Source organism: Lagenorhynchus albirostris, chromosome 3 (genome assembly GCF_949774975.1).
Source record: "Lagenorhynchus albirostris chromosome 3, mLagAlb1.1, whole genome shotgun sequence".
Lineage (NCBI taxonomy): Eukaryota > Metazoa > Chordata > Mammalia > Artiodactyla > Delphinidae > Lagenorhynchus > Lagenorhynchus albirostris.
In genome coordinates this window covers 162,484,971-162,762,362 of record NC_083097.1, presented here as the reverse complement: position 1 = coordinate 162,762,362, position 277,392 = coordinate 162,484,971, and the positions used below count along the sequence as shown (strand labels likewise).

General features: G+C 53.2%; 11 protein-coding genes, 3 long non-coding RNA genes and 1 other non-coding gene across 25 annotated transcripts; 8 read left to right on the top strand and 7 right to left on the bottom strand.

The window, feature by feature from the left end:
- Positions 1-62,811: 62,811 nt before the first annotated feature.
- LOC132518681 (uncharacterized) lies at positions 62,812-72,997 on the bottom strand. Its single transcript, XR_009539929.1, has 3 exons — positions 72,789-72,997; positions 66,889-67,064; positions 62,812-63,795 (listed from the first exon to the last, which is right to left on the bottom strand). It is a non-coding gene; the product is annotated as an uncharacterized LOC132518681 (long non-coding RNA).
- An 809-nt stretch (positions 72,998-73,806) lies between these two features.
- Positions 73,807-118,170, top strand: ADGRL1 (adhesion G protein-coupled receptor L1). Of its 2 annotated transcripts, XM_060145016.1 has the most exons (23): positions 73,807-74,229; positions 90,219-90,382; positions 94,234-94,447; positions 98,356-98,465; positions 105,786-106,586; positions 107,436-107,750; positions 108,520-108,623; positions 108,909-109,094; positions 109,423-109,461; positions 109,631-109,814; positions 109,998-110,120; positions 110,643-110,857; positions 111,152-111,322; positions 111,758-111,967; positions 112,060-112,280; positions 112,493-112,559; positions 112,955-113,046; positions 113,718-113,886; positions 115,180-115,308; positions 115,495-115,591; positions 115,685-115,813; positions 115,952-115,969; positions 116,460-118,170. In XM_060145016.1, the coding sequence occupies exons 2-23, from the start codon at positions 90,313-90,315 to the stop codon at positions 117,200-117,202; spliced, it is 4,407 nt and encodes a 1,468-aa protein (XP_060000999.1). In that variant the 5' UTR covers positions 73,807-74,229; positions 90,219-90,312; the 3' UTR covers positions 117,203-118,170. The 2 variants fall into 2 exon arrangements, with proteins under 2 accessions (XP_060000999.1, XP_060001000.1); XM_060145017.1 differs by lacking the exon at positions 115,952-115,969.
- On the bottom strand, positions 107,634-114,066 carry LOC132517585 (uncharacterized). Its single transcript, XR_009539770.1, has 3 exons — positions 113,766-114,066; positions 111,799-111,937; positions 107,634-111,590 (listed from the first exon to the last, which is right to left on the bottom strand). It is a non-coding gene; the product is annotated as an uncharacterized LOC132517585 (long non-coding RNA).
- A 3,570-nt stretch (positions 118,171-121,740) lies between the features above and the next one.
- LOC132517586 (uncharacterized) lies at positions 121,741-134,078 on the bottom strand. Its single transcript, XR_009539771.1, has 3 exons — positions 133,968-134,078; positions 133,035-133,138; positions 121,741-122,036 (listed from the first exon to the last, which is right to left on the bottom strand). It is a non-coding gene; the product is annotated as an uncharacterized LOC132517586 (long non-coding RNA).
- A 354-nt stretch (positions 134,079-134,432) lies between these two features.
- Positions 134,433-143,849, top strand: ASF1B (anti-silencing function 1B histone chaperone). The gene is made up of 4 exons (XM_060146668.1): positions 134,433-134,827; positions 140,021-140,136; positions 142,088-142,264; positions 142,642-143,849. The coding sequence occupies exons 1-4, from the start codon at positions 134,719-134,721 to the stop codon at positions 142,846-142,848; spliced, it is 609 nt and encodes a 202-aa protein (XP_060002651.1). The 5' UTR covers positions 134,433-134,718; the 3' UTR covers positions 142,849-143,849.
- TRNAG-UCC (transfer RNA glycine (anticodon UCC)) lies at positions 137,883-137,955 on the top strand. Its single transcript has one exon. It is a non-coding gene; the product is annotated as a tRNA-Gly (tRNA).
- Positions 143,850-145,815: 1,966 nt separating the features above from the next.
- PRKACA (protein kinase cAMP-activated catalytic subunit alpha) lies at positions 145,816-163,410 on the top strand. 2 transcript variants are annotated; one of them, XM_060145015.1, is made up of 10 exons: positions 145,816-145,952; positions 153,392-153,453; positions 153,908-154,036; positions 156,710-156,808; positions 157,836-157,918; positions 158,695-158,821; positions 158,914-159,009; positions 159,113-159,235; positions 161,278-161,442; positions 161,856-163,410. In XM_060145015.1, exons 1-10 carry the CDS (start codon positions 145,907-145,909, stop codon positions 161,979-161,981), a joined length of 1,056 nt encoding a protein of 351 aa, XP_060000998.1. In that variant the 5' UTR covers positions 145,816-145,906; the 3' UTR covers positions 161,982-163,410. The 2 variants fall into 2 exon arrangements, with proteins under 2 accessions (XP_060000998.1, XP_060000997.1); XM_060145014.1 differs by lacking the exon at positions 145,816-145,952 and adding an exon at positions 153,062-153,268.
- A 1,208-nt stretch (positions 163,411-164,618) lies between these two features.
- Positions 164,619-167,641, top strand: SAMD1 (sterile alpha motif domain containing 1). Its single transcript, XM_060145013.1, has 5 exons — positions 164,619-165,646; positions 166,066-166,360; positions 166,451-166,547; positions 166,646-166,757; positions 166,898-167,641. Exons 1-5 carry the CDS (start codon positions 164,690-164,692, stop codon positions 167,054-167,056), a joined length of 1,620 nt encoding a protein of 539 aa, XP_060000996.1. The 5' UTR covers positions 164,619-164,689; the 3' UTR covers positions 167,057-167,641.
- A 1,190-nt stretch (positions 167,642-168,831) lies between these two features.
- C3H19orf67 (chromosome 3 C19orf67 homolog) lies at positions 168,832-171,601 on the top strand. The gene is made up of 6 exons (XM_060146665.1): positions 168,832-169,166; positions 169,852-169,996; positions 170,114-170,214; positions 170,301-170,486; positions 170,828-170,962; positions 171,427-171,601. The coding sequence occupies exons 1-6, from the start codon at positions 168,832-168,834 to the stop codon at positions 171,599-171,601; spliced, it is 1,077 nt and encodes a 358-aa protein (XP_060002648.1).
- A 3,222-nt stretch (positions 171,602-174,823) lies between these two features.
- MISP3 (MISP family member 3) lies at positions 174,824-176,618 on the bottom strand. Of its 2 annotated transcripts, XM_060146664.1 has the most exons (3): positions 176,051-176,618; positions 175,465-175,538; positions 174,824-175,205 (listed from the first exon to the last, which is right to left on the bottom strand). In XM_060146664.1, the coding sequence occupies exons 1-3, from the start codon at positions 176,616-176,618 to the stop codon at positions 175,188-175,190; spliced, it is 660 nt and encodes a 219-aa protein (XP_060002647.1). In that variant the 3' UTR covers positions 174,824-175,187. The 2 variants fall into 2 exon arrangements, with proteins under 2 accessions (XP_060002647.1, XP_060002646.1); XM_060146663.1 differs by having other exon boundaries at positions 174,824-175,538.
- Positions 176,619-182,454: 5,836 nt separating this feature from the next.
- Positions 182,455-190,815, top strand: PALM3 (paralemmin 3). The gene is made up of 8 exons (XM_060146662.1): positions 182,455-182,495; positions 185,098-185,146; positions 186,045-186,125; positions 186,645-186,787; positions 186,926-187,010; positions 188,678-188,723; positions 188,820-189,925; positions 190,190-190,815. Exons 1-8 carry the CDS (start codon positions 182,455-182,457, stop codon positions 190,667-190,669), a joined length of 2,031 nt encoding a protein of 676 aa, XP_060002645.1. The 3' UTR covers positions 190,670-190,815.
- A 246-nt stretch (positions 190,816-191,061) lies between these two features.
- Positions 191,062-208,111, bottom strand: IL27RA (interleukin 27 receptor subunit alpha). 3 transcript variants are annotated; one of them, XM_060146659.1, is made up of 14 exons: positions 207,945-208,111; positions 207,415-207,532; positions 203,999-204,156; positions 203,759-203,916; positions 202,128-202,287; positions 201,749-201,822; positions 198,213-198,396; positions 197,929-198,117; positions 195,940-196,041; positions 195,707-195,865; positions 192,629-192,754; positions 192,165-192,258; positions 191,886-191,979; positions 191,062-191,766 (listed from the first exon to the last, which is right to left on the bottom strand). In XM_060146659.1, the coding sequence occupies exons 1-14, from the start codon at positions 208,042-208,044 to the stop codon at positions 191,512-191,514; spliced, it is 1,971 nt and encodes a 656-aa protein (XP_060002642.1). In that variant the 5' UTR covers positions 208,045-208,111; the 3' UTR covers positions 191,062-191,511. The 3 variants fall into 3 exon arrangements, with proteins under 3 accessions (XP_060002642.1, XP_060002643.1, XP_060002644.1); XM_060146660.1 differs by lacking the exon at positions 207,945-208,111 and adding an exon at positions 207,844-207,889; XM_060146661.1 differs by lacking the exon at positions 192,165-192,258 and having other exon boundaries at positions 191,629-191,766.
- A 1,679-nt stretch (positions 208,112-209,790) lies between these two features.
- Positions 209,791-210,101, bottom strand: RLN3 (relaxin 3). The gene is given in 2 exon segments (XM_060146417.1): positions 209,791-210,060; positions 210,063-210,101. Coding segments are annotated over 2 exon segments (309 nt in total).
- Positions 210,102-226,703: 16,602 nt separating this feature from the next.
- Positions 226,704-258,574, top strand: RFX1 (regulatory factor X1). Of its 6 annotated transcripts, XM_060145008.1 has the most exons (22): positions 226,704-226,901; positions 233,657-234,051; positions 241,054-241,163; positions 241,408-241,491; positions 242,595-242,702; positions 243,631-243,747; positions 244,858-244,953; positions 245,363-245,734; positions 246,429-246,523; positions 249,718-250,084; positions 251,906-252,087; positions 253,095-253,214; positions 253,305-253,420; positions 253,646-253,764; positions 253,847-253,956; positions 254,408-254,559; positions 254,634-254,731; positions 255,839-255,988; positions 256,083-256,291; positions 256,725-256,878; positions 256,962-257,007; positions 257,157-258,574. In XM_060145008.1, the coding sequence occupies exons 2-22, from the start codon at positions 233,730-233,732 to the stop codon at positions 257,324-257,326; spliced, it is 3,297 nt and encodes a 1,098-aa protein (XP_060000991.1). In that variant the 5' UTR covers positions 226,704-226,901; positions 233,657-233,729; the 3' UTR covers positions 257,327-258,574. The 6 variants fall into 6 exon arrangements, with proteins under 6 accessions (XP_060000991.1, XP_060000995.1, XP_060000990.1 ...); XM_060145007.1 differs by lacking the exon at positions 226,704-226,901 and having other exon boundaries at positions 231,136-234,051; XM_060145010.1 differs by lacking the exons at positions 226,704-226,901; positions 245,363-245,734 and having other exon boundaries at positions 231,136-234,051; positions 253,847-253,914; positions 255,746-255,988.
- Positions 258,575-258,681: 107 nt separating this feature from the next.
- DCAF15 (DDB1 and CUL4 associated factor 15) lies at positions 258,682-266,560 on the bottom strand. Its single transcript, XM_060145006.1, has 13 exons — positions 266,429-266,560; positions 264,745-264,842; positions 264,520-264,655; positions 263,778-263,884; positions 263,559-263,698; positions 263,303-263,473; positions 260,734-261,168; positions 260,537-260,628; positions 260,306-260,434; positions 260,128-260,213; positions 259,790-259,894; positions 259,597-259,712; positions 258,682-259,209 (listed from the first exon to the last, which is right to left on the bottom strand). The coding sequence occupies exons 1-13, from the start codon at positions 266,558-266,560 to the stop codon at positions 259,154-259,156; spliced, it is 1,803 nt and encodes a 600-aa protein (XP_060000989.1). The 3' UTR covers positions 258,682-259,153.
- Between the last annotated feature and the right edge of the window lie 10,832 nt (positions 266,561-277,392).

The following is a 277,392-nucleotide window of genomic DNA, read 5'->3' as shown; positions in this document are numbered from 1 at the left end:
TGGTGCGAGTGTGCAAGAGTGTGTGAGGCTGTGTGAGTGTCTAGAGATGCGGGTGTGTGTGTGACAGTGTATGGCTGTATATCTATAAGAATGTGTGACTGTGAGAATTTGAGGATGTGAGTGTGTATGTGAATGTGTGTGTGAATGTGTAGGTGTGAACTATGAGTGCATAAATGTGAGATTGTGTAGCTGAGAATTTGAGGGTGTGAGTATGGGAATGTGTGCGGGTGTGTGAGAGTGTATGAGAATTTGTGTGTGTGTGAGAATTTGTGTGATGGTGAGAGTGTGTATGCAAATGTGTGTGAGTGTGTGTGAAGCTACGTGTGTGGATGTGTGAGAGTGTATGAGAATTTGTGTGTGTGTGAGAATTTGTGTGACGGTGAGAGTGTGTATGCAAATGTGTGTGAGTGTGTGTGAAGCTACGTGTGTGGATGTGTGAGTGTGTGAGAATTTGTGTGAGTGTGTGCTGTGAATCTGTGTGATTGTGTGAGTGTGTATGTGTGAATGTGTGTGAGTGCACAACTGACCATGTGTGACTGTATGAGAATTTGAGGTGTGGAGGCTGTGTCATTGAGTGTGTAATGTGTGAGCGTGTGGATGTGTGAGAATGTGGGGTTGTGTGGGAACTTGAGGGGGGCGCGAGGGTGTGAGCATGTGACTAGATGAGTGTGAAGTGTATGTTTGGAAGACCAGGTGACTTGCTTGCCCAGGACGCACATGCACCCTGAACCCCGGTCTCCCTGGACCTACCCACACTGCTCACTCCATTGCTGTCTCTCCTTCCCCACATCCATCCCTTTCTCCTCAGGGCTTGCTTCTTCCCTCCTCCCAGGCTTCTCTTCCCTTCCTTTAATTTGGGTACTTGGACTTCACACTTGGGGCCTGTCTACCTCATCTCCGTCCCGTGCAGGAAGGTCAGGAGGCCGGGCCACTGCGGAGTCCTCTGCGCCCGGGGAGGTGCCGGGACCAGGGAGGTGGAAGGAGACGCCGGCTGGGATCTGTGAGGCTGTTTCCACCCACAGATTCTTCCTGGCCCTTTGCTGACAGACATGGGAGCCCCACAGAGGAAAGGGGAAGGGGGGCCTGAAAACAGACTCTCTCCACGTGGTTTCCCACGCTGCAGGTTAGAGGCACCAGGGGGACCTTCAAAATGTCCCTGGTGTCTTGTTGGCCCACCAGCCGGCTGCACCCCGAGCCTGGGAGTAGAGTCTCATCCTTGGCACTGCTAACATTCGGGGCTGGATCGTTCTCTGCGGGGACCCTCCCGTGCCCTGTAGGGTGTTTAGCAGTATCCCTGGCCTCCACCCGCTACCCGTGGGCAGAAACACCCCCCTCCTTGAGTTGGGACAACTAAATATGGCTCCAGACATGGCCATATTGCCCTTGGGGGACAGAATCGCCCCCCCACACACACACTCCCGTGAGCACCTCTGGGCTGGGGGGACAGGTGGGCCTCGGATGGGTGCCCAAACCCAGTACTCCCAGAAAGCTCTGGTCTTTCCTTGGCATGGGTTGGGGGGGGATTCTTTTTGCCACATCCTCCCCCAAAGCCCCTGGGATGAGGAGAGTAAGGGGGGGAACAGAGAATAAATGGGACAGAACTTGGCAGGGACCGCGGGCCCAGGACTGCTAGAAACTGGGGGTGGGGCTCCCCCTCAGATGCCCTTAGCTCTGGAGGGCCCTGTAGGAAATGATTTCCACCTGCCTTCTCAGCAGGGCTGCCCCAAGGCTGCAGATTAAGAATCAATTAAGAGCCGGAAGGAGGATTTGCCAGGCGGAGGCGGTGAGAGCTGGGGGTGCTGGGCCACAAGATGGATGGGGGTGACTGGCGGTGGGGCGAGGGAGGGAGCGCTCAGTGGGCCCCGGGGCGGTGAGCGGAGGATCCCTGAGACTGTGTTCCTGAGTGCTGGTAACAACAGTGCCTGATTTATAGCTTGTTGTGAAGATTTAAATGTGTACAGATCTCAGAACAGTGCCTGGAACACTGAAAATGATAGATAAGTGTTTGCTAAACAAAAATAAGATGAATGATGGGGCTAAGCCCGCTAGATATGGCCGATGGCCACTTCTGGAAACACTGCTAGTGCCCCCACCCAAACTAGATTCCCTTTTCTGGGCCAGCACACCCATCTACTTCTTCCTTCAGTGTTGGCTGGCTAATGGCTCTCACCTGCCCCTCTTCTGGAGACTGTCTTGTGTTGGTGAAAGCTCCCTTCTCTGGAGATGCCAGGGGGGCTTCCACTCCCCCCAGGTGCAGCCCACAGCTAATGGCTGTCTGATATAGGGTTGCTAAGGGCCAGCCCCTTTGCCTCAAGCTGAAACAACTATATGGGGCAATTCACACTCCGGAGCTCCCCCCGCTCCATGGGATCAGGCTGGAGCTGGACCCACATCCTGCCTGAGCCCCTTCCTCTGTCACATCCTGCTTCTCTCACTCTCTCTCTCTCCTGAGAGTTCTCTCCACCAAAAACAATGACAGGCGTCTATGTCCCCATTCAGGTTCTGCTTCTAGGTAGATGCTCTGAACTGGACTGAGTGTTCGTGTCTGTCCACCAAATTCACCCATCATTATCTATTGCTACTGGGATGAATTACCTCCAAACACAGTGGCTTAAAAACAGCAAACGTTTATCATCTCACAGTCTCTGAAGACCAGGAATCTGAGCTCAGGGTTTCTCATGAGGTTGTCATCAGGATGTGGTGGGGACTGCAGTCATCTGAAGGCTGGACTGAGGTTGGAAGATCCTTTTCCAAGATGGCGCATCCACATGGCTGTTGGCAGGAGGCCTGGGTTCCTCACCACGTGAGCGTCTCCAAAGGGCTGCTTGAGTGTCTTCACAGCATGGTGATTGGCTTTCCCCAGAGTGAGTGACCCAAGAAAGGCTGAAGTTCTGTCACTTGTGTTACTCTATTCATTAGAAGATGGTCACTCAGTCTAGCCAACATTCAAGATGGGGTACAGGGGTGGATGGGGTGTCAAAGTATTGTGGGCATATTTTATTTACTTACTTGTTTTTAAATTTTCAAGTTGAGATATAATTGACATATATTGTATTAGTTTTAGGTATACAGCATAATGATTCGATATTGTATATTCTACAAAATGACCACCAAAATAACTCCGTTAACATCCATCACCACACAAGTTACAATTTGTGTGCGTGTGTGTTTGGGGGGGCACTTTTAAGATCTACGCTCTTAGCAACTTTCAAATATACAATATGTTATTGTTGACTATGGTCACCATGCTGGACACTCCATCCCCAGGAGTTATTTACCTTGTAACTAGAAGTTTATAGCTTTTGACTACCTTCACCCATGGGCGAAATGGGTGTGGGGGGACATATTTGAAAACCACCGCACCCTACTGTACTTTTATTCTCTTCTCATGTAGCCACCTAAAATTCCCTATATATATATACATAGAGATATACATATAGATCGATCGATATCACTCATTTCCTTATTTGTGGGCTGTCTTGTCTACAGCTACAATGCAAGTTCCCCAAGAACAGAATCTGTCTTCTTTGTTCTCCAGCACAGAACACCTGCTTAATAACTAGGTTTTAGTTGGGGTTTCTCAGAAGCAGAGTCTGAGCTGATGATTCAAAGGGAAGTAGTTTATCTAGGAGGTGACCCCAGGAAACACCAGTGGGGGAGAAGGGAAGGGAAACAGCTGGTGATGGGTGTGTCACTCAGTCGCTGTGGGCGACTGAAGCTCAGCGGTGCCAAGGACCTCTGGGAGGTAGTGAAGGACACTTCCCAGAGGTGAGAAGCGTGGCCCATTTGTCCACCAACTCCCGTTATGTTGAGAGGCGCTCCTGGGGTAGGGAGATCACTGCCTGGCGCTTTCAGCCCACCATGCTCGGGGCAGAGAAGCCTTCAAAAACTTTGGAGAAAGCCCTCTGGTCAAGAGCTGCTGCAGGGCTTCCCTGGTGGCGCAGTGGTTGAGAGTTCGCCTGCCGATGCAGGGGACACGGGTTCGTGCCCCGGTCCGGGAAGATCCCACATGCCGCGGAGCGGCTGCGCCCGTGAGCCATGGCCGCTGAGCCTGCGCGTCCGGAGCCATTGCTCCACAATGGGAAAGGCCACAGCAGTGAGAGGCCCGCGTACCGCAAAAAAAAAAAAAAAAAAAAAAAAAAAAAAAGAGCTGCTGCAGACGGCGGCAGCTGGACGGCAGCAGGAGCCTGTTGAAATGGTGAGGCCGGAGGGATATGAATTGGGCATCAATGGCTTCTGCTACAAACTGTTAGTTGAATAATTGAATAAAAATTTTTCAATCGTTCCCCATAGCCTAAAGGACAAAATCCACACTTCTGAGCTGACACATAAAACCACTGTGACCCAGCTTTATGTCCTGATGCTACATCAGGGATGGCAAACTCAAACATCTACAGAAGCCACTGGGAAGGAAAGACAAGGGGTAAAGCCAGTTGAGGGTGAGAAGCACATTGTCCTGGATTTAAAAAATTTTCCCTTTTTAAGTGGAGTCATAAATATGGCTAGATTTTGCTCTACTGTAGGGAAAGCAGCCAATGCTGTGAGCAAGATGGTAAAATGGTAACAGGCCCTCGGCCACAGTGTTGGGAGACAACAGGGAGTGGTGGGGACTGGGGAAAACTGGAGAACACATTTCCATCGTGCCTTGTGGGAATGCAGGCCCAGAGTTCCCAGATTTTCTTTTATTTGTTTATGTATTTATTTATTTTTGGCTGTGCTGGGTCTTTATTGCTGCGTGAGAGCTTTCTCTAGTTGTGGCGAGCGGGGTCTACTCTTCTTTGAGGTGCGCGGGCTTCTCATTGCAGTGGCTTCTCTTACTGCAGAGCACAAGCTCTAGGCGCACGGGCTTCAGTAGTTGCAGCATGCGGGCTCAGTAGTTGCAGCACAGAGGCTCTAGAGTGCACAGGTTTCAGTAGTTGTGACGCATGGGCTCAGTAGTTGCAGCGCGTGGGCTCTAGAGCATGGGCTGAGTAGTTGTGGTGTGCGGGCTTAGTTGCTCCGCAGCATGTGGGATCTTCCTGGACCAGGGATCAAACCCGTGTCCCCTGCATTGGAAGGCAGATTCTTAACCACTGGACCACCCGGGAAGTCCCCAGATTTTCTGATTTTTGTAGAAAAGCCAGAAATCTGGATTTTTATACAGAATCATTAACTATTTAGATCTTGGCAATCAATCCAAACATTTATTAAAACAAAGCACATCTGTGGGCTGGTTTCGACCAGTTCACACCCTCTGCACTACAATTATTGGTTACACTTCTGAGAACCTGACATACCCTTTAAAAACTCCAAGCCTTTATACATGCTTTTCCCTCTGCCTGGCCTGCCCTCCCACTATTGTGGAAAGCTCCTATTCATCCTGCAAAACTCTACTCAGAAATTACCCAAAGCAAAACTCTTCTGGAACTCCTACTGAGTATTATTTTGTTGAGTAGATTTGTCTCTTTCCCCCGACAATCTATGAGTTCTGTGGGGACCATCTCTGTGAGCCTTGTTCAGCTTTTTGCCCTCAGATTTCTGTCAGGGGCTAGCATGACAGAGCACAAATAGAGTTGGTTGAAAGCATGCCCTTGCCACACCCGTCCTGTTACCTACAACCAGCGATGTAGTGAGTGGCTCTTTTTTTTTTTTTTTTTTTTTCTTTTTTTGCGGTACGCGGGCCTCTCACTGTTGTGGCCTCTCCCGTTGCGGAGCACAGGCTCCGGACGCGCAGGCTCAGTGGCCATGGCTCACGGGCCCAGCCACTCCGCGGCATGTGGGATCTTCCCGGACACGAACCCGTGTCCCCTGCATCGGCAGGCGGACCCTCAACCACTGCACCACCAGGGAAGCCCGTGAGTGGCTCTTTTTAAAAAAATTAGTTTAACTCTGTTAATTCCAAGTTCCAAATTTATCCCTCTCCCCCCTCTTTCCCGTTTGGTAACTAAGTTTGTTTTCTATGGTAAACTGGCTCTTAATTAAAAATCAAAAAAGCCCTGATTTTGCAGCATCTGTCAGTTTGCATGGTGTGAGTACTCGCAGCATGGCTGATTTCAAGCTACCAATGTGATGTCACTGAACAGAGTGTTGGAAAGAGATGGGCGCCTACAAGCCAGGTCCAGCACTGCCTGTATCCTACCTTCCACCTTCCCCTCCTGCTTCAGTGAGAAAATAGAAGCCCCTCCCCATCCTTCCTCCTTAAAGTGACCCTAGCCATTTTTGTTTTCTTAACTGAAAAATACCCTTTCTTATTGGAGCATAAAAAACATACTGCAAAGCATGTGTATCATAAGCATACAGCTTGATAAATCTTCATGAAATGAATACTCCTGTGTTACCAGCCCCAGATCAAGACTAGAACATTCCCAGTCCCAGGAGATGCGCCCCCCACCAACACATGTTCCCTTCCAGCCATTACCTCCTTGTCCAAGGCTAACCATTACCCCAGTTTCTATCATCACAGAATAGTTTTGCCTGTTCGAGAACTTCATATAAATGGAATCATACAATATGTCTTCTTTTTTGCTTCTTTTCTTCGGTATTAAGTTTGCAAGATCCATCCGTGTTGGTGCAGGTAGCAATGGTTTGCTCTTTTCTACACCACAGTTAATCTGTCCGTTCTACTCTTATGGGTATTTGGGTAGTTTCCAGTTTGGAGCTATTTATCCAGAAGCAAAATTGCTTGGTCAATGGAGGAGGGGAATATGCAGCTTTAGTAGATGTAATGAAATGTTTTCTGAAGTGGTTTTATCATATATACCCTCCCTCTGCCATTGTGTGGGATGCTAGGGGAAGAGCCATCTTCTTAAAATGTAAATCAGACCAAAGGCCTTTGTGACTCCCTGTGGCTTTTAGAATAAAGTCCAAACTAACCTTTTGGCCTCAGCTGGCCTTTTCCATCCCAGCTCTCTGCCACTCCCCGCTCCTGTGGCTCTCAGGCCCTTTTCCTTGAATATGCCACACATTAGCCCATCTCCAGGCCTTCTACTCATTGTCATTCCTCTGAAGGCTACACCCTCCGTTCTTCACCAGCTAACTTCCACATCCTCTAACTCAGCTCAAATGCAAAGTCTTTTTTATTCTTTTTTTATTGGAGTACAGTTGATTTACAATGTTGTGTTAGTTTCAAGTGTACAGTAAAGTGAAGCAGTTATATATATACATATAACCACTCTTTTTTAGATTCTTTTCCCATATAGGCCATTACAGAGTATTGAGTAGAGTTCCCTGTGCTATGCAGTAGGTCCTTATTAGCTATCTGTTTTATATGTAGTAGTGTGTATATGTCAATCCCAATCTCTGGTTTATCCCTCCCCCCACCTTACCCCCTGGTAACCACAAGTTTGTTTTCTATATCTGTGACTCTATTTCTGTTTTGTAGATAATTTCATTTGTACCCCTTTTTATAGATTCCACATATAAGCGATATCATATGATATTTGTCTTTCTCCATCTGACTTACTTCACTCAGTATGACAAACTCTAGGTCCATCCATGTTGCTGCAAAATGGCATTATTTCATTCTTTTTTTATGGCTGAGTAATAATGATCCATTATATATATGTACCACATCTTCTTTATCCATTCCTTTGTTGATGGACTTTTAGGTTGCTTCCATGTCCTGGCTATTGTAAATAGTGCTGCAGTGAACGTCGGGGTGCATGTATCTTTTCGAATTATGGTTTTCTCTAGACATATGGTCAGGAGTCGGATTGCTGGATCATATGGTAGCTCTATTTTTAGTTTTCTAAGGAATGTCCATACTGTTCTCCATAGTGGCTGTACCAATTTACAATTCCACCAACGGTGTAGGCGGGTTCCCTTTTCTCCACACCCTCTCCAGCATTTATTGTTTGTAGATTTTTTGATGACGCTTTTCCCAGCTTCCCTCCCAATCTAAATTAGCCACCGAGGTTATTCTCCTAGTTCCCTATTCTTTTCTTCTGAGGCATTTATCACAATTTAGTAATGACAAATTTGTGTAATTTAGGTATTTATTTCATCAGTGTCTTAGTTATCAGTCATGTTCTATTTCTTAACCAGGGTTTGCAGGTATATAGGTGCTTGTTTATCAAATTATATTTTAAAAATATGTTGAACACAATATAGCTCTTAACTCCCTGTTAATCTAAGCATTTTTCAAATACGAATTCCTTTAATTGAGATGAATTCATTTCACTTTTCAACTACTAGTGAGATGAAGGGATAGTCAAATGAATTAATTTCAATTTTCAAATATTAATTCATTTCACTGGATCCTTGAAACAGCCTTATGAGGTAGAGTCTGTTATTATTCTATTTTATAGATGAGGATATAGAGGTACAGAGACAGTGTCTCCTCCCCACCCCCAGACGTTCAGAGTCCCCTCCTGCATCCTTCACATCTGACTGTCTGATAAGCTTACACTTAATGAGAGGGTGTCATCCTTGATGCAGAACAATTACTTTCTCTGTATCCCATTGGCCAGAACTCAGCCATATGACCCAGCCCAGCCACAGGGGAAGTTGGGAAATGTAGTCTTCCTGTGTATATAGGAAGAGGAAACAGGTTTGGTGAGACCATGGCTTTGTAGTTGCCATATTTCATGAGAGCCTACTAAGTGCCAGGTATTTTATCCACGTTATCCTGTTCAGCTCTGGTCAATACATAAATAAAGTGACAAACAAATAAATAATAATAAGTTATTTTAAAATGAAAACAAGTAAATATTGAAATAAATTATAATAAATATGGTAATTACATAATTTGCATACATGGAGAGAGCATATGGGGTATAGACTGGGGATGGCCCTTTCCCTCTACATGGGGCCAATGGTCCCAGGTGGCAGATCCCACTCCCAGATGGAACAGATCCACCCAGCAGGGTGAGATTCTAGTTGCCTCTGGCATCCATTCTCCTCTTTTTCCTTTTAGTATTAGAGTGTCCTGAGTTTTAGCTGGGCACTTGGCTTTCCTGTTAGAGACTATACTTCCAAGTCTCAATTATCGGTAAGTGTGGCCATGTGACTAAGATCTACCCTATGGGTTGTGAGCATAAGTGATTCGTGCAACTCCCAGGTATGTCCTTTGAAGGAAGCTTTTGCCCTCTACTTCCTTTTTCCTGCTCCCCCCGGGAACCCCAGAGGGAATCCACAAGTGATGTGAGTGGCCAAGCTGTCTCACTAGCCCTGGACCACCAACCCCTGATGCTTACATGAGTAAGAAATAACCTCTCAAAGACTATACTTTCAGGGATCACTTCTATATTTACAAAACAGAAATAGAGTCACAGATGTAGAAAACAAATTTATGGTTACCAGAGGGGAAAGTGGTAGGGGGAGAAATTAGGAGATTGGGATTGACATATACCCACTACTACATATAAAAGAGATAACTAATAAGGACCTACTGCATAGCACAGGGAACTCTACCCAATACTCTGTAATGACCTATATGGGAAAAGAATCTAAAAAAGAGTGGTTATATGTATAGGTATAACTGATTCCCTTTGCTGTACAGCAGAAACTAACACAACATTGTAAATCAACTATACACCAATAAAAATTTTAAAAAAAGAAATAAACTCTCATCTTGTTGTAGCCACTGAATTTTGGGGCCTCTTTGTTATAGCATCATGGCTAGTGCCAGACTAATGTGGCAGCAGCCGTGTCCTCCATGCTAGCCCCTTGGCTCCTTACCTGGCTCCTCCATTCCTATCCCCACAGTATCTACCACCTTCTCTCTGACTCTGATGTCCTGAACAATACGCACAAATCTTCCTCCACAGTATCCTGTGTAAACATCATTATGTAAGAGACAAGAGTCAGATAGAGAGGTTATGTCCAGACTTCATTTGTTCAACATCCTAATGCTCTGGGCTGACTGCCCCTTCTGTTTCAATTACCAGCCTACACTGAGTCTAGGCTCATTGAAATCTGACGCTTTTGCCTTCCCGGCATCACTTTCGTTTTCTACAGTTTTCCTTTGAGGAACCACCTCTAAACCACTTTCAATGTGGAGCACCATGGCAGGCGTGAAGTCCCCTCACTTCTATTAACAAGCATGTGGTCCAAGATCGGTCAATCAGAACATTCCATTCCTCCAGATTGGTTCAGGGATGGACCTGTGACCCAAGGTGGGGGAATGAGAGTCCGCACTTAGGTGTTTGCTGCAATTGTTGGGAAACAGATGTTTTTTGTCTGCTAGGGTTAGCAAGTTGTTAGGATGTAAGTCAGGACACGTGGGACCATCTTGTCACCACTTGGTTGAGAACTTGACTGAGAGAGAGAGGCTAACACAGGTAATATGATTTAAGAGATGGACAGAACTGGACTCCTGGTGACATCATTTGAGTGCCTGGATCCAGCCATGCCTGAAGTTACACAACCATTGTGCTTTTCAGCTGTATGAGCCAGAGTCTTCTCCCTTTTAAATTAATTATGGCAAGGGTTCTCATATGTGCAAACAAAAAATGTGCCAATTTGGGGAGGGTGTCCAAAGTATATAATTAACTGGAGAAAAAGCAAGTGTGGAACAGTGCGTCTGCAGCGATCCCCATTTATGAAAGGAAAAGAGAGGATGTTCATACAGATGTTGGCGTGTGAATACAAAATGTTGGGTGGATACACCCAGCAGGCCTTACCAGGGCTGTATCAAGGTGAAGGGAGGGCTTCCCTGGTGGCGCAGTGGTTGAGAATCTGCCTGCCAATGCAGGGGACAGTGTCGGGTTCGAGCCCTGGTCTGGGAAGATCCCACATGCCGCGGAGCAACTGGGCCCGTGAGCCACAACTACTGAGCCTTCGCATCTGGAGCCTGTGCTCCACAACAGGAGAGGCTGCGACAGTGAGAGGCCTGTGCACCACGATGAAGAGCGGCCCCCACTCGCCGCAACTAGAGAAAGCCCTCGCACAGAAACGAAGACCCAATGCAGTCAAATAAATAAATAAAATAAATTTATTTAAAAAAAAAAGGTGAAGGGAGCAGCACAGACGGAGGCTCAATTTGACACGCTCCTCATTCGACAGGGCTCAAATACCTTTTCCTTTTATCATGAGTGTGTATTGCTTTTCTGAGAAAAGAAATTCACTTCATTCTCTCACTTATACTTCGTTGCTACAGTGGTGGGAAAGAGCTTATAGTGGGAATCCTGTAGGTCTTAGGCTGGGTTCCCCCAAAGCAGACCCTGAGACAGGCAGTTAGGTGCAAGAAGTTTAATTTGCAAGGTGATTCCAAGAAACACAGGTGGGAGAGACGGGGAGTGAGGCAGGGAAGGGAAGGCAGCCAGTACAGGGTGTGTTGTTGAGAGGGTTCCCAATGTGGGCAAGTGGGGTGCAGTTCCACGGGCGACCTCTAGGAGGCAGCAGAGAGCACATACGTCAAAGTCATCCCACCTTGGGGAAGGAGCTGAAGTATTTATCCTCCAAAATTCTGTCTCCTGTTGGCGACAGTCATTTCTAGGAGTGGCAGCTCCAATCACTTCCTGACTGCAGGCCCCATCTGCTTGTATAAAAGTCTCAGGCAGAGAAACACAGGAGAATATGAGCCAAGGGGACATAGAAATAGCACTGACCACAATAGCTACACCATAATAGATAACAGAGTTTGTAGCTGAGCAGATGTGATGGTTAATTTTATGTGTCAACTTGGCTGGGCCATGGTGCCCAGATATTTCATCACACATTTTTTGGGATGTTTCTGTGAGGGTGTTTTTTGGATGAAATTAACATTTAAATCAGATTACCCTCCATAATGTGGGTGGGCCTCATCCAATCAGTTGAAGCCCTTAAGAGACCAAAGACTGACATTCCCCGAGCAAGAAGGAATTCTGCCAGCAGACTGCCTTTGGACTTGAGCTGCAACTCGTCCCTGAATCTCCAAACTCCTGGCTTCCCCTACAGAGTTTGGACTTGCCAGCCTCCACAATTGCATGAGCTAATTTCATAAACTAACTCACTCCCTCTCTCTCTCTCTCTCTCTCTCCATACACACACACACACACACACACACACACACTCATACATCCTGTTGCTTCTGTTTCTCTGGGGAACCCTAATACAGCAGAACTTTCTAAATTGTCTCTCTAGTCTGCGTCTACTCATTGCCCCTACTTTATGGATGAGAAAACTGAGGCCCATAGAAGAGAATGACTGCTCAGGGCCTCTGGAGACCCAGGACACTTTCTGTCCCTAGGAAGAGTTTGACAACACTCTAGCTTTCATTATATTTATTTCACACTTACTTTGTATCTGTGGCCACTCATGGTGGTTTTCTATTCACGGCCCTGAAAGTTCCTTTCATGCGTGAATTAGTTTCAACTTAAAACAAAGTCAAGTCAATTTTGTAAATAAAATTTAAAAAGTGTGAAGAGGCATTTCTTCTTGGTTGGGGAACATCATCTTTGTTCTCTTAAAGCCTTCAACTGATTGGCTGAGGCCCACCCACATTATGAAGGGTAATCTGATTTAAATGTTAATTTCATCCAAAAAACACCCTCACAGAAACATCCCAAATAATGTGTGATGAAATATCTGGGCCCCATGGCCCAGCCACTTTGACACATTAAGAAGGAGCATGAAAAAAAATTAAAAAAAAAGAAGGAGCATGTCTCCACCATGGCACCTGGGTGACTTTGCACGTATTCCCATAGGCCATGCCAGCAAAGGCTTGAACCTCAGCGAATCGGCATCCTTTTGTTTCATTCTTATCTTTTTTTTTTGGAATGTGGGATACAGGCTATAGGGGGGCTTCTCCTCCTTTCACTGTTCATGTAAGCAATACACTCAGAATTTTAAAATGGCTTGTTGTGTTTTTACCAGGTGAATCCACCAGGCTGTGCCTGTTGCGTGCTCGACAAGGTGGTGTGCTGAAAACGTAGGTGAGTGGGTGAACTTTGGGAGACACTGGGGTGCGCACCTGGGCTGCTTTGCCCTCACACTCATGCCTTATCTTCATCCCGATCTGCTTCTGTCAAGTGTTGGTGGAAGTGGCCTCTGAACACTCGACATTCAAGCCTCCGAAACTTCCCACGCTTTCCTCCTTCTTCATGCTCTCTTCGCCTTTGTCACCTCCTGGCTGTACAGAGAGAGTCACATGGAAGGTTCTGAGGTGCTAGAAGGAGGCGGTACCACAGCTCACAGGGAGGCGGGGTTTGCAAGTGGAGCAGAGTCACCTGCCATGTGAGTGAGAAATAAGCCTGGAGTGTGTGAAGTCGCTGGGACTTGGGGATTGCTTGTTACAGCCGCTGGGGTGTACTTACTCTGACCGATGCAATATTTGAACTTGCTTAATCTCAGAACAGTCTCTTCCGAAGCAAGTTCCATTGTTATCCCTGATCAATAGATGAGAAACTGGAACTTCCCTGGTGGTCCAATGGTTAAGAATCCGCCTTCCAATGCAGGGGACGTGGGTTCGATCCTTGGTCAGGGAACTAAGATCCCACATGCCACAGGGCAACTAAACCCACATGTTGCAACTACTGAGCCCGTGCACTCTAGAGCCCACACGCCACAACTAGAGAGAAGCCCACACGCCACAACGAAAGATCCCATGTGCCACAACAAAGATCCCACGTGCCACAGCTAAGACCCAACACAGCCCAATAAATAAATAAATGAGAAACTGAGTCACAGAGAGGGTCAGCTACACACCCAAGGTCATACAAGAGGTGGGAAAGCTAGAATTCTAACCCAGACCCACTGCTTTCAGAGCCCACTCTGACCCAACATAGGACCCTGCCAGAAGGTGCAACTCAGGACAGAGAAATTTCTCCTCGCTGGTCCCTGAGGTCTCTCCCCTTACAGTGGATGTCCTGTTGCTGTGCGGCGTGCAGCCCCAGCCCCCAGCCTTGTCCTTCCTGTTGCATCAGGCAGCGTGCAGATGTGGCTTGACCTCCCACTCTTCTGAAAGGAACCCGCCCTGATCTGTTGTGGGAGGGGCTTGGTGTAGGGCTGGCACAGAAAAAACTCTCAATAAATGTTTGAGATTATTAACATCATTGATGGCGGTGGGGCACTGACCGAGAGGCAGCATAACTCAGTGGTTAAGCCAGAGGAGCTGGATTCAAGTCACCTCTCCATTATTTACTAGCTGTGTGACCTTGAGCAAGTTGCTTAACCTCTCTGTGCTTCGGTTTTCCCCATCCATCAAATGGAGGTAATAATGCTAGCTATTTCACAGGGTTGTTGCAAGGATAAGATATAAAATACACCAAGAGTGCCTGCCACTGATGTTTTAGGTTTTACTATTATTCTAACATTTTCCCCTATTCCGTCTCATCTCCCAAGTCCCCAGGCATGGCAACAGCTGGTTCTGTGACCAGGGCCTCTCCAGACTGCTCACTACAGGCGAGACTCCCCTGCCTTCCCCCTTTCTTGGCTCCCGTGCGCCCCTGCCCCCAGCCTGGGTTCCAGCGTCATCTCCTCCCCTCTCGTTTGCCCTCAGCCCCAGGGTGACCAGAACTCCTGCCTCGTGGGACAGCTTTCCAGCACTTTCCCCTTTTTAAGAGATTGACTGCAATTTCTATAATAACATCACATTAGCAAGAAATTAATGTCCTCATTAAGACAGCAATTAGGCACATTAGCGCAGCAATAAAAGAGAAGCTTATGAAATAATTGCTGGTTCCAAAATGCCTTTAATTTAGTATTTTATATTGCACCGTGTTATTAATTTTTTCCCTCAGCAGAAGATAATAAGAAAAACGTTTGAATTGTGAGGAGGTTTAAAATAAAAACTTTTTTTTTAAAGGAAAGCAATGTTGATACCTACAGACAAACCATCTTCTCCCCAAATCCCCCTTCGATTCCTGAGTCCATCCACGTGATGATGCTAGTGGTGGAGATGGGCCAAGGGCCAGGCTGTGTCCTGGGACTTTTGGCTAAGCCTGGAGTCCAGAGGAGGCTGGAGTTGGGCAGTCTTTGACCCCGGAAGCAGGAGGAGTGGCACCATGTTTCTTTGCCCTAAACGATGAATACCTATTTGTTTCATTTTTCTTTTCCAACGGGCTGCATCTCCTGAATTCAAATTCTTTTAGCTAATGTTTCCTCGGTATCCGGTGGCTCTGTCGCTGGCAACGTGAGGTTTCCAGCCCGGTGGAGAAGACAGATGCATAAATGAGTGCACCGATAGACTGGAAATAACACTATTTTGCAACCGGTAATGAAAACATGGATCTGGGACACAATCATCCGTGGATGGTGAAATCATTAGGGGAAAGGCAGATGAGGAATGTATTCCTGGAGGGCTCTTTTGCCCCCGTCTGAAGCCCCGGGTCTACCTTTGCATCCCTAAATGTGACACAGCTGGATGTGAAGTGGCTTCTGGTGGGAGCAACAGAAGGTACCCAGAACCACTGGGTGTGCTTGCTCCAAATCTAAACTCTTCTCTAGCTGTCTTAGATTGGGTTAGGCTGACCTTGAGACAAGGATTTGAGTAGTTTACTTGAGAGGTGACCAGGAGGTGCATGGGGAAGTGAAACAGGGAAGGGAAGGATACAATTTCAGGTAGCAATAAGAGCTGTGAGTAACAACAAAAAAAATTAAAGGAAAGGGCTGGTGAGGGATCAGAAGACAGCATACTTTTCTGCGCAAGGAAGGGCCTCTCAGAGGAGTGGACATGTGAGCAGAGACCTAGGGAGGCAAGGGAGGGACCCACGTGAAGATCTGGGGGAAGAGGGTTCCAGGCATGGGGAGCAGCAGGTACAAAGGCCCTGGGGGTGGGAACAAGCTTGGAAAGTATGAGGATCAGCCAGGCGGCTAAATGGAAGCGAGAGAGAGAGGGGACGCAATCAGAAAGATGTCAAGTAATGAAGGAACGGCGAAGAATTCATAAGGAAGTGAAGAAGACGGCAACCCAAACCAGAGTTCCCCGGGATGTGAGTCCAGCTCTTTCCTGAGGACGGGCAACTTGTGCCCAACGCACATGTGTGCCAATCAGACCCCATGTCAGTTACCTATTGCCCATTATGCTATGTAACAAACAATCCCGAAATCCAGTGGCTTAGACAACCAGCATTAATTATGGCTCCACAGTCCATGGGTCAGCTGGACCGTTCTTTGGGTCTTGGCTGGGCTCATCCATGAGTCTGTGGGCATCTGTGAGCCAGGGAGGCATGCTGTTTACCCATGTCGGGCTCTCCACACGTTTGGGGCTTGGCTGGTCTAGGATGGCCTCAGCTGGGCCGACAGGTCTCTGCTCCATGTCCCTCATCCTCCAGCAGGCTAGCCCCGGCTTTGGTCACGTGACAGAGGCAAGGTTTTTTTGTTTTTTTTTTTTTTTTTTTTTTTCCCAGACAGCTAGTAAAAACGTGCTGCATCTCTTGAGACCCAGATTCAGAACGGCCCTTGTACTTCTGTGGCATTTGATTGGCCAAAGCAGGTCACAAGACCAGCCCAGATTCGAGAGGTGTGAAAATAGGCTCCTCCTCCAGATGGGAGGAGCTACCCAATGAGAAAGCAAAGAGAGAAGATGATGGGGGTTTAGAACCGGGTGCATTTAGCAGTCAATCCACACCTGCTCCTTTACTTCCCTGGGGGATTTTTTTTTTACGCGCAGGCTCAGCAGCCAGGGCTCACGGGCCCAGCCGCTCCGCGGCATGTGGGATCTTCCCCGTCTGGGGCACGAACCGGCATCCCCTGCATCGGCAGGCGGACTCTCAACCACTACGCCACCAGGGAAGCCCTCTCTGGGGGATTTTGATAATCACTCCCGGTCCCTCCCTGGTCATCCCAAGTCAGTCTACAGCCCATGACCCCAGCCTTGACCCTTTCATAAGTTCCTCCTGCCCATGTTTGCTCTCTAAGGTCCTGAAGGATCTGTAGCTTGTGTTGTTCAAAACCCCAAATTCCTGACAAGGCTTCCCTTCCTCCTCAGTTTTGACATGTGACCAGAACCGGAAATTTTTATTGACATAGTTGGCTCTCCTAATAGTGAACTCGAGAGTCGGTGTCAGCTACGTCAGGGCAGAGGTTAGTCCATAGGGTCCCCCTGAGCAAAGGAGAAATGGGCACTCGCAGCATGGCTTGAGCTCACTCAGTGCCCTCTTGTGCAGTGTCCAACCTGCACAACCATACCAGCCAGCTCTGATTAGTTGATTGGAGAGGAAAAGGGAAGAGAAAAAGAAGGGGAAAGGAATTCCACTGGGAACCAGGGCACTATTTAACCTTAGCCCTCTGGCCAAATGAAGGACCTTCCTCAAACTGATGAGGGACTCCGGGGGGAACCGCAGCCCAGCAACCCACCCAGACAGGCAGCCTGGCCTCTGTGGACCAAGGCTGGACCAAGCCCAGTGGTGGGGCGGGGGACCAAGAGAGGGGGGAGGAGTAGGGTAGAAAGGTCCCTGCTGAAACAACCTAGTTGTTTCCCCGTCCCACACCCCCACCCCCACCCCATCCTGTATCCTGGGGAAATAAAGTGCAGCTGGGTTCTTGGTTGCCATGGCGACTGCCACAAAAAATTTTGGGGGAAAAACACCCCGGGGCATGAAGAAGCAATTTGCTCTCAGCTCTGGGAGGCGGGGTGTGTGTGTAGGGGGGGGGTGGGAACGCGGATCAGCATCTCCTGAGGAGGAAAACGCGGTGAGAGCGAGCCAGACCAGGGTAGGTGGCGTCCAGGAACCTGGAACCTTCCGTGGCCCCCACCAGCTATCCGAAGGGAGAGAGCGCCGGGGCAACTCCAGCTCTGGCGTGGAGGTTTTCAAAGCCCTCACTTCTGAGCCCCACCAGGGCAGCCTCATACTCCCCACTCGAGGCCTTCTACACCCCTCCTCGGGGAGCGGGGCAGGGACGGCAACGCCTTACGGATTTCTTTGTTTTCTTTTTTTAATTTGTAATTCCGCCTTGGGACAGGGCACTGACTGGGGGAAGGCACAGGCCTGATAGCCATCAAATTCCCCCAGATCTAGCAAGGGGCCCAACCTCACTCCCCAGCCCCTCCCCTCCCCCTTCAGGCTATGGTGGAAAAGTCCAGAAGTCCTCGGATGTGGGGAGGAGGGCGAACTTAACCCCCCAGAGGGAACCTGCAGCCTAGTTCCCCCTCCTTCTAGTTTCCCTGAACCTCCAAGAAAGCAGAGTGGCGGCAGCTGCGTTTTTGTTTTTTTTTTTTAATCTGTTACTAAGACGCAAGTCAATCAAATCCACTCTGAGGGAAAGGGGAAGGGGGGGCGGAGGGGCAGGGGCCATGATGTTTGCAGAAGTTGGAAATTTAATAAGAAGGGAAAATAAAAATAGCCACTGTGCTGGAGAGTCAGAGAGGGTTGGAAGAAATCCCGGGTGTGGGACGCCAGGCTAGGTGGAAAGGCCTGCAGAGGGGGAGAGGGGGTGAGGGTCCCCAGAGTCTGGAGGGGCAAGGAAGGTATAGCTGGGGGCAACAGGAAAGGAGGGTTTGGGGCGCCACCCAGCATGGCCTAATTCCCTGGCAGATTTCCCACAGGGGTTAGTGGGACACAGATCGGGGAGTGGCCATCTGAAACCCTAGGTGAGGGGGTACAGCTCCTGATTACTTGGTCTTCACAGTGCCACCTACCTCCCGACTGCTCAGATGATGCAACACGCAGACAGGGTTGCCACGAACAGCTGTGTAGGTTGCTCACTGCACAAGAGTGCTCGACAGAAGCGTGAGCAAGGGCTGATACCATCTGTTCCCCTTGCCGCACCTTTCATGTGCCCAGAGGAAGGGGTGCCTTTTAGAGATCCACATAATAAAGGTGGAAACACCCTAAAAGTCCATTAACAGATGAATGGATAGACAAACGCGGTCCATCTGTACAATAGAATATTATTCAGCCGTAAAAAAGAATGACGTACTGACACATGCTACAATGTGGATGAAACTTGAAAATATCATGCTGAGTGAAAGAAGCCAGGCATAGAAGAGTGAATATTGTATGATTCCATCTATATGAAATGTCCAGAATAAGTAAATCCGTGGAGACAGAAAGCAGATTGGTGGCTGCCAGGGGGTGGGGGGTGGGGGGGGTGGGAGGGGAGTATTGGGAAATGACTGCTTTTAATGGGTACAGGTTTGGGATGAGGAAAAGTTCTCGAACTAGATACAGGTGGTGGTTGTACAACATTAAGAAGGTGCTAATGTCACTGAGTTGTATACTTTAACATTGTTGCTTTTATTTTAGGCGAATTTCACATGAATAAAAAAAGAAACAATCCATGCGAAGATAGAGGACTAGCTGGGGCCCTGCACACCGCTGATCCCACCCCGCCACTCCCCAGAAAACCCAGGATTGCTGACAGGCCCAGACCAGAGCAGCCCTGGGGGCCCTCTGGGAATGGCTAAATGGAATTCATTCATTCATTCATTCATTCACTCCACAAATATTTACCGAGTCGTTTATTTCATGACAGGTGCTATGCTGGGTGGTGAATGAAAAAACCCCTGCCCTGGGGCTGACACTCCAGTGGGGCAGAGAGACAAACCCAGCAAGCATGGCCTACAGGACCTGAGGTGGTGGTGCATGCTACAGAGAGAAATAAAACCCGCAGGGGTGTGAGCAAGCAGGGACACTGCCTTCGGTTGTAACTGGGCGACCTCAGGAGGTGACATTTGAGCAAAGTTCTGAAGCAGACAGCTAGTAGTCAGTCACGTGGCTATGTGGGGGAAGGGCACGCCAGGCAGAGGGAACAGCCGGTGTGAAGTGCTGAACCTTGTTACCTGAAATGAGCACCTCTCAGTGTGGGTTGCTCAATCATATTTAAGGTTCTGCTGGGGCCTTTTTTTTTTTTTTTTCCAATTCTGACTTGGAGGAGGCACCAGCTGGGAGATGACACAGATGTGACCCCCATCAAATCTCCCCCAAAGCCCAAAGTCTTGCATTTCTATCACCAATAGATGAGCCACAGTCTATGCCAGGACCAGGACAAAAGTCATAGCAGCAAATCCTACATAAGACTATCTTATCCGCCTCCTTATTCACTCACTTAACCTTCACAGTGAACCCCAGTGACGTCAAAAATGTTATCTCCATTTTTCAGGTGCGAAAACTCACTTGAAACCGAGAGATGAATTGTCTCGCCCAAGCTGATGAGAGCTCTGGATCTGAACCCGGGACGCCTGTCTGCGGATCCAGGTGGGTGAGGTCTGTGAGCTGCTTCCAAGGTTGGACCTTGATGGGGTCCTCAGGCCTCCAGTCTTGTCCTGGAGCTGCCTCTGGGTCCCGGGGCTCACAGAGGGGCCGAGTGCGGCGGAGGGTCCCCAGCTCAAGGGAGTCAGCGTTGGCAGGTGATGGATGGTTTAATATCTCGATTGATGGTTTAATATCTTGCGCTGCGACCCGGGCCCCTCCTCACCCACGCCGCGGTGGATGGCCCCCAACGAGAGACAGAGATGGGATAATTCAGTTACCGAAAAGAGAACGAAAATTCCGGAGAGAGAGGGGGGGCGCCGAGCAGGGGGCGAGCTGGGAACTGATTTGGCTAGGTTTGATGAGAGGGGAAAGCAGGTTCCCGGTCGTGTTGGGGGCTGGGGTGTCCCAGCCCCCAGTCCCTCTGCAGCCTCCATCTGACTTCCTGTCTTTTTTTTTTAAAGGATTTTTTCTTTTTTTGTTTTTTATTAATTAATTTATTTTTGGCTGCGTTGAGTCTTCGTTGCTGCACGCGGGCTTTCTCTAGTTGCGGCTAGCGGGGGCTACTCTTCGTTGCGGTGTGCGGGCTTCTCATTGCGGTGGCTTCTCTTGTGGTGGAACACGGGCTCTAGGCGCGTGGGCTTCAGTAGTTGTGGCTCGTGGGCTCAGTAGTTGTGGCTCGTGGGCTCTAGGGTGCAGGCTCAGTAGTTGTGGTGCACGGGCTTAGTTGCTCCACGGCATGTGGGATTTTCCCGGACCAGGGCTTGAACCTGTGTCCCCTGCATTGGCAGGCGGATTCCTAACCACTGCGCCACCAAGGAAGCCCCTGACTTCCTGTCTTGAAATGGAGAGAGCAGGTGCGATGAGTGAGAGGCCTCAAGGCAGGATCAAGACCTCAGAGGAGACGGCAGCATGCGGCCTCCGCCTGAAAAGGCTGGATCGAGGCTGGGGGGACACAGGAGGCAGATGGGTGCTGGCGGAGCCTGGAGCTGGAGGGGGCTGGGGGTCCTAGGAACCCAGGTCAGAAGCCTCGGGTCATCCTTGACTTGGTTCCTCTCTCTCTCTCTGTCCACTTACATCCAAACCTTGGACTTTACTTCCCACCTCCACGGCCCCACCCGGTCCAGCACAGCATTGCTCACCTGGACCTTGCAGCCTCTGCCTGGCCCCCGGCTCCTGCCCTCGCCCTTAAGCCTACTCCTCTCACAGCCTCCAGGGTGAACACCTGAGCCAGGTCGTGTCCGTCTTCTGCTCAGAACCTGCGTGGCCCCCACCTTGGCTGAGTTTCCTGTCGCTGCCACCATTAATTCCCACAAATGTAGGGGCTTAAACAACACACAGGTATCATCTCAGGTTCTGGAGGTTTGGTTCAGGTCTCCAGGGGCTAAAATCTAGGTGTCAATGACTGCGAGGCTCTAGGAAAGGATCCTGTGAATTGCTCATTCAGTTATTGACGGAATTCAATACAGTTGACGGAATTCTTTACAGTTGTAGGATGGAGGTCTCCGTTTTCTTCCCGGCTGTCACCTGAAGCGGTAACCCGCGCTAATTGGCTCGTGGCCCCTCCTTCCATCTTCAAAGCCAGCAAAGGGGGGTCCTTTTCACATGGCATCTCTCTGACCCCCCTTTCTTGCCTCCTTTTTTTTTAAAATTAATTTTTATTGGAGTATAGTTGCTTTACAATGTTGTGTTAGGTTCTTGCTCTATTATCCCCTCTTTTTTAGATTTCCTTCCCATTTAGGTCACCACAGAGCACTGAGTAGAGTTCCCTGTGCTGTACAGCAGGTTCTTATTAGTTACCCATTTTATACATAGTAGTGTACATATGTCAGTCCCAATCTCCCAATTCATCCCACCCCCTTCCCCCCTTGGTAACCATAAGTTTGTTCTCTACATCTGTGACTCTATTTCTGCTTTGCAAATAAGTTCATCTCTACCATTTTTCTAGCTTCCACATATAAGCGATATTCTACGATATTTGTTTTTCTCTTTCTGACTTACTTCACTCGGTATGACAACCTCTGGGTCCATCCACATCTCTGCAAATAGCACTATTTCATTCCTTGTTATGGCTGAGTAATATTCCATTGTATATATGTACCACATCTTCTTTACCCATTCCTCTGTCAATAGACATTTAGGTTGCTTCCATATCCTGGCTATTGTAAATAGTGCTGCAGTGAACACTGGGGTGCATGCATCCTTTTGAACTATGGTTTTCTCCGGATATATGCCTGGGAGTGGGATTGCTGGGTTATACGGTAGCTCTATTTTTAGTTTTTTAAGGAACCTCCACAACGTTCTCCATAGTGGCTGTATCAATTTACATTCCCACCAACAGTGCAAGAGGATTCCCTTTTCGCCACACCCTCTCCAGCATTTATTGTTTGTAGATTTTTTGATGATGGCCATTCTGACCAGTGAGGTGACACCTCATTGCAGTTGTGATTTGCATTTCTCTAATATTAGTGATGTTGAGCATCTTTTCATGTGTTTCTTGGTCATCTGTCTGCCTCCTTCTTCCACATTTAAGGACTTGTGTGGTTAGACTGGGCCCACCCCATAATGAGGATAACTCCGTCTGAAGATCCTTAATTACATCTGCAAAGTCCCTTTTGCCAGGCAAGGTAACATATTCACAGGTCCCAGGGATTAGGACATCTTGGCAGGGCCGTTATTCTGTCTACCAAGCTCCTCACTCAGAGCAAAACCCCAGGTTCTCACTAAGGCCACGAGGGCCTGCACACTCTGCCCCCATCACCTCCCTGCCCTCATCTCCCTCCCTGCTGCCACATGGGCCACGTCGCTGTTCTCCAAACTCATCAGGCACATTCCTGCCTCAGGGCCTTTGCACAGGCTGTTCCCTCTGCCTGGATCATCCTCTCCCTGATATCCACATGCTTTCTCCCTCACCTCCTCCAGGTGTCCCCTCCCATGTCCCCTCTCCAGGACAGTCTTCCCTGATACACACTACCTGCCCACCGCAGATTTACAACCACCACAGACCCCCATCACGGCTTTGTTTTTCTGCATTGCACTCACTGGCCTGGGATATACCCGAGGATGTTTACTCATTGTTTGTCTTGTCTCTTGTCTCTCCCCTACCCAAATGTCAGCTCCATCAGGGGAAGTTCTTTATCAACACCATTCCCTCCACACTCCTCAGTACCTCTCCACCACTCACCCCGACTCCAGCCCCTGCCACAGAGCAGGTGCTCACTAAGTGTTTGTTGAGTGAACGGAGGGCAGGCAGTTAGGGCCCTAGCATGGAGGGGGACTTAGGGACCCTATGGGAGGCAGGAGGGCAGGTGGAGAGGGGTCAGTATGGGGGGGGGCAGAGCAAAACACCTAGAAGAATCCTAGAGGTTAAGAGGACTCTATGGTGAAATGGAGCAACACTCACCAGTCCTACTCACGTTGTGGGATCAAATGCAACTCCATTTTGGCTTCTTGCTGCCCCTCTAACATGCTTTGTTGGGGGGGCATCTCCCCTGCCCTGCCCCCACTGGATAAACTCACCCTCCTGACTCCCCCCCCCACCCCAGCTCATCTCAGATAACAGATGCTCCTGTTGTCACCTTAGGTCACGAGGTAGCTTGGGCACGATTCAGAACATCCGGACCCAAGCCCAGACCATGGTTTAGATTTAAATATTCTCCCCCCTTCCCAGGGCCAAGTTCTGGGGTCTCTGGAGTGGTGCTGGCCCATCCTCACCTCCGCTGTCCCTCCTTTGCTTTCACACTGTTAAAGAAAACCAGAGCCTGACACACATTATAGCGGTGAAGAAAATTTTTATTTTTTAAAACAACTATGGGACTTCCCTGGTGGTGCAGTGGTTAAGAATCCGCCTGCCAGCACAGGGGACACGGGTTTGAGCCCTGGTCCGGGAAGATCCCACATGCCACGGGGCAACTAAGCCCGTGTGCCACAACAACTGAGCCTGTGTTCCACAACTACTGAAGCCCGCGCCTAAAGCCCGTGCTCCGCAACAAGAGAAGCCACCGCAATGAGAAGCCCGTGCACCTTAACGAAGAGTAGCCCCCGCTCGCTGCAACTAGAGAGCTCGCGCGCAGCATCGAAGACCCAATGCAGCCAAAAATAAATAAATAAATTTATTTTAAAAAATAATAAAATTAAAAATTAAAAAAATAAAACAACTATTGCAATAGAGGAAAAGAGGCCTCAGTATAGAAGTGGGCTGGGCTTCCCTGGTGGCGCAGTGGTTAAGAATCCGCCTGCCAATGCAGGGGACATGGGTTTGAGCCCTGGTCGTGGATAGATCCCACATGCCGCAGAGCAACTAAGCCTGTGCGCCACAACTACTGAGCCTGCGCTCTGGAGCCTGTGAGCCACAACTACTGAGCCCGCGTGCTACAACTACTGAAGCCCTCGCGCCTAGAGCCCGTGCTCCGCAACAAGAGAAGCCACCGCAATGAGAAGCCCGAGCACCGCAACAAAGAGTAGCCCCCGCTCGCCGCAACTAGTGAACGCCTGCATGCAGCAACGAAGACCAACAAGCCAAAAATCAATCAATAAATAAATTTGTAAAACAAAAATAATAATACCATTAAAAAAAGTATAGAAGGGGGCTCAGTTCTGAACGCAGGATGAGCATGTGGGGATTTGCAGCCAAGGAGCAGGGTGTGAGGCAGTGGATGGAAAATTACTAAGAGGAAACATCATGGGTAGGGGGAATTCTGGCTCCCCTGACTCAGTTGGTTTCTTGCTAAAACTAGATTCTACAAGGAAGGACCCAGAGAAGCCCAAGGTTGAGGCATCGCCGAAAAGATTACCCACAGGAGCCTGAGCAAATTTGGGTCAAGGAGAGAGTCTTTGTCAAGACCCAGGATCTGAGCTTAGGGAGGGAATGGGAGTGTAGGGGGTGGAATGGTGGTCCCCAAAAGGATATGCCCATGCCCTAACCCCCAGAACCTCTGACTATGAACTTATTTGAAAAAAGGGTAATCACTAATTATCTTTGCAGACGTAATTAAGAATCTTAAGATCATCCTGGATTATCCGGGTGGGCTTAAATCCATGGACAAGCATCCTTATAAGAGACAAAAGAGAAGAAAACATAGACACACACGGAGAAGTCCATGTGAAGATGGAGGCGGAGATTGGAGTGACGCAGCCACAAGCCAACGAAAGCCCGAGTCACTAAAAGCTGGAAGAGGCAAGGAAAGATTTTTCCCTAGAACCTTCAGAGGAAGCAGGTCCTGGCCAGACACCTTGATTTCACATTCTGGCCTCCAGAACTGTGAGAGGATAAATTCCTATCATTTTAAGCCTCGAAGTTTGTGGTGCTTTGTTATGACAGCCCCGGGAAACCATGGGTCAGATGATTCTTCTTAAACTGGTTCTGCTGTCAGATGACACTGCCTTTCAGAACCTGTAGCAGGTGTTCAGAGTGGAGACTTTCTCTTGTATATACTTTGAAGGAACCATCTGACCTGGCCCCTGCCACTCCCTTGGGACTTGCTGTCTGCTCAGGCTCTGACTCTCTCCCCATTGAAACCAGTCATATACTTGCAGTTGGAGTCCCAACACCTCCTACAGGGAACCCTACTGAAAGTACCCCGTATTTTGATCCAGCAGAGCAGTCACCAGGCCCTTTCTCCTGCCTTCCACAGGTCATGAGGTCCCCAAAGTCCAGGAGACCCACAGCAGATTCTCCAGGCCATCCTGTTGGATGTCCTTCCTACCCTTGCCTGCCTCCTTTCTCCTTTTTATTTTTATTTTATATTGGCGTATAGTTGATTAACAATGTTGTGTTAGTTTCAGGTGTACAGCAAAGTGATTCAGCTATACATATACATGTATGTATTCTTTTTCAAATTCTTTTCCCATTTATGTTATTACAGAATATTGGGCAGAGTTCCCTGTGCTATACAGTAGGTCCTTGTCAGTTATCTTACACACTGCTATATTTATTTATTTGGTTGTGCAGGGGTCTTATTTGCGGCATGCGGGATCTTCGTTGCAGCACTTGGGATCTTTTATTTGCGGTGTGCAGGATCCTTTTTTTTTTTTTTTTTTTTAGTTGTGGCATGCGGACTCTTAATTTCGGCATGCATGTGGGATCTAGTTCCCTGACCAGGGATCGAACCCGGGCCCTCTGCATTGGGAGCGTGGAGTCTTAACCACTGGACCACCATGGAAGTCCCCTCACACTGCTATATTTAAAATAGAGGTCCCCTTTCTCTTGAGGAGGAGAGCATGAGGCTTACAGCACAGCCCCCTCTGAAGAAATCCTCCTCATAAAATCCTCTCCAAACCTGCCTTCCCCAAACTATTCAGATCCGTCAAGGCGAGAGTCGTGAAACCCATAGTGATCCGTCAACGTTAGAAATCTTCACTGTGGTCTGCCACCTCCCACTGTTTTGTGTCTACTTATTTTGGGGGACTCAGTGAAAATGACCATCTTAGCATCCTGTTACTCTAGTAATATCCACCTCTGGGGGGTCACTGATGTTGACCACTAAGTATTCCCAGCTCTCCACCTTTTGAGTGCATGATGGGTGACACTTCCTGGTCCTCTGTGATTGGCTGGAGCCATGTGATGAATTCTGGCCAATCAGCTGCAAGCAGAAGTGATGATGTCACTGCCAGGCTGGAGCTTTTAATGGCCGATGCAAGATACTTTGCTCTCTTTCTCTGCGGCAGTGACTAGGAACATTCCAGATAGTTGCTGCCTCATCAGCCTGGGTCCTGCCATGAGGATGACCCAAACAGAGACCCCAGGTGACCCCAAATTGTTACGTAGCATGAACAAGAAATAAACTTTTAAGTCACTGAGATGTCGGGGTTATTTGTTACAGCAGCATAACCTAGTGTCTCAGTCGGCATATTAGTATTCCATGGGGACTGTTACAAGTCACCGCAGATTTGATGGCTTAACACAATAAACATTTATTCTCTTACAGTTCTGGATGCCAGAACCTTGAGATTGGTTTCACTGGGCTGAAACTAAGGTGTTAGCAGGACCCTGCTCCTTCCGGAGGCTCTAGGGGAGAATCTGTTTTCTGGCCTTTTCTAGCTTCTAGAGCCGTGTCCCTTTCATTCCTTGACTCACGGAGCCTTCCTCTATCTTCAAAGCCAGCAGCATAGGATCGTCAACTCTCTGCTTCGTTATCACATCATCTTCTCCTCTTCTGTTTTTGTAGTCTCATCTCCCTCTGCTTGTCTCTTATAAGGATACTTGTGACTGCATTGGGGGCCCGCCCAGATGATCCAGGATAATCTCCCCATTCCAAGAGCCTTAACTGAATTCCATCTGCAAAGCCTCTTTTGCCACAGAAGGTCACATTCCCAGGTCCCAGAGATCAGGAACTCATATATCTGGGGGCCACTATGCAGCCTAAAACAGTGGTTCCCCTAAAAGCAAGGATTCAAGTGAAAATAGTATATTTGGAAAATTCCAGGAAGAAGAGTGAGGAAATGAAGAAGCCAGGAATGAGTATGTTATTGAGATTACTGCTGTGGGAAACTAGGCTCGAGTCTACTGGAGAATTCTGGGAGAGAGTGTGGAACTGTGCAATAAAGGATTACCCTCACCCAAAGAGAGGTCTGGCCTTTACCTTTGGCTCCCGGTAGGTGACCTCTAAGCCCTAGGAATGTCTTGCTTGATAAGAATATCTTTGTTTGAAAACTAACACAACATTGTAAAGCAATTTACTCCAATAAAGATGTTATTAAAAAAAATAGAGTATCTTTGTTTGGGACTTCCCTGGTGGCGCAGTGGTTGAGAATCTGCCTGCTAATGCAGGGGGCACGGGTTTGAGCCCCGGTCTGGGAAGATCCCACATGCCGCGGAGCAACTAGTCCTGTGAGCCACAACTACTGAGCCTGCACGTCTGGAGCCTGTGCTCCACAACAAGAGAGGCCGCGATAGTGAGAGGCCCGTGCACCGCGATGAAGAGTGGCCCCCGCTTGCCACAACTAGAGAAAGCGCTCGCACAGAAACGAAAACCCAACACAGCCAAAATAAATAAAATAGTTTGCAACAACTTTCAGATTGTTACCTTATTAGGACCTCACAGTAAATAGTTTTATGGAGTAAGTGGGGTAGAGATGATTACAATAATTTACAAAAAAAAAAAAAAAGAATCCGCCTTCCAGTGCAGGGGACGTGGGTTCAATCCCTAGTCAGGGAACTAGATCCCACATGCATGCCTCAACTAAGAGTTTGCATGCCACAACTAAGGAGCTGGTGAGTCCCAACTAAGGAGCCCACCTGCCAAGACTAAGACCTGGCACAACCAAAAAAAAAAAAAACTGTATGGGGATAGACAGGCTAATGAACAGAATAGAGAACCCCAAAACAGACCCACAAATATGCCTGACATTTAAAAAAAAAAAAGAGAGAGTATCTTTGTTTATCCGGGGCCTTGGTTATGCCAGATAGCCCATGCTAACACTGTGATTTATGGTTGGTGCCTTGGGCCACACTAGATAGTAACAATGTTATTTATGATGGGGGCCTTGGACCACCCAGTATTAGCTCGACCTCTGGAGGGGCTGGAGACTGAGGTCAACCACATGGGTGGTCAATCATATCTATGTGACCAAGACCCAGCAAAAACTCTGGACATCAATGTTGGAGTGAGCTTCCTAGGTTGGTAGTATACCATGTGTGTTGTCACACATCACTGCTGGGAGAAGTTATTACTGTACGCACAGCTCCACCAGATGGGAACAAGTGGATACTTGCTCTTGGCGTCTCCTGGATCCTGCCCCATGCACCTCTTCCCTTGTCTAATTTTATTATTTTATTTTATTTTATTTTATTTTATTTTATTTTAGGCTGAACCTTGTGGCTTGTGGGATCTTAGTTTCCTGACCAGGGATTGAACCCGGGTCCTCAACAATGAAAGCAAGGAGTCCTAACTCCTGGACTGCTGGTGAATTTCCTCCCCACTTGACTGATTTTAATCCGTATTCTTTTCCTGTAATAAACCATTACCATGAGTATGAGAGCTTTTCAGTGAGACTTATTGAAACTGAGGGTAGTCTTGGGAACCACAAACCTGCTATTGATGGTAGAAGTGAGGGTGGTTTGGGGGACCCCAATATTTGCAGTTGGTGGTAGAAGTTTTAGAGTTGGGAACTCTTTTTTTTTTTTTTTTATTTGATAGGTAAGACGTGGATTTATTTAGAGAGAAACACACTCCACAGACAGAGCGTGGGCCATCTCAGAAGGCGAGAAAGGCACCAGGGTATGGGGTTTCAGTTTTTATACTGGTGGGTAATTTCATAGGCTAATGAGTGGGAGGGGTATTCCAGCTATTTCTGGAAGGGGCGGGGATTTCCAGGAATGGGGCTACTGCCCACCTTTTGATCCTCATGGTCACCTTAGAACCGTCGTGGCGGCTGTGGGTGTGTCATTTAGCTTGCTGATGTGTTACAGTGAGCGTGTGCTGAGGCTCAAGGTCTAGTGGAAGTCGACTTGTCCACCATCTCGGACCCCTTTGGTTCTAATCCATTTATGTCATGTCCTCAGGCTCTATCATTCTTTCAAAGGTTGTGCCCTGTCCCCTTCCCTCCTGTTTCATTGCCCCCTCAGAGATTTTACTCCCATATTCTTAGGGGAAGCAGAACGGTGATGGTCTGTCTTCTGTAACTTCTTCAAGGTTGAGTAGGGGTGTCGACCCGGCCTGTCAGGGAGTAAAAATCTAAGAGTTGGGAACTCAAACTTTGCGAGAATGCACCTCAGCGTCGTCCCACCTGAGATGTGATGGAGCTGGTGTATTTATCCTCCAAGTCTCATCTTTCATTGGCCAAGACTGCTCCTGGGGGCATTACTTGCATATCCTTTCTCCTGAGAAAAATCCCTCAGGCAGAAGGTTGCAGCTGCTGGCAGTACTGGTACAGCAAATGTCAGGGGGACGTGGGCAGGACACCCACAGTGTGGGTGGAACACACAGCCTGTCCTGACTAATACTTGACATCTGTTGAGAGCTTTGTAAGTGCTAGACACTGTTCGAGCCCTTTATTTCCTTTTGGATCCTAAAGATACCCTATGGTCTATTAATAAGCCCATCTTTCTGATGAGGAAACTGAGGTATGGAGAGGTTAGGTCACTCAAACAATGTGCATTAGCCTGCTTGGGCTGCCATAACAAAATACCATAGGCTGGATGAGTTAAACAACAGAAATTTCTCATAGTTCTGGAGGCTAGAAGTCCAAGATCAAGTTGTTGGCTGATTTGGGTTCTGGCGAGAGCTCTTTTCCTGGCTGGTAGATGACTACCTTCTTGCTGTATCCTCACGTGGTGAGAAGAGAGAGCATTCTTCTGTCTCTTCTTAAAAGGGCACTAATCCTATTGTGTCAGGCCTCCACCCTTAATGACCTCATTACACCTTAATTACCTCCATAGAGACCTGGACTCCAGATACAGTCACATTGGTGATTGGGACTTTAACATATGCATGGTGGGGGAAGAACATTCCGTCCATAACACAGGATCACAGAGCTATTGAGTGCTGGAACTGATATTCAAACCCAAGCTCCTACCCACTGCTTCTTATAGCCAGTGGAGAAGCAGAAAGCTTGCAGAGGGGAAGGGAGAACTGATGAGGGAGGGCAGGTGGGGATCATGGGAGTGGCTTGATCTATACCCGGGAAGCCTGGGACTGTGGAAACCTGAACTTCAGCCTACTTGGGGCCAAGAGCACCCTAAGGTTTTGCAGCTTGAATAGTTATTTTAAACCCTAAATTGGACCTGGTCACTCCCTTGCTCAAAACCTTCCATTGGCTTCTCATCACTCCTTGAAAAAAATATGGGCTCCTCCCCACAACCTATAAACCCCTGTCACCTCCCTGCCCTCATCTCTTACCACTGTCCTCCCTGACTTTACTCCAGCCCCCTTGATGTTTCTCAAACACACCACGTGAGTGCCAGCCTCAGGGCCTTTGCATATGCTTTTGCTGGCATTTGCAGGGCTTGCTCTCTCTCTTCACTCAGGTTTCTGATAGGGACAAAGACTGTTTCCTAATATTCCTTTTCCTTGTCTTTTTTTCTTACTTTTTTTTTTGTAAGCAATTATTTTTCACTGTGCTAAAATATATATAACATAAAATTTTAGTAAATGAAGTATCAGTGCATTCACAACGTTGTACAACCATCACTACTGTCTAGTTCCAGAACTTTTTCATCACTCTCAATGGAAACTTCACACCCATTATGCAGTCGCTCCCCATACCTCGGCCCCCACTTTCCTTGTCTTTTGTATTAATAGGACAAGTCCATTTTTAAGCTAGGTGCACCGCCATCCATGAAAAAGTGTACATTTCCCAGCCTTCCTTGAAGCTATGGCCATGTGACATTCTAACCAATGACACATGAGCAACCGTGATGTGTGCACCTTCTGGGCAACGCCCTTGAAGGGGAAGAGCAGAGCCTCCACCTGACCTTTCCCGTCCCACTGGCTGGAAGGTGGATGTGATGAGGAATCATCCTGGCCTACCTTACAGATGGTAGAACAAAAGACAAAAAGAGCCTGAGCCTCCACCGCAATGTTGCTAATCATTCCAGCCCTGGACTACTTATACCTAGATTATTAAGTGTATGCTAAATAAAGTGATCTCTTATCTGAGCCAATGGAATGCTGGGTTTCTGTTCCAGCAACCAAAATGATATTGGAACTAACACAGAATTTGGTTCCAGCAACCAAAATGATATTGGAACTAACACAGAATTTGGTAATAGAATCTAAAGTACGTGGCATTTCCTTAGCAAGTGGGGAACTGGTGAGGATTCAGATATGACAGGCTGGGAAGCTGATGGCCTTTGTTATGCAGGGACAAAACATTTAGGAGGCCTGCTGCTATAGACTGAATGTGTGTGTCCCCCCAAATTCAGAGGTTGAAATCAAATCCTCAATGGGATGGTATTAGGAGGTGGGGCCTTTGGAAGGTGATTAAGTCCTGAGAGTGGAGCCCTCATGAATGGGATTAGTGCCCTCATGAAAAAGACCCTGGACAGCTCCTGGCCTCTTCTACCAAGTGAGGATACAGGGAGAAAACAGCCATCTGTGAAGCCCTCACCAGACACCAGATCTGCCAGCACCTTGATCTTGGACTTCCAGCCTCCAGAACTGGGATAAATAAATACCTGTTGTTCATAAGCCACCCAGTCCGTGGGATTCTGTTACTGCAGCCCGAACAGACTAAGACACCTGCCATCTGTGCTATGCTTGAAGACAGCCTGTAGCTCTAGGGAGAGTGGTTGGCTTTCTGGAATACAAGCCATGCACCAGCTATGGCTACTATGTGAGTCAGAAATAACCTTGTGTGTCCTTTAAGCCATGATAATGTTTCCCTTGCTATCCGTATCCGCTCAGCTCCTGAGTTCAGATGGCAAGAGTCTGGATGGCAAGTTCAGATAGTGATGAATACTGCATTTTCCAAATAGCAGATGTTTGGACAGTGAAGGGTACCTGCACTGGGGGACCTTGTTGTTACAACAGCCTAACATTTGCCTTAACTGATACCCATAAAATAAACTGCTTCCTTTATTGAGTATTGCGGTGATTCAGTGAGGGAATACACATAAAGCACCTAGCGTGTGCCAGGCACATAATAGGTGCTCAATAAATGTTCATTGTTTCCCCCACCACCACCATCTCTGGTTTAGGGAAGGAGACGTTCCTTCCCAAACTACCGGGGAAGATGCTTTGGTATCTCTTTTGTTTCCAGACAAGAAGCCTTGTCCCCAGACTGGCTTCCTCTGCAGCAACAGCTCCCGTCTGGAGGACCCTCTCCCCACATCTCTCTCTCTCTCTCTCTCTCTCTCTCTCTCTCTCTCTCTCTCTCTCTCTCTCTCTCTCTCTCTCTCTCTCGCATTCTGGTAACGCTGTTCCCTCCCTGCGCCCCTTCTTGCCTGGTTATTGCCTTTCAACCTGCCCTTCCTCCTTCCTTGAACTCCCCTCCACTAACACAGTAAGCACACGGGCAGCAGCACAGTCCAGGACCAGTTTCTTGCAAAACTTTTTATGAACCTCCCCTGACTACTAAGTGGTTAAAAATATCCCCCCTGCCCAGGCGATTTTGCTAAGCTGGTGTGGGTGGGTGGGGGCGGGGGGGCGGGAGGGGGAGACGCGGGAGAGCTCACAAATGAAGCAAATTGCTGAAAATCGGATTTTTACTGTCTTATCTAGGAGCCACATGAGAGGAGAAGAGGTTGCAATTTCTGCCAGAACTTTCTCACATCCCCGCATCTGGGGCAAGAAAGTGGCGGAGAGCAGGGGAGGAGCGAGTGAGAGAGACGATGGGGAGCGAGAACAGAAGGAAAGATAGAGGCTCAGGAGGGAGGGATTGGGGAGAGATGGGGGAGGAAAAAATGAAGAGGAGGAAAGGAAAATTAGGGGCAGCACTGAAAAAGGCATGGGTGCCCCCAGGAGGGGTGGATGCCACAACCTCAGCCTGGGTACCTACAGGGGCTGTATCTCTTGCAAAGCCCCTTTGCTCACAGCATTCAGTTTGTTTTTGCTTTTTTTTTTTTTGCGGTACGCGGGCCTCTCACTGTTGTGCCCTCTCCCACTGCGGAGCACAGGCTCCGGACGCGCAGGCTCAGCGGCCATGGCTCATGGGCCCAGCCGCTCCGCGGCATGTGGGATCTTCCCGGACCGGGGCACGAACCCGTGTCCCCTGCATCGGCAGGCGGACCCTCAACCACTGCGCCACCAGGGAAGCCCAGCATTCAGTGTTTTGTTTTTTGTTTTTCAAAGATCTTTTTTTTTAATTAATTAATTTATTTATGGCTGTGTTGGGTCTTCGTTTCTGTGTGAGGGCTTACTCTAGTTGTGGCAAGCGGGGGCCACTCTTTATCGTGGTGCGCGGGCCTCTCACTATCGTGGCCTCTCTTGTTGCGGAGCACAGGCTCCGGACGCGCAGGCTCAGTAATTGTGGCTCACGGGCCCAGTTGCTCCGCGGCATGTGGGATCTTCCCAGACCAGGGCTCGAACCCGTGTCCCCTGCATTGGCAGGCGGATTCTCAACCACTGCGCCACCAGGGAAGCCCAGCATTCAGTTTTAATTGCTCATCAAGCTGGTGCAACAGGTAGGAACAACTCACCCGTTTTACAGATAAGAAAACTCAGGCTTAGAGGAAGGAAGCCTTTGCTCAAGATCATAGAGCTAACTTATTCATCGTGGGAATGACCAAACGAGGGTCTAGGACAGGAGTGGGGGAACCTTTTCTGTAAAGGACCAGAGTAGATATTTTCAGCTTTGCAGGCTGCACAATCTCTGTTGCAATGACTCAGCTCTGCCCTTGTATGGTGCCATAGACAACAGGTAAAGGAATGGGCATCTTTGCATGCCAATAAAGCTTTATTTACAAAACCAAGTAACCCGCTGGATTTGGCCCGGGAGCCTTAGTTTGCAAACCTCCAGTCTAGAACTGGAGTCCAGTATGGTAGCCACTAGCTACATGTAGCTATTTATACTTAAATTCATTTGAATTAAACAAAATGAAACACCTAATCCCTCAGTCATGCTAGCCATGATTCAAGAGCTCAACGTCTGCCTGTGGCCATGTATGGTGGCTACTCTTCGATAGTCCAGAGAGTGACCATCTCCATCATCACAGAAAGTTCTCTCGCACAGCGAGTGCTGCTCTAGAGCTTTTGTCTCTAGATCATGTTTTCTAGTAGTTAAAAAAATGATATTTGGGTCTGTGGAAAAGCCTTTCCACTTTCATTTGTTCAATCAACAAACATTTGTCCACTGCTGTCTGGGTGCCAGACCCTGCTGTGGTGCTGGGGGCACAGAGAAGGCCGAAAAAGGCCCATTCCTGATTCGCTCATTGCTTTATTGTCTCTCCGAACTGCCCCTCCACCCACGTATCTGTGTGGCTCCCTCTGATGCTTCATTCAGGTTTCTGCTCCCTTGTCACATCCTCCAGGAAGCCTTCCCTGACTGCACCAGCTAAAGAGATTCTTTTCCTCACGCTCTTTACCCTGCCTGATTTCTCTTCACAGCTCTCTCTGACGCTATGTTACATATCCACTTATCTGCTTATTTGCTTTACCTCCTCCACCAGAATTGAAAGTCCATTGGGGCAGGGGTTTTGTTCTGCTTTCTCTTTAACAGGAAAGGTGGTCGTGAGCCCAGGTTTTCGAACTGACTGCCTGAGTTCGCGTACTTCCCTCCCCTCTTGCAGGCTGTGTGATGTTCAGCAAGATGCTTGGGCTCTGTCTGTAAAATGGAGATAATAATAGTATGTTGAATGGTGGCCCCCAAAAGATATGTCCATGTCCTAATACCTGGACCCTGTGAATGTGACCATATTTCGAAAAAGGATCTTTGCAGGGAATTCCCTGGCGGTCCAGTGGTTAGGACTCTGTGCTTCCAGTGCAGGGGGCATGGGTTCGATTTCTGGTATGCTGCGTGGCACAGCCAAAAAAAAAAAAAGATCTTTGCAGATGTCATTAAGGATTCGAGATGAGGTCATCATCTTGGATTATCTTGACAGGCTCTAAATCCAATGACTTATAAAAGAAGAGAAAGGGAGACAGGTAATGACGTGATCCAACCCAGAAACGACACACTAGTTCCTGTTCAAAATTCATTGGCCAGAACTCTTCATGTGGCCCCACTTAATTACAAGGGGGCCAGGAAATGTGATTCCGCCCAGAATGGGGGTAACAAGAAATATTTGGAGAACAGCAGTCATGACTTAACCCCATGGGCATGGAGGGGTGGTCTGGAGAGAGATGGAGAGCCCCAGACCCAACATTTAGTGACTGGTTAGATAAGGACCCTATAAAGGAGGCTATAAAGGTGGGGATGGGGAACGCTAAGACTTTTCTGTGCATTGGTGTGATGGCTGCTACAGGCAGAGGACAGGCGACCCCAGACAAGGGCCAGGAACTAAGCGATGAGAGCAGGTGAATGAATGTCCATATGGCCAGGCTGGAGATCTTCCCTTATCGGTAGCCTGATATTCCATCCTTCCCATAATCCCACTGCATTGGGTAGGCTCAGGCTAGGAAGACAGAATCCACTCTAGGTATTTCGACAGGAAGGGGTTTAATGCTGGGAATCAGGCTGCAAACCTCCCGGTAGGGATGGAGAAAGTCCTGCTAGCATCCAGGAGGGCAGAGCGTACAGGAACTATGGAGAATCATTGCTGATAATCTCAACCCCCAGCTCTCAACATCAAAGTAGGCGATTTGCAGGAAGACGCCCAGAAGCTGCCAGCAAAAGCCACGCAACGGCCACGTGCCAAGGCCTGAGTTGCTGCTCGCCGTGGGCGGGAGCAACGATGGCTGCTGTCTCTCTTCTGCCTGACACATCTCGCATGAATGCCTCTTAATTGTCGGCTCCTCCCTACAGCCAGGCTGACAACGGAGTTTCAGACACGTAGTTCCCAGAAGCGCAGAGTTGCTAGCAGACACTCCAGCGCACCTAAAAAGGTGACACGTGGAGACGGTGGCCAGAAGGATTCAGGGCAAGAAGTTGGACGTGATGCTGAGCCATGGTGGGGACTGGACCCCACTCCAGACTTCCAAGACAGCCCTCTTATTTCATGAGGTTATTCCTTCCCAGGTGTTTCTTGGATTGAAGTCCTCCCTACAAAGCAATACACGTGAGGTGACAAGGTAGAGCCCTGGTGATATAACGGATGTTTAAAAGTAAAGAATGGGGACTTCCCTGGTGGTGCAGTGGTGAAGAATCTGCCTGCCAATGCAGGGGACAACGGGTTCAAGCCCCAGTCCGGGAAGATCCCACCTGCCGCGGAGCAACTAAGCCCATGTGCCACAACTATGGAGCCTGCACTCTGGAACCCGTGAGCCACAACTACTGAGCCCACGTGGCTAGAGCCGGTGCTCTGCAACAAAGAGAAGCCACCGCAATGAGAAGCCCATGCACCACCACCACAAAGAATAGCCCTCGCTCGCCGCAACTAGAGAAAGCCCACGCACAGCAACGAAGACCCAATGCAGCCAAAAATAAATAAATAAAGAATGGAATAGTATTCAATGGTCAAAAGAAATGAGCTACAAGAGGACATGGAGGAAACTTAAATGCATGTTGCTAAGTGAAAGAAGCCAGTCCAAAAAGGCTACAGACTATGATTCCAACTATATGACATTCTGGAAAAGGCAAAGCAATAGAGGCAATCAAAAGAACTACCGTTGGGCTTCCCTGGTGGCGCAGTGGTTGAGAGTCCGCCTGCTGATGCAGGGGACATGTGTTCGTGCCCCGGTCCGGGAAGATCCCACATGTGCGGAGCGGCTGGGCCCGTGAGCCATGGCCGCTGAGCCTGAGCGTCCGGAGCCTGTGCTCCACAACGGGAGAGGCCACAACAGTGAGAGGCCCACGTACCAAAAAAAAAAAAAAGAACTACTGTTGCCAGGAGTTCGGGGTGGGGGAGGGGGGAATAGCTGAAGCACAGGGGATTTTCAGGGCAGTGAAACTGTTCTGTATGATACTGTAATGGTGATCTGTGAAATCGTGCAGTTGCCAAAACCCATGCAACATGCAACACTGAGAGTAAACCCTAGCGTAAACTGTGGACTTTAGTTAGTAATACTGCGTCAATACTGGTTCATCAATTGTAACAAATGTACCAAACTAATGCAAGATGTTAATAATAGGAGAAATTGGCGGGGGGTGGGGGGATATAGAAAGTGTCTGCACTATCTGTATGATTGTTCTATAAATGTAAAACTGCTCTAAAAACTAAAATTTAGGGGCTTCCCTGGTGGCGCAGTGGATAGGACTCCATGATCCCAACACGGGGGGCCCGGGTTCGATCCCTGGTCAGGGAACTAGATCCCAAATGTATGCCACAACTAAGAGTTTGCATGTGGCAACTAAGGAGCCCTCCTGCAGCAACTAAGACCTGGTGCAACCAAATAAATAAATATTAAAAATAAATAAATTAATTAAATCTACCAATTAAAAAAAAATAAAGAGGGAGTTCCCTGGTGGCCTAGTGGTTAGGATTCCGGGCTTTCACTGCCATGGCCTGGGTTCAATTCCTGGTTGGGGAACTAAGATCCCACAAGCCACAAGCCTCGGCAAAAAAAAAAATTAAAGAGTGGCTTCTTGGGGCTGGATCATGCTCCAACGTGCAGGTGGTCTCTGATGAACAGGAGCTGACTGCTTGAGCTGCCAGGGGTATACTAGGCATTGAGTTTCCAGGCCCTATGATTGGCAGCCATGAACTTCTCACTTTGGGCAGTTGTGGGGACTAGCCTGGCCTGCTTCCTTTATCAACCTTGAAGGTCTGTCTCCAGGATCTGGGCTCCCTCGGCAAGAACTATCTTGGTTTCTCCTAGATTAGTAAGCAAACTGGACCTCAGTTTCACCATCTATAAGTGGGGATATAATATGTAGTAGTCAGGACAGCCTAGGTTATGCTACATAACAAACAAGCCCAGATTGCTGAGCTAGAAGGGGCTGTGTTTCCGGGTTCCAGACACACTGCTTGTCAGTAATCAAGAAAATGTGACTTTCAAAAGACTATCAGTTATATGGCAGGCCCAGGTTTGCAGCAGGTCCGTGTGATGGGACAGATATTTCTGAGTCTCCACTGCAGAAACAGCAAGCACAGAGATGCCGACACTTTTGTAAACACAGTTGCCTGCCCCCTGCCTGGAGCCAGACAAGGAGAAAGGACAGTTCCAAACCCAGCCTCTCCCAGCATCCACTCTCCCAGTCCCAGAGCAAGCCATATTCTGTCTTTCTCTCCTCTCTGCCCCACATTCCTTCAGAGCTGGAGGTTAATAAACTCATCACTGATGAGCAGGGAACACATCTACAGAGGTTTTAATTACAGCAGAAAATTGGCCCGATTGGTACTTAATGTAGAGTAAGTATCGAGTTAACTGGTCAGGACAGGAGTTGCTGAGGTTTGCGTGAAGGTGCCCTGAGCCCTGCTTGGCTAGTTTTCCCTGGGAATATCCAAGGGCAGGTGGAGGGCATGGTTCTGGTTCTCTGGGGACTGCAGGGGGACCTCAGAGACCCTGGAAGAGGAAAGGAAGCCGGCTGGGGTGAAGAGGTGAAAAGACATTTCTGAAACCTCAGCTCAGAGTTCTGCTCTCTAGCCTCAGAATTTTTCTCCCTTGTAATACCTGATTGCCAGCTCTTACAGGCAGCAGTGGATGAAGGGTTGGGGCTACCACAATGAGGGTGTAGGAGGAGCTGGGGAATGGGGTGGATGTCTGCGAGGATTGGTCCCTCAGAAGGTCAAGGCTGAGCTGAATGAATTAAACTTTCTAAGTGAGGATTGGGGGAGGAGAAATTTCCCTGGTCCTCTCATCCAGCCTCCTGCGTCTCCCCCAGAGGATGTGATAAATGGAAACCTTCTAGGAGAGCCAGTGCTCAAGAGAGAAAGGAATGAAAAGCCCCAAACAATCAGATGAAACAGGATAGGAGAAACCAACCCCACCCAGGATCCACCGCGGTTTATGAATTTTCCATACATTCCAGGCCCCCAGAAGGACTCTGTCTCACCCAGAGAGACAGTTTAGAAGTAAGAGCAGAGTCCCTGGAGTCAGACTGCCTAGACGCTATCTCTGAAAACTTCACTTATTAGCTGGGTGACTGAGGGCAAGTGACTTAACCTGTGTCTCAGTTTGCTCATCTGTAAAATGGGGATGTAATTTTGAATGGTTAGTAGAAACTAGGCTAGGCTGCAAAAACAAAGAAACCCAACCTCTCAGTGGCTAAAAAATCACAAAATTTATTTCTCACTCATGTTTCATGTCTGTTTTGGGTCATTAGGGGGGAGGCTTTGCTCATCATAGTCACTAGTGGAGCATTCACATTCTGAAACACTCTGGAACATGGTTGGCTGTCACACCGGAAGGAAACACTAAGAGTTTTGGAAGTTCATGCACAGGCAATTAGATGCTCTAGAGAGAATGTTGCGTGTCAGTTTCACTGTAGCTCATCGGTTAGAACTAGTCACACGACCTCACCCACAAGGTGGTCAGGAAGCACAGTTCTTGGCCAGCAGCACTGGTGGTGGTTGTGAGTTAATGAGTGCAAGGTGTTTAGGTCAGTGTCTGGCATGAAGTGAGCACTCTTTACATGTTCTCAATTTTGAGTTTCATCGGCAAAAGTGATCCCACTCAGGTGTCTAATGTCTCTCTGACGCTGGTTGAGCCAGACCAAGATGGACCAGTGGCTGGAAGCCTGGAAGGTGTGCTCCAGGTGTGCACCAGCTGTGTGCCAGGGAAGTCCAACCACTGAGGTCCAGGTCAGGGCACACTCGTGCCTGACCTTGAACTCGGACAAAACCACAGAGCTACATCATGTATTCCAGGGTGGGAAATGTGAACTGGAACCTCCCCAGACTCTCCACCCCCTGGGCCAACAGGCAACCCCCCACCACTACAGAGACCCACCTTACCCCCGACACCATCCATGCCACCTGGGCAAGGGCAAATGCAAATGCTCATGTCGGCTCCAGCCTGCAGCCCTCCAGGAGGTAGGAGCCCGCCATACCCCTCATTGTCCTTCAGGTATCTGCCGGTTGATATCCTTTTCTCTCTCTCTTTTTTTTTTTAATACATTTATTTTATTTATTTATTTTTGGCTGCGTTGGGTCTTCGTTGCTGGGTGCAGGCTTTCTCTAGTTGCAGAGAGCGGGGGCTACTCTTCGTTGCGGTGCGCGGGCTTCTCACTGCCATGGCTTCTCTTGTTGCAGAGCATGGACTCTAGGCACGCAGGCTTCAGTAGTTGTGGCACATGGGCTCAGTAGTTGTGGCTCGCGAGCTCTAGAGCTCAGGCTCAGTAGTTGTGGCGCACGAGCTTAGTTGCTCCACGGCATGTGGGATCTTCCCAGACCAGGGCTCGAACCCTTGTCCCCTGCATTGGCAGGTGGATTCTTAACCACTGCACCACCAGGGAAGCCCTGCATCGGGTCTTATTTGTGGCACAGGGATCTTCGTTGCGGCATACGGGCTCTAGAGTGCAGGGGCTTAGTTGCCCCGTGGCATGTGGGATCTTGGTTCCCCGACCAGGGATTGAACCCACGTCCCTTGCATTGAAAGGTGGATTCTTAACCATTGGACCACCAGGGAAGTCCCCTGATATCCTTCTCTCCTGACTAACTCGGAACCAGGCCCTTTCACTCACGCAGGTGTCGACCCAAACAGAGGAGGCGACAAATAACAGGTGAGGAAACAGGCCCTGAGCGATGGTCACCTGCTCAGGGTCTCCCAGCAGAAAGTGATGGAGGCAGAATTCAAATCCAGGCTGCTCTGTTTTCAGAGCTTGTAAAAACGTCACCAGGCTGCCTCTCTGAGGCTGCCCCTGTGCCCCCGACTAGCTCACCGCACGTCCGTCCCACCAGCCTCCCACAAGCAAACTTCCCCCTCGACTCAGCCCACAAGAGCAGGCAGCCCTGCAGAGCTCCTGGTTTTCCTATCACCCAACTGGAGCTCTCTTCCAAGGTGGGAGCTGAGGCCTCCCAGGCACCCAGGGAGCCCCCCGAATGATCAGCATCGCCCAAGGGCCTGAAAAGCACTGGCAACTCCAGTGAAAGCCCAGGTGCCCTCCTTGGACAAAGCCTAATTACACCAGCAGAGCCCAGCCAGGCCCCAGGCCAGGCAGCCTGCAAAGCAGTGCAGCGGTGCAGCTTGGCATCTCCCAAATCCTCATCCAGCCCCGATGGGGACGGTGGGAGGCCACGGCTGGCCTGGCCACGAGGGGCCGTTTACCCGGGTTTTGTAGCCAAATCCATTGGTGGATTTCCAGACGCGGGAGAGAAATGGGCAGTGTCCTGGCATGCTGGCCGGCAGAGGGGAAGAAGTGCCAGCCTGCCCTTCTCAGGGGGATGTCCCGGGGTACACAACACACTGCCCCTCTTGTGTTACAGGGGAAGCGAGGAGCCCACCCCCGCAAAGCGTACCGGGTTCCCAGCCTTCATTCCTGCGAGCTAAACCCTGCCTGGGGCCTCCCTGCCCAGAAAGGGCAGGAAAGGAGAGTGAAGGAGGATTTAGAGACCCGCCTGCCTGCTGAGAGATTAGATGAAAACAGTATACAGAGGGCTGGATGAAGATCCGTGACCCTGAGAGGTGATTAACAGGCTTGCAGGGGTTGGGCCAGAGCACCCCCGCCCCCCCGCCGCCACCCCGTCCTCAGCAGCACCCCCCCGCCCCGAAGCTGGGGCTGGAGTCCTAGCTCCCTCTTTACTCCTCCACACCAGCCCTGTGCGTTCAGAATCTGGGTCCTCCATCCAGCCACTCCCCCATCCAGCCACTCCCCCAGGGAGTCTGGAGGGATCACTGGAATAGTCGCTGCTATCCTTTACTGAGCGCTTTCTGTGTGCCGCTGGCTGTCAAAAGCTTTAGTTAGCTTCTCAGCTCTGAGGCCAGTTCTGGGAGGCAGTCACTAGCACGGGGTCTACTTTTCAGATGGAGAAACTGAGGCACAGAAAAGTGAAGAAGCTTGTCCAAGGTCACATCACAAGGAAATGACGAATCTGGGATTCAAATCCAGGCCTCTGGGGGACACAGCTTGGGCCCCCACCCTTCTGGATGACAGTTTCTTTTGCTTTCTCCCCACCCCCTGACCTGCCCAGACTCCTAGACAAGGTAACACCAGTAACACCACCATATCGTCCCCAGTCCTTTTATGGGCACCTCTAACCATCTGGAACTCAACTGAGCATCTAAAGGCAAGGAAAAAGTATCTATGCAGTGAAGCACATACCACCAAGTCCACACATCAACCAAAGCACAGGCCCAAAAAGGTCTGTAAGCTCCAAGAAGATGGGGATCCCATTAATCTTTTCTTGAGAATCATAAGGTCTGGCATGTGGTCAATATATTTTTGTGGAGTTGAATTGAACTGATGGTTGTGGCCCTGACTTATAGCCTATTTACTCATAATTTAGACCCAATAATAACTACTGTAATAATTGGCTATGTTAAATGAGCACAGGAAGCTACTCAAGGTGGACAAACCAACGGTGATGAAAGCAAGAGATGGGAGAAATCCTGCCTCTACCACTCACTAGCTGTGCCTGGATTCCTCCTGTAAGATGGGTTATTACGAGGGTTACAAAAAATTATGTTTGTCAAGCATCTAGCATGGTGCCTATGCTCAAAACACTTGAACGTTAGCTTGAATTTTTGAGGAGACCCATGGAAAAACTATAAAAACCTACATAAGATCTCAAAAAGCATGGCAGCCTAGCAACAAACTTGTGAGGTTTGAGAACTACAGAACGGGACCAGAACTTGTTTCCGCCACAGAAAGGAGGGCTGAGATCCTGTTTTCTATAGAAAACCTGAATGGGTATTTGAAAAACTACCTATAACATTGCTATATGTAATAAGAGCTAAGAACTGTCAACTCCTGGGCATTTGTAACTCCCAGCAATCCAATGAAGCGTGTACTATGATAACCCCATATATACAGGAGGAAATGGAAGCTCAGAGAAGTTAAGAAACTTGCCCAAGATCACACAGCATGTAGTGATCAGGCTGGGACTCAGGCCCGGCTCTGTCTGACCCAAAGTCCTGTCCTGAGAAAGATTAGAAGGATAAACGCCTAAAGATCAACAGTGATTTCCTCAAGGCCGTAAATGTGGGCAAAACTTATTGTCTTCTGGTACACACTGAGTGTGCTTCCTGCCTGTAATAAGAAAAAAAAAAGGGACTTCCCTGGTGGCGCAGTAGTTAGGACTCTGTGCTCCCAACACCAGGGGCCCGGGTTCACTCCCCGGTCAGGGAACTAGATCCCACATGCATGCTGCAACTGAGAGTTTGCACGCCACAACTAAGGAGCCAGCAAGCCTCAACTAAGGAGCCCACCTGGCGCAAACACATAAATAAATATTTTTAAAAAATAAAATTAAATTAAAAAATAAAATTACAGTGGAACTTTAAAAAAAAAGCTAAATATTTAAAAAGTCTCCCTAAATATAGGTAAGAGGAAAGCTCAAGAGAAAGAAGTCTTTTTGGTTAGGGTCCCCATGGGAAGCAAACTCTGCAGTTTAGGTACATGGCTTGAGGTCTGTTATAAAGATTAAAGAAGCTGTAGGAAAAGCGCATCCGTGCAACCTGGGGTCCTGTGAGGTTGGGGAGCCATCACCACCCCTGGGAGCAGTGGTTCTGGTCAGGGGAGTGACCACTTTGCAAGACAGGCTCAGAGCTGGCTCCACTCCCCTCCCATACTCCATCGCCTACCAGTGCCTCCTCGTGGCTGAACCCACTGGAAGCCAGAGGACCGGGGATCCCCTGACCCACCCCAGCACCCCAAGCCGGATGGAGGAGGGTGAAAGTGGGTCTTGAAGGCCACACGGAAACTACCTTATCCAATTCCGCATCCCCCATGGACTGTAAAAGAGGGAGGGACAGAATCAGAAAGCCATCGTGACTTTTGGGGACATATGTCCTGAAGCAGCTGTGACTCTCTTAATGTATACAGGCAGAGGGCAGGCAGCCCTTCTCTGTACCCTCACTGGGGAGCCACAGGCCCATTTTACAGCTGAAGGATTGGGTGGTTCAAGGGTCCAGGATTACTGGGAGTCTGGAGAATGCCCTCATCTTCAAGGGAGCTCAAACATCAGTTCCCTAATCCATGAAATGGGTATGATCATGGCTCTCCCACAAAGCTGCCGTGACGGTTACATACATCATTACACGTAAAAGTGATTGTCCCAGGACCTGGAACATAAAAACAGTAATAGACGTATTGAGTGACAGTTGTGTGCTGGAAGTTGTTTAATCGCTTTTCCCGTGTTAATCCATTTAAGTCCTCACAATAATGCTATAAAGTAGGAATTATAGATTCGGTTTTGTGAAAGAGGAAACAGAAAGGTTAAGGAATGAGCTGAGGCCACACAGGGAGGCTGCTGGACCCTTGACCTTCCTTCTGACTCCAAATGCAGTGCTCTTTCTACCTGCCACCCCACACCTCCCGGGGAAAGAATGAGTGAAAAAACGGGAAAAGTCAGAGCTGGAGAAAGACTATATTTTCTCGGGCTTTTCTGGGACCTAGGAGGGGGCTGGTATAACCCAGGGAGAGGTGTATGCCTCCCTCTCCTTTCTTACCCGTTGTCTGTGTTCCACTCAGACCCTCCTCTCCAAATCAGGGAGAGGTTTGTGGCAAAGCTTATGGGAGAAGCATCTTTTTCAAGATCAGAAGAAGGGGGTTCCCTCTCTCCACACTCCCATTTCACTTTTAAGGGGGAAAAGCTCCCCACGCAACAAGGCAAAGCAGTGGGTTCCTGGGGCCTCTCGGGCCCCGTTGCCACAGCAACCAGATTCAATAGCAGTTTCTGGTACAGGAATTGCCTGGACCCACAGCTTGGGCTGGAAGAGGTTGAAGGGTAGAAAAGAGACCTCAAGAGCATCCTCTTGCATTCAGACTGGACCACCCATTCCCCAGGGCCAGTAGAGACTAGAGGTCCAAGTCCCAGGACATGGAGGAGGGGCGCTCTCCCCCCTTAGACCTCCCTCCTGTATCTGGGGCCACTGCTTAAATTTTCCAACTTTTGTCCACACTAGAAGACTGTTGCGAAATGTCTGAGGAGGGAAGTGTCAGGATTCACCCAGCATATGGGTCACATATAGCTCTAGGGGACGTTTTTCTTCTGTTTTCCTTCCCCCCACCCCCTTTGAATGAGGTATAATTTGCATAGGTAAAGTGCTCAGATTTTAAGTTTCAGCTCAGTGAAATTTACACGTGTATATACCTGTGTATCTGCCACCCAGATCAGGTTCATCCTTCCAGAAAGTTCCCTCATGCCCTTTCCTGGAAGTCAATATTCCCCAATCTGACTCTGTCATCACAGATTAGTTTTGCCTGTCCTTGAACTTCATAGAAATGGAGCCATACCATGTGTCCTCTTCTTTGTCTGGTGTCTTTCATGTTACATTAAACCTGTGGGAATCATTTTTGCTGTTGCAAGTATTATTAGACTGATCTTTTTCTTTGTTGTGTAGTATTCCATTGTAGGGATTACTCACAATTTGTTTATTTACTCTACTGTTGATGGATGTTTGAATTGTTTGCAGGTGTATGTGTAATTTTAGGAAATACTGCCGGTTTTCCAAAGTCGCTGTATCATTTTACATTCCCACCAGCAGTGTATAAAAGTTCCAATTGCTCCACATCCTGTCAACACTTAGTATCAGCAGTCTTTCATTTTAGCCATTCTGGTGAATGTGATATTTCCTTGTGGTTTTATTTACATTTCTGTGACGACTGATGACACTGAGCATTTTTCCATGTGTTTATTGGCCATTTTGATAACTGTCCAAGTCTTCTATCATTTTATCAATTTGGTTTTCTTTTTCTTATTGATTTGTATGTGCTCTTTATATATTCTGGATATGAGTCCTTTGTCGGATATACCTATGGCAAATATCTTCCTTCTGGGGGAATATGTCCTACTCCAAATATTCTCCCCAGGTTTTGGGCTGGGAGTGACCACAAGAGTATATAGCCACAGATTATCCTTTTCTGGTTCCATCCTCTTGAAGAAGGCAGGTGCTCTGGTTTATTGAATACCTGAGACATGTCAAGGACTTTACATCTGTCTTACCCTTACACAGTCACAACATTCTTATTTATTTAACTCACTTATTCAACACATATTTGAAAATCTAGTAGATGCCAGATATTGTCGGACACACTGAGAACCAGAGTCACGGTCTAAAAGGAGATTGTGTTCCAGTGGGAAGTGGTAAGGCAGACTGTAAACATGAAAACACAAAAACAAGGCAATATCAGAGGGTGGAGAGTGCTGGAAAAGTGGTGGATGGAGAGCAACTGGAGGTGGTGGGGAAGATCCCATGGAGGTGACACGGGGCTGGGGCTTGAAGAAGGAGGCGGAACCAGCCATGTGAGATCTAGGGGGAAGGGTGTTCCCAGAGGGGGGAACAGCTGGTGCAAAGGCTCAGTGGAGTAAGCAATGGGAGAGGGATCCAGAAAAGGCTGAGTGAGGGATTTGGATTGAATCTAAGAGTCATGGGAATGGACTGCAGCGTCCTGAATACTCAGTCCTGATGGGGTGAAGGCAGAAGAAGGGAGTCCAAGGCAGAGGTAACCACGATAATCCAAGTAATCCTGATGGGGGCAGGACCAGGGTGGGGGCCACAGAAGTGGGAAGAAGTGGGTGAAGTCAGGTTCTATTTGAAGATGGTTGTTATCGTCCTCAACTTAGAGGGAACAGAATCTGAGAGGTTAAGTAACTTGCCCAAGGTCACACAGCTCAGAAGTGGGGAATGGGCAAGAAAATCCAAGTCTGACTTTTCAATTATATGAAAGATGTCAGGTTGTGGGCAGTGTGACCTCAGGTCACCTAGAGAGGTGGGGATCCAGGGTGCTGGTGGGGTACTAGGAGGAGGGGTCCTCAGACCCAGAAAATCCACCTGTCCTTATGTTGGTCCCTGCTTGCCCCTGGACTGCAGGGCTGGCAAGTGACAAGCTGCAAATTGAACTGAGACCCGGTGGGGAGACATATCAGAGGTGTCCCGAACTAGCCTGGACCCCGTATACCCAGTGTAGTGTAGCCCATTCAGAGAGATGACAGGGGCCATGGGACCTCAGGAGAGCCTGGAAGCCCTGGCTGGTCCTTAAGTGGGAAGGGATGGGGGGTGGGGGTGGGCTTAGGATCTGAGGCTGCACCACCTTCATTATCCCAGGTTTATGTGTATAATTCCCCCACCCCCAATAGCTCCAGCGTCTCCTCTGGCTGCAAACTCAACTCCCCCGGAAGCAGCCGCGGAGCCGCCAGCCACCGAGCCATTAGCAAGCAGGGAAGGGGTGGGGGGAAGCAATCAGCAGGGGGGCACCGGGAGTGCAAGAGAGAGGTGGAGGTAGGCGGGAACTGGAAAGGATGGGAGGGAGGTGGCAAGATGAAAGAGAACAGGGGAAGGAAACAGGGCCGGGAGGGGAGGAGGAGCCACGGCGGGTTCTTCGAGGCGGGCATGTGTCCCAGACGACTTGGTTGGCTTGGCCGCAGAGAGCGGGCTCCAGGGGCAACCGAGGGTCTTCTGAGCCCTTTCTGGCCAATGCCAAGGTCGATGAGGGGCTCTGTTGGGCTCCCTCAGTCCAGGAATTACTAGAAGCCCAGGAGCCCCTTCTTCTGGGAACCAAAGTCCGAGGCCAGCTGCCAGGTCCCTGGCGTCCCCCATGACCGAGCGAGCCCACCTGCGGGGGCTGCCCCTCAGAGCCCCGGGCTTTGGGGGTGGGGGTGGGAGGGTCCCAACTGCAGGGCTCTCGGTCCAGAGCGATGACTACCCGCCACCCCCGGGATGACCCCCTCCGCTCTGCAAGTCCCTCCCGGCCCTCGAGCCCTTGGGTGGGGAAGCGCGCGAGGCCCCTCTATGCCGGGGGAAATCAATGCCTCGCTAATGTAAGATTTCCAGGCGGGGGGTGGGGGGAGCGCTTCATAAAAGATGTATTGTTTCGATTGCACGCTCGCGGCTCCCTCCCCGGCAGCCTGCAAGATGGCGGCGGCCCCAGCGGCGGGCGCGAAGCCGAGCCAGTCGGCCCGGGGAGGGGGAAGTGCGGCCCTCTCTCCGGCTGGGGAATGTGGGAAGAGAGGCTGGGGTGACGGAAGGAAGGGGAGAGAGAGAAAGAGGGAGGGAAGAGGGGGCTGGGAGGCTGGGAGAACTAAGGGGAGGCGGGAGCCAGTCAGAGGGAGGAGGGCGGGCGGGGGGCGGGGGGCGGGGGGGGTGGGTGGGTGATGGCTGGGAACCCGGAGGAGGCAAGAGAAAGGGAGCCCAACGAGGTGGCACCTAGGGAGGCAGGAGAGCAAGCCAGGGATAGGGGGTAGACGGAGGGCTCAGGGTCCAGGAAGGGAGGCGGGCTGGAGTGGGAGGGGCGAGGGAAGGACAGAGAGAAGGAAAATGGGAGAAAAAGGCAGTCAGGGGAGCCTGGACAGGAGGGACGGGACACCCCACCCCCACGCACAAGTTTTTGCTGGGCTCCACCCCGCCCTCCAGCCCCGCCCCTCGCTGGCTCTTTCCTGGTTCCGGTGCACATACCCCTCCCCCCACCCCCGCCACACGCCACCCCCGTGGACACGAGCCAAGGAGCTCCCCCATGGAGGTGGCTGCACCCCATTGACCTGGCTCCCTACCCTCCTTCCTGTCCTGGCACCAGGGGTGCCAAACTGAGAGGGAACAAACCTACTCCATCCGTCTCTCTCTGGGCACCCTGCCCTGCCCAGGGGCTGGCATGGGGCAATATCCCCAGTGTCTCCCAACTCAGGGCCTCCAGGGTTGACCCCAAAGAGCCCCCCTTTCCTTAGCAGGATGTTTGTACATCTACAAATGTCCTACCTTCTGGAGAGGCAGGCCGAGGTTCCAGAGAGGGGAAACTGAGGCAGAAGAGAGCCAAGAACACTATAGATCTCCTTACCCCCCAAGGGTCCCACCCTCAGTGCCCCCTCCTCCTGGCCTACTCCCCATCCTCCCTGGCAAGCACGATGAGAGTTTCATCGCCCCCTCCCCCCATTCCAACCTTCCTGCTTCACCGTAGGGGAGCTCTCAAACGCCTGAAAATATCTTTAAATTAGGAAAAAGAGCTAAGCCGCCAGGGTCCTTTGGTCTATTAAAGGAGGAGCAGAGGCCACTGGCGCCACCACCCCACTTTACTCTGGTTTTGCATTTGAAGCCCAGACGGCAGATCCAGCTGGAACAATGATGGGGCCTGCCCAGCCGGCCCCAGGTCCTTCCTTTTAAGTGTCCCTGTGCCCCCTGCCAGGTGTGCCAAAATTAGGATGGCTCCCTTCTCCAGCCCTTTTCATCCCCCCTCTCCCCCACCCCCCACCCCCTCCCCGTGCTCCTGGGACTTCCGAGGCACTAATGAAGCTCTTGCAGCTGCCTTTTCTTTAGGCAGAGCCTGTCTGGGGGAACCCGAGTCAGGGCCGTGCGTGGAAATCCATCCTTGAAGAACTGCCCCCAGGGATGGGTTCAGGTGCCATGTTCCATGAGGGTCTTCGTACAGGACCCTCCCTTCCCCACTCCCTGCTGCTCCAATCCCTCTAGGTCCTGGTGACATCCACCTCCTCCAGGCAGCCCTCCCAGCCTGCTGGCACTTGCTCCCTACTGTTTCCCATGGGGCTGGGCAATGGCGTCAAGCTGCCTCGGTTCAGGTCCAGGCCTCACCTCTTTCTAGCCGTATGTCTCCCAGGGCAGATTGGTTAACTGCTCAGAGCCTCAGTTTCCCCATCTGTCAAGTGAGGAGAGTTACAAAAATCTATGTCATGAGACTTTTATGATGCTGAAAGGTCATATGTGCAAAGTGGGTACGAGAATCCCTAGGCCTGTTGCTGCAGCCACACGAGCCCCTCACTGAACCCCAAACACACCCAGCATGCTCCTACCTCTGGGCTTCCACTGGCTGTTCCTTCTAGATACCCATCCCCACAGCTCCCTCCTCCCTTTAGTCACATCTCTGCTAGTATGTCACCTGCTCAGAATGACCTTCCCTAGCCACTTAGCCATCACCGCGTTGTTTACCATCACCTGTTTTATCGCCACCTGACATTATATTACTTAGCTTAGGCTCTGGAACCCAAGGGCCTTGGTTCAAATCCTGGCTTCACAGTTACTGGCTGTGCGACCTTAGGCATGTTATTTAACTTCTCTGAGCCTCAGTTCCCTCATTTATATAATGGGGATAGTAATAAAACCTGCCTCATACAGCTGTTGGGATGGACAAGCAACTTGGTAAATGGAAAACCTTCAGAAAAGTGCCTGGCCCACACTAGGTGTTATTCCCAAAGTAATATTGTTTCTATTATTTCTGGGTACCTTCTCTCCTTCCTTCTCATCCTCACCCCTGACTAGAATGTAAGCCCTTCTGAGGGCTAATACTTCAGGGGGCAGTATTTGTTTTATTCACTGCTGTATTCTCATTGCCCAAATGGCCTGGTACATAATAGATGCTCAATAATTGTTTGTAAAATGAATGAATAAATGAGGTTCTACTGGACCTGTCCGAGCCTCGGTTTTCTCATCTATAAAATGGGATGATAATAGCATGTACTTCACAGATGTTGAGGATTCCATGAAATAAGTGCTACTGTTATTATTTTTAGCAATAATTCACAGTGAGTCTACAACATAATGCCTAGTACTTAGAGGGTATGCAATATAAATGATCTAGATCTAGAGGCAGGGAGAATTGTGGGAGACACATCTTATTACCTCCAACACTCTTGCTTTCTTCCTTTGCTAACAGAGCATTCGCTAGTTGATTGACTCTCTGCCTTGCTCTGTACTTGCTACCTAGCCTCCCTTGCTTCTCACTGGCCAGAGTGTGGCTGAATGACACATTTCTGGCCAATGAGACCCAAGCAGAAGTTGGCTGGGGGGTTCAGGGAAGGGTGAGCATGTTATTTGAGCCTCAGTTGCTTTATCTATAAAATGGGGATAAAAACAGCAACTGGCTGGGGTGAGGATCACACGACTGATATAGAGGGATATCTAGGTGACCATGATGCTGGCCTTGATGCCGTCTAGCTGCTGGTTTCCAACAGCACCAGGCACCAAAATCCAGATTGTTTGGTGAGGAAAAAGCAACCTTTTGGTTTAAGCCGCTGCAGCGCAGGTATTTTGATACTTGCAGCCCAATGCGTTCCCAAATGATAATATTGAATTTTTCTGGATCTCCAAAAATGCTCAGGATAGGGTAGATGGTTTTGTTTTTGTTTCTTTTGCGGTACGCAGGCCTCTCACTGTTGTGTCCTCTTCTGTTGCGGAGCACAGGCTCCGGACGTGCAGGCTCAGCAGCCGTGGCTCACGGGCCCAGCCGCTCTGCGGCATGTGGGATCTTCCCGGACGGGGCACGAACCCGTGTCCCCTGCATCGGCAGGCGGACTCTCAACCACTGCGCCACCAGGGAAGCCCCAGGGTAGATGTTTATTAATAATTTTTTACGTTAACAAAGTATGGATTGAGGCTCAGGTGCGGGAGCATAAAAAAAAAAAGAAAAAGGGAAAGTGGATGCATTTAACTGGGCCCCTGTACAGTCCAGGGAGAGGTGACAAGAGACAGTCTATAAGGGAGGGAGAGTGTTACAAGGTGAATTGTGTCCCCTCAAAAAAGATATGTTGAGGTCCTAACCACCAGTACCTCAGAATGTGACTTTATTTGGAAAGAGGGTTGTTACTGATGTATTTAGTTAAGATGACATCATACTGTAGGGTGGGACCTTAACCCAATATGACTGGATTATAAATTTAGGGAATTCCTGGCAGTCCAGTGGTTAGGACTCCGTGCTCTCACCACCAAGGGCCCGGGTTCTATCCCTGGCTGGGGAACTAAAATCCCACAAGACACGCGGTGCGGCCAATAAATAAATAAGTTATTCTAAGAAAAGAGATACAGATACACGACAGGAGAACGCCACATAGTGATGGAGACGGACTGTAGTGATGCGTCTACAAGCCAGGGAACACCAAGGATGGCTAGCAACCACCAGAAGCTGGCAGAGGCAGGGAAGGATCCTCCCCTAGAAACTTCAGAGGGAGTGGAGCTCTGCCGACACCTTGATTTCAGACTTCTGGTCTCCAGAACTGTGAGACAATACATTTCCATTACTTTAAAGCCCCAGTTTGTGGTACTGTGTGATGGCAGCCCTAGGAAATGAATGCAAGAGTCGAACACAGCAGGATACCATGCAGGAGGCCCACTCAGGCTTTCAGCTCCGTGACTTGGAGCAAATTGCCCACTCCTGGGTATGTTTAGCACTCTCTGCAGGCTCAGGGCACAAAGATGGATAACAAGGGTCCTCCGCCCATGGGCATGGCATCCCTCCACATGCTGCAAAGTCCTTCCAGCCTTCCAGAATCTCCCCAGGCAGAATTAACACATCCCAGGGTGCCCTCAGTGCAGGTTTGGGTGGTTGCTGTCATTCCTGTGGATTTAAGATTATGGATGCCTTTGTCTCCCCAGCAAGCCAGGAACCTCCCTGAGGGCAAGAAATGGCCCTTTCATCAATGCAGCCCAGCATGACAGAACCATCTCCTGGACAAAACCAAGGGGTGTAGAACTTCCCTAGCGGTCCAGTGGCTAAGACTCCATGCTCCCAATACAGGGGGCAGGCGCTCCCAATGCAGTGGTTCAATCCCTGGTGGGGGAACTAAGATCCTGCATGCTGTACAGTGCGGACAAAAAAGAAAGAAAGAAAAAAAAAAAAAAAAACCAAGGGGTGTAAACCCACTTAGGTGCCTGGGCACTCAGAAATGCCCCTCTGGTTGTAAGCAAGAGAATTCACACATGGGTCTCAATGAAGACCCCAGTGCTTGTGTTGAAAATGCCTGGGTCCAAATCCCAGTCCTGCCTGGGACTGGCTGAGTCACCTGTAGGTAAATGGCTTGGTTGCTCTGTGCCTTAGTTTCTCTAACTGTAAAATGAGGAACAATGGCAGTCCTACTTGGTAGGGCCATTTCAAGGATTAAGTCTTTTTTGACAATTTTTATTGGCGTATAGTTGCTTTACAGTGTTGTGTTAATTTCCGCTGTACAGCAAAGTGAATGAGTTATACATATATCTACTCTTTTTTAGATTCTTTTCCCATATAGGTCATTATAGAGTATTAAGTAGAGTTCTCTATGCTATATAGTAGGCCCTTATTAGTTACCTATTTTATATGCAGTAGTGTGTATATGAAGGATTAAGTCTTTAATCCATTTTGAGTTCATTTTTACCAGTGATGTAAGAGAAGGGTCTAGTTTCATTCTTTTGCATGGGAATATCCTATTTTCCCAGCACAATTTATTGAAGAGACTGTCTTTTCTGCACTGACTCTTCTTGGCTCCCTTACCAAATAGTAGTTGACCACATATGCATGGGTTTATTTCTGGGCTCTCAATTCTGTTCCATTGGTCTACGTGTCTTTTTTTAATGCCAGGACCATACTGTTTTGATTCCTGTTGCTTTGTAATATAATTTGAAATCAGGACATGTGATACCTCTGGCTTTGTTCTTTCTCAGGATGTCTCTGGCTCATTTCAAGGATTAAATGAGATCATGCCTATCAGATACTCAGAAGTCAGATGCACAGTAAGTGCTTAATGAGTATTGGTCCCATGCATGGGTGGACAGCATTAGCTGAGCGTGTGCATGGAGGAAGATGTGAGGCCAGCAAGCTGCCCCCAGGGCCAGAAGTTCAGCACTGGTGGACTAAGAACTCTCCCCTTATATCATTCCCTTCCTTATGTAGGTACAGGAAGGGAAAAGGGCTGATTGGGGGGATATGAGAGACCCAGATAGCCTGACTAGACACCGAACTTAACTCCATCATTACTGAGCACCCACTGTGTTCCAGGATCTGATTTATAATACAAAAGCCTCTCTGGCTGTAGCAAATCAGCTGGATGGAGACTGGTGGGGAGGAGAGGCTTTGATGAAAGTGAGAGACAAGGATAGCTTGGCATGAGCTGGTGGCAGTACAGGTGGAGAAAGGTCTATGGATTCAAGATAGATTTTGGAGTTGGAGTTGACAGAGTTTGCTAATGGACTGGATGTAAGAGGTGAGAGTAAGGGAGAAGTCTAGAGCAATCAAGTAGATGGTTTACCAGTCAGTGTTCATGTGCCTTCCCTCATGTCCCTCTGGCATGCAGCATCACAATGTAACAAATTATCCCCAAACCTAGTGGCCTAAAACAACGTGCACTTATTATTTCACAGTTTCTGTGACTCAGGAATCCAGGTGTGGCTTAGCTGGGTCCCTCTGGTTCACAGAGGTCCCACAGGGGTCCCACAGCTCTCACAGAGCTGCAACCAAGATGGCGGCCGGGGCTATGGTCTTGTCTGAAGGATTGAAGGGGGAGGATCCACTTCCAAGCTCACTCGCTGTTGGCAGGATTCAATCCCTCACTGGCTATTGGTCAGAGGCGGCCTCCTTTAGCTCTTTGCCATGTGGGCCTCTCCATAGGGCAGGTCACAACATGGAGATGGCTTTGCTCAGAGCTGGCAAGAGAGGGAGAGTGAGAAGATACCTAAAATGGAAGTCACCGACATTTTGTAACCTAATCTTGGAAGGGATATCCCACAAGCTTTGCCACATTCTTTTTGTTTTTCCTTCTTGAAGATTTTTTTTTTTTTGATGTGGCCCATTTTTAAAGTCTTTATTGAATTTGTTACAATATTGCTTCTGTTTTAAGTTTTGGTTTTTTGGCTCTGAGGCACGTGGGATCTTAGCTCCCCGACCAGGGATGGAACCCGTGCCCCTGCATTGGAAGGCAAAGTCTTAACCACTGGATCACCAGGGAATTCCCACCTTAGCCACATCCTGTTGGTTAGAAACAAGTCATAGAGTCCCACGCATACCCAAGGAGAAGGAACCACACAAGGGTGGAGATTGACGGGAGCCATTTAGAGCCCGTACTATGCACATCAGGCCAATGGCGCCATATCGCCGGCACCTGCAACCCTTTGCCTGACAGCTCTCTCTGGCTGCAGAGGCAGCTCAGACCTGCCTGGGGGTAACCAGACATTCTGGAAGATCCATTCAATGGACATAACCCAGCTCCCTCATCCTTCACATGAGATGACTCTGAGGTGTGTGCCCCACAGGTCTCGGGATGCGGGGGGGAATTAAGCCCTAAGTGTCCCAGTATAATCTGCAAATGGATACACTCTTTGCTGGGTGCCCTCCCTCCTTGGTCTCCCCTCCCCTCTCCCCTGCCGGTGCTTCCTGCAGTTGCCTTCCAGGTAAATCACTTGCGTTCGAATCAAGGTGTCTCAGAGCTCATTCTGGAGAACACAACTGCGTTCATTTCCTAGGGCTCCTGTAATAAATTACCACACACGTGGTGGCTTAAGACAACAGAAGTATATTGTCTCACAGTTCTGGAGGCCGGAAGTCCAACATCAAGGTGTGGGCAGGGCCGTGCTCCCTCTGAAGGCTGCAGGGGAGAATCCTTCCTTGCCTCTCTCCTGGCTTCTGGTGGCTGTGAGCCATCCTTGGCTTTCGTCGGCTTGTAGCTGCATCGCTCCAATCTCTGCCTCCATCTTCTTCTCCGTGTGTCCTCTCCTCCTCTTAGAAGAACACCTATCGTTGGATTTAGAGCCCAGCCTAGATCCAATATCTATCATCTCAAGATCCTTGGTTGATGACATCTGCAAAGAACAAGGTCACATTCTGAGGTTCCAGGTGAACATGAAATGGGGGGGGCATTATTCCACCCATTAGACCAATGGAGAACAGTGGTGCTGCCATTAACTGAGCTGGGGAAGACAGGAGAGGTGCAGGTCTGGGGTGAGTGGAGGGGTCAAGAGTTCTGTTTCAGACGTGATACTTGGGCATACCCACCGGGTTTCCAAGGGGAGACACCCAGGGGGGCAGCTGAAGGCAGTGGAGAGGCCCAAGCTGGAGCTGTCATTGGAAGATAACATTGTCAGATATAAGTGGCATTTAAGTCCTCAAAACTGTTCAAGATCACCAGGGAGCTGATTGTAGACACAGGAAAGAAGAGGGCAAACTCATGGCTCTCTGTCCAATATTAAGGACAGGGGATGAGGAGGAATCAGCAGAAGAGACTGGTCAGGGGCAGTCGGGGAGGTGGAAGGGGAGCTCGAGAAGCATACCGTCCTGGAGGCTGAGCAGGGGTCCTTGAAGTTGGCAGGATGGAGCCCTTTCCCTGGCTGGGCAGGGACAAAAGCCCAACTGGAGTGGGATGGAGAGGGGATCAGAGAAGAGGATCTAGAGCCGGGGAGGAGAGACAGCTCGTGGAATGCTTTGCTGGGGGCCGAGAATGTATTCGTTTCCTGTGGCTGCTGTAACAGATGGCCAGATCTGGGTGGCTTAAATGCAACAGAAAACAAAACCAAAGCAAAACAAACCCAGAAACCCCGCAGAAATGTATTCCCTCACAGTTCTGGCGGCCAGAAACCCAAAATCAGTGTCATCAGGCCCAAATCAAGGCAACCCTCTGGAGTCCCTAGGGGAAAATCTATTCTTTGCCCCGACCAGCTTCTGATGGCTCCGGGTGTCCCTCGGTGTGTGACTGTATCACTCCAACCTCTGCCTCCAACTTCACATGGCCTTTTCCCCTATGGTTGTGTCTCCCTTTCTCTTCTCTTCTAAGGATTAGAGCTCATCCTAACCCAGGATGATCTCATTTTAAGATTCTTAATTTAATGATAACTGCAATGACCCTCTTTCCAAATAAGTTCACATCTGCAGGTTCTGCAGTGGGAATGTGGACATATCTTTTGGGGGAGGGTCACCATTCAACCCACTACAGGAAGGAAAGGAACAGGGTTGGGGATGGGGAGGGCCTCCCACAGCTGCTGTTTCTAAATCAGCAAAACAAGGACCGTCACTGGCCTTGAGACTAAAGGTTGACTATGCACAGGACAGTCATGGCTACATCTCAGTACAGGAGAAAACCTCTCTGTCCAGAAACAGGGTGAAAGCTCCCCAGTCTCTGGCCACTGATACACGCCATTCCTCGGCACCTACCTAGCCCTCACCTCACTGGACCCCATGACTTTTCTCCTAGGTCTGAGCCTGCACCATGTTCTTTCAAGCCTCAAGACGTTTGCCCAGGGGAGGACACACGGGTTCAATCCCTGGTCCGGGAAGATCCCACATGCCTCAGAGCAACTAAGCCCGTGCACCACAACTACTGTGCTCTAGAGCCCGCAAGCCACAACTACTGAGCCTGCATGCTGCAACTACTGAAGCCCACGTGCCTAGAGCCCATGCTCCACAACAAGAGAAGCCACCACAAAGAGAAGCCTGGGTGCCGCAACTAGAGAAAGCCTGCACGCAGTAATGAAGACCCAACGCAGCCAAAAAAAAAAAAAAAAGATGTTTGCCCAAGGGACATTCCTGGTGGCCCAGTGGTTAAGACTCTGCGCTTCCACTGCAGCACTGCAGGGGGCACAGTTTTGATCCCTGGTCAGGGAACTAAGATCCCACATGCTGCGTGGCAGGGCCAAAAAAAAAAAAAAAGATGTTTACCCAGGAAGTTCCCCCAACCTGGATGGCCTTCACGCCTGCAACTGTTCATCTGTCCTCCAAGTTTCAGCTTAAGGGTCTCTTCCTCAGTGGGTGGGGGCCTTAGTTATGCCAAAAATCCCGTTATCGATTTCCATCACAACACTCACTCTCTCCTGAACAGTTTCCATGATTGTAATTACATAGTTTTGTACAATTATTGCTTTTTTATTATTTATTTATTTATTTTTGGTTGCATTAGGTCTTCATTGCAGTGCACGGGCTTCTCTTTGCAGTGGCTTCTCATTGCGGTAGCTTCTCTTGTTGCAGAGCACAGGCTCTAGGCACGCAGGCTTCAGTAGTTGCAGCACTTGGGCTCAGTCGCGGCGCATGGTCTAAGTAGTGGCGCACGGGCTTAGTTGCTCCACGGCATGTGGGATCTTCCTGGACCAGGGCTCAGAACCCATGTCCCCTGCATTGGCAGGCAGATTCTTAACCACTGCATCACCAGGGAAGTCCCATAGTTTTGCACAATTATTTTTAAATGTCAATCTCTCCCCCCATTCTAGAATGTGGGCCTGGGGAGGCCAGGCCTGGGAGACCACCGTGTCCCTTACACCTAGCTCAGGGATGGCACACACACAGCAGGTGCTCAGTAAATGGGCCCAGGTTGCTGGAGGAATTCCTTTGTTCAGGTGAGGGGGATGCTCTGGGTATCACCCAACCCAAGAGGTGACTTGGTATCTCAGTGGATGTTCTGGAATCTTCTCTGGCGTGAGGGGGACACGAGGCGCACATACACACACACACACAAAATTATCACCCAGACCCCAATTTCTCGACGGACTATTTTCCTCCCCCGGGCAGAAAATGAACCATTATTAAAACAACACGGCGACCGCCTGGGAAAACCCATTTGCAGCGATTTATATCGCATCACCGCGGCTGGCTGCCTAGAGGAAATGGGAGGAGAAGCGCCGGGTTTAAGCACTGGGTGAAGAATCGCGTTACATCAGAGGGAGAACAGATGGGTGCTTTTCGTCCCCTCTCTCCCCCTGCTCGGGCTCCGAGTCAGGAATCCATGTCAGCCCTGGGTATGTTCTTGGTGCGATGCGGGCGACTCTGGGAGTAGGCGGGCCAGGCTGCTGGCCCCCAGGGGCCAAGGGGGGGCTTGGGACCCAGCCAGGATGCCCTGTCCTTCTGCCCACTTCCTGTGGTGCCACATGGGTCGGTGGCCCCTTGATCTGAGCCCCTTCCCCCAATCCCCCAAGGGATTTTCCTCTCCTTTTATTTCCTCCCTCATCCATTGCCTCTTTCCTCGAAAGCAGTACCATGTCCTGTCCCTTCACCCCCATGGCGGAACGCACAGCAGCTGGTCAAATATACGCAGACATGGGCTAACCCACCATTACCCCGCGCATCATGTTCTGACGTTATCATTTATGCGTCTGCCCTCCCCGCCAAGCTGTGAGCACACGCAAAGGAGGGCGCTCTTTCATTTCTTTCACTCATTTACGGATCCACGGTACTTCCACCCCCAAAGAAAGCCTGACGCACAGCCAGCGTTGGGGTGGGGGGGTGATGCGAGCATGACTGAGTCATTTGGCCGTTTAAAGCCATCAGTGGCTTCTCTCCTTCAAAGTTGAAACCAGTTAGCGTGGCTCTGATGGCCCCTCCCAACCTAGACCCAAAACACCTGTTCAGTTTCATCCTAACACCCCGCAGCCGCCCGGGACCCAGGCACTTTCTAGTCAATTCCGCTGGATGATCCGTGGTCCCTATCTCACCCATGATGCTTTGCGTGGCTACCTCTGAACACTTCCGCACCTGGATACCTTGCCCTGTCTGCGTCCACCTTTTGAAACTGGGAGTTTGACACCCAGAGCCCAATCCAGCCCACGGATGTGATTTGCTTGGCCCATGCAAGGTTCTTAAAAATTGTAATGAGTCGCCACCTTTTAAATATCAGGCGATTGTTGCATAAAAATCTGTGTTCCTGGCTTTCCATCAAAAGACGCGGCCTCTGTGAAGCCGAGGGCACACGCCCAGCGCAAGGGGCAGCGCTCAGTAAGGGCAGCCCCACACCGAGGAGACAGCACAGCTTTGCCAGCTCTCATGCAGTGAGTAGCTAAGGGGACTCTGGACCCAGACGGAACCACTCAACCTTCCTGTTCTGGAATCTTCTGCCTGCCCACCTGAAGCAGTTCTCCTGGCTTCTCCACCTAGCTTGGTTTCCTGGGAGGCTGGGCTGTGTGGACCCCAACAGGCTTCTGGGTCCTCTGGCTCAGGTTGGATTCAGCCCATGAGGACCCCTGTGGTGGTGGTGGGGGGAAGTGAGAGACATATCTGTCCCTCAGTTTGGTCCCTCACCCTGTGGCCTCTGTGGACCACCTGTGTCCCTGTCGCTCGAGGTCACGGGTTTTCCCCATCCACGCAGCCTGTGGTGTTTCCGGCTTATGGCAACTGCTCCCTCCCCTTGCCTCTCGGACCTAAGTGTGCTAACCCTCCCCCCTCTACTAGCCCAAGGTGTGGCATTATTCCTTGTGGTTCCCTACATCTGTCCATGCTTTATAAATTCGTCCCTTCGTTGAACTCTGATCAAATTACCCAATTTGAATGCGCCCTTTGTTTCCTGCCTAGGGCCCTGACTGTGATACAGCCTCTATGCCTCAGTTAACCCACCTGGTAAATGGGGATAATACCTGCCTCTAGAGTTGATGCAAGGGTAAATGAGTTAGTACTGTGTAAGGAGAGGGCTTAGCAAGTGCTGATAAATGTTAGCAATTATTATTATTCTTTGCCACAGTCCTCACCACTCCTTATTGCCCCCCATCACTGAACTGAAGGTCACCTGTGCTACTGCTGATGCAGTTGTCTTCTTGACCTGGCTGCTCAGCATGTTTATATTACCTGCTGTCCTCTATAGGCGTGTGTTGTCACCAGCTCTCTGTTGTCACCTCTGCTGCAGAGTTCCCAGGCAGTCCTCCACCCCATGGGATGTCCATCCCTCCATGCGCTCCTCCATTAACAGTGATCCCAGGAATTCCCTGGTGGTCCAGTGGTTAAGACTCAGCACTTTCACTGCCATGGCCTGGGTTCAATCCCTGGTCGGGGAACTAAGATCCCGCAAGCCTCACCACATGGCCAAAAAAAAAAAAAAATATATATATATATATATATATAGGAGTGATCTATTCAAATGTTTGCCTTCCCCACTGTACCACAACGCCTTCCAGGGGCTTCGTAAATGTTCAGAGAATTGAATATCAGGGCCTGTATTAGTCCCCTAGGGCTGCTGTAACAAAAGACCATAAACGGGGTGGCTTAAACTAAGGAATTTATTCTCTCACTGTTCTGAAGACCAAAGTTGAAATCAAGATGTCAGCCAGGTGGTGCTCCCTCCACAGGTTCTAAGGGAAGATCCTTCCTTGCTTCTTCCAGCTTCTGGTGCTTCTTGACTTGTGGCTGTATCACTCCAATCTCTGCCCCTGTCTTCACGTGGCCTTCTCCTCTGTCTTTGCCCCTTCTCTTCTAAGGATACTTGTCATTGGACTGGGGACTTCCCCTAACCAGGATCGTCTCATCAAAAGAGCCTTAATTAGGGCTTCCCTGGTGGCGCAGTGGTTGGGAGTCCGCCTGCCGGTGCAGGGGACACGGGTTCGTGCCCCGGTCCGGGAAGATCCCACGTGCCGCGGAGCGGCTGGGCCTGTGAGCCACGGCCGCTGAGCCTGCGTGTCCGGAGCCTGTGCTCCGCAACGGGAGAGGCCACAACAGTGAGAGGCCCGCGTACCGCAAAAAAAAAAAAAAAAAAGAACCTTAAGTATATCTGCAAAGGCACTGTGTTCAGATAAGCTCACGGTCCCAGGTTCTAGGTGGACATATCTTGTGGGGGCCGCCCTTTGGCCCACCAGCCAGGTCCCAACAGCTTCTGGAGCCCTTAGCTTTCTTGCTTTCTCTCTTCATTCATTCAGTTTTTTGAAGCCAGTGGAGACGCAGAGCCTGGAAGCCCAGCCCCTGGCCCCTGGCCTCTGGCTCACAGTGGGTGGTTCCCTCCCCCACCCCCAGCCCCACCTACGGGGCGCATAGGTCCAAATGTCACCCAATGGCGCTCTGTTTCTGCTCCTCTGTGAGCTGCCGAAGAGCTGGGGTGAGCCCCCGTCTGCCCCCCGGCTCACAGAGAACATCCCCCCACCCCGCAAGTACTGTGGTGGGGGTATAGCAGCCCTCTGCGGCGTCAGGCTGAGCTGAGCGGTTGTCATTTCTCTTCCACGTGTCAGAACTCTGCATTCCCTTCAACAGTTCACAGGCTGGCCTCTGACCTGCCTGCAATTTCTTTCCAGGGCTGACAGGTTGGGTTCAGAGAGACTGCTCCCCTGAGCCGAGACATACTTTTGGCTGCAGCCCTCCCCTTGCCAAGAAGGCCCAAAGCTCCTGGCTCTGCACTTTCTCTGGACAGAAACTGTTACCTCACTTTCCTACCATCCCCTCCCTCCATTGCAAAAGGGCCAAGCTGGCCCAGGGACCCGTTCTGTTCAGCCTGTTTGGGTTAACGCTTTTTTTAAAAACATAATTTCTTTTTGAGGTTAAAATTCACCTAAGATGAACCATTTAAAGTGTACACTTCGGTGCATTTTTGTATATTCAAGTGTTGTGCAACTATCACCAGTATCTAATTCCAGAACATTCCTATCACCCCAAAGGGAACCCCGGACCCATCAGCAGCCACTTTCCATGACCCCCTCCCTTCACCCCCACCCCCCGCAACCACTAATCTGTTTTCTGTCTCTGTGGCTTTGCCTCTTCTGGGCATTTGATATAAACGGAGTCATGTAATCTGTGGCCTTTTGTGTCTGGCTTTTCTCACTCAGCATCATGTTTTTGAGGGTCATTCATGTGGTAGGGTTCACTCCTTTATTGTGAAGCACATACTTCTAAAATACAGTTCTGAATTTTGAAAATATGTTCCACCCTGATCACCACCATAGCTTAAGATATAGAATTTGCCAGTCCCTCGAGAGCTCCCCAAGGCCACTATGGGGTGAGTGCCTTGCCTCAAAATATCACTTTCCCAGTGATCCTCACCTGAAGGTGGTTGTGTCCGCCGTCCCACAAGGGACATTTATCTCAGCTAGCACATGCTACTGGCATCTAGTGGGGAGAGGCCAGGGATGCGTCTCAACATCCTGCAATGCACAGGATAGACCCCCTACAACAAAGAATCGTCCAGCCCCAGATGTCAGTGGTCCAAAGTTAGGAGACACTGGGCTCCCCCGACTCCACGGATTACTTCTGCCCATCCTTGAGGGTCACGGGAATGGGATCATGCAGTGAACCCTATTTGTGTCATGTGCCTCATGCCCAGGGCTGTGTATGAGTTCGTACCTTGTTCTTTTCTTTTTGGCTGCGTCGGGTCTCAGTTGCAGCATGCAGGATCTTCGTTGAGGCATGCGGGATCTTTCGTTGTGGCGTGTGGGCTCTTCATTGTGGTGCGCGGGCTTCTCTCTAGTTGTGGCATGTGGGTTTTCTCTTCTGTAGTTGTGGTGCACAGGCTCCAGGGCATGTGGGCTCTGTAGTTGTGGCGCATGGGTTCCAGAGTGCGTGGGCTCTGTAGTTTGCGGCACGCGGGCTCTAGTTGAGGCGCCCAAGCTCAGTAGTTGTGGCACACGGGCTTAGCTACCCCGTGGCATGTGGGATCTTAGTTCCCTCACCAGGGATGGAACCTGCATCCCCTGCATTGTAAGGTGGATTCTTTACCACTGGACCACCAAGGAAGTCCCCATACTTTGTTCTTTTTCATTGCTGCACCATATTCCATTGAATGAGTATACACCAATGAATTTTCCATTTGCCAGTCGATGGTCACATGGCCGGTGTCCAGCATCTGGCGATGGTGAATGAATCTGCTATGAACATTCATGTATGTGACTTTTGGTGGCAGAAGCTCCCATTCCCATTGAGAATAAACCCAAGAATGGAATTGCTGGGTCAGAGCAATTGACAGCAATTAGTAGATCAGTCTGTGAGAGTTCAAGCTCAGGGAATTTTGCACAAAACCCCTGACTTCTCTCTTGAAGAATCTATTCTGTCAATTCCGAGCCTGACTTCCCATGTAGTAGCTCTCAGCTGAAGCTGAGTGGTAGCAAGCGGCTGCCGGCTTAAAAGGGGGTGCATATCCAGCTCCCCACAGCTGTCACCTTCCCTCCTCGCTACCTCACACCTGCCGCATTTCTGGTTGTCTTCCCTTGTCGGCATCCGGCATTGAGGCCCCTGTCCTGGGCTCATGCAAGTTCGGGAAGCACCTTTTACCTTCCTCCTGCCCTACTGCAGCCTGGACCCTGCTGGCATTTTTCTTGGCAACATCCTCAGAACCTCCTCTCTGCCCAGACCACCATGGTCTTCTATCTTCAGCTGGTGGACTCCTGCTGTCTGCTTACAGGTCACTTCCCCAGGGCAACCTTCTCTGAGCCCCCTGGCTGGGTAGCACTTCCAGCTTGAACTCTCCCACAGCCCCTAACTGTCTTCCATCCCTCACATCGTGGATTCCTTACCAGTTCCCAGTCAAGAAGGACTGCATCTGTCTCCTTCATTTGCCCACCGCCCAACTCAATGCACAGTGAATACTGGCCATGGGGCATGGGGCATGAAGAAGAGAGAGGGAGAGCCCTCCTGCCTGGTTGCAGGAGGAAGCTGGGTTCCTAGGCAGAGCTTGACATGCACACATCACTCCTCAGAAGCTCATTCCCCATTGCTGGCCCTAGGGGTCAAGGCCTGAGAAACTACCCTCCTCGCCCGTCCCCCCCCCCACAGTCTATACCAGCAATGGCTGGCAAAATGCAGGGCCCCTTCCCTGGGATCCTTAATTTCTCACAGGCCAGGCCCACCCCCCAACTATCCCAGCGGCCCATGCACTGTCAAAATGTCCCCCAGTCACGTCCTTCACCTCCAGGACTCTCCCTGACTCCTCACCTGTCTTCCCTCCACCAACTGTGCTCTACGCCCTCGGTAGTCCCCCACCTCCACCCCCCACCCCCGCCCTCGGCCAGACCCCTCAGCTTTCCTTCCTCACCCCTCCTCTCTCCCAAGCACTCAGCCAGCCATCGCCTTCTGCTCCTTACCTGACTCCTCCAACCTCCCCATGGCTTTATTTTCTCCCCCACTTTCAGCAGCCCCCAAGTCGGACACGCTCAGCTCTCTCCTTTCACCCGCACTTCGTCCCCTCACCCCGGACTCCTCCCCCGGCCCTGCGCCCTTCACCCTCCTCCCCTGGCCCCTGGGACTTGCCTCCAGCGCACCTGGTGGAGAAGAGGCGGGGCCTCCTCACCTGGCGGCCACAGAGCAGCGGGGCAGCGGCCCCTAGCGGCCGGGGAGGGAAGCGCAGCCCAACTGGCCTCCCCTCCCAGTTGGTGGGAATGGACCACCATTGCTGTCTGCCTGCTGTTGGTCAGACAGGACGGGGGAGGCTTCCTGGACTCTTGCCTTCCGGGAGTGAGGATGGTGGAGTGTTTGCAGTTTTCAATAGCGTGATCGAGAGGTGACATTTGAGGGCTTCCCGGGCTTCCCTGGTAGCGCAGTGGTTGAGAATCTGCCTGCCAATGCAGGGGACACGGGTTCGAGCCCTTGTCTAGGAGGATCCCACATGCCTCGGGGCAACTGGGCCCGTGAGCCACAACTACTGAGCCTGCGCGTCTGGAGCCTATGCTCCGCAACAAGAGAGGCCGCGATAGTGAGAGGCCCGCGCACCGCGATGAAGCGTGGCCCCCACTTGCCACAATTAGAGAAAGCCCTCGCACAGAAACGAAGACCCAACACAGCAAAAATAAATTAATTAATTAATAAACTCCTACCCCCAACCTCTTAAAAAAAAAAAAAGAGGTGACATTTGAGTAGTCCTGATGGGGGAGGGGGTGCATGGAGGGAGGGCGTCCTGTTGGCTCTGACCCTATGCCTCAAATCTGACCACTTCTCCCCAGCATCCTGTTCCAGGCCTCCATTGCCCTCACCTGCATTGACTGTGAAATCCATCTCCCCAGTCTCCCGGCTCCCTCTCAAATCCTCTCTATAATTTTGTTTTAATTGAGGTAAAATTCACAAAACACAAAATTAACCACTAACCATCTTAAAGCGAACTATTCAGTAGCATTTAGTACATTCACAATGTTATAACGTTGTACAACCATCGCCTCTATCTAGTTCCAAGGCATTTTCATCATCCCAAAAGGCACCTCTGTATCCAGTGGCAATAACTTGCCCTCCCCCCTCCTCCAGCCCCTTGCGATCGCCAATCTGCTTTCTGTCTCTATGGATTTGCTGGTTCTGGACATTTCATATCAATGGAATCATACAATACATGACCTTTTAGGTCTGATTTTTTTTCACTCAGCATAATGTTTTCAAGGTTCACCCCCATTGTAGCATGTATCAGAACTTCATTCCTTTTTACGGGTGAATAATGATTATACAACATTTATTTATCTGATCAACCACTGATGAACATTTGGGTTGTTTCCATCTTCAAACTTCTGTGAATAGTGCTGCTGTGAACGCTGGTGTACAAGTATCTATTTGGGTACCTGTCTTCAATCCTTTTAGGTACTTACTTAAGAGTGGAACTGCCGGGTCATATGGTAATTCTATGTTGTATTTATTGATCCTATGATCTGTTACATGTTCAAATAAGACCATGCCATCCCCCTGATCATAGTCTTCCCTTAGCTCCTTCTGTCACTGAGAATCTAATCCAGACCCTCCCTACAGCCTCTCAGGCTGTGTCTGGTGGTCCCACCAAGCTGGCCCTCTTGCTCTTCAAATTGTCCTGTCTGTTCCAACCACAGGACCTTTGCACTTACTGTTTCCTCTTCTTGGAACACCCTTCCCCCAGATTGCACATGATGAGCTCCTTTCCGTTTTCAGGTCTCAGCTCAAATGTCTCCACATGCACAACCCTCCCAGCCACCTTAGCCTAAATCATACTCACCCACATCCCATCTCATGATTCTTCATTGCTTTTTCCTTCATAGAATTGTTCACGTTCTGAAATTTTCTTCTTGTCACTAGTGAATCACCAGCCTCCCCAGTAAAGTGCAAGCTCCAGGAGGACAGTGACTTTGTGTCTCTTATTCACCATCATACCGTCAGCTTCCAAAACAGGGCCTGGAACCAGTGTCAGGACCAGGGTGAGGCAAAAAAAGAGAAAGCATATTTTAATGCAATACTTAAAAAAAAAATAAAAATTCATGCAAAAATTCATGATGAACAAAATGTCAAAATCTTCAATAAAAAGATAGCACCAGTTTTCCCAACGTTCCCTTTCCCCTCAGGCTCCAGTGTGGCTCCATACGGCACTCATATTGATCCTGCCTTTATTTATTCTTTTTTTGCGGTACGCGGGCCTCTCACTGCTGTGGCCTCTCGCTGTTGTGGCCTCTCCCGCTGCGGAGCACAGGCTCCGGACGCGCAGGCTCAGCGGCCATGGCTCACGGGCCCAGCCGCTCCGCGGCACGTGGGATCTTCCCGGACCGGGGCACGAACCCGTGTCCCCTGCATCGGCAGGCGGACTCTCAACCACTGCGCCACCAGGGAAGGCCCTGCCTTTATTTTAAAAGTTGATTCTTTTGGTCAGTGTGGATTTTTTACATGAATTTTGGGTTTCTTAACTATTGCATTGCAATATTATTTTTCTTGATCGCTGAGTTTTTTTGACATCCTCTTTTGTGGCCCAGGAAGTGCCTCATTCGCTTCCTCCCAGTGCTTGCCCTGTCTGGAGCTTAGTATTCGCTTCCTCCATCTGTTGGTGTTTGAGGATGAATGGATGAGCCAGAGGGAGGCTGGGAGCCAGGCGACCACCAACACTTGAGTAGCAGGGCAGCGGCTCCAAGCGAGGTCCTGGGTCAGGCAGTCCTACTCAGAAGCTGACTTCAATTTTTTTAACTACTTGGGCAAGCCTCAGTTTTCCCTTCTGTAACATGGGGAGAAAGTAACTACCTCACGGGGAGATCATTAATAGTAAATGAGGGACTTCCCTGGTGGTCCAGTGGTTAAGACTCCATGCTTCCACTGCAGGGGGCACAGGTTTCCCTGGTCAGGGAACTAAGATCCTGCATGCAGTGCAGCAAAAAATAAAAAACAATAAAGATAACCATTAAAAAAAAAAAAAGACTAGTAGATTGTATGATATGTGAATTATACCTCAAAAAAGCTGTTTTAAAAAGCCAAAAAATAAAGACTAAATGAGACTCGGTCCACTTCTCAGCCAGCCTGGGTCTCTCCTCAGTCACCTACTCAGACACCTCCACTTGAATATCTATTAAACCAAACGTAACTCCTGGATCTAACCTCCAAAACCACCCCTCCTTCGAGGGTCTCCATCCTTCCAGGTGCTCAGGCCACAGGCTTTGACCTGCCTCTTTCCCTTGCATCCCACTTCCCATATATCTGCTCCACCTTCAAAGTACACCCAGAATCCACCCGGTGCTCACCTCCTGTCACCTCCCTGCTCCTACCCCAGTATTGATCACCTGGACCAGTGCAGTCGCCTCCTCCCTGGTCCCCCAGCTTCTGCCCTTGACCCCCACACTCTGTTCCCCCACCAGGGCCAGAGGGCACCTGTGAACATCTAAGTCAGGGCACATCCCTCCTCTGCTCAGAATCTCCCATTGCTCCCAGCTGACTCCAAGCAAAAATCAGTTCTCCCCAAAGCACACTAGGCCGGCACGATCTGGCCCATTACCTCCCTACCCTCACCTCCTCCTCCTTTTGCCCTTACTCCCTCCCTCCAGCCACACAGGCTTTCTCATGGATCCTTGAACACTTAGCATGTTTCTGCCTCAGGACCCTTACATGGGCTGTTCCCTCTGTCTGGAACCCCCTTCCCCCAGATCTCCCCATGACTCCTCCCATCTCTTCAGGTCTTTACCCAAATACCACCTTCTCAGTGAGGTCTTCCCTGACCTCCTCTATCTAAAATTTCTGTCTTCCTTCCTTAATTTTCTTCCATAGCACTTATCATCATCTGACACCCTGTATCTTTTGTCTGATTTCTCATCTGTCTTCCTGACTGGAATGTCAGCCCCAAGAACAGAGAAGCTTGTCTCCCTTGTTCACTGCTGTGCCCCCAGCACCTAGCAGGTGCTCAATACATGCTTGTCTTTTTTTTTTTTTTTTTTTTTTGGTGGTACGCGGGCCTCTCACTGTTGTGGTCCCTCCCGTTGCGGAGCACAGGCTCCGGAGGCGCAGGCTCAGCGGCCGTGGCTCATGGCCCAGCCGCTCCGCGGCATGTGGGATCCTCCCGGACTGGGGCACGAACATGTGTCCCCTGCATCAGCAGGCAGACTCTCAACCACTGCGCCACCAGGGAAGCCCAATACATGCTTGTTGACTGAATGCATACCTCCCCCCACACCCAAACACAGCAGTTGGAATTAATCCCCGCCCACGCAATATCCCGCCAGCTCAATTCTGAGACCACTTTACCTGGCTTTTCATTTGAGTGAAGGCATAGGACAGAACGGGGCTCAGTCACTGCCCAAGATGGGGGTACAGGGAGCTTCCAGGAGAGCCAGGGGCACACAGAACCCCACCCATCCACCCCTCGAGGCTTGGACAGATTCACCATCCACTACCCTAGCCCCCTGCTCACTTTCCAGAGCTGCTTCCATCGTGCTTTCTGTAGCTGTCTTACCCACGGGATGGGGATGCACCCTGAGAGGGCCTCCAGTCCTGCTGCCAGGCCACTAGGGCATTCTCAGCACCTAGCACCCGGCCACACTGAAGGCTGTCAGGGGTCCTCTGTGTTTGAAGAATAAATGGAAGGAATGAATACACGAACCGAATGATGAGAAGACCCTCAGGGTTGTACATCCTGTGCCGAGCGGGCTCTAGGAAAAGCCGGGCTGGGGACGCCTGCTGGGCAGTGGAGGTCTGAGCGTTGTTCCTGAATCCAGGAACGAACGTGTTTCATCCCCAACCCCAAGCCCCGCTCCCCCCTCGCACGTGTTCTGGGTCTGCGCCCCTCACCCACCCCCCAGCCCCGCCACACACCGGACCTAAGGAACCCAAGGTAGGACACCCATGACTGAGGGCGCCAGGCCTGAGACAGAGGACACAGAGCACTGGGGACAGGGGAGGGTGGAGGATCGCAGCGCCCAGGACGGTCAGCATAAGAGCCTGAAGCAGTGGGCACATCACACATGGAGGGCACAGGGCGAGGGCAGAGGGCACAGGTGAAAAGAGCCACCCACGTCTGAGTACAGGGTGCCCCAGGTGCTAGGTGCGCAGAATGTAGGGTCTCCAAGACGCCGGGGGATCGCTACATGGCGTGTCCTAGGCGTGGGGCAACCTGGGTGCGGGGGTTTGCTGGCACAGGGTGCAGAGAAGAGTGGGACGTCCAGGCTCAGGATGCACAGGACGTTGGGTATCCAAGGCGCGGGTCACGCTGGGCGTGGGAATCCCGAGGCACAAGGTAGGATGCCCGAAGCGAGGAGCGCCCTGGTAGTAGGAAGTAGGGCGTCCTGGGCGCGGGGACGGACACGCGCAGTGCTGGGCACTCAGAGCCCGGGCGAGACTGCGCGCGCGCGCGGACGCGTTAGTTTCCGGAGCCGGGCTGCTGGCGCGGCCTCCACTGCGACTGCGCAGCCCAGGGTCTTGGGAGAGAAGAGGCGCTGGGGCTGTTTCGCGCCCCCAGCCTCTACTTATCCTTCGCTTCGTGAGCCCCTCGCCCGAGGGGCCAGAAAACCGAGATGGAATGGAGGCTAGTGAACTGATCCCGGCCACGACCAGGGGTGCTCCGCTGACCACGGGCTTTGGGAGAAATAGGAGGGGCTGGGAGGGCGTCCTGGCCAGGATTTTTCCAAACTGAGCCGGGGGTTTCTTAAAGCATGTCACTCCTTACTCTGATATAAGTTAAAGACACTGCCTCTCGCAGCCACTGAAGAATGCAAGTTAGAGCCATCTCCCAGGCACCCTCATAGATTCCCAGGGTTGCTCCACAGAGGGAGGTGGGTGGACTGCTTAGGACCGGAGGGTGGAGTGGTGGGAGGAGGCTTGGAGCCAGAGGGCTCTGGAGATGCTCAGCTTTCCCTGAGATGCACGTTCTTCCCCCTTTCAGTCCTGCTGGGTTTATAGAAAGCTGACTGTGTAGATGTGGGGGGAGGGTTCCTGGTTGGCCCCTGTGGCACCGCCCCCTCTCCCCAGCACCCCAAAGCCTTCCGTGGGTCCTACCAGGTGCTGTCGAGATGCCTCAAAGTGGGAAATTGATGTGTGGAGACGTGGAACCTCCCCCATCCTCCCATCCTGGTATCGCACCAACCACAGATGGTTGGTGCAACCTTTCCGCAGCCACCAACCTCAACTTCATACGTATTTGGTCCCTCAGATCCAGCTGATGGGCCGGGTCACCCAGACTTAAGGCCCAAAGTCTGCAGCCAGGGAACCCTGGGTGTGAAGGAGGAACAAAGGTAGCCCACCTACTCTGTCCACCCCTGAAGTTTGGGGGCTGGATTTGGCCCAGGTTCCAGGCTGTAAGAATCCCTGCCCTGAAACGATGGCTGCCCACAGCAGGGGGCGGAGGGTGGTGGGTGCCTTAGAGGTAGCCCCTGGTTACCCAGCCAGCCTGGAAGTCTGGAGTCTCTGCCTTTCCCTAAATCCAGCCACAGCCACCAGGACAGGCTTCTGGGAAGGGATTCTCAGAGGACAGGTTAATTCACTTGCAGATGTTCCCTTTAGGCTTTCTTAGATATTCACAGTTCCCATCTTAGCCTGCCCCAAGTGTTGTGTATTTACCACGCTGCCACCTGCCCCGCTGCTACTTCCACACTCTTTCCCGATTCCTCACCCATTCTGCAGAGCCAAGTTGGGGTGATCATGCATTCTCTTCCCTGGAGGTAGAGGCAAGGGTTTGCCCCCTCCCGATCCTCAGCCAGTCCCCTTCCTCTATAATCCAGATCGGGACTTGTCTGCCCTACTCCCCCCACTGTTGCCCGCTCTGTGTCTGCCAAGATTCAGCCCGGACTTTGTATGAACTGGCCGGTTTACTATTTAGGCCTCCCTTGGATGGACTCCCTTCCCCGAACATCCAAGCCAGGGATTTGCTCCTCCCCACCCATCAGTCTTCGCGTTGCACCCATCTTTCATAAAATGCCAGGCTTCCAGGTTCGCTCTCCCGAGATCCTCACCGGATCTTACCTCTCAGGACCTTCCCGTACCCGCCCCCCTCAAGGATCCTTGCCACCCCCCTCCAGTTTTTCCTCAGCCCCCACCTTGCACTGAGCTGTCTGTTCTGCCCAAGTGCCTATTTTTGGCCCGGGACCCGGTTTTATAGTCCCCACTGTGGGTCTTGGCAGTCACAGCTCTGGCTCCGGGGATCTAAGCCAAGTCGGACTGTCTTCCCCACCCCGGGGTGGGGGAGCGGTGCAGGGCTCCCTTCGGTAGCCTCAGTCTGAAACCTGCCCCTCGCCTCACTCGGCCAGATGCCTAGGAACACGCTGGTTCCTTGCCCTACTTCTTCAAGTCCACCGGCTGCAGTGCAGTTGCTAGGCTGTGGAAATCCGTACCGAGTTTTTGCTCTTGCCGAGAACCTAAAATTCAATTTTTTTCTCCCTTCCCCCGACCCCCTCCCAAAGCGAGACGTTTGAGGTGTTTATATAGATACTAACCTCCCCCTAACACCACCACCCCCTCCCCGCTCCTCCGGCCCGGTCAGCTCCAAGCCCTTGTCCAGTTGCCAGGGATCTTTTGCTGGGGGTCTTGTCCCATCCCGCATATTCCAGTCCTGGCTTTGCGGCCCTCCCTCGCCTTTCATTGTAGGTCTGGTCTCCCAGGGTAGCGGCCTCCTCATTGCATTCCCTCCGCATCACCCCTGGATTGTGAAACCGCTTTTACCTGCCCGCTTCGGTGCAGCCACCGCTCCGGATCCTTTCGTGTTCGAGTCCATCCCTCCTTTTGCCCCTCCTTCTTGCACGTAGCTGCCAGGAAGACGGCCCACGCGCCTCAGCCGCTAAGCAGCCCCCTCCTGGAGCCCCCTGCGAGCCCAGGTCTGGGAACTCTAGGCCAGGTCTTGCTTGTTCCCACTGCATTAGGCATGACGCATTACTCCGTCTCCCGAGGAAGAATCCGGCCCGAAATTTGCGTGCCCCGGGTGCATTTGGCCCTGTCGCAGCTCCCTTCGTTCCTCCCATCTCTATCTAATCCAACCCGGGTTTTGCATACCCCTTCCAGATCTCTCCCATTTCTCCCCTCACCGGGCTCGGCGCCTTTCCGTTACTTCGCTACGGGCAAAATCCGCTCCGGGTCTTCCTTGAGCTTGTCTCCCCTCCCCCACTTCCCGTTCCAATGCTGGGATCCAGCTCGTCTCCTTCCCTCTCCCCGTTTTTCCAGAGGGGCTAGAGGGGGTGAAGGGGAGTAAAATCCATCCCGGGTTTTCGGGCCGGCCCCCGGTGCGCTCGGGCAGGTTGCTGCGGCCGGTCCTGGGCGGCGGCTCCGCGCCGCGTTTTATGCGCGCCCGCGCCCCCCTCCTGGAGCTGGTGCGCCGGAGAGAGGGGTGAGCAGGCGGCTTGTCATTGCTGGTGCCCGGCGCCGGCTCTGTCCGCGCGTCCTGCGGTGCCCACGGGCCCGGCTGGGCGCCCCCCCTTCAGCCACCTCGGGGGCGCGACACCGCCTCGCCTGCCTACAGCCGCGCCCCCCCTCAAGCTCCGCGGCGCCCGCCCCCTATCCGAGCCCCCTGCGGCCACTGCGGGGAGCCCGAGCCGTCGGCGCGGGAGCTGTAGTCGCTGCGGCGCCCCCGCCCCGCCGTCTGCCGAGAAGGCCCCGGCGGATGGGGCCCCGCGGGCCCCGGAGCGGCGCCGCCGGGCGGCGGGGGGCTGCAGGGGCGCCCCAGCTGCCCCGTTAACCCCTCGGCTGCCACCGTCGGAGGGGGCTGGGAAGTCGCCTGGGCGCACACGTGCAGCCTCCGTCGGGGCCGCGGAGCTGCGGGGGAGATGCGGGCAGCTGCTAGCGCCTCTTCGGGGGGCTCCGCCTCGCCCCAGCCCCCGGAGCTTTGACACCGCCCCCGCTCCGCCGCCTCCCTCCTTGGGAGGGGCGCGGACCCGGTCGCCCCCAGCCCCGAGTCTCCGCTGCCGCGAGGGGGCCGCCTTTGGAACTGTGTAATCCGCTTTTTTTTTTTTTTTAATTTTAATTTTTGTTTGGTGGCGGTGGTGCTGGGCCCCGCCAACCCTCGCCCGTTTAACCCCCGCCCCGGTTCCGGGAGATGTGCCGGGCGGGGGGCCTGGGTTCGCGGAGCCGCAGGAGAGACGCGCAAAGCCGACCCCGGAGCGGCGCTGGACAGGTGAGTGTCTGCGGGCCCAGGGCGAGGGGGAGGCCGTACCTGGGCCAGGTGTGTGGGCCGAGGTAGGGAGGGTGGGAGCCGAGGCCTGTGCTAGCCGGGAAGGGGGAGGGGATGCTGGAGCCGCGGGTCACCGCACAGGAGCGCGAGGAGAATCGAGGGCGGCCTGCACCTCACCCGCACCGGCCAGGGGACCGGGAGGGGCAGCCCCCATGGAGTGTCGGGGGTGCGGATGCGCGGCCGCGGGGTGCCCGGTGGGGGGAGGGGACCGCGAGTGTGCCCGCGCGTGGCTGCGTGTGCCCGCGCGCGCGCCAGCCTTTGTGGGGAAGCGGCGCGGCGGTGCCTGCGTGTCCCCGGTGCGTGTGCGCGCGGGTGCTTGGCGCCCTGTTTGTGTAGGTGTTTGGGTGTGAGCGGAGAGGGTGCGTGTGCGCGCCGCGCGCGGGCCCCGGCCCCCAGAGGAGCCGCGTTGGGGGCTGGCACCGCAGGATGCCGGGCTGGGGGTTGTTTTTCTCCGGGAGGCAGAGGCGCGGGGGATGGGGAGGGGTCTGTCTGGGTGTCTGGCCGGCTGTAGCCACCGAGAGCATCTTCCCTCCGCGGTACCCGGTTAAGCGTGGGAAGCTGTTGGGTTTAATCCACCCTGATTCGGGCTTTGAGAGCAAGCCCTCCCTCTCTCCCAGGTGTTCACTGGGTAAAGCCTGGGGGTTTCAACTGTCATCTTTCCATCTGAGGGTCCTGTGACCGGAGTCCGTGCAGAAGAGGGTGGGCAGCGCTGTGTGTGCTCCAGCCCTGGCCAAAAAGTGGCCCCACAGGCATTTCCCCAGTGCACCTCTGGCACCCATCTGAAGACAGCCAGCCCCCTGCCTGCACACACCCCGCACGCACATCCCTGTCCCTAGTCTCCCAGTCTCGGTCAGCACCCAGCCCCATCCCTACCCAGCACCTCACTGTACCTTCCCCCGCAGTCCACTCCTCCCTCCCCCACCTCTCCCTCCCACAGTCATGGCAGCTGAGTGGGTGTCCCTCCGTCCCAGCCTTGAGAACGGGGCCCCCTTTCCTCCTGGCTTCTGCAGGACCCAGGGCCTGGGTTCCGCTGCCCACCTCCAAACATGTGGTGTGCAGGGGAAGCAGGGGGAGGGGTTCAAAATGGCTACCAAGATGGCTGGTTGTCTCTCCGCCTCTTTCTCTTTCTCTCCCTCTCTCTGCTTGCCCTGTTCTCTTAGCTGCTTCAGGAGTCATCGAGGAGACGGGGATGGAGTGTGAGGATAGGTGTGGGGTACTACGCTTGAGAGTGGCTATCTGCTCTCGGCCTGTGGATCTCAATCCTCCTTGGGGAGAGGCCGTTGATCTCTGCTCCCCTCTCCAGCACCCAAGGACCGGCATAAGCCTGTAACCCGACCCCAGTCCCAACTCCTTCACCCTGGCTAGCAGCCTGGGGGCTCCCTGCCCTCCACGTGGTCTCCTAGGCCTGATGCCCTGAATCGGTCATCGGGGTGTCAGGGTGCCCCACGGAGGGTCCCCGTCTCTCATCCTCTCCATCTGCTCCATGGCCAGGGGCTCAGGACTCCGGGTCGGCCTGGGTCAGGCCCCAGCTCTGGGGGCAGGTGACTTCTCCTACCTCCCCACTCCCTTCCCGCTAATGCCAAACGTATTACTTAAAAGTAGGATGAACACAGGAAGACTAAGAGAAGGAATACAACTTTCATTATCATATCGAGAAAGTTATCCGTGATCTTCCTAACTAGTAATTTGCCTGCCATGCTGTTCAGAACTGACTTGCCCATTAATTACAGAGATGAAAAATCATCTGGAAAGCAGAAAAGGGAACCAATTCGATCCCTGGCTGGCAAGAGTGGCCCCCACGCACCGAGCACATACGTGTGTGCTCACATGTGAGTGCCCGGCCCCCCTGCTGGCATTGCCACCTTCTTCTTCCTCATTGACCTCCCACGGGGCCTTAGCTCACCCCATGCTTGTTACTCCTGCTCTCCAGTGCCCTACCAGGCCCTCCCTCACTCCAGGGGGTGCCCATCCCAACATCCACTGGTGGGGAGCTGGCCTAAGGCAGGATCACCTGTGCTATGTCTGCCCTTGGACGTGGAGACGATGCCTGGGGTTGGGGGAGGGCAGATAGCTGGGGACCAGCGCATCTGGGCTGTGGGGCCTGCAGGGAGGAGGTGGAACGCGGGAGACTCGAAGCCTGGTTTCTATTCCCAGCCAGCCTCTTCTCCTGGGGGGGCCCAAGGAGGACCCTGCCGGCCAGTGGGGGAGGGGCCCGCGGGCGCCCTGGCCGCTCTGGAGTCTGTTCGCATCAAGCGATCTGGTCCCGGCCTGGGGTCCACCTGCATGTGCGGGGCTGCCTGCTGCCTGCGCCTGGCATCTGCGTCCTCCCTGGGCGCCCAGGCTGGCAGGAGAGAGTGTGGCGCTTCAGCCCCAGCCTGGGCATCTGGGGGTGGGGGTGCCGATCCCAGGAGGCTGTGCTGCTTGGCCCCAGAATGGGTGCCCGTGATGGAGAACAGGAGGAGAGGGATCCCCGATGTCCCCACCCTCTGGCCACGGGGAGCTGAAGTTTTCAGTCTCTGCCCCCTCCTACCTCTCCAGCCAGACGTGTGGCCAAGGACACACAGGAGGCTCTGGTTTCTGTGTGGGCTCCTTGAGGATTCAATTTCCAGACGCCAGACATTTCCCCTCCTCCAGACCCTCCAGGGAGGCGGGGGGCGGGGTGGGGGGGATGCTCTGAGATGGGGGTTCCCTGGGTCCGGAGCTGGACCTGACCACACCGGCACGCCTCCCAGCTCTCGCCTCGGCCACCCTGATGAAACAGAAAGTGGGGTCCCAGGTGGGAGGGGGCCGCTGAACAGAGGTCTGGAAGTGGCTCCCACTGCCCCTGGAATCCAGTCCTCTGTTAACACATCTGTGCGCACCTGTGTGTATACCCGTTCTGTGTGATTGGGATGGTGACCTGGACGAGCCTGTGTGCAGCCGGCCACGTGTCCGACAGGCTGGTCCTATGTTCGTAAGGGTTCCTCTGTACTCGTGTTTGTGAGTTTTGCAGAGGGGCTGGCAGTGTGTGTGTGTGTGTGTTTCCGTGTGTGAGCAGCTCTCTGCATCTTGTGGGCCCCTGCAGGCATGCTCCCAGGTGTATGTATGTAGGGCTCCTTGGAGCGAGGCTGGGTGCACCTTTTCATGAAATCTGTGGATATTTGCCAAGTGTCTTTTCACTAGGCGCTGTGCTGGGGACGCCGTGGGGACAGTGCCCCAGTCCTGTCCTCAGGGAGCACACAGTCCGGTGACAAAAGCAATTTCAGTCAAGGGGCTTCTGTTGTAGCAGTGGGGGAGAAGGCTTGTGTCTCCCCATCCAGAAGGGCCAGTGTCCCAGCTGGGGAGAGGCAGCCCTTGACTCGGAAAACAGCAGCCCCTAGCACATCCCAATCCCGTGGGGTGTCCTGTGGTCCAAACCTGCATGACCTTCCCTATCACCTCTTCCCCCTCACCCGCTCTCTCCTCACCGCTCCTAAACGCAGTCCTACCCCAGGACCTTTGCACTGGCCGCTCCTTCAGTTGGACCCCTCAGCCAGACATCTGCAAAGACTTTGTTCCCTCACCCGCTTCAGATGTCACCTCCTCAGTAACCTTTACCCATGCAACCTGTTTAAAATTGCAGCCTCCCACCCGCCTCCTGACTTTCCGTCGCGCGGATGGCTTTTCGCACACTCTGTGATTTCCTGATATATTGTGCCTGTTTATCGTCTGTCTCCCCGACCAGGATCCAAGTGCTCAGGGAATATGTTACTTGGTTTGCTTTCGGATGTCAGGTGCCTAGACTTATGCCTGGCCCACAGTAGGTGCTCAAGAACTCTTAGCTGAGTAAGTGGGAGGGGGCCTCTCAAAGGACTGGAGACCCCCAGGGGACTCCCCCCAGGCTTTGCACAGTGAGGGCTCCCCATCGACCCCGGTCCCTTTGGGGGATCCAGGGCTACCCACCAGGGGCCAGACCAGGCCAGCTCTGCACCTGTCCCATGAAGACACCTGTGAGGCCTCTCCCTGAAGTGGCCTCATGGGTGCTTTTGTGTGTGAGGGTATCAGTGTGGGCAGGCGGCTCCCCTGCAGGGCTGCATGCATATAGGGTTTAGAGGCTGGAGGGTAATGTGGGGCCCCCCTGCCCTTGCCAGGGGTAGGAGTGCCATGGTCAAGGACTGAGCAACCCCTCCTTTGTGGGAACACTAACCCAGGCTCTCTCTCACGCCCCACCCTTGTTTCAGTGGTCTGTCCCGGCGCTGGGGAATTAGCCAAGTAGACGCCCCCCTGCCACCCTCCCCCCAACTCCAAAATTTGGGGAAGATAAAAATTGCAATAAATAGATACCCAGGCTAAAAATAGCCTTGCCCACCCCCCCAAAGCTAAAAATAGCCAGGGCCTCTCCCTCAGAGGCTAAAAATACCCGGTGGGCCAGGCAACCAGGTGGTTACTCCTGTCCAGGATGGGGGAGGTGGTGCAGACAGGTGAGGGACCCCAGGCAGGTCTCCCAGCTGTGGCGTTCCTGACGCTGGGGCTGTGTCATTCTTGGCAGGGAGAGTGACCTGTGCCTCCTAGGACATTTTAGCATCCCTAGCCTCAACCCTCTAGATACCAGGAGCATCCCCCCCCGCCCCCCACCCCCGCCAGTTGTGACACCTAAAAACGTCTCCAGACATTGCCAAACAGCCTGGGAGGAGGAGCAAAATTGTGCGCCCTCCCAGGTGAGTAGCACTGCTCTAGATCGGGGTCGGCAAAGTCCCCCTGTGAAGACCCAGACAGCAAGTACTGGAGACTTTGGCGGGCTTACCAGTCTTCTTCTCCCTCTTCTTAACCCTTTGAAAGTGGCAAAACCATTTTTAGCCCGTTGGCTGTGGGCAGTGTCCAGGCCATAGGTACCCAACCCCCACCCTGGAGCACCACCACCCTCCCGCCCCATTGCCCCTGGTGGTGGAGGTCAGGGCATCCTTGGATGTACCCTCATCAGCAGAGGGACAGCCCCACTGGGGGCAAGTCTGGTGCTGTCTGTCCCTTTCACCTCCTCCCACTCCCCTGCACTCGCTCCCTCACTGGTTCTCAAGCATGGCAGGCCCCGGCCAGCCCCGGCCTTTGCACGAGTCCTCTCCTCCCTGGGCACCTCTGTGGCTCCTCCCTCAGCTTCCCAGAGCTTTGCTGACATGCCCAGCCTTTCCCCATCACCGTATTTAAGATTGCATGACACCCCCACACACACATACACACAACACTAGTACGTCACGGGATTGATCTCTTTAGTGTTTGTTCTTCGTGTCTGGCTCGTGCATGGTTGTCTCTCCAGCACCTAGATCAGCGCCTGGTACACAGTACGTGCTCTAAAAGAGACGCGTAGGATTGCTGGGTATCACTTCTAAGCTCCATAACCACTGTTGTGAGACTTTCAACCCGTTTCCCGGGGGAAGAGACAATGCAGAGGAGGGAGGTGGGGGGCTCGTCACACAGCCTAAAGTGGGCACAGCTGGGATTTGAACCTAGGGCCCTGAGACCCAGGGCCTCTTCGCTCTTGCCCTGCGGAGCACCGTCTCCCCATCCCTCTGGTCTCTGCCCTTTCGCTGCTAGTCTGGTGGTAGCAGAGGGCCCCAGAGCCTTCTTCCATGCGCTCTGCCTCAGGCCCTGGCTCCCATGGGAGCCAGCACTGCTCTGCATGCCTGGAGTGAGTGCGAGACTTGTGGCCAGTCAGGGAACACCTTGGGGTGGAAGTGGACCACAGGCCACCATGGTACCAACCCACTGTGGCGAGGAGCGTCAGAGAAGTGCCCGGTTGGCCTGCAAGTCAGGGAGAGCTTCCTGGTGGAGGGGGCTTCCCAGCTAAGATCTGTAGGGGAAAGAGGGATAAAGTGGAGGAGAGGGAGAGTTTGTGAGAGGGAGGAACCTGCCCTGAGGTCAGAAAGAAAAGGGGTGGCTCCGGGGCGGGGGGTGGTGGTGGAAGGAAAGACATTTCCTGGCCAGGTGGGGAGAGAGAATGCCGGTCTTGGGGGCTGAAGGACTGTTTGTGGGTTTGCGTTTCTACCTGTCCACGGGGCTGGGGAGGCCTGTGAAGGGGTCAAGGCCCATGAGACACGGTTGGAATGTTTAGCATGCGCTCCCTCTGGCTTGCTTTGTAGGAGAGAACTGCAGAGGGCGGGTGGGTGGGGCAGGGGTGGGTAGTGGAGAGGCCAGTGTGGGTAGGAGGCCGCCACAGCTGTCAAGGTGAAGGCCCAGGTGGAGGCCTCGAGACATTAGAGATGGACCCGTGTGGGGCTTTCGAGACAGAGTTGACATGATTTAGTAGATGATAGATTGGAAGGGGAGGGGGGGGGGAAACTGCAGGTTTCTGGGTCTGACAGCAGTGTGGACCTGGAGAAACAAAGAGGGAGGGGGTGGGAAGCACCCTCTGCTCTCAGCAACACCCCTCCTCACATACACAGTCTGATCTCCCCTTGCCAGCAGGAGTCTGTGAGTACCCGAGTCAGGGCACGTCTTGTCCCCACTCAGAACCTCCACGGCTCCCACCTCGCTCCCACAGGCCCTGCTAGCTCTGCCCTGTAAACCCGCCCTCACCTCTTCCCTCTCTCCCCTCACTCACTGGGCCAAAGCCACACTTCAGCACGTTCCTACCTCAGGGCCTTTGCATATGCTGTTCCCACTGCCTGGATACTCTTTCTCCAATACCTAGATGGCTCCCCTCCTTGAGACCTTTGCTAAAATGTTAACTTCTTGGCCAGGTGTTCCCTGACCACCCCATCTACATTTGCACCCATGCATACCCCCTCCACTCTCTCTCTCCCCTACAAGCCTATTTTCCTCCAAAGCACTTGTGACCAGGTGGGAGCTAGGTAACTATCCACTGAATGGACAACCTCTTCTATGGGTCTGTTTCGTCTTTGTTCATTAAACAAATTAACAAGAACCCTCTCCTTGCCCAGGGCTGGGCATGCAGCAGAGAGCCAGGCCAACCCACGATGGAACTTTCCCTGGTGGGATAGACTTTCAGCTGCAGAGAGCCCAAGTCCAATTAGGGGAGTAAAATGTGGAGCCCCAGTGTGCCGCTAGTGTGGGTACAGGAGGGACCAACACAGTCCTGGCAGGCAGAGCCTTTTGGAGGAAGAAGGGACAGAGGGCAGGAGTCCTCTGGGTATGTGAGAGAGAGATGTGGAGGGTGAGGATAGGCCAGAGCAGAGAAGGTGATGAGAAGGTAGCAGGAGACCAGGGCCTGAAATGCCATGTTGAGGCCTCTGAGGCAATAGGGAGCCATGGAGGACTGTAGGCAGGGAGGGATGTGATTGGGTTTTCATTTTGCAAAGATCACGCTGGCTGCAGGGTAGAGATTGGAAGGGGTGGGAGTAGCAGATAGACGGGGGAGACCGGGGAGGAGGCATCCAGGGAGAAGGGGAGGTTTTGAATGGTCCCACCCCCTGCAGTCCAGTGCCACTTGGCAGCTAGAGCGACCTTTTAAAATTTACAAGACGGACAAACCCCACCCTGTGGCCCCGGCATCTAGTGGGAGAGAGATAATAAGCAAATAAGTAAAACGCGTGGCTGGCATGCTAGCGATGAGGGCCACGTAGAAATAAAGCCAGAGCAGGATGCAAGAGTGCTGGGGCCAGCAGGGCCTCCCAGAGCCAGCAGCGTTTGCCTAAAGACCTGAAGGAGGCAAGGGAGAAGCTCTGCAGCTATCTGGGGAGGAGGGACTGGCCAGTGCAAAGGCCCTGAGAGAGGACTGTGCCTGGTGTTAGTGAGCGAGGGGGAAAGTGTAAAGAGGTGAGGGTAGGGAGGGGACAGGGCAGAGTGTGCAGGGCCTTGTGGGCCGAGGAAGGGCTTTGGCTTTTGCTCTGAGTGAGGTGGGAGCCTTGGAAGGTTCTGAGCAGAGGAGGGATGTGCCCAGACTCGGGGTGCTCACGGCCGCCCTCTGGTGGCTGTATGTGGAACAGACTGGGCAGCAAGGGTGGAGAGCTGGGAGACAGGGGAGGAGGCGACAGGGCTGGACCAGGGAGGGGACCAAGGAGTCAGGAGAAAGTGAGCAGATTCTGAAGAAGGAGATGCAGGAGCTGCTGTAGTGATGAGAGGAGAAGAGGGGTCCAGGATATCTGTATGGTTCTTGAGTGCCTGGGAGGACTGGGCTGCCCTCTGCTGAGATATGGGTAGATGAGGGGGTGGAGCTGAGGGTTTGGTGGGGACCCTGCCCTCCCTGAGCCCACAGCCCCCTTCCTGAAGGAGGTTATGTGACGGATACTCTCTGGGCACTTGCTCCGTCTCTGTGAGGGAAGTCTGTTAGTCCCAGAGTAGGGATGGGGAAATGGGCTCAGAGAGACCAAGAGCCTGGCCCGAGATCACACAGCAGATTGACACCCAGGAGCCAAGTCCTTGGACCTATCCCAGGGCCTGCTGGTTACCCACTCTGCCATGCCCAAGGGTTTCCTGGAGGAGGTGGGCCTGTGGAGCTGGGCTCTTGGGCTGCTGGGTTTGGGGAAGACTCAAGGCTGCTTGGGACGGAGCAAGAGGCAGGAAGCTTGTGTTGAGGGGCCCAGAACATTCAGACTCCCACCCACTCAAGCACTGAGGGTTGCCATGGCAACCTCACTCGAGGACAAGCTAGCAGTGCCTCCCCTCCTCCAGCAGCTGGTTCTTCTCCTATCACCCACCCTCCCCTGCCCCATGCCAGGGCACCTGAGGACAGAGCCTGGGCCGTGTCACCCGGCCCTGGGACCCCACTGCACCCGCCCCTTGACTCGAAACTGATGTGGGGCTCAGGCAAACCCGGAGGCAGGTGTGGGACCCGTGGGCGGCCCACGTGACCTGGGGGTCCGACACACCTGGGGCTCAGAGGGTGGTGGGCCCTGTTTCCCATGGGTTAAATTGGGGCCACTCAAGCCCTCTGAGGCTCGAGGTGGGGACAGACACAGGTGGGGGCTCACCTGACCCCTGTGGGCGTGTCCACTTCTGAGGATGCTTACACAGATGCAGTGGGGGCCCAGAGGAGGGAGCTCTCGAGGGCCCCCAGGTCTCCCCAGCTCCCCATGCTCAGCCTGGGGTTCAAAGACCCCTTGCCAGTCAGGTGCCCCTGGGATCTCACTTTCCTCTTGTGTAAAATGTGGGTATACACTCCCCACCCCCTTACTAAGTTCTTCTGCGGATTAAAGGAGATACAGGCATGCAGTGCTCAGAACGGGGCACAGAGGTGTCAGCCGCTGCCCCTGGCATGGTGGGTGGTTCTGGCAAACTGGAGATCCCAGCTGGATCCCCACACCCTGTAGTTGAAAGGCTCCCCTGAAGTTGTGTGGTTCAGGGCCCTGCCCCCATCTCTGCCTCAACTCCCCCGCCACGTGCCCTGACACCCTGTGCGAGTTTGCTAGGGCTGCTGTGACAACATAGCCCAGACTGGGCTCTGACAACAGAAATTTATTATCTCCCAGTTCTAGAGGCCCAGAGTCCAAGATCAAAGTGTCAGCAGGGTTGGTTCCTTCCTCTTCCCTGGCTTCCGGTGGTTTGCCAGCAGTCCCTGGCTTGTAGACGCATCACCCCGATCTCTGCTTCCGTCTTCACGTGGCATTCTCCTTGGTGGTTGGGGGTGTGTGTGTGTGTTCAAATATCCCCTTTTTATAAGGACACCAGTCTGATTGAATTAGGGTCCACCCTAATGACCTCATTCATTTTAACTTGACTACCTCTTTATCTCCAAAGAAGATCCCATTCTGAGGTGCTGGGGGATAGGATGCCAGTGTATCTTTTTAGCGGGGGCGGGGGGAACACAATTCCATTCATCCCAAGGCCTCAGGGGTAGTCAGGCCTGGGCCTCCCAGGTGGCTCCCACCTCTCCACGTCTGACCTCACCTCCTCGCTTAGGTGAGCACCAGGCAGCAGGTAAAACTCCCCAGGGCCGAGTGGGCATGCCCAGGCCAGGACGAGAGGGAACAGAAGCTGCAGTGCCCAGTTCCCCCTGCTGCAGCCCCGAGGTGCGGACAGTTCTGGGGGTGCCTGGGGCTTTCTGGAGGAGCTGCTCCAGGGAAGGGGCTTCAGGGAGCAGCAGACAGCCCATGGGGAACACTTTCTGTGCCCCTGAGGCAATGGTACCCAGCCTGTGTGGGCCAGCCTTGGGCCCCAGGTCACAGGGCAGACGCCCCGTCCAGCTGCCCCCACCACCATCCTTGTGTTCATCTGGTCAATATTTGTTTGAGGACCTACTGCACGTCTAGGCACCAAGGGACGGCCTCGGGAGCTTCCATTCTCTGGGGGCTACAAAGGAAATCCACGAGCGGACAAGTCAAATCACACAGCAGTGATGTGATTGGTGAGGATGGTGGTGACAGTTCGGCCCAGGACACTCTGTACTCGCTATGCACCAGGCATGGCCCTGTGCGTTTCACGGGTAGGAATTCATCTTGTCGTGCATACCCTATGAGGTAGCCCCATTTTACCGAGAGGAAGATGGAGACACGGGAGGTTATGGGATGGTGGGGACGGGACAAACGGGCACTGAACGCAAGGTGCTACGGTGTGGGGTGGCTGAGGCCCACTCACATCTCTGAGGAGGGGACATGAGCTGAGATCGAAGGGACACAGGCCAAGACTGCATGGTGGGAAGCAGCATGGCTGGAGCAGCGGGAAAGGGGCAAGAGCCAGGTGTGCGTGACCTCCTGGGCTGTGGAGTGGGAACCTCGGCAGGGATTTAAGCCGGGGAGCAATGTGTCGAGATTTTTTTTTTTTTTTCCGGCCGTGCCGAGCAGCTCGTGGGATCTTAGTTCCTCGAACCTGGGCCCTCAGCAGTGAAAGCACCGAGTCCTAACCACTGGACCACCAGGGAATTCCCGACGTCTTTAAAAAGTCCCTCTGGGGCTTCCCTGGCGGCGCAGTGGTTGAGAGTCCGCCTGCCGATGCAGGGGACACGGGTTCGTGTTCCGGTCCGGGAAGATCCCGCATGCCGCGGAGCGGCTGGGCCCGTGAGCCATGGCCGCTGAGCCTGCGCGTCCGGAGCCTGTTCTCCAGAACGGGAGAGGCCACGACAGTGAGAGGCCCGCGTACCGCAAAAAAAAAAAAAAAAAAAAGTCCCTCTGTGGAAACAACCTAAGCGTCCATCAGTGATGAATGGATAGGGAATTGCCTGGCGGTCCAGTGGTTAGGACTGCTTGCTTTCACTGCCGAGGGCATGGGTTCAATCCCTGGTCAGGAAACTAAGATCCCGCAAGCTGCCCAGCGCGGCCAAAACAAAAACCGAAAACTTTGACATCTACACACTACTACATATTAAATAGATAACTACTAAGGACCCTGTGTAGCACAGGGAACTTTACCCAATGCTCTGTAATGGCCTATATGGGAAAAGACTCTAAAAAAGAGTGGATACAGGTATAAATGATTCACTTTGCGGTACACCTGAAATTAACACAACATTGTAAATCAACTATACTCCAATAAAAAATTTTTAGGACTTCCCTGGTGGTGCAGTGGTTGAGAATCCACCTGCCAATGCAGAGGACACAGGTCCGATCCCTGGTCCGGGAAGATCCCACATTGCCGCGGAGCAGCTAAGCCCGTGCGCCACAACTACTGAAGCCCGTGGTACCGGGAGCCCGTGCTCTGCAACAAGAGAAGCCACCGCAGTGAGAAGCACGTGCACCAGAACTAGAGAAAGCCTTTGCGCCGCAACAAAGACCCAACACAGCCCCCAAGAAATTTTTTTTTAATTTTTTTTTTTTAATGATGAATGGGTAAATGAAATGTGGTCCGGCTGTACAGTGGAATATTACTCAGCCAGAAAGAGGAATAACTGACACAGGCTACAACACAGGTGAACCTCAAAGACATTTTGCTGAGTGAAAGACACACACAAAAGGCCACAGATTGTGTGGGGATGAGCCCAAAAGTCCATTCGCATTTTTCCATAACTTCTTATGGAAAAACCCAACCGAACTTTTTGGCCAACACGATATGACTCCATGCATATGAGATGCCCAGAACAGGCAAATGCGTAGAGACAGAAAGTAGATGAGTGGTCGCCAGGGCCTGAGGGGAGAGGGGAGAGGGAGTTCTTGATTAACGGGGTACCAAGTTTCCGTTTGGGGTGATACAAACGTTTTGGAAATAGATGGCAGTGGTTGTGGCACAGTATTGAGAATGCAGTTAATGCCACTGAATTCTATACTTAAAAACCGTTAAATGATGAGTTTTATGTTACACACGCACACCCACACACACATATATATATATATAAAATACCATAATTTTTTTAAAGATCCCTCTGGCTGCCAGTGGCAGGTGAGGGGAGGTGGGGGGAGCCTGGGCTGCAGGAGTGAGAAGGGCTGGAGGGCTGCTGGGAAGAGGTCAGGGCCGTTTGGTAGAGATGGTGATGCCCAGGTCTGGAGGGGGGCTGCCGTGGATGGACAGGTGGATGCTGGGGTGTTCTGGAGATGCAGACCCAGGACTTACTCCTGACCTGGCTGTGGGGGCGAGGGAAAGAGGAACCCAAGATTTTGACTCCTGGGGTTTTGGCCTAAGGACCTGGGAGGAGGGGGGGGGACCAGGCACTGAAATGGGGGACTGTGTCCAGTGTGGTCAGGCTCCAGATGCCTTGGAGACCCAGATGGAGGTGTAGACATGAGGAGAGAGGCGGGGCTGGGACGCAGATGTGGCAGTCGTCCCGGTACAGATGGTGTCTAAAGCCATGAGCCTGGTTGGATCCCTGAGGCAGGGTGTGGACGGGCAAGAGGCCTGGGGTCCTGGGGTCCCGGGGTGCAGCCCGGGAGGAGGAGAGGAGCCGCCTCCTTCAGATGGATCCTCCCCGGGCCCTGAATCTCGCTGTGCTGTGAAAGCACCCTCTGATGGGTCCCTTGCCGGTCTACCATGTGTGTAGACTGTTGTCCTTACCAGAACCCTACAGGGAACCCTACAGATCCGAGGTTGCATGAGTGGGGAGGACCCGCTCAGGGTCATGGGGCATGACATGGCAGGGTCCAGACCCACAGTGGCCCGCTGCCCCCAGAGCCTGGCATCCAGCAGCCTCCCCAGCATTAACCAGACGCTAACCAGTTTAACTCCCTAAGGGAGGGCCAGGGAGGAGATGCTAACCAGTTTAACTCTCTAGGGGAGAGTCAGGGAGGGGAGCAGCCATCAGCCTAGGGTCAGTCCCCCACCCCCCGCATCTGACCATGGCTGGAAGATGGGGTGCAGGAGAAATGAAGTGGTGAAGAATGCCCGCCCCCCAAACCATGTAAAATTGTAAAGTGCTAGGAAATGAACCAAAACCCATCAAAGGCCATATCTGGACAGGGTTGCGGGATAAGAGACAGTTGTGGGCTGAGGAAGTAGAGGGGGGAGTTTCCTGAAGGCTGGGCGCTGGGGAGGGTGCAGAGAGCTGCTGCGGGTCAGGGGCGGGGAACAGGGCTGCAGGGCTGCCCTGTGAAACTACCTTCCCGTTTCACATGAGACGAGACAGGCCTGGAGGGAGGGATGTCCTGCCCCATGAGCGAGCTGCCTTAATCTTTCTTGAGAACCCGTGCCGAGTCCCTGGCCTCAAGTTGCCCATGGTCTAGTGGGGAAGGTAATTTATATAAGAATGGAATTTCAGGTGCCGTGAATTTAAAATGGGGCTAAGGAATTCCTTGGCGGTCCAGGGGTTAGGACTCCATGCTTCCATTGCAGGGGGTAAGGATTCGATCCCTGGTTGGGGAACTAAGACCCTGCATGCTGCGCGGCGTAGCCAAGAAACAAACAAACAAGAACGGAGCTGAAGGATGGCAAGTGAGGGAGGCGGGAGCGGTTAGGGTGGTCAGGGTAGGTCACTCTTCTGGGGTGACCTTGAAGTTGAGTCCTGAATGGTGAGAAGCTCCAGCAGGCGTTTGGGGATGCTGGGAGAGCATTCCAAGCAGAGGAGCAGCCCAGGCAAGGGCTCGGACTGGAAGGAAGCTGGAGCTTCTAGGAACGGGCAGTGGGTAGGCTAGAGAGCATGGTGTTGCTGGGTCACCAGCGGCCTCTAGGCCCTGATGAGGAACAGAGACCCCAGGGGAGGGCAGAGTGGGAGGTTAATACTCGGATTTACATCATTAAATGTTCCCTTAGCACTGAGTGGAGGGCATGCGTGGAGGCAGGGAGGCTGGGAGGAGGAGGCCAGGGCAAGCGTCCAGATGCAGCAGGATGGTGGCTTGGTCCTGGTGGTGGCACTGAGGGCCAGAAGTGGGCAGGTCGGTGAGATACTGTGGAGGCAGAGCCCGTGGGAGTTGCTGATGGAGTTTATGAAGGGGAGGGGAGGAGAGGAGTCAGGAATTGAGGAGGATTCCTAGGTTTGGGTTCTGAGATTCATTCAACAAACATTCGTTGCTGTGTGTCAGGCCTGTTCTAGAAGCAGGAGCAAGACAAAGCAATTCAACGATGTCACTGCCCAGTGCAGGGGCCCTTCCATAAAAGGGAGAAATATTTACATTTGAACGAAGGCCCAAAGTGGGTGAGGGAGCAGAGGAAGAGGCCGTGTGAATAAAGGGTGGACAGAAGATACATGCAGAGGAAGTGACAAGTGCAAAGGCCCTGGGGCAGGAGCTGGTGTGGTTGAGGAATAGCAGGAGTGGCTGGAGCAGAGGTGGGGACAGGGAATTACCTGGACTGGCGGATAGGCTTTCATTTTGTGGCGGGGGGGAAACAGTAGTCGGGGTTCTTTTGAGAGATTCCAAACTGGAAATAAGGGATTTGGAAAGTATTGGCTGGTCGGTGGTGTTGAGCCCGTAGGACAGGCTGGGGTGACGGTGGGAGAGGACAGACCACACTGGAGGACCGGTTAAAACACAGGTGCTGGGGAATTCCTTGTCGGTCCAGCGGTTAAGACTCTGTACTTCCACTTCAGGGGGCACGGGTTCGATCCCTGTTCGGGGAACTAAGATCCCACGTGCCGCGCCGGTGCGGTCAAAAAGCGAACAAACAAGAAAGCATGGGGTGCTGACCCTCCTCAGAGAATGTGCATTTCTAGGAAGTTCCTGGCCAGGCTGGTGCCCCTGGGCTGGGGCCATATCGGAGAACCGGGGTGTAGTTAAAGCAAAGGACTAAAAGTAAAGATCTGGGTGTCCAGTCTCGAGAGGATCCAGGGGAGACGGAGGCAGTGAGAAGAGGAGAGGACATGAGGGAGAAGAAGTGGGTCAGAACCCGGCTCTGCTGTGCCTGAGGATGGGCAGACGGGGTGGGGTTGGAGAGAATTGCGGGGGTCGCCACACAACTTTCACCCCTCCTTCACCCTCCCTGGCCCCCCAGGGGCTGCACCCACCCCTCACCCTGCCTGCTTGTCTCTAGCTTACCCTGAAGGTTCCCCCTGAGAGGAAAGAGGGGACTCAGTCATCCCTGGTCCCTGATCTGTGGCACCAGCCAGCTGGATTCTAATTAGCTACCAGAGCCAGAGAAACGGGAAGCAGGGGACCAGGGGTGGGGACCTGGATTCCTGCCCAAGACCCAGAGTCTGCAAGCTGCGGCCAAGACGCCTGGGTCCCCCACCCTGGACGCTGTGCTGGGTGAGAAAGCTGGGATGGGGGAGACGAACAGGCAGGGTCTTGATTTCGGGTCGGGGAAGAGGCTTCCAGAGGGCTCTCCTCCTCCGTGATGGAGGGTCTGAGCCTGCCTGGGTTCAGGTGGGCCCTTCGTAGCTGTGACAGCCTGAAGCGTTGCCCCAGCCACCCGAGGGGGGCTGTCAGACACCAGGAGGTGCTTCCAGGAGGTCCAAGATGCCCAGATGGGTGGGTCCATCCGTTGGGGTGGGAGTGGAGGGTGCCGTATAAGCCAGAGGCCTTGGAAGGAGTCAGCCTCTGGCCCAAGGGTGCAGCTTCTGTCAGATACGGCTGGCTCGGGCGGGTTCCATCGCCCAGCCCCTCCTGGGGCTGCAGGATGGAAGCCCTCAGCCACCAGCAGGAGGAGAGGGGACCGGCCCAAACACCCCTCCTACTAGGCCCGCTGGGGGTCGGCCGCGGCCCCCACCTCACTCTTCCTGTCCTCCCCAGACTGGTGGGCCAGGCCGTGGTACCCGCCTGGTGATGCGGGGCGAGGCCGCCCGCACAGGCCACTGAGAGCCCCGGACGCGCCCCAGCCGCCACCATGGCCCGCCTGGCCGCCGTGCTCTGGAGTCTCTGCGTCACTGCCGTCCTGGTCACCTCGGCCACCCAAGGTAGGTGCTGCTGGGGCTGGGGAGGGGCCGTGCCTGCAACTCCCTGCCAGGAGGGCAGATAAAACAGTGAAATACCTCCCGACCACTCGTTACAGTACCCGCTTCAGACCACCCAGCACCAGGCCAGAGGAAGACTTGGGGATCATGCCCCCTAGCACCAAGGGGTCCCCGGATCAGCCCCTCACCCCCCAACCCAGAGCACCAGGGTCCATCCCACCAGGGGTCCTAGAGCCTGGGATTCGGGATGTGGCCTCCCGGGACCGGGACGGGCCTTCCTGGTGAGCCGATGCTCTTCTGTCTTGTGTGTGTCTCTCTCAGTGTGATTACATCTCCGAGGCTCTCGCTGGGAAGAAGGTTTAATTAAAGCATGCCCGCTGACGTTTATTTAAAAACAACTAATTACCCGGCTCGGCCCTATGCCGTTCCCGGGATCCTGCACACACCACAATTAGTGCCCCGAGCCTGCCCGCCCACCCTCACCGATTACTCAATTACAATCCCCATGGTGGGCCCAGGCGGGGGCAAGGGCAGGGCGGGAAGAGAGGAGGCCCGCTAGCCTCGCCCTCGCCCTGGCTGTGCCCCCTGCCTGCCCCTCCCAGCCCTGTCTGGCGGGCACTCACGGTGGACCCTGCTCCCCATGGCTGCCTCATACAGCCCCACCCTCCGGGGAGCCACGAGGTGAAGGGGGCATTGTTCAGCCGTGTCACAGGGCCTTGGCACTGCTCCAGCCAGCTGGTACCCCCCCTCCCCCAGCACCCATGTTCTCCACCTATCCAGGTCCTGCCCCACAGCGCCAGCTGGCCTGCGAGGGGCTGCTTCCACCCCCAGACCCATCCAAGCCAGCCCTCCACCCCCGGCCTCCTTCCCGGGCCCAGGAAGGGCTAAAATTAGCTGCGGAAGCAGATGATGCTAGAGGAACGCACGTAAAACTTTCCCGCAAGTGGGACTCCACTCATCCCAAAATACCCCGAGGGCCTAGCTGCCAACCCCGTTGGGCCCCCAGGTGGCATTGGAGGCACTAGATCTGGAAAAAGGGGCCCATTTGGCCCTGCTGCCATCATGCACTGGTGCCTTCTCTTCATCTACAAGTGACAGTCCCCACATTGGAGCCCAGGGCCACTCTGTGCATCCCCCCTTCTCTCTGACACCCTGCAAGGCTTGGTTGGGACCAGTGTCCAAGAAGGTGGCTGCCCCAGCAGGCATGGACGGTACTGAGCCCACTCTGTCCAACAGAGACTAGCTGCCTTGATCATCTGAATGATAATAGTAATTAGTGGCTTGCCATCTCACTACATACCGTGTGCACTGCAACCCTCTGCATGGATCTATGAGATAGGCGTTATCAGCTCCTTAGGGAAAGAAACGGGGGCACAGAGGTGGTCAGTGACTGGACGAGGCCACCAGCCAGGGAGTGGCCAAGCCGGGATTTAAACCCCAGCCAGGGACTTCCCTGGTGGCGCAGTGGTTAAGAATCCGCCTGCCAATGCAGGGGACACAGGTTCGAGCCCTGGTCCGGGAAGATCCCACATGCCGCAGAGCAACTAAGCCCGTGCACCACAACTACTGAGCCTGCGCTCTAGAGCCCGCGTGCCACAACTACTGAAGCCCGCGCGCCTAGGGCCCGTGCTCCACAACAAGAGAAGCCACCACAACGAGAAGCCTGCGCACCCCAACGAAGAGTAGCCCCCACTCACCGCAACTAGAGGAATCCCGCGCACAGCCACGAAGACCCAACGCAGCCAAAAATAAATAAATAAATTTATACAAATAAATAAACAAACAAACCAACCCCGGCCATCTGGCTCCTGAGTCCCAGCTCTCAGTCTCCGAATGGCATGGGATGGAGACTGACGTGTGACATTGCAACCCCTCTGAGAGCAGGGCATGCCCGTGGCAAGTTCTTTCATTGTCATGGCAACCCTGGGAGGTTTCCTAGGTGAGAGCAAGGAGGCCCCTCCCTGTGACGTCCTCCCGGAGCACAGCACCTCCTTCAAGAACATTTTCTAGCACGGAATCCTCCCAGTACAGCCCTGGGCTGTGGTGGCCCATTTTACAGATCCAGAAACTGAGGCCTGGTGAGGCTCCAGCAGTGGCTGCCCAGGCTGTGGTGTGCATCAGAGCCACTGGTGGGTGTATCCATCCCAAGGCTCCTGGTTTCATCCCCAAGATTCTGATTCAGCAGGCCTGGGTCGAACATGATGTGTATGCTGCTGGTTCCTGGGACACACCAGGAGAAGCCCTGGTCCAAAGGACACGCCTGGTCTGTCAGCTGGGAAGTGGCAAAGCCAGACTCTGTGGTTTCTTCCAGAACACGAGCGCCTTCCCTCCCGCACCATCTCTGGACCTTGCATGGGGTGATGTGAAGTTAGGGAAGTGCACCAGGCCACCCTTACCTCTGACACTAACTGCGAGTTTGGGGGTCCCCCAGACCACCCCCAGCTTTGATGATTTGCCTGAACGATTCACAGAATTCAGAAACACCCTTACACTCGTGGTTATAGTTGATTACAGTGAACAGATACAGATTAAAATCAGCCAAGAGAGGGCTTCCCTGGTGGCGCAGTGGTTGGGAGTCCGCCTGCCGATGCAGGGGACGCGGGTTCGTGCCCCGGTCCGGGAAGATCCCACGTGCCGCGGAGCGGCTGGGCCCGTGAGCCATGGCCGCTGAGCCTGCGCGTCCGGAGCCTGTGCTCCGCAACGGGAGAGGCCACGACAGTGAGAGGCCTGCGTACGGCAAAAAAAAAAAAAGAAAGAAAAGGAAAAAAAAGCAGCAGGAACTCTCCTGACAACGATAAGTGACAACACGCATGTTGTCCAGCCAACCCAGGAAGCTCCCCTGAGCCTTGGTGTCCAGTCTTTACCGGGGCTCAGTCGCGTAGACATGGCTGACCCCAGCCTCCAACCCCTCCAGAGGTCAGCTGATACCGCGTGACCCCAAGTGCCTACCTGAAACCACATCGTGAGTGTACTAGTTTGCTGGGGCTGCTGTGACAAAATACCACAGACCGGGAGCCTTAAGCAGTAGAGATGTAGTCCCTCCCAGTTCTGGAGGCTAGACATCCAAGGTCAAGGCGTCAGCAGGGTTGGTTCCTTCTGAAGGTCACAAGGGAAGCATCGGTTCCCTCACTCGCTGGGCTTCGGTTACCTGGCCCACTCCTTACGCCCATCAGGCATCTTCCACTAAGGGCTCCCTCAGGGCCTTCGCACTGGCTGTTCCCCCTGCCTGGAATGCTGTTCCCCAGCACCCGCATGGCCCCTCTCCTTGGTTTGTAGATGGCCATCTTCTCCCTGTGTCTCCACATCGTCTTCACTCTGTGTGTGCCTCTAGGTCCAAATTTCCTCTTTTTATAAGGACACCGTTCCTATTGGATTAGGACCCCATAGGGCCCTATTAATGGCCCACCTTAATGACCTCATTTTAATCTGATTACCTCTGTGAAGAAGCCATCTCCAAATTCGACCACATTCTCAGGTCCTGAGGGTTAGGGCTTGATTTCAGCATTTGAATTTGGGGAGGGGGAAGACCCAGTTCAACCCATGACAGTTAGCACAGGCTGCCTGGCGTGGCTCAAGGCCCCCAGGCAAACAAAGACACTCTTCTCAAGCAGGACACTTCAGGGGCGTAGAGGGCACCGCCCCGGAGCCGAGGCAAAGGCCAGACTCTCCTTGGGCCAGGTTCATGGCCTTACTGCACAGGTGGGCACACTGAGAAGCCCATTTTACAGATGAGTAAACTGACGTTCATACGGTCCGCATCCCAATACAGTGAAGCTGGAGGTGGCGCCTCTTCAGCGGGGGTCTTCCCTCCCTTCCTGGGCCCGGGTGTGACTCTCTCCCCCTCCTCCCTGCAGGCCTGAGCCGGGCCGGGCTCCCGTTCGGGCTGATGCGCCGTGAGCTGGCGTGTGAAGGCTACCCCATCGAGCTGCGGTGCCCAGGCAGCGACGTCATCATGGTGGAGAACGCCAACTACGGGCGCACAGATGACAAGATCTGCGACGCTGACCCTTTCCAGATGGAGAACGTGCAGTGCTATCTGCCAGACGCCTTCAAGATCATGTCCCAGAGGTGAGGGGCCCCACCCTGCGGGGCTCCTGGGAGATGGGGTGGCAGCAGTCCCTGGGGTCAATAAGGTGCCTGTCCTCCATGCGCCCCTGGCCAGCACATCCCGTTCACCTTTAGTCTTTCTTTTATGCATTCGACCCATGTTTCCTGAGCAATTACTAGGGGCCGGGTCCCATGCAACAGCAAATAAGACCCAGCCCATGCCCTGCCAGCCTGTCACCTCCCCAACCTGTACCCTCTGCCACAAGCCCGTTGCCTCCAGAAGCTCATCCTGAGATTGGTGGGGGCTTGCAGAGTAAACGCCGTGGCGGGACAGAGTGAGATGTCATGGGAGCTGACAGACAGCCCAGAGGTCTGGTCAGGCTTCCCTGAGGAGGTGACAGTTGAACACAGATGGCAGAAGTGTATGTGCTTGTGAATGTCAGAGAGAACGTGTGTGAGAATGTGAGGGAGGGAGTGTGAAGACTGTTTATGTCTGTAAGTGTGTGAGTGTGGGGTGCATGTGTGCAAAGCTGCAGAAGGCTCTTTCACACTCACACCCGCACCACCTAGAGCTGGTCAGCTCTTCCTTCAAATTATACCCTGATGTGACCGCCACTTCCACCACCAAGCCCCCCGGGACTGCTACAGTATCTTCTGCCCCCTCTCCTTGCCTGCTATAGTCTGTTCCCCCCCATAGCAGCCAGAGAGTGCTTGTGAACACCTGAGTCAGGTCCTGTCCCTCCTCAGATCACGGCTCTCCTTGGCTCCAACCTCACTCAGAGCAAAAGCCTAAGTCCTCCCCTGAGGCCCCCAAGGCCCTACACGTTCTGCCCTGTCCTCTCCCGGCCCTCACCTCCTCCACGCACCTCCTCACTCGCTGGGCTTCAGTTACCTGGCCCACTCCTTACACCCATCAGGCATCTTCCACTAAGGGCTCCCTCAGGGCCTTTGCACTGGCTGTTCCCCCTGCCAGGAATGCTGTTCCCCAACACCCGCATGGCCCCTCCCTCTCCTTATTCAGGAATTTTTTATTTTTTTTATTTTTTATTTTTTGCGGTACGTGGGCCTCTCACCGTCGTGGCCTCTCCCGTTGCGGAGCACAGGCTCCGCACGCGCAGGCTCAGCGGCCATGGCTCACGGGCCCAGCCACTCCGCGGCATGTGGGATCTTCCCGGACCGGGGCCCGAACCCGAGTCCCCTGCACCGGCAGGCGGACTCTCAACCACTACGCCACCGGGGAAGCCCCAGGGATTTTTTGTTTTTACCTAACTAACCTCTCAGCGAGGCCTGCCTGACCACCCTCTAAAATCACAGCAACCCGGCCCCCGCCCCTGCCACTTCCCAGCCCCTTCCCTGCGTTCTCTCTCTCCTAGTCCTGACTTCCATCCACAGTCCCATTGGCTGTTTCGCCTCTTTATCGTGTCTTTTTTATGTCTTCCCTCACTAGGCTGTCAGCCCCACGGGGAAAGGGAGTTTTGTCTGTCACCGCTGTGTCCACAGCCAGATACACCACAGGCGCTCACTGAATTTTTGCCAAACGCCTGAGAGAATGCAGGGTTCACTCCAGGATCCTGAGCATAAAACTGGAAAAGGGAAGGAGGCCTGGGGCCACCTCTACAGCTCCTTGGGGATGCTAGAGTATGTCACTGGGTGGGGTCACTGAAAGCCTCCCGAGAGTTTTGGGCAGGAGACAGGCGCGATCAGGTGGGTGGGCCAGGCCAGAACCGCTTCATCCCCTCCCTCCCACTGTTTCTCTCGCAAACATCGGGAATTCTCTGGCGGTCCGGGGGTTAGGACTGTGCTCTCTCACTGCCGAGGGTCTGGGTTCAATCCCTGGTCGGGAAACTAAGATCCCACAAGCTGCACAGAGCGGCAAAAAAAAAGGAAATAATCAAACATCCATTCCCCTCCAGCAATCTTGTCCCTCTTCCCCACTTCCCGTCTCCTGACACCCCTGCATGGACAGTCCCAGTCCAGCCTCTCTCTCCTCCTACCTTCTGCCTCCAAATTCTCCCTGCCCGCTTCACTCAGCACCGGCCTCAGGGTCCGTGATGTTCTCCGCCATGTGCCCAAGTACCTAGCACAGCGACTGACCCAGTTCTGACGCTCGTGGGGTCTCAGTCCTAGAGGGGTGACACTGAGCAGGGTGGTCACGGGGGCTGAGGGATTCTGATGAGGCCACACCTGGAGGCTCTTCATATTAGTTAGGGTCCAGCTCCACTACTCTGACGGAGACCCCCCCAGGATAAACACAGTGACCTGAACAAGATCAGAACTGGAAAGACCCTCAGCACCCGCTTCTCTCTGTCTCAGCGCTGCAACCCACCCCACCCCCGCTCCCACCTCCTGGGCCAGAACTCAGTTACGGGCACTTCCTGGGCACTTCCTCCCAGCTGCACGGGAGGCTGGGACATGCAGTCTCCAGCTGGAAAGCCAGCGTTTTTGTGTTTTTCTTTTTGTTTTCATCTTTAACGGAGGTGAAATCCACAGAAGATAAAATTCACCATTTTAAAGTGAACAATTCAGTGGCGTTAATGACATTCACAATATTGTGCAACCTCTGCCTCCGTCTAGTTCCAGAACATTTTCATCACCTCAAAAGGAAACTCCGTCGCCCTTAGCAGTCACTCCCCGTTCTCCGCCCTCCCCCGAGTTCCTGGCAACCCTAATCTGCTTTCCGTCTCTGAATTTGCCTGTTTTGGACATTTCATATAAATAGAACCGTAAAACACGTGGCTTCTGTGGCTGGCTTCTTTCACTGAGCGTGATGTGTTCAAGGCTCGTCCACATTGTAGTGTGTATTAGAGCTTCCTTCCTTTTTACGGCTGAATAATATTCTACCATATGGACGTACCGTGTTTTGTTTATCCACTCATTTGTCCATGGGTTGTCTCCACCTCTTGGTGATTGTGTAAATGATTCTGCTATGAACATTCGTATACAAGAATTCGTACAGGAATACACCTGCAGTGTTACAGCAGGTGAAAGCACTTTGGGGAATATAACTAGTTCTCTGGGTCATAGGTAACTAAGTTTCTGTTTAACCTTATGAGGTCAGTGTTATATTTTTAAAGAAGGGGGTTGAGGTGGGTGGATATAAGCAGTTAAGCACTCGTTGGTTAAGGGCAGGATGGAAGGGAAGACACAGGAGCCCCCTCTGCCCTGTACCTGTCAGGAAGCTCCCCCAAACCACTTGAACACACCCACAGTCAAGTCACCGTTCTGCCCAGCCGAGACTTGGCCTGCTCCAGGGAAACGGAGACCTTGACCGTGGGAACGACGGCAAGAAACATCTTTTGTTGTCATTAACTAGGCCTCCTGTTACATGGTAGCCAGCCTCCTGAGAAGGTGACAGGGACTCGGGGGTGTTCCCCATGGGGAGCCAAGGATGGCTTCAGCGTGAGGTGAAGACTCTGCCCCTGTCCTGACTGCAGAGCCTCACAGCAGCGCTGTCCAAAGGGTAGGACATGTCAAGACATGGTCTGAGGTGGACACAGGCAAACACTGTGAGCATTTCATTCATAGCATCTTTGCAAAGACACCACCTTGCGTGTATGGCTTCACATCTTACTCTTCTGTGAACAAAGTGGGGGCTGTATGGTCAATATAGGAAGAAAAAGGAAAAAAAAGGACATAATGGCACTGGTGACACTCAGGATGAAAGTGATGAAGTGTGTCTGGGGAAGCAGTTTATGGGGCCACCCCTCTGGCCCAGCCCTAAGCTTCATGCCATGCCAGGGTTTAGAAATAGAAGAATCCTATCTGGTAGGAGAGAGCAGGCAGGAAACAGAAAACAATGCCCACACAAGGTCCCTGGCGTGGTCTCCACAGTTCCTTCCCAATCTGGGGTTGTCCATTCCTCTCCTGACCCTGCCCCCCCCCCCAGTTCCAGGCCTGTCTTTTGCCAGCTGCCCGTCTCTCCTCCACAGGTGTAACAACCGCACCCAGTGCGTGGTGGTCGCCGGCTCCGACGCCTTTCCCGATCCCTGTCCCGGGACCTACAAGTACCTGGAGGTGCAGTACGACTGTGTCCCCTACAGTGAGTCATCTTGTTCCTCATGCGGACGCGGGCCCTTCCCCCTTCCAGAAGCGAGTGAGGAGGAGACACCTTGAGCGCGCGCACACACACACACACACACACACACACACACACACACACACACACACACACACACACACACACACACACACACACACACACGGCCAAGTCGGGGCCAGGCACACGGGGGACAGCTGGGCCTGCTCCCTCCCTCACACATTCTCTTCACCCAGACACCCTTGTCCACACTGGTGTCTGCCCCACCCACACCCCCACCCTCACAGACTCTGTCCCCATCCACTGGGCACCTTCTCCAACTCTTGTTACTCTGGCCTGCTCACCCTGCTTCTTCACATGCCCTTGGGCTTATTTATACACTCCAAGGCCACACCCACGTACTCCACTTGGCACACTTATATCTCTCCTCTCCTCTCCCTGGACCTTGACCTCGCTGCCCTCTAATTCCTCTGCCTCCCTGCTCTTCTCTCACCCCTTCCCTTCGTGACCCCCTCTTACACACCTGCTCTTCCCTCTCACTCACCCCCCTTTCTCTGAGTTCCCTTTCCTTTCTCTTGTCCCCCTCACCCCTCACGTGCCCCCAGTCCTGCCCCTTCCCAGTCCTGGAAGCTGGACTCTGTACTCATACGGAGGCAGACCACCCTCTGAGGCCTGGTGGCAGATCAGGTGTGAAGGGCTAGGGGCATCTTCCACAGATTCCTAACTCTTGGTTTGTTTGCCCGTTACCACAGTCGTACTTCCTGTCTGCAAAGGAAGTGCCACCATGTTGGACTGAGGGTGGCACCAGGAAGCCTGAGAAAGGTGATCTGGGGAGCCAGGGGCCTGCCATTCTTGCACCTGGCCAAGGGGAGCAAACAATGACAGGGTCTCTCCTCCTCAGCACCCCACCCTTAACGTGGCCCTTCTTTCCAGCCCTTACTCTTCCCTCCCTTTCCCCCATCATCCATCCCCTCCCCTGCACCCCCAGCTTCATGTAGGCAACCTGGAGGTAGGGCCTCCGGGCAGAGGCGGGAGGAGGCAGGGCCACCAGGGCGTCTTGAGTGTGAGGGGGTAGGGGCGGGGGCGCAGGAGGCCCTGTGACTCTCCCTCCTCTCCCCTTCCACCCCAGCCTTCCCCCCTCTCCCCAACCTTTGATTTCTCCTCGCAGGTGACTGCAGATGTGCTGGGGGAGACGGGACGGCTATGTGCTTCCATAACCTTCTTCTTTTACTCCTCACCCTTTCCTTTCAGCGACCAAGGCCTCCAGCCACTGCCTGAGAGGGACGCCCATCTGATCCTTGAAGCCTCCCCACAGCACTGGGGACACCGCCCAGCCCCATGGCTGGGGCAGCAGGGAAGGGGGGCAGGAGTTGGGGAGCGTAGCACAGTGGGGAAATCAGGCTGGGTTCGAGGCTCGGCCCCGGCCCTTGGGTTTTCTGGCTCTGAAACTTGAGCAAATGACTTAATTTCTCTGGGCCGCTGCAGAAGGAGGCGAAAGTCCAGGAGATCACGTGTGCGAAGCGGCTAACCCAGGGCTGGCCGCAGAGGCTGCTCCTGGTGGCAGAGTGCTGGACGTAAACTCCTGCAGGGTAGAGGCCTCATCTTCACCCCCGCAGCGCCCAGGCCCAAGCCTGGTTCAGGATGTGCTCAGTAATGCTTTGGGTGCCCTTTCGATCCAGCTGAACCTACACCTTCCTCTTTAATGGGGGGAGGGGAATCAAACACCTTCCCTGAGGTGTTGCCCGGAGTACAGAGAACGTGGGTCAAAGCTCCTTGTGCACCGTCAGCCGTAGGTGTGAGGGAAACGGTGCCTGCTTTTGATAGCCAGGTAGCCTCAGCCGTGTTGCTTCACTTCACTGGTCCCCTTTCCCCCTCTATAGACAGGGTTCTCGAAAGGCTGCCCGAGAGGTGCTTAGCACGGTTCCTGGCGCAGAGTAAGCGCCGGGCACTTGGTAGTTGTTGCTTTTCTTGTGACTCCCTCATCATGATTTTTACCAATTATTATAATTGCTATCGGTAATCAAAAATAAAACTAACAACAGTTGACAAACCCAATTTCTCCTGAAGCAGGTAAGATAAAGGGCAGGAAAAAAAGAAATCCCCTGATCCAAGTGGCACCTAAAGTGGATACCGTGCAGGGAAAGGAGCAGGAAAAAAGTTAGAGGGTGTGGGGAGGAGAGGGGCTGAGAGACCTCCTGGAGCCAAACTCCAAGTGTGGGTGGGAGGGCGTGACCCTCAGAGAGCAGGAGGGCTCAGGGGATGGGCAGCCCCCAGTCTGATGGGAGAGAGCTAGCCTGAGCCCTGGGAGAGGCAGGGGCACACACGCATACACGCATTTGTAGTCACAGACATGAAGGATGTGTCTTGGGGGGGCTGAGCTAACTCCCGGTCCCAGAAGAAGAGGGCTGGTGTTACGAGGGTGATGGAAGCCACGCCGCAGAACAGGGAAGCTGGGCACTCACTTATCCCCCAGAGTTTCTCTGAGCACCTCCTGCGTACCAGGCCCTGGATGAGGCGCTGGGAAGGAAGCCAAACACTGCTCCTCCAGAGAGGTGGCAGGAGAGCGAGGCCCTGGTCAGAGGTTCCTAAGGGGTCAGGGACACAGAGCCTGGAGGGGGCGTGCCCTGGGCAGCCATCTTGCCCTGGGCTTCAGAGGCTGGGGTGACCCCAGTGCTGGTCAGGGGTGGGTGCAGGGGCTACCGTGGGAAGGGAGCGGTGGGTGTGCAGGGCTCCCTGCCACACACACATACCGGACAGGCCCGACTAACACTGGATTTGCCTTGCAGCAGAGCACAGTCTAACCATGCCCCCTTCCTCCCCCAGGTGCCGCCCGCCCATCCCAACAGCGGGCTGGGGAGCTCCCGGCTCCTGGGCCCCCAGGGGGGAGCTGGGCAGAGAAACTGAGCCTCGGGCTTGCCCCGGGGGAGTGTGGGAGCGTGTCTGTGCCCCACCTGCTGTCCTGCCCCATCTGTGATGTCCCCCCCACCCCAGCCTCTTCCCTCTCTGCCTCTGTCTCCCCCTCCGGGCTCTTTGAGGCCCAGGGGGCTCTGCCTGTCTGCCTCTCCGTCATTCTGTGTCTGATGCTGCCACCCTCTCTGTGTGTTGGCTTGTTTCGGGTTCTGAGGGTTTGGGGAAACTCAGCTGGAGTCTTGCAAGGCCGGCACAGAAGGGGAAGGAGTCCAATGTGTTCTCTCTCGTGAGGCTACCAGGCCCCAGGAGGCACTGAACCCCCTCCCCTGGGCCCCTGGTTCTAGCAGGAGGGCAGCAGGCCGGGCTGAAGGGGATCTAAGTGATTCCTTCACCCTCCCCACCATCCCTGCCTGGTGCCCCCCTAAGCAGAGCCGCCTCCCAGCTGGGGCTCCCCTCCCCAGTCCCCACTGCACTGAGGGTGCCCCTTCCCATCTGAGGGCTCTGCCCCCATGCCTGCCTGTACACCCCCCCCCACCCTTCGTCTCTCTTGGTCTCTGTCCTCCCATGTGTCTCCCCTCCCTGTGACTGTCTCCCTGACACCCTCCCTGAAGGAAAGGACTTGGGGGCGGGGGCTGATGCTACCTTCGGGGTTGGGGAACCAGGAGTGAGGAAAGAAAGGAAAAGGGGGCGTGTTGCCAGAAAAGAAACGAAAGCAATTTAATCTTTTTTTTTTTCTCTTTTTTCTTGCACATTTTTTTTTTCAATTTGTTTTCTCTCTCTCTTCCGATGCTTAAAGTAGAAGTGGAGCAGAAAGGTAAACGCACTGTTACCAATGCTAACCCCTAACTCAGACTTTGTTTTACCTGCACCATACTTATGTGACCCACCCTCCCCTCCGGCCCCTTCTTCTCCCCCCACCCCAAACTTGGTCCAGTCGCTATTCCCCACCCCAGTGTCCCCCTGGTGGGGCAAGCCCTGGTGCAGCCGGGTGACTCCACCCTCCAGACACCTGAGGAAGCTCCTCTCTGAGCCCGGGCAGGATCTTCCGTCTCTCTCTCTGCCCCTCTCTCTCTCTCTCTCTCTCTCTCTCTCTCCCTCCCTCTCTCTCTCTCTCTCTCCCCCCAAGCCTCCCCACCCCCCGGCCCACCTTCCTAGTCCCTGGCCCTTGCGGGGCCGGGGGGGACCTGGCCTTCTCTCATACTTCTTTTGCCTCCTTCAGGAGAAGTGTGTAAGCATCCAGGGCGGGTGGGGAGGGAGGGACCCCCTTCCCTGGCTCCTGACCAGGGGTGAAGGGCACCGGGTGAGCCGTCTCTCTCCTCTCTTCCTCCTGCCCCCCGCTTTTGTAACATGTGTCGGGGGTTCGGGGGAGGCAGGGTGGAGGGGACACCTTTGTTTTCCTTTTGGGGAGCAGTTTCCTCCTCTCTCTTTCTCTCTCTCTCTCTCTCTCTCTCTCTCTCTCTCTCTGGCTCCTGGCGGCTTCAGTTCCTTCTGGTTTGGCGTTTCCAAGGCCCAGAGCTGTTTTGGAGCATGGAGTACCAGTTTCCCCCAGTCCCAACCCCTGTCCTCCACCAGCGGGGGGCCCAGCCCTGGGGAGGGGTATAAGCTGTCCCCAGCCCGGGGAGGGCAGCCTGCCAAATCGGGACGAGGGGGTGGGGGCGGGCCTCAAGGTTGGGGGAGTGAGGGGCGGGGGAGCATTTTCTCTGGTTCTGAAATACTTGCGAAGCTGCAGTCAGGGTTTCTTCTGGGCTGTTGTGGTTAGAGGACCAGGGAGAGGGGGGCGGGGGAGGTATAGGCCGGGTCGGGGACTTCCACGAGCACCATAATTTCTTGCGGGTGACACCTCCAGTGGGGGCTGGGTAGAACTCCATAGGGGGCGGAGCTGTCCGTTAGTGGAGTCGGACAGGGCTGCAGCTGCAGGCCTGGGCTCTTGGGGATGGTCGCTTCCTCCCCTGAAAGTTTTGGGAAATTTGCAGCTCTGAGGCAGGCAGCAGGGGCCGCGGATGGAAGGGATGACCTTTCAGGATCACTTCTGCCTTGAAATTACGGTGGTCGGTGGAGCATCCCCTTTGAGGGAGGTGGGGCGGGGTCCCTCCGAGCTGCTCCCCTCCCCCTTGTCCCTTCCCCCATCTCACAGAGGCCTGGGCAACCAGCCCACCACCCTGCCCCTCACTGCACCCCTCCACTCTCTCCCTCTCTTTCTCCTGGAGTCTCTCTCCCACCCAGCACCAGACACTCTTCTTGCAGGCCCGGTGGTGGTTTGGATACGGCAGCCTGGGATCTTTTCTCTTCAAAGGGCGGGTGGGAGGAGGCTGGAGGGCAGAGGAGGTATTGGGAGCTTGGTGCTGGGGAGGGGGTCCTTGCTGGCAAAGGCCCCAGGCAGACCCTTCCTCATCTTCTCCCCCTTCCCCAGGGTAACCTCTAACCACGTTTTCCTCCGCCATGCCCTGCCGACCAGGCTAGGCTCTGAGACCTCCCACTGCCCACCCCCCCCCCGCCCACACACAAGCACATCTGCTCAGTCGTCACAAAGCTGGCGGGGGACCTAGCTTGGAGAGAGGGGAGACCCAGGGACAGGGGAAAAGGGCAGAGGCCAGTGTGCTGAACAGAAGGTGCAGGCCAACCCCTCAGGGCACTGGGGACAGGGAGATGGTGGAGCCCCAAGCTCCCCTCCCCCTCCTAAAACAGGGCATGCTCCTGGCTGCCTTGTGCCTGGAGACCCTTGGGTCAAAATGTCCCCCTGCTGCTGTGAAGGGAGGGCTGGATCTCCGCACCCACCCATCTGAGCCTCCTGAAGAATGAGGCTGGAAGTGGGGGAATGAGAAGTGTCCAAGCCCCCACCCCCCACGCCGGCACCAAGTCCCAGCCCTCCCTGTCCCCTCGGGGCCAGCTGCTTCGGTGACAGACCAAGCAGGAGCAGAGAATTCACTACAAACTCTCACCCTGGCCTGTCCGTGGGTTCTGCTAGCAGGGAGGTGAGAGGGAGGCCCCCAGCCATCCTGGATGGAGGGACATCACCTCTACAGGAGGAGGGGAGCCTGGCCACACTGTGAAAGTCCAGACCCCCCACCGGGTCAGTAAGGGGAGGCTAGGAGCAGGCGGCGCTGGGACGTGACGGGGCAAGGGTGGGCAGGCTATTGGTGGCCAACGAGATGCAGTTGAGGTTTTCCTCCTTTTCAGGGAATGGGGGGGTGGGGCGGGGCCCCCCACCTTTCTGACATCAGCGCTGCCTTGGTCCCTCCTCCCGAGCCGGGGATGGTTGCAGGTAAATCGGGGTCAGGGCAGGGGAGGTGGGGGTGCGGGGCCTGCTGGGGGCGGGCTGGGTCTTTATCCTAGCACCTGGTTCCCTCCCTTGCCCCTTCTGAGCTGGACCTGGGACTGCCCCCCCAAGGGACCCTCAGTCGGGCCTGGGCCTTGGAGTGAATTCTCTGCTCACCCCCCTCTCTCCTCGCCAGCACTAACCCTTTCTTCCCAGGTGCTCTCCAGTGTGCCTCCCTTGGAGCCAGGACCTCGCCGAGCCCCACCACCACCACCTTGTCTCTCTTCCCTCCACACAGCTCTCCTCCCCCCCACCCAACTCTCCCGGGAGTCCTCTCCCTCCCCAAGTTCTCCCCCTCACCCCTGTGCACCAGTGTCAGTGTCTGCTGCTGAATAAACCCCATGAGAGACCCTGCCGGCTGGGGGCAGGGCTGGGCACCCTCAGGAGGGGCTGGACTTTTCCGAATACCCTTCCTCAGCTACTGATTTCATGGGTACTGGGGGTGGGGGCTGCCACAGGCTGCATCAGGAACCTCGGGTGCCTCTCCCACCCTGGAATAGAAGTGCGCTCCTGACACCCACCCACAGTGGGTACGGAAACATCACTCTACCTTGCAGTTTTTGCAGGAGGAAGAAAATGGAGTTAAAAAAAAAAAATCTGTGTCCTGGTGTGGTTGGTGAAGGATGGGACCCTTGACCCCTAGCTCTTCCATAGGGGCGCAGATGATGGCGAAGGGGCAGGGCCCTGAGTCCCTGGAACCTCAAAGCCACCAGTGGCTGCAGTGAGGAAATCTTTCCACTCCTGCTTAAGGCACACGAGATCGTCTCTGGGATGCCTCTTGCCAAACCCCTTATCCCCAGCCTGTGGGGTCTCTAGCAGCCAGGGAAGGAAAGAGGGGCACTACCTCCCACCACTAACCCTGCTCTTAATGGCCTCCAGGGTTGACATCTCCAGGGAGAGGGGCAGCTGGGCGGGGCAGGGGTCCCAGCCCGGAAACCCCCTTCCCATCACCAGCCCTACCAAGCAACCGTGACTGCAGCAGCAGGAGGGGACAGCCTGGCACCCCCCTGGCCGCGTGACCAACTTGCCTCTCTCTCTCCCCCTCCTTTGCCCCTGCTCCTCTCCCCGTGTCCTCCCCGCCCACCCACCTGGCCCAGTCTTCGTGTGCCCAGGGACTCTGCAGAAGGTGCTGGACCCCACCTCGACACACGAGTCGGAGCACCAGTCTGGCGCATGGTGCAAGGACCCACTGCAGGCGGGTGACCGCATCTACGTCATGCCCTGGATCCCCTACCGCACGGACACGCTGACCGAGTACGCCTCGTGGGAGGACTACGTGGCGGCGCGCCACACCACCACCTACCGCCTGCCCAACCGTGTGGATGGCACTGGCTTCGTGGTCTATGACGGCGCCGTCTTCTACAACAAGGAGCGCACGCGCAACATCGTCAAGTACGACCTGCGCACGCGCATCAAGAGCGGGGAGACGGTCATCAACACGGCCAATTACCACGATACCTCGCCCTACCGCTGGGGGGGCAAGACCGACATCGACCTGGCCGTGGACGAGAACGGGCTGTGGGTCATCTACGCGACCGAGGGCAACAACGGGCGGCTGGTGGTGAGCCAGCTCAACCCCTACACGCTGCGCTTCGAGGGCACGTGGGAGACCGGCTACGACAAGCGCTCGGCGTCCAACGCCTTCATGGTGTGCGGCGTCCTCTACGTGCTGCGTTCCGTGTACGTGGATGACGACAGCGAGGCGGCCGGCAACCGCGTGGACTACGCCTTCAACACCAACGCCAACCGCGAGGAGCCCGTCAGCCTGGCCTTCCCCAACCCCTACCAGTTCGTCTCTTCCGTGGACTATAACCCTCGTGACAACCAGCTGTATGTCTGGAACAACTATTTCGTGGTGCGCTATAGCCTGGAGTTCGGGCCACCCGACCCCAGTGCTGGTGAGGACAGCTCAAGTTTGCTCCCAAACGCCCCCTAGGTCCCAGGGTTGGGGGTGCACTCTGTGACATCTTAGGGGGCCTGGAGGTGGGTTCGGGGGAGCCCTGGAGGCAATGGCAGTGTGACATGGCAAGGTGACAGAGGCTGTTCTAAGCACGCAATTAACTCCTCTGACCCTCGCAGCTTAGGAGACGGGGCTTATCATTGCCCCATTTTACAGATGAGGAAACCCAAGCACTGGGTGAGTATGGGATTAGCTTGCTCCTTTGAGGATTTGGACCAAGGACTCTGGGCTCCTAACCAAGCTGTGCTATGTCTCCTAGAGGCCTGTGCATTTCGAGCCCTGGAACCTCTTCAACCAAAATCTTGGGTGGAAGCCCAGTATCAGTAAAACAGCAAAGCCGAGCCGCCGATGTTGGCCGGGATTGGGGGCCCCTCCACAGTCTCATTCCGCCCTCTCAGCTGCCCCAAACCAGCTCTGAGCAGCCCCATGGCTCCAGGGAGTCCCATCTAATCCAAAAGGAGGAGCTGAGGCCCCCAGAGGGAAGGGACGTGGCCAGGTCAGAGAGGCCAGAGTAAGAGTAGAATGAGGATGGGAGGTGGCTGTGTACAACAGCCTCCAGACACCTCCTTCCTGGCCCGTCTTCTGTGGTTGCTCTCTCAGACTTCAAAGTACAAATGAGTGAATTTTTGCCACCTTCCAATGCTTCAGATGGTCCCAGGGGTACGAGGGACCTCTGTGGGCAGACAGGGGCCAGGGGAGCTCTCCCAGACCTAGTGGGGACCAGGATATCTTTCAGTAGGCCTGACGCGTGGGGGTAACCCCGTCTCATATCCCCTCTCCCTTCCAGGCCCAGCCACTTCGCCACCCCTCAGCACGACCACCACGGCCCGGCCCACACCCCTGACCAGCACAGCCTCGCCTGCGGCCACCACCCCACTCCGCCGGGCGCCCCTCACCACGCACCCTGTGGGTGCCGTCAACCAGCTGGGACCTGACCTACCTCCAGCCACTGCCCCCGCACCCAGCACCCGGCGGCCCCCCGCCCCCAATCTGCACGTGTCCCCGGAACTCTTCTGCGAACCTCGAGAGGTGCGGCGGGTCCAGTGGCCGGCCACCCAGCAGGGCATGCTGGTGGAGAGGCCCTGCCCCAAGGGGACTCGAGGTGAGTGCAGAGCAGAGGTTACCTCCGCTGCAGCTGGCTTGGGGAGTGGCCACTGCTGGGTCTGGCCAGGGAAGGGACGGGGGACATGCCCTTAACTCAGCTCAACGTAGATGCACTTACCTGTCCATCTCCCCTGGTAGAGTGTGGGTTTCATGCAGGGGTCACGCCTGATGTCTGCAGCTGTGTCCCCAGAGCCCAGCAGAGCTCCCAGGACACAGCAGCAGCTCAGTTAGTGCCCCATGCCTCGTCCCCCGTCCCCTCCTGCGATACTAAGCACCCGCCACGTGCAAAGCGCTGGGTGGACCCTGCGGGGAGCCCACGGGAGGTAACTTGAGTCCTGGCTTCAGACTGAAGTGGAAGAGGCCCGGGAGCAGCTGGTGACAGGACACAGCAGCTGAAGTGCCCAGAGAGGGTGGAGCCAGACCGCATGCTCTAGGGATCCCAAGGGGAGGGTCAGAAGAGGCTTCGTGGGGGGGGGGGGGCGGCTTCCAAGGCGAGCTTTGCTAGAAGGTTCCAACTGTGGTAGGCAAAGACGGAAGAGGAGCCCAGAGGGAGGGTTTAGGGGAAGAAGGAGTGGCTTATGTCACCTCAGAGTGACACCTCTCTTGACTGTCCGGCCTGCTTCATGTCTGGTCTTCCGTGTTCCCCTCACCTCTCTCCTCACCCACTCGTCCCCCTCTCTCTGTCATCTCCTTTCTCCCTGCTTTGGCCCATCCTTCTCTCCTTCCCTGTGGCTCCCTTCTCTGTTCCTGTGTGTCTGTCCCTACAGGAATTGCCTCCTTCCAGTGTCTACCAGCCCTGGGGCTCTGGAACCCCCGGGGCCCTGACCTCAGCAACTGCACCTCCCCCTGGGTCAACCAGGTGGCCCAGAAGGTACCAGCAGAAGCTGCCCCTCCCAGTCAGGCGCACGTGCTCACACAGCAGGCCCTGGGTGCCCGGGCACAGGGCACAGTGGGGGCAATGGAACAACTGGGGAGACAAGCAGGGGTCCACTCCCTGGCCTGCAGAGGGAGCAGAGATAGATGGGGAGGGAGAAGGCAGACAGGGAGAAGGGGCAGCAGAGAGAGGGATGAGAGGGGCTGAGCAGGCTGGGCGCGTGAAGAGGGAAGCAAAACGGTCCCTGACAGAGCCGGGGCATCCCACTCCCGTCTCACACAGATCAAGAGCGGGGAGAACGCAGCCAACATTGCCAGCGAGCTGGCCCGCCACACCCGGGGCTCCATCTATGCGGGTGATGTGTCCTCCTCTGTGAAGCTGATGGAGCAGCTGCTGGACATCCTGGATGCCCAGCTGCAGGCCCTGCGGCCCATCGAGCGCGAGTCAGCTGGCAAGAACTACAACAAGGTAGAGCCTGGCAGCAGGGCCAGCAGGGCAGGGGGCACTGCCCTGGGAACTTAGGAGATAGCCGGCCTGTTACCGCGGAGCTGGGCTGCCACCCATGGTGACGGGAGAAGGAAGGACAGACCCCAGGTCTACTGGGGCTCCCTCCTGAACTGCCCTGGACGGTCCTGGGGGTGTGGGCTCCCTTAGGAATGGTTCTCGCTCATGGCCTAGCCCCAGGTCAGTAGCAGAGGCAGAAGAGCAAGCTCCCTGGGGCCCAGACATGAGTGTCGGGGTTAGAGGAGTGGGGCTGGGAGACCAGCCCTGAGAGCACCTCCATCTCTTTCCCCAGATGCACAAGCGAGAGAGAACCTGTAAGGACTATATCAAGGTGAGGCTCAAGGGCTCCTGCTGGCCGAGGGGGTGGGGCAGCCCTTGTCGCTCCTGGGCAGGCCCCAGGTGGCGCTGGGGATGGAGTTTCGGAGAAGGGGGCGCAGAGCCCAGCCCAGGGAACTGGAGGATGTAGGGGGAATCACGGAGCTGCCCCCGCACCGTTGCAGGCCGTGGTGGAGACGGTGGACAACCTGCTGCGGCCAGAGGCTCTTGAGTCCTGGAAGGACATGAATGCCACCGAGCAGGTGCACACGGCCACCATGCTCCTGGATGTCCTAGAGGAGGGCGCCTTCCTGCTGGCCGACAACGTCAGGGAGCCTGCCCGCTTCCTGGCCGCCAAGCAGAACGTGGGTGAGTGCTACAGTCGCGCTAGGGCAAGTTTGGGCGCAAATCTTGAACGGTGGGGGCCCCCTCGGCCTGGAGACCGTGGGGGATACCCTGGCCCTCGACCTTGGGCCTCTTGCCACAGCCCGGGCCTCTGGACTGTGGACAGACCCCCAACCTTGTGTGCCCTGCCGTCCCCTGTCCCCACAGTCCTCGAGGTCACAGTCCTGAACACAGAGGGTCAAGTGCAAGAGCTGGTGTTCCCCCAGGAGTACCCGAGCGAGAACTCCATCCAGCTGTCCGCCAACACCATCAAGCAGAACAGCCGGAACGGTCAGTGCCCGAGCCCCGTGCGGGCACCCCTGCTCCTCTCGCCGAGGACGGCGGTTCTTAGCTTTTATCGCACTGAAGAATCCGAAAGGAGGTTGGGACCCGTGGCCACACACAGGTGTCCTTCATTGAAGCTAGTGTTAACATCTCAGGGGGTTCGTGGAGACCCCCCCCCGAAGCCCCACAGAGCCAAGCACGCTTCGCAGTTAGTAGGGCTCACTCCTGTGCAGTGGCAGTTCAGGGAGGCTTGCGCCATTTGAGATGAAGGTCCAGAGAGGTTAGGGATTTGCTCAACGTTACACAGTAAGTGAGAGGTGGGCCGGGGACCCGGCCTGTGTATCCCGGCCCACTGCCCTGCCGTTGAAAGCTGCCTATAACTGAGCAGGGGTCCCGCAGAAGGGCTCCCAGAGCCCCACTTGCCTGGGCTGCAGCCTGCCTGGCTTCAGAGATCCTGGCGGCCAGCGTGGTGGAGCTGCACACCAGCCAGGGGCTGACAACACACCCTGCCGTGCCTGTTCTCCCCAGGAGTGGTCAAAGTTGTCTTCATCCTCTACAACAACCTGGGCCTCTTCCTGTCCACCGAGAATGCCACGGTGAAGCTGGCAGGTGAAGCGGGCGCGGGGGGCCTGGGGGGCGCCTCCCTGGTGGTGAACTCCCAGGTCATCGCAGCGTCCATCAACAAGGAGTCCAGCCGAGTTTTCCTCATGGACCCTGTCATCTTCACTGTGGCCCACCTGGAGGTGAGCTGAGGCGCCCCCTCCCTCGGTGAGGTCCCAGCATCCTCCATTGTCCCTGGCTGTGCACGCCCCCCTACTGTGTGTTCACCCACCCCGAGAGCAAGTTACAACCCCTCCCTGGGGCCCCAGCCCCCACCTCAGCAGCTTGGGCCATTTTGTCCCCAGAGGTCTCAGACTGTCACCTGGAGCCCAGAGCCCCAGGCACTCGTCTCCTGCTTGTCGCTATCCCCATAGCCGGGTGTGCGGGCTGGAGTGGGACTCCCCGGATCTGACCCCCCGGTCACCACCACACAACAGGCCAAGAACCACTTCAATGCCAACTGCTCCTTCTGGAACTACTCGGAGCGTTCCATGCTGGGCTACTGGTCGACGCAGGGCTGCCGCCTGGTGGAGTCCAACAAGACCCACACCACGTGTGCCTGCAGCCACCTCACCAACTTCGCCGTGCTCATGGCTCACCGCGAGATCGTAAGCTGGCCAGCGCTCCGCTCCGGGCGCGCCCACTCTCTGGCCCGGCTTTGCACGGCATCCTAGAAAGTGCTGCATGGGCGGTGCCGGGGAAGGCCAGCTTCGTGGGCATGGGGGGCCTGAGTCTTGCCCGGGGCATGAGGCCACACGTCTGGTTCTCTTTGGTCACGGTCCCACCTTCTCCCAAGGCACTCTGGAGAAGCACGTTGGTGTCACCTTTGTCATCTCTCCACGAGCCTTCCAGAGCATGAGGAAGTGAGCGTGCCGCCTGCAGAGGGGTGGGGGCCGGCAAGTTGGCCAGGGGGGCAGAAGGCCGGGTGGGCTGCACCAGTGGTGCTCGTGGCCCACGGCCTTGCCCGTAGCTGGCACCTAAGCGGAGCCCTGGCCACGTGCGAGACCAGAGGCGCTAAGTACACCCCCTGCTCCTTCCCCCAGTACCAGGGCCGCATCAACGAGCTACTGCTGTCAGTCATCACCTGGGTGGGCATCGTCATCTCCCTGGTCTGCCTGGCCATCTGTATCTCCACTTTCTGCTTCCTGCGGGGACTGCAAACTGACCGGAACACCATCCACAAGAACCTGTGCATCAACCTCTTCCTGGCCGAGCTGCTCTTCCTGGTTGGGATAGACAAGACTCAGTATGAGGTGAGCAGGACTCCAGGGCAGGAGAGGATGGGGGAGAGACGGCACCGGCCGGCCGGGGCAGCCCCTCACCCGTGGTGCTCCCCACTCTCTAGATTGCCTGCCCCATCTTCGCTGGCTTGCTGCACTACTTCTTCCTGGCTGCCTTCTCCTGGCTCTGCCTGGAGGGCGTGCACCTCTATCTGCTGCTGGTGGAGGTGTTTGAGAGCGAGTACTCCCGCACCAAATACTACTACCTGGGCGGGTACTGCTTCCCAGCCCTGGTGGTGGGCATCGCAGCCGCCATCGACTACCGCAGCTACGGCACCGAGAAGGCGTGAGTGCCCCCTTCACCCCCCGAGTCTCTCCCCCTTGCTGGCTCCCTGCTCAGCAGCATCCCGTGGGCCAGGACCCTCAGGGCACTGGCCTCCCCTCTCCTGAGCCCCGAGGCCGCAGCCAGCAGAGTCCCTGGGCTCCTGGAGTCAGAGGGAGGGAAGAGCCCGCCCCCCCCCCCCACCTCTCAATACCCCGGCCCTGCTTCCTTCACAGCTGCTGGCTCCGAGTGGACAATTATTTCATTTGGAGCTTCATTGGGCCTGTCTCCTTTGTTATCGTGGTAAGTTGGAAGGCGGTACCCCCAGTACTGAGTCTCTGTCCTTCATCCAGCCTAGCTCTGACCCCAAGGCCCCCCTTCTCCCCAAGCCCTTGAAAAGCATCAGAACTGAGCAGCCAGCTAAGAAAACGAGAGCAGAGTGGGCCTGTAGAGCTCCAGCACTGAGGTCCATCCTTCCAGGAGCTGTGATTTGAGCCCCTGCTCTGTGTCAGGCCATGGGCCCTGCCCCCCGGCCCCGAAGCCACATTAACAGTTACGCCAGTAGGCAGGCACCTGGGGGCAGGTACGGCAGCAGAGGGGACCCTGAAGAAGGGGGGTCGTGGCTGAGACTTGGCCAGGAGCTGACGCTAGGAGGCAGAGGGACCCTGGCCCAGCCCCTCCCCTTGTCCCGCCCCCAGGTGAACCTGGTGTTCCTCATGGTGACTCTGCACAAGATGATCCGGAGCTCCTCCGTGCTCAAGCCCGATTCCAGTCGCCTCGACAACATTAAGTGAGCACCCCCTCGCCCCACCCGTGCCCCGGGACTTTCCAGGCCTCTCCCGGCGTTTCCTGAAAGGTGGTGTTCTCGCCTCTGGTGTCACATACTGTGATTTTAAGGACAAAGATGGTGTTTTACTGTGTTTGTTATGTATCTATTTAACGAGTATTAGAAAACATGGTATTAGCACATCCAGCTGTGGTTTTAGGCACATAATTGCTAAGGGTGAGACTGAGTTCAAAAAGTGAGTCCAGAAAATTCCCTGGCGGTCCAGTGGTTAGGACTCTGCACTTTCACTGCCAAGGGCACAGGTTCAGTCCCTGGTCGGGGAACTAAAGATCCCACCAGCCATGCGACTCGGCAAAAAAAAAAAAAAAAAAAAAAAAAAGTCCATTTCAGGGCAACTTAAAGACAGATAGGCAGCAAAAGATAGTTTAAAGGTCTGGAAATATGGCCAAAAGGATGAAGGATGCAGGAGAATGACTGGCCATTCACAGAGCCCTGACCCCTGACCTCTGCCTGCCCCTCAGGGTCAGCTTGGGTGAAAGTGTCACTGGGCAGGCCTGCTCATCCCAGGGCAGCGTCCAGGCCTGCTCAAAGAGGGACACGCAGCAGGGCTCTGGGGGAGGCATCTCTGCTGGCAGGGACTTTGATGTCCCTGTTCCCTCTCCACCTCTCCCCAGATCCTGGGCCCTGGGGGCCATTGCGCTGCTCTTCCTACTGGGCCTCACCTGGGCTTTCGGCCTCCTCTTCATCAATAAGGAGTCGGTGGTCATGGCCTATCTCTTCACCACCTTCAACGCCTTCCAGGGGGTCTTCATCTTCGTCTTTCACTGCGCCTTACAGAAGAAGGTGAGGTCCAGGGAAGGGACCAGGTGCCTGCCTTCTGTAGCGGGACCTGTGTCTGCCTGGAGGGAAGCACAGGCTCACAGGGAGGATTTAGGCAGGGGTGCAGAGGGTTCTGGAAAAGAGCAAGATACAGGGGCCTAGAGGAACGAGAAAGCAAGGCAGATTTGGGGAGCTGGGAGAGCACGGGGCAGGGACATGGTTGATGGACCCTCCCCAGGGTGTAGGGCACAAGTCAAGCATGTGGAGGGAGATGACTCTGGGTGCCACCCAGACAGAACATTTCCGACTTTAATAGTTGTGGGATAAAATGTGAATTTTGTGGTGATAGGAAGTTTCTTTTTAAAATAAAGTGTGTTACAGTCTGAATCTTAAAAAAAAATAAATTAAGGAGATAACAGAAGCAGAAGAATGTGGAGAAGGGTGTACGGGCAGTAGACTCAAGACTAAAGCCAGGGAAACTGAGCCAAGGCGTTTGTAGATTCATATCCTGAAGGCAGTGGGGAGGCCCAGTCAGACTGTTGTTGGTCTTAGGGGACAGTGAGGGGGGTAAGGCTAAGGAAGGGATGAAGGAGGCAGTGATCACAAGTCTTGGGTGCAAGGTTGACTGTTCTGCTCAAAACTGTCCCATGGTCCTCATCGGACACACAGGGACATCCTTACAGAGGCCCCCAGGCCCATACGGTCCAACCTGGGCTTCCCCTTCTCTTCCCTTCCCTCCAGCCATGCTCTATCTTCTGCTCCCTCAGACACCTAGACATGGACCCTCCCCAGGGCTTGTCCCCCGCCCCTCCCCACATATCCACAGGGCCCACTGCCTTATTTCTTTTAGGTCTTTGCCGAAATGTCTCCTTAGTGAGGCCTCCCCTGATCTTTTTGAAATCGTGCCCCCGACCCCCACCGACAGCACTGCCTAACTCCCGGCCATGGTTCTCAGCAGCACCTCACACCATCAGACGCCCTACATAACACACTGATGTTTCACCCGTGTTCAGTCTCTGTCTGCTAGAAAATACCAGCTCTGAGAAGTAGGGCTTTGGGTCTGACTTGTGTCTGTCCTCGGGGCCTAAAGCACGCCTGGCGTATAGAGGATGCTCATTAAAGATCTGTTGAGTGAATGAATGGATGAGAAATTATTGGTGGAGGTGGAGAAAGGAGGATGGGCCTGAGTGAGAAGAGAGCCTTCTTGGCTGGCTGTTGGGAGACAGGAGACAGTGGGGCTTCTGATCCCCACCAGCAGCTTGGTCACTGGACCCCCAAGGCGGGGGCACCTACTGCCTGTCCTCCTCGCCCCCCCAGGTGCACAAGGAGTACAGCAAGTGCCTGCGTCACTCCTACTGCTGCATTCGCTCCCCACCCGGGGGCGCTCACGGCTCACTCAAGACCTCAGCTATACGGAGCAACACCCGCTACTACACGGGGACCCAGGTATCCAGGCCGGGGGCTGGGGCGCCAGGCAGGGCTCCCTGGGGCTGAGTGTTGGAACCGAGAGCCCAAGAGGCAGGGCAGTTCTCTGCCCAGGTCCCTGGTGGTGCTCATCAGGCAGGTGGTCTCAGAAAGATCGTGGAGGGTGGGCGGCCCAAGGGCCCCCTCACGTCTGAGCTGTGTCCCCAGAGCCGAATCCGGAGGATGTGGAACGACACCGTGAGGAAACAGACGGAATCCTCTTTCATGGCGGGCGACATCAACAGCACACCCACCCTGAACCGAGGTGAGACTGGATCCCTCACCCCCGGCTTCAGTCCCTCAAGATTCCCGAGCCCAGGTCTCCTGGCCGCCTTGTGACCTCTGACCTCCTGGGCAGGTACCATGGGGAACCATCTGCTGACCAACCCTGTGCTGCAGCCCCGTGGGGGCACCAGCCCCTACAACACTCTCATTGCCGAGTCGGTGGGCTTCAATCCTTCCTCACCCGCCGTCTTCAACTCCCCAGGTGAGAGCACTGTGGTGCCAGGAGAGGGTGACAGCCCAGGTCAGGTGGCATCCTTGTGCCTCCTGAACTGGAGCCGAGACTTGGCATCCTGAGCCCGCTCTCTCCTTCTCTCTTTTCCCTTCTGGCCGGCACCTGCAGGGAGCTACCGGGAACCCAGTAAGTGTGACTGTTTCCTGGGAATATTTCCAAGGCTGGGAGGGGAACGTGACAGTGGCCTCCTCAAATGGCCTAACTTAGAGAGAAGAGCTCGAGTGCCCCCCCCCCCCCACACACACACACATACAGACAGTCTCTGGCTTGGCAGCTGGCTGGAGGGTGTCGCGTTGGGTGGGGAATGAAGGTGATGGGGGGGACAGAGCGTTGGAAAGGGATCTGGTCACCCAGATCTCCTCATACTGCTGAGACTCTAAGCCCCCAGCTGCGAGGGGACCCTGGGGGAACTGGTCCCCACACGTACCTCCACTAGTCTTCTGCTGAGCTGGTGTCCTCAACTGCCAGTGAGGAAGAGAGGGAATACAAGACCCCAGTCCCCAGGGGCAGGGGTGAACCCAGGGAAAGCCAGGTGAAAGCAGGCACCCCCGTCCACGTGGCCTGCGCCCCTCTCACTGCCCGGCTCTCCTTCTGAGCAGCTCCCTTCTGCCTGCAGAGCACCCCTTGGGAGGCCGAGAAGCCTGCGGCATGGACACGCTGCCCCTCAATGGCAACTTCAACAACAGTTACTCCTTGCGAAGCGGGGACTTCCCTCCAGGGGATGGGGCCCCCGAGCCACCTCGAGGCCGGAACCTGGCCGACGCTGCCGCCTTCGAGAAGATGATCATCTCGGAGCTGGTGCACAACAACCTTCGGGGTGGCAGCAGCGGAGCCAGGGGCCCTCCACCGCCTGAGCCCCCCGTGCCGCCAGTGCCAGGGGGCAGCGGCGAGGAAGAGGCAGGCGGGCCCGGGGGTGCTGACCGGGCAGAGATCGAACTTCTCTACAAGGCCCTGGAGGAGCCACTGCTGCTGCCCCGGGCCCAGTCGGTGCTGTACCAGAGCGATCTGGACGAGTCGGAGAGCTGCACAGCGGAGGACGGGGCCACCAGCCGGCCCCTCTCCTCCCCTCCGGGCCGGGACTCCCTCTACGCCAGCGGGGCCAACCTGCGGGACTCGCCCTCCTACCCGGACAGCAGCCCCGAGGGGCCCAGTGAGGCTCTGCCCCCACCCCCACCTGCACCCCCTGGCCCCCCCGAAATCTACTACACCTCGCGCCCGCCGGCCCTGGTGGCCCGGAACCCCCTGCAGGGCTACTACCAGGTGCGGCGGCCCAGCCACGAGGGCTACCTGGCGGCCCCAGGCCTCGAGGGGCCAGGGCCCGATGGGGATGGGCAGATGCAACTGGTTACCAGTCTCTGAGGGACCTCACGGACCAGGGGCTGGTGTCCCAGGCCGGGGACTGAACCCTGGGTGGGGCTCTGGTGGCAGAGGGAGGCTGATGGAGACTGGCTGCTGGGCCACTCTCTCCAGGTGCCCCTTTGCCATGGGCCCTCCAGGCCCCCTGGGGGCTCTGCTCTGGGGGCCCGAGGTGCAGGGTTCACAGACAGGGTTTCCCACCAGCCGTGTGCACCAGCTCAATTTGGGGCAAGTGCAGTGAGGAACCAGGAGGTCCCCAGGGGAGTGAGGAAGGAGAAATTGGAAGGGTGCAGCTCACTCTTGACTTCCCCCTCCCACCCCCTACTCATCCTACTCCCTGGACGGAAGTGAGGGCTCTGGTTTCCCTGGGTCAAAGGCCCTGCTGGATGGAACCCGTCAGCTGCTCCTCTCTTTGCAGCCAGAGTGCTGCCAGTTGCACCGGGATGGAGCAGTGGGGACAGGACAGATGGACAGGTTCCTCTGCACTACAGTTCCCTGCTCCACGGAGACTGGGGCCTCTGACTGGGGAGAGAGCCCTAGCGGGGAGAAAGCCCCAGGGCAAGAGGAATGGGCGGTTGTGGCTGGTGGTTTAAAGGTGGAACTTTCTCCGAAGCTCCTTCTCTCTGCTCTTCGTCCCAGCCTTCCCAGCAAGCCTGCCCCCTCAGCCCTCCTTGAGTGCACCCAATGACCCCCTCCCTTGGGGCGACTCCTGATGAAGCACAACTCCCCGCAGGGCCCCCAGCCCACAGGGGTGGCCATACTTGAGCAGTTCCCAGTCCTGTGGGCTTGGCTATGGGGAGCAGATTTTGGGTCTGGATCTCCCTGGGGAGTGGGTCCTGGGCTTGGATCTTTCCCTAGGGGGCCCTCTTACCCCTTCCCTCTCTCCCCTTCCTCCGTCCCCATTGCTGTAAATATTTCAATGAAATGGAAAAGGAAAAAAAAAAAAAAGACAAAAAAAGAAAGAAAGAAAATCTCATCACTTGAAGCCACCAGGAGCCTGCGGCCCGGCCAGCCCGAGATTTCTCCGGAGCAGAGCTGCGCCGCCGGGCCCTGGCAGCCAGGACTTCTCTGTGTACATGTGCATCCCCAGCCGGGTGGGCGGGCCGCCAGAGCAGCTTTTTACAATCCAGAGACAGAAAACAAAATCTAGAAGCAACATCGAAACAAAGAACCCGTTTCCTTTCCGGCACCCGGCACCCGTTTCTGTTGCCTCCTTCCCTCATCCGCCTCTCCCTGGCATCAGTCAGCCCTCCTGGGGCGTGTACCTCACTGCCTGCCCCAGGACTTGGGGCCTGTCTCCCCTTCCCCTCCCCACTGGCCCGGGGGAGGCACCCTCACACCCAAAGATGCTTTTGCCAAGGTGGCTGCGCTGTCCCTTGGAGTTCCTGCTTCTTGTACATTGCTTCTGGGACTCGGCCTGGGAGGAAGGGGCCGATTTCCCGCCTAGAGAGATTGAGAGGGGAAGGAAAATGAGGGCAGCAGGGTTTGACAGATGACTGAGGAGGGAGGGCTGGGGGCGGTGAGGTGGTTCTCCTTCACGGGGTGGGGAGGTGAGAGGTGAGAGACTGCCTTCCTTACCCAACACGCCCCCGCAGGGGAGACAAAGCCAGGTACCAGGGCCTGGCTGGGGTCAGGACACCCATGTTCAGAGGGTTCAACCCCAAACCTGCAGATGCTGGAAGCTCCAGGCTTGGGATGTCTCCTGAGTACCTCTCCCAGTCCCCTCTCCAGTCTGTCACCCTGGCCTTCCCAGCAACACCCCCCCCCAACTCTTTGGGGGTAGCATAGTCCCACTGCCATACTAGCCCAGCCCTGTCATTTGCCATTTCCCCAGGGGTGGCCCTCCACCTCTGCTCTGACCCCTCATCTCTTTTGTCCCTCCCTCTTTTCTCACAAGTGCCATGAGTTTTCAAACATCTTCGGGTCTCAGCCTGCTGCTGCCATGAACTTTGGGTTAATGGGGAGGAACTCCGGGGAGGAACTGGGGGAAAGGGACAGATAGGTGGCTGGAGGGACCCTTTTTGCTGCTAAAAAGCCCTTCCCTTCTCCTGAGGAGCTCGCGCTGGCTTGTCCCCATCAGTTATAGGGGAGAAGGGGCCAGACCCAAAGATGGTGGTTTGTCCCACATGGGGGGACAGGCGTAGGGAGAAGGTAAAGGTGGGTTCCATCTGTTTTCTGGTAGGGAGTTTTAACCCGTTTCACCAGACCATGGGTGAGTCTGGACGGGCAGGTGAAGTAAGGATAGGAACGGTCTTGCGCAGATGGCTCTGTGAGGAGGGCAGGAGACAGCTCCGTGGCTTTCCTTGGCTTCGCTAGGCCAGGAACTCCTCTTTGGGGAGGGGTGGCTGGAGACCTGTGAAGAGATGGTGGGAGACAAGGGTAGATGGAAGAGTGGGCCCGGCCCAGGCATCAGCCCAGCTAGAGTCAGAGAATGCCTCTGACCAGCAAAGAGGTCTGGAAGAGAGGGTGGGCTGGGGGAGTTCCCAGGGGAACTCCTGCGTCCTCTCCCCTGCCCAGTCCTCCTTTTATCTCTCCAGACTCTGACAGTCAAAGGGAGAGAGAGGGTACAGCGGGTCCCTTGGTTCCCATTCCAGCCAGAATCGCCAAGGTGGATTCCCAGGCCTCAGAGTTGTGTGGCAGGGCCCCCTGGTAGGGCTGGAAACCACTGCAGTCCAGCACAAAGCTACCCCGAGAGCCCAGGTGTCCCCCCACCCCAACCAGACCTGGTGCCTTGATGCCCCCACTCCAGCTGGGACGGTATAAAGAAGGAAGGGTCTTGGTTTCCTCTCCTACTCCCTTTCTTGGGCTCCTGAATTCATTTGCTTTCAAATCTTATTTTTCTCTGGGTTTGGTGGGGGTTTTTTGGCTTTGGTTTTGGTTTTCCTTGCCTTTTTCTCTGTGTCTCCACCTCTTTCCCTGTGTCTTTCTCACTGTCTCTGTGTTCCCCTTCTCTTACCCTCAATTTCTCTCTGTCCATTTGGGCCTCCTCCCTCTTCTCCCATGCCCCCAGTCCCTCCTTGGTCTCCTTTTCGATATGCCAAACCAATTTTGGGTCGAGTGCATTTAACGAGAACAAAACAAAAGGCTCATAACAACAAGAACGTTTCAGAAAAAAAAGTTTAAAAAAATTGTTGAGTCAAAAAAAAATCAAACAATAAAGAAATTAAGATTTCTTGGAATGACAAGAGTAGCGTGACTCATTTGCGGGGGGAGGCAAGAAACAGGTGAGTGGATCTGCACGGAGCATCCCCGTGAGGCTGGGACCGAGTGAGGAACCTGCACTGCCGCATTTAGAACCCACAGCAGAGGACTGGTGAGTCACAGAATCATTAATGTTTATAGAACCTCGTAGATTCAAGGGCCTGCTAGGCAATGCAGGTGCAGTTTCTCTCTGAATCCTCATAAATGCTCTGGGCGGAGGTTATTCGAGCTCCATTTTACAGATGGAGAAACTGAGGCTTATAGCACCTGGATGCACATCCAAGTCTCTGTGGGCCAGGCCACTGTGCCATGTTGCGCCTCAAGCCCTTCTCAGCCTGGACTTCGGTCCACAGGCTATATTAGAGCATAGCATAGGAACTGTATGCCGTGCCTGTCTGATTCCAGCTGCTATTTCTAGACTCCCACACGTTACTGGAATGGTGCATGTTCGGTCATGACAGCACAGTGGAACTGCATCATGTGTATTTCACATTCTCACAGTGCTGAGAGAGAGGAATGACCAAGTAGTGCAAGCACTTCTCTCCATGCCCCTCTGCCCTCAACACTGGTGTCCAGGATGCCGCACTCAGCCATTCCTCCTCCCCACTCCCCAGCTACTCCTTCCCAGTCTCCACACTGGTTCCTTCTCATCTCCTGACCTCTTAATGTTGGCGAGCCCAAGGGCTCAGCCTTGGACCTTTACCTACACTCACTCCCTGGGAGATCTCATCTCATTAAATGGTTTTTAAATACAGCTGACCCTTGAGCAACACAGGTTTGAACCACAGGTCCACTTAGATGAGAATTCTTTTCAATAAGTATATTGGAAAAATTCTTGGAGATTTGCGACAATTGGAAAAAACTCGCAAATGAACCATGTAACCTCGAAACCTTCAAAAAAAATTAAGAGGCATGTCATGAATGCACAGAATATATGTAGATACTAGTCTATTTTATCATTTACTACCATAAAATACACACATATCTATTATAAAAAGTTAAAATGTATCAAAACTTATGCACACACTGACAAACCGTACACAGCCCCATCGATTGCACTAGGCTACCATAAAGCAATCATATTGCTGCTGCTTCATTTTCAGTGCATGAATCATCATACCTGTAAATAAAAATGAATTTCTTTTTCACATTTTCTTTTCATTTTTGATGTCTAGTGTTAGTAATATGTGTAATATCTACAGTGTTTTTTATAAGACTATATTGATGTAGGTACTGACAGACGATTCATCTCATAAATAAATGATGTACGCTTTCGGTATTGATAAATACAGTACCGTATTGTAAATGTATTTTCCTTACGATTTTCTTAGTAAGTTTCTTTTCTATTGCTTACTTTCATGTAAGAAGACAGCATATAATACATATACAAAATATGTGTTAATTGACTGTTTATGTTATGGTTAAGGCTTCCAGTCAACAGTAGGCTATTAGTAGTTAAGTTTTGGGGGAGTCAAAAGTTATACATGGGGCTTCCCTGGTGGCGCAGTGGTTGAGAGTCCGCCTGCCGATGCAGGGGACATGGGTTCGTGCTCCAGTCCGGGAGGATCCCACATGCCGCGGAGCGGCTGGGCCCGTGAGCCATGGCCGCTGAGCCTGCGCGTCCGGAGGCTGTCTTCTGCAACGGGAGAGGCCACAACAGTGAGAGGCCCGCGTACTGCCAAAAAAAAATTATACATGGAGGTACTTCGCTGGTGGTCCAAGTGGTTAAGAATCCATGCTTTCACTGCAGGGGGCACAGGGTCTGGGAACTAAGATCCCCGCATGCCACAGTGTAGCCAAAAAAAAAAAGTTATACATAGATTTTTGATTGCACAGGGGTCAGCACCCCTAACCCCTGCATTTTTCAAGTGTCAGCTGTACTATCTATTATGCTGATGACTTCCAAATGTAGAGCTCCAGCCTGAACTTCCATCTTGAGATCCAGATTCATTTACATCCAACTACCCACTCCACATCTCCCCCTGGGTGTCTGGTAGGATCTCAAAGTTAAACCCAGTTCCATGCACATGTATACACACACCACTGTTCCAGTTCCTCCCACAGGCTTCCCCACCTTGATTAACGGCAAGTCCATCCTGAGACTCAAGATAAGACCCCTGGAGCCTCCCTTGAACTCACTCATTGTTTCATACCCCATATCTAATCTGACAGTAGATGCAGTAGTGCCTCTAACTTTGAAATACCCAGAATTAACTAGTTCTCACTACTTTGGTTCAAGCCACCACTATCTTTCACCAGGACCACTGTAACAGTCCCCTAACTAGCTCCCTTGTCCCTCTTCAGGGGACACACAAAACAGAATGATCTCAGTAAGCATATTTTTTGTCCCTCCTCTGCTCAAAACTCTCCAAAGGCCTCCTCTCTCACCCAGACGAAACGCTAAGGTCAGCACAATGGCCCACAAGGCCCTACAGCATCAGATCTCATCCCTACGGCTCTCCTCCTTCCCTCCACTCCAGCCACACTGGGGTGCTCACTGTCCACAAACATGCCGGCAACTCCTGCCTGCCTCAGGGCCTTTACACTGGTTGTTCCTAGGGTTCACCTATTCTCCCTTTAGGGCTCATGAAAATAAGAGCTTCCCAGCAGGCCTTCCCAGGCTACTCCATTTAAATTGCAACTGGCCACTCCAGAACTTCCTAACCCCTGTCTTGCTTTGTCTCCCATAGCGCTCCCATCTCACAAACTGCCTTTTTTCCTTGTTTATTGTCTGCCTCCCCCACCAGAAAATAATGTACAATGGTCTGTTTTTTCACTGCTGTTCCCTACTGTTTAGCACAGTGTCTGGCACACACTAGGTGCTCAATAAATATCTGTGAAAGGACACACAGCTGAATGGAGCACAGGACCCGGAGTAGGCCTGAGATGAGAGTTAAGACCACTCCCTCAGCTGCTCTCAGTTCCCATGCACCCCTCACTGTGCGATGCTGTTGTTACTTCAGCATGGCCCTGAAATCTAAGTTCAGCAATTTAGCTGGTGCCCAACCCTATCCTATGCTGAAGAGGAACTGGTTCTACTAGACTTACAGAGAGATGCTCTGTGAGCAAATTCAGGAGCTTTAAGCGTAAACTTAATTATTTATGATTTTGACCTCATGCTCTGACTTTGAAATTTTATCCTAGCATAAGATGAGAACACAGCCAGTTCTTCCACCTTTTATCCTTTACTTTCCCGGCACTGTACACATCCGACTCCTCTACCCACACAGTGAAACCTGTTGTGCCTGACAACCTGTGACCCTCAGTGGTTGTTAGTGGCACCTGTACACACTTGGGGCAACGATTAGCATGTGCCCAGGAACAGTAACATTTATGTTGATATTCATTTCAAAGCTCTTTCCTACATTTCATCTTATTTAATTATCACAAGATATATATTATCCCCATATATCAGATGAGGAAACTGAAGTTAGGGTGAGTAAATGACTTACTCAAAAAAATAAGATTACTATGCAGTTCAAGGTGCCCACACCCTGTAGATGCTTTACATATGCTGTCCAATTTAATCCTTTCAACCACCCAGTGAGGCAGGTTTTAGTTAGCTCCAATATACAACTGCAGAAGCTGAAGCCCAGAAAGGTTCAGGAACATACCCGTGTTCACTCAGCTAGTAAGAGGAAGATGGACCAGGCCTCCATCTTGGTCTTCCTGTCCCAGGGGCTGCATTGAGGGCTGTCTGCACCCAGCTGCAGTTGCCCAGGCCCCATCGCTGCCCACCAACCCCACTCGGCATTCACTAAGGGAAGCTGACTATCTGGCTCCCCACATCAGAGATGCCCACTAATCATGCCACACCCTGATGGTCCCTATGTAGCTAGTATGTTAGGATTGTCCAGAGTGGACTCACGTGAGTTAAGCCAGAGGGAAGGTCTTAATGCAGAGCAACAGAGGATTCGCTTCAGATCCCCAAAGGCTTCAAAGCATTGGAGCCTCTGCCGTTGAGAAAACCTCCTCTCTCCCGTGAACTCTTGGGAAGGCCTAGGGGTGCCAGGCTGAGGCTACTCCTTTATCCCTACAATATCCTCAGGCTTATTCTGCCTCTCTCTTACCCTTTCAAACATCTCAGTCATGGCAATGAGCTGTGATGACAGGACCCTCCCCCATTTATATCCCTTCTTACTTCACTGGGACTCACCTTGACCAAAACCCTTGCAACCACTACTCTTTCCTGTCTGTCCTGCCCCACTGTCTTCCATCAACCTTTGCCTCTGTCCAAGTGATCCCAGCTTCTCACAACTGAAGCCCTCACTTTAAGCCAACCAGTCCTCTCCTGGGAATTGATCCTAAGGAACCATGCACGTGCATGAAGACAGCGACAAGAAAAGTTCGCTGTAGTGAGGCTTCTAAGAGTGAAACACAAGAGAGAATCTAAAATTTTAGCAAAGAAAACTGTTACATAAATAATGCACATCCATAAACAGAATACCATGCAGCCATTCAAAATAATGCAGAAGAACACTAAAGGACGTGGAAATATATTCATAATAATACTAAGGGTAAAAACCTAGATATAAAAAACAGGGTAAAGTATGACCTTACTTTTGTTTTGATGGCATGTATATACAAAAAGTGTGTGTATACAAATATGAAACTGTATATATACAAGTGTATGTGTGTATGTGTATATGTGTGTATAAATATAAAATATATGCAGGGACTTCCCTGGTGGCACAGTGGTTAAGAATCCGCCTGCCAATGCAGGGACACAGGTTCGAGCCCTGGTGCAGGAAGATCCCACATGCCGCGGAGCGACTAAGCCTGTGCGCCACAACTACTGAGCCTGCGCTCTAGAGCCCGAGTGCCACAACTACTGAGCCCACGCGCCACAACTACTGAAGCCCGCGTGCCTAGAGCCCCTGCTCGGCAACAAGAGAACCCGCCGCAGTGAGAAGCTCGCGCACCATCTCTCTGCAACTAGAGAAAGCCAGCGTGCAGCAACGAAGACCCAATGCAGCCAAAAAATAAACGTTTTAAAAAAAGAAAAAATAAATTTTAATTGACTTTAAAAAATAATAATAAAATATATGCAGAATATAAAGCTATACACCAGAATATTAACAGGGTAATTTTAACTTTCTCGCAACTCTGTATTTTAAAAATTGTTTGCATTAATATGTGTTACTTTTGTAATAGGAAAAAGTATTTGTGTGCCCCACTTTCTATGGAAGAACAAAGACCAAGAATAACCAGCACAAATGGAAGAAGAAAGAACAAGGTGGGGAACTAGCCTTACCAAGACGGGTTATAGTGTGGTAATATTTAAGTCAATGTGGTATCTGGCACAGGAAGAGACAAAAAGTCCAATGGAAGAGACCTGTGACTAGATGGAAACTTGCTCTAGGCAGAGATTACAAATCACTAGGAAAAGGATGGATTAATCCAGAGGATCTTATATTTTTTTGGTCTTGAGATCCCTTTACCCTTTTAAAAATTCATGAGGATAAGGAGGGGGATGACTGGGAGGAGCACAGAGGATTTTTAGGGCCGTGAAAATACTCTGTATCATACTGTAATGATGAATACATGTCATACATTTATCCAAACCCATAGAATGTGCACCAAGAGTGAACCTTAACGTAAGCTGTGGATTTTAGGTGATAATCATGTGTCAATATAGGTTCATCAATTGGACACAAATTTACCACTTTGGTGGTGGATGTTAATGATGGGGGATACTATGCATGTGGGAGGGGGAGAGGTATATGAGAAATCTATGTCATGAACCTAAAACTGCTCTAAAAAAAAAAATTAAATCTTTTTTTAAAAAATGAATGTGGGGCTTCCCTGGTGGCGCAGTGGTTGAGAGTCCGCCTGCCGATGCAGGGGACATGGGTTAGTGCCCCAGTCCGGGAAGATCCCACGTGCCGCAGAGCGGCTGGGCCCGTGAGCCATGGCCGCTGAGCCTGCGCGTCCGGAGCCTGTGCTCCGCAACGGGAGAGGCCACAACAGTGAGAGGCCCATGTACCGCAAAATAAAAATTAATAGGGACCCTAATGAGCTGTTGTTTATGGGGATAGAGATTATTTATATTTACTGAATTGGAAATTAAAACTGAGCAAAATTTTTAAATATTTAAATTAAATTGGTTAATAAATCTATTAAATGTTAAAATAAATAACCTATTTTATTAAAAAGTAACTATATGCATATTTTAAAAACAAAGTAGTGCAAAGAATGGCATTGTTTTACATTTTTGTAAAACTCCTACTGTCTGGTGTAATGAAAGGCAACTGTATTCTCACATCAGGCTTCTGCAATCAATCTGTTGCAATATCCTGTTTTGGTTGAAGTATGTGAAGAAAAGCCAGCCTCACGAAGATACATAGTTGGAAAAGGGAGGAGTGTCATAGCCTTTTCAGCTAATTGGGGATATTTTACTTTGTTACTATACCAAAACTCAACAAGTGGTGGTGTATTAAAGTTAGTTACAATGTTGAATATGAAACTGTATCAATAAACTTTTCATACTCTGTTACACTGAAACCCATTGGTCTATCTTACAAATTTTAATTGATCTTTTATGACTGATTTTGTAACATCATGCATTGGTCTTTAGGAAAATATTGATATGCTGAGTTATTACATTTCACTCTACAGTATTTTTTAAATATATCTGTTAATAATATCACCACTGATCTCATCAGGAAAACCTTTAAATATTGAAAAGTTGTCAGGCTGATGGTGGTGAATAAAAGTTTCCTAAATGTCTAAGTTTTGCTTAAAAGCTCAAATATTATCATTGGCAACACACTGTTAATTTTCCTCCAAGTGACCACTCACTGCATTTGTTTCTGAGAAAATACATAGCATATATCCTAGTCTGAATAATTAATAATTAGCAATTATTCAAGTAAAAACTGTGTTCATGAAAAAAGTCAGCAGTTCCACCTCCACTCAAACAACTGTACATTACCTCAACTACCATCATTCTCCAGCATGCGATAGAAGTGCTCTATGCAAGCGTCGCATTTCACCACCCAGAATATTAGAAAGACCTGCTGTAGGGCTAAGCTTTAACACAATTACTACTTTCACTGCTTCTTCAAGGACATTCTTAAGTGAAACTGTTTTAACATTGAGCATGTGTGTGTGTGTGTGTGTGTGTGTGTGTGTGTGTGTGTGTGTGTGTGTGTGTGTGTGTGTGTGGTGGTGAGGAATACAATGACAACCACTACCACAATATGGTGACACTGCACTGTTTCCTGCTAAGGGGCCAGAAGTTTTACCCATTGTTTTTGTACCAACAGTGCACAGACAACACAGCACAAATGAGAAAGGCAAATAATGCCTTAGAATTGTTATGAAAATGGTTTATCTCATGGATTCCCTAAAAGGTTCTTGGGGATCCCCAGGGGATCACATTTTGAGAACCACTGGACTACTCAATAAATGGAGCTGGGACACGTGGTTATCCAAATGAAAAAAATTAAACCTACCTCACATCATAAACAAAAATAAATTCCAGATTGTTTGTTTTTTAAGCTAAATATGAAAAGTAGACCTTCCAGAAGAAAATACAGTAGGATATCTTACTGATTGCAGCGTAAGATTTCTTAAGCAAGACACCAAAAAAACACAAACTATAAGTAGATTCATAATTCTGATGACATTAAAATAATGATGATGATGATGATAACAATAATAAATTCTGAACATCAGAAGACACCATACAAATGAAAAGGCATGCCTCAGATGTAAGAACTCCTGCACTCAGTAAGATGAAGACAATCCAGCAGGAAAATGGGCAAAGATATGAACAGGCAATTCACGAAAGGCAAATGGTAAATAAACATGAAAAAAGCTCAATCTCACTATTAATCATGGTAATGCAAACTGAAACCAATAATTCACACCCATCGTAAAGACAGACATGTAAGAGTCTGACAATAGCAAGTATGGATAAGGACACTGAGCAATAGCAACAATGCTGGTGGGAGTGAGAACTGGAACAATCATTTTGAAGAACAAACTGGCAATATCTAGTAAAGGTGAATATTCCCCAAACCCAGCAATTCAACTCCTAGGTATGTAGCCTAAAGAAACTCCTGCATGTGTACACAAAGAGCCATGCATAACAATAAACATTACAGCACTGTTTGTAAGAGTAGAAAACCAGAAACAAGCTAAATACCAAGCAAGAGGTAGATGGATAAGTAAACACTGTCCAACAAAACTTTCTGTGATCACAGAAGTATTCTTTATCTAAGCTGTCTAATGTGGTAGCCACTAGCCACAGGTGTCTATTAAACACATGAAATGTGGCTAAGTGACTGGGGAATTGAATTTTTCATTTAATTTTGATTAACTGAAATATAAATAGCCACATGTGGCTAATGGTTACTACATCAGACAGCACAGCCATACACCAGTGAAAATAAACGACTAGAGCTATACACGTGTCATATATATACCTCTGAAAAGCATTATGTTCGGGGCTTCCCTGATGGCACAGTGGTTAAGAATCCGCCTGCCAATGCAGGGGCCACAGGTTCGAGCCCTAGTTCGGGAAGATCCCACAGGCTGCAGAGCAACTAAGCCCGTGCGCCACAACTACCGAGCCTGCGCTCTAGAGCCCGCAAGTCACAACTACTGAAGCCCGCGTACCACAACTACTGAAGCCCGCGCACCCTAGAGCCCGTGCTCCACAAGAGCAGCCACCGCAGTGAGAAGCCCACACACCGCAACGAATAGTAGCCCCCGCTCGCCACAACTAGAGAAAGCCTGCGCACAGCAACGAAGACCCAACACAGACAAAAATAAATAAATTTATTTTTTAAAAAAGGCATTACGTTTGACCCCAAAAAAGCAGCTTCAGAAGGTAGGGCTGGGGGACTTCCCTGGTGGCGCAGTGGTTAAGAATCCGCCTGCCAATGCAGGGCACACGAGTTCGATCCCTGGTCCGGGAAGATCCCACATGCCGCAGAGCAACTAAGCCTGTGCACCACAACTACTGAGCCTGTGCTCTAGAGCCCATGTGAGGAAACTACTAAGGCCTGCATGCCTAGAGCCCATGCTCCGCAACAAGAGTAAGCCACCGCAATAAGAAGCCCGTACACTGCAACGAAGAGTAGCCCCCACTTGCCGCAACTAGAGAAAAAGCCTGCGCGCAGCAACGAAGACCCAAGGCAGCCACAATTAATTAATTAATTAATTTTAAAAAAATTGAAGGTAGGGCTGGGACCAGAGTGAAGCAAGTTAGGTGTCTAGAATGAAAATTTTAGGAGGCACTCACCCTCAGAGTCATGCAGGTACAGGATGGCACTTGTGTGACTTGGAGGGTGTATCTCCTTAAATGTTGTGCCCTTGCTTTCCTCATCCTAGTTCCAGCCCTGTCAGGATATATGTGGTATGATACTGTGTTGGGGGTCCCCAAGATCATCCCTGACTCACTAGGAGGATTCACAGGATTTAGCATATAGCCTACTCAGGGTATGATTTCTTTTTTGTTGTTGTTTTGGTTTTTTGCTTTTGTTTTTTTTTTTTTGGCCACACCATGCAGCATGTGGGATCTTAGTTCCCCAACCAGGGATTGAACCTGTGCCCCTGAAGTGGAAGCTCAGAGACCTAACCACTGGACCACCAGAGAATTCCCCAGGGTATGATTTCTTACAGTGAAAGGATACAAAGCAAAATCAGCCAAGGGAAAAGGTGCATGGGGCGAAGTCTGGAGGAAACCAGGCACAAGCTTCCAAGAGTCCTCTCCCAGTGGAGTTACAAAGGACGTGCTTAGTTCCTATAGCAGAGCTGTGACAACACGTGTGAAATGCTGTCCACCAGGAAAGCTCCTTAGAGATACAGTGCCCAGGGTATTAGGGTGGGGGGCGGGTGGGGCAGCTGGTCAAGTACCAAACTTCCAGATTCCAGAAGGAAAGCAGGTGTTCGACACAAATCACATTGTTTGTACAGTTTAGGCACCATGAGCCCCTTGTATTATTTAGGGAATGGTGTGAACCCTCCTGAAATCCAAGTTCCTAGACACCAACCAAGGGCCAACCTTGCAAACAGGCCTTTCTAAGGAGAGCAGTCTCAGGCCTGCTATAGTTGACTCTTTTGTATAAAGTTGTAGAACATGACATACAATACTATACATAGTTTAAAGGCACATATTAAAGATATACAAACATGCACTGAAAAATAAACACCAAAACCAGGATTGTAGTTACATCTGAAAAAAAGGGGAGAGGAACGGGTTTCAGGCAGGGGTATATAAGACCTTTCAATTGCATCGCTAATGTTTTACTTCTTAAGCTGGGTAATGGGTAAAAACATATTTGTCATGGCATTCCTTATGCTTGTTTTTGAGTGTGAGTGCACCTGAAATACTACATAAGAAAAATGATGACTTATCTCCTAATTACTATGCGCTACTAACAGTCCACGTTTATGGAGTACTCTTCACATTCCAGGTACTATGCTAAGTCTTTATATGGATTTACACTTTAAAAAAAAATTTATTGAAGACTTCCTATGCTAAGCTCTGGCAATACACTGAGACTTCAGTGTGAGACAAGTGAGATCTCTGTCCTCAACCAGCTTTCAGTCTACTGAGGGATGATGAGAGATAAAAAGCACAATTAGGGAGTTCCCTGGTGGTCTAGTGGTTAGCATTCGGCGCTTCCACTGGCCCAGGTCCAATCCCTGATAGCGGAACTGAGATCCCGTAAGCCGTGCGGCCAAAAAAAAGAAGCACAATTAAAATCAACATATCTACAGATTCTGGTAAGTGCTCCTAAGATAAAAAATAAAGCAGGTTTTTGTAATTAATGGAGGTCTACTTTAACTAGGGTGGTCCAAGAAGGCTTCTTTGGGAGAGACATTTGAGGTGAACCATAAATGATGAGAATGAGACAGCCACCCAATTATCTGAAGGAAGCACATTCCAGGCAGAAGGAACAGCAAGTGCAAAACCCTGCAGCAGGAATAAGTTTGGTGTATTGAAAGACGGGAAATGAAGCCAGCAGGGCTTGAGAGTGGTCACAAGAGGGAGACTGGTAGCTGAGGCTTGAGAGGTCAGCTTAAGCCAGTGTGCAGGGCCTCCTAAGCCAAAGTAAAGATCGTAAGTTTCATTCTAAGTATGATAAGCCTTTGAAGGTTTTAAGCAGGGTAATGACATGATCTGGTTTACAACTGAAGATTATTCAGCCAGCTGTAGGGAGAAGGCATTATAGACACGGCCATTTTCTTCATTAGCACCACAGACATAATGCTTACAGCTGATGAGCTTTTCAGAGGCTATGAAAAGGTTGGGGCTGGGAATAAAGGAAAAAAAGTTCCACGATGCAAAAAGAAAACTACGAAGTTGTAATGAATAAATGTTTAATTAAATGTCTAGAAAACATATCATAACAACTTCATTCATCAAATTTTGTATTCATAAACAATCGAATTACATTTGGAAATAATTTGAAAATTAGATTTTCTCAAGTCACAAAAATTCCCAAGGATGCCCAGTGACTGCCAAGAAATCATAACTGATTGTAATGTGAATTTTCTTGCAGCCAAATCGTGTCAATGGGAGAAAAAAAATCTGGGCTTCCCTGGTGGTGCAGTGGTTGAGAATCCACCTGCCAATGCAGGGGACACGGGCTCGAGCCCTGGTCCCAGAAAATCCCACGTGCTGCAAAGCAACTAAGCCCGTGTGCCACAACTACTGAGCCTGCACTCTAGAGCCCGCGAGCCACAACTACTGAGCCTGTGTGCCCCAACTACTGAAGCCTGCGTAGCTAGAGCCTGTGCTCCGCAACAAGAGAAACCACCGCAATGAGAAGCCTGTGCACCTCAACGAAGAGTAGCTCCCACTCACCGCAACTAGAGAAAGCCCACATGCAGCAACGAAAACCCAATGCAGCCAAAAATAAATAAACAAATTTATAATAAAAAAAAATTTTTTTTTTTTACTTCATGTGAGATAGAGATACAAAAAATAATAATGCCTAGCATCATGAGGCCACAGAGGAGGCTGGATAGGAAATGCTAGTGGCTTGCTCAACCCACCCCCACCTCTGGGACGGTGAAGGGCTGGAGATTGAGCTCAATCACCAGTGGTCAGTGATTTAATCAATCATGCCTAATGGAGCCTCCGTAACAACCCAAAAGGACAGGGTTCAGAGAGCTTCTGGGTTGGTGAACACGTGGACAATGGGGAGAGAGAGCGCGCTCAAAGAGCATGGAAGTTCAGAGAGCGTGGAAGTTCCACACACAACCCCCCCTTCCCCATACCTTGCCCTCTACATCTCTTTCATCTGGTTCTTCCTGAGTTAGATCCTTCTATAATAAACCTGTAATCTAGTAAGTAAAAAAAAAAAAAAAAAAAGGCGCTAGTGGCTTGAAACAGTACTGTTCAGGCTTACACTCTGAGTCTGAACACTGTCCAGGGGACCCTTGGAAAGGTTTCTCCCAGGAGAGGACATCTGAGCAGAGACCTGAATAACAAGAAGGCACCAGTCATGGCAAGAGTTGGAAGAAGAGGTGGGGCTGCCATGTCAGATTTTTACGAAACTAAAAAAGGGTCAGTTTGGCTGGACTGAAGTTGGGGGCTGGGTGGGTAGTGAACAAAGCATGTAGAGTCTTGAAGACAATATTCTCATACTGAGAACAACAGAAAACCACTCACATTTTAAGTGGGGCGGGGGTGACTGATCCAATTTGTTTCAGATATGCACTGTCCAATACAGAAGCCACAGTGGATCACGAGTTCCTGCATGTGGCTTAGTGCCGCTGTGAAACAGAACATTCCCGTCGCTTAACTTTCATCAATTAACATTTCAATTTAACACCGACAGAAGACTGAGCTCATGGGAAACTTTTAAGTATGCTGGGTACAGCTTGGGTATGTGAACCAACATTTCAACTGTAAATTTTATGAAACCTAAACTATTTCCGGTGAAAATGCAGGGTCCGGATCACAGATGTGGTATAAAGTGTAAAACACTCAGGATTTCAAAGCCTTAGTACTAAGTAACAAAAAGTAAGATACCTCTGTTGTATTTTTTTATACCGATCACATGTTGCAATGATATTGTGGCTATATTAATTTTAGTATATTAAAATTAATTTAACTTTTTAAAACTTTTTTTTTTAACGTGGTTACTAGAGAAAAGTGTAAAATTAGGTATGTTGCCGCTGGTGGAAGCACAGTGAGTGCGGAGGTCCCTAGAGTCTTCCAGGCTGGGGGCCACGGTGGTCCGGCCTACGCCTGGGAGTGTGGAGAGAAGTTTCTAGATGTATTACGTAATCGTAAGTCAGGAAAGTCAATTTTCACGACCCCGTTCAATGGGCAGGGAAACGTGGCCTCGGGTCGCGACTGGCAAAGGCCGGACTCGAACTCCCACTTACAGCGCTGTCTACATAAAACCTCCCCAGAGGCTCCCGAGGGTGTAAGAACTGGATTCGAACCAGGCCCGACTCCCGGTCCCAGGACTCAGCGCGCCGCGTACCGGCCCCACCGTCTCCTCTCAAGAGTGACTTAAACGTTCACAACGTTCTGCCAGGCCGCTGGGCCCGAGGGGCCAGGAGCCCCCTTCGAGAAACTTCCGGCAACGCTCACCAGCTGACAGACGCCAAAGGTACAAACGCTCCTCCTTCCTCTTCACACGCGGCTCAACCGCGCCAGCAGCCGACTTCCGCTCCACTCCCACGAATCCCCGGCCGATTCTTCTCCTCTCCCGCTTCCCGCAGCCATCTCAGCCAATAACCTCTCACAGAATCTGCTTTATTCCCTCCCCCCTCCTGCCTGCCAATCACCGCAGGTCGAGCACCGCCCTTCTTTCCCTCTTAAGCGAGCGCCGCGCGCCACCGCTCGGAGGCTGGCTGCGCTGTCCCCAGCTGGATGCGTCTCCCGGAAGGGCGGGGCTAAGCGCTGACCTCGCTGGTGCGGGGACCCTCAGGATTGGCCAAGAGGGGCCCTGCGCCGTGACCCCGCCCACCCCTCCCTAGACTTCCGAGTCGGAGACTCTGGGGATTGGTTCTCCGCGGACACCCAAAGAAGCTAAGAGACGGTCCCGCCTCCCTCCCTCATCCCGGAGAGGGAGCTCCACGGATTGGTCCCGGGAGTCTCGGCGCGCAGACCGACGCTCCAGGATTGGCTGAGGCGGAGCTCGCGCAGTCGTGGAGCGTGGACTGTGATTAGCCGGAGGGTGGGACCCGCTATTTGAAGGAGGCGCGCGGAGGAGATACGCACTTTAGATCGCGGTCGGAGGGAGCGGGAGGGGGTTCGGGCAACGCTGCTCCGCTGACCCGATAGGACCCAGACGCGGGCTCGGCCCCAGCTCTGGCCCCGGCTGCGACCCGACGAGGCGATGGCTAAGGTGTCGGTGTTGAACGTGGCGGTGCTGGAGAATCCGAGCCCTTTCCACAGCCCCTTCCGGTTCGAGATCAGCTTCGAGTGCAATGAGGCCCTAGCAGACGGTGAGGCTGGGCCCGTGTGGAGACCCCCTCTCCCCTGGGCCAACCCCGACCTCCCCTTGGAGACAACCCCGAGGCCAGCCCTGTGAAACACACCCCCCCTCCCCCAACCGAGATCTCCGGTGAACCAAACCCCCTCCCAGTGCCAACCTGCCCTTGGAGACTACCCTACCCCCACCCCCACGGTTACTCCCGTTCTCCCCCGTGGAGACCTCATCATTCCCCTCTTTCTACTGTGGCGCTCCTCCTGGGCACCTGTGTTCTATGTAGAGACCTTCTCAGCCTCCGTTCTTTAACCTGCAGAGACACTCAGCCACCCCGTCTTCCCTGTAGCAAGAAACGCCCCACCTTCTGTTTCTGTACGGGTAGACTGCCACTGCAGCCACCCAGTTCTCCCCACCAATCCCCTCTCCCCTGTGGTGAGACACTCCCACCTCACTCTTTTCCTATGGCGATCCTAACCTCCAGGCCCCTCGAATTTCCCCAACGGAAACCCCAGCCCCCTCCCAATTTCCCATATGGAAACCTCAGCCCCCTCCCCCATTTTCCCTGTGAAGATCCTTTCGCCCTGTGGCAAGACCTCACTCGTCCCCATCTCCCCATTTGTCTCCCCATAATCTCCTCCCCTACCTGCTGATACTTAATCCCAACCCCAGCTACTTCTGCTTGTTTTCTACCCCAAACCACATACCCTAGAACCTGGCTTCCCTCCTTAGTCTGGCCCCAACCCTCTACTCCACCCGGGGAGGCATGGCCTGGCTTCTGGCTCCAGTCTTTGAGGATAACCTGATCTCCCCAGCTCCTGTTCTTTCTGCCTCTCTGACTGTGGGCTTCAGTGAGCATACTCAAATCTGAGGTGTGGCATGGCCAGGCAAGCATTAGCTGGTTCCTACTGTTTGCCTGCCAGACTCCTGCTGACCTACTGCAGCAATGCCCCCAACATTTTTGATGGTCTGACCTAGTCTTGCGGGGTGGGTGTTCCAGGCTGAGCCGTGAAGGTATCTGGCTTCAAACAATCATCTGGGAGGTCACAACATTTTGTGCATCTTTTCCAAGGTGCTTTCACAGATGTACTTACTCATCTGTGTAACAAAGGTGGACATGGCTCTCATCTCACAGATGAGAAGACGGGAGCCACAAAGAGTAAAAGACCTTTCAAGTCAAGGTCTATAAAAATCGAAAAATCTGAGGTCCTTCAGCGAGTCTTGGCACGACTTTCAGGGGGAAGTACTCCATTAGATCTCTTCTCCACTTGGTGGTTAAGAGAAGAGGCAGCGGCTGAGGAGGTGGAGATCTTTGAGACCAGGGTGTGCTAAGCAGCACCTCTCAGTGGTAGGTGGGTGGTTTGCCTGCATGTCAGCCCCGTGGAGTAGCCTGGGGTTGATACAATGTGTGTGTGCTTGGGCTGGGCCATTGGACCAGTCTCTCCCCAGTTTCTCTCCTTTTTAAATTAAGGGGTCTGCTTGTGACTAACTGTAGAATAAGCCCAGTTAAATCCTTTCTGGAACAAGACAGGGTGTAAATAAATAAATAAGGTGTAGAATGACCCTGTGGAATAAGATTTAATTTTAAAGCCAGGAGGAGATGTAAGGAGCTAATAGGTTAAGGGATTCACAGTTCCCAGATGGCAGGAGATCGGGTTTCAATCAGCCTGTTTGTGCTTCTTGCATTTAAAAATGGTTGCATGGTCATTATCTAGTACTTTCATTCCTACAAAGCTCCTGCTCTGTTACTTTACTAATCTGTTTATAGAATTAGAGCAGGAAAGGCTAAAATCAATCTGCTGGTTATTATTTTTTAATAGAAAGAAATGGAATGACTTCTCCAAGGTCACACAGCCGGTTTGTAGAATTATTAACCCTAGGTTTTGTCTCTGAGTTCTGTGTCCAGAGTTCTTTATCTTTGCTATAACCTGGGAAAGAAGGCATCCTATTTTAGAAGTGGAGCGTAAACAGGACTCAGAGGAGGGAAAGGGGGGTGCTGTTATTATTTATGCCTGGACAATAAAGCTTTTGCTCAGAGAAATTCCAGTTGGAAAGCCAACTCTGGCCTAGAAATCTAGACTCTTTGGTTGTACCTGTTGAGCTGTCCTTCACTCTAACCTGCCAACTCCCTTTCTGCCTCTTCCCACAGAGCAGACAGAATTTGTTTCCTGCCTCCCAGACAGATGGAATGGGCCTGGCTCTAGAAGTCTCTCAGATTCTGGAGGAATCTCAGTCTTGTTACCTGGTGACTTCAAACACTGGCAACTGAAGAGCTGAACGCCCAATCCCCAGTCTGACCCATTTCTCAAGGGTTCTGAAGCCCTTTTGCTCTCTTTTCTCCTCAGCATCTTTCCAGATGCTTCCAAGGCATGGGTCTACATTCAGTACATTGGGTGTGTTTTTCCCTTGTTTAGTTGAGAAATTCAACAGGTACTACTTGAATAAGTCTTGGAGCCAGATGTTCTGACCCACAGCTAACACCCTGAGGTCAGGCCAAGGTTCATCTGTATGATTACGAACAAAGGAAAAGTGGTAAACAGAAAAAGTCCTGCTAGATAAGTTGTTGTTTTTATAAATTTATTTATTTATTTTCGGCTGCCTTGGGTCTTCATTGCTGTGCCCGGGCTTTCGCTAGTTGCTGCGAACAGGGGCTACTCTTTGTTGTGGTGTATGGGCTTCTCACTGAGGTGGCTTCTCTTGTTGCAGAGCACGGGCTCTAGGCGCGTGGGCTTCAGTAGTTGTGGCTCGCAGGCTCTAGAGCGCAGGCTCAGTAGTTGTGGCGCACAGGCTTAGTTGCTCCACGGCATGTGGGGTCTTCCCGGACCAGGTCTCGAACCTGCGTCCCCTGCATTGGCAGACGGATTCTTAACCACTGCGCCACCAGGGAAGTCCTGTTGTTGTTTTTAAGGCAGGAAACAGATTCTCCAGCTAGCTCAACTATGATATATTTTTTTTAACATGTCTTTCATCATATCATTGGTTTGGGTTTTGTTTTCATACATAGTAGAGCACCATCCTGTGCAGTGGTTAGATTATAAAGTTAAGGCATAAAGACAAAATGTAACGTAAGGAATTCCCTGGTAGTCCAGTGGTTAGGACTCTGCACTTCCACTGCAGGGGGCCCGGGTTCAATCTCTGGTCAGGGAACTAATCCCACAAGCCACGTGGCATGGCCAAGAAGAAAAAACAAAAGTAATGTAGTCATTTTACCCTTGAAATTACTCAGAAGGTTAGGCACACAATACTACATGTGTGTGACCGTGTCCCATATTCAGGAGAAGTCAGTTTGTGTTGTGTTGGTGATTGATGCCCCGTATCTCATTCAAAAATGAAGTCACTTCAGGGTGCTTCCGCTTAAGACACTTGAGCAGGTTTCAGGCAATTCCGATTTGTAGATCCTCACTTCAGTCATCTTCTGTCTTCCATAGGTGATCTTATCAGCTCCTCTAACCCTTGAGTATTTCTCTGCAGTCCTTGGTTAATTCTCTGGTTTCTTTCTGGCCTGTGTGGAGGGAGCCATCGTGATCCATTTGCTTGTCCACCTGCATTTCTCTCTTCTGGTCAGCCAACGTGCTTTCTCGGTAAACAAAATTTTAGTTTAGGTTTTGCTGACGGTATTTTTTTTTTTTTTTTTTGGCTGCACCACACAGCTTGTGGCATCTCAGTTCCCCAACCAGGGTTTGAACCCGGGCCACAGCAGTGAAAGCCCAGAATCCTAACCACTAGGACACCAGGGAACTCCCTTGCCGACAGTATTGAACGCTGAGAGCCCACGGCATACACCCCGGCCTGCTCTATTAAAATCTCCTTTTTGTCTCCCCCTGCAGCACATTAGTTAATGCACACATGTGTGACTCCCCTGGTGATGGGAAAAAAGGCCAGAAGGAAAGATATCAAATGATAAAGCTATGTTAGGAAGGTGAGAACAGAGCTAGCTTGTTTTCTTTTCATCCAAAAACGTTATTTCTGGTTGTGCCACTACTTGTAATAAAAATAAATTAGTAAACTTAACTCCTCCCTGCAAATACTAGAGACTGGAGTTTGACTGAACCCCAGTGAGCCCAATGGCCACCACCTCCTACAGATCTGTTAGGGTCCCTGAGTAGAAGGCCTGGGTGTCAGTTGCAGAAGGACAGGAGGCCAGTGTATCGAGAAAGGGCACAGAGCCCTAGTGACAAACCTCCCTAGTCATGGCCGGGCATTGCCGTGCTTCCAAAGTTGGGTGCTCTTGTGGGACACTAGACCAAGGAACAGGGCAGCTTCTAAGACAGTTTGCTTCCTGTGAAAATCACAGCTTGTGAAACTTTCCCTGGCTGCTGGAGCCATAGGTTGTGTAATTTCAAAGAACCTAAAATAAGGTTCAGGTCTCTTGCCAAATTTCCATGTAGTAGCATGACCTTGCCCCTGATACACTTGGACCTCCTGCAAGAGGCCGCAGTCACTGGGAATTTCCTGCGATGGACGGGCAGGGTCTCATTGAGCACTTTCCCTTTTATCTTGCCGGAACATACCCAGGAATGTGAGTCCCCGACTGGATGGGATGCAAGAAAATTGGGGTTCAGAGGGTGGCCGTATGATGCCGTATTTGTTGACTGAGTCGCTGTTGCCCTAATGTCTGAGAGCAGGCATGACTTGGTGCTGGATCTGGAGGACCTGGGGACTGGCTGGCTCCCCCAGCGACCTTATCTTCCCCTCCTGCCGGCTGGCTGTCCTACTGGATTGCAGTCTGCTGCCCTGCCCCAGTTGTCGAGGGATCTACTCAGTTCAGTGGCACTGGTCCCTGTGTGTGAAAGAGGATGCTGCTTCCTATCCTGGCACCCAGTGGGCAGGGCCCTCAAATGGCCCAACTCCCTGCTGTTCCCTCCTCAGCATGCCTCCACGCCTCTGTCACGTGGCTCTTAATTCAACCTCTGCCATACGGTTCACCCTCAGGCTCTGAGAGGCCCAAGTTTCCCCGGAGGTGCCGAGTCAAGGTCGCCTGGCAAAGCGAGGCCCACAGGAGAAATTTCCCCACCGGAAATAGAGCTTCGCGCCTGCCCCAGTGATCGGGACCACAGTGCCTGGCACTTAGTGCCCAGTGGGTGTCAGATGTCCTTGAGAATAAAAACCTATCAATATATTAAGGACCTATCCAAAACTAACATGAGAAGGCCCTTTCCCAGCCTTCTTGCTGTCAAGCCGTTTCAGTTCTTAACACCCTGTATCCTTGCAGACCTGGAATGGAAGATCATTTACGTTGGCTCAGCCGAGAGTGAGGAGTTTGATCAAATCTTAGACTCAGTGCTGGTCGGCCCTGTCCCAGCAGGGAGACACATGTTCGTCTTTCAGGTAAGAAAGACGAGGCGTTAGGCCTTGACACCTAGAAATATCCTCTTCTACCCAAAAGCACACAGAATGGTTCATTGGTCAAAGTTCAGGTTCAAATCCTAGCTCTGCTCTCAAGCACTGTCTGACCTCTCTCAAAGGTACTTCGGACACCTCCCTCTCCTCCACCGCTGTGTCATAACTGTTACCATGAGCCACTGATTTACAGTTGATTCTCATTACTCACGGGAGTTATGTTCTGTAAAGTTGCTGCAGACACTGAATTAGTGAATTAGTGAATACTAAATCATTGCCCCTAGAGGAAATACAGCGTTATTTTCCTGCGAGTCACATTTTTAGCTACCAGTCAATACATAATCTTGTTTTATGTTTTTCTGTTTAAAGACGACTTATTTTGTATTGTTGATTTATTCACATTGACCGCATGGCCCACATCACTATAACTCATGCCTGAACAAAGCTTATCTAACACCTTTTCTCTATGAAGCACATCCCTTCTTGCTTTTAGAAACAGGGCAGCACTCAGCACTACGCTTTGGGGCCCTTTTAAACAGCAAAATTACCAACAAAAATGCAGAAACCGTGGCCCTGAGACCGCAGAAAAGACACGTGTTTACAGTCTGAGCCTGCCTGGTTCTACCCACCCCTGCTCTGTGCATGTCCTTAAATGACCGTGAAAGCTCCTGAATATTGATTTGGGGGTTACAAATACATTGTAGCAAGTAGTCGAATCGGCAAGTACGGAATGCCTGAATAATGAGGATCCACTGTAGCTGCTCAATAGCTCTCTAATCCAGCATCACAGGGGCTGTCAGAAGTGCAGGTTTCATGTGATTCTTAGGCACACTGACGTTTGAGAGCCTCTGCTCAAATCCATTCACTTACCTGATCTTGGCTATTCCCGCCGCAGTCTAAGCCGCCTCATCCCATCACCTAAGCCCTCACCCACCCATATCCAATCCACCTAACCTACCCCACAGCCAGGACCGGCTTCCTAGGCATGCGACCCATGCAATCACACTGGCCCCACTCTTGGTATGACGTTCTGCTGTTGCTGGCTGAAACTTACTAATTTTTGAACACGAGGCCTCGTGTTTGCATTTGTTTGTTTGTTGCTTTTTTTTTTTTTTTTTTTTTTTTTGCCTGTGTTGGGTCTTTGTTACTGCGTGCAGGCTTTCTCTAGTTGTGGCGAGCGGGGGCTACTCTTCGTTGCAGCGCACAGGCTTCTCATTGCGGTGGCTTCTCTTGTTGCGGAGCATGGGCTCAGTAGTTGTGGCGCATGGGCTTAGTTGCTCCACAGCACGTGGGGTCTTCCCGGACCAGGGCTCAAACCCATGTCCCCAGCATCGGCAGGCGGATTCTTAACCACCAGGGAAGTCCCTTGTGTTTTCACTTGTGTTGGTCTCATTTTGCACCAGTCATATAGCCGATCCTGTCCTTAACAACACACCCCACATTTGTCCACTCTCTCTCCTTCTCTACTGCCTGATCTAAGCCACTGTCCTCTCTCCAGGATGACCTCTGTAGCCTCCTGCCTAGTCTCCCTGCTCCCACTTAGCCCTCTTCCTATCGCAGCTCCACTGGCCTCCAGGGTCGTCTTTTCAGACGGCAGGAGTGATGCCACACTTGTCTCCTGCTAAACATTCTCGATCTTTCCCAAGCCCTTAACTGACTGGTACCCAGCTGCTCACCTCTTCAGCCTCATTTTATACCGCTCTCCCCCTTGCTTACTACACTCCTCAGCACCGTATACTTCTCCTTGATGGTACCTGTCACACTCGGCACTTTACAGGCATTCGTGTGGTTGATTCTGTCTTCACCGCTGGATTGAAAACCCCTGAGGGCAGAGACCCATACTTTTGGCTCAGTAAATATACGTTGCTTGAGAATCGTATTACCGGTCAAGGTGTGACTGGCAATCAGCGCTTTAAGGCCCGGCCTGTGTTTCCCCTAGGCCGATGCCCCCAACCCATCCCTCATCCCTGAGACGGACGCCGTGGGTGTGACTGTGGTCCTCATCACCTGCACCTACCACGGACAGGAGTTCATCCGAGTGGGCTACTACGTCAACAATGAGTACCCTAACCCTGAGCTGCGGGAGAACCCGCCCCAAAAGCCAGACTTCTCTCAGGTGGGTCCTTTCTCCACGCTTCCTGCTTCAGACAGGCTGGCTCCTTGGCACCTGGGGGTAGTTGAGTCGTTGGAATTGGGAGCCAAGGTCACTTCTTAAGGTTTTCAAGTAGTGCTCAGCTCTTGCAGCGCCGGGCTAGAACAGGAAAGAGGTCTTTGTTTCTCAGAATTTTGCCTCACAGAATCAAGATTAGATAGGCCCCGGCCCTAAATCATGGTGCACAGGCATTCCCTGGAGTTCTCCACATATTGTTGGTGGGGATGGAATAAACAAGGTCTGGTCTTCCTGGGCGTGGGGCGGGATCTCAGAGCGCCCTGCTGTGTGGGAGTAACGCGAGGGCATGCTAACGAGGGTTTACGTTCCTTTTCCTGCCCCAGCTCCAGCGGAACATCTTGACCTCAAACCCCCGGGTGACCCGCTTCCACATCAACTGGGACAACAACACAGACAGGCTGGAGGCCATAGAGAACCACGACCCAGCCCTGGGCTGTGGCTTCCCCCTCATCTGCACTCCCATCAAGGGCTTAGGTCTCCCTGGCTGTATCCCTGGGCTCCTCCCTGAGAACTCCATGGACTGCATCTAACTGTGGGACTGTAGGCCCTACCTGGGCCCAGTTGGGACTGCGGGCCAGTCTCCTGGCACATCTGGAGGGGGCAGCCAGGCCTACCAGAGAGTCTCAGGGAGGCCACATGGAGGACTTTGGGGCCATCAACTATATCCAGGCCAGTCAAACTTGGCACCAAGGAAGGAAGGGGTTCAGGTCTCTCTCCCAGCCCCGGCCCAGAGGATCATCTCACCTCTACTGCCCAGGCCTGAAAGAAGCAGGTACTTCAGTTCTTAATTCTTTCTCTCTCGTGTCCTTTCTCGCTTCCACACACATTATAAACTCCACCTGCGGGCCACTGTGTCACTGCACTCCAATAGTACCGTTGACCCAAAGCTCTTCCCACAGACCTCCCTGGCCTGCCTTGAGGATTTCTTGGTCTATGCCTGGCAAGGCTTCAGCCCTGTTGGGCCAAAGGCTCTGTCATTCATTTTCCTTCCCAAACATCTGAGCAGACCCACCCAGCTTTCTGGAGTCACAGGCCGGGAGCCTTGGTAGAAGGTGGACTCGGACACAATTTCTGTCCTTCTCCTAGGATGATTTTTAGGTCTTTTCAATCCAGTAGCCCTCTGGAAAACTCTGTTCCCAGAAGGGTGATCAGCAGGATGCTGAGAAAAGATGGTTGATGCTCCCCTCAGTCGCAGCCACCTTCCTGCTGCCTCCCAGCTGGATCTGGCTCTCCCTGGAGGCTGCCCTTGTGGGAAGATGGTATGTTGGAGGGGCCTTTTGTGCTCTGTCTCAATATCGGTATCAGGGCCCCTCTGCTTCTGGCTGCCTTGATCTGCCCTCTGCTAAGACCTCATGCTCTCAGAGGCCACAGTGCAGACAAGAGAAGCAGGAGGGACCCTGAGAACCTTCCCCCCTCCACCACGCTCCCCACCCTTGCCCGCATCCCCTCGCTGCTACATGGATGCTGTTGTGATGATAGTTTGTCTGTTGAAAGGTTTTTATATTAAATATGTTTGGTTGGTCTACAAATAAAAAGCACTTCATCTAGACTGTTTCTGCTTTTGTCTTGGGTAGACTGAGGCAGTTTTGTCCATCTCTCCTCATGACCAGGCAGCCTCCTTCCCCAGCCAGTAGGTTGACTGCTCCTTGTCCGCTTGCTCAGCTTCTTACTCTAGTCTTGCTTGTTATAGTTGTATTCCAGACTGAGGTCCAGGGAGGGGTTTTTCTTTGTCAAAACTTAAGCAACCCAGCTGTTCTGTAGATAGAGCATAACCAGTGATTTTTCAGACTTTGACCTTGACCCACAGAAAATAGTTAACATTGTGCTCCAAGGATACACACAGCAACACTTTTAGTAAATTTTACTTAGCCTTACTTTGTAACTCCACAGCCCCAGGTGGAGTGGTTTGGCTGATGAGCCATTTCCCCACAATTCACAGAAAAACATAGACTCTTCCCTCCCTGAGACTGTGGTGGACTTAGGAACATAGGTCCAGACAGCTGCTGGGTGGGGTGCAGGTTGTATACAAGTCCAGAGGCAGAGCAGTGAATTGGCTTGTAGACCTGAGACGAGCTAGCCTCCCCAAGCCAAGGAGAGCTGGCTCATCCAGTCTCCTGCCCATCGTGTCACTTCCTGTTTGGGCCTTCCTCTACTTCAGTGGTTCTCAGCTGGGGGCAGTTTTGCCCCGCAGGGCACATTCAACAATGTCTAGAAATGGTTTTAGTTGTCACAACTGCCGGAAGAGAGGGAAGTTCTACTGGCGTGCTGTTGGTAGAGGGACTGGAGATACTGCTGAACACCCTATAGTGCACAAGACAGCCCCCCACCTCCACCCCAGCGTAGGATGATCTGGCCCTGAATGTCAGACATGTGGCAATGGGAAACTGACCGTCCTCAGGCTGTATTTAAAGGGCACCCTGAAAAAAGGGGTTATCTTGCACTCCTCTGCTCCAGGAGAAGAGGTTCCTTTTGCATTACCCAGACAGAGGGAATCCTCAGTCTGTCTGTGCCCCAGATTCCTCATCTGTAAAATGGGAGTGATGAGACTAGTACCTACGTGACAGGAGTGTGGTACGAAGTAATGTATTTAACAAGTGCCAGCTCTTACTACTGGCATGAGCCCAGCGTGGGCACCCAGCAAAGGGATGGCTACTGAGCGCCCCCCTCCCGGAGCTCAGCATCCTCCTGAAGCTCGGGCTGTAGCTGAGGGAGACCCAGGAGGACCCCGGCATGGACCCTGGGCCTGCTGCTGCTGTCCTGCGCCAGGCCTTATGAATGACGACGGCTGGCGGCCCGGAGACCTATGACCCGCGGCGCTTGCCGCGCCCCTCCCCCGCTGGCAGGTGGACAGCGGCTGCGCCGGGGTTGGGGTGGGGGGGCCGCGGCGCCAACCTTGGCTGGCCGGCAGCCGCTGCAGCACTGAGCGGGGGCGGGGGACTGCGGCGCGCACGGACCCGGGCGAGCGCCCGCCTGGACCGCCTTCTGGGCCTCGGAGCGCGGCTCCGCCGCCGCCCGCCAGCCTCCGCCGCCCCGCCGGGCGGGCCCGGGCAGCAGACTGCACCTCCGCCCCGCCCTCTCACCCCCGGATTGACACTGAACGTTCTGCCGGGGGCTTGCCGGACAGCGCGCCTCCGCCAATTGGCGGCCTCGCTGGGCGGACCCCAGACCCTGTCGCGAGCCTCGGCCAATCAGACGCGTAGGCCCGCCCAGCTGGGGCCTCGCAAGCGCGCGAGTGGCCAGGCGTCCTAGGGGCGAGTCATGGGGCCGAGAGCCTATGGCAGCACGGGAGGGTCACGGAGAACCAATGGGCGGCGGCGCAGCACCGTCAGTCAGGGCGGCCTAGGCCAATGAGCTGCGGGCTGCGGGGGCGTCACGGACAGCAGCAGCGGACTTGGGCTGAGGTTCCCGGGCGGGCGGGCGCGGAGAGACGCGGGAAGCAGGGGCTGGGCGGGGGTCGCGGCGCCGCAGCCAGCGCAGCCAACCCGAGGGGCCGCCGCCGCCGCCGCCCAGCGCGCTCCGGGGCCGCGGGCCGCCTCCAGCACCCGCCGCGCCGCAGCTCCGGGACCGGCCCCGGCCGCCGCCGCCGCGATGGGCAACGCCGCCGCGGCCAAGAAGGGCAGCGAGCAAGAGAGCGGTGAGTGCCCGGGCCGTGACCCCGATCCCGGCCCCGCGCTGCCAGCCCCCTCCCTATCCATCACTGCCTGGCCCCTCCCCCTACGCGCCCCCCCATTTCTCTCTGCTTACCCCTCAGCGCCCCTTCCCCTGCCTGTCCAAGGTTGGGGCCCAAGGCCCGCAGATGGCCCCGTAGGAGCCCCCTTGCCAAAGACCGCCCCCCACTGCAAAGACTGTGCTCCCCCCCAGCTGTCACTGCCAACCATGGTACGTATGACCGCTGGGGCCCCACATGGGGCCCTGTCACCACCCCACTGTCTCCTCTCCTGGTCCCTCTCCCCAGATTCTAATCCCTCCACTTCCTCACTCACCTCTTACACAGATGTGACCCACTGCCAAACCCCGACCCAGGCCTCTGCCAGTCTGGGAGTGCTATGGGGTATGCCTCCACCCCGCAGGGACCTTGGCCACTTGGTGACCACACCCCTCCCCCCCTCCAGCCCCCGCCATCTTTCTCCTGCCCTTCCCCTCTTCACCTTATCACAGCCCCCCTCCAAACCCACTCTGTCCCCTTTGAGCACTTCCCAGAGCCACCTCCAGCATTGTTTTTCTCTTCTGTGTCACTTGGCATGGGGGACAGGATCTTTCTGGGTCCCTCTGCCCCTCTCTCACTCTGTCACTCTGCTTCTCTGCTGTGCCTCCTCCTCCAAGCAAGCGTCTGTCCCTGGCTGGGGTAGCAGACTGTTTATGAACCTAGAGAACTACTTCTGTGCTTCAAAAGCCAAGTTTGAGCCGATCTTGCTGGAATTCATTGCATCCTCTTTCCGGGGTTGGGGCGGGGGGGGGGTGTCAGCAGAGAGCCCCTTCCCATCTCCTGCTGTTCCGTGAGCTCTAGGCTCCTTGGAGGGCCCTTCAATAAATGGTTGTTTCACAACTGAGGCTCTGTCATTCACCCAGTCCCCCAGGCTTCTTCACCCGCTCCTGGCTTGGGATGAAAAGTAGAGGATGAAGAGGGTCTGGGTTTAGCAAGGCTCATTCAGCTTGAGCTGGGATGGTGAGAAGGAGGTATCAAGGGATGGCAGTTGGGAAAAGAAGTGGTTGACATCTAATGACTTGCTTTGCCAAGAGACAAACAGATTCTGATCATTCCCAGCGTTCAGCCAGAGAGGGGACTATTTCCCCCTCAGCTCCCAAATATATTGGCCTTTTCCAGCCAGCCGGGGAAAGAGATTCTTTATCTGGAAATGCCTTCAGAAATGGTCTCCAGCCCCTTCCTCAAGTCCTCCAGCTCTTAAATTGTCATCACTCCAGGCCTAAAGCTGGACCTCAGCTAGGATCCCCTTCCAGTTACCCAGAAATAGAGTTGAAAAGGAATGGCCACATCAAAATACGCTCTTCCCAGTTACTGGTCTCAAACCCCAGTGTCTGAGTTCCCTGAATGCTCCCTCCCAGAAAGACCCAGGCATGAAAGCCAGGGAACTTTATTCCCACCCAGACTCAAATGGCAGAACTCGGAGTCACTGAGCAACCATGGAGAGGCCTGACATGTCACCGATGGGTGGGGGACGGGAAGGCAAGTGCCTGTAGCTGAGCGCTTGATGACAGAGGAGCAGGTGGGTAGTGACCAAAAAAGGTCTGGGCATGAGCTTGGAGGGGACTAGGCAGAGGGGGAGGGGCCGGGCCCCCAGCAGGTGAGACCGGCTGAGAGGTGGAAGGTGGAGGCAGGCAGCTGTACATTGCAGTGGCTCAGTTGAAAGTTGGGGAGATGACATAGTCCTGGAAAACTTTCAAGGCGTATCAAACACATGCAGTGGGGAGTGGGGGTGGAAAGCCACACAAGGAAAAGGAGCCCTAAGGAAAAGATCAGAGGCTTCGGAAGGAACCACTAATTCAGAGCACAGGCCGGACACCCAGGAATGGACTATCAAGGTGAAACAGAGCCACTGTTTATTGGGCATCTGGGATGTGCCAGGCTAAATGGTCTCCACAGATCTATCTGCTCGAGTGATTTTTCATAGCGGGCTGTTATCTGAATTTTCCAAACAAGCTCTCTGAGTTTGACATAGATGATGCCACAGAGGCAGGCTTCACATCCAGATCCACCTACCAGACAACTTCCTGGACCCCAGGGTTTCCCAACTCAAACATTCTCAAGCCGCCTCCCTGATTTTTACTATATGCACTTCTATTTTGTTAACTTAAATAAAAATTTTGACTCGCTTTTGTTCAGATGTAAATTTTGATCTGTCCTAAGCAATATTATAAAAGAAATCACAGGATTGCTGTGCCAGTGATATTCTCTCTGATATGCATTAAAATACAATGTAACTAGAAAAGTGAAACATCCCTAAAATCATTTCATGCCCCGCCAGTGGGACCTATGTCACACTTTGGGAAAGGCCCTAAGCTGTACTTCCTTCCAGAGGCTTGCACGGGCTCTCAGAGAAGGAACTAGGATGAGGCAGGGAGCCCCTCTTCGCTTCAAATCTCCAATTCTGAGAGGATGGAGTTAAGACAAAATTTGCCTTCTTGTAACCAGGGTCGGCTGGGGGTGGGGTAGTAGTAGCCAGGCCAGCCTGCAGGGGGCACCTGAATTTCATCTGCCAGATGTCAGCCCTACTGGAGTAAGGAAGATGACTGAACCTTAGTAGGCACCAGTTCAGCATCCCGCAGCCCCCTATACTACCGGCTCCATGCCGGGGCAGGACAGCATTGGCTTCCTCCCGAGAGGGTAGGGATCCAGAATGAGCCCTGGGGTGGGGTGAGGGAAATCTGTACCCAAAGTTGCCAGAGCCGTTGGCAGGGGCCTGGGTAAGATGCTAAGAGGGCAGAGAAAAACAAGACCAAGCCCTGGGCCCCGAGCAAGCTGGAGGAATTGAGAGAGGGCAGTGGCCTCAAGAGGCCCTGGGACAGGCGGCCAAGTGGGGCTCAGGCCTTGGCTGCCCTGACCAAAGGCACCCCTGAGAGCTGGTCCATGGGAGAAGGGACAGGTCTGGTGAGAAGGAGCCCTCCAGATACCATCCCCCCCCCAGGTCCCAGGGACAAGCAGATCCAGTCTCCGAGAGTGAGAACTGCCCCCCAAGAGGTCCCTAAATGGGAAGAATTGTGGCCCTCTAACGTACTACAGAAGTCCCAGAGGGCCAAACACTGTCTGTGCGTTGGCAGTTGTATGGGTGCCCAAGAGGGTCATGCCAAGGCAGCTTTTCCTTTAGCCCAACCAGGCTTACAGAAGCTTGAGGGTCCTCTCTGCCCCTTCCCTGCACCCCCACTGGCCCCAGGTTGGCTTTCTTTTCCTGACACCACCCCGCAACTCCCTGGCTCCCCCTATAGGCAGGGCTTTGGGGATGGGCAGCCAAGCTGGTGCAGCTGGTCTCATGAGCCTTCCCAGCCACCATAGTCCTGGTGACCTGAGAGGAAGACTTGAGTGATGGCTTCCAACCCCAGCAATGGTGAGGCTGAGCCCTGTTGCTATAGCAACTTACCAGGCACTCTCTGACACTCAAGTCAGGGAAGGACTGCAGTAGAGTTTAGGGAACAGGTGAAGAGGAAAAGTGTGGACCCCTGGCTGGCCCTAGAAACCCTCCCTTACTAACAACCCTGAGCTGGGGGGCCTGGGGAAGAGCAGGCGAGATGGGTGGTTCAGTTCAGACACGGAGGGGATGGTCACCCAGAGCGGGGGTCCAGCTCAGAGCCGGGCAATGGGGTAGTCCAGCTCAGTGTTGAGGTTCAGCTCAGATTGGGGGTTGGTCCAGCTCAGTGATGGAGTCCACGTCATAATGGACAGTGGCCCAGTATAGAATGAGGGTCCATCAGACTGCGGGTCGGTCCAGTCCAGTGTTGGGGTCCAGCTCAGGCTGGGGGATGGTCCAGTCCAGGGCTTGGTTTTCCGGCCCCAGAATTTCCAGGACAACCAGGTTTCGGGGAGCAGCAGGTCCTGAGATTGTTGTCTGGGGGGGTCTGAGGCTGGGCTCCTGCCTCCTGATGGGGCCCTGGCTTTTTGAGGGATGCTCTCTCTGTGAGCTCCAATTGAATCCGGACCACGGTGGAGGCTGGCACCCCTCCTGTGGGAGACATGGGCCGGCTGACAAGCTCTAAAGACAGCAGCCAGCTGGGTTTCCCTTCTCTGCCACTTCCTGTTGTCAGCAGGGGCCATGGGTGCCAGGCACTCTCGGGAGAAGCTGCCACTGACCCTCCACTTCTTTTGGGATCTGGAAAGAAGGAGGAAGATGGTCAAGGCTGCCTCCCCCTCCCCCACCCCGGGGTTTAGCGTTTCGTTTCCGGTTTGGACTTGCATGGCTGAGAGCAGAGCCAAGCACAGGGCAAGGTTTGATAGAGGCCAAGGACATCCCAGGATGCCATTCCCCCCTCCGCCCCTGCATAGAAGCAAGACAAAGTCAGATGTACCCATTTCTTTCTCAAAGTAGCAGAATTTGGGGGCTCCAGGTTCAAAGAGCACTTGGGGGAGGAGATAGGGTAGCTCTCACTGCCCCCCCCCACTCCCGCCTTTCTCTCCAGCTGCTCTTGCGGCTAATTAACGGAGCTCTGGGGCCTCTTTGGCCCCCAGGGAGGCCCCAGCTGCTGCCTGGGCCTGAGCCTTAACTCCTTCCCCTCTGCCCAGTGGGCACTGCCCTGGGCACATTGGGTGTCATCCTCAGGGTAGTCCAGCACCCACCGAGAAAGGCAGGGCCTGGCAGCCCGGGAGCAGTGTAGTCTGTGGCACGGCAAGTTAGCTTTAGCACCCCACCCCCAGGGCAGGCAGGCCAGCCTGAGGAGGGACACCCTCAGGACAATCTTCCCACCACCTCCTGCCAAGGAGGGGCCTTTACAAACCTTGGCCAGCGGGAGCAGGTACCTTTAAATGCTTCCCTGGCAACCAGCTCCTCCTCCCCTGTCCCCCGAGGCCTTCCCGAGGAAGCCAGCTCCGAGGCTCTGCGTAGTCCCGGTTTCCCTGCAAAGGGAAGGTTCCAGGAGAGCTTAGGGAGGCCTGGGATGGATCTGGGGTCAGGTAGAGGCTGGGGCGGGGACTCAGGGACCACCTTCCAGCTGTGGCTGCAGCTGCTTCCCTGGGGCCATGTGATTGCCGCTTCCTGGGCTACCTGCGCTGCGGCCTCTGGGCACCTAAGCAGAGCCAGCACCCTGAGCCTCGCTGGCCAGGGGTAGATGGGCCCCAGATCACCCCACCCCACTCTACCCCCCATTTTGCCCTCTGCTGGAAGAGGCAGGAAGCAGAGGTGAGTATGGGGGCTCCTGGCTGGGGTTCCCCCCATCATTATCCCTCTTTATCTGCCCACTCTTTCTGGTACTGCCACACCCTGTGCCCCATCCCCAAATCTGGCAAGCTGATAGCACCAGAGAGCACACAGCCTGGGCCCTTCAGCATTTCGAAAGGCCAGAACAGGGCTGTGTCAGAGTCAAGGCACCGTGTGGAGCCTCCTAGTGGGGTACCAGCAGACAGACAGACCCACCAAGGCGGGAAAAACAGGACATGGCAGTTCTCAGGGATTTTGCTGAGAGCAAAAGAGGAAGCAGGACCAGGCTTTCTCCTGGGTTCCTCTTAAACTCGCTCCTCTCTGCCTTTCTGGGTGAGTGACAGTAGAATCCCAAGAGGGTGCCTTCACCCCCACCTTCATCCAGAATTCAGTGTGTACGTTTGGAGGTTTCCAAGGAATGTGTTGTGTGTCAAGAAAGATTCTGCCAGAGAAAGCATTGGATGTGGTGCAGCCCCCAGGTTCAGGGAGGCCTCAGACAGTTGGTGGCTCAGCCAGGCACCAGCCTAGGACTCTCGGCCATTCCTTGACCACCCCCTCTCCGCCTGGTCATTCTTTGTAGGGCTTTCCTAGCCCACAGTCTCTCCTCCATCTGCCACGCTTGCAGCTCCATGGAAGGCTCTTCTCTGCAGATGCTGAGGGAGAGCCTTGCGGGTGATGGGGGGCGGGGGGGTGGCTACTCAAAAGGCTGTGGGGGTTCCTGGCACTGCATATGGGTGAGATAGGCAGATACCTGACAGGCAAGGCCAAAGTACCAGTGTGCAGGACCCCTCAGGGTGGCATCCGTCCCAGGAACATCAGGGTTGAGGACAGCTCTGTCCATGGGCCATCCTGGTGCCCTGCAACCAGTCAGAAGCAAAGCAGTTAACCTCGTGGGCAGTGGGGTCCGGGAAGTGATCTGAGACCAGTCTTCTCATGGGTACAATGAGAGTAATAGCAGCTCTGAGCCATCAGTGTAGGAATTAAGCATGGAAAGCACTCAGCACAGAGCTGGCACTCAGGGAGGGTCCCTGAACAACAGCGCGCCTGACCTCAGGGGACGGTTACAAGGACACGTCCATACCGTAAGAATCCATCAGGTTGAGCACTTAAGATTTGAGCACTCAGTGCTCCTCCTGTATTTTACATCTCCATTTTAAAAACTACTTAAAAGCAAAATTAATAGCTGACATTTATATGGCACTAACCCCTGTGCCGGCCACCATCCAAACCCCCTTTGCCAAGATGAACTCATTCGGTCTTCACAACCACCCCACCAGGTCATTACTATTATTATCCCCATTTTACAGATGAGGAAAACCAAGGCCCAGAGGTGCGATCAGTTGCCTAAGGTCACATAGCTCATCAGGGACCAGGCTGGGATCTGAACTTGATCTTATCCCAGAATCCTGGCCCTTAACTGTGTTGCCGGGCTGCCTCTCCACATGGGCGGGAATGCCTGTTTTCAGGCCTCAGTTTCCTAGGGTGGTAAACAGAATGGTTAAAATGAAAGTTGACAAGTGAACCAAATGAGATAGTGGACGCGAAGCAGCAAGCCCAGGTTCCGCCAGGAAGTCTTCAATGTTAGCCAGACGGTGATGTTCGCCTTGGGGTGCTGAAGGGCCTGTAGGGGGCAGGCATCAGGCGAGGCTTCCCTTGAGCGAGCTCTGGAACGAGGGCCCCTCCATTGGCAAAGGTGGGAATGGAGCCAGCCGGGGGCCAAGGCAACAGCTGAACCCCCCAAGGGCGCCTGCTACCCGAGCCCCAGAGGCCTCCACCCTGGGCCGGCCTCCCCAGAGAAGGGGCCAGAGGAACAGCCAAATCCCGAGGCTATAAATACCTCAGCTGGCGTCGTCCCCTGGCCCTGGAATGTCAGTCAGAACTGGGGCGAGTGGGGGTGGGCTGGCCTGGGCGCCGCTCTCTGTCCCCCTGAGAGTGACCCCCGAATTGCCCTGTCCCCCATTTGGGACAGAATTGAGGCTGGACCCCACCTCTCTGTAGTAAAGGAGACCCCAGACCCCAGCCCAGATCAGGGCCCCCCCACCAGGCTACCGTCAGACTCAGCCAGGATACCCGAAGGCACTGGGAGAAGGTCAGGCTCTGGATTGAGACGACTGCACCCCACTTTCCACAAACCGGCCTCTCCCCAGGAATAGCCCAGGCCCGCGCCAACGAGATGGGGTCTCCATCTCACTCTCTCCTCTTTTCTTTTCAGTGAAAGAATTCTTAGCCAAAGCCAAAGAAGATTTTCTTAAAAAATGGGAAAATCCTGCTCAGGTAAGCCCCCTGGGTACAGAGCCCTGGGAGGGATAGCTGACAGCCCCCTGCCCCTCAACTGCATCCCTGTGCCATGGCTAGGATTTTACGGCCCTGTGGAGGGCTCCAGACCTGCCCTCATTCTCTCCCTAGATGCCCATGGGGGCACCTGATCACTCACTGCCAGGTTCCCCCACCCCACCAATCCCATCCAACTGGCAGCCCCTGCCCCCCAGGCAGCTGCCAGCAGCTCCTGGGCCCCAGGCCAGGGCCGGATCTGGCCCCTGCCACCAGCCTTGAGGAATGTACCCTCCGCCATCTTGTTTTTCCACCCCCTGTCCTCACCCCCCTAGCTCCACCTGGTCCCCAGGGCCCCCTCTGCTGGTTGCAGAGGGAACACCCCGAACTTTGGCCTAGCAGGCTAGACGGGGTGTCGGGGGGTGGTCCCTGACCCTCCAGACCCTTGTGCCCACAGAATACAGCCCATCTGGATCAGTTTGAACGAATCAAGACCCTCGGCACGGGCTCCTTCGGGCGGGTGATGCTGGTGAAGCACAAGGAGACCGGGAACCACTTCGCCATGAAGATCCTCGACAAACAGAAGGTGAGCCCAGCCCTGCCACGAGGCCCTGGTCCCAGCCACCAGGGCTTTGCCTGGGCTCTTCCCACCACCTGGAGTGGTCCTCCCACCTATCCACTCACCAGCTATCTCCTGAGCCTCCGTAATGTACCAGACCCAAGGGCGGGAAGGGTACCACGCTGCCTTCAGGAAGCTTTCCCAGGAGGAAAAGTACCCTAAGACGTAAAGCCCACACGGGCTCAGACACCTAGCCTGTATCGAGGAAGCCAGAAGTCTTCCTGGGGGAAGCGATGTTTACACAGACCTTCTTTCTGTAAATATTTTGTTTCTGAATTTTATTTTATTTTATCATACAGCAGGTTCTCATTAGTTATCCATTTTATACATATTAGTGTATATATGTCAATCCCAATCTCCCAATTCATCACACCACCCCCTGCCCTTTGTAAATTTTTTTTTTTTTTTTTTTTTTTTTTTTTTTGCGGTACACGGGCCTCTCACCGCTGGGGCCTCTCCCGTTGCGGAGCACAGGCCCCGGACGCGCAGGCCCAGCGGCCATGGCCCACGGGGCCAGCCGCTCCGCGGCATGTGGGATTCTCCCGGACCGGGGCACGAACCCGTATCCCCCGCATCAGCAGGCGGACTCCCAACCACTGCGCCACCAGGGAAGCCCCTGTAAATATTTTTGAAACCCTACTTTTTGCCAGGCGATGCTCTAGAGCAGCACCATCCAGGAGACATATCACACAAGCCACATACGGTTTTAAATTTTCTAGAATCCTCATTTTATTTATTTTTATTTATTTGGTAGCACTGCGTGGCTTGCAGGATCTTAGTTCCCGAGCCACGGATCGAGCCCTGGGCCCCCGGCAGTGAGAGCATGGAGTCCTAACCACTGAACCACCAGGGAATTCCCTAGAATCCTAGTTTTAAAAGTTTAAAAAAGGCAGAATTCATTTTAACAATATGTTGTAACTAAGCCAGTATATCTACAATATTATCATTTAAATGTATGTATCCAGTGTAGAAATATCCTTAATGAGACATTTTACATTCTTTTTTTCCGTACTAAGTCTTAGAAATCCAGCGTGCATTTTACACATATAACACGTTTCTATTCAGATGTTAATTTTCACTGGAAAGACAAGAAAAAGTAGAGAAATTGAAAAAGCAGATTCACATAGCCCAGGTTGTTCCAAACAGGCTTGAAAGTTGTCTGGTAACTGTGCCAAGTATCAGTTTTTAAATTCTCTTTTTTTTTAATTTCTTTATTTCTTTCTTTATTTTTGGCTGAGTTGGGTCTTCGTTGCTGTGCATGGACTTTCTCTAGTTGCAGCGAGCGGGGGGTACTCTTCTTTGCGGTGCACAGGCTCTAGGCACGAGGGCTTCAGTAGTTGTGGCACATGGGCTCAGTAGTTGTGGCTCACAGGCTCTAGAGTGCAGACTCAGTAGTTGTGGCACACGGGCTTAGCTGCTCCACAGCATGTGGGATCTTCCCAGACCAGGGCTCAAACCCGTGTCCCCTGCATTGGCAAGTGGATTCTTAACCACTGTGCTGCCAGGGAAGTCCCTAAATTTTCACTATATATATATATTTTTTTCTTTTTTTCTTTTTGTCTGCCTTGGGTCTTCGTTGCTGAGCGCAGGCTTTCTCTAGTTGCAGAGAGCAGGGGCTACGCTTCGTTGCGGTGCGCGGGCTTCTCAGTGCGGTGGCTTCTCTTTGTTGCGGAGCACGGGCTCTAGGCGCAAGGGCTTCAGTAGTTGTGGCGTGCGGGCTCAGTAGTTGTGGCGCACGGGCTTAGTTGCTCTGCGGCATGTGGGATCTTCCCAGACCAGGGCTCAAACCCGTGTCCCCTGCGTTGGCAGGTGGATTCTTAACCACTACGCCACCAGGGAAGCCTTAAATTTTCATGTTAGATTCTTCAAATTTTAAACTTGGTTCCCCAGCCAACGAACCACATTTCAAGTACTCAGCAACCATATGTGGCTAGTGAGGAATCTACTGGACAGTGCAGGTATAGACCCAAAGGATGTAGCTGTGAGCAAAGCAGAAAAAGCCCCAGTGCAGTGGGGCTTAGAGCTGACCAAGGGGCCAGGCTGCCTGCGTGTGACAGGCTGGACTGATGTTGACTAGCTGCATGTGAAATTGGGCACGGCACCCTCCCTCTCTGCATCTGGGCTTCCAAACTTGCATGCTCCCATTGCATACCCCTCAGGGCTCCTGTCAGAGAGTGTGAGACGGCTGCTGGGGACAGCTGAGGGCTGAGGAGGAATTAGCCCTGGGTTCAAGTGGTTGTGGGGGGCGGGGTGTCCTCTAGATGCAGGGAAGGTATTTCTAAATCCCCCACCCCTTGGGTGCTACTCCCACCTGTCTGTTTGGTTTCAACTCAGCTGCCCCTTCCTCCAGGAAGCCTTCTCTGACTCCCCAGGCTTCACCGGATGCCTTATCTGGGCATCCACAGGCCCCAAGCTTCCCCCACCACAGCTCTGACCCCTGTGGCCTGGTGACTCATGTGTTCCTGCCCTGAACTGCATGCCATGTGGGGACAGGCACCCAGCCCAGGGCTTGACAGGCCCCAGGCACTCAAACGATTCTGGACGGAGGACCCAGCCCGGCCCTGGCACATCTACTTTTGGGTGGCAGGGAAGAAAAGAGCTCTCTCACACCCGCTCCTCGCTCCTCTCCCACCCCTGCAGGTGGTAAAGCTGAAGCAGATCGAGCACACCCTGAACGAAAAGCGCATCCTGCAAGCGGTCAACTTTCCGTTCCTTGTCAAACTCGAGTTCTCGTTCAAGGTGGGGTCCCAGCGGCCGCAGACCAGGGCCACTGCCGGGTGGCGCAGCCTCTGTGTTCCCAGAGCTGGGGCTCAGCCAACCACAACCAGTGGTTGCCCGAAAAGGCAGACCCACTGATCGGGGAGCGGTGAAGAAGGCCCCCGGGGGTAGAGGGCAAGTCAGCCTGGGGCTCTCATAGACCCCAAGTTCAGCTGGGCCTGCCAACTTATAGCTTGATAACCTTGGGCAAGTCCCCCAACCTGGATAACATCCCTCAAAATCATCGATCCATTTACAGCAAGAACCTGACACACAGCCACAAACTGCCGCTCAGCCTGGGTTCAAATCCCAGCCTTGCACTTCCTGGCGGTGTGACCCTGGCAAGAAACTTCACCCCCATGAGCCTTAGTTTCTTCATCTGTAAAATGGGGATCATGGCAGGCCCCACGTGGTGGGGCTGCCATGACAGTTCCAACCGCATCATGAGCACCCTGCGTGAGCTGTTTTGAGTGCCGTCCTAAGCCATGACTGTGAGAGTTGGGAAAGGCCCCTCGGGGCCTGTGACCCCAGCAGTCACAAGGACCCCAGGCTTTGTTTAAGGCTCTGCTGCCACCATCTTGAAATTCATAATCATTTTTTTAACAAGGGGCCTCACTTTTATTTTGAGGGGGGGACTCACAAAATCTGTAGCCCATCCTGGTCCCATTTGACAGATGACAAAACTGTGGCCCCAAGAGCCTTGCTCAAGACAGTCACAGACAGGAGCCACCACAGAGTTCTCTCTGCAGCGCAGGCATACCAGCCAGGTCCCTGATGTACCTCTAGCCAGCCCTCACTTTTGGCCCCCGTAAGCAGGATCATGGCTGCCCCTTCTTTCTCACGGGCAGAATGAAATGAGACAGGTAATCAGTGAGCACAGTGCCTGGCGCTTGGAACGCGCTTCACATGGGAACCAAAATTGTTGTTGTCGCTTTGTGTCTGACACCTGCCTTCAGGTGGGGCCTGGGGCTTGGGGAGTGGGGCCCTGATCAGCTGCTGCTTCCCGCAGGACAACTCAAATTTATACATGATCATGGAGTACGTGCCTGGTGGGGAGATGTTCTCACACCTGCGGCGGATCGGGAGGTTCAGGTGAGCCCGACGCCCTCTGCCACCCTGGGCCTGGGGTGTGCATGGGTGTCGTCCGTGGAAGTGGCCTCTTCAGGTCCCTGTGGGTTCTTGTTCCCCCGAGCTGAGGAATCTACGATGTCTCAGCCACCACGAAACAAAACAAACACGGTGACTTAGGCGTCACCATGTAAGTGGGCAATTTCGTGTCATTTTAAAATTTGTGCTATCTTATTTATATAGATGTGCACTTTACATACAATAAAGTGCACAGGTTTTCAATACCCTGTTCCATGAGTTTTGACAGCTGCATTCACATGTGTAACCACCACCCCAGAAAATTCCCTCAAATGCCTTTCTTGGCAAATCACCACCCCAACAAAGGCAAACGTCCTTTCTGGCTTCAAACACCACAAATGTGTTTGGTCTGGGTCTGGACTTGATATAAATGGAATCACACAGTTCATATTCTTCTGTCCCTTTCTTCTCTTGCTTCACATAATCGTTTTGTGATCCAGCCACATTGTTGGGTATATTCATCGTTTGTCCTGGTGGTGGTGTTGGGTAGGATCCCATTATAGGAATCTATCACAATCTGTGATTCCATTCCTCTATGGATGGACATTTGGGCTCTTTCCAGTTTGGGGCTGTATACGAATAAGGCTTCTCTGCTGATGCATTTTAATCGCTGGGCTGGAGGCAGCTCGATAGGCCCACCTGCTGGACCATTAGGGGGTGGGCAGGTCCTGCTGGTGTGGCCACCCACTCTCACCCATCCTCTCCCTGCTTGTCCCCATCAGTGAGCCCCATGCCCGCTTCTACGCAGCCCAGATCGTCCTGACCTTTGAGTACCTGCACTCGCTCGATCTCATCTACCGGGACCTGAAGCCGGAGAACCTCCTTATCGACCAGCAGGGCTACATTCAGGTGCCCACTGGGCTGGGCGAGGGGCAGCCCCAGGTGGCCACAGCCTGAACCCTCCCACCCTCCCGGCCAACCGCCCATTCTTGTGCCCACAGGTGACAGACTTCGGTTTCGCCAAGCGTGTGAAAGGCCGCACCTGGACCTTGTGCGGCACCCCCGAGTACCTGGCCCCCGAGATCATCCTGAGTAAAGTAGGCGCTTCCCTACCCCTCCCACCGCTCTGAGGCCTGCTCCACTGCCGGCGGCCCCCTCCTCACCCTTCTCCCCTCACCTGCTCCCCTCCTCTCGCTCCAGGGCTACAACAAAGCTGTGGACTGGTGGGCCCTGGGGGTTCTCATCTATGAGATGGCCGCTGGCTACCCGCCCTTCTTCGCTGACCAGCCCATCCAGATCTATGAGAAGATTGTCTCTGGGAAGGTGAGGCCCGGATATGGGGGCTCAGGCCTAAGCCTGACCCTTCCCTGCCTGTCCTGCTCACTGTGGAGCCCTGATCGTCATTGTCAGAACAGCCTAGGGAATTCCCTGGCGGTCCAGTGGTTCGGACTCTGAGCTTGCTTCCACTGCAGGGGGCACAGGTTCGACCCCTAGCTGGGGAACTAAGATCCCGAGTGCTGTGTGGGGCGGCCAAAGAAAAACAGAAAAAGAACAATCGAGAAGTTGATCAAGTCAGGCCAGGTGGTGAAGCCAGGCACACGCAGTACGCTAACTGAGGCTACCACTTCACACAACCTCGCTGTCTGATTCTGGACCACAGTGCCCAAATCCTAAGGGTTTTCAAAACCCCAGGTCTCACCCAAACTCCTGCCCTGCCTGCCAGGAGGCTGGTCTCGTCTCTAGTCGGCCCCGTTAGCATGAATTTTCACAAGTTTCACAGCAAAAAAGCAAGCATGTTCAGTTCCCAGGTGCTACCCCAGACCCCTCCGGGGAGTCACTTTGGACATAAGGCCCTGCCTCCTTTCCCAAATGCAGACTTTCTAACTTGCAGGGTGTGGGTAAGGGGTGGCGGAACCGTTAGAGCCCCGGAGTGCATTAAGTACCCGCTGCCCCATGCACCCCCTCGGTCGTACCCCACCACTCTGAGGGAGTGAGGAAGCCGAGGTGCAGAGATTGGACATGTCTGGTTCAAGATCACACGGCAGCATCGTCTCAAAAGAGGTTGGGGACCCCACCTCTCACTGCAGCTCACCCACCTCACCAGGAGGACCAACCATCCCTCCATCTGGCCCAGGAAATGGTGTGAGTGGCTCCCAGCTCAGCCTAGGTGGGATGACCTGGCTCTAAGTCCCAGCTCTGCCACCCATCGGCTTTGAAACCTCAGGCCAATGTCTTCGCTTCTCTGAGTCTTATCCATCTCAGAACTGGGGAACTAGCCACTTGCCTCTCAGAGAGGTTGAGAGAATCACCACCTGCAAAGTGGGGTCACTAAAAAAGGGAAAGATGAGGTGTCTACCACCAGGCAGAACAGAAATTGCCAAGAAAATGGCCCAGAGTGGGGAAAAAAAAGAAGAAAAAGCCATAGAAGTTTTCGAGGCGGGAGAGAAATGAGCGTGACTCCCTTCTTTGTAGCATTTCACAGTTCCCACGCACCCTCAGCGGGATTATCTCCCTCATGCAGCCCTGGGATATCTGCCCCGTGCCAGAGAGGCAGGCACAGGCCCAGAGAGGTTAAGGGCCGTGGCCAAGGTCACACAGCATGGAAGAGGCAGAGCAGTGCTGGAAGTCGGTTCTTGCAGCTCTAAATCCAGTGACTGCTTGCATACAAAGCTGTGGACTCAAAGCATTTGGGGAAAGTTTCTGGAAGAGTTGAACTGAGCCTCAGAGAATGGAAGAGCCTTAGCTATGCAGAGAGAGAAATAGACAAACAATTATTTCTCTCAGAAGCATGAATATTTCCGAAGTCCCCAGACCCTAGCAGAGCTGCCTTAGGAAGCAGTGGCTAAGAATGCAAGTTCTGGGGTCCAGCAGACCCCAGACGGAACCAACTTGCCCTGCTCCTCTGAGTGATCTTGGGCAAGCTGTTTAATCCTTCCGAGCCTGTTTCCTCCTCTCAGGAAATAGATATGGGAACCTCTGGATTTCCCCGGCAATCCAGTGGTTAGGACTCCGTGGACTTCCACTGCCGAGGGCCTGGGTTCAATCCCTGGTTGGGGAACTAGGATCCCACAAGCTGCATGGTGCAGACAGAAGAATAAAATGGGAACCTCCTAGCTCTTACCTCTCCAGCAGCATCAGCATGGCTCAGGAAGTGGCTGGAAATACAGACTTTCAGGCCCCACCTGAATCAGATATCCCGAATCAGAAACTCCAGTGGGCCCAGCAAGCTGTTCTAACGGGATTCCGATGCACACTCTGGTTTGGGGTCCTCCACCCAATAAGACAATTGGATGGTGAAGGCAGTGTTCTGGGCTCCCCAAGCTCCAGATCAGTTTCCCAATCTGTCTGTGTTACCCCCTCTCCAGGTGCGGTTCCCGTCCCACTTCAGCTCCGACCTGAAGGATCTGCTGCGGAACCTTCTGCAGGTGGACCTCACCAAACGCTTTGGGAACCTCAAGAACGGGGTCAATGACATCAAGAACCACAAGTGGTTTGCCACGACCGACTGGATCGCCATCTACCAAAGGAAGGTAGGCCCCCCCTTCCCCTTGTGCTCTGAGGGTTTTGGAGGGGGGTGGGCAAGAGCCAGGGAGTATTGCCAATGGAGAGATGAAAAGGGAAGGGGAATTTGAAAATAGGCTGCGGGCTCTGGGTCAGTTTAGATAAGGCAACTTAGAGCATTGGGGGTATAGAAACAGAATTGTGGGGTCATTTGGCCACTCTGTGACCTTGAACAGACTTCCCTCTCTGCAATTTAGTTTCCCCGTGGGTGAATTGGCTATAATAAGATTCTTGGGTTGTTAAGATGAGTCCATACCCTAATGCTAAGATCAGGCCTGGGTCAGAGTAAGTGATCTCATGAATGTTAGCCCATTCGCATTTATTGTTGTAACGATGATTATGTTGACTGCTGAGGTGTGAATGGCTCTTGACCCCTCTCCAGGTGGAAGCTCCCTTCATACCAAAGTTTAAAGGCCCTGGGGACACGAGTAACTTTGACGACTATGAGGAGGAAGAGATCCGAGTCTCCATCAGTGAGAAGTGTGGCAAGGAGTTTTCTGAGTTTTAGGGGTGTGCCTGTGCCCCCATGGGTTTTCTTTCTTTGTTTCTTTTTTTTTTTTTTTTTTTTTTTGTGGTGGGTGGGAGGGTTGGATTGAACAGCCAGAGGGCCCCAGAGTCCCTTGCATCTAATTTCACCCGCCCCCGCCCCACCCTCCAGGGTAGGGGGAGCAGGAAGCCCAGATATTTGGAGGGAAACACCAGCTGCTCCCCCTCACCCCCTTCTCCCTCCGGGCCCCCCCCCGTCCCCCCTACTGCTTTTGCCTCCCTCCTCCCCCACAGACCCCCACCCTAGCCCATTTCTGCCTGTTTTAAACGAGTTTCTCAGTTCTTCCCTTCTTCAGGTCAGACCAGGTCTTGCTGGTGTGTCAGGGACAGGGTGTGGAAAGAGGGGCCCAAACTTAACTCCAGACACCTGCCCCCCACCCAAAAAAAAAAAAAACCACAGGCACCACTCTCTAAGGGCAAATGAATGAAAGGGTAACCTTCCCTTCAGAGCAATCTTGCCAGGGAAGGAAAGATTTTAGTGACATGTTCAGCGGGCTACTTAATACAATATTTTAAAAAAACAATTTACAATCTTATTTAAGTTCCACCAATGCCTCCCACGCTCCTTCCTCTCCCACCCCTTCCCATGCCCCTCCTCCCCAAATCCATTTTAACAAGGCTGGGAAGCAGACTGTAAAGGAAGGAGCTGGGGTTCCAACCTCTCCCCCAAGCTGCTAATCTCCCCCGACCCCCCTGCCCCCTCGGGGTCCCCTGCCAAGCCTGGAAGGGTCTCAGCCCCTTTAGGAAGTCCCCACTCCCTTCTGCCCCAACAGACCTGTCTTCACCCGTGGGCTTCGGGACCTAGACAAAGCAGCTGCCCCTCTCCCTGCCAAAGAGGAGTTGTCCCCTGAAAAGACAGAGGGGGAGCCCCGAGCCCAGGGTCTTTCCTCCCAGTAACACTCTCCCCAAACTTCTTAATTTTATTCTCAACTAGATTTTAATGTCCAGCCTCCTTTCAGTTGGGAAGGCCACCCCCGCAAAAGGAGGCCAAGCCCCCCCCACCCCGCAGACGGCCCAGAGTTCAAGGCCAAGGTTGCTGGGGAGGGGCTGCTTGTTTTATTCACCCAGGAGCCTCCGCCCCCACCCCTCCCATCCTGGGCGCTCCTCCTCTGCTTAGCTGTCCGCTGTCAATCACCCGTTCTCCCCGCCCCCCCATTGTGGTTTTTTTCTCTCAATAGAAAAGTCGGGAGTCACCCCACTCATCCCCATATTTGTCCCTCTCATAATTTCTCCCCATCCCAGGAGGAGCTCTCAGGCCTGGGGTGGGGCCCCGGGTGGGCGCGGGGGCGATTCAACCTGTGTGCTGCGAAAGACGCAACTTCCTCTTGAACAGTGTGCTGTTGTAAACATATTTGAAAACTATTATCAATAAAGTTTTGTTTAAAAAAAAAGTGTCGCTGGTGTTCCTGACTTCGGTCACCCACCCACACACCCCCAGGGGGTTGGAAAGGGAATTTCGGACCACAGCGTCCAGGCTGATCAGCACCTGGTCTGCAGTCCTTGTAAAACCGGGTTTAGCTGGAATTCTGCCACTCTCCCCGCCCCGCAGGAGAAGGGGGCGCCAAACTGCCCTCTGACCCCAGATTAGGGGTCCCCACATTCTGAGGCGCGCCCCCTCTGCGTCCAGCCAGAGGCCGAAAGGGCGGGCGCTCTAGGGAGAAGCTGGGGCCGGCGCGCCGGGAGGCCGAGCGGCGGCGGGGGCGGCCCTGGTAGGGGGGTATGGGGTGGGGGTGACGGTGCGCGCCCCCCTTCCCGCATCCTCCCCGCGGAGCCAAGCGCGCCCAAGGGGCGCGGAGGCGTCGGTGGTCCGAGGATCCCCGCAGCCCCGGCAGAGCGCGGTGGCCCGACCCACGGGCGGCGAGTTCCCGGTAAGTGCGGTCCCGGGAGCGGAGCGCGCCGGGGAGGCGTGGAGAGGGGGGCTGGGCGCCGGGGACGTCTGGGTCCCGCGCCCAATGGCTGGAGGGCGGCCGAGCACCGCCCGCCCGCCCCGCCCGCCCCCTCTCCCCTCCCCCAGGCGCTCCCCTCCCCCTCCCCCGCCTGCCGCTTTCCCCCGCCCCCGCCCCGGCGCCAACTCCGCGGCGCCTCCTTAAAAAGCGCGCGGGAGTTGTAAGGGGGGGCCGGAGCGAGCCTGAGTGAGCGAAAGCGCAGGGTAAAGGGGGCGGGCGGGGGGCCCGGGCTCCACCTTAAAAGCGGGCGCGTGGGGGTGGGAGGGAGGAAGGCGGGCGGCGGGGAGGAGGGAGGGAGGGAAGGAAGGGGGGCCGGAGTGTCCCGGGCGCAGGGCGCGCGTGCGGCGGCGGCGGCGGCGGCGGGGAGGGGCCGGCCGCGCCGCGCTCCCCTCCTCCCTCCTCGCATCCCCGGCCCCGCGCGCGCCCAGCAGAAGCGGGTCTGTGTGTGCGTGCGTGCGAGTGAGTGAGTGTGTGCATATATTTTTCTCTCTTTTCTTTCTCTCTCACTGTTTTTTCTCTCTCTCTCTCGCTCCCTCTCTCTCGTTCTTTTTTTTTTTTTTTGCAAAGAAACAGCAGCGCCGCCGCCGCTCCGCCGAGGCGCTGCGCCCCCCGGGGGGGGGGAGGCGGAGGAGGCGGGCAGCGGCGGAGGGAGGGGAGCCGGGGAGGGGGGCGCCGCGCTGGGAGGGAGGCAGCGCGCACGGTGCAGCCGGGCCGGGCGGGAGGCATGGCGGGGCCCCCGGCCCTACCCCCGCCGGAGACGGCGGCGGCCGCCACCACGGCGGCCGCTGCCTCGTCGTCCGCCGCTTCCCCGCACTACCAAGAGTGGATCCTGGACACCATCGACTCGCTGCGCTCGCGCAAGGCGCGGCCGGACCTGGAGCGCATCTGCCGGATGGTGCGGCGGCGGCACGGCCCGGAGCCGGAGCGCACGCGCGCCGAGCTCGAGAAACTGATCCAGCAGCGCGCCGTGCTCCGGGTCAGCTACAAGGGGAGCATCTCGTACCGCAACGCGGCGCGCGTCCAGCCGCCCCGGCGCGGAGCCACCCCGCCGGCCCCGCCGCGCGCCCCCCGCGGGGGCCCCGCCGCCGCCGCCGCCGCCGCGCCGCCGCCCACGCCCGCCCCGCCGCCACCGCCCGCGCCCGTCGCCGCCGCCGCCCCGGCCCGGGCGCCCCGCGCGGCCGCCGCTGCCGCCGCCACAGCGCCCCCCTCGCCCGGCCCCGCGCAGCCGGGCCCCCGCGCGCAGCGGGCCGCGCCCCTGGCCGCGCCGCCGCCCGCTCCCGCTGCTCCTCCGGCAGTGGCGCCCCCGGCCGGCCCGCGCCGCGCCCCCCCGCCCGCCGTCGCCGCCCGGGAGCCGCCGCTGCCGCCGCCGCCACAGCCGCCGGCGCCGCCACAGCAGCAGCAGCAGCCGCCGCCGCAGCCACAGCAGCCGCCGGAGGGGGGCGCGGCGCGGGCTGGCGGCCCGGCGCGGCCCGTGAGCCTGCGGGAAGTCGTGCGCTACCTCGGGGGCAGCGGCGGCGCCGGCGGCCGCCTAACCCGCGGCCGCGTGCAGGGGCTGCTAGAGGAGGAGGCGGCGGCGCGGGGCCGCCTGGAGCGCACCCGCCTCGGAGCGCTCGCGCTGCCCCGCGGGGACAGGCCCGGGCGGGCACCATCGGCTGCCAGCGCCCGCGCGTCGCGGAGCAAGGTGAGCGCGCCGCGGAGGGGGGCGCCGCGCGGTGGGCAGGTGCGGGCGAAGTTGGTAGCGGGGCGCGAATCCCGGTAGTAACCGGGCCGCAGGCGGCCGGGGCTTTGCGCTTCTTCCCGGCGGGCTCGGCGGGTGGTGACCTTGGCAAGTCACTTGATCTTCCCCAGCCTCAGTTTCCTCTGCTGTAAAACGCGACTTAATAACAGTAGCGACTCCTTGGGGTTGTTGAGCGAGTTTAATGAGATTTGGCTACTGAGGGCTTTATTAACACAGAGCCTGGCATGGAGTAAATGTGTAAAAGTTAGTCCGTGTTGATATTAAAGGTGGTAGTGAGGCACACCACTTGGTCCTGGATCCCAGGGATTGGGCCCAGGGCCAGAACAGCTACTAACCTTGCGTGCCTGTCGCCCTTGCACCAGAGAGGTGGAGAAGAGCGAGTGCTTGAGAAGGAAGAGGAGGATGAAGATGATGAAGATGAAGATGATGAAGACGAAGTGTCTGAGGGCTCCGAGGTGCCCGAGGGTGACCGTCCTGCAGGTGCCCAGCACCAGCAGCTTAATGGCGAGCGGGGCCCTCAGAGTGCCAAGGAGAGGATCAAGGAGTGGACACCCTGTGGACCCCACCAGGGCCAGGATGAAGGGCGGGGGCCAGCACCAGGCAGTGGTACCCGACAGGTGTTCTCCATGGCCGCCATGAATAAGGAAGGGGGATCAGGTAAGGACCCCGCCGGGTGGGGGAGGGTGCCTGGTGGGAAGGAACCGAGCCCCAAGACAAAACCACAGGCATATGCTTTTTATTTCCCAGCCTCTGCTGCCACTGGGCCAGACTCCCCATCCCCCGTGCCTTTGCCCCCAGGAAAACCAGCCCTACCTGGGGCTGATGGGACCCCCTTTGGCTGTCCGTAAGTTGGGGTGTTTGAGACACAGGGGTGCCGCCCAGGTGTGTATCACAGAACCAGAGAAGCATCACTGCTCACTGGTTCCCTTTGTTCCAACACAGTTCTGGGCGCAAGGAGAAGCCGGCTGATCCTGTGGAGTGGACAGTGACAGATGTGGTAGAGTACTTCACCGAGGCTGGCTTCCCCGAGCAGGCAACAGCTTTCCAAGAGCAGGTGAGTTCCTGACCCTCAACTTAGCCCCAGCGTTCCAGGGCCTTAGTGGGGGGGTGTGCTCTGACCCTGCTCGCTCGCTCGCGCGCGCGCGCTCTCTCTCTCTCTCTCCCTCTCTCTCTCTCTCTCTCTGTCCCACCCAGGAAATCGATGGCAAGTCTTTGCTGCTCATGCAGCGCACAGATGTGCTGACCGGCCTGTCCATCCGCCTCGGCCCAGCCCTGAAAATCTACGAGCACCACATCAAGGTGCTGCAGCAAGGCCACTTTGAGGATGACGACCCCGATGGCTTCCTAGGCTGAGCGCCAAGCCTCGCCCCTGCCCTAGCCCAGTCCCCACCTTACACAAGACCCCCAGAGTCTGGGAGCTGGTCGGGGACACTCTCAGCCCTCATCACAGATTCCAGTGAGGGGGCATGCCTACTCCTCTTTTCCCTGTGTCTCCCCAACACACACACCTCTGGCGCCCAGCACAGCCTGGACTCCCTGATAGAGGAGTGTCGGGTGGGACAGGGCCTACTTATTTCACCCCAGGAGGCCAACCCTCCCCCTCACCCAGTCTAGGACATTTTTGGAAAAGTAAAATGGGGGCTTCCCATCTTCCCTAGATCCTCTTCAGTTCAGCCAGATGTTTCCTATATAAATGTTTTATTCTGTCTGTTCATTTTGGTGGGTGGCCGTTCCCCCCTCCCCCACCACCCAGGCCCCTCCCCAGTCTGTCCCTGGCCTCCAGCCCCTGGGAGCAGCTGGGAGGGGGTCCCTGGAGCTTCCTTACCCCTCCCATTTCTTTCTGTTCATTGTCGCTCCAGCTGGCCGTATTGCTTTTTAATATTGCACCGAAGGTTTTTTAAATAAAATTTTAAAAAAAGAGAGAACAAAAACATGGCACAGCGTCCATTTTATGAATGTAGTCGGGGACGTGGAGATCCACACCAGCCTCCTGGGAGTCTTGGGTTAGGACAGAACTGTTTGAGGAGGGAGACAGGTAGTGAATGGGGCTGCCCCACAGCCAGCTAACTGCTCCAGGAGGACAGGAATATTTGCTGCTTCTGCCATCTCCCCATTCCCAGAACAGCGCTTGGGCACACAGTAGGTGCTCAAATACTTGTTAAGTGACTAGCAGTTAACTCTAGGCTTTACGGGCATTCTCTGGGTCTCACCACAGCCCCATGAGGCAGGGCTCGTGAAAAATCCACTTTACAGATGTGGCAACTGGCTCATCACGGCAAAGATGTTTGCTCGGGGTCACGCGGGGTGCAGCCTGACACCTGTCTGAGTTCTTTACCCAGAGTCTTTAAGTATAATTAATATGTTTGGCTTCATAGCTCTATTATCTGACAACCTTTGCATGTTACAAAGAATCCAGCCTACAACTGTTGGCGGGCAGGGGTCTGTTTTGGGCCCATGGTAGGGTCTCCAGGCCTCCTGGCCCGCTCCATAAAAGGGGCGGAAAGGACTGGGCCATCAGATGAGGTCATGGGATGGGAAAATTTTTCCAAGTGAAAATTTTTATTATTGTTAGTAACAACCACTACATCACAAGTGCTGCTAAGTTCTAATGCAGTTTCTCAACTCCATTAGTTTTTTTAAAAAATATACAGATTCCGTGTCCTGGGAGTCAGAGACTCAGCGAGTGGGGCGGGGCCGTCCTCGTTTTCTATACCTGCAACCCCCGGGGTTTGGACGCTCGGTAGAGACCCCTCCTCCCTAGGAAACCGCCTCAGAGAGTCAAATGCGCTGGCCCCAGGTCGCACCCCCAGGACACTGCCGCGCCAGCAGCGGCCCAGGTCGCCTCCCCCGGCGCGTACCCCACGGCCAGGTTCCGGGAGCGCGCGTGTGCGCGAGGCGCCGCGGCCGGGCCGCGCAGCGCGAGCCGGAACGGCTCGCCCCTCCTGCGTGTTGAAATTCAAATGAACTGAACTCCCTCCACGCAGCGCCGGCAGAGAGGTCGAGGCCCGGGTGAGATGGAGGGGGACGCGCTCCCAGCCAAGTCCGAGGTACCCTGGGCGGGGTCGAACCTGCGGCCAATGTGAGCAGCGGAGGCTTAAAGAGCTCTGGTCCCCGCCTCCCGCCGCACGATGGCAACCAGGCAGTGGTTCTTGGGGCCGCTCCCCGCGGGCCCTGGGGAAACGCCGCTCCCGGACGACTTGGAACCTGGGGTACAGCCCTGCGAAGACCCCTCATGGTCGCCTCCCACTGGCCGACCTGGGGACTCACCCCAGGCGGAGCCCGAGGATGTTCAGGGGCAGCTGCCCGAGGCCTCCACCTCTACGCCTTTCCCTGAGCCTCTGGCCCCAGGCCCCGGGCCCGCCCCTCCTCGCCTACGCTTGGACACCATGTTCAGCCCCATCAGCGAACAGCTCCGTTACCTGCTCAAGAAGGCAGATGATTTCCAGAGCTACTTGTTCTACAGGTGATGTTGGACGGGGTCCTAGGTTCTACCCATGGATAAGGAGACGGAGAAGGGAATAACAAAATAGGTGACAGACACTAGATTTGCAAACTCAAAAGCATTAGGAGCCAGAGGAGGTAAATGAAGCTAGCTGATGAGCAATCCAATTTCGAAGAGTTACGAGGACTGTGTAGAAATTTGGGGTTAGGGAGTGCGGGCTATTATGTGGGCCCTTGGGGTTGCCAAATCGCTAGAACTCTTCTCCCACTTTGTAACCGTTGGCTTAGGTTTTGAACCCTGGGCAGGCTAAACAAAACCTATCTGAGCAAGATTTGGCCTACTGGCTACCAGTTTGAGGCCTCAAAGGATAATATGATTCCCAGACCAAGGGAAAGGGGACTGTGATTCTCATATATCAGTGTCCATGGGAATCCCCTGGGAGGTTGTTTAAACCCTAGATTTCTGGGCTTCACCCAGGGAATAGTAAGTCAAAGTCAGTCCTGGGACTCGGGTGTCTGCATTTAACAAGTGTTTCAAATGTTTTTGATGCTGGTGGTCCCGGAAGATGCTCTGAGAAAGGCCTGACACTGGGGGATTTGGTTTGTAGTGGGGGTCCAGGTCAGCGATACAGGTGGGCAGTGAGTGGAATGGGAGAAATTGGTGGGGGAGCCAGGGACCTCAGGCAAAGGCCCCCTTCTCCCTTCAGCAGGGACCGAGTGCAGAAGGAACAGCTGGCGAAGGCCATGCCCACCTTCTTGCAGATGTGTGAGCCCTACTTCCTGTACCTGGAGGCAGCTGCACGGAGTGTGCCCCCCATCTTTGGAGCCCTGCAGGAGCTGATCCGAAAGGGGGTGTGTGGAGCAGGTTTCCCAGACCCTGTGCCCCTTTCTTCATCCCTCAGGCCTGGGGGATGGGGAGGACACTCATGGCAGGCCAGCTAATCACATTATGCCCCCTCTTCCATGCAGCTGTTGGAGATCTCCCAACAGCTGACTCTGCGCCTGGAACAGCTGGTCCTTATGTATGCATCATTTGGGTTTGTGAACCTGGAGGAGACTGACCCCCTAAGGTAAAAGGTTAGGAGACTGGGATTGGGGTCAGGGATGGAGGAGTCCAGGGCATACCCTCATTCCCCACTCTCCCATCTCCTGCCAGCATCTCCTGTTTCTTCTGCGGGAGGTTCTCCATCAGTCCTTCCCACGAGGTGTCCATCTTTAGATACTGTGCCCCTGCCGCCTACACCGCCAGCCGCTTGCCCCGATACCTCTATAAGAAGATGCGCTGGAACCTGGAAACCACCCCAGAGTCCAGCAGCCAGGGGCAAGATTCCCGTGTGGATTAGTGAGTCCCCTTATCAGAATCAAAGTCCTCCCCTCTCTATGGAGAATGCCAGTTTGGGCCACTGAACCACCACCATCAAAGCATGGAAAGCCAAGCAGGAAATCAAGGACCTTTGAAAGGTCATCCCCACCTTTAAAAATATATATATGCCCCCATCAAAATAAAAGCCCTCATCTTAAAAGTAGGCTGACAGTGAGAAAAAGCCTCAGTATTGAATCATATCCCTACCTGAAAACTTGAAGGCAACTTCTGATGAGTTTCTACCTTACCTCCAAAATTAAAACCCTCCAACAGAAGTTAGGAAACTGCTCACATTTAATTGCTGCCCCTTCCCCTCCCAGCTACTTCCTGTGCTATAGAGATACATGGGAAGACACAGGCAAGAGTCCAACCAACTCATGCCCCCAGATTCAGAAGCTGTGGTCCATCGGCCGATGGGTGCCCCTAGGACCAGCTGAGGATGACCTTTCTTCATGGTAGGAGCTAGGGCTATGGCAAGGTGGGCGTGGGGTCTGGAGGGAGGGGCAGAACCCAAACAAACACCATCTACCTCCCCCAACACTGTTTCCATTGGTAATAATGATAGCATTTTATTGTGCCCTGAAAAGCGCTTTATGCAGACTCATGTAACAACCCACTGAGGTCTATACTACTAGCCCCACTTTACAAAGAAGGAAATAGGTGCTCAGAGAGGATAAATTACCTGCCCAAGGACACACAGCTAGCTGAGTAATTGGCCAGGTCAGGGCCAGAGTTGTTCAGCCTCCCAGAGCCGTTACCCTCTATGTTTCTCATCAACAAGAAAATCACTTTCCCCCAGGGTTTTTCCCACCCCTAGCTGAAACAAAGCCTCTCTCAGCCACAGCCTCTCACTCAAGGGGAGGGGCTCCCGAGTAGCAGGGGGCGCTCACATCCAGGCCTGTCTCTCCCCGGCCCCCAGGATTTTGTCCCCGCAGCCTTCCGGGGACTACGAGCAGCTGCTGACCATCGGCTTCGAGGAGCCGTCGCACATGCTGGCCACCGACCTGCTGGTGCAGATCCTCACGGGCCAGGCAGGCACGGCCCGGCCCCCGAGCGCCGCCGGGCCCGCGGCGTGGGCCGCGCAGGAGTCTTGAACCTGGAGAGAGGGTGGGAGCTGGAGCTTGACAGTTCCAAACTCCAGGAGAGGGAGTAGTGGAGGGGCTCACTCGTTCTCCTAGTGCAGCTCCGCCTCGCCTTCCAAGGGGCCAGGCCGAGCTAGCCCGTCCGCACTGGGTCCGGCCCGGCCGCGGGGCCCTGCGGGTGGACACACCGGTTTTATGTTAAATAAAAGAAAGAAAGAGGTCACAGGCTCAGCGTCCGCTCGGATCGCCGCTCCCCTCCCCTTGGGGAGAGGGGGCCCCGCCCACTCGCGCGGCCTTCTGGGAAATGTAGTCTCTGGAAACGAAACCATAGTCCACGACAGGAGGACGGAAGCTCAGAGCATGCGCAGAGGCGCGCATGAAGCAAAAAGGGAAGTAGCTGCTCCTGTCAACAACCGGAACCCAGAAAACCTCAAGTTTTGGGTAGCCGGGAAATTCAACGCCCACTGTGGGAAGGGACGCAGAGCCACGCCCACTCTTATGTTTTGACCCGGAAATCATTGCCCTGTACCGAAAAAGACTATATTTCCCAACGTGCCCCGGGAAAGGGCCAGCCATCGGTTTCCTAAGAGCCGAGGTTAGAGCTTTTCTTCCAGCTTTTCGGTCTTGTCTTGTGCGGGTCGCCGTACCCCCTGGGGTGTCCGGGGCGCGGGCTGGGTAGGAGAGCCTGGAGGCAATCCAACTTAGGGTCGCTAAACCTCACCCCAACCTTGGACCGGAGAGAAGACACGAGTTGAGAGGTGAACTCGCCTGCCGAGAGCTACGGCGACCAAGTGGCGGAGCCTGGACCTGAGCTGGGTTCTTCTGATAGCAACTGGTCACTTGCGAGGGGAGGGGTGTCCTTGCTGACCCGGCTGTCACTCAGCTGCGCGCAACCCCCCGCTTTAAACTAAGGGACACCTTTTGGTTCCCCCTAGCATTTTCAGAGTGGGAGGAGAGACTTGGAGCCCTGCTTCATGGAGCAAAACACTCGTTTACCTAATAGTCCCTGGTACATAGTATTATCATAAGTATTATGATTATCCCAGTTTACAAGTGACAAAAAAGAACGTGAGAGGTGAAGTAAATCAGGACTGGACCAAAACCCTTGTTCATTCGGGGTGGGATTGGAGGCTTCTGGTGACAGTTTCTGACTGCATCAAGGATTTTTTAGTCCACAACCCAGGTCTGAACGGGTCCAAAGGGGTTCTGAAGTTCCCTGACACGGATTTGAGGCCCCCCTCCACTGTTTAGACTAGCCCAGTCCAATAGAAATTTAAAATGAGCCACAAATGCGAGTCACATATGTAATTTCAAATTTTCTAGTAGCCACATTAGAAAAATAAAGTGGTCATAAGTTTAGTGATACTTTTATTTAACTTCATATATCCAAGATATTATTCCAACATATAATCAATGTAAGAAATTATTAATGAGATAGCCCTCTTTTTTTGTACTAGGTTTTAAAAATCTTTTGTGTATTTTACACTTACAGCACATCTCAATTTGGACTAGCGACATGCAGATTTAATCTATCTCCCTTAAGACAAATCCACAAGCCACTTAAAACTAGATTTCTGGTGGGTGGTGACAACACTGAGAGAGGAAGGAAACAGGCTTAATTTCTTGGGTCCTGTCTACACCCATGATTCTCTAACTTCAGAATCATGTGAAGGGTTTGGTCATTAAGTCTGGGATGGAGCCCAAGAATGTGTGTTTCTTACAAGTTCCCAAGTGATGCTGACGTTGCTCGTCCAGATGCCACACTTTGAGAAATGCTAGCCTACATCGACCTCATGGCTCTCAAACTTGGCTCCATGTTAGAAGCACCTGGGGAGCTTTACTGATGCCAAGGCCTCTATCAGATTCTGATTTATTTGGCATAAGGGTGCCTCAGGTGATTTTAATATGCAAGAAAGTTAGAGAACCCAGGCCTACACTTAAGCAGTTCTGTCAACTCTACATACTTAATTCTTAGCTCCCCTGCCGGGGGGATTAAGAACAGGTTCTTGGCGTTTCCATTTTCCACTTTGGCAGTGCTGGCTCTTTCCTGCTTTTCTCTCTGTACCTCCCAGAGTCACGGTCAACCATGTGGTCAGTGTGCTGATGATGGGGTCAGGGGTGGGTCCTTGGGCTGAGCTACTGTTGGGGTGCCGTGCTGTGTGAGCTAGACCCAGGGCATACAGAATTGGACAAATCCAGGAGTTTAAGCAATGATTCTAAAAGTCTTTTCTGGGTCTCAGCGCACCTCTAAGAAGCTGATACACTAACACTGCAGAATATACTGCACAGATGCAGTCTTACAGCTTATCTTGAATCCCGTCCAGGGGAGCCTTGGACCCCTTGTCTTGGGACAGAGGGAAATTAAGGAGGGCTTGCCAATTGACAGCCATAAGCCCTACTGCAAACAGGTGTTGCTTGCTGTCCCCTCCTGCCCCCCACCAATTAAAGTTTTCTAAATAGTCACAATTAAAGTTTGGTAGATTTCTCTTTTAAAGCCTGGACTTCCAGTTGCTTTGGGGTTTGTTTTTTATTTTTTTAGCTGCACCATGGGGCTTGTGGATCTTGGTTCCCAGACCAGGGATTGAACGCAGGCCTTGGGCAGTGAAAGCACAGGATCTTAACCACTGGACCACCAGGGAATTCCCTCCAGTTGCTTTTGGAAAGCAGAAGCTTGACACCACTAAGCTCACTCACTCATAGCACTGGTGATATGGAAGAACACCTACCTGCCTGTTGAAATGAGGCATTTGTTTTACAGCACACCCTGTCTCTCTCTTAATATCTGCCTAAGGTCTGTAGGCATGTGAGGTTTGCAATTGCTAGGCAGATTATAAATGGCCTTGCATGCCCTACTAAGGAGCTTGAACCAATACCACTCCCTTTTTTTTGTAGCCATTGTTTATGTCCCCAAGGGCGGGAACAACCTCTTATCACCTCTGTCTAGCCAGCACCCAGCGCGGGGCATGTGGTTTGGCACCAATAAATGTTGACGAAATCTGGAAAGGGTGGGCATGAGTTCGTTTGTCCCAACGCCGCAGTTCGCGCCCGCGTCGCCAGGGGGCACTAGGGCCCCGGCCGGGCAGGGGGAGATATGCGGCCCTGGAACAGGGAGATAGGGGACATTCTGCATTCCGGCCGGCGCCTCCGGCGACTTTCTCAAGCCTTGCTCCTCTCGCCGCGCTCCCGCCCCACCCCACCGCAGACGAAGAGGACCCAGAAAAAAGCAGCCTGCACTGCCCAGAAAGAAGGGGCTTTATTGGGGAGTGGGGACAGCCGAGGAGGTGACCCCTATCTAACAGTCAAGGCCGGAAGGAGAGGCTAGCTCCGTTTGCAGTTAGGTGGAGAAGGGCGGGGCAGTTTTACTGGCGGGGTTGTGATAGTGGTGTTTCCCCATTGGGACTAACAGTTTTATAGAAGATTCTGGTCAATTTCACAAAGTCAGGTTCGAGGAGGGGCTGATCGATTGCGTCTTTCCTGGCTCAGACCTGTAGCCCCTCTCTAGGTCTTCCGCCGATCCGGAGGGCACTCCTGGGCGCCCCTGCCTGGGTCCTCTGACGGGCATGTTACCTTCGTCCTGGGACCCCAGCCGGCTCGAACCTCAAGGCTTCGTCTCCTCCTGGAGAGAGGGGCCAGACCGAAGGCATGCCTCGGGGGCCCGCGCACCGCGAGTGGGGACACCCAGGCCCCGGGTGGGGCAGTTTGGGCCCCAGGACCACCGCCTTCTCGACACCCCTGGGCCACGTCCGGGACTTTGGGTCCTAGCGCAGAGTGACTTCCCAGGGGGTCCTTTCCCCAGCCCAGCGTTCTCGCACGCAGAGGGTTGGGGTGGGGGGCAGCGACAAACGCCTGAGGCAGGAGGGGAAAGGGGTTCCCACCTGCTCCAGACCGTTCTCCGAGGCCTTTCTGCGGGGAGGCCAGATCACCGCCAGCTTTCCGTCACCCCTGCTCGCTGCGGGGGAAGGGGCGCTCAGCCGAGATTGCCCCTCCTCTCACCAGCTGGAGGCGGCCAGGACGAAGGAGAGCGGCCGCGCCCCTTAAACACACACAGGCGTTCACCCCCCTCCTCCCCATGGAGGCCTCCATCATGAGGGAGGAGGGAGGAACCCGAGGGGGGAGAGAGGCAAACAAACCCAGGGTGGGGAGGTAGGAGCCCGAAAATTCAGAGGGAGGATCCAGGTGTGCCAGAACCCAGGGCGGGTTCCCTGGAACCCGACAAAGACATGTGGGATCCTCCTCCCTTCCCCCACCACGAGCCTAGGGGGGCTGGATCTGGGAGTCCGACGGGGTCCGGGCGTGTGGAGCTTAGGGATGGGCAGCCCAGAAGAGGTGAGTGAGAGGGGCCCGAGGAGTCTGGGAGCCAGGAAGGGGGACCCTGAGGATCAGAGGGCCACTGGAGCTGGGCAGTCGGTGAGAGCGGCTGGAGCCCTGGGAATTCCCAGCGTAGGGGCGCCAGTGGCTTACCAGTTAGGCTGGGCGCGGGCTCCTTGAACTCGGCGGTGCCGTAGACGCTGAGGCGCTGGCGCTGCAGTTCCCGCTCGCGCTCATTCACCTCGCGCACCTCCTGCTCCAGCAGCGATGGTGCGATGGGCGGCGGGGCGCGGGCCAGCACCGGGCACCGGCTCTGCACGACTGAACGTGGCCGGCCTCCGGGCTCAGGCAGCCGCTGCGGGTCCGCGCTGCCCTCCGCCGCCAGCGAGGAGCCGCACCCGCCGGCAGCCTCGAAGAAGCGCTTGAGCTCGCCCAGCGGCTGAGGCGGCTGCCGGGCGCGCTGCTTTGGGATCTCGGGGCGCGCTAGCGCCGCCTGCCGATGGGCCTCCCGCTCGATGTCTCGCTGCATCTGCGCGCCCGCCCGAGCGCGCTCCAAGGCGCGCGGGAGCGCGGAGCCGGGGCCCGGCAGGCTGAGCACCGGCCGCACACGCAGTTCGACGAGTTCGCGGCCCGCGCGACCTGGGCTCAGGCCCCGGCTCCGGCGCAGGCTCTCCTCGCGTTCGCAGCTGCGGCGGATTTCGCGCTCGATGGGCGTCTCCATGAGCGGCTGCTCTGGGGGCTGTTGTGGGGTCTCGGAGCGCAGTAGAAAACGCAGCTGGGGGGATTCCGAGTTTGACTCAGAGGAGGTTTCCGGACCTTGAGAGGGACACTGCTCCAGAAGCCCCGCGCCTCGCGCTTCACACGGTTCAGCGTCGTCGCTGCCTCGCCCAGGACTCTCAAAGCCCTCAGCTGCGGTCGGTCCAGGGCGCTCTGCCTCCTGCCCCGCTGATGGCCCGAGGACTTCGCTCTCTTGCTCGGGGGTCTCCGCGCCCTGGTCTGGGGAGGGCACGGGGACCTCGCCTCCTGGCCTGGGGACCTCGGTATCCTGCTCTGCGGCAGGCCCGAGAATTTCTCTGTCTAACCCGGGGGGCTCAGGGCCCCGCTCTTCGGACGACCCCAGGGCTTCGCTCTCCGGCCCGGGGGCCTCGGTGTCCAGGGTTGGGAGCAGCTGGGAAGCCGTAGCTCCCAGCGCTGGAGTTTTGATGCCCAGAGCTGGGACACACCGCCCTGCGCGGCACCTGTGGCTGCAGTCGCCGTCCGCGGGTTCCAAGGCGTAGCCTGCACCGGCCGCTTCTCTGACCCGCCCCTGGCCTCCAAGAACTGTCCCCGGGGGCAGGGCCGGGCAACGCCCCCTGCACCTGCAGGCAGGACTCCGGGCTCCGCCCTGGCCCCGCCCTCGAGACGGGGGCGCCTCAGCTGGGCGCTGGATTGCTTTCACTAGCACGCCTCAAGTCAGCTCAGGGCATTGGCCCGTTTAAAAGAGGACTTCCCTAGACCTAGCCCGCTACCTGGGACGCCAGTCTGGGTGCAGTGTTCACTCAGGGGGCGCCACCCTAGAACGTTTTCGGCCTCACGTCCCCGGCATTGCCAGGAGGCTTGGCCCTAGCTGCACGCCTGGCTGGGCCTCTGAACGCTGTCCTCTGGTGGGGTGTCCCCCGAAGCCATCTTTCCGGGGCCTTGCCTGTCCCGCGCAGCAGCAACGCCCACGGCTTCTGGGCTGTCCTTCCACCTTCCACCCCTGCAGCGCACAGCTCGGGCTGGAGGGGGCGCCAGGAACCGCCTCACCGCCCGCCCCAGTCTCCCTCCCAGTGCCTGGGTTCAGCAAGGTTCCGAGCGGTGAGCCAGCGCCCGCGCCAAGCCCAGAGGGCCCTTCCCCTCACCCTCTCCAGGAAAAGTACGCGAGGCGTCCACCGCCAAGTGCACTCCCAGATTGAGGGACGAGGGAGGGACGCACACACAGAACGCCCAGGGCTCAGCAGAGCGGCTGAGGTTTGAAAGGCGGTCACCTTGGACCCAGGCGACTGGGAAGGCTCAGAGAAGTATCCAGGCTTGCGGGAAGAAGTAGCTCCCTGCAGCTGGGGCCAGATTGTGACGTTCAAGGCCAGGGTCGATGCCGGGAGCAGGCGACCTACCCCCAGGGACATTTTCCACTCTCTTCCCCTGGGCTCTCTCCAAAACCTGCCTCCACCCCCCACCATTTTGGGGTGACCAGTAAGAAAGATATAGTTACCTAAAGAAAGTGGGGGGGCTACACAGCCTCAGGAGCCCCAATAATCCCCCAACTCTCTGCCTACCCTGGTGACGCCCCTTTCTGTCCACCCTCCCACTCTACTCTCTCCTTGATCCCAATCTCAAGCTGCTACCCTCCTCCCTCTGACCATCTGACCTCCTTCCTTCCTCTGACTCTATTGACCCAATTGGAATCAGGCCCACCTGATTCCCGCCCACTCAGAACCTAAGCGTCAGCCTTCTCCAAGGCTCAGTTTCCTTGTCTGTAAAATGGGGATAATAGTGCTTACTCCCTCGGGAGGTGATGAGGATGAAAACTGTACTTCTGGAATGAGTTGTCTCTACAGTGGACTCTTTATCACCTCCTGTCCCTCTTCTAGCCATGCTTACTGGGCTCTTGGTTCCACCACGCCACTGAACCTTCTCTGTCCAAGGACCTCCGTGACCTCCATTTGCCAGACCTGATCACTGGCTCCTCCCTGATTCCCTCTCCATTAGCTCCTTGGTCTTGGAGGACACCATCCTCTCCTGATTTCCCTCCTACCTCCCAGGCACCCCTTCTCAGACTTCTGGTTCACCTGCATCAATGGGCTTCCTTCCCCTCTGGCTTCCATTGGGTTTCGCTGATGGGAGAGAGGTGAGTGAGGTCAGGATGTTTATCCCATGCCCCCTTCCTCCAAGCTTTGTTGGCTGTGTCCCTCCACAGCAGGCAGCAGCTCCACATAGCTCTCTCCCTCCAGGTCCATGGGGTGGTAACAGCTCCTGGCTGTGGCGAATCCAGGGTATGCACTATGCCTTGATTATTTCCTTCTACTGAGTTCTCATCAATTACTTGGTTTAAGTATACAGTCTCTTTCCTGCCAACACTCAGACCTTGACAAACTCCAATCTCATGCTTTAAATACCATCTCTATGCTGATGTCTCCCAAATTTATGTCTCTAGCTCTGACTTCTCCCCTGGGTTTTGGACTCATATCCAACAGTCCCTAGTCTAATAGATATGCCAAAATGAACACTTTAGAAACTGAACTCTTGGTTTCCCCCAACTCTATTCCTCTCTACTATGTATAGCAACTCACTCATTCTGTTTTTCATGCCCAAAATGTAGAAGTCAGCCTCAATTTCTCTTTTTCCCTCAGCCCCTGCCCCAATCCATTCATATATTGGATTGCTGTTTGCTCTGCCTCCAAAATATATTCTGAATTCGTCCACTTCTCGCCACCCTTGTCCCAGACATTCACTGTCCTCCAGTGACTCCCCACCAAACTTAGAAGAAAAATCCAAATTCCCTACCCTGGCTCAGAAGGCCCTTCCCACTTCTCAGATCTCATCTCCTGACATCTCCCTTGATCACTCCTCCATCCCAGCCTTCATGCTTTCCTCAAACCCCCCAGCTGCATTCCCACCCCCAGGGCCTTTGCACTTGCCTTTCCCTCTGCTTGGAATGACTCACCACATGGTTGGCTTCTGCTATTCAGGTCTTGGTTCTTCAGAGAAGCGGTCTCTGATCACCCAGCCTACATCAAACACAGCTCTTCTTTAACCCTATCCCTGTTATTTTCTGTAACTCACCCAATACTGCAGTTATCATCAATTACCTTTATTTCTTCCTTTATTTGTATATTATCTGTCTCCCCCAACCCCAGGCTGCAAAGTGAGCTGCATTACAGCATTTTCTGTTTGTTATGCTCACCCAACTCCCCCACGCCTAAAACAGTACCTGACACCTAACACTTGTTTAAGAATGTTCCCAATGCTGGGAACAAAGAGATAAACCAGACTTGGAAGTTGCAGTTGAGCTTGGGAGACAGACACAATTATAAACAGAACAATCTTGCCTCAAGGTGGAACACACGACAAAGGTACAAAGGGAAGCCTATATATTATACATCCAAAGAGTTAACAGTTATTAAATCAAACTACAAGCAATGAAGTAAAAGATATTCTCTCCTCCAAAAGGTGGAAACAACCTAAATGTCCAATCAACAGATGAATGGATAAACAAAATGTGATCCATCCATACAATGGAATATTATTTAGCCATAAAAAGGAATGAAGTTCTGACACAGGTTACATTGTGGATGAACCTTGAAAACATTATGCTCAGTGAAAGAAGCCAGACACACAAGGCCACATACTGTATGATCCCATTGATAGAAAATGTCCAAAATAGGTAAATCTATAGAGACAGATGCAGATCGGCGGTTGCCAGGAGCTGGGGGTAGGGGGGAATGGGGAGTGACTGCTTAATGGGTACCGGATTTCTTTCTGGGGTGATGAAAAGGTTCTGGAACAAGACAGTGGCAAAAGTTGCACAACACCGCGAAGGTACTGAATGCCACCAACTGTAAATTTTGTCGTGTGTATTTTACCGCAATTAAAAACTCATTTTTAAAAATATGTTCTCTCGGGGCTTCCCTGGTGGCGCAGTGGTTGAGAGTCCGCCTGCCGATGCAGGGGACACGGGTTCGTGCCCTGATCCCACATGCCTCGGAGCGGCTGCGCCCGTGAGCCATGGCCGCTGAGCCTGCGCGTCCGGAGCCTGTTGCTCCGCAACGGGAGAGGCCACAACAGTGAGAGGTCCGCGTATCGCAAAAAAAAAAAAAAAAAATATGTTCTCTCAGGGGAATTTCCTGATGGTCCAGTAGTTAGGACTCGGCCCTTTCACTGCCGAGGCTTGGGTTCAACTCCTGGTCGAGAAATAGATCCTGCAAGCCGTGTGGCGCTGCATATATATATATATATATATATATATATATGTATATATATGTGTATATATATACGTATATATATGTATATATGTATATATGTATATATATGTGTATATATATATATTTATATATATATATATATTTCCCTCTTCCTATCATGACAAATATACTTGTAGAATGACCTAGATGACCACGTTCAATTGAAAATATTTTGAATCCCTAGGAGTTGTGTACTTGAATGTGGGACACAGGAAAACCCCAGCCCTCAGTCTGGCCCCTTTTGCTTCCCACCCCAAACTGTCCTACACAGCGAGGAGCCTTGTGTACGCACCTAGGGAGCCCATCCCACATGCCCATGCTCTTTCCTCACCCCTCTGCCCACAGCTGCCCTTGGCCACTTCTTGGACACCCTGCGTAGGATCTAGAGCAGGGAGGGACGATTCAGCTGGGTACATTCCCTTTGCCCCATGGGGAGCAGGCCCTCTAAAGCAAGGGGCCCAGGGGACTTCCCTGGCGGCCAAGTGGTTACGACTCCGCGCTTCCATGCAGGGGGTTTGATCCCTGGTCGGGGAATTAGATCCTGCATGCAGTGTGGTGTGGCCACAAAAAATAAAAATAAATGAATTTAAAATTTTTAAAAATAAATAAGTAAAGCAAAGAGCCCAGGACAAGGGCTCTTCTCATTGAGGTTTATGTCAGAATTGCACAGTGTGACCAGGGCTGTGATAAGGGAAGCACTGGGGGCTGCAGGATACCAGCCTGGAGAGTAAAAATGATTTCCCCAAGAGAGTGGTTGGATGAAACATATAATCAGCTGAGAAAAGGGGTGCTGGCCCTTTAAGAATGGGATGTGGGGTAGAACAGGGACCCTCAAGATTTAGGTAGGAAGCTCTCTAGACCTTTCCCACCCATCACCACACTCCCCCAATAGTTATCACATCTAAGGGGTGTCCAGGGTCCTGGAGGCTGTTCGATCTAATTCTCTTATTCTCCCAAAGGGGAAACCGAAGCCTAGAAACCTAGGGGAAGTTGCCCAGAGTTGTCCAGAGCCCAGACGTTCTGGTTCCCATGGGGCACAGGCTCTGGTCTCCAGAATCCTCTAGCTGGATCAGCCCTTCCTCCTCGCCCCAGAACCAGGGTCCAAGAAGGGAGGGCAGCTAGCCTGTAAAAGTATCCCTTGTGTGGTGTTCAACAGTACTCAAAGGTGGGTGACCCTTGGTGGGCGACTGGACTAGAAATGTCTAGGGTGGCAAGTGGAGGTACCATTGTCTGAGGGGGTCAGGGACTCCAAACGCCCGTCCACCCGCTAGACCACACATGTGAGAGTGTGTTTGCCAGGAGGCAGCTGAGTGCAGCAACGAGGCCACTGGCTGGTAAATAATTGATCAGGACAGCTGATAGTACCTCCCCAGAACTGCCCCGCCAGCCCCCGGCCCCCCTCGCCCCGGCCCATGCGTCTCCCGCCTCCTGGCCCAAACCAGCTGGACCAGCTCTCCCAGTGCCCGCCTGCAGCCCCCCCCCACTCCCGACAGCCAAGTCACAGCCTCCAGGGCACCTTTCGGCAAGCGGGTGGTGGGTCCTGGACTCAGGGACCAGAACGTGGGCTTCTGGGCAGAGATGGCCCTGCAAAGCCAGGTGTGGTCTCCGGCCACACCCATGTAAGTGTCTGGGGTCAGGGGGGCCAGTGGGCAGGGCCTGGGAGGGGCTCATGGAAGACACTGGCCTTTCCACGGAGCAGGGGAGGTGAGACCTCCAGCTAGCCTCTCCTAAGGGGGCCAGGGAGAGTGAAGGGCGGCCGGCAGCCAGCCCCCCAGGCTCTTCAATGCCCCCCCTCCCCAGAAAGTCGGGTGGGAGGTGTGAACCCTCACCCCCTTCTTTTTTGGGGACTTTCCGCTGGCAGGCCCAAGCCCAAAGTCCAGCCTGGGGGGTGGGGCTATTACTTGGGTGAGGGGCAGGGAATGTCAAGGTCTCTGACTCCTATGTTTTGCCTCTAGAATCATCCCTCGGTGTCCAGGGTGGGAGGAAATGCTTGAGATCCAACAGGAAAAAGTTAACAGCTCCCAAACTGGGAAAGAGAATGGGAAAATGGAAATGATCACCTGCTTAATGAAATGACCACTGACTGTTCTTGGTGGGGCAAAAAGCCACCACCGTGAATGTTCTTCTTGTAGAGTTAGAGATAAGCAACATCTAACGAAATGTGCAGATTATTTTAATATTCGAGGTGTGAGGGCTTTTTAAAGTAAGAGGGTGGAGGGGCTCCAGAGGTTTGTAAAGAGTTCTGGAAAAGGGGGTCCCCCCAGGGACCCCAATTTGGTTCTTCACTCTTTTGGGTTCCCCGTTGCATTATTCACCAACTACAAACCTGGTTGCCTAGCAATGGGAATCTGATCCTCCCCCCAGCAAGGAAGAGGCAGGGAGATTACATCTTGGGGGTGGGAGAGCAGAGGGGGGACTTTAGCCTTCCCCCCAGGGGCAAACTTATTAACAGGGGGTCTGAGCTTCCTTTGGGAGACCTTGGAAAGCATGACTTCAGCATCCTGCCCCAACTGGAACTGGGGACACCCCAGACAGATCTCTTGTCTCCTGGTCGTCAAGAGGAGGATGCCTAGACTTCCCTCTTCCCCACAGTGTTCCCAGTATTGGGGATCTGAGAGCCTTGAGTTCCAATCCTGACTCAGGGACATTAGACAAGTCTTTTTGCCACTTCTTGGGGCCTCAGTATTCTCATCCGTCAAATGGGGACAGTACTACTATTGATACTTACCTTCTAAGATGGTAGAGAGGGTTAAATAAGTTACTGTGAGTAAAGCATTTAACAGTGCCTGGCACCTGGTGTGCACTGGCTAATGGTTGGCTGATTTTCTTCTCAGTTGGAATGTCAACTCAGCAAAAAGTTGACTACAGTGTCTCAAGATCAGGGCAGGGAGGGGGAGGGGGAGGTGGCTGTGGGAGCCTAGCGAAAGCCCCATAGAGCACTTAGAGTGCTATAGATAGTAAGTGCTAAGTGTGAACTCACTATTATACCTTCATGGTGAGGCCAGAGAAGATCTGGGAGGCCCCACCAGAGTTTGGGCAATGAGGTTAGTTAGTGCTCAACTTAATAAATGTTGGAGGGCTTGCTCTGTGCCCACCCTGGGCTAAGCGTCAGGGCCAACAGGCAGACAGATATATCCTTCTAGTTATTGGCCTGTGAAACACCTGCACGTAGTCAGTGCTCAATGCATGTCTCTGATGAGAGGCCGATGTAATGATGACTGTCCCTGAAGTGCCCTGCAGTACCAGTCAGCCTCCAGCTTCCAGGGGGAGCCCAAATGGACTAGGGGTGGCCCTGGAGGCTGGGAATTGGGAATCCTGGGGTGCTCTGAGGAGGACAACAATGGGGGTAATCTCAGGTTAAACCTTAAACGGCGAGTCCCCCTCCCCCTCCTCCCAGTTCAGAGTCCGGCACTAGGCAGTGTGACCTGGTGACCCTTGCCCCCAGGGATGGTGGCTTGCAGGTGGAGGAGGCAACTCCGGAGTTACCATGGCAATGGCATGTGTCCATGGTGGGATGGACCCTTTTCTCCTCAGACTCCCTCACCCCCCAGCACTTAAGGGATGCTGTGTAGGAGCCAAGGTCCAGAAAGGACCTTGTTCGGCTTTGGTGGGATTCGAGAGTTCCTGGGAATGGTTATTGTAATTAATCAAAAACATTATTAGTCGTGGGAATTATTTAAATTTTTTTATTTTTTTCTTTTTGGCTGAGCTACACGGCTTGTGGGATCTTAGTTCCCCGTCCAGGGATTGAACCTGGGCCCTCGGCAGTGAGAGCACGGAATCCTAACCACCGGACCGCCAGGGAATTCCCTAAAATTATTATTAATAATAAACTATGCTACTGTTTTTGGAGCACTATGTCCTAAGTTTTTTCCTGCATGGATACTTCCTTGCAAGTCCATCTCTCTCTGCAAGGTGAAGGTCAAGCTATCCTGGTCCATTTTACAGATGGGGAAACTGAGGCTCAGAGAGGTGTTGTCAAGCCTAGGAAGGGATTTAGCTCAGTCTGTCATGGTCTCTGCTCTCTCTCCCTCACAGAACCCCTGCCCTCTGCCCCGACCCCTCCCAGGTGCAAAGGGGAAATAGAGGAAAGTGCTGGGTTTTGGTTGGCTTCCAAGCAGCTCAGGGATCTTGGCTCAGAGAGGGGTATTCGAGAGGTGAGCCTGCTGAGGTGTGGGCCCCTGGGAGACCCCTTTGGCAGCCGCCTCCCTCTCCCTGCAGGCCCATGGCAGAGAGCTCCCTCTACCGGCAGCGGCTAGAGGTCATCGCGGTAAGTGAAGCCCTACCAGTGCGGTCAGCCTGGAGCCCTGGGCAACCCTAGCCTTGCCCCAAGCCCTTTCCTCTCCTCCCTCCTATCACAGGGAGCAGGCCTAGGGCTCTGAAGGTGCGGGAAGCACCCTCAGCTCCAGCCTTTCTCGGGGCGCCCCACCTAAATCCTCAGGCCCCTCCGCTCCCCAGTTCCTCTGATCACTGACACCCCTAGAATGGAGAGCTGCGAACTCCGCACTCTTGAAATCTATAGCAACCGATACTCCATTCTTGAACCCCAGTCTCCAAGATACCCCATGTCTGAACCCCATCTCTCAGACCCCCATATCTGAACCTCATCTCTCTAAACTCCCATATTTAAATCTCCATCTCTGTGGACCACATCTCTCTGAACCCCCCTCTCACTAACCCCCATTTCTCTGGACCCCTTCTCTACATCCTAGTCTCGCTGGATCCCCATGACTGCACCTCCATTTCCGACCCCCCCATCTCACTAGCCGCCTCCCTTTGATCTTCATATCTGGACCCCCATCTCTCTGAATCCTGTCCCTCTTAACTCCATATCTCAGACACCCCCTACCCCCGGATTCCCATTCCAAGGCCCTCCCACCCACAGACCCCAGTTCCGCGCGGGCGAGGCCTCTGCAGCATCCCGGGCGCGGCCGGCCCCGCCCCCGCCGGCCCCGCCCCCACCCGCTGCTGAGTCAGGGCCTCCGCAGCCCCCTCCCGGCCCGGGGCCCAGACTTGTGTTCCGCCCCCGGCGCGGCTTGCAGTCCCGGGAGTCCCGGGAGTCCCGGGAGCCCCCGGGAGCCCGGCGGAGGAGGGAGGGAGGAAGGGGGGAAGGCGGCCCCACCCGGCCTCACCCGGCCCGCGGGCAGCTCCTGGTCCTCTGTGCGCAGGAGAAGCGGCGGCTGCAGGAGGAGATCAGCGCCGCGCGCCGGGAGCTGGAGGAGGAGAAACTCCGTGTGGAGCGGCTCAAGGTTGGGGGCGGGCAGGGGCGCCTGCTTAGCCCGGGCAATGAAGTGGGAGTGTCTGTGAGAGTCAGTTCTGGGAACCAAAGGAGGCTCTGTCTAAACATGGGGGGGCATTGGTTCCAGCTTTGGGGGTGGGCGTCCTCCCCAGCTTGGGAGAGTGGGTGGTTGTGATGGGGACATTTGTTCCACCTTTGGGAAGAGTGTGGGGACAATGGAGGTGTTTGTTCCTCTTTGGGGTAGGGAGGGGCTCATAGGGACATTGAGTTCACCTTTGGGGGTGTTTGTCCCATTCTGGAAAGGTTGGGGAGATCGATGGGTGTTTTTTTTCCAGCGTGGGAAAGCTATGGGTTGGTAACGGGGTGTCTGCCCCACCTGGCATCGTTGGGGCACGTATCCCAGCCTGAGGGAGAAATGTCTGTCCCATCTGGGTGGTCGTAGGGCAATAAGAAATCTGCCCAGGGTGGGACATCCAGAGGGAGGCGCTACATGAGATGGGGTAGTCCATGTGCCCCTTCCCATGCCCAGAGGAAGTCTCTCCGGGAACGCTGGCTAATGGACGGGGCAGCTGAAGAGCCGGAGCGGCCCCAGGACCCCGCCTCACAGGACCCCCAGTCACCCGAGGACCAGGCTCAGGCCCGCATCCGGAACCTGGAAGGCAGCTTGTTCACGTGAGTAGGGCCCCTGCCTGACAGCTTTGCCCCAGCCTGACTAGGCCAGGCCCCTCAGCCCACTCCAATTGACACTTCGGGTGGGGTTGGTCCATAAGCCCGAGGTCCAGGCTCCCAGCAGCCCCTTCTCTTCCCCAGACTCCAGTCCCAGCTGCAGCTGTTACAAAGTGCATCCACAGGTGCCCAGCACAAGCCCACAGGCAAGCCCACCTGGCGCCGACAGGTGAGGAGCTAGGGGAGCAGGCGGTGGGAGGAGGGGGTGTGGCAAGCAGAACCCAAAGCAGGACCTCTCCAAGCACAGTATAGATTCTGGGTCCTCTGCTTTCCTTGCCCAAGCCTCAGTTTCCCCATCTCTAAAATGAGCATAACAACAGCACACACCTGGAAGAGGTGTGAGAGAGGGTTGGTGAGATCATAGCTTAGTACCCGGAACGGGCACAGGGGACCGTTTTGATATATGGTTGCCAATACGACCTGAATGAGGAAAGCAGTCAGCAAATGTGGGGAAGTGTTCATGGAATTCAGTCTCAAAGGTGGGAAAGGGTCATCGTGAGATGCTCGCATGATTTGGGGCATCTACGTGGCTTTTGGAGTTTTGGGGTTTGTTTTGGTAATGCCTCTATTAAGATACAACGCAGGCCATACAACATACAGGTTTTTGAAAACCAGGACAACTTCACATTAGAAATCTGGCTCTCCGTGTTTTCCTTGAAGTCCAAAGATCCAGTAATATTTGCACCTGGCCACGGTGATGTGTGGGTTTTCCACAGTCCCCACCTCTCCCTGATGCTTTACCTTGGCTCCCAGGTGCCTGTTTCAGGACGAAAGAGGAGAGGAGACCTTTAATTGGGATAGGAAGCACTTGTTGGGTTTTTAGTCTAAGCCGGGAATTCCCTGCTAGAGATGCGCAAGGCATGATTCCTGGCCCAAGAGAGCTCACGGTCCAGATGAGGAGATGGGGTGCAAAGAGTCTGTGAGGGGGGAGCCCAGGATATAGGGGAAGCTCATAAGAAGTACCTGAGTGAGGTTGAGGGCTCAGGGACGGCTTCCTGGAGGCAGTGACATCTATGCTGAATCTGGAAGGGAATCAGGAATACAGGCAGAGGAAACAGCCTGGACAAAGGCCTAGAGGCTGGAAAGAGGAGGGTAGGTTAGGAGATCTGTGGGGTTTGGCATAGGTGGCCTGCAGGGGTGTCCTCAGCTCCCCTCCCTTGGGCTCATCTTTCCCTTGATCCCTTCCTTCACTCCACTCTAGCCACTCTGACCCTCTGTTCTATTCCTTGAACTTGCCTAAATCACTATAGCCCCAGGGCCTTTGCATTTGCTGTGCCCTCCACCTGGAATGCCCTTTCCTACCTTTTGACTCAAGGCTGGCTCTTCTCACCTTTCAGGCCTTTGTTCAATGTCACCTCCTCCAAGAGGCCCTTCTGCATCTTATACCTAAAGGAGGCACCCCATCACCTCCCAGGCATTCCCCAGCCCCTTATCCTGCTTTTCTTTTCTTTTCTTTTTTTCCTATCATAGCCCTTCTCACTCCCTGAATTACAGATTTGTTTTATGTTTATTACCTGCTTCCTCCCACTGGAATGTAAGTTCCAATAGCAAAAGGCTTAAGTGTCCCTGAAGTAACCTCAGTAGCTGGCAGAGTAGGTCCCCAATACAGAGGGTTTGGCTGCACGGCCACAATATTGATTGGGCACCTACTGTGTGCAACGCAATGGAGCAGAGGGAGATGAGACAGGTGAGGAAGGCTGAGGTACAACAGAGGGTTTGGTCCTGAAGGTAACGGGGAGCCATCGATGGTGTTTGAGCAGGGGAGGGGTACTGGCATGCAGGAGGCTGGAAGTGGAGATGTGGGCCGGCCTGACCTTGTTTCTTCCATCCCTGCAGGGTCACCGTCCTCTATCCCAGCCCACCGTGGAGGCAGGTCCTGCAGGTGGGTGTATTGAGGTCTGGGGGTCGCAAGAGGAAGGACCTGAATCTCACTCTGTTGCCCCATCTCTCCTTTCCCCTTCTCCCCTCACGCCCCCAGACCAGACTGATCTAAACAAGAGCGCCTCCATACCAGCCGGACCAGTGGACCCCTCTATGTCCAGAGACGAGTCTGTCGGGGTTCCGCCAGCCCCAAGGAGGATCCCTGGGGCAGCAGTGGCCTCCTCAGAAGCCAATGGCCCCTGCCCTGGATCCAGCCCCCCTCCGGAGCAGGCGCCGAGTCAGGGAGTGGCGGCGTCTGACGGGGGAGTGAATGAGGCCAAAGGGGAAGGCACGGTGAAGGTGGTCTGGGAGGGGCTGAGGGCCACGGAGGACTGTACCACGGGGCCCACAGGCCCAGAGCTGGAGGCTAAGGTGGAGGAGATGGTCATGGAGGCCATCGGGGACAGACAGGAAGCCGGACGCCTAGAGCTCCCTTCATGGGTCAGGGAGGACAGGGATATCGTGGAGGTAGTCTGGGAAGGGGTGGGAGGCACAGAGGGCAGCGACTCAGAGGCCATGGGGGAGGCGGGCAGAGGCCTGGAGGCTGCACAGACCAGCTCACTGAGGCTGCAGGAGGGACCGGGGGGAGCAGCTTCTGGAGAAGGGGAAGGTGCCCCCAGGGGCAGCGCTGATGGTGATGGGCAGGGGGGCTTTGGAGGAGAGGAGGGGTCCTTCATTTGGGTGGAGAGAGTGACCCTCAGTGAGCAGTGGGAAGAGCTGGGGCTGGAGGGGTTGGAAGGGCCAAAGGCACTGGGAAGGGAGGGAAAGGATGAGAGTCCACTGGGGGCAGGCGGCAGAGGCGGGGAGGAAACGTGGGAGGCGGAGAGGAGGTGGGCAGAGGCATTAGCGGGGAAGAGAGGAAGTGAGGGAATGGCAGGCGCAGAGCCAGAAGGAGCAGAGATGTCACTGGCAGTGGAGAGGAAAGGAAGCGAGAAATCCTTGGAGCCGGAGAGGAGAGGAGTTGAGGAAAAGGTGGAGACAGAGATGGGAGGAGGTGATGAACCACTGTCGGCAGAAAGAAAAGAAGTTGAAGGACCTCTGAGGGCAGAGAGGGAAAGAGGGGAGGAGCCGTTGGGAGTACAGCAGAAAGGAGGTGAGGAAAAGTTAGGGGCAACTGAAGAACCATTGGTGACAGAAAGGAAAGAAGGTGAGGAATCACTGATGGTAGAGAGAATAGGAGGTGAGGAAGCATTGGAGGGAAAGGAAAAAAGAGACGAGGAGTCACTGAAGGTACAGAGAACGGGCGGTGGGCAGCCGTCGGAGGCAGAGACAAAAGGAGATGAGGAACCACTGAAGGTACAGAAAACGGGCGGTGAGCAGCCATCGGAGGCAGAGAAAAAAGGAGATGAGGAACCACTGAAGGTACAGAGAACGGGCGGTGAGCAGCCGTCGGAGGCAGAGACAAAAGGAGATGAGGAATCACAGAAGGCAGAGAGAATGGCAGGTGAAGAGCCATTGCAGACAGAGAAGACTCAAGGGGTCGAGGGAGATCTGAGTCCGGAAGAGCAGAGAGAGTCAGGAGGAGGAAAGGAGTGTCAGGCAGAGGAAGTGAGTGAGGAAGTGGCTCCCCTGGGGGCCAAGGAGGAGCCAAGGCCGGAGGAAGAAGGACAGCAGCCCCAGGAGAAGCAGGAAGGCTCCCCAGAAGCAGAAGCAGTGAAGCCCCAAACCTCTGATGAGGGCCAGGACCCCTCTGGGGATGCCACCCCCCTCCTGGCAGAGACCCCAGCTCAGGAGCAGCCTGCTGAGTGCCAGCCACTGCTTCAGGTGGAGGAGCCCAGGGCCAACCCCAGTGCCCAGGCGGTGCCCACCTACGCGCCTGCCCAGCAGCCGGAGCCATCTGCCCCTCCCGAGGGCGAAGAGGCGAGTGGCCCTAAGCAGAAGACGTGCCAGTGTTGTGCGGTTATGTGAGCCCACGCCCTCTACCCCACTCCCAGCTCCTCTCACAGCTACCTCGGCCTCTTGGCATCAGCAGATGGTCCCAGGCGCAGACAGGGCACCACGGGACTGGTGATGGCACCTGGGAGCCAGCTGGTCCACATGTCCATCTCCACCTGGGCTCCTGGACCCCTTGCACACTGCCTGTGACCCTGGCCCCTTTCTGTGACAAAGCCTTTATACTTGAAAATAAAATGTTGAGCATTTGGACAGTGTGAGTGTGTGTGTTGTTGGCACAGAGCCACCTCACCGTCTCCTGGTGGGAAGTGGAGGGCTTCACTCTGCTAGAATCAAAGATTATGAATCAGTGAGAGTGTAGATATGGCTGCTGTAACAAAAAGACCTCAAGCTACAGTAGCTATCAAAACAGAAAGAATTTATTTCTCTGGGCACTTCTGATCCAGGCAATCACTCAGGAACTCGGGTTCCTTTCCATTTCTTGCTCCACCTTCACCTTGGGTACGGCCAAAGCTGGATCACAGGGCACATCAATGCTCCAGCTCATGGGAAAGGGAAGGGAATGTGGAAGAGCCCCCACGCAGACCCACTGGAGGCACATGTCACTTCTGCTTATGTTCCACTCATAAGAACTCAGTCCATGGCTGCACCTAGCTGCAAGGGAGGCTGGGAGTGTACCCAACTACAGTTCTGTTATAGCAGCAGGACAGATTTGGGAAGGCACCCGCCACTCTGGATTTTATATATTTTTCTTTGCTCCCTCATCCATCCGTATATTCCCTGTAGGGCCAGGCCCTTTTCTGTAGGGGTCCTTCAATCTCAGCTCTTCCTTGGCTGGGTGTCCTCAAGCAAGTGACTCAGCTTCCTTGAGCCTCAGTGTCTTCATCTGTCAAATGAGCACCCCTCTCCCCTCCTGGGGTTGGTTCAGTCCATAACCTGGAACCTGGGGTGTGGCCCAGAAAGCCCAGCTCCTCGGGTGTGGGCAGGAAGTGTTTCTCATATCCAGAGTCCAGTGGGGCTGAGGCCTGGGGGGCCTCCATAATCGGTACCTGCTCTATCTCCTCCACTTCCAGGATGGGCAAGTCCCCAGGGGGCTGGGCCTGGGGCACCTCCTGGGAAGAGAAGAGGCTGAGATTCCTCCCCTCATACCCGCCAATTCTCACCTACTCCCCACTGTCTGAGGTTTCCCCAATCCCCCAGAGGGCCCTGATGAGCCCAGCTTTCTGCTCACCTTCATGTGGGGCAGGCTGAAATTACTGTTGGCAGGATCAGGAACCTTCTCCCAGACCCAGTGGGGTAGTACCTTGTGCCGCAGGTGGACGCACCTGGCAAGCAGGTAAGAGTCAGGGCAGGGAATCGAGGCGGCTAGACACCCATGCCCAGATCGTAGGGTCCAGGAACGTCACAGAGCCCTGAAGCCTCATCCCCTTACCACATCTCTCCCCAGGCTCAGCTAACGTCCAGCTGCCCTCCCAACCTGGGCAGAGACCCATGGGTCTGACAGCCTCACCTTCTGGAGGTAGCTAGGCTCACGCCACAGCCCGTCAGGAGCAAACCCCATACGAGAAGGACAACTGGCAGAACTTTCCATTTCAGGGTGTTATCTGGAGGGAGGGGGGAGGGGCAGAAGAACATCTGGACACCAGGGAGGTGGGGAGGGGTCAGGTAAGGCTCATGGGTGGAGCTGGGAATAGGTCAGGGAGGTGGATAAAAGGGCAGGGCCTATGAATGGGTAGGGGCTAAGGGTGGGGGAAATCTTGGGGTGGGCGCGGGGCTTGTGAAAAGGTCAAGGTCAGGGATGGGGTGAAAGGGTCAGAGACACACATTGCTTGATAATCCACAGCAGTATTTAGCAGCATCAACACCCCGAAGTCTACATGTCCACCCCCTGAAGTTCAGTAATGATTACATAACGCCCTCCAATGCCCCTCTCTCCGGGACCCCTCCCATGGCAGTCCTGCCCCAGGCCCATACCTGGTAGGTGAAAGCGGAGGCTTGGACCCGGTGGGCCCTGTCCTGCGATGGTGGACGCGGTCACCCACAGCTCACAGGTACCCCAGGGAAGGTCGGGCAGGGTGATGGTCCGGGTGCTGCCACTCACTGAAGGACACACCCAGAGCGGTTGGGGAGGCAGTCAAGTCCCATCTCAGGACCTTGGCACGTGCCATGCTGTCTGCAACACTCTCCCCCAGATATCCACATGGCTCCTTCCTCATCTCCTTCAGCTCTTTGCTGCAAGGTCACCTTCTCAGTGAGGCCTTCCCTGACCGCCCCCGCCCCGCGAGTAAAATAGCGCCTGCTTCACCGCTCATCTTCCTTGCTTTATTCTCTATCCACCACTTATCACCATCTGACACACTGCTTAGACCTTATTTACTTTGTCTATACCTTCATGTCCGCCATTAGAAAGTTAGCTCCACGAGGGCCATATTCCCAGCACCTGGATCAGCGCATGCACATAAAAAGCACTCAAAAATGATATACAGGGGACTCAACCTGGTGGCACAGTGGTTTAGAATCCGCCTGCCAACGCAGGGGACACGGGTTCAAGCCCTGGTTGAAGCCCTGGTCCGGAAAGATCCCACATGCCGTGGAGCAACTAAGCCCGTGCGCCACAACTACTGAGCCTGCACGCTCCGCAACAAGAGAAGCCACCACAATGAGAAGCCCGTGCACCGCAACAAAGAGTAGCTCCCGCTCACCGCAACTAGAGAAAGCCCGCGTGCAGCAACAAAGACCCAACGAAACCAAAAAAAAAAAAGATATACAGTTGACCTTTGAACAATGCAGAGGTTAGGGGTGCCGACCCTCCACTCTTTAAAAAAATCTAAGTACAGTATAATTTATAGTCCACCCTCCTTATCTGTGGTTCTGGATGCCCAGTTCCACATTTGCAGATCCAACCAAACGCAGATAGTACTGTACTATTTACTATTGAAAAAAGTCATGTATAACTGGACCTGCGCAGTTCGAACCTGTTGTTCAAGGGTCAACTGTATATTTGCATAAATAAAAGGATGCATGAGTATCATATCCCTCACCTGCACAGAATCCAGTGACGGGAAATTCACCCCAGACGAGGGGAATACATTTGCATCTCCCGGAACTGTTTTTGTTGACTTTTTAACTGAATTGCCCTTTTTGGTTTTTAAGCCAAGAGAGGAAGCAGCTTTTTGGTTTGTTATAGGATTACAGGAGACATGAATACGGATCAAGATATACTGCCACAGAAAGGTGTCCAAGTGAAATCGGGTGAGAAAAAGAAAGTTGCAAACCATCACGTTCATAAGCTTCAGGGGCCTATAACATAATCCTCTTTTAATTATAGGTACACGTACACATAAATATATATGATTTTTAACCTAAGGATATCTATATACTTGTGCAAGGTGCAATCATGGCAAAGTATCTATGTTAAAAAAAAAGGCTTTATCGGTTAGAGACAAATGCTGAAGTACCAAATTATTTAGGGGTGAAATGATGCCAAAGGCTCTAGAAAAAAAAAGTGGGGGGATAAATTGAAACAAGATTGATAAAATGCAGAAAACCATTGAAACTGGATGGTGGGTACACAAGGATTTGTTATACTATTTTTCCAACTTTTTTTTTTTTTTTTTTTTTTGTGATATGCGGGCCTCACACTGTTGTGGCCTCTCCCGTTGCGGAGCACAGGCTCCGGACGCGCAGGCTCAGCGGCCATGGCTCACGGGCCCAGCCGCTCCGCGGCATGTGGGATCTTCCCGGACCGGGGCACGAACCCGTGTCCCCTGCATCGACAGGCAGACTCTCAACCACTGCGCCACCAGGGAAGCCCTTTTTCCAACTTTTGTTTGTGCTTGAAATTTTCTATAATAAAAAAGTTTAAAATTTTCAAAAAGCACAACTCCTATCTCTATGTTAACGTACACATGGCAAAATATGGAAGCTGCATTGTCCGTATCAGTGAAATGATGAGAATGACGGTATACTTGAGTATACTTCAATGTGTCAGTTTTTAAAAAAAGAACAGATAACTTTGGTAATTAGAGAAAAAGGGTATTTTGAATTTTTATTATTGTTCTGCTCTTTCTTTTTATTGTATCTATATGAGATGATGGATGTTAACTAAACTTATGGGAATCATTTCACAATATTCGTAAGCCAAACCGTTACACTGTATACCTTAAACTTACACGGTGATGCTGTCAATTACATCTCAATAAAACTGGAGTGGAAAGGGTAAAAAAAGGTATTTTAAAAAGGAATTTGTGCTCAGAGTAAAAATTTAGCCTACACCCAAACGTATGAAAAAGAAATAAAAGTCATCTTTAGGGACTTCCCTGGTAGTCCAGTGGCTAAGACCCAATGCAGGGGACCTGGGTTCAATTCCTGGTCAGGGAACTAGATCCCACATGCCACAACTAAGACCCGACGGAGCCAAATAAATAAATTTTAAAAATCATATGTAGGGCTTCCCTGGTGGCGCAGTGGTTGAGAGTCCGCCTGCCGATGCAGGGGACACGGGTTCGTGCCCCGGTCCGGGAAGATCCCACATGCTGCGGAGCGGCTGGGCCCGTGAGCCATGGCCGCTGAGCCTGCGCGTCCAGAGCCTGTGCTCCACAACGGGAGAGGCCAAGACAGTGAGAGGCCCGCGTACGGCAAAAAAAAAAAAAAAAAAAAAAAATCATATGTAATCCTACAGTCCCTATTGACATTGTGGGGGAATTTCTTTTCATATTTGTGCCTCTGCTTCACTCAGTGCTGGGTTTATTTTACAAAAATGGAACCCCACAAAGTTTTACAATCCTTTTATCTTTTTCACTTAATAAAATATGACAGGCATCTTTCAATGTCAATAAATATAGATCGAGTCTCCATTTTTAATAGCCAAACGACAGTCTATTACGTTGATAGCCACCGGGGTCATTATCCACTAGGAAACCCATGATAGTGTGTGTTCTCCCAGGGGCTGAGAGGGAGCCAAAGGGGCCCATCTGGGGGTAAGGGGAGGGGTAGGCTGATGGGTGGGTCTTGTGGGGGCTGGGAACAGGGGCAGGCGGCAGTGGAGCTCACCATTCATGCAGACAGAAGGCCTGGTCCCACTCTGTGCACACAGGGTGTAGTGGGTGAGATGGCCCCGAAGTTGGTGCCTTGGGACCTCTCCCCACGCTACAGCAGGGGTCCCTGGGGGGCTATCCTGGAGTCGCCAAAGCACTGGCCCTGCCAGGGGTACTGGTGAGAGAAAGTCAGCGGGTCAAGTTCTGCCAGGGTTCCAGGACCCTCCATCCTCCAGCCCCACCACTTACCTAGTTCCTCTCTGAACTTCCAGACGGAGGGGGCAGGGGCCAAGCCCCAAGGAGAGACTGCTGTCACCGTGATTTGGTAGGGCACCCCTCCTTCGAAATCCCCTGAGTGGGGGAGGAGCAAAGACCAGTTAGAGTTGGCTCCCCTCCCCGACTCATTTCTTATTTTGTAGGAATCTTCATTTGTGTCCCCAGAAGGACACCTTGATATAAGAATTTGAATAAATGTAACTGATCTGGGAGGCAACCCCAGAAAACACCAATAAGGCAGTGGGGAAGTGAAGCAGGGAAGGAGAGTCACCCAGTAAATATGTGTTAGAGAACAAGTTCCCAACATGGCCAACCAAGGCTCAGTCCTGCTGGCGAACTCTGTGTGGCACAATTCTGAGCACCGTCCCACCCGAGGAGGGTGGGAGCTGGGGTATTTATCCATCAACCATCATCAGTCATTGGTAGAGGGCTGCCTCTGAGGGGCTTTGATTCCCCGGCACTTCCAGCTGTCCAGGCAGGCAAAATGCTTCAGATCAGAAAAAGCCCTCAGGCCAGGAATGCAGGCGTCAGAGGCTGGGAGATAGTCAAATGCTGGACTACGAGTGGGGCCCTGACACCGCCCATCACAGTAAGTAAGGCTCCTGAAATCCCTTCTCAAAACCTAATGCTGCCATATGGGCTTCCCCAACTGGGAATTTTCCAGAATTGGGGCTCCTCTTCTTTTGTCCATATATACTTATGGGTCTTGGGACTCTGCGCTAAATCTCTCGCTCAACACATTCTCGTGCTCTCCCAAGTTCTTTACACCAAGGACAGACTCCCCAGTGTTAAATCTCCTCCTAGAACTTATTGCTAGACCTGAGACTTGAGTATCTGATAGTCCCATGGACAATTCCACTTGGATGAGCACATGAGGTGCAACATATCCAAACGGGTCCCCAAAATTCTGCTCTAAGACTCCCCAACAAGAATCTGCCTGCTTCTCTCCCTTCCTTGGTCCCCACCTGGTCCAGTTCCCACCATGTCCCACCTGGACATACACAGTCCCTTCTCCTGGGTCTCTTACCTCCAACCCTTGCCCTCCCAGTCTGTTCCTCCCACAGCAGCCAGGGGGCGCCTGTAAGCACCTGAGTCAGGACACACCCTTCCTCTGCACAGAACACTCTGTGGCTCCCACCTGACTCAGAGCGAAAGCCAAAGTTCTCCCCATGACCCACAAGGCTTTGCACACTCTGCCCCATCACCTCCCTGCCCTCACCTCCTCCCACTTTCCCCCTTGCTCATTCCACTCCAGCCACACTGGCCTCCTCACTGCTGCTCTAACACATCAGGCACAATCCTGCCCCAGGGCCTTTGCACTGTTTGTTCCCTCTTGCTTTTCCCTTAGACATCCTCATGGCTCTCTGTCTCGCCTCCTTCAGGTCTTAGTTCAAATGGCACTTTCCCAGAGAGACCTTTCCTACCTTTTTTTTCTGACATAGCTATCCTCCCTCCTCTCCCTTACCCTGATTTACTTTGCCCCAATTACATTACAGATGTACTTGTTTTTTGTCTCATTGGGTGCCTGCCCTACAAGATGAGGATGGAGATGTTGGTGGGGATGAGGGTGGGGATGCTGCTGAGAGGACAGTAGGGTGATGGTTCAGGGTTTAGCTTCAGGAGCCCGACTATGTCGTTCAAATCCTGGTTCTACCACATACTTGCTGTATGGCCTCAGGTGAGTTACTTAACCTCTCTGGGCCTTTTTCTTTCTCTGTATGATAATAGCAGAAACCTACTTTATAAGGAAGTTTGTATGATTTAATGCTTATGGTAAATGCCAATACGCATCAGTGACCATCACTGTGTACCAGTGTCTAGAACATGGCCTGGCACACAGTAGGTAGTCAATGAATATTTCTTGCACGAATTAATGATACTTGAACACTCTCTTCTGCAAATCCAGCCATCAGTCCACTCTCCAACAGCTGAAATGGGAACCCAGGTGTCCTGGGGCCTCACCTGGCAACACAGCACTGAGGTTTCCAGGAGGAAGCCAGACCCAGTTGAGATCCTCCAGGGGGTCACCATCTCGAGCCCAGTCCACCACATGCTCCTGCAGCCCCCCGGACCCCTGTTGCCAAGTCACCAGCAGATCCGAGCTTACAGGGATGATGCTGACCACCACACCACGAGGGGCAAAGCCTGGACCTAGAGGATAAGGAGGAGAAATCTCAGCTGTCCACTCGGGAAGTCCCCTCTTGCACCTCCAGGGCATTGCTCAGAGGAAGCTCACAGCCTCTTACCCAAGCAGGCCAAAGAGAGGTTGGTAGGAGGCTCCCAGCTTGTGGCGTTGATGGCGGACACCCCAGCCCACTCCGCTTGAGTGGGGATGGAGATGTTGCAACATGAGGTCTCCTCCTGGATCACCTCCTGATCTTTAATCTGGAACCAGACTCTGTAGCTCACCTGCACGCAGTGCCCCGAGGCCTGAGGGATGAGGGGAAGAAGTGGTTAATATCTCCCATTTATCACGCACATACTGTGCTTCTCAGTGAGGTCACCTGACAAACCAGTCTGGGAAATATTTTTGTTTCACTCTAAGATGAAGAAACCGAGTCTCAAGAGTGGCTCAGTGGCAGAGGTGGAATTAGAATACAGCTCCTGGGCCAGAACTAGGGTGAGGTGAGTGAGGCACTCACCTTGGCGGCAAAACAAGAGGATACCAAAAATCCAATCAAGATGAATTATATTTTAATGCAATATTTAAAAAATTTTTTTTTTATTTTTCAGTATAGTTGTAGTTGAAGTATAGTTGAATTACAATGTTGTGTTAATTACTGCTGTACAGCAAAGTGGCTCAGTTATACATATGTGTACATTCTTTTTCATATTCTTTTCCATTATGGTTTATCCAGGGTATTGAATATAGTTCCCTGTGCTATACAGTAGGACCCTGTTTTACGCAATATTTTAATCAATCAAAATTAATGCAGGGATTTCCCTGGCGGTCCAGTGGTTAAGTCTCTGCGCTTCCAATGCAGGGGGCGTGGGTTTGATCCTTGGTCGGGGAACTAAGATCCCACATGAGGCTCGGCGCGGTCAAAAAAATTTTTTTTAATTAAAAAAAATTAATGCAAAAAAGAAAAACCATGACAAACAAATTATCAAGATTTTAACTAGGACTTCCCTGGTGGCACAGTGGTTAAGAATCCGCCTGCCAATGCAGGGGACACGGGTTCAAGCCCTGGTCCGGGAAGATCCCACATGCCACGGAGCAACTAAGCCCGTGCGCCGCAACTACTGAGCCTGCGAGCCAGAACTACTGAGCCTGTGTGCCACAACTACTGAAGCCCGCGCGCCTAGAGCCCATGCTCTGCAACAAGAGGAGCCACTGCAATGAGAAGCCCGCGCACCGGAACGAAGAGTAGTCCCTGCTCGCCGCAACTAGAGAAAGCCCGCGCGCAGCAACGAAGACCCAATGCAGCCAAAAATATAAATAAAATAAATAAATAATAAATAAATAAATAAAAAAGATTTTAACTAAAGACAGGCAGGATCTGACCATGCACTTATATGACCCTGTCTTCCCTCACCTTACCTTAGTCTGTCTTGTGCAGTTCTTAGGGACTGCAAAATTCCCACTGTTGTATAGAGGAGTAATTACGCATAGCAAAGAGGATAGTACCCTCCAGAGTGCTTTGGGGAAACGTGTGAGAATATTTGGTTGCCTCAATGATTGGTATTTGATGGGCAAGAGCCAGGGACACTACCCTCTCCTAGAAATAAAAAAATTGTCCCACGTCCCTTGTGCCTTTTGAAGGTCATCCCAACTGGAAACTTCTGTAGATGAAAAACCCTGTCTAATAATTTTAACTGATCCTAGAACCAAACACATTTTGATGTATCAATACAAAACCTTTTGGGACCTGGTTTTAACATTCACTGAATTTTGAAATATTCTGAACATACGGGGACTTTCTAAGCACTTTTTATTATCTATTTCCAGCACAATCTGTGTTCTGATCAGAGAATTTTTCAATGTGCCCAGCATCACCTCATCCCTTTGAAGTCCTTGGAAACCAGCTCAATAGCCTAGCATGTGGATGATTTTGGTAAATGTCCTGTTTGCATATGGAAAGAATGCATGTTCTGATGTTTCCTATGTGAGTCCATTAGATTGTTTGTTATGCATATGTTCAGATTCTCTGGATCTTGACTTGTTTTTCCATCTGCTTGTTATGAAATTACTTAGAGGGGTATGTTAAAATCTCCCACGACGGTTGTGGACTCTATGGAGTTCTCCTTGTAGTTCTATCAATTTTTACTTTATGTATTTTAAAGCCACGTTATGAGGTACATACAGATTTAGTATTCATATCATACTGGTGAACTGAATATTTTGCCATTATGTAGTAGCCTTATTTCCCCTTTATTTTCTACTGAATATTACAATACACTGTACACTGTATGCTATAATACAATACACTGTATTATACACATTTTAAAATATATGTATATATGGGTTATATTAGCTATGTATTTCATTTCAGTATAGAAAGGGGGCATTACAAAGTATGTGTTATGAAATAGAGGCACGAGGGACGTCCCTGGCAGTCCAGTGGTTAAGACTCTGCACTTCCAATGCAGGGGGCACAGGTTTGATCCCTGGTTGGGGAACTAAGATCCCACATGTCGTGCAGCATGGCCAAAAAAGTAAGAAAAAAAATGAATTAAAAAAAATAATAAAACAGAGGCACTGAAACTGTGAATTAAGGTTTGAAAGCCAGAGAACCTCAGCTCTGCCACGTAGCTGTTGTTTGGTTTGGGGTAGCCTCTCTATGTCTCATTTTCTCATCTGTAAAGTTAGTGAATGTAACTAAGTGTTGGAGGCGAGGACCTGGCACATAATAAGAGCTCTGTAAGTATTATGCATGGTTAAAGTTAGTGATATTAGATTGTGTGGCCCAAGAAAGTATAAGCCCTGTTGTTTTGTCTCTTGCCATATTTACTGTGAGCCAGGGCCTTGCAATGTCTGGAACACGGTAGGTGCGTGGCAGATTTGCATCAGTGAGGACTGTTTCACTCTTGTCTGTCATCTCACAATGCCCTTTAATACTAGCATCAAAGTCCTTAGCATATTCTGCTATATTTTGTGGAGCTGAGCCTAGTCTTGCTTCTATATCTTTGCACCTGGTGTCCCCCCGACTGGAACACTTGTACCCATCTTCACGTCTCAGCTCAGATCTCCTAGATTCAGCCAACATTGGTGGAGTCTTTCTCTGCACCCAGCACTATGCCAGGACCTCTCTGAGCATCCCCTCCTTGAAGCCCTGAAGCAACCTCAAGAGGGCAGCATAGTAACCTTCGTCTTGTTTACATCATTGTTTTGGGGGGGTTTTTTGGTTTGGCTTGTTTTCTTTTTGTTTTCTTGGTTTGTTTGTTTTTTTTTGCCCCACTGCTCAGCAGGATTTTCATTCACAACCAGGCACTGAACCCAGGCTCTCGGCAGAGAAAGCCCAGAGTCCTAACCACAGGACCACCAGGGAACTCCCTACAACATTGTTTTTTGGTTTTTTAATATTTATTTAATTTATTTGGCTGTGTTGGGTCTTAGTTGCGGCATGCAGGATCTTCGTTGTGGCATGAGGAATCTTTTAGTTGCAGCATGTGGGATCTTTAGCTGCAGCATGTGGGATCTAGTTCCCCGACCAAGGATCAAACCCGGGCCCCCTGCATAGGGAGTACGGAGCCTTAGCCACTGGACCACCAGGGAAGTCCTCTACATCACTGTTATTTGGGGTCTCCTGACAGGTGCAGAGACCTGGTCCTCACAACTCACCTTCCACAGAAGCAGGGGTTCCTGTCCGCCTGGTGCCCCACAGATGTTCCCCGATATCCACACATCTTTTGGAGCTGGCAAGGATGAAAAAAGGAGAGACCATGTGACTAAGTTCTAGCCAATGAGATATGAGATGAAAGATACGTGCAACTCTGGGGTTGTGCTCTTAAAGTGCAAGGGCAGGCTCCCCGACTCCTGGGGTCCCACTGCGCTGGAGTTGTCTTCAATTTTTTTTTTGCTGTGTGAGCTTAGGAAAGTTGCTTAACCTCTCTGAGGTTCAGCTTTCCCAACTATAAAATATGACAAATGAGAATGGCATGATTGGCCAGACTTCCAGGAGAGGGGCTGAGGGTGTAGGGGTAAGCCCAGAGATCCTCACCAGAGGGTGGTGTCTGGAAGGACAGAATGGGGCTCCACTCGCTCCACAGATCCTCTTCTTCCTCCACGTGACAGCGGCCAGATACCTCATAGCCAGTGGCTAGCTCCAGGTCCTGGATATCAACAGGGGTCAGGGGTATGGATTTCACTTCAGGTTCCAGCTGGGGGAGAGACAGGGAAGAGTGATGAGGCTGAAGATTGAATTGAAAGTACCTGGCCTTATATGTCAATAGGATGACCAATACTGTCCTGCTTTGCCTGGGATCAAGTGGGTTCCTAGGACACAGGGCTTTTGGTTTTAAAATTGGGACAATCCCTGGAAAAAAGAGACAAGTGGATTATCCTCTGTGCCAGGTATAGCAGTAGGTGGTAAATTCTATTATTAATATTATTCTCATTTTACAGATGAGGAAAACTGAGGCCAAGAGCGGGGAAGTGACATACCCAAGGTCACATGGCTGGTGAGTTCTGGAGCTGAGATTCATACCCAGGCAGTTAGATTGCAAAGTCTGCATCTGAGCATTGCTCTGAATTGCATGAATATTCATAGTGACAACAACTCTGCTCTATATTGTAGTGTTTTGCATGAAAAGTTGTAACTGAGACAGTGGGTTATCCCCAATATCCATTCTCCCCTTCTTCCTTTGGAAATAGAACCCTTGAGTATCTGTCAGGAACGTGTGTCAAGAATAAAGACTACATTTCCCAGTCTCCCTTGCAATCAGGTGAGACCATGTGACTAAGTTCTGGCCAATGAGATATGAGATGGAAAATACTTGCAACTTTGGTGCTGTGCTCTTAAAGTGCATGGGCAGGCTCCTCAACTCCTGGGGTCCCATTGCACTGGAGTTGTCTTCCATTTTTTTTGCTGTGTGAACTTGGGAAAGTTGTTTAACCTCTCTGAGGTTCAGCTTCCCCAACTATAAAATAGAGATCTTAAAAGCATCTATATATAGGGAGGTTGGTACTCATCAAGATAATCCATGCAGATTGCTTAGCTTGGGCCCTGACGCGTGGCAGGTGCTCAGAAATGTGAGCTGCTTTTATTACTTTTGAGCGTTTACTGAAAACCAGGCTCTGTTCATCATCTGTAAAATGGGTAGGCATAAAACACATCTACCTCAAAGAGTTCTTGTAAGGATTCAATAGACAGCACACAGCAGATGCTAAGTGTCTGCTGTTAACCTCTTATTTTAAGGTTAAGGTAAGCTATTTGAGGATTTTTATTCATTCACAAAAATGTTAGAGGAAGTTTACTGAGTTTCTCAAAAATGCCAAGTGGAAGGAATTCCCTGGAGGTCCAGTGGTTAGGACTCCTTGCTTTCACTACCGAGGGCCCAGGTTCAATCCCTGGTCGAGGAACTAAGATCCCGCAAGCACAACCTCGCGGCGTGGCCAAAAAAAAAAAAAAAATTCCAAGTGGAATTTGGATTGGGACTGCATGGAATTTATAGATTATCTTGGGGGAACATTTTTTAGCTGAACAAGATGCATGTACAGGCCTTCTGTGAGGAATGTGGACAGACTCCAGGGCCAGCTGAGGAATGAGCTCTGAGCTAGGTGTCTGATTTGGGAATGATGTCCCAGGCCCCGCCCAGAGTAGGGTGGGGGAAAAGGGTCCCTGACACTCACCAGCATCCAGGCCATCTCCTGGCATCTTCGGTAGTAGAACTGGCAGACCAAGACCTTATGGGGTGGCCACATAGGAGGGGCCCATTGGACAGTGGCCTCTAGGGGGTCATCCTCTGAGAAGTCCACATCAGGGTACAGTTGGGGGGCATCCGGCTTCACTGAGGAAGGGGAGGTGCATTGAGCCAGGGCCTCCAAGACCACCCACCCCACACATAGCAAACCCCCACTCCCGCCTGTTACTTCGGGTTTCGAGGTTCACGAAGACTGGGGGCCAGAGAGGTTGGCCTGCCCTGGCCACCCAGACGAGGAGTTCATCAGACGTGGTGAGCTGTTCCCGTGGAATGGTCACCCGGCTCTGCCCAGTGGGCACTGCCACTGTCCAGGTTTTGTTGGAATGGCTGTGAGGAGAGATGCGAGAATCGGGGCAGCATACGGTGGGCTGGGCCCAGAGCCGTAATGATAACATATTTTCTGCCTGGGTTCAAATCCCAGTTCTCCTTCTTCAGAGCTGTGTGACCTTGAGCAAGCAACTTAACTTCTCTGTGCCTCAGTTTCCTCATCTACAAAACGAGGGTGATAAAATTGCCTCCTGAGGGACTGCCCTGGTGGTCCAGTGGTTCAGACTCGGTGCTCCCAATGACCACGGTTCGATCCCTGGTTAGGGAACTAGATCCCGCGTGTCCCAACGAGTGTGCCGCAACTAAGACCTGGCACAGCCAAATAAATAAATGTCTTTGTTTAAAAGTGCTTGCTGAAAGGGCTGAATGGGGAGGGGAACAATGAGATGAGAAATGGACCGCATTTAGAACAGCAAGTGTCAGGGGCACAATACATGTTACATGAGCATTGGTTATTTTGTTTACTGAGCACCTATTACGTATACGCACATTTACTTCTACACAACTGTTCACTCAGCAAATATACACTTCTGTTGTAGAAGCTGGGAATAGGACTATGACCAAAGCAGGCAAGGATCCACTATCCGGAGCTGGTGTTCCAGTGGGGGAGGCAAATGAGAAACTCATAAATATATAACTGATGGTGGTATAAGCGATACAGAGAACAATAAAGCAGGGTGAGAGGGATTCAGTTTGATGATAGGATGAAGAGTGACAGTGCTATTTTAGGAAAGGTGGTCAGGAAAGCTCTCTGATGAGACATTTGAATAAAGGCCTGAAGGATGTGGTGTGGAACAACGCAATACCTCGGGAAGAGCATTTTAGGAAGAGGGAGCAGCTGGTGCAAAGGTCCTGTGGCCAAACCGTGCCTGGTGTTTTACGAAGAACAGTGAGGAGGAGGCTTGTCCTCTGGGGTAGAGTGAGTGAGCGAGAAAGGGGGAGGAGGTGAGGGCAGGGAGGTGACAGGCAGATCATACAGGGCCTGATGGGCTGCAGGAAGGATTTCGGCTTTTACCCTGAGTGAGGTGGGAGCCCTGGAGGGCTGTGAGCTGGGGAGGGACGTGCCCTGATTCAGAAGTTCACAGGTGCGGGACTTCCCTGGTGGTCCAGTGGTTAAGAATCCGCCTGCCGATGCAGGGGACAGGGGTTCCAGGCCTGGTCCGTTAAGATCCCACATGCCCCGCAGAGCAACTAAGCCCGCGAGCCACAAATACTGAGCCTGTGTGCCACAACTACTGAATACTGCGCGCCTAGAGCCTGTGTTCCGCAACAAGAGAAGCCACTGCGATGAGAAGCCCACGCACCGCAAAGAAGAGTAGCCCCCAATCGCCACAACTAGAGAAAGCCCGCGCACAGCAATGAAGACCCAACACAGCCAAAAATAAAATAAATAAATAAATTAAAAAAAAAAAAAAAAAAAGACTCCGTGCTCCCAATTCAGGGGGCCCGGGTTCGATCCCTGGTCAGGGAACTAGATCCCGCATGCCGCAACGAAGATCCCACATGCTGCAGCTAAAACCCAGAACAGCCAAATAAATAAAGAAATATTAAAAAAAAAATAAAACAGAAGTTCACAGGTGTCCTCTGGATGCTGTGGTGGAGAACAGACTGTGGGGCTAAGGGTGGAAACCGAGTCCAGGGAGGAGGTGACCGCACGGTCCAGGCCAGCGATGATGGGAACTGGACTATGGTGGGTGCTGAGGAAGTGAGGAGTGCCAGATTCTGCATAATGTAGAAGGTAGAGCTCGCAAGGCCTGCTGGGGGTGACAGAGAGAGAGAGAGGAGTTGAGGACATCCCGAAGGGTTGGATTTCAAAGGTTCAAATCAAGGCCTTCAGAAAAAAACAACAAAAACCCATGTGTTATGTTATGTTGCTGGTAGGAACATAAAACGGCGTAGCTGTTGCAGAAAACAGTTAGGTGGTTCCTCAAAAAGTTAAACACAGAACTGCCATATGCCCCAGCCATCTTACTCCTAGGCATATACCCCAAAGAACTGAAAACAGGACTCAAAAACGTGTACACATTATGTTCACAGCAGTGCTAGTCACGATCGCCCAACTGCAATTGCCCAACGGTGGAAACAACCCAAATGTCCATCAACAGATGAGTGGATGAACGTAGTATATCCATACAGTGGAATATTGTTCAGCCACAAAAAGGAACGAAGTTCTGATTCGCTACGACATAAATGAACCTGAGAAACATGCTAAGTGAAAGAAGCCAGATACAAAAGACCACATGCCAGATACAAAAGACCACATATGATCCCATTTATGTGAAATGTCCAGAACAGGCAAATTCAGAGACAGAAAGTAGATTAGTAGTTGCCAGGGAATGGGAAGTGACTGCTGTTGGGGATGGAACTTCGTTTTGGGGTGATGGACATGTTTCGGAACTAGATAGAGGCACTGGTTGTACAACATTGTGAATGTACTCAATGCCACTGAACCGTTCACTGGCAAATGGTTAATTTCACATTATGTGAATTTCACCTCGTTAAAAAAAAAAGGGGAAGACCTTCTCTTACTCCCTCATCCTCTACCAATTTAAAACCCTAGCCCCCGCCCCTCTTCTGGACATGGGTGGTGGTGATGGTTGCACAACGTGACTGTACTTAATTCCACTGAACTGTACACTTAAAAAAGGCCGAGAAAAAAAGTGGTAAATTTTATGTGTATTTTACCATCGTTAAAAAAAAAAAAAGACCAGCCTCCCATCCCAGTTCCCATCTTCAAATGTTCCTTTCCCTCTCCTCTCACTTAGCCAAATTTGAAATGAATTTGTGTTTCCAGGTGTGATTCATTGTGAAGCAACATCAGTCACCCCCTCAGAATGTGGGCTCCACAAGGCTTTCTGTGTCTCTTTCACTGCTGCATCCCTGGCACCAGACCAAATGATCTTTTCATATGCTCAGAGAGGTTAAGCTATTTGCCTAAGGTCACACAGCAATAAAAACACCTCCTAATCATTAAGCATTTTCTTTCCCAAGTGCCTAACTCATTGAATTCTCAGAACCAGCCTTGAGAGGCAGGTTCCATTATTATCACTACTTGATAGAGGAAGAAACAGAGGCTCAGAGAGGGAAAGTGACTGGTCCAGGGTAACACAGCAAGGAAATGAGGGAACCTGGAAGTGAAGGGCTTGAGAGTGGTGCGGGTGGGCAGGACTAATGGGTCCTCTCAACCTGAGAAGTCTAGAACCTGAGTGGTCACTCTTCCAAAGCCTCTGTTTCCCCAAATCACTCCATTGTACTCACTACTTCTGGCTCTGGAGGTACAGCGTGGAAGGGGCTCCCAGGTCCCCAAGAGGCTCCCATGAGCAGTTCAAGTCGCCCAAGGGTCCAAATCCATAGCACTGCAATGGCCCAGGGCTGCCTGGAGAGGGAGGAGGGAGGGTCCGAGGGAAGGGGGTCAATTCCCCCAGCCGCCCTCACACCCCAGAACTTGAACTCCCCCCACCCCTTACGGAAGTGATCAGCAGGAAGGGGGCGTTGGGCACCGCTCCCCAGGCTTCGGGCATAACTCCTCCCCTCCCTCTACCAGCTACATCCTGTTACCACCCGAAGAGCCCTTTCCCCTACCACCCCCCAACCCCGGACCCTGGCTCCCACCTCGCTGCCGCCCATTCCCCAACTCCTCTCATCGCCCGGTCCCTGTCCCGGGGGGGAGCAGAGTGGCATCCGGACCTTTGTCATTCATTCCAAAAAATTGCGGTTCACCCTGGAGGATGTGCGTTTCCGCGGAGCGCGGCGGCAGAGCGCCGACACGAGTTCGCTCCGTAACTCACCCTGGGGCCGAGTCCTGCAGAATAGCAGCATCAACAGAGGCAGCAAAACCAGCTTCGGCCGCCGCCGCGGCGGGAAGGGAGCGGCCCGGGTTCCCCGCATGGCGTCCCCGCGCCCCCAGTCCGGCCCGGCCCTGCCCGGCCCAGCGCTGCAGCGCCGCCCGCTTGTCTCTCGGGGTCCAGCTCCCGAACAGCAAAGAGAAGCGGAGCCGCCCCTCCCAGCCGCCTCCGCACCTTGCGCTTCGGCTCCCCGCCCCTCCGCTGCACCGGAAAGTCCCTCGCGGGGGCTGAGGAGGCGTAGTAGGGGGTGGGCGGCGCTGAGGCGTGGCCGAGCTCCGCAGACACCTGCCCCTCCCCTCCCCCAACAGGCTGCCGAGTCCTTTGGAACTGTTTATCTTTGGGGTTGGAGAAGGTTCTGATCCGTTCTCCCCACTGAGCTTCCCACCCCAGGATATGAAGGGAACCCAGGGGTCCCTCCACCAACCCTGGGGTCCGCAGCATTAGAACCCCCAGCAGGCGAGGTCGGAGGAAGAGGGGCTGGCAGACAGGGGGACGGGAGCGGGCAAAGACTGGAACGGGGTGGTGGTATAATTGGGGCTGGCAAGGGGACAGTGGCCACAGTTGGGACAGGAGAGAGTCACAGTTTGGGTAAGGGTCTCAGTGTGGCCAGTTTGGGTAGAGTAGGGGCATCCTTTGCAGCAGGAGACGGTATAGGACAGGAAAGGCATGATATGGGCTGCGGAGAGGTCAGGGTCAGGGTAGGGTCAGGATAGGCAGGCTGCTCAAAGGTCAGGATTGGGTGGGGGGACTCTGTCCAAGTCCACAGTGCCTGACCTCTGAGACTCGCTGATGAATGAATGCATGAGGGGCCAGAAACAGGTGCCCAGCTGGATACCGGTTAGGTGGATGGCGGGGCTGGGGCGTTCACCCTGGTGCTCCCTGGCTGCCCAGTTCCCCTTCTAGCAGAGGCTGCTGATTTCATCTGTCAAACCCAGAGTCCAGGCTCCTGGCTGGTCCAGCTACTTCTCTGTTCTTGTGACTCGGCCTCCTGAGTAAAGACTTTGATTCCATTCAGGCCTGGGTTCCCGCTTTGATGGGCAGCTTACTCAACCTCATTGAGCTTGACTTTCCTCTTCTGTCATATCTTTTCCCCTACTGTTTATTTACTGAGGACCTGATGGTTAAGAACATGTGTTTGGGAGCTGAACTGACCGAGCACCAATCCCATTATCATCTCTCAGCTTCCGTTTCCTTGTCGGCAAAACGGGGATAATAATAACTCCTACCTTCCAGGGTTTTATACAGAGTAGATGATTTAATTAATACCCATTTAAAAAAAAACACTTAGAATAGTGTCTGGCACATGGTAGGCACTCAACTTTGTCCTAATCTGTTTTCACTGAATTTTGCTGCTTAACAAACCTGCAAGATACAGGGGCTGTGCCTCCCTTTTGCAGATAAAGAGGATCAGGGGAGGAAAGCAACTTGGTAGGAGGGTCACCTACTAGGTGGCAAATCTAGCCTTGTACTCACCACACCCCTCACACTCCCTTCCCTGAAGGCTTGGAAAGCACGTTAGTTTCGGCTTCTGAAAGGCACGTCCCAGTGTTGTGCAAAGAGCAGCCTTGCCTAATGCAGGGCACAGGGCTCCCAAGTAGAAGCAGACTTTTAGCTGGTGTGGATGGCTTGCTGCCCCTCCCCTATATGGCTCCCCCAGCCTTGACACAGCTTTGAGGGCCTGGCCCATCTCCCCAGCTGCATGTGGTGGAGGAGGGACTCTCCTGCCCCAGCCCCTCATCTCACCTCTGTCCCTGGCTCCTTGGACCCGTCTTGTGTCCTGTCAATGCCCCTAACACACACACAGCACCTCCCCAGCCTCACCCATAGCTTCATAGGCCAGGATGTCTGACCGTCTCCACCAGGAGCCCCCACAGGTGAAGATGACTGCTCGGATGAATTCACGGCCGCAAAGCTTCACTCCGTAGGGTGCTGCCTGGGCCTCTGTCCACAGCTCCCCAGCCAGCACCCCCATGGCCAGCAGCAGCAGCAGAGGACGTTTGGCCATGCTGGACAGGGCTGCCTGAGATGTGAGAGGTGGCACAGCAAGGCAGCTTCCTGTGGTTGGTGCCGCCACCGCCTCCTGGCCCCCCATTTATACATCTTAGCTCCCCCCTCTTGTCATGCCTGTCATGGGGGAGCGAAGTGACCTCCTTTATCTCCACTAGCAGAGAGGAGGCAGGCACGCGGCCCCCTCCACCCCTCCAGCACTGACCTTTCCCGTTTCCCGGACCAAGCGATAACCTTTCACCAGGGATGCGGTGACGCGGTCCAGCTCACTGTCATCTTCAACAGAGAGAGGTGAGAAGGCCTCCACTTAGCAGAGACCAGGAACCCAGACCCCCACCAGACCGGGAGAGAGGGCACAGCCAGCCCCCCATCACCACCATACTGCTAGGGTCCCAGGCCTTCTCCATAATAACAAGAATAATGAGTGCTTACACAGTATGCACTGTGGGGCCAGGCACTGCTCTAAATATATATATTTGTTTAATTGATTTAATCCTCCCAACAGCCTATGATAATAGTTCTCATTTGAGCAAGTCTCAGAATCTCCTGGAGGGCTTGTTAAAACACACATCACTGGGCCCTATGTGCAGAGTGTCTGAAAATCTGCATTGACGACAATTTCCAGGCCATGCTAATGCTGCCGGTCCAGAAACCACACTTTTTTTTTTTTAACTTTTTTTTTTTTTTTTTATGGTGTGCGGGCCTCTCACTGTTGTGGCCTCTCCCATTGCGGAGCACAGGCTCCGGACGCGCGGGCTCAGCGGCCATGGCTCACGGGCCTAGCCGCTCTGCGGCATGTGGGATCTTCCCGGACCGGGGCACGAACCTTTGTCCCCTGCATCGGCAGGCGGACTCTCAACCACTGCGCCACCAGGGAAGCCCTTAACTTTTTATTTTATATTGGAGTATAGCCAATTCATAATGTTGTGATAGTTTCAGGTGCACAGCAAAGGGCCTCAGCTATACGTACACATGTATCCATTCTCCCCCAAACTCCCCTCCCATCCAGGCTGCCACATAACATTGAGCAGAGTTCCCTGTGCTATACAGTTGGTCCTTGTTCAGAAACCACACCTTTAAGAGCCACTGGACTATGAGACTAGGACAAAGACTGTCTCCAGGTTACAGGTGAGGAAACAGAAGAGTGACCTAAGGTGCCCAAGATCAGCTAGTAAGTGGAGGTGGGAGTTGGGGTTCAAACAGAGCCTCTAGTTCCAGAGCTAATGCTCTCCAAGGGAAAAAGTATTTTTTTTAATTTTTATTGGAGTATAGTTGATTTACAATGTTGTGTTAGTTTCAGGTGCACAGCAAAGTGAATCAGTTATATATACACATATATCCACTGTTTTTTTAGATTATTTTCCCATATAGGCCATTACAGAGTATTGAGTAGAGTTCCCTGTTCTATACAGTAGGTTCTTATTAGTTATCTATTTTATTTATAGTAGTGTGTGTATGTCAGTCCCAATCTCCAAATGTATCCCTCCCCCCAGGGAAAATTTTTAAGGATTAAAAAATACTCTTGGGACTTCCCTGGTGGTGCAGTGGTTAGGAATCTGCCTGCCAATGCAGAGGACACGGGTTCGAGCCCTGGTCCGGGAAGATTCCACATGCCACAGAGCAACTAAGCTCATGCACCACAACTACTGAAACCCGCACGCCTAGAACCCATGCTCCCCAACAAGAGAAGCCACTGCAATAAGCCCGCGAACCGCAATGAAGAGTAGCCCCCGCTCGCCGCAACTAGAGAAAGCCCGCGTGCAGCAACAGACCCAATGCAGCCAAAAATAAAGTAAATTTATTTTTTAAAAAATTGTTATGGGAACAGAGTTTCAGTTTCGCAGATGAAAAGGGTTGTGGAGATGGATGGTAGTGATGGTTGCACGACCATGTGAATGTACTTTATGTCGTTGAACTGGACACTTAAAATGGTTAAGATGGTACATTTCCTGTTATGTGTATGTTACCATAATTTTAAATATAATTTTTAAGTGTTTAACTAATATCATATACAGAGAGGAACTGTCGTGTGCTGGGCAATGTTTAACAGTGGGCTTTCCGGATACAAATGAACTTATTTACAAAACAGAAATAGACCCACAGACAGAAGACAAACTTATCATTACCAAAGGGGAAAGGGGTGGGGGAGGGATAAATTAGGAGGTTGGGATTAACATATACACACTACTATATATAAAATAGATAACCAACAAGGACCTACTGTATAGCACAGGGAACTATACTCAATATTTTGTAATAACCTATAAGGGAAAAAATCTGAAAAAGAATATATATATATATACACATATATATAAATGTGTGTATAACTGAATCACTGTTCTATACACCTGAAACTAACACAACATTGTAAATTAATTATGCTTCAATTTTTTAAATAATTTTTAAAAAATATTTCTTTATTTATTTGACTGCACCAGGCCTTAGTTGCAGCACGCGGGATCTTTAGTTGTGGCATGCGGGATCTAGTTCTCTGACCAGGATCGAACCCGGGCCCCTTGCATTGGGAGCACGGAGCCTTAGCCACTGGACCACCAGGGAAGTCCCTATACTTCAATTTTTAAAAAAATAAATTATTTTATTTTATTTTATTTATTTTTGGTTGCATTGGGTCTTCATTACTGCATGCGGGTTTTCTCTAGTTGCTGCGAGCGGGGGCTACTCTTCGTTGCGGTGCGCGGGCCTTTCATTGCGGTGACTTCTCTTGCTGCAGAGCACAGGGGCTCTAGGTGTGCAGGCTTCAGTAGTTGCGGCTCGTGGGCTCTAGAGCACGGGCTCAGTAGCTGTGGCACACGGGATTAGTTGCTCCGCGGCATGTGGGATCTTCCCAGACCAGGGATATCCCCTGCATTGGCAGGCAGATTCTTAACCACTGCGCCACCAGGGAAGCCCCCTATACTTCAATTTTTAAAAATATTAAACAATAACAAAACAAAACAAGTAAACCCCAATGGGCTCTCCGGGAAAAAAAAAAAAAGGCCCTGATTTATACCAGTTATAGGTTTCTGGTCAATTTCAAGCTACCAGCGTGATATCAGTGTGATGTTGCCAAATTCCTGAAAAGGTAACAATCAGTTTTCACAAGTCAGTATAAGCCGGCTCCAGGACACCACCAAAATGTGAAAAACATTGCAATTTGCTCAATTTAAAAAATAATGATTTTTTTAAACACCCATGTCATCATTACCCAGATCAAGAAGAAGGACAATGCCAGCACCACAGATGTCAACCCCCCCCACCCCGCATCCCCAGTCACAATTTCTTCCCTACAGAGGTAGCCACCATCCTGACTTCAGCCATCACCACTTCTTTGCTTTTTATTCGTTTTGTTTGTTTGTTTGTTTGTTTTTCACCGTGCCACATGGTTTATGCGATCTTAGTTCCCCAAGCAGGGATTGAACCCAGACCCTCTGCAGTGAAGGCTCGGAGTCCTAACCACTGGACCGCCAGAGAATTCCCTGCTTTGAATTAGTTTTAACACCAACCTGGGCATCTCTGAAACAGATAACTGAATCTCTGAAACATAACTGAGTCTATTTCTTTTTTTTTTCCTTTTTTTTTTTCATTCTAACAAATTGAACTTTTTATCAAAGTTCATACAGATCTGGGCACATACAGAAAAGTGCCCAGATCATCAGTGGACACCTGGAAGAATTTTCACAAACTGAACACACTTCTGCATCCACCCCTCAGGTCCAGAAACAGAACATTCCCAGCCTCCATCCAGAGCAGGGAAATTAAACTCCACCGTCTGGGAGGAGGAGTATGGAAGAATTTGTGGATATATGTTAAAACTATACTAACTAATAAATGCTTTGAGTGAGATGCTTTGAGTCTATGCAAAGATCCTGTTTCCCGTTCCACCCACTGATATTAGCATTCATTGGTGGAGCGTGTGCATTTGCTATTATTTATTATTTGGAATTCTTCTGTAAGGAAGAGTTGTTTCATCTCCATTTATTTACTTGTGCAATTATTTGTTTATACCAATATGGACTCATGAATAGTTATTTTTATTCTTTGGGTTAAAATTCAATACTATTATTATTTATTTCACCACCCAAATTGTTCCAGCTTTGGCCATTGGGAGCTCTTTCAACTGGTCTCTGCTCTAAGCATTTTCTTTCAGGCGCTGCTCTTTTGACATGACTATCTCTCTCTGTCTCTGTCTGTCTCTCTGTCTCTCTGTCTGTCTGTCTGTCTGTCTGTCTCTCTCTCTCTCTCTCTCTCTCTCTATATATATATATATATATATATATATATTTTTAAGCACTTCCTTACTGTCTGGCACCACAAGATGTTCCAGGCTCATGTTGCATTTCCCCTGCCCCAGTCCTAGTATCAGCCATTTTCCCAAGGAGCCTGTGTTCCCTTTACTGGAGAGTGGCATTGAGAAGCCAAGACCTGGATGCTGAGTCTGCTCATTGCTACTGAGGGTGGGAGTTGATGTTGCTTCTGGGCCTTCTCAGCTGATAGCATCACTTAAAAAAAAAAAATATTGAGGTAAAATTCATATGAAATAAAATTGACCTTTTTTTTTTTTTTTTTTTTTTTTTTTTGCGGTACGCGGGCCTCTCACTGTTGTGGCCTCTTCCGTTGCGGAGCACAGGCTCCGGATGCGCAGGCTCAGCGGCCATGGCTCACGGGCCCAGCCGCTCCGCGGCATGTGGGATCTTCCCGGACCGGGGCACGAACCTGTGTCCCCTGCATCGGCAGGCGGACTCTCAACCACTGCATCACCAGGGAAGCCCAAAATTGACCATTTTAATGTTACATGTACATGCATGTTCATAGTAGCACTAGTCACAATAGCCAAAAAGTGGAAACAACCCTGATGCCCATCAACAGATGACTGGATAAACAAAATATGGTCCATCCATACAATGGAATATCACTCAGCCTAGAAAGGAACGAAGCAATGACACATGCTACAATGTGGATGAACCTTGAAAGCATTATGCTGAGTGAAAGAAGCCAGACACCAAAGGTCACATAGTGGATAATTCCATTTATAGGAGATGTCTGGAATAGGCACACCCATAGAGACAGAAAGCAGACTAGTGGTTGCCAAGGGTTGGGAGGAGGGAGGAATCAGGAGTAATTCCTACCGGTATGTCTCTGGGGTGACGAAAACATTTTGGATCTAGACAGAGGTGGTGATTGCACAACATTATGAATACACTAAATACCACTGAATTGTTCACTTTACCACGGTTAATTTTATATGTCAATTTCACCTCAATTTATTTATTTATTTGTTTTGTTTTTTGTTTTTTGCCACACCGTGCAGCTTGTGGAGCTTCCCCAGTGAGGGATCGGAACTGTACCCCCTGCAGTGGAAGTGCAGTCCTATTTAATTATTTATATTATATATTTTTAAATTTCACCTCAATTTACAAAAAACGACAATAAGGGCTCTGGTGATGGGCAGAGCGGGGTGCGAATCCCATGTCTGCCTAGTTCCTGCTGTGTGACCTTCGGCAAGTCACTTAAGCTCTCTGTGCCTTGGTTTCCTCACCTGTAAAACAAGGAGGATTGAATGAGTGCGTCAAATTCTTAAAACAGTCTGTGGCATGCAGTAAGTGCTGTTTAATTAAATGTTATTTCTTTTTTTTTAATTTTTTAATTTTTATTTTTATTTTGTCTGTGTTGGGTCTTTGTTGATGCACCAGGGCTTTCTCTAGTTGTGGCGATCGGGGGCTACTCTTCATTGTGGTGTGCGGGCTTCTCATTGGGGTGGCTTCTCTTGTTGTGAAGTGTGGTCTCTAGGCGTGCGGGCTTCAGTAGTTGCGGCACATGGGCTCAGTAGTTGTGGCACACGGGCTCTAGAGCTCAGGCTCAGTAGTTGTGGTGCATGGGCTTAGGTGCTCCTAAGCATGTGGAATCTTCCCAGACCAGGGCTCGAATCCGTGTCCCCTGCATTGGCAGACAGATTCTTATCCACCGTGCCACCAGGGAAGCCCCTTAAATGTTATGTCTACTTGACACATCCCTTTTGGATTTGAACTTTATTCCTTTGTCCTTTTCTTCATGACAGACTCCTGGCCTTGGTTGCCCCCAAGGCCAAGGCCAGTGCTCCAGAAGACAGGGGTCATATCTGACTGCACTGCTTCAAAAGGGCTGATGAATAATATGTTCCCCTCCTCTGCCTCTTCTCCTGGCCACTCTCTAAGGATGTACCCTTCTGCCCTTTTCTCCGTATCCCCAATCCTGGCCCAGGGGTTGCTGATGAACAAACATGTCAGGAAATATTTGTTGCCTGACTGTTTGACTTTAACTGACTGTCCCAGAACCAGAAGCTTCTTTTGTGCCTCACACAGAATCAGAATTTTGAGCCCATCACAGCTGAGTGCAAATCCCACTTCCTGCGAGCAAGGCGCTGCACCTCTATGAGTTCATTGGGAAGATGTAGATAATAAGCGTATCTACTTTATGGGGTTGTTTGAGGACTTGGGTGAAATTATGCAAAGTGCTTAGCACTGGGCATGACACCCAAGTGCAGAGGGTTGAATGGTGATCACCTCCTGGTGATATATCGCAGGAGCTGTGAACGTGATCTTATTTGGAAAAAAGGATCTTTGTGGATATAATTACGGACTCTGAAATGAGATCATCCTGGATTATCTGGGTGGGCCCTAAATCCGATGACAAGTGTTAATAGAGACAGAAGAGAAAAGGCCAAGTGAAGATAGAAGCAGAGATTGGAGTGATGTAGCCAAAGAGGCCAAGTCACGCCAGAAGCCACCAAAAGCTGCAAGAGAACGAAAGATCCTCCCCTAGAGCCTTGGGAGCGAGCCACAGCTCTGCTGACACTTTGATTTCAGACTTCTGGCCTGCAAAACTGTGAGCGAATAAATTTCCACTGCTGTAAGCCACCCAATTGCGGTGAACTGTTACAGCAGCCATAGGAAACTCATATATAAGAATTGAGAAATGTTATCTGCTACCAATATCATTATTGTTACTGTCATCATCATCATCACCACCATTATCATGGGCAGCATAAAAATGCACTTAAGGGACTTCCCTCGTGGCACAGTGGTTAAGAATCTGCCTGCCAGGGCTTTCCTGGTGGCGCAGTGGTTGAGAGTCCGCCTGCCGATGCAGGGGACACGGGTTCGTGCCCCGGTCCGGGAAGATCCCACATGCTGCGGAGCGGCTAGGCCCGTGAGCCGTGGCTGCTGAGCCTGCGCGTCCGGAGCCTGTGCTCCATCCGCAACGGGAGAGGCCACAACGGTGAGAGGTCCGTGTACCGCAAAAAAAAAAAAAAAAAAAAAAGAATCTGCCTGCCAATGCAGGGGACACGGGTTTCAGCCCTGGTCCGGGAAGATCCCACATGCCACGGAGCAACGAAGCTCATGTGCCACAACTACTGAGCCTGCAGTCCAGAGCGTGATCCACAACTAGTGAGCCCACGTGCCGCAACTACTGAAGCCCGTGCGCCTAGAGCCTGTGCTCCGCAACAAGAGAAGCCACCGCAATGAGAAGCCCGCGCACCACAATGAAGAGTAGCCCCCGCTCGCCGCAACTAGAGAAAGCCCGTGTGCAGCAACTAAGACCCAACACAGCCAAAAATAAATAAATAAATTTATATTAAAAAAACACCCACAACCCAGATCTTTAAAAAAAAAGCACTCAAATCTTACCAATCAATCCTAAATAAAGCCATTCTCCTAATTTGTTAACTAATTTTTTTATTTTTTTATTTATTTAATTTTTGGCTGTACCAGGTCTTAGTTGCAGCACGCGGGATCTTTTAGTTGCGGCATGTGGGCTCATAGTTGCAACACGCGGACTTCTTAGTTGTGGTATATGAACTCTTAGCTGCGGCATGCATGTGGGATCTAGTTCCCCGACCAGGGATCAAACCCGGGCCCGCTGCTTTGGGAGTGTGGAGTCTTACCCACTGGACTACCAGGGAAGCCAGTTAATTTTATTTTTGAACGGTTAATACATTCATGGGCTTCAGAAAATGAAAAGTATAAGGTTTATGCTGCAGTATCTCCCTCCCAAGTCTTAGTTCCCCTCTCTTCACCCACAGGTAACCCACTGCTCTTGATTTCCTGAGTATCTTTCTGGAATTTCTGTGCACATATGAAAAGAAATATGAATACAAGTCCTTATCCCTCCACCCCCTCCAACACACACACACACCTGCTTTTACATTAAAGGTAGCATTAAAATGTTGGGTTTTTTATTGTGGTAAAATATATATAACATAAAATATACCATTTTAGCCATTTTTAAGTATAAAGTTCAGTGGCATTAAGTACATTCACATTGTCATGCAATTATCACCATCACCCATCTCCAGAAATTTTTCATCTTCCCAAACTGAAACTCTGTACCCAGTTAAACAGGTACTCCCCATTCCTCCCTCTCCCAGCTCCTGGTAACCACCATTCCACATTTTGTCTCTATGAATTTGCTTTTTCAAGGTACATTGCAAATTGGAACGATACAGGACTTTCCCTTTTGTGTCTAGATTCTTGCATTTAGCGTAATCATTCAAGGTTCATCCATGTGGTAGAATGTGTCAGAATTTCAGTTCAAGGTAACACGTTTTACATATTCTTCTGCACCTTCCTCCTCCACAGCCCCCCCCACTTAACAACAAATGCTGGAGTGTTCCCCTTTCCAAAGCTCTCTTTATGCACCCTTGTCATTTTCTACAGCCGGATGGTATTTTGCCATGTAGATACCCCATAGTTAATTTCACTGCCAGAGACAGACATTTATTTCATTCGTTTGTTCTTAGGTTAACACTGCAGTGAAGAACCTTGCACAAATGTCATTTCACACGTATGCAAGTGTATCTGTATATAAATTCTGCAGTGTGAGATTTCTGGCTCGAAGATTATGTGCATTTGTAATTTTTACAGATATTACCAGATTTCCTTCCTTGAGGGTTAGATTAATTCACACTCCCTCCAGCAATGGATAAGAGTCCTGTTTCCCTTCAGCTTCACCAACAGAATATTATCAAACTTTGGATTTTTGCCAAAAGAACAAGTGAAAAGTGGTATCTCAGAGTAGAGAAAATTTGCATTTGCCTAACCACAAGCAAGACAGAACATGTTTCCATATTTCCATGTGTTTAAGAGCTATTTATAGTTTTCTTTTTCCTCTCTGGTCACCTTCCTTGTCCATTATTCTTTCAGGTTGTTGATCTTTTCCTTCCTGATTTCTAGGAGTTTTTTTTTTTTAATCTTTTTTTTTAAAAAAAAAAATTAATTAATTATTTTTGGCTGCGTTGGGTCTTGGTTGCTACGAGCCGGCTTTCTCTAGTTGCCACGAGCAGGGTATACTCTTTGTCGCAGTACGTGGGATTCTCACTGAGGTGTCTTCTCTTTGTTGCAGAGCACGGTCTCTAGGCGCACAGGCTTCAGTAGTTGTGGCATGTGGGCTCAGTAGTTGTGGTGCACGGGCTTAGTTGCTCCCTGGCATGTGGGATCTTCCTGGACCAGGGCTGAAACCCGTGTCCCCTGCATTGGCAGGCGGATTCTTAACCACTGCGCCACCAGGGAAGTCCCTTGTTTTGTTTTGTTTTGTTTTGTTTTGTTGGCCACTCCATGCAGCTTGCAGGATCTCAGTTCTCTGACCAGGGATTGAACCCGGTCCACGGCAGTGAAAGTCCGGAATCCTAACCACTAGGCCACCAGAACTCCCCTAGCAGTTCTTATATGTTAAGGAAGCTTACCATATGGTTATGAAATGTGTAGTAAATATTTTTTCCCGATTTGTCATTTCTCTAAACTCTTAAGATTACTGACCACTAACATTTATTGAGGATTTGCTACATGTCTGGCTTTGTCCTAGGTTCTTTAAACACACCATCTCTGTTCAACCTTATTGACACCATTTTTCATCTCTAAATACTCCAACACACATTTTCCTACATAATATAATGCCATTTTCACACCTAACAAAATATACAGTCATTCTTCAGTATCATCTTACACCAAAGCGAATGTTAACATTTCCCTGAGTCTCTGAAATATCTGTTCAGAGTTGGTTTAGAGCAGTGCTGGCCAATAGCACTTTCTCTGATGATGAGAATGTGTTTTCCCATATAGTAGTCACTAGCTACATGTGGCTGTTGAGCGCTTAAAATGTTTCCTGTGAGACTGAGGAACTGAATTCTTCATTGTATTTTATTTTACTTTCTTTAAGTTTTAATAGCCACATGGAAAATTACAGGCCGATATACCTGATGAAGCTAGATACAAAAACTCTCAACAAAATATTAGCAAATCAGGGACTTCCTGGCAGTCCAGTGGTTAAGACTCTGAGCTTCCACTGCAGGGAGTAGGGTCCGCCCCCTGGTCAGGGAACCAAGATCCTGCATGCCCTGTGGCTCGGCCAAAAAAAAAAAAAAAATTAGCAAATCAAATTCAACAATACATTAAAGGGCTCACACACCATGATCAAGTGGGATTTATTCTAGGGATGCAAAGAGGTTCCACACCTGTAAATTAATCAGCGTGATAAACCACATTAACAAAATGAAGGATAAAAATCATGTGATCATCTCAATAGATGCAGAAAAAATATCTGACAAAATTCAATATCCTTTCCTGATAAAAACTCTCAGCAAACTGCTATTCAGAGGAAATGTACTTAATGTAACAAAGGCCATATATGACGAGCCCACAACTAACATCATACTCAACACTGAAAGTTTTTCCTCTAAAATTAGGAACAAGACAAGGGTGCCCACTCTCACTACTTCTATTCAACATAGCACTGGAAGTCCTAGCCAGAGCAGTTAGGCAAGAAAAAGAAATAAAAGGCATCCCCTCCCGTAAAAATAGCCACACAGGACTAGCAATTACCATATAAGACAGTGCAGATGTAGGATATGACTTCCTCACCCAAATACATCTCACCTGTACTCACTTTCTCCATTATTCCCCTCCCACTTGGCCCTCAGCCTTTTGCAGTGTGACATCTGCCCCCCCGGCAAATTGCCATGAACCCAGGTCTCACCCCAGCCCCGCTTCTCCCCAGATTCTATCATACCTTCATTGGTTCATGCAAAGCCCTCACCAGTTTAATTTCTGTCCCCTCCATCCCAGATCCCCAATTCCTTGCCCTTCCCAAACCTTTGCCAGCATCCCTAAGGCATTTGCTACGTGTTCTTAAGCTGGTAGATAGTCTTAAATAATAGGATGTATCATTTTGTGTGTTTATACTTTTACTTTATATGCTTATACAAGTATGCTGTAATTTGCAAAATGACATTGTGTACTAGATCTCCATCTGTATCCTTTTCAGTGATACATTGTGGGATTTTTTGTTTATTTTGTTTTTACTTTTTTTTCTTTTTTTTAACCAGATTGAAAGCATTTATTAACTTCTTTCCTTCAGCCTCCTCCCAACAAAAACTTGTCTTTCCAGAGTTGGGGGGACGGGGAATAGGTTGACACAGGTTCATGTAGATATGCATACACCCCAAGCATTTTCTCTAAAAGCCCAATTATTTAGGGCATTGTCTCTCAGATCTTTGTTATTTTTAAATCTCAGTCCATTCCTTTCTTTTACAAATCTTCTTTTCAGTGCCTCCAGAAATCTTCCATGCGTGAAGATTGTCTTCATGCATCAGATTCATGGATATATCTGCACAGTGTTTATATATCAAACATAAATAAATAAATAAATAAATAAATAAATAAATATATTTCTTTTACCCTACTGTGTACATAGTTTGAAAAGTTAGAAGAACCACTCTGGGATTCCCTGGTGGCGCAGTGGTTAAGAATCTGCCTGCCAATGCAGGGCACATGGGTTCAAGTCCTGGTCCGGGAAGATCCCACATTCCTCGGAGCAACTAAGCCCGTGTGCCACAACTACTGAGCCCACGTGCCACAACTACTGAAGCCCGCGCGCCTAGAGCCCACGCTCTGCAACAAGAGAAGCCACCGCAATGAGAAGCCCGCTCACTGCAATGAAGAGTAGCCCCCGCTCACCACAACTAGAGAAAGCCCGCACATAGCAACAAAGACCCAACACAGCCAAAAATAAATAAATTAAATTAAAAAAAAAAAAGAAGAAGAACCAGCCTGCTAATCATTCACTACACCTCATGTTTAATAAGCAGAAATGCACAGGCTTTTAAGATGAATTTCCAGCATAACAGAAGGACATCTTGTTTGCATTTCAATGCACCAAGTGTCAGATTCTTATTTCATTACTCGCTGGCACATTAATGGATGGCTCTTCATTTCTTTTTTTCTCTCTTTTAGCAAAACTCCATGAAGACCTCTCACTCTTGGGTCAGGAGCAAGGTTGCCTTATTTTAAAATGCTATAGTGTCTGAGTTTCACCGCATCAGCATCACATTTTTTAAGAGCTACTTTGCTGCTTTCACTGTTAGATTAGTACTCTCTCAACTCAGCGTTCTTATTTCATCTTTCTAGTCCCTGAGGGATGGACACCTACATTGCTTCCAACTTCCTGCTTCAATGAGCATTCTTATCTGGTGCAAAACTCAGTGAATATAAAAACTTGGAAGAGAATTACCAAAGTTGTAGTTCTCTCTCAATTTAACAGGGATCCAATAACTGGCTTAAACAGGAGAGAATGTTTGTCTCTGCTGGCAGACAGCCTGGGGACCCTGGTCCTTCTGTCAGTTGCTCCACCATCCTCCAGGGCAGTATCTCCAAGGACATTTGGCTGTGTCTGGAGACATCCTCGGTTGTCACACCTGGCAAAGGAAGGGGTTGGGGAGGTTGTGTGCTCCTGGCATGTAGTGAGTGGTGGCCAGGTATGCTGCTCACTACTCTACAGTGCACAGAATAGCCCCCTGCGACAAAGAACAATTTGGCCTCAAATGTCAATGATGTCGCCTGCCCTACAATAGTCCCCACTCTTTTATTTTTTTCTTTTTTGGCCGCACTGCGAGGCATGCAGGACCTTAGTTCCCCAACCAGGGATGGAACCTGTGCCCTCTGCAGTGGGAGCGTGGAGTCTTAAGCACTGGATCACCAGGGAAGTCCCCCACTCCTTTTTGTCATGACTGACGCGTTGAAGACACCAGGACAGTTGTCCTGTAGCACACTCCACCCTTGGGGTTTGTCAGTTGCTTCCTGATGTCATTTAACTTGTTCCTCTATGCTTCCCATTTCCTGCAAACTGGATGTTAGGTCAAGAGACCCGATCAGAGTCAAGTTTAACATTTTGGCAAGATGTGTCCCAGGGGAAGCTATGAACTTCCATTGGTATCACATCAGGAGGCCCCGGAGGCCCAAGGGTTCCTGTATTGTGATGCTCAGCTTCACTGCAGCTAACACTGGTGACAGTCTGGCCTCTGTGATGAAGTCTGCATCCCTACACCTAGTGAACCCTGGGCGTATCTTGCTCCCCAACATCTTCTCACCCGATGTTTGAGAACACCCATCGATGAATACTGCCCAAATCAATTATTTCATTGGCTTCTGCAAAATGGTGATTGTTCTAATTCTCTCATTCCTTCCAGTTTTTTTGGCCATGCCACACAGCTTGCGGGATCTTAGTTTCCCAAGCAGGGATGGGGCCAGGGATCAAACCTAGGCCCCCTGCAGTGGAAGCGCGAAGTCCTAACCGCTGGATCGCCAGGGAATTCTCTCCTTCCACATTTTTTAGCTGGCATTCTTAGACTGTTTGGTGACCATGAAAAGTTACTACTGGGAAGGCAAGATCGTGCTTAATTCCTTACTTTTAATTACCAACATTTTCAGAAAGGAGTTGGTTGAGAGCTACTTCCAATGGGTTAATAAGTGTGTGTGTGTTTTAACTTTCAAATCGAGGTATAACATACATAAAGTGCACAGATCTTAAAGGGAGAGCTCAGGGAATTTTTACAGCTATATACCTGTGCAACCACCACCAGATAAAAATATAGAGCATTTCTAATCCCACACTGCCTTCCCTGCCATTAAGTTTTATAATGAGTAATTTTAATTGAAGAAATGATTTCCAGGCTTGATTGTACCAATCTTGGGGGTTCAAGGACTTCAGGAAGGTGGGGAAATGGGTAAGAAGTAAATATAGGGCTTCTTGGCACTCCCCCACCCAACATGGCTGGCTCTGGCACCCAAACCTGTCTCACAGAAGTAGCTGCAAGGGTCGAGCGACTTGTTTTGCCAGTCAGGGTTTATCTCGGGCACCTTCTGCCTGGAAGTCTCATTAATTCTTGGGGCTCAGCTAGTATTTCCAAGCAGACGGGGACTGCCCCTTCTAGTCTTCCATCGAGGGTCACACCCAGGGGCAGAAAAGCACACTGAAAAGTCCCAGAGAAGGAGACAGGCTGTCTGGGTTCTGCTGCCTTCAGTTACATGATCCTAGAGGAGGTACTTTCCCTTCTGAGCCTTTGTTTGCTTACCTGTCAAGTGGGGGGAATATTCCGCTTTGCTGGGTTCTTGGGAGGATTTCGGCAGAATCATCAGACTACCTTTACATTTCTGACCTCACCTGTTGGCACGTTCCTCTTTGCTAATTCCACCCCTGCCAGATGTCTGTTCCAGTCCCCAGGCCTTTGCTTCTGCAGTTCCCTCCACCTCCGTTTTGTGGGGCTTGCCTGCTTTCTACAACTCAGGCGCAGTTCGAAGGAGCCCCTCCTCAGGTTACGTGGGCTACAGCGGTCTCTCTTATCCCGCACACTCTAATGTTGCCTTTTTTTTTTTTAAGAGTCTTTGTTGTTGTTGTTTTCTAAATTGAAGTATAGTTGATTTACAATATTGTGTTAGTTTCAGGTGTAGAGCAAAGTTATTCATATATATATATATATATATATATATATATATATATATATATATACACTTTCTCAGATCCTTTTCCCTTATAGGTTATTACAAAATATTGAGTATAGTTCCCTGTGCTATATTATCAGTCCTTTCTGATTATTTTCTACATAGTAGCGCCTCACAGCTCTTACGAACCTATCTTGAGTATTAATTTCACTGCTTATTGTGTCTCCTCCTGTAGTAGAATGCAGAGTCTAGGGACTTGTCTGCTTTTTTCACTTTTACGTGCAGGGCCTTGCCTGAGGAAAGTGTAATGTTCGTTGAACTAGGAAACATAAACCCAGAGAGGTGGAGCCACTTTCTCATTTGTCACACAGCAAAATCTGAATTAGAACTTCAGGCTCTGAGCCTTTGCTTTCTTTTCCCTCCCTCTTTGGTGGGGATTAGGACACAAAACTTAAGGGTTGTCAAAAAAATTAGTCATCGAGATATATTTAAAAGTCAAAATTGGGAATTCCCTGGCGGTCCAGTGGTTAGGACTCTGCGCTTTCACTGCGGAGGGCCGGGGTTCAATCCCTGGTCTGGGAACTAAGATCCTGGCCAGCTGTGCCGCTGCCAGGAAAAAAACAAAAAGTATAAAGAAGCAAGCTGTGTGTCGCTGCCAGGAAAAAAAAAAAAATTAATGTCAACAAAAAGCAAAAGATAAGATTCGACCTTGCACTCGCATGACTCACCCCGCCCTAATCCCAGTCCTGGCAGATCCCGTCTTTATTTAAAATTTTGCTATTCTGTTCACCATGGATTTATTTTTTTCCCATTAATTTTGATATTTAAAAAATATTGCAATACTTCATTAGAATGTTATTCATCTTGATGATTGAGTTTTTCCACCCAAGACGCTCACCCTAGTACAAGTCCCGCTTCTGTCTCTTCTCCTCCCCTAGAGAAACTGAGGCACGGAGGACTCGGGGTGGGAGTGGGGGAAGGATGGGGGAGCTGTGTGGAGTCGGTTGAGCAACCCGAGCTGCCCCGGGAGGGGCTGGACGGTGACCTTTGCTTATCGCCCGCGGAATAAGCAGCTAATTAAGTCTCCCTCGCCTGCGGGAGACCTTTCCCAGGTCGGCCCGCGCCTCCTGCAGGGCCGAGACAGCCGCGGTAGCCCCGGCAGCGGTGACCTTTACAGGTCCAATGGGGCGGGGAGGCGGGAGAGAGCGGGATGGATTTAGGCGGAGATGGTGGCGGTGGGTATCGCGGCCCTGGGATCGAACCCCGCCCACCTCGGCTCCCCACGTTCATTCTACCACCTTAGGGTAATAGGGGGAGGGAAAGCGCGCCCGGTGACGTCATCGAACCCCGAGCCCGGCCTCCGCCGCCAACGTCACAGACAAGCAGCGCAGCGTCACCGCATTCCTCCCGTGACGTCAGCGCGCAAGGCCAAGAACTGGCCCATAGGGGAAGGGAGAAGTCTGAAGGAAGATCTTTACTTTCTCGCACTTCATATTTGGTAAGGCGTTTAAAGTACGCAGAAACGGACTACCACTCCCATCTGGCCTTGCGTGCTGCGCATACGCACAGCTTCCAGCGAGAGAGCGCGGCAAACCTTTGGGCTAGATTGACGTCCCGTTAGTCGAACCAAAAGGCAAGTTTTACGGCCGCAAACCAGTCCCGACCTTACAGGCCCCACCCCTTTATTCTTAGCCCGCAGCTTCCTTGAGGGAGTGACGGGCTCCTCTGCCTTTGAAGGCTTAGTTTCCCTCGATGGACATTCACACCGATGAATCAGAGCGTCGGGAAGTCGAGAGGCTGTTGAAAGACGTGCCTTGGAGCCAATAGCTTAGCGGCAGGGCCTGGCGCCATCCAATCACTTTTCCCAGTGCCGCCAATCACCCTGGACCCCGCCCCCGGCGCGTGACGTAAGTAGGGTGGGTAGCAACAGTTGCCCCGGTGAGGGAAACGGAGGCGCCATAGCCACGGTAGTCGTGGCGACCAAGCAACCCGGCAACGCGAGTCAACAACAACAACCGACCGGCCGACCCCCACCCCCACCCCCCCGGCCTGGCCCGGGGACCCCGGCACGTTCTGTCCCCCTCCCAACATCGCCTCCGAGACCTGTGGAAAGCCCTTCCGCGGACAGAAGTAGGGAGAAGCCGAGGTAACCCGTGCGGCCCCAGGGTGGCGGTCCGGGCCGGGGAGGACAGCGAGGCCCGGGCGGCGGGTGTCTCTGTAATCATAATCTTGGGGGAAGGGGCGGGCGGTCAAAATGGCGGCGGCGACTGTCGGGGCCGTGGGGGAGGGGGCTGGGGCCCGGCTGGGGCTACACCACCCGCCCCCGGGCCCCGCAGCCCGGCCCCCGCGAGGGGCGGGCGCTCGCAGGCAGACGGCGAGTGGAGGTAGGCCGGCCAGCCGGGGCGGGGGGCTTTTATATGTCGGGAGGCACAAGGGGGCGGGACTGGGAGGGCTGGGCCAATGGGAACGAGGGAGGGGCGAGGCGGGACCGAAGTGAGTGGGCGGGGCCAGGTCATAAGGTGTGGGCGGGACCGGCCGGTGCCCCGGGAACCGGGTGGGGCAGCTATCCCCTAGGCATTCCTGCTCGCGTAAGCGACGGAAGCCACCTGTGCCTTGTCACTTTAGAACCTGCCAGGACTCAAGTGTGTACCACATGTGAGGCCTCAGTTTTCTATCCTGTAAAGTGGGGAGAATCACTGCCATCGCCTCTTTTTTGCATTTCAGGGACTCCTAATTCCTTTCAGGAATTTCTCTAGGGCTCATTCTTGAACTTTTTACTCCTATCTACTTTTTCTGAATGTTTTTTATAGATTAACTGTTAGTCTTGATTTCAATATTGCTGTTCGCTCCTAAATCTGCCTTCTCTCTGAAAAGAGATGAAGGTAGACAATTTCATGAAGCTGTGGGATAGGGGTATGGCTTTAGTCCGGACGATTTGGTTCACAGAAAGCGAAGCCCATGGCAGAGAGGAGTGATCTTGGGTGACTGAGTTAGAAGAACAGAAACTTGATTGCTTCTATGTGGGCAGCTCTAAGATCTAAGATCTCGTCTTGTCCCTGGGCAGGGGGCTTGTTCCTGGAGATGGGACCATTCCTAGCTGTTCTGCCCATTCTGGTCTTCCTTTGGGGAAGGAAGTAAATGATGGAGTAAAGGGCGCCTGAGGAAGTTTCTGACGCTGCTTCTCTTGGCTAGACACATGTTTTTGTGTCAGTCAAGTTGGTGTCAACTGGGTCACATGTCGCTGAGGAGGTACCAGCTTACAGAGCCACGTGGGCAGGGAGCTGGGACACCGAGATCAGAGGGAAGGGGAAGTGTTCCACATTTGTTAGAGGAGAATCTGAGTGACTGCTTTGCCGGGACAAGATCTGCCAGCTTGAGGAAGAATTTTTTTTAAACAGCAGCTGGGCCAAGTCCACTGTGCTTATTCTCCATCTTGCTTTGGAGCTTGGCATCAGCAGAGCCGAGTGCATTCTGCAGCCGTTTTCTTTTAAAATCAATCAGTAAACTTCAGGGAGAAGGAACGTTTCAGGTTCTCCCAAAGCTTTCCCTCAAGAATTTTAGATAAGGCTTGGGAGTGTCACTTCTCCAGGGATTTTTCCCAGGTCAGGAAATAACCTGATCTGGGAAATATTTCTAAAATCTAGAAATAACCAAGTTGCCAGGTCATCGGTACCTGTTAGAAAGGCGAGCTCTGAGCAGAAAGTGATCTAGTCTTGTTAACTGCCCCTCCCCCTTTTTATATCTTATGCATTTGAAAGGCCCAAGCCCAGAGGGGTTCCTGAAGGGAACACTGGCTTTGGTCACTTGTCCTTGAAACAATCAACTGCTTTCTAGCTGTATGCTCCTGGGCGAGTAACTTAACTTCTCTGGACCTTAGTTTCCTCCCATCTAAACTAGGGACAGTGATCATTGGTAATGATTTTAATCTCATATTACTATGCTGTGGATCCCATAAAAGAATACATGTTGAGCATTAAATACATAGTAATCGCTCAAACTATGTTGGCTGCTACTGTTATTATGATGGTTGTTGCTTCCTGCTCAGCCTTTGGAATTATACCATTCGCATTTATTTTTATCATTTTGAATCGGGTGACAGCCTAGTGGCTTTAAGGCTTGACTCACTTGCTGTGTGGGCCGATGACTGGGATCCCGGGAAGCTGAGTGCTAGGACTCTAGTTTCTAGTGGGAAAGTGTCACTCTCCTAAGGCCCTTCTCCAGCTTTAGGAGGGTAGCCAGAAAGAAAATTTTTCCCTGGGCCCAGGCTCAGACTCAACCTTCCGGGAGGCAGCTGGATGAGCTGGGGCTGTGGGTGTCATGGGAAAGGTGGGGACCTGGGAAGGGTGTCTCTGGAGCTAAGGGTCTCTCCCTCCCCTTCCTGCCACATGCCCCAGCATTTTGGGGCTGAAGACGGGATAGGCTAGGCAGGATCCACCCCCCCTCCCCATCACCACCTACTAGGGACACGCCCTCCAGATAGCAACCACACAGCGCATAGTCTTCCTGGCCTAAGGGGCCTGTTCTGGACCAGGAGACATCACCTGCCCCTGTAGCACAAGCTTGCTGCTGGCAGGAGGCAGTAACTTTTTCACAAGGTCTTACCAGTCGGCAGATTTGAACCGGCTTTTGACAGTTACTAGCAGTGTGTTCCCAGCATTGTGGACACTCATTTGACAGTAAAAGTTGAGCCCCAGCTGTGTGCTTGTCAGTGTTTTCGTAGCTGGGGATAGAGTCATGGGCAAGGCAGGTCACATCTCCACCCCTGGGGAAAGCTTACCTTCCTGGTCGTGTAGGGAAGAGGAAAATAAACAGGATACAGGGCCAGGAAAAAAATAAAACAGGAGTAGGTACTCCAGAGGGCTTGGAAGGGGGTTACTTGAGACCTGAGAAGGTGGCGTATGAACTAGGACATGAGTGATAAGCAGCCAGCAGCTGGAGGCGAGGAGAGCATGCCAGTAGATGGAAGAGCTGGTGCAAAGGTCCTGAGGCAGGAGGAGGCCTGGAGCATTTGGGAAGCCACATTGTGGCTAGAACATTCAGAATGAGAAAGGGGAAAGGGCCAGATCCCACACGGCCCTATGGGTCATGGGGAAGGCTCTGGATTTTATTCTCTGTGATGGGGAGCCTTAGAGCCTTCTCAGTAGAGAAGTGACACGATAGGGTTTGTGTTTTCAAAGGATCTTATAGACTATACAGGCAGGAGTAAAGCCGGGAGCCAGTGATGAGAGGGTCCAGGCAAGAGATGATGGTAGCCCAGACTAGCATGGTATTGATAAAGATGGAGGGCAATGCCCAGCCCTAGGATCTATTTTGGAGGAATTATTGACAAGTCTTAAAAACTAAGTGGCTAGGGAATTCCCTGGCAGTCTAGTGGTGAGGACTCCATGCTTTCACTGCTGGGGCCCGGGTTTAACCCCTGGTTGGGGAACTAAGATCCTACAAGCTACATGGTGTAGCCAAAACAAAAAACAAAAAAACTGGATATAGAGGATGAAGGAAACACACATTATTATATTTAATTTCCCCATTCCCCCAAAAGTTCATTTTTGAAGCCAGTCTACAAGTGAGGGAAGTGAGGTTTTCTTTCCATTTCCTTGGGAGGGCCTTGTCCAAGATGTAAACCATTCAGTTAAGTATCTGGCATCTAAAACAGTTGGCAAACTACAGCCTTCACCTGTTTTATATGGCCTGTGAGCTAAGACTGATTTTTACATTTTTAAGACTGATATTTTGTGACATGATTAATATATCATGATATGTGAAAATTATGAAAATTCAAATCTAAGTATCTAGAAGTAAACTTTTATTGGCACACAGCCACACTTGCTTGTTTACATATTGTCCATGGCTACTTTAATACTCCAGGGGCAAAGTTGAGTCATTGCAATAGGCTGTCTGTCTTCAAAGCCAAAAATGTTGACTGCACAGAAATTTGCCAGCCCCTGACCTAAAGAATTGATTCAAACTTTCTCCAAAAACAGGTGTTGGCTTTGAAGATAGGTGCAGCCATTGGTGCTTTTTTTTGGCAGTTTCGTTGCTAAGGAACAGATTTGCTGAGTCATGCTCAGATAGACCGGGAATGCCTCATCCTGTATAAATATTTGTGACTTATTCCTCTCTAGGGAACACCCTACAGAACTCTGCTTAACCTAGTCTTCCACAAATGGCAAAAAAATGGGGGTTCCCTGGTGAAATAGTTATGGGAAATATGTCATTCTGTATCATTCTTCCTAGAGACTAACAATGACAGTGCTGAGAAGGTCTCCCAACAGAGAAGTTGGTTTAACTGTTTTATCCATCTCCTCTTCCCCCCCCCTTTTTTTTTTTTTGTGTGTGTGTGTGTGTTACACAGGCCTCTTACTGCTGTGGCCTCTCCTGTTGCGGAGCACAGGCTCCGGACGCACAGGCTCAGCGGCCATGGCTCACGGGCGCAGCCGCTCCGCGGCATGTGGGATCTTCCCGGACCGGGGCATGAACCCGTGTCCCCTGCATCGTCAGGCGGACTCTCAACCACTGTGCCACCAGGGAAGCCCCCTTCCCCTTTTTGAGCTCAGCCTTTCAGTTGTCTCATCGCCACCTTCCTCTGCCCCTGAGGGGAAGGGAGGAGGCCTGCAGGGTTGGCACCTCGAGGAGGAGAAAGCACCAGCAAGTGTGGAGCTTTTAAAGCCCTTTTGTGGTGGGAGGGGCCCCTAGGGGCCAGCTCTCTTAGGGCTGGGAAAGTCCAAGCCAGGGTTTCTCAGTGCCCCCAGAACCACCTGCCTCTGAATCATCCAGGGGACTAGCTCAAACAGCAGACTCCAGGGTCATCCCAGACTCTGGCAGTGGGGCTTAGGAACCTGCATTTAACTAACTCCCCAGGTGAGGCTGATGAACACCAGAGTCAGAGTCCCCCTTGGCACCTCTTTCCAAGAGCTTGAGGACTGTGTCTCTCTCTCCCTTCCAGCCCCAACTGGCATGGATGTTTGTTGAATGAATAATAATAATAGCAACTTCCATTTCTCAGTGCTTATTGGGTGCTGGGCTGATCACATTGGATCTTTACAACAGCCTTATGAATCAGGTGTTCTCATCATCCCCAGGTGACAGATGGGAAAACTGAGGCCCAGAGGAAAGTCAGTTACACGTTTATGAATTAAGAGACAGGCCAGGGTTCATGTGGAGGTGGGTCTGACACTGGGCAGACAGGTGCTGATTAGCTGCAGTGACTTGAGCACCTGATCTGGTCCAGAGTTTGGACCCAGTAGTATGAGACCTGAGGAGGTGGGCCTCTCTAATGCTGGCAGAAGAGTTGGGGAAGGGCAGGGGCTGGGGGAAGATGTCTTCTCTGTGTGCATGGCAGGCAGTAGCCTCTTCCCTCTCCCGGTGGGCAAGCTCCCCCTGCTGCCTGAGTCCCTGGCAGGCCACCCTTCCGTCTTGCCCAGTGGGAAAGCCCAGAACAGCGCCCCTGGACCTGAACCAGGGCCCATTCCCCCTTGGCAAGAGAGACCATGTGCCTCACCCAGCTCCTGGGAGAGGGACCACAACCTTTTAGCAGCCACAAAAGCTGCCTCTGCCTGGTCAGGTGGGCCCCATTCTGAGGTCAGCAGGGGCTGCTGGGCCTGCCCTGTGGCCAGGACCTGTTCCCAGCCCAGCTGCCCCTGGTCCTAGAAGGCCACTTTCCTTGAGGAGCTCACATCTGGTGTCACCACCCGTAACTGCCCTCACTTCTGTGGCAGCAAGCAGCTCGGGAGGCTTTTTGGACTCAAACAGCTTCTGTGTGTCTGGCACCCCACTGGGAATGGTACTCAGCCAAGAATCCAAGCCCAGATGGCAGGCGATTAGGGAGCTGGCACGGGCTGGCTGGGAGGTAGCTTCCCCATGGCTTTCCTTTCTGGCAATTAGCCGACTAGTCAAGTGCTTAGAATGCCCAGGGTTCAGACTCGGTCCTGCCACTTCCCTGCTGTGTGGCCTGGGGCAATCTCAACCTCTCTGAGCCTCAGCTCCTCCCCTGGCAGAAGGAACCCAAATTCAGATGTGATCGTTGCAAAGTCTTAAATTAAGTAATGTAGGGGGACTTCCCTGGTGACGCAGTGGTTAAGAATCTGCCTGCCAGTGCAGGGGACACAGGTTCGAGCCCTGGTCCAGGAAGATCCCATATGCCGCGGAGCAACTAAGCCCGTGCGCCACAAGTACTGAGCCCGCGTGCCGCAACTAATGAAGCCAGCGTGCCTAGAGCCCATGCTCCACCACAATGAGAAGCCCGGGCACCGCTCGCCGCAACTAGAGAAAGCCCGTGCGCAGCAACGAAGACCCAATGCAGCCAAAAATAAATTAATTAATTAATTAAAAAAAAAAGAAAACCACAAGCTTAAAAAACAAAAAAAGTCATGTAGGGACTTCCCTGGCGTGGCGGTCCAGTGGTTAAGACTCCACGCTTCCACTACAGGGGTCACGGGTTCAACCCCTGGTCAGGGTACTAAGATCCCACGTGCCACGTGGCGCGGCCAAAAAACAAAAATTAAAATTGAGTAATGTAAAGAAAGCACTCAGCACAGTGCCCAGCCTGCAGGAGCCCTCAGGAGAACTGTATTATTTGTTTTTGGGTGAGAGCCGGAGCTCTCCCAGCACAGGGGTCCCCCAGGCGCTGGGGCCTAGGAAGGAAGAAGGCAGGAATCCTGGGCAGGGATGAGTGGAAGAGGTGCAGACCAGCTCCAGTCCATACTTAGTTGCCCTGCAGTAACGATGGATTCGTTATATCTTGCCACCAGCCTCAGGATTTAATTAAGTTACTGATGAACTCAAATGTGTCTCTAGGGAGCCAGGAGCTGTCCCTGGTTTCCTCTGCCTGTAGATTAATTCTTGTTTTTCCTTCTTGTTTTTTCCTCCTCTTCTCCCCCGCCCCGCCCCACCTTTCTTCCCAAGCAAGCAAAAAAAAAAAAAAAAGAAAAAAAGAAAAAGAAAAGCCTTATTTATTATCATTTTCCCCACTGTTGGCATGGCAACACAGGCGTACGTTACTGAGCTACAGGCAGCCCCGCAACCATCCCAGCCGCCACAGGCCCCTCCACAAGCCCAGCCCCAGCCACCGCCACCACCAGCCTCAGCAGCACCCCAGCCTCCCCAGCCCCCCGCCACCACCGCCACCCCCCAGCCCCAGTATGTCACCGAGCTGCAGAGTCCGCAGCCTCAGGCACAGCCACCGGGCGGCCAGAAGCAGTACGTGACAGAGCTCCCGGCCACCCCCACGCCCTCGCAGCCGGCCGGCACACCCGCCCCGTCCCCGGCATCCCAGCAGTACATCGTGGTCACCGTCTCCGGTAAGTGGACACGTGCTCAGAGCGAGGGCACTCAGTGAACAACCCCAAAGGGAGTTTTGGGGAGCCTAGCATCCTGGATGTGGAGGCACCCTGGCGCCCTCCCATTGTCACTTATTATGCCCGTTACCAGGAGGGCAGCTTTTAAACTCTCTGGGGTTCCCAGGTGGGATCTGGGGGGCACCTCTGGGGAAGGAGTAGTCAGACCAAGCAGGGAGGCCTCTGTGCCCCCAAACTCCTCCCCACCGGGACAGCTCTTAGAGCTGTTTCTGTCTCTATCCTCAAGTAAGATGTCACTTGAAGAAAGGATTGGGCAGTGGAGTTAATTTGCAAACGCCTGCTGGAGATGGAGGGTGAACACACAGCCATCATCTGTAAAGGGATCATAACAGCTTCGAGCGCTCAGGGGCTGCGTGTGAGGTGCTCCCTGTGGCTGTTCAGGGAGGTCCGCTGGGAGGCCTGAGGGACCACTTCCCCTCCCCTCCCATTTCATTTTTGGCAAGACTCAGGCCAAGCGGGGCTCTTGGCTGGGCGAGTTCGTGAGCATGTGATGTGGCCAAGGGCTCCTGTTTGTCACTGTGGCCGCCCCTTGAGGCTGTGGAGCAAATGACCAGGAAGCTTGGGTCATGGCACCCATGGTTCCTGCCTAGAGCATCTTCCCCATGCCCGCTTATTCTAGAATGGGGATGGGCTGAGCAGAGGGAAGTGGGAGCACAGGGTCACGACAGGCAGTCTCTCCCCAAGGGAGAATGTGGAGCTCCGAACATGATGAGCTCGCGTCATTAGTGGTTTCTGATGTGCTCTGTGTAGAGGGGAGGATGCAGCGAAACCTCATGTTGAGGCTGGCCCTGGTCCTCCCAGAGTGGAAAAGGAAGCGGTGGGGATCCTAAGGGCATCCTGGAGGCTGCGGAAGGAGCAGGTCAAGACTGCGTTTAGGACCATAGGACAATAAAGGGTCAAAATTTGTGGCAGTTGACATGGCCCCATAGGACCAGGACAGAAGCAGCTGGGCCCCAGCAGCATCCTGGAGGCTCCTGGCTGTGTCGGGGTCCCCAGGGAGGGCCAGGGGGTGGGGCACACAGGGGCTCAGGACAGTGACTCTTTAACACACAGACTGGTGTGGAGGGATGGTACGCAAGAGTCAGCTGAGTGCAGAGTGAGGCCAGGCCAAGGACGTGGCCAGGTCACCGGGCCACAGATCTCCAGGGGGCTCTCGGTGCTGCACAAGGATCCTGCTACACTTCCTAGCCAGCATAGCCCTCACTGTCCGAGAAACCCACTCCCGCATCGCTCACCTCTGTCACCTCCCTCTCACTCTGTGCTTTTGACCCCGACCCTGCTGCTGACCTCTCTGGGGACAAGGCATCATCACATGACAAGAAGGACCCCTTCTCCCACCCAGCCAGCCTCCCAGCACCCGGGGTCCATCTGCACCCACCAGCTCTGCTTTCTGGCTTCTGGAAGGGTGAATCGGCCCCCTGCCTGTTCCAGGCTGCCCCCTCCAAGACTTGCTTCTGCCATCCTGGCCTCCTCACTGGGTCCCTCTCTTGCTGATCTTCTCCACCTGCTTGAAAAGATGTAACAGCTCCCATTTTAACCAGGCCTCCCAGGCCCTGCACCCCCTTCAGCTGCTGCCCGATTCTCTTCCCTTTAAGTTAGAATTCCTCAAAGGATTCATGCTCCCTTCCTTAGTCTCTTCTCCCTCACCTCAGCCACTTGCACCTTCCCTCGCCATAGTCCTAGTCAGGGTCACCCATGGCCCCTGTCTTGTCGATCCACTGGCCACCCTCTGTTCTTCTCTTCCTTAGCCTCTGGGCAGCGCCTGACACACTGGTCCCCCTCCTCCCGCAGCTGCCCTCCTGCCCTGGTCTCTGCCCACCTCCCTCCTTCCTCCTCATCTCCCTGACTTTGTCAGCAATGACCTCATCAGGTCTGAGGTCTCCTCTCTGCTCCAGTGATTCTCCCTTCACGGTGGTCTTGTCCAGTGTCTCAGCTTGCGTTGCCACCTCTTACGCTGACAGTGCCACGTTGAGGTCTGCATCCTGGGCTTCAGCCCTGAGCCCTAGCTACCTGGGAGCCATCAAAGGGGCCTCTCAAACCAGCGTGGCCAAATAGAAGTCTGGATTTGTTTCCTTCTTCAAATCTGGCCTCCATTGAGACTTCCTTGTCCTAGTAAATATCACCCCCAGGTCTGGGTCAGCCTTCATTCCTGTCTTACCCATCCTTTTTAATTTTTTTTTCTGGCTGTACCGTGCGGCACGTGGGATCTTAGTTCCCTGACCGGGGATCGAAACCTTGCCCCTGAAGTGGGAGCGCAGGGTCTTCACCACTGGACCGCCAAGGAAGTTCCCTGTCTCACCCACCCTTGAGCAAGCAAGATCTCTTGGCTCCACCTCCTAAATGCAGCCAGAACCCACCACCTCTCCCACCTCCACGGCCCCCTACCCTGGTCCAGCCTCTGCTCATACCCTTCACAGTCCTCCCCCCACAGCAACCAGAGGGAGCCTCTTGCCAGCTCTTGATTAGGTTCCATCATGTCCCAGCTCAACCCAGATTATTCCAAGGCAGGTGGCCCTGGGAGCACTCTCTGAGAAACCTTGGCCTGGCCTGTCTTGGCCCTAGGAGATCTGGCCCCCTGTGGCTTGCAGGAAGGGGCTTAAAAAGCTCCACACTCCCTGCGCCCCTGCTGACAAGCGTCCAGCCTCCTGACTCTGGCCTTCAAGGCCTGCTGGCCACCCAGCCCTACCTGGTACTAACCTGCCCCCTGGCTTACCTGCTTCAGCCCCACTGGTCTTCCTGTGGCTCCTCAAACCTTCCAGGCTTAGGTCGTCTCTGGGCCTTTGCACGCACGTTGCCCTCTGCCAGGAGCACTCCCATCCCAGACCTTCTGGTGGTTCATCCCTCGTGAATGCTGGCCTGACCCAGCTCAGTCCTCATACCCCATCAGCCCCTGGGCAGCCAAGAGCAGGTAGGAGGGCTTGTCTGTCACTGCTGGAGGACTTTTCGTAGCCTACAGGGCATCTTATTGGCCCTGAACCTCCTGAGTGCTGGCTTTGCTGCTTCAGGTGTCCAGGGTCCCCAGAACAAGGGTCTGGAATGGATGCACATCTCCAGACCCCAGAACACCCCAAGTCCCAGCCTACCTCCTCTCTTCCCCTTGTCTTCTCCAGCCCCTCCCAGCGCTCCCCCAGGGAGTCCCTGGTGCTTACAGGTCAAAGCCTTTGTTTCCCTCCTCCCCTGTCCCCCCATCTTGCTGTGGGGCACTCAGTGTGGACGGGTTGCAGTGTTGGCGTGAATGGCTGTTGGCGTGAATCTTAACCTCCCTTCTTTGGTCAGGCAGTGGCTTAATTGTCTTCCACAGTGGTCCTGGGGAATTTCATTTCCCTTCTGCTCGCAGTTCTGCCGGGAGCAAGCCTGTCCCCGGAAGGCTTACTGGGCAATGCTTCCTTGATTTGTTCTCAGAGGAGGTTGGGTTGCGCCCTGTCACTGAACTTGTGCTGCTCCGTTCACCCCTCCCCCATCCCCTTGCCGTGATTTCCTAGGGTTCCTCCATAACCCTCTCCCAGTTTTAGTGTCCCTTTTATCTAAGGGTGGCCCTTGGGCCATGTGAGCCAGTCCTAGGGGTGGAGGTGGGGGTGTAACTGACACCAGCAAAGGCTGCAGCAAGGTGCCTGGGGTTCCTCCAGAGCCAGAAGCAATCTGAGCTGAGCAGAGACCCAGGGAGTGGCAGGGAGGAGGCAGGGAGGGGCCCTGGAGCCAGACCTGGAGCCTAGGCTGGGAGCCAGCCAGGAGCAGCACCAGAAGCAGCTCAACTAACCCGATCCTTGCAGGCTCTGCCCTAAGATGACTTTGGAGGTGATGGGAAGGAAGCTCAAATTTCCCGGCTTAGGAGCAATCCTCTAGATCCATAAAGCCCTGTCCTCAGAGGTAACCGGACTCTCAGCCAAAACCCGGGTGGAAGGGTCCCGCCAGCTGTCCCTAGGAAAGCGAAAGTGAGCCTGTGGAAGGGGGATAGGGCTGGGCTGAAGGAGGGACCATGTCCAGCCTCTCCTCCCTGCTTCTGACCTGGAGTCCTTGGGAGTCCAACAAGACTTGTGTCCAGGAGAGGGACATAGAGGGTGTTTGTCAGTGTCCCCAAGCATAGATGGGGAAACCGAGGTCAGGGCAGACAAGGGACTCAGGACGCTGGGGGCAGCAGGAGTCCACAGGCCCCGCAAAGAACCTTTGACTGAAATCATCGGCAGGATGGGAGCAAAGGATCATGAGGGAGAGGGCCATGACTGCCCCATCTGTTGTCCATGGTGAACTGGGTCCCAGCTTGGAGTCGAGCCTCAGGTTTCCCTCTGTCTTCCCCTAAGTAGCTCGTGACATTTGAGACCTGAGTAGGTCTCAGTGAGGAAGTGCAAGGCCCAGGGAGGAAGAGACGCTCATCAGATTGAGGGACAGGAAATCAGCTGCCGCTTCCTGACTGGAGACTTGAGACAGCAGGGCCCTCTCTGGTCTGGTGCACATGCGCAGAATGGAGTTTGCAGACAGATGCAGATGCTCGCAGACTCAGTGACCCTCTACGCGCGCATGCAAACACACACACACACACACACACACACACACACACACTCTCTCTCTCTCTCTCTCTCTCTCTCTCTCTCTCTCTCTCTCTCTCTCAGAGCCAGGGCTAGACACAATGGTAGGGAGCCTGCCCTGGCTACAGGCAGACAGGGGCTCACGCATCGGAAGCCCCTCGTCCAAAGAGCAGACTCTGGAACCTCACCTGCCCGGCATGCCCTCCTGCCTGGCAAGGATGGGGATTCCGGCCTTGAGGGCTACCCCAGAGGCAGGAGATGGGCAACAGCACTGGTTCCCGGGGCTTCCCTGTCCCAGGCAGATGCTTGATCTCAGCAAGCCCCCAGGCCTCCAGCTGCTCAGGGGCCCGCTTAAGGATCAGCCTTGGCATTTTCATCAGGGCACTGGGGCCTCGGAGGTGGCTGGGGCCAGCCCCCATTCGCTGCCCACCCTGAGCCAGGCCAAACCTGCCACGGGCCTCCTCTGTCAGGCACTATCCCTTGGGCTGTGCCTGGCTTCCTGTGCCTCACGGACACCCAGGTGTGCCGGGCCCCTCACATGACTTGGGGCTTTCTCGGGTTCCTCCCAGCGGGCCAGCTCAGGGAGGGCCTCCTCTTTTACCATTCAGGGAAGCCTAAGTACAATAGATGTGAGGGACAATTCCAGCAAAACATAGGAATCGGTGCCCCCTGGAACTGGTTGCAGAGGCAGCTGGCCAAGCAGGCCTGCGGTTACTGTCCGCCCCACATCTGGCTACCACTCCCCCACACCCAACATACATACATTCCTGTGCTCTGCCCCAGACCTGGCCCCTGAGGTCTTTGCTTCTACCTAGGGTGACCTTTCTGTCCCGGTCAGGCCCTTCTCCATGTCTCCCCACAGCAGCTGAGGCCCAGCTCCCCGCTTTGGAGGCTGAGCCCCAAAGGGATGCTCTGGACCTCGTGATGTCCCCGTAGGCCCCTGGCTCACTGTCCTCCGGTACCCACAGGCCTGAGTCTGCACACCACTGCCTTTGGGCCCTCAGCCTGGGCCTGACCCTTGACTCTGGGTTCCACACATGGTGTGACATTCATGTGGGCACAGACACGAGCCTGTGTTCTGGTCTGCCAGTTCCCGGCTGGACGACCTCAGACAAGTTACTTGCCCTCTTCTGGTCTCTGTTGCCCTCTCTAAAAACAGAGGTAATAAAAGTTCTTTCCATTTCCAGCTGCCCAGGAAGATGCTACTGCAGTGCCTGGGGCACCGGAAGTGCTATAGTTACTTTTATTATTCCTTGCCCACTGCCCTCCAATCCCACCAGAGGGCTCCCAGGGGATGGGACTGGGACCTTGGCTCCTTCTGGCAGCACATTGGAGGAAGGGCAGGTGCATGTGTGCCCCCAGCCCTACCCCACAACTGAAACTGCTGGGAGCAACCAGGCGACACAGAGGGGGTGGGGTGGATTGTGTCCCAGCTGGGGTGAGGGTCTCCCAACCAGTGCCTCTCAGGGATACTCGTGCTCCACGCCCCTCCCTCCCCCCCAGCTCCCCTGTTAATCACTTAGCGAGATGTGCGTGAAACTTGACCCGTGCCTTCCTGATAGCATCTCTGGGTACCAGCCTCCCTCCTGACCCCACAGAGTGGCCCCAGCCCCACGAAGGCCCCACTCAGGCTCTGCCCGCTGGGAGGGAAGTGTGTTTATCCTAAGAGGACAGCCAGGAACTCTGCATCCACTGGGGGGATTAGCTTCCCAAGGTTGCAGGTATAAAGCCGCCCGCACAGTCTGCTGTTCCCGAAGAGGTGGGCGAGGAGTGCTGGGCAGGCTCCCCCGGGGCGGTGGGGCAGGTGGGCACCATGTTCTATGATTGCCTCTTCTTGGCTGCCTGTCAGCGTGAGTACCCGCCCGCCCAGCTCCAAGCCCTCTGCCCCCCTACACCCCAGTGAGGACCGGGAAGCAGGGACGGTGGAGAGGGAGGGGTGTTTGGCCGCAGGCCTGTGAGACCTTCTGGGGCGACTTCTCTGACCAGCTTCCATCCCTGGGAAGCCAGGGGTCATTTCAAGGAAGGTGGCCCCGACGCCTTGCAAGGCTGCGGGACCTGCGGGGGGGCGGGGGGCGGGGTCAGTCACGGTCCACAGTCCTGCCCGTTGGGCAGAGGCATCCATCCCTCCAAGCCTCCGCTGCATCATGGCTTCTCAGTCACCGCTTCTGGTCTGACTTCGGGACAGTGAGGGTGGGGGCGAGGAGGGAGGCTGCTTCTGGGTGTTAAGGATTATAGGCCCTTGGGGCCCCCAGCCCACCCCAGTGGGCAGTGTTGGGGCTGACCAGGGGCCAGGCAGGATTCTTGGAGAGCCTAGCCCCATCCAGAGCTAGCTTCAGGCTGCATTGTCGCATCCCAGCGGGCTCAGGCTCAGGGTGGGGGCAGTGGCAGCAGGCAGAGCTGACCTGGTGACCTTTCCCTACAGAAGGTGCCATGCGGGCCAGCGAGACTGTGTCAGAGGCCAGCCCGGGCTCCACGGCCAGCCAGACTGGAGTCCCCACTCAGGTGGTGCAGCAGGTGCAGGGCGCCCAGCAGGTAGGACACACACCCCTCCCCCAGGGGTGTGTAGAGAGGGCACCTGAGGGGGGCAGCGAGGCTGTGGCCGTAGGTACCTTGCTTCCCCCCTGGTCCTGCTGCCCGAACCATCTGCTCACTTGTTCTTATCAAGATGTTCACTGCTGCCGCCCCAGCAAATCCCCCCCCCCCCCCGCCCCTGCCCCAGGCCGGGCCTCCCTGGGGAAGCCAGCGCTGGCTCAGGTCCCTCCTCCTTCCCCCGCAGCGGCTGCTGGTCCAGACGAGTGTGCAGACCAAGCCGGGCCACGTGTCACCCCTCCAGCTCACCAACATCCCGGTGCCCCAACAGGTAAGCGCCCTGCATCCAGCCCCCACCCTCAGAGCCTCCCCAGGGTGCAGAACCCACCCCTGTGGCCTGCTCTTATCTACCCTCACCAGCATCAAGGCTATGGGGCCTATCCAGGGGCTGCCCTACCTGCTGCCTCCAGCCGGTGAGGCCATGTCAGTCAGGGCCCATTGGGGAAGGAAGAGCTGCAGGAGTCATCTTAACAGAGACCTGAGGATTGACAGTAAGGAACGTGGCTGGTGGGTCCAGCCCCAGTGTCCCAGAGCAGAGAAGCCAAAGCCGGTTAGGAACCAGGAACCCACAGCCAGCACGGGCGTGAGTGCATGGTGGTCTGCGCCTGGAAGGCTGCACACCGGCTGCTGGCGTCCAGCGTGGACCGGGACAAAGCCCTGTCAGCTTTCAAGGGTGAGAGCACATTTCCTGTGCCCTGTGGAGCCAGGCTCCCTGGACACAAACTCCAGGTCTGCTGCACATGGGCTCCAGGATCTCGGGCAGGTACTTTCACTGTCCTAAACCTCTGTGAAGTGGGGGAGTGACTGCAGCATCAGGACTGTCAGGGCGATTCTGTGAGCTAGCAGGCATGCAGCACTAGAACGGCGCCTGGCACGGCACAGGTGCTCATTAAAAACACACAGGCCGGGCTTCCCTGGTGGCGCAGTGGTTGAGAGTCCGCCTGCCGATGCAGGGGACACGGGTTCGTGCCCCGGTCCGGGAAGATCCCACATGCGGCAGAGCGGCTGGGCCCGTGAGCCATGGCCACTGAGCCTGCGCGTCTGGAGAGAGGCCACAAGAGTGAGAGACCCGCGTACCGGAAAAAAAAAAAAAACACACAGGCCGGGGCTTCCCTGGTGGCGCAGTGGTTGAGAGTCCGCCTGCCGATGCAGGGGACAGGGGTTCGTGCCCCGGTCCGGGAAGATCCCACATGCCGCGGAGCGGCTGGGCCTGTGAGCCATGGCCGCTGGGCCTGCGCGTCCGGAGCCTGGGCTCCGCAACAGGAGAGGCCACAGCAGTGAGAGGCCCGCGTACAGCAAAAAAAAAAACAACAACAGAAAAAACAAAAAAAACCACAGGCCGTTGTCAGTGAACTGTGGTCCTTCTGGCTCCAGGCTCTCCCCACACAGCGTCTGGTGGTGCAGAGCACAGTCCCGGGCGGCAAGAGTGGCCAGGTCTCCCTGACGGTGCATGGCACGCAGCAGGTGCACTCACCTCCTGAGGTAGGTGGCGGCCCCTTTGGCCACCCTCCCCACCCCTCTCCCCAGAGGAGTCAGGACTCACTCCTCCCAAGTCCTTGTTGACCCTGGCTGGGGTGGCTCGGCCGCCAGATCCTACCCCTGCTGGCTCTGAGCTGAGCCCGGCTCCAGGAGGAGGAGGCAGCTTCTCCCCTGGGTCGAGATGGGCCTTGAAGCTCCAGCTCAGGGCACTGCATCCCAGGAGGCAAAGTGGGCCCCTCTTCCCTTGACAGGGTGGGTAGAGGTTCCTCCTCCGACCACAGGATGGAATCCAGGGACCCCTGAACACCAGTGAGGGTGTGGAGGCAGGCGAGCCGTGGGTGGCCGGGAGCATGGGTGTCAGCAATCACAGCTCCAGGGCAGATCCCTGGCTCCGCCATTCAGTCCTGGGAACTCTGGGCAGGCCCTCAGAGCCTACTGAGCCCCGAGTTAGAAATGTGTGAAACAGTTAATGATACCCACTGTGACACAGCACGGCCCACAGCTGTCGGGCTCTGCAGCCAGCCCACCTGGGGTCAGCACCTGGTGCCACCACTCACAACTCTGTGGCCCTTCCCATCTGTGCATCAGCAAATCATCTGGAAAGTAGGGGTGCCCTCACCTATCCTTCCTCACTTCAGGGCTGCAGCCCATCTGATGATGGAGGCAGCAGGTGGCCCATGAGCTGAGCCTCGAGTCCCAGCCCTCTTCGCTGGGGAAGATGGGTCTGAACTCTGAGCCTTGCATCTGGGATGACTGGGGCTGTGGTGCGGACCAGGCATTTGGATGCAAAGGATGGTTACCAGCTTAGGTGGTTGGCTACGTCCCCTCTGGCTGCTGCCCTCCCCTAAAAGCTCTCTGGACAGCCCTTCCGAGCAGGGTTTTGTCAGGCCCCGGCTGCTCCACACACACACCGTGTCTCCTTCCATTGCAGCGGTCGCCAGTGCAGGCCAATAGCTCCTCCAGCAAGACGGCTGGGGCCCCCACGGGCACGGTGCCTCAGCAGCTGCAAGTCCACGGCGTCCAGCAGAGTGTCCCCGTCACCCAAGAGGTGCCAGGCAAAGGCGGGCAGTGGCAGGGGCGAGGGTGCTGGCCAGGCGGCCTCTGCATCCTCCTTCAGTTGTCAGTGGGAGTTGCAGTGGGGAAGGCCTGTGAGAGACCAGCAGATGGGGGTCCAGCCCCAGCCTGCCACCTAGGCCTTTGGCAAGCACCTCTGCTTCTCTCCGGACTCCGCGTTCTCACCTAAATAACGGCTCCTCCCCGAGGGCCTGGGAGCAGGGCGGTTGGGGCCGCCGTGAGGATGAAGTGCGTCCTCGTGGAAAGCACCTAACACCGAGCAGGCACTGGAAACAGCTTCGAGAAACAGCCTTGGCCTCTCTGGGCCCATTTGCCTGGAGGAAACCCCAAGGCCAAGTCCTGGCTCGCCCCTAGGGGGTCAGCGAGAGGCCTCAGCCTCCAAAACCATGCCCAGTCTTCTGGAGGAGGCCTCACTCTGAGCTGCCCGCCACGGCAGCCAGAGCAGGTTAAGAGGCAAGGGCTGTCTGCCGTCTGGTCGTTACCACTCAGGTTAGGAGGTTCCCAATCCCCTGGAGAACCAGGTGAAAACCATAGACCCTTTCCCTGGAGGAAAGCAGAAACCCCACAGTGAAGGATTCATAGATATTCTCCTGCCTGGCACCAGAGCCCCTCTGAACCTCTAGGCCTGGGTTCAAGTCCCGGCCCCATCACTCAGCAGCTTCCCGCCTCCCAGCCTCTGTCCCTCACTGTGCCCTGAGGATAATGCCGCATGCCCTCCATGGCATGGCAGTGAGGACAGCCAGTTTCATGGGCGTGCGGGTAACCCATGGAGGGAGTGGGGGTAGAGAGCAGGGAACCCCTCAGTCAGCCCCCAGCTCAACTCGGTGCTACTTCCCATCAGCCTCGCCTTGTTGAGCCTGGGTTCCACACCTGTAACATGGCGCCCAGAGGCAACCTGATAATGAACCTGGAAGGCACTAGGTGCAGGGCCAGCAGTGAAAAGCTGGAGGAAGGTGGCGTCTTTCCTTATGGGGCTGCTGTGAGGCTTACATGAGTTCACGTGGGCGGGGGGTGGTGCTTAGGGGCAGGTGGGCAGCCATCATCGCCATCGTTACCGTAGTCTGACTTGCCTTTCCTTCCCCAGAGGTCCGTGGTCCAAGCCACTCCACAAGTGCCCAAAGCTGGCCCCGTGCAGCAGCTCACAGTGCAAGGGCTCCAGCCGGTCCACGTGGCTCAAGAGGTGTGTGTCTCCCCCACCTACCTCTGGGCAAACTGGGGCTAGGCCTGGGTTGAGCTGGGGAGGGGTGCAGGCCCCTCAGGCCGCAGGGAGGGAGTGGAGCTCCCCTGGGGGGATGTGGGTGGGTAGGTGGGGAGGCAGCTGGAGCCTTCAGAACCCCAGCCCCATCCTGGGCTCCACCTCTGGCCCTGGGCTGCGGACGCGATCCTGGAGCCTTACTCTTTCCGGGCACCTGGCAGTTTAAGGCCCAGGTTTTGCTGGGAGAGATCTCGGTTCTCCCTTCCCTCACACGGGGTGGGGATCTTCTGGTCGGGTTGCTGAGTGAGCTCAGCAGCCTCGTGGGCGGTGGAGGCCTGGAGCCCCACCCGCGGCTGCCCCCGGTGACCCCCCAGTGTCTCTGTTTGTCCTCCAGAGCTCAGGCAGTCAGTTTCCCGCTAGGAAGGCAGAGCAGCAAGAGCCCCGGCCCACGCCGCCACCGGAGCCGCCGCCCCGGCCGCCCACGCCTGGGCCCGGGCCGGGCGTGCTGGTCCCGGAACCGCCAGCGTGCAGCGGGGAGGCCCCGCAGCTAGGCAGCCCCGAGCCGCCGACGCCCCATTACGAGCCGGGCGCCGAGCAGTGGGTGGAGCTGGTGGGCGTGCTGCCCCCGCACCTGCTCCTGCCGCAGCAGAGAGTGGTCCTCGAGCCACGGCCCGGGCTCCTGGCCCGAGCCAGCCCCGACCAGAGGGTCAGGATCCAGAGAGTCCCCCAAGTGCTAGTGTTCGGCACGGCCGCCACGGCCCTCAAAGTAGGTGGCGGACGCATGGGCGGGGTGCAAAGAGCGGGCGGGGGCGGGATCCGCCGGCCCCGGCCCGCGCCCGGCCCCGCAGGCCCTGTAGACCCCACCTCCACCCAGCCAGTCTGGGGACCCACCTCTGATTCCCCCTAAATCGGGCTCCAGGTCCCAGGCTCTGCCACTACAGACTGGGGTGGGGGATGGGGTGGGGAACTCAGGCCCCGCCCCTAAGACTTTGTCAGTAGTTTCAGATTTTGGCCCACAAACGGGGCCCCACCCCTGGCCCCGGCTCCGCCCCTAGCATCCGGTTCAAGGTTTCTAGGCCCCGTCCCTGTAGACAGGGGTCCGTCCCTGATGCAGGCTCCAACCCTGAAGCCATGTCTGTAGTTCCAGGCTCCGGCTTTAATGACAGCCTTGTACCAGGACTTGGCTCTGCCGCTGGGTTTCAACTTTCACGCCCACGGTAGGACCCTGTCTGGGGTCCCCTCTGTGCACCTCAGGCCCTACCTTTACTGTCCCCAGCCCAAGCAGAGAGTCCTGGCTTCTCCTGACACAGCTGTGCCTGATTCCCAGCCCTGGCCCCGTCCAGGGTATTCAGAGAGCCCAGAAGTGCAGCCTTCCAGCTGGGGAGCTGCCAGACTTTTAGAAGCAGAGGCGAGGAGCTGGCTCACCCCTGACCCTCTGTGTACCCTTCCTCCTGTGCCAGGTGCAGCAGCTCCAGCAGGTGCCAGTCCCACATGTGTACTCCAGCCAAGTGCAGTATGTGGAGGGCAGTGATGCCAGCTACACGGCCAGCGCCATGTGAGTGGAGAGGGGACTGGGGGAAGGGACAGGAGGAGGGGCATGGGTCTGCCCAGGACCCCCTGGGACTTGAGGCCCCAGCCAGCCTTCAAGGCCTCAAGTGGCGGTAAAGCAGAGGGGACCCTGGCAAGTTGGGAAGGGCATCCCAGCAAGGCATAAGAGCTTTGAAATCAGGTTGGTCTGGTTCTATGCAAAAAAACAGAAAACAAAAATGGGAAAAATTTTTTTTAAATTTTACAAGATAAAAATTTCTGAGGAATAGGGAATGTTAAACTGTGAAAAAAAATGTTTCCTTCACTCCTGACCCCCAAACCTGCCCCAGAGGGGAGGCTGTGGCCCATTTCTTTGTTTCCTCCCAGAGATACTCTGAGAATAGAAATTACCCCCTTTCTTTGTTCAGGAATAGAGGCAGCGTGTTCTGTCCCCTATCTCTTCCCCTGCCTTGTAGCTCGAAGCTCTTCGACCATGTGGGTCCCAGTCACCCTCTTTAACTGCTGTGTGATACTCCACCACACAGCCGCAGCATGAATGACATAGCCAGTCCCCACCCAGCCAACACGTAGGTGACTTCCACTCACTGGTGCTGCACACAGCTCAGCGTCAGCATGTGCCACATCAGGCAGATGTCAGCCCCAGGCCTGCCTTAACCCCGGCTCTGGCTCCTTGCTGGGGATGCCCCATATATATTACCATGGAGAAGGATCTCCCCTTCTCCATGGGAATAATTCCAGGGCTTATAGTCTCTAGTTGTTGTTTCAGTTTGTGGAAGCTTCATTTGGCTTTCTTTGCATTTGCCTGATTTTCTTCTTATGTCCCTGCCACCTGTTCTTGTGGGCATGACACTGGGGGTGGATTAGCTCATGGAATGACTTGATCTCTGGGCCCTGATGCTGTGGCTGACCCCAAAGGGTGTGACCCTGGCACCTGAGTCGTGGTCTGCAGCATGCAGCTACCTCATAGTTCTGTTGATTTATTTCCAGTGCTGCCAGTCTCTCTTATCTGTGCAGTTGACCAGAGCTGGCAGGGACCACAGAGGACATTCCAAAGAGGAGCTGGGCTCCCGAGGGCCCCCAGGGGCTCTTCTGCCTCTCCTGGTCTGTCTTTTGCTTCTTTTTCTTTTTTAATAAAATTATTTATTTTTGGCTGCATTGGGTCTTCGTTGCTGCGCACGGGCTTTCTCTAGTTGCGGTGAGCAGGGCCTATTCCTCGTTGTGGTGCACGGGCTTATTGTGGTGGCTTCTCTTGTTGCAGAGCATGGACTCTAGGCACACGGGCTTCAGTAGTTGTGGCACACAGGCTCAGTAGTTGTGGCTCACGGGCTCTAAAGCGCAGGCTCAGTAGCTGTGGTGCAAGGGCTTAGTTGCTCCGTGGCATGTGGGATCTTCCCGGACCAGGGCTCGAACCCATGTCCCCTGCATTGGCAGGCGGATTCTTAACTACTGCGCCACCAGGGAAGTCCTGGTCTGTCTTTTGCTTCCGGTTCAGTTCTTCCTTCTGTGTTTATGTGTTTGATCACACGGAGTCCATTGTTGCCATCAGATTCTTCTGCTATGTGAAGTTTTTGAGGACACTGTATCTTATCTCTCCCTCATAGTGGGTCATTACCATGTTCCCAGCCCTTTGCTGGTCCAGATCCCCACGCTGACCAAAGCCACAGCCCTTGGGCCTCTGTCCCTGGCCCTGTCCAGCTTGTGTCCAGAGATACACACATTCATTTATTCAGTCATTCAGCAAACAGTTACCAAAGCAATGTTTTCTGGGAGCACGTGTCGCGTGTAGGGTGCTGGGCTGGTTTTGGCTCCTGCCGAGGTGGGCATGGGCACTTACCAGTCCCTGCTCAGGTCACGCACTCTGGGTGTCAGTCGTGCAGTAGATGTGAACTGATGCAAACCAGGGCACAGTGATCAAGAGCTGCATCCTGGTGTCTGATGGGCAGTGCTGCGCACCTCAAGTGATCACATCCCCCAGCCCAGTCCCTCTCCTTGCTGCCCGCAGAGGCCCCCAAGACTCCCTCCGCTGCATCCTTCAGCACCTTCTGAGCCAGGCCGCTCCTGACGGGCCTCCCTCCCTTTCTGGATTCTAAAAATTTCACTTATGTTTTTAAATCACTAATACATTGAGAGGGCTCAAAATTCAAAACTGTGTCCAGCCACGTTCGGTGAAGCGCCTGCCCCCAGTCCGCGGGCCCTCCACCCTCACAGACGGCAGATATAGATACGAAATGCCATGTAATCTCCCCCTTCTTCCCACTCTCTGCACCCTTCTCTGCCTCTTTTGTTCACCTAACCGAATGTTCTGGAGCTTGTTCTTTGGCAGGACCCCAAGACCTTCTTCCTCCTTCCTCACCCCTGTGTAAGATTCCATCACCTTTTAACTTGACATCCCACTAAAGATGGACCACCCACCCCCCCCCGCCAGTCATTTTTACTCTCTTGCTATGATTTGCAGCCTTGAGCTCATGTGACCTGATGCAGATCCTGGGATAGCTGGAGAACTCTCCGGGGTGGGGTGGGTTTCTGGGTCAAAGGGAAACACATCTGTACCCCGATAGTCATTGTTGACCAGCCCCTCAGGGTGACGGCTGCTGGATTTAGAAGTAGAGCCCCCGCTTCTCCAGCACCGTCTTCCTGCCTCATGTGCCTTGGTGTGTACCACCTTCTGAAGTGCCCTCAATTTACCTTTGTACTTGGCCTCTCCTCTGGCTCCCTCGCTAAGGCATTAACTCCCCTGTGGGGGACCTTGTCTCTCTCATCCACTCTTGGGCCCAGCGTACCTAGAACAGTGCCCAGCATACAGCAGGCACTCAATAGTTCTTTTTTTTTTTTTTTATCGGCTGCAGTGCGTGGTTTGTGGGATTTTAGTTCCCTGACCAGGGATTGAGCCCGGGCCCCTGGCAGTGAGAGCGTGAGTCCTAACCGCTGGACCACCAGGGAATTCCCTCAGTAGTTCTTTTTATGATTTACTGAAGTGTGTAGCCTATTGCAAGTTACTTAGCTCTTCCAGTTCCACTTCCTCCCATCTGAAGTAGGGACTCCCAAGTCAGGGGGCCACTTTGAGGATTAAGTGAAAATTTGCCCATCATGCACCTGGGGTGATGCACGGGGCTGTTGCTTCCTGCTCTCCTCCCCCCTCAGTCATGCCCCTGTGCCACCCAGCTCTTGTCCCCTGACTCCCTCCCTCTACTTCTTTTGCAGCCGCTCCAGCACCTACCCCTACCCCGAGACGCCGCTGTACACGCAGACGGCAGGCACCAGCTACTATGAGGCCGCGGGCACGGCTGCCCAGGTCAGCACACCTGCCACCTCCCAGGCGGTGGCCAGCAGTGGCTCTGTGCCCATGTACGTGTCCGGCAGCCAGGTCGTCGCCAGCTCCACCAGCAGTGGGAGTGGGGCCAGCAACAGCAGCAGCGGCGGCAGTGGCGGCGGGGGAGGCGGTGGCGGGGGCGGGGGCAGTGGCAGCAGCAGTGGCAGCGCAGCAGGCACCTACGTGATCCAAGGCGGCTACATGCTGGGCGGTGCCAGCCAGTCCTACTCCCACACCACCCGTGCCTCACCAGCCACTGTAAGTGCCAACCCAGGCCGCAGGGGAGGCGGGGGTGGGAGGGGGACCCTGGGTGGGAGTGGTGGGTGGTGGATGGTGGTTGCTGGCCACCGTCAGCAGAAGCCTGGTTAGCCTGATGTCAGGATGCTCAGGTGAAGATGGCCTTGGATTGAATCCTCGCTGTGTGGCCTCAGACAAGTTACTCAGCCTCTCTGGGCCTCAGCTAATATGCATGACGCTCTTGGAGCTATTGTCCAAGAAGTGCCATCTACTCTGATAGTAACTGGTGATGGCGGGTAGATAGCAAGGGGAGGGAGATGCAGGCACCACCATGCAGGAAGCTGCCCCGAGCAAGGTTCTGTGTCCATCCCGAAGGCAGCGAGATAACTTTCCTCTGCCTAGAGTGGCTCTGTGGAGCAGCCCTAGATCCTAATCCTGACTGGGCCCCTCACCAGCTCTGTGACTGTAGGTGGGTTGTCCTGGGGCGGTCCCCGTCCTCTTGGAGCTTGACGTCTGGTGCGATGGCTTCCCCTCGTTTTTTTTTTTATTCATTCATTTATTTTTGGCTGTGTTGGGTCTTCATTGCTGTGCGTGGGCTTTCTCTAGGTGCAGTGAGCGGGGGCTACTCTTCGTTGCGGTGCGTGGGCTTCTCATTGCGGTGGCTTCTCTCATTGCGGAGCACGGGCTCTAGGCGTGCGGGCTTCAGTAGTTGTGGCTCACGGGCTCTAGAGCGCAGGCTCAGTAGTTGTGGCGCATGGGCTTAGCTGCTCCATGGCATGTGGGATCTTCCCGGACCAGGGATAGAACCCGTGTCGCCTCCACTGGCAGGCAGATTCTTAACCACTGCACCACCAGGGAAGTCCCTTCCCCTCATTTTTAACTATCGCCCTCTCCCATGGCGACCCATTGTGGACCCCATAACCAAGACAGAAGGTTTCTCAGAAGACAGGACCTCCCTTATGCACCCATGCAGCCTGGCTTCTAAGTCTAATCTTTTAATGCTGGTCATAACCCACATAACTGATTTCATGACTCCCTAATGGGTCCTGAAAACATGCTTCGCTAGACCAGTGCCGTCCGATAGAACATCCTCCAGTGATAAATATTTTCTCTCTGTGCTGCCTAGTGCAGGGGCCTCTGGCCATATGAGGATATTGAGCATTTGAAATGTGAGTTTCAAGGTCCCAGGAACTGAGTTGTTTTTTTAAAAAACTATTTTGAAAGAATTATAGTCACAGAAGCTGCACAATAGTACAGAGATCCCTGTGGACCCTTCACCCAGGTTACCCCACTAATTGCATTTTACGTAACTGTAGTACAGTATCTAGCTAGGAAACTGACATTGGTACAACGTGAGGGTGTCTACTTCTGTGTCTTTTTATCGCATGGGTAGGTTTGGGAAACCACTATCACAGTCAAAATGCAGAACTGTTCCGTCACCACACACCCCTCCTGCTAACCCTTTGTAGTCACCCTTGCCTTCCTCCCTCCCAGCATCCCTAACCCCCGGCACTCATGAATCTGTTCCCCATTTCTCTAACGCTGTCATTTCGAGGATGTTCTATGAATGGACTCATACTTTACGTGACCTTTTGACATTGGCTTTTTCCATTCGGTGTAAATTAATTTAACAGCTCTGTGTGGCTGGTGGTGACGGATTTGGACAGTGCAGTTCTAGAGAGTTCCACTGGATTTAGTTCCCATGGGTGATTGTGATATGACACCCTCTCCAGTGCGGTTGTCAAGATCACAATCAGAAATAAATATAGAGAGCACTTAGCAACGAGCACTTGAGAAATGGAAGCAATTCTTAGCATTCTTCCATCCCTCCTCGGGCCCCAGGTCCAGTGGCTCCTGGACAACTATGAGACAGCCGAGGGTGTGAGCCTGCCTCGGAGCACCCTCTACTGCCACTACCTGTTGCACTGCCAGGAGCAGAAGCTGGAGCCCGTCAACGCCGCCTCCTTCGGCAAGCTCATCCGCTCTGTCTTCATGGGCCTGCGCACCCGACGTCTCGGCACCAGGTGGGGCCACCTGCCCCTGACAGTCCCTAGCAGCCACAAGGCCCAACCTCACCCTAAGTTATCGAGGTCCTCAGCTCCCCTTGTCCCCTCGCTCACTCCACTCCAGCCCCACTGACCTCTTCACAGCTCCTCTGACACTTGCATGCTCCTACCTCAGGGCCTTTGCACTGCCTGTGCCTTCTGCCTCACGTACCGTTTCCCCACCTCCTGACTCAAACGTCCCCTGACCCCCTTAACTAAAACTCCAGCCTTCCCTCATCTCCTTGGCATCCACCCCCCTTACTTTATTCTCCTTAGCACTGAGCACCATCCAGCATGCCTCTTACGTTACTTCTCCTTTCTGATCTGTCTTCCAGTGCTGAAATGCACGTCCCTTGAGAGTGCAGGGGCTACACACAGTCAGTGCTTAATCAGGGCCTATGAGTCAGTGAATTCACGTAGGAAGGAGCAAGGAGCCCTCCCATGAACCCGCTCTTCCCTGCCTCTCCTTTGCAATCCCCCACACCTCTCCAGGCTGAGCCCCGCTCTTCTCTTGGTTCCAGCTCCCAGCTTAGGCCTTAGACATCACCTCATTCATACATTCATGCGTGTGTACGTGCGGAACCTTGGGCAAAGTACTCAGTTTCCTCAGCTGTCAATCTAGGATGCTAGGAGTACCCTTCATAGGGTAGGGATGAGGAGCACGTGGATTCGAATATGCTAAGTGCTCAGAACAGTGCCTGGCAGATTGTTATGACTAGCAGGCAGCAAATACCTGCTAAGTGCCTGCCCCTGACTCTGGCCCTGTCTTCACAGAGCTCAGTCTGCAGTTGGGGGCCTCTCCTTGGCACCCATAGTACCTGTGGCTTCCCCAGCCTAGCACCCCCAGCTCTGTGGAAATATGGGTCTCGCCCCCTGGGCTCTGTTCGGCCCCCTAGCAGAGAGGAGAGGCAGGTGTGATGTGAAGCTCCCAGTGGACGATCGGTGACCACCCCCAGCCCAGCCCTCATCCTCTGCCTCCCTCCCAGGGGCAACTCCAAGTACCACTACTATGGCCTGCGCATCAAGGCCAGCTCACCCCTGCTGCGGCTGATGGAGGACCAGCAGCACATGGCCATGCGGGGCCAACCCTTCTCGCAAAAACAGAGGTAGGAGGGCAGGGCTGGCCCGGTGCTGGCGGGCAGGGAAAGGCATGGTAGCCCATCTCCACTCCAGTCCCTTGCCTATCCCTTCTCCAGGCTCAAACCCATCCAGAAGATGGAGGGCATGACCAACGGTGTGGCCGTGGGGCCACAGCAGGCCACTGGGCTGTCCGACATCAGCGCCCAGGTCCAGCAGTACCAGCAGTTTCTGGGTGAGGGCTCCCTGGACTCTGGGGTGGGCCCAGGGCAGGGTCTGTGGCCCCCGGAGAGTGTGCAGAGGGTTCACTTGTCCTCCCGGAACCTCTTCGCCCCCAGTGCACACGGGGGAACTTCTGCTTGGTAGCAAAGTGGTGCCAACTTAGCAGGGTCCCAGGATGGGGCTCAAGGGGGCAGGCAGCTGGGGGATGAAGGGCTCACGGTGCCTCCTCTGCCCCCAGATGCCTCGAGGAGCCTTCCTGCCTTCTCAGAGCTCGACCTCCAGGGCAAAGTGCTGCCCGAAGGCATCGGGCCTGGGGACATCAAGGCCTTCCAGGCCCTGTACCGGGAACACTGTGAGGTAGGGCATCTGGGCAGTGGGCAGGGGCGAGGGAGGGCCACGCTGCCGCTCAGCCCCCTTGAGCATCCAGCCTCCCCAACAGGCCATCGTCGATGTCATGGTGAACCTGCAGTTCACCCTGGTGGAGACGCTGTGGAAAACCTTCTGGAGGTACAACCTGAGCCAGCCCAGCGAGGCACCGCCGCTGGCTGTGTGAGTGCCTTTGGGGGGGGGGGGAGGAAGGGAGGAGGCTGGGTACCATGTGAGTCAGCCCCCAAGGCTGGGGCGGCCAGACCTCAGACTTCATGCAGGAGTGGGGGCTCCTCGCTACCCCTGCAGTTTGTGGGGTGCACATGGCCTTCTGAGCCCGCCTCCAGAGTGTGCATTGGTACCGGTCTGATGCTCGGTGTTTGGGATGGCGTGCCCCACCAAGCCATTTCCTCCCTGCGGTGGGTAGATGCCTGTGCCCCAGTGTGCAGGGTGTTAAGATCCCTGTCTGACCCTGGGGGCAGTGGGGTCTGTGTCAGCCTGACCCCGGGAGTCTTCCAGAGACAGAGAGTACCTGCCTGACCCCAGGGTGGGGTGAGGGTGCTGTGCCCTTCTGACCCTGGGTACAGGACCATGGAATGTCCTTGTGACCCCCGGGTGGGGTGGGTGCCCACAGGCACGATGAGGCCGAGAAGCGGCTGCCCAAGGCCAGCCTGGTGCTCCTCTCCAAGTTCGAGCCCGTGCTCCAGTGGACCAAGCACTGTGACAACGTGCTGTACCAGGGCCTGGTGGAGATCCTCATCCCCGATGTGCTGCGGCCCATCCCCAGTAAGTGCACGGCCCCCCGGTCCCTGCACCCCACCCCACCCCTAAGTCCTGACCAGCCCCCCTACCGCCCACAGGTGCCTTGACCCAAGCGATCCGGAACTTTGCCAAGAGCCTGGAGAGCTGGCTCACCCACGCCATGGTGAACATACCTGAGGAGATGCTGCGGGTGAAGGTGAGGGCGTGACGGGGGCTGAGGGGCCAGCTTGGCCCACAGCCCGGGGCCTCCCTCCCGGCTGTGGGGGGGCTGGGGGCCTCGGTCTCCTCTGCCTGACAGAGGCGGTAAGATTTGTCCCCGTGTCTGTCCCATCAGAGTGAGCTTTGGGCGTTGTCTTTACAAACCAGCTTCCTCAGGAGCCCACTTCTGAAACACAACCTGTTTGTGGTGTTTTGTATGCAACACGGCATCTTAAAAAAATTAAAACCAAATGCACACTTGAAGTAGTTCTCTTCAGAGAGCTTCAACAGAAAGTGCTTTAGGTGTTCAGAAAGAGATAAAATCTTAAAAAAACCCAAAAAACCAAAACCAAAAACATCTATAAGGAAACAGAATAGCCCTCTTTGTCAATGCTGCACATTCACTAACTACCAAGATGTGAGGAATTAGATGGGGTGTGCTTGCTCTTAAGCAAAAAGAAAAAAAAAGAAAAGAGAGAGAAAAAAAAAAAGTTTGTTTTCAAAGTCCCGAAAATGCCAACAAGACAGCTAAACAGAAAGGGATGTCTGAAGAATGACCCCTGGGTACGCTGGACACAGGGCTGGGGTTGGGGGCCTGTGGAGAGAGTAGAAGCTGGATCCCGGGGAGCCCTTCAGAACGGGTAAGACTTATGTATTCATTCATTTATTCCACACGCATTTATTGAGCACCTGCTGTGTGCTCGGCATGGCTCTGAGTGCAGGGAGCACAGCAATGACCAAGATGCACAAAACTCTGGCCCTCCCGGAGCTGACATTCAAGGGAATAATAATACAAACAAAATGAAACCAAAGGTTATGGAAGTAGTGCCCTTTCTGGGCAATGCCCTCCGAGATTTACTTGTGTCCTTTGATGAAAAATAATAATGCTGTTCAGATACAATACATTGATTTTTTTTGGAGGCATTCTTTGGGTGGGTGGTCTCCCAAAGTTTGAAAACCCCGACCCTTTGATCTCCCAACGAAAGCAACAAGGTACATTCCTCCCTTTTAGGAGAAAGAAACAGGCTCAGAGAGGTCGCATTGGGTGGGGCAGGGGGCTGTGCGGGGTGGGTTCCGCGGAAGCCACAAGCCCTGGGCCCCACAGGTGGCAGCGGCCGGCGCCTTCGCGCAGACCCTGCGGCGCTACACGTCGCTCAACCACCTGGCGCAGGCGGCGCGTGCTGTGCTGCAGAACACCGCGCAGATCAACCAGATGCTGAGCGATCTCAATCGCGTGGACTTCGCCAACGTGCAGGTGAGCGTGGACGGGGCAGGCGAGCGCGGGGCGGCCCGGCGGTTCGGGCCCGGGGCGGCGGTTGAGCCCCGGGCACCCGCCCGCTGTGTCCCAGGAGCAGGCCTCGTGGGTATGCCGCTGCGAGGACCGCGTGGTGCAGCGGCTGGAGCAGGACTTCAAAGTGACTCTGCAGCAGCAGAACTCACTGGAGCAGTGGGCGGCCTGGCTGGACGGCGTCGTGAGCCAAGTGCTTAAGCCCTACCAGGGCAGCGCCGGCTTTCCCAAGGCTGCTAAGCTCTTCCTTCTCAAGTGGTCCTTCTACAGGTGCGCGCTGGCTGGGCGGGATGCGGGCGGGGAAGGGGCTGGGTGGGAGGACGATCCTCCCACCAGGGCCGGACCCAGAGAAGGCTCCTTTGCTTTGGGATCAGGCGAAAATGGGACCAGTGAAGGCTCCGCCTCTTCGAGGAGGGTGGGGCTGGATGAGCGCCCCAGCCCCACCCTCTCTGGCTGGACCAGAGAAAGCCCCACCCCCTGGGGGGACTCGGGTGCCTTTTAGAAAGGCGAGGGTCCTGCTGGTGGTGGGCGGGGCTCGGGCCCTCCTCCGTCTCTGAGGGACGCCTTCCCTCTCTGACCGGGAAGCCTGTGCGGGGCCGGGCGGTGGTAGCTGGGCTTGCTCGGGCCTGGGGTCCTTACGGCAGGGAAGAGGGGCGCGGGGCGGGTCCCGGCCTGAGGATTTCCTCTCTGTCGCCTCCCACAGCTCCATGGTGATCCGGGACCTGACTCTGCGCAGCGCCGCCAGCTTCGGCTCCTTCCATCTCATACGGCTGCTCTACGATGAGTACATGTACTACCTTATCGAGCATCGCGTGGCCCAGGCCAAGGGCGAGACCCCCATTGCCGTCATGGGCGAGGTGCGCACGACGGGTCCGCTGAGGGCACGGGAGGGGTGCCCCTAGGCAGGACCCTCATTCCTTCTCCTCTCCCCTCCTTCCAGTTCGCCAACCTGGCCACCACGCTGAACCCCCTGGACCCGGACAAAGGTAGGTAAAGCGTGCCCCTACCGAGGGCCAGAGTCCAGGGGGTGGCGTACAGCGAGGCTGGGGTGGAGGAGGCGGCGGTTGGGGAGCCATGTGGCGGCCTGGTGGCGCCGCCGCCCCGCGCTGAGCCAGGCCTGGTCCGTGTACCCCAGACGAGGAGGAGGAAGAGGAGGAGGAAAGCGAGGACGAGCTGCCGCAGGACATCTCGCTCGCGGCCGGTGGCGAGTCACCCGCGCTGGGCCCCGAGGCTCTGGAGCCACCGGCCAAGCTGGCGCGGACAGACGCACGCGGCCTCTTCGTGCAGGCGCTGCCCTCCAGCTAAGCCTGTGGCCTCCCCCGCCGCACCCCGCCGCCCCGCCCGCCCTACCCTGCTGCCCCTCCTCGCCAGGGTCCCTCACAGCTTCTGTGGCTTCGCTGTCACCGCTCCAGCCTCGGCCGGGGCCGGGAGGGGGCCTCCGAGACAGGGAAGGTAAGGGGGTCCCTGCCCCGGATGGAGCGGCCACAATCACAGGGCCGGGCGGAGCCGCAGCTGCAAACTCTGACACAAAAGACGTGCCTTAAGGAACCCGCCGACGTGCCCAGGTGCCCCCTGGGGCAGCCAGCTTGGCCCTTGGCCCCAAAGGCCGCAGCATCTCCCTCCCCCACCCCCCCCCAGGGGGCAGGCAGGCAGGCCCCCTCCCTTGCAGAACTGTTAACTTATTCAGCTCGCTGGCTTTGCACAGCCTGTCCTAGGCCCAGCCCTGAGCCCCGGGTGGGCGCAGGTGGGCATCACCTGGGGACCCGCCACTGTCAGCAGCAGCCCCGGGATCCCTCCCCCAGCAGCCCCACCGCTTCCCACTCCTTGGTATAAGTGCAATTAAAGCTGTGGGTGTCGCATCTTCTCCAGAGCTGGGCCCTCCCTTGCCCCGCAGCCCTAGAGGGGGGCACTGCCCGGCCTGGATAGGGGGAGGGCAGAAGGGGCACCACCTCCAGCTTCCAAAGAGCAGCAGGCTGGACAGGGCGCCAAGCCCAGAGGGACCTGCTGCAGGCAGCGGGCCCGGAAGTGCCCACGCCTGCCCCAGCCAGGGCTGGGTGCTCCACTCGCTCAGATCCTGGACCCCGAGTCCTGGGCCCTCCTCGCCGCTGGTCTGTAATGGAATCTCTACGCTCTTACTCTCCCTGGAGACCGTGCTTCTCCTCCATGCGTGCGATCCCCGCCCTCCACATGACTATTGTGCGATTTGTGAGCGCCGCCTGAGCGGAGTCGGTAACTTGTTGGGTTTTTTTCCAACCATCATGGCCTTATCTGTTCCGGTTTTCTCAGTGTTTTCAACCTGTGAGATAGATGTTTATGGCAAAAAGCGAAAAAAAGAAAAAAGAAAAAACAAACCTGATCTATTGTATAAAAATCACTATTTTGTGTGCTCCGTGTGCTCCAGCTTTTGGGGTGGCTTGCCGACTCCCCCTCCTTACCCCTCGGGGCCTCCCTTCTCCTGGTGGTGGAAGTGTCCACGCGTGTGGTAGTCTAGTGTGCCGAGCTGTTTTCTACCTTTTTGTAGTCTTTCTTAAAACACAATAAATTCCGCTGTGATATTTGCCTACTGCTGACTTGCCGGCCTTGGTGGGAACCTTGGGGCTGGGGGCTCCAGCTGGGCCCCGAGCACCTGAGTGGCAGGCAGGAAAGGGAACTCAGTGAGGTTCAGAAATAAAACATTTATTATGTGAAGAGGAACAACAGGGCCGGGAAGGGGAGGTGTGATGGCCACGAGGTTCACCACCTCAGGGCGGGGGAGAGGCTGGGGGTGGGCAGGGCAGGGGTATGGGATCCATCTGGCCTCCCTGGGGTGTGGGTAGGGGGGCAACGTCCACACCTGTAGCCGAGAAAAGGGGCAAACTCGTGAGGAACGAGGCCCACGCCCAGCTTAGGGTGAAGGCGGGCGCTCAAGGCTGGTGGGGCAGGGGGCTCCCTCCCTCTGCCCCTTTCCAACTTAAATAGGCATAAATAAGAAGCGTCCAGACTCTCAGGCCACCAGGGGCTGCCCCGCCCAGCCCCCTTCCCGCAGCCTAACACTAGTGCCGGTCATCGGTCGGTCGGCAGAGGCTGCCGGGAAGGCGGCCAGCTCCCAGGCCGCGGAGGTAGTTGGAGTCAGTGTCCAGGGCGGCCGGGCCCTCACAGCACAATCCACGTGTATCGCTCACTGTCTGCCAGAACCTTCAGTGAGCACCCTGCAGGGAAGGGTGGGGACAAAGCCTTGGAACCTTGGCCTGCCCAGGCTGTAGGAGAGGCCTCTTTCCCTGACTTGATATGGGCCCAAAAGGTTCTGGGAAGCAGGCACCCTGCAAAGTTATGTCTGCCTCCTGCCTGCAGCCTTTCAATAAAATGTCTGTTGAATGACTGAATGACTGGCCGGGGGCCCCCAGGTGCCACACCTGAGCTGGCCCCCTGGCCTTGGCCTGGGCTGCCCTCCCCTCACCCAATGCCACGGTGTCCACTAGCTCAGCCAATGTGCTCCTCCATTCAGCAACACTTAGGGATTAGTGCGTGCTCTGGGCCTGGCCTGGCCCCAGGATAAGGACCTCAGTCCTGGACTGTCGTCAGGTCACGGGGCCCACCTTTGTGCAGCGCCTCGTTGGTCATCCTGTTGACATAACGGCCGCTGCTCTCGGGCACCAGCCACTTCATGACCATGTCCACGCAGCTCTTGCGGTATGAGCTCCAGACGCTGCCGCTGAGGGAGAGGGGGTGAGCAGTTCTCCTCACCCTGGCCCAACCCACCCCCAGCCCTGGCCCCCGGCCCTGCCTCACCTGGTCTGCCCTTTGACCTCAGTGAGGTCGCCCACGCTGACTGTCACAAAGATGCCCGTGTTGAGGTCCCACGCCACCTTGAGGCTGGTGTGATAGGTCTTTGGTCTACAGCGGGGAGGGATGGTGAGCAGAGGAGAAAGGGAGTGGGACCACAGGGTCCCTGAGCTTGAACCCAGGCTACCCAGAGGGGCCTTTATCTTTGAAGCAGTAATGGAGCAGCCAGTCCAAGTTTTGGTGGGCAGGGGGAGTCTTCTCACATCCCCCCTTCCCCCCACTGAGAGGTCTTGAGTGCAGGACCCCGCTGGGCAAGGGTGAGGGTGGGGTCCCTGCCCACTCACCGGAGCTGGCCCTCCTCGGTGGGGGACGGGAACGCCAGGAGCAGCAGGCCAATGTTAATGAGGACCTGGTTGGTTTCTGGGCAGACCTGGGGGGCGGGGTGTGGATGGTGACACACACTGAGAGTGCTGCCCAGAGCTGGGAGGCCCTGGGCCTGCCCTGCCCGACACCTGGGCCCACCTCCAGGATGACAATATCGTAGTCGCTGAAGGAACAGAACTGGTGACCCCAAGTGGCATCATGGCGGATGACCTCGTTGATGACATACTCGAAGTCCAGTGTGAGCTGCTCCACTGTCAGGTACTGACCCTGTGGACAGTGGGCAGAGGGGGAGGGGGAGGATTGCGCCAACTGCCATCCCAGCAGGTCCCCCGGGAGCTGCCCCTGGGCCTGCCCGCTGCCAGCACCAACCTGGACGGCAGCCTGCTCCCGCATGGGCCGTAGGTTGCGGCCGCGGAGATCAGTCACCACGAAGGGCAGGGAGATCTTGTCATCCTCCAACTCTGAGGGGGCAGGACGTGGGGGTAGGGATGGCGGTAGGAGGCCTAGAGGCCCCTCCAGGCCAGCCTCCCACGCCTGGGACCCCACCAGGTGGGCTCCCCGCTCACCATCCTCTGGCTCCGTCCCCTCACCGGACCCCAACACATAATACAGCTTGGTGTAGTTGACGTATCCAGGCTCGGAGGCGGGCACCTCTGCTGCAAGGGGGCTGTCCCGGGGCACCGCCTCCCCACCTGGGGCCGGGGGCTCAGAGGGCAGGCGGCAGCGGCTGCTAGAGGGCCCCGGGCAGGGGGGTGGCCGGACTTCCTCCGAGGCCCCACCCTTGGCCTCTTTGGCCCTGCGGAAGATGTCAGCCACAAACTCCTTGGCTTTGGCGATGGCAGGCGAGTGCTCGGGGGCCCCAGAGGGCCGGGCTGGGGCCGCTTCGGGGCAGAGGGTGGGGAGGACAGGGGGCATCTCTGGGCTCTGGGGCCCAGGGGGGCTGGGAGGGGCCGGGGGGTAGGTGGTGTGGTCGTACAGGATTTGGCAGAAGCTGCTATCACCTGGAACATAAAAATAAAGTGATGGATGTGGGAAAGGGGTCAATAGATGAGTTCAAGTCCAGAATGCTCTTCCGATCTCCCTCATTATGCTGGGGGGTTCTTAGAAATCCACCATGAGGAGACCCCTCTAGAAGATGTACGTATTCTGAGATCAGTCTGAAACACCCAAAAGGGAAAAAGGACTTTTACACACACACACACACACAATCATGTTCATTCAAACCTTCCTCCTGAGCATCTGCTGTATGCCACACACTGAGGACTGAGGAGTAAACAAGACAGACAAAAATCCCTGCGCTTGGTAAGCTGACATGTCATCATACCAGATAAAAGCCACTTAAGTTTGACAGTTTACTACACAGCCCTCTGTCCTTCCCAACGCGAGCCAGACCAGCACAGGCACAGACTGCCCGAATCCCAGGCCTCTATGACCCCATCTGACTGGGAGGCAGATCCCCCTCTGGGGAACGTCAGTGTGGAGAACCCAGCGCATTCACGAGCAGCAGCATGGCCAGGCCCTGGGCTCTGCCTGCCCTGCTTCATTTGGGCCCCCCTCAAGCAACCCTTGGAGAGGGGAACTGTCCTCCCAGTTCAGACTCGGGACTGAGGCTCAGAGAAACTTGTCCAAGGTCGCACTGAGAGATAATACAAGTCTGCCAACGAACTCCTGTCTGCCAGAGTGGCGGCGCTTCTTCCGGAGGGGAGGGGGAGTGAGTGGAAAATGTTCAAGTCAAAACTCCCCCTCTGTGTGAATACCCTCCTAGGGTGAGATGAGTGTTAACCACTGATGACAATGCCCCTCACCTGGGCTGTGTGCACACGGGCTGAACCCTGTCCCATGTGGTCCTTCCTAACGGGGCAGGGGGTGGCGGCCCCATCCAGGCCTGGCTTGTTGGGGGCTCACGGCTTGGCGAGAAGCAGGGCCTCGCCCATGCCGGCACAGGTGGCCAGGGCAGGGGTGGGAGCCCCCTGGACAGGCCTGAGGACAAGCACCCTGCCCCTTGCTGCTCCTCTTTTCATGTCCATTACCCTCCCACACCCCTAGGGACAACCATTTTAAGTGTAGTTAGTGGGCATCTTTTCTTTTTCTTTTTTTTTTTGGCTGCACCGCGCAGCTTGCAGGATCTCAGTTCCCCGACCAGGGACTGAACCCAGGCCCTAAGTGAAAGCACGGAGTCCTAACCACTGGACTACCAGGGAATTCGCAGTGGGCATCTTTATTTGACTGCATTCTGGCAAAATTGGAACACGTCTTAAATTTAAATATAAGTGGTATCAGTATCAGGTGACAGATCTTCTTGTGTTTCTTCTGCACTTGAACATGTCTTTAAGGTACACTCTCCACAGATGTGCACGCTGGGGCTCTCCCTGCTGACCCAAGGGAAGCGCCCACCCTGTGCTACCTCCCCAAACCCCAGCGATGGACACCAGGCAGCCCCTGGCTCCTGCCACCAAACCTTCAGACAGGTCTGGGTGCAGCGCTGCTGGGCCACAGGCACGTCTGTTGCCATAAGGCCCTGGGAGAGCGGGAGAGCCCCCAGGGCCCCACGCTGCCACCAGCCAGTGGCATTATCCAGCTTTTTAACATCTGCCACTCTGCTGGGGGACATCACCTGATTTTCACTGGCATTTCTGCGATCATCAAAGATGTAAGAAGGCCATCTGTCCACTAACCACTCTCTGAAATTTTTAATCAACACTTCTCTTTTTGCGGAGAAGAACACACTGTACTGTCCAGCACGGTAGCCACTGACCGCACGTGACTACTTGAACTTAACATGACTAAAACTAAATTGAACAACTCAGTTCCTTGGTCACATGAGCCACGGTCAAGTGGCTACTGGTGGCAGCTAGAGCAGATACAGCAGATCTGGAACATCCCAGCCCTGTGGAAAGTTCTAGTGGACAGCGCTGGGGTGGGGAGTGGCTGGGTTTGGATGCCACATTCCCACTTCCTGGCTGTGTGACCTTGGATGAGGGACTTCACCTCCCCAGGGCCCTGGTCTCCTCATCTGTAATGCGGGGTAGTGACAGCACCGAGCTCACAGGGCCGCCTGGCCAAGTCATTAGGTCACAGGGCCCCGAGGCTGACAGCGCACGCGCAAAGGGCCTGTCCTCAGACCTGGGGGCCTACCTGCCGAGTGGACCGAGACGGCGCAGGCTACCAGGGAGTAGCTGGTGTTGAGCAGCACCACCTGGTCCTTCTTGAGCTGGAAGGCGGGCTGGAAAGTGGGGAAGGGGTAGACCACCTGGTACTTGGTGTGCAGCATGAAGCCATGCCGCAGGCACTGCGCGCTCGGGTCACCTGCAGCGACACAGGCCACGCAGGCTCAGCTGTGGCCCCAGGGCGGGGAAGCAGGCAGCCTGCGCCCCAGGCCCCGGCCCCTCACCTGGGTGGGCGCGGCTGGCGTCCCGGCAGGCAGCACAGCGTCCTGGCGGCGGCACGGCCACGGTGCTGATGTAGATGTCCCGGTGGTTCTCGTCGCTCATCATCATCATGTTCATGAGCATGCCGTTGGCTGAGCGAGTGCTGGGGGCCAGCACAGCCTCAGAGCCTGGCCCAGGCGCCCGCCCCACCCACCCCTGACCACCCTATCCCTAAGTCTCACTTGAAGCCGAAGACAATGACCTTCGAGGCGTCACTGGGCCACTCGCACACGGTCAGGTACAGGTCACTGTAGATCTCCTCATCCTGGAAGAGCCGTACCTGCCGGACCTGAGAGGCATGTTTGGGTCGGGGGTCCGAGCGGGCCCAAGGCCCACCCGAGGCCGCACCAGCCAGCAGTACCGGGCCAGGGAGCCCCAAACAGCCCCCACCAGCACCCCTCTGCCTTCCTGAGGACAGGCTGAGGAGACTCACAAGCATTCCCCTACAAGTGGGGGACACAGGGAGGCCGGGCCCAGGAAAGGACACGGCCAAGGAGAGCCCTGCCCCAGCAGAGGGGGCTCAGCCAGACACATCGGTTCCAAGCCCAACCCACCCTGAAACCTGTTCTCCTCTCTGAGCTCGTGTGTAAACTGGGGTTAACGGCACTCACCTCCTGGGCTGGGGCATTTGAGGAGTCGAGGTCAGGGCCTAAATTGGGTGTGGCAGCCTGCTGGGTCCTAACAAAGCTAATGGGTCCCTCCTGGCTTGAGCCCTCAAACCATATGAAATGGCTGCCGTTTACCCATTTTCAACTCTAAAAATGGCGATTTCCTACACTTCGACCTAACACTTGGAGTCTCAGCAATGGCCCCATGAGTACGCTGTTCTCATTTGCGGACATGAAACCCGAGGCTCAGAGGGGTGCCGTGACCGGTGGGAGCCGTGCTGTTGGAAGGGATGCCCAGAGTCAGGCCTGGCCCTACCAGCCTGAGCTTGCTGTGGACGTTGAACTCCCACCAGTACAGGTGGTAGATGTAGAAAGAGAAGTCGTCATCCCCGCTGCTGCTGGTGTAGGAGAGAACATAACGGCCGCACTTGGAAAAGCCCAGGAAGATGTGTCTGTGTGGATGGGGAGAGGGGCAGAGTAACCAGATCAGGGCCAGCCTGACGCCCCACCCAGCCACCCCCCTGCCTGGCCCCAGCCTCACCCTGCATAGAGAAAGTCTTCGTCCACAATGTTCTTGAGAGAGACGCAGACCCTGGGTGGCAGCTTCCGGAAGAGGCGAGGAGAGAGCTGCCCACTGATCTGAGGAAGGGGCAGCCAGGGCTCTTGAGGCGCCACGTGGCGGAAACAGCCTGCAGCCCCCCAGTCCCCTCACCCAAGGCCGAGCAGCACCTTCGGGGTCCAGCCCAGCCATGCAGGCCTACTCCCTGACAACCATAGCGGTCCAGGGAGGTCCAAGCTCTGGAAGGTGCAAACGGCGTGAGCCTGACTCTCCACCAGGGACCCGAGCCATCCTCCCACCTCCATAGCCTCAGGGTTCCTCTTGCCTAAGCCCCCAACCTTTGAGGACTAGGACTGGCATCACCGCCCCCAGTCACCCCTGGCCCACACTGGGCCACGGAGCTGCCTTCCTGAAGGCTGCCTCACTGCACAGTGAGCTGTGGGCCTCGAGAACCGCTAAGGAGCCTGGAATGGGGGCTTGACCAACTACACTCACCTGTTCCCGACCCACTAGCCCATACACGGGGCGCACAGGCCCCTCGGGGGCCAGCTGAGGCAGACAGAAGGGTAAACCTGACCAGTGACCTTCCAACTCCTGCCCAATTCCCCCTTCCAACAGACTCCCTCATCCCAAAAACTTCACCAAGGACGGATTTGGGGGGCCAGGCAGGCACAAGTTGGGCACTGGGGGATCAGAGCACCTTGGACCCTGCTATCCAGTCTAACGGGGGAGATACAACCTAGCCCTCAAGGAGATCCCAGGGTGGAACAGCCCTGTCAGCGAGGCCCAGGCTGCTGGGGAGACACAATCCCTGTCCAGGGAGCTTCCAAGCTAAGGGCGGAGCCACAGCCCAACCCAGGAGCAGTCAAGCTGAGGGTGGAGACTGTCCCTGCCCAAGGAACTCCAGTCAAAAGGAGAAGCCACAGCCCTGCGCTCACAGAGTTCCCAGCCTAATGGACAAGGCACACTACTCCCAATCCATGGAGACACAGACCTGCCCCAGTTGCTGCTGACCTGACAGCAGACTGTTCGCCCTCCCGGAGCTCCCAAACTGATGGGGGAAAGATCCCAGCACACTGAGAGTTTACAGTATCATAGGGAGACAGAGCCCTGCTCAGGTAGCTGAAGATCAGGCCTTCTCCAGGGAGCTCCCTCCCATTCAATGCGGGAGGCAGACGCAGCTACAGGAACTCCCAGCTCCCCTGTGGTCAGAGCTGGACAGAGAGAGGAACCCCAGGCGGAGGAATCCCAAAGCCGGTAGCAAGGGCTCTGCCAAGGGGGCGGTAAGGCTCCATAACGGAAGGGCCGTGGGAGCAGGGTTTTGAAAAATGAGTCTGACCCTGGATCGCCCCCTTCCTCCTTACTCCCCCAGCGGCCTCTAAGGCCCCCTCCATCCAAGCCCCCTTCACGGGGCCCCGCCCCCAGCCCCTCCATCCAAGCCCCATCCCCGGGACCCCGCCCCCAACCCCCTTCATCCAAGCTCCCGCAGCAGCCCCTCCCAATCCAAGCCGTCTCCCCGGGGCCCCGCCCAACCCCTTTCCTCCGAGCCCCCCTCCCCCGGGGCTCCGCCCCCAACCCCTCACCCCGCGAACGCCCTCCCTCCCTCCGCCTCCCTCGTCCCTCCTCCCCACCCTTCGACGCGCTCCTCCCAGACTCCAGGCCTCACCTTGACCCGCTCCAGCTGCTTGAGGACGTGCTCCCGCCGCCGCCCCGTTGCCCGCTTCCCCCCGGCGCCCCCGGGGCCGCCGCCGCCGCTCCCGGCCCCGCTGTTCCGCTCCGATTTCGAGCTGGGCGCCATTTTCACCCCCTCCCTCCACTTCCGGAGCAACCGGCCTCTTAGCCCCACCCCCTCCGCCTCTTCATTGGCCCTTTCTCGGCACTGCCGCCCGCGGGTTGGGTGAAAGCCCTCACTCAGGGCCTTTGCCCGCTACGCCTGTCCATCACAGCCATCTCGGCCCTTGATTGGTAGAGACGGTACAGTCCCCGCGGCCTGTCGCCGTATTCCCGCCTTCCCGCAAGGACGCCCCCGTCAGAGGCCCCATTTGCGCCCCTCGCCGAGATGACTTTGACTCAATAGGCAGAGGCGCCCATCAGTCCCCACGGCGTCACGCCCCCTTGTGGCTGGTGGGTTTCCATGGAGACCCAGGTGGTCCAGGCCTGTGGGCGGGGCGATGGGAGCCTGTGGTCCAGAAGGACCAGAATTCCCAGCCCAGGGATCTCCGCGCCCTGTCCGGGTGCGCGGAGGCCTGGCGAGCATCCCGGGGCCACCGGGCCGGGCCGAAGGAAGGGATTTGCAAAATAAAAGGAAGAAATTCGATTAAAACATCTTTCAGATGGTCTGGGGGGCGACCTGACTGGATGATGATGATGGTAATAATGACAACATTAATCACTTGTATATCACTTTACACTTACCAGAAACAGTTCTGAGCTTACGGTTCTATGTAGTAGGTCGCTGTTATGCCCCTTTTATAGATGATAGTAATAACAATTGTTTAATGTCTGTTATGAGTATCATCTTCCTGTGCTTTTAGCTCATTTAACTTTCAAAACCGTTTTGGAGATGGGTCCTTTTATTATCTTCATTTTACACATGATGAAACTGAGCCTTACAGTGTAGCGTTCCTGAATGGTACATATATACCCCAGATGCAAACTGCTACTATAATTAGAGAAGAATCAAATGGATCTGGCTCTCATATTCTTCCAAGCCTCTCACATTCATTTATTCAACAAATACTTATTGAGCACCTACTATGTTCTAAGCACTGGGGATACAGCAGTAAAAAAGGCAGATAATAAACAAGGAAATTAATTTATGTTATCTAATTCCAGCTAGGATTAGAGAGGAAGGAAGAAGGCTGCTTAAACAGGGCAGTTAGTGAGGGGCCCTGTGAAGGTGAGGAGGAGGAATATTCCAGCAAAAACAAAGGTTCAGGGTGGCAAGATTGAGAGACCATAAAAAGACCAGCTGGGCCAGAGCAGGAATGAGCAAGGAAGAAAGTAAGAAAGGAAAACAGACAAGGAGGAAGCAGGTAGGGAGTGTATGAGGCTTGTAGGTAAGAAAGGCACCTGGATTTCACTCTTAAGGAAGAGGGAAGGCATAAAAGGAAGTCTCTGGAAGGTTTTTAATAGAAGATGATGGAATCTGAGATGAACTTTAAAAGATCATTGTGATCCAAAGAATTAAATACCCATGAGTCCATACTGGTATAAATAAATGATTGAATAAATAATTGGGGGGGGAAGGCACCAATCTTCCTTATAGAAGATGAGGGAATAATAATAAAAGTAGGGGACATCCCTGGTGGTCCAGTGGTTAAGAATCTGCCTTCCAATGCAGTGGACACAGGTTCGACCCCTCTTGGGGGAACTAAGATCCCACATGCCATGGGCCAACTAAGACTGCCTGCTCTAGAGCCCATGCGCCACAACTAGAGATCCCTGGCACTCTGCAACTACTGAGCCCTCGCGCTCTGCAACTATTGAACCTGCATGCTCTAGAGCCTGTGCACCACAACTAGAGAGAAGCCTGCGCACCACAACGAAGAGCCTGCGTTCCACAATGAAAGATCCTACGTGCTGCAACGAAGACCCCGCAACTAAGACCTGATGCAGAGAAATAAATAAACAAACAAATAAATAAAAATAATAAAGGTAGAAGGAATGAGGGAGGGAAATAGAAAATCATCATCACACAATTACCACAGCAATCATTGCAGCAAGCAAGATCTACCAACGGATGCTAAAATTCATGGATGAAACTTGAAGGAGAAATAGGACTTTTGCCTACCCTAAAGGTATCTCTCCTAAAATATTTATTCAGTACTGGCAGTTTTTAAATATATGTCCACAAATTATTTGATGTGCCTCCCTCCAGGAGGTGGAGCTTGATTCCCCTCGTTGGGTGTAGGCTGGATTTAGTGACTCACTTATGAGGAAGAAAGAATGGAAAGGGGACAAGTACACTGGCACTGAAGAAACCTGGCAGATACCACCTCAATCAAGTGATCAAGTTTACCATCAATAGTGATAAGTCATGTGCGTGTCACGGGCTCTTGATGTGATGTGATGACACTCGTACCTCTCTGGCATCGTCTCCAAAACCCATAACCTCCATCTAATGAGGAAACATCAAGTGATTGTCCCAAATGGAGGGACAGGACATTCTACAAAAGTCCTGACCAGTATACTTCAAAAGTGTTAAGGTCATGAGAAAGCATGACCAAGAAACGGGCACAGTTTAGAGGAGTCTAAGAAGACATGATAACCAAATGAAATTTGATGTCCTAGATGGGATCCTGAATGAAAAAAGGACATCAGGGCTTCCCTGGTGGTGCAGTGGTTGAGAGTCCGCCTGCCGACGCAGGGGACACGGGTTCGTGCCCCGGTCCAGGAGGATCCCACATGCCGTGGAGCGGCTGGGCCCGTGAGCCATGGCCGCTAAGCCTGCGTGTCTGGAGCCTGTGCTCCGCAACAGGAGAGGCCACAACAGTGAGTGGCCCGCGTACCGCAGGAAAAAAAAAAAAAAAGGACATCAGAGTGTCCTTTTTTGGGGAAATTCATATTAAGCCTGCAGTTTAGTGAATAGTATTATACCAACAATGGTTAATCTCTTAGTTGTGACAAATGTGCCATGGCTAGGCAAGATGTTAACATTTGGGGCACTTGGGTGAAGGGTAGACAAGAATTCTTTGTACAAATTATCTGCAATTATCTTAGTCTGTTCGAGCTGCTATAACAAAAATACTATAGACTGGGTAGATTTACAACAAACATTTATTTCTCACAGTTCTGGAGGCTGAGAAGTCCAAGATCAAGGCACTGGCAAATCTGGTATCTGGTGAGAGTCCACTTCCTGGATTGTAGACAGTGCCTCCTTGCTGTACCCTCATATGGCAGAGAGAGAGACATAGAGAGAGAGAGAGAGAGAGAGAGAGAGAGAGGAAGACAGAGAGCTCGAAAGCTCCCTTATAAGGGCACTGATTCCATTCATAAAGGCTCCACCTGCCTAACCTAATTATCTCGCAAAGGCCCCAACTCCTAATACCATCAAACTGTGGGGGGGTTAGGGCTTCAACATTTGAATTTCAGGGGGACACAAGCACAGTCCATAGCACAGACCTGTAAATCAAAAAATTCTTCAAAATAAAATGTTTTTAAAGAGTTTAAAAGTTTTTAAGGGGGGAAAGGTCATTATGGCTGTGATGGTGTCTTGAATTCAGATGGTAGTAGCAGAAAGAGAAAAGTGGTCATATGCAGAGATGAGGGGCAATGCTCATGGATTGGATATTGGGGTGGAGGCGAGAAGGGAGTTAAGTCAGTGACTTCCTTAAGCAAGATGAAGGAAACCAGACAGGGAGTCCCCCTCATCCCCTTTCCAGAGTCCCACCTGCCCCAATGGAAGAGACCTTGTATCTGTTATCCATTGTTGTATAATAAACGACACCAAAAACAGTGGTATAAAATTACAATAATCATTTAGTATTATTATCTCTCAGTCCTAAGTGTTGGTTGGGCTCAGCTGCGCAGTTCTCACTTGAGGTCGCTCATGCAGTCAGATGGTACCTGGGGCCGGAGTCACCTTGAAGGCTTTCTCATGCCTCATGCTGTCTGTCAGCAAATGCTGTCTGTCAGCCAGAACAGAGCAGAGTGATCTGTCCAAGTGTCTTGGGCTTCCTCACAGCATGGTGGAGGGGTCCCAAGGGCAAGTCCTATGAGAGAGAACTAGAAGCAATCTGTATCACCTTTCATGATCTAGGCTCAGAAGTGGCATTGTATAACATCTACCAAACTCTATTGATTGCATTAGTCACAAAGGTTCACCCAGATTCAAGGGGATGGGACATAGAATCCACCTCTTAACGGGGGAATGGAAGGACATATTGTAAGAAAATCATGCGGTCCCAAAATTTAAATAACTATGCAGTAAAGGTTTTTTTTGTGTGTGTGTTTTTTTTGCGGTACACGGGCCTCTCACTGTTGTGGCCTCTCCCGTTGCAGAGCACAGGCTCCGGATGCGCAGGCTCAGCGGCCATGGCTCACGGGCCCAGCCGCTCCGCGGCATGTGGGATCTTCCCGGACCGGGACACGAACCCGCGTCCCCTGCATCGGCAGACGGACTCTCAACCACTGCGCCACCAGGGAAGCCCTAAAGTATTAATATATTTTTTAAAAGCACATGGCATTTGAGTTATTGTTACGGCCACCTTTGGAAATTACAATCTGCCATAGTCATCTTATCAAATGTTGATAAATGTGAATTATCAGATATTGAATATACAAAATAATAATTTTAAATACATGTATATGCCTTGTATAAGAATAAAAATTTTACCAATATCCTTGAAGATTCCATTATCTTTATTCCTCCTCAAGGTAACAATATTCTGGAATTTTGTTCTATCACTCTCATATGTTTATATCCCTAAATAATATATTATTTGTTTTGCCTGTTTTGTACTTTTATATAAATGGATTCATAATGGTGGGGGTCTCCTATGACTTGCTCTTTTCACTCGACAATATGCTCTTATGATTCATCCATATTGTGAGTAGTTGGGGATGCATTTATTTTCACTACCATATAGTGAATGCCCCATGATTGATTTAGTCATAGTCCTGCTGGTGGAAAGTGCAGCTATTTCCAGTTTGAGGGCTATCATGATCAGTGCTTCTATGAGCCTTTTTGTACACAGGGTTCCCAGGGAACCTGTGCAAGACTTTATCTGAGGCGCATACATTGGAGTGGAGTTGCTGGTATGTGTCAAATTGTTTCTCCAAAGTGGTTGTGCCAATCTACACCTGTAGCAACAATGTATGAACATTCCAGTTGCTCTACATCTGCAGCAACACTTGACATAGTCAGACTTCTTCAGACGTGTCCTTTACCAGGTCAGAAACACAGCACTGATGTGTCATTCATCCCTGCTGGGAGTATCCCAATCAAGAAAGGTATCCGTATTCTAGTTATAAAAAGGTGTGACCAAAAAAAAAAAAAAGGTGTGACCTCCCTTAGGAAGCCTCCTCCCCCAAGCTTGGTGCCCTCTCTGTGTTTCCTTCTCCCATCATGGCATTGTTACTGCTTCCATGGACTTGTGGTTGACACACATTTAAGATATGTAGATTCTACTGTATGTGTAGAACCCACAGGAAAACATGGCAGCTTCTGAGGAGGGGTCCACCTGCTGGGGTGGTGGCAAGCATGCGATCAGAAGAAGGATACAAGATGCCCTCATGAAGCCACTATTAATTACTGTGGCCAAACCTGTATGCAAACTAATACAATATGTACAAAACATTTCTTTTTAATAAATATACGCAATTTGTATACATATTGTATATAGTATATACACATTTCATATACATTTTGTATTCCAGTGTACTTAAGTTTTTTATATATACATATATAACTACATTCGTTTCATTGTATTTAAGTTGTTTTTTTTTTAACTTTTTGGCCACACCACGCAGTATGTGGGATCTTAGTTCCCCAACCAGGGATCAAACCCATACCCCCTGCACTGGAAGTGCAGAGTCTTAACCACCGGACTGTCAGGGAGGTCTGTACTTAAATTGTATGTGTATGTGTATACATATATATTACACACATATTTGTAACAAGTACAAGTTATTAAAGAAACCACCACTTAAGCTTGCCTATTTGTAGTAAAAAAAATTTTTTATCACATTTAAAAATTGTGGTAAAGTGTATATAACATAAAATTTACCATCTTACGGCTTCCCTGGTGGCGCAGTGGTTGAGAGTCCGCCTGCCGATGCAGGGGACACGGGTTCGTGCCCCGGTCCGGGAAAATCCCACATACCGCGGAGCGGCTGGGCCCGTGAGCCATGGCCGCTGAGCCTGCGCGTCTGGAGCCTGTTGCTCCGCAACGGGAGAGGCCACAACAGTGAGAGGCCCGCGTACTGCAAAAAAAAAAAAAAAAAATTACCATCTTAGCCATTTTTAGGTGTACAATTCAGTGGCATTATGTAAATTCATATCATTGTGCAACCATCACTACCGCCATCTCGAGAACTTTTTCATCACTCCAAACAGTACCTCTGTCCTTACTAAACATCTCTTCCCATTTCCCCTTCCCCAGCCCCTGGCCACCACTGTTCTACTTTCTGTCTCTATGAATTTGAAACTCTAAGGACCTCAAATGAGTGGAATCATAAAGTATTTGTTCTTTTGTGACTGGCTTATTTCACTTAACATAATGTCCTCTAGTTCATCCATGTTGTAGCATGTGTCAGAATTTCCTTCCTTTTTAGGACTGAATAATATTTCATTGTGTGACTATATCACATTTTGTTTATCCATTCAGTCACCGATGGACATTGGACTATTGTGAATAGTGGTGTTATGAACATGGTGTGCAAATATCTGTTCGATTCTCTGTTTTGGTTTTTTTGGGTGTATATCCAAAAGTGGAATTGCTGGAACATAATTTTATGTTTAATTTTTTGAGGAACTGCCATACTGTTTTCCACAGCAGCTGTACCATTTTACATTCCTCCCAGTGCTCAAGTGTTGCAATTTCTCTACAACCTCATCAACACTTGCTATCTTCTGGTTTGTTTGTTTGATCCAAGCCAACTTAATGGGTGCAATCATTTGATTTTTAATAAGTATTATATTCACACGATTGAAAATTCAGCAGGAGGAAGACATAGAATGGGCCGTAAGCACATAAAAAGTTACTCAACATTATTAGTCATTAAGGGAAAGCAAATAAAGTCACAATGATGTACCACTACACATTCACTAAAATGGCTAAAATGAAACAGACTGACTACACTAAGTGTTGGCAAGGAAGTGGAGGAACTAGGACTCTCTTAGACTGCTGGTGGGAGTGGAAAATGACACAACCACTTTGGAAGACAGTTTGGCAGTTTCTTAAAAAGTTAAATGTACACTTACCATACAATCCAGCCACTTCACTCCTACATATTTACCAAAGTTTCTAAAAGACATATGTTTGGGACTTCCCTGGTAGTCCAGTGGCTAAGACTCTGCGCTCCCAATGCAGGGGGCCCAGGTTCCATCCCTGGTCAGGGAACTAGATCCCACATGCTGCAACTAAAGATCCTGCATGCTGCAACGAAGATCCCGCGTGCTGCAACTAAGACCTGGCACAGCCAAATAAATAAATATTTTTAAAGACATATGTTTATTCAAAGACTCATATATGACTGTCCACAGCAGCCTTATTTGTATCATCCAAAAATGGGAAACAAGCCAAAAGTCCATCAACATGTGATTAAAAAAAGTTGGTCTGTCCATTCACTGGATACTATCAAGTAATAGAAAAGAACGAACGATGGTACACGTAAAACTATGTTTTACGTCAATTATATCTTAATTTAAAAAATAAAGATAATTTTTTAAAAAACCACTATGGTTACATTTGACGACATGGATAAACCTTGCTACCAAATGGAAGAAGTCAGACAACAAAAAGTACACACTCTACGATTCCATTTATATTAATTTCTAGAAATTGCAACCTAACCTATGGTGACAGCAGACCAGTGGTTGCCTGGGGTGGGGAGTAAAGGGAGGGAGGGAGAGAAGGCTGGCAGAGGGGCATGAAGATACTTTTGGGGGTGATGGAAACGTTCACTAAACCATGGTGATGGTTTCGTCACAGGTGCATCCATGTTGAGTTTTGAAATGATGAGTTTTTTTTTAATTGAAGTATATTTGATTTACAATGTTGTGTTAATTACTGCTGTACAGCAAAGTGATTTAGTTCTACATATATACACATTCTTTTTAAAATATTCTTTTTTATTATAGTTTATCACAGGATATTGAATATAGTTCTCTGTGCTCTACAGGAGGACCTTGTTGCTTATCCATTCTATATAAAAGCTTCCATCTGCTAACCCCAGCCTCCATTCCATCCCTCCTCCAACGCCCTCCCCCTTGGCAACCACCAGTCTGTTCTCTATGTCTGTGAGTCTGTTTGTGTTTCATAGATAGGTTCATTTGTGTCGTATTTTAGATTCCACACATAAGTGATATCATATGGCATCTGTCTTTCTCTTTCTGACTTATTTCACTTAGTATGATAGTCTCCAGTGGCAGAAATGAGTTTTGACTCATGTATGCTTTAAATATTTTCATTTTTATTGTATGTCATCTATATCTCAATCAAATTTTTTATTCAACAGATATACAAGGATATTTGGTGGCAAGCCCCCTCTCCTCTCAGCACTGCCACCCAGTTCTCCCCTCAGAGACAGCCAACTTATGAAAATGTTCAGTTTATGAAAATGATCGCTATTGTTAGCCTGGCTCTGCAACTTTTTTTTTTCTTCACGAGATTAGCTCGACTCACACTAATCCATATAGTGGTTTGAATGGTGATCCACAAAAAGATGTGCTGACGTCCTAACCCCCAGAACATGTGAGTATGACCTTATTGGGAAAAAAAGATATACGTAAATGAAGGATTGTGAGATTATCCTGGATTAACCAGGTGTGCCCTAAATCCAATGACCGGCGTCCTTAAAAGAGACAGAAGAGGAGAAACACAGACACACACACAGAGAGAAGAAAAGGCCACGTGGAAACTGAGGCAGAGATTTGCGTGATGCAGCTACAAACTCAGGAACAGCAAGGATTGCCAGCAACCACTAGAAACTGGAAGAGAGACAAAGTAGTCTCCGAACGGAACCAACCCTGCCAACACCTCGACTTTGGACTTCTAGCCTCCACAAGTCCAAATAAATAATTTGGACTTCTGAAACGAATCTGTTGATGTTGTTTAAAGCCATCCGGTTTGTGGTCATGGGTTACAATGGCCACAGGAAATGAATACAATATGTGTAGAGTCCCTTGTGCATCCTAGATCTTGCTGTCTATTATTTTAATAGGACACTTTTTTTTTTTTGTCTGTTTATCTATTCCCCTCTTACGGGATTTTTTTCACTCGCTCACACAACACATGTTCATGGATCACCGGGCACTCAAGATGCACTATTCTAGGTTTGGGGAGACATTGGTGCCCACCTCCACGCAGCTAATATTCAGGTTGGGGAGACGGCCAGTGGGCAGAAATATAAATTAGGATGTGAGAAATGCCAGGAAGAAAAATAAGGCAGGGAAGAGGAAACAGAGTCAAAAAAATTGCTTCTGATCAGGGGATTTGGTGAGGGGGGGGTTCTCTGCGGAAATGAAGTTGCCAGCCTTGTGAGATGGAGAGCAAGAGAGAAATCTTATTCCAGTTAACGCGCCTGCAGGGAACGTCCCTGTGCCTACGTGTTGGGGCTGTGTAAGAAGAGATGGCTGGTCCTTGGGTGTGGCAGAGAGGGTAATATTCCTAATATTCCACTTGCTTCTCTTCGCCAGCCCGGTGCCCCGCCCAGCCCCCGTCGATTTCTCTCTTCCTTGCGGTCACGCAGGACCACGTGACTAATCCTTGCCAATGAGACGCGAGCAGGAGGGTAGAGGGGCCCTTCAGAGTGGAAGCCCTGAGAAAGGGTTGGGGAGTCTCTCTTTTCAACTGCGCCAGCCACGCAGCGGCTGCTGTTCAAGCCAGTGCGGTCTCTGTTGGACTGGATCGCAGAGTGACTGTGGCTCCGAGGCCCCTGCTGCTGATCTATTGAGATCGCGGTGTGGGGATGACCGACTCTGATGTTAGTCACTAACTGTTGGGGTTGTTTGCTGTGTGGAATGATCTTGCCTGCCCAATATACACGTATATACATTTGACCGTTGAACAGTGTGAGGGTTTGGACGCTGACCCTCTGCGTAGTCAAGAATCCGTGTATAAGTTTACAGTTGGCCCTTCAACCTTATAGATCCAAGGTTCCAGATCTACAGATTCAGCCCACCATGGTGTGGTACTGTAGCACAAATTTAGTGAAAAAAAATCCATGTATAAGTGGACGCATGCAGTTCAAGGAAATATATATATATACACACACACACACACACACACACACACATATAAAATGTGCGTGCGTATATATATAAAATATGTGTATATATAGTATATATGGATATATATAATACAGTTGCTATATATATCCGTTTACATATATATGTATGTGTATCCTTTTATGTATTTATATAGAATCTATATAAATGAAAGGAGATTTATCATGATGAATTGACTTAAGTGATTATGGAGGATGAGAAGCCCCACAAGCTGCTGTCTGGAAGCTGGGGACCCGGGAAGGCCGGTGGCATAATTCCAGTCTGAGGCCTGAGAACCAGGGGAGCCGATGGCGTACATCCCAGTCCTGGGGCAAGAGAAGACTGACGTCCCAGCTCAAGCAGGCAGGCAGGACAAGAGAAAAGGGGTGAGTTCCTCCTTCCTCCGTCTTTCATTCTGTTCAGAGCTGCTGTAGATTGGATGATGCCCAGGCACAATGGGGAGGGTCACTGAGTTTACTGAGTCCACTGATACCCATGCTAAGCTCCTCTGGAAACATCCTCACAGATGTGCCCAGAAAGAATGTTTAATCTGGGGGGTCCCATGACCCAATGAAATGTTTTCATATGATTTTATATTTGACACATTTAACCATCACCAACTAGTATGTGGCAGGTACATCTGTAGTTTTACCAGATACTTTCAGGTTCCTTTCTGACCCTCCTTCTCCATGGCCATT

What these genes read in the sequence shown, in the direction of transcription:
- ASF1B (XM_060146668.1), top strand. Translation starts at nt 134,719, where the DNA reads ATGGCTAAGGTGTCGGTGTTGAACGTGGCGGTGCTGGAGAATCCGAGC. An exon ending in GACACATGTTCGTCTTTCAG is followed by an intron (nt 140,137 to 142,087) that starts GTAAGAAAGACG and finishes TGTTTCCCCTAG; the next exon opens with GCCGATGCCCCCAACCCATC. An exon ending in AAAAGCCAGACTTCTCTCAG is followed by an intron (nt 142,265 to 142,641) that starts GTGGGTCCTTTC and finishes TTCCTGCCCCAG; the next exon opens with CTCCAGCGGAACATCTTGAC.
- C3H19orf67 (XM_060146665.1), top strand. Translation starts at nt 168,832, where the DNA reads ATGGCAACCAGGCAGTGGTTCTTGGGGCCGCTCCCCGCGGGCCCTGGG. An exon ending in CAGAGCTACTTGTTCTACAG is followed by an intron (nt 169,167 to 169,851) that starts GTGATGTTGGAC and finishes TTCTCCCTTCAG; the next exon opens with CAGGGACCGAGTGCAGAAGG. An exon ending in GAGGATGACCTTTCTTCATG is followed by an intron (nt 170,963 to 171,426) that starts GTAGGAGCTAGG and finishes CCCGGCCCCCAG; the next exon opens with GATTTTGTCCCCGCAGCCTT.
- SAMD1 (XM_060145013.1), top strand. Translation starts at nt 164,690, where the DNA reads ATGGCGGGGCCCCCGGCCCTACCCCCGCCGGAGACGGCGGCGGCCGCC. An exon ending in CCCGCGCGTCGCGGAGCAAG is followed by an intron (nt 165,647 to 166,065) that starts GTGAGCGCGCCG and finishes CCCTTGCACCAG; the next exon opens with AGAGGTGGAGAAGAGCGAGT. An exon ending in GGGACCCCCTTTGGCTGTCC is followed by an intron (nt 166,548 to 166,645) that starts GTAAGTTGGGGT and finishes GTTCCAACACAG; the next exon opens with TTCTGGGCGCAAGGAGAAGC.
- ADGRL1 (XM_060145016.1), top strand. Translation starts at nt 90,313, where the DNA reads ATGGCCCGCCTGGCCGCCGTGCTCTGGAGTCTCTGCGTCACTGCCGTC. An exon ending in CCTGTAAGGACTATATCAAG is followed by an intron (nt 109,462 to 109,630) that starts GTGAGGCTCAAG and finishes GCACCGTTGCAG; the next exon opens with GCCGTGGTGGAGACGGTGGA. An exon ending in CTGTCTCCTTTGTTATCGTG is followed by an intron (nt 112,560 to 112,954) that starts GTAAGTTGGAAG and finishes TCCCGCCCCCAG; the next exon opens with GTGAACCTGGTGTTCCTCAT.
- IL27RA (XM_060146659.1), bottom strand. Translation starts at nt 208,044, where the DNA reads ATGCGGGGAACCCGGGCCGCTCCCTTCCCGCCGCGGCGGCGGCCGAAG. An exon ending in CTGCAGGACTCGGCCCCAGG is followed by an intron (nt 207,533 to 207,944) that starts GTGAGTTACGGA and finishes CTCCCTCTCCAG; the next exon opens with GCAGCCCTGGGCCATTGCAG. An exon ending in AGGAGATGGCCTGGATGCTG is followed by an intron (nt 202,288 to 203,758) that starts GTGAGTGTCAGG and finishes TCTCTCCCCCAG; the next exon opens with CTGGAACCTGAAGTGAAATC.
- PALM3 (XM_060146662.1), top strand. Translation starts at nt 182,455, where the DNA reads ATGGCCCTGCAAAGCCAGGTGTGGTCTCCGGCCACACCCAT. An exon ending in CTGGAAGGCAGCTTGTTCAC is followed by an intron (nt 186,788 to 186,925) that starts GTGAGTAGGGCC and finishes TCTCTTCCCCAG; the next exon opens with ACTCCAGTCCCAGCTGCAGC. An exon ending in AGCCCACCTGGCGCCGACAG is followed by an intron (nt 187,011 to 188,677) that starts GTGAGGAGCTAG and finishes CCATCCCTGCAG; the next exon opens with GGTCACCGTCCTCTATCCCA.
- RFX1 (XM_060145008.1), top strand. Translation starts at nt 233,730, where the DNA reads ATGGCAACACAGGCGTACGTTACTGAGCTACAGGCAGCCCCGCAACCA. An exon ending in AGGTGCACTCACCTCCTGAG is followed by an intron (nt 242,703 to 243,630) that starts GTAGGTGGCGGC and finishes CTTCCATTGCAG; the next exon opens with CGGTCGCCAGTGCAGGCCAA. An exon ending in CGGCCGCCACGGCCCTCAAA is followed by an intron (nt 245,735 to 246,428) that starts GTAGGTGGCGGA and finishes CTCCTGTGCCAG; the next exon opens with GTGCAGCAGCTCCAGCAGGT.
- DCAF15 (XM_060145006.1), bottom strand. Translation starts at nt 266,560, where the DNA reads ATGGCGCCCAGCTCGAAATCGGAGCGGAACAGCGGGGCCGGGAGCGGC. An exon ending in ACGATATTGTCATCCTGGAG is followed by an intron (nt 260,214 to 260,305) that starts GTGGGCCCAGGT and finishes CCCGCCCCCCAG; the next exon opens with GTCTGCCCAGAAACCAACCA. An exon ending in ACCGAGGAGGGCCAGCTCCG is followed by an intron (nt 259,895 to 260,127) that starts GTGAGTGGGCAG and finishes TCCCCGCTGTAG; the next exon opens with ACCAAAGACCTATCACACCA.
- PRKACA (XM_060145015.1), top strand. Translation starts at nt 145,907, where the DNA reads ATGGGCAACGCCGCCGCGGCCAAGAAGGGCAGCGAGCAAGAGAGCG. An exon ending in AATGGGAAAATCCTGCTCAG is followed by an intron (nt 153,454 to 153,907) that starts GTAAGCCCCCTG and finishes TTGTGCCCACAG; the next exon opens with AATACAGCCCATCTGGATCA. An exon ending in CCGAGATCATCCTGAGTAAA is followed by an intron (nt 159,010 to 159,112) that starts GTAGGCGCTTCC and finishes CTCTCGCTCCAG; the next exon opens with GGCTACAACAAAGCTGTGGA.
- MISP3 (XM_060146663.1), bottom strand. Translation starts at nt 176,618, where the DNA reads ATGGAGACGCCCATCGAGCGCGAAATCCGCCGCAGCTGCGAACGCGAG. An exon ending in GCCCGCGCCCAGCCTAACTG is followed by an intron (nt 175,539 to 176,050) that starts GTAAGCCACTGG and finishes CTTCCCCCGCAG; the next exon opens with CGAGCAGGGGTGACGGAAAG.